This window comes from Oncorhynchus nerka, linkage group LG24 (genome assembly GCF_034236695.1).
Source record: "Oncorhynchus nerka isolate Pitt River linkage group LG24, Oner_Uvic_2.0, whole genome shotgun sequence".
NCBI lineage: Eukaryota > Metazoa > Chordata > Actinopteri > Salmoniformes > Salmonidae > Oncorhynchus > Oncorhynchus nerka.
In genome coordinates, this window is record NC_088419.1 from 77611307 (window position 1) to 77897730 (window position 286424).

Sequence of the window (286424 nt, forward strand, 5' to 3'; positions counted from 1 at the left end):
GCAGTAACAGGGTTTTAAATAGCTGTGGCAGTAACAGGGTTTTAAATAGCTGTGGCAGTAACAGGGTTTTCAGTAGCTGTGGCAGTAACAGGGTTTTAAATAGCTGTGGCAGTAACAGGGTTTTTTAAATAGCTGTGGCAGTAACAGGGTTTTCAGTAGCTGTGGCAGTAACAGGGTTTTCAGTAGCTGTGGCAGTAACAGGGTTTTAAATAGCTGTGGCAGTAACAGGGTTTTAAATAGCTGTGGCAGTAACAGGGTTTTAAATAGCTGTGGCAGTAACAGGGTTTTCAGTAGCTGTGGCAGTAACAGGGTTTTAAATAGCTGTGGCAGTAACAGGGTTTTAAATAGCTGTGGCAGTAACAGGGTTTTCAGTAGCTGTGGCAGTAACAGGGTTTTCAGTAGCTGTGGCAGTAACAGGGTTTTAAATGGCTGTGGCAGTAACAGGGTTTTAAATAGCTGTGGCAGTAACAGGGTTTTAAAGAGCTGTGGCAGTAACAGGGTTTTAAATGGCTGTGGCAGTAACAGGGTTTTCAGTAGCTGTGGCAGTAACAGGGTTTTAAATAGCTGTGGCAGAAACAGGGTTTTAAATAGCTGTGGCAGTAACAGGGTTTCAGTAGCTTCAGTAGCTGTGGCAGTAACAGGGTTTTAAATGGCTGTGGCAGTAACAGGGTTTTAAATAGCTGTGGCAGTAACAGGGTTTTAAATGGCTGTGGCAGTAACAGGGTTTTAAATGGCTGTGGCAGTAACAGGGTTTTAAATAACAGGGGCTGTGGCAGAAACAGGGTTTTAAATAGCTGTGGCAGTAACAGGGTTTTCAGTAGCTGTGGCAGTAAGTTTTAACAGGGTTTTAAATAGCTGTGGCAGTAACAGGGTTTTAAATAGCTGTGGCAGTAACAGGGTTTTCAGTAGCTGTGGCAGTAACAGGGTTTTAAATAGCTGTGGCAGTAACAGGGTTTTAAATAGCTGTGGCAGTAACAGGGTTTTAAATGGCTGTAACAGGGTTTTAAATGGCAGGGTTTTAAATGGCTGTGAAGGGTTTTAAATAGCTGTGGCAGTAACAGGGTTTTAAATAGCTGTGGCAGTAACAGGGTTTTCAGTAGCTGTGGCAGTAACAGGGTTTTAAATAGCTGTGGCAGTAACAGGGTTTTAAATAGCTGTGGCAGTAACAGGGTTTTAAATAGCTGTGGCAGTAACAGGGTTTTAAATGGCTGTGGCAGAAACAGGGTTTTAAATAGCTGTGGCAGTAACAGGGTTTTAAATAGCTGTGGCAGTAACAGGGTTTTAAATAGCTGTGGCAGTAACAGGGTTTTCAGTAGCTGTGGCAGTAACAGGGTTTTTTTAAATAGCTGTGGCAGTAACAGGGTTTTAAATAGCTGTGGCAGTAACAGGGTTTTCAGTAGCTGTGGCAGTAACAGGGTTTTCAGTAGCTGTGGCAGTAACAGGGTTTTAAATAGCTGTGGCAGTAACAGGGTTTTAAATAGCTGTGGCAGTAACAGGGTTTTAAATAGCTGTGGCAGTAACAGGGTTTTCAGTAGCTGTAGCAGGGTTTTGTGGCAGTAACAGGGTTTTAAATAGCTGTGGCAGTAACAGGGTTTTAAATAGCTGTGGCAGTAACAGGGTTTTCAGTAGCTGTGGCAGTAACAGGGTTTTAAATAGCTGTGGCAGTAACAGGGTTTTAAATAGTTGTGGCAGTAACAGGGTTTTAAATAGCTGTGGCAGTAACAGGGTTTTAAATAGCTGTGGCAGTAACAGGGTTTTAAATGGCTGTGGCAGTAACAGGGTTTTAAATAGTTGTGGCAGTAACAGGGTTTTAAATGGCTGTGGCAGTAACAGGGTTTTAAATAGCTGTGGCAGTAACAGGGTTTTAAATAGTTGTGGCAGTAACAGGGTTTTAAATAGCTGTGGCAGTAACAGGGTTTTAAATGGCTGTGGCAGTAACAGGGTTTTAAATGGCTGTGGCAGAAACAGGGTTTTAAATAGCTGTGGCAGTAACAGGGTTTTCAGTAGCTGTGGCAGTAACAGGGTTTTAAATAGCTGTGGCAGTAACAGGGTTTTAAATAGCTGTGGCCCTCTGCTGCACTCCCTGTGTCCTCCGCCCTCTGCTGCACTCCCTGTGTCCTCCACCTTCTGCTGCACTCCCTGTGTCCTCCGCCCTCTGCTGCACTCCCTGTGTCCTCCGCCCTCTGCTGCACTCCCTGTGTCCTCCGCCCTCTGCTGCACTCCCTGTGTCCTCCGCCCTCTGCTGCACTCCCTGTGTCCTCCGCCCTCTGCTGCACTCCCTGTGTCCTCCACCCTCTGCTGCACTCCCTGTGTCCTCCACCCTCTGCTGCACTCCCTGTGTCCTCCACCCTCTGCTGCACTCCCAGTGTCCTCAGCCCTCTGCTGCACTCCCTGTGTCCGCCACCCTCTGCTGCACTCCCTGTGTCCTCAGCCCTCTGCTGCACTCCCTGTGTCCTCAGCCCTCTGCTGCACTCACTGTTCACCCACAACTGCGTGGCTTTGCAAGACACCAACTCCATCATTAAGTTAGCTGACGACGCCATGGTAGTAGGCCTGATAACCAACAACGACGATTCAGCCTATAGGGAGGAGATAAGTGAACTGGCATTGTGGTGCCAGGACAACAACCTCTCCCTCTATGTCAGCAAAACAAAATGCTCCAATCCACATCAACGGGACTGCAGTAGAGAGAATCAGCAGTTTTAAAGTTCCTTGGCGTCCACATCACCGAGGACTTGACATGGACCAAAATCACCATCGGAAGAATCCTGACCGGTTGCAACACAGCCTGGTATGGGAATTGCTCCACGACCGCACGGCCCGCCAGCAAGTGGTAAAGACGTCCCAGTACATCACTGGGGCTGTGTTCCAACCCATCCAGGACATCTATTTGAAACGGTGCCTGAGGAAGTCCTGCAGCATCATCAAGGACCCCACACACCCCAGCCTATGAGCTGTTCACTCCCTTACAGTCTGGCAGATGGTATCAGAGCATGAGGTCTGATACCAACAGTCTCGAGAAAGATTCTATCTACATGTCATAGGACTGCTGAACACTTGAACTGGACTGATCACTCATGCACACACCCATACTGTCCTAGCCGAGTAGACTTGATATAAAGGATCCCAAGTTGGGTAAAAACACATCTGAAGTGGGGACTGTGTCATCCATCTCGCCATGTCATTAACACCTAAACTTACAGTACCAGTCAAAAGTGTGGACACACCTACTCATTCAAGGGTTTTTCTTTATTTGTACTGTTTTCTACATTGTAGAATAATAGTGAAGACATCAAAACTATGAAATAACACATATGGAATCATGTAGTAACCAAAAAAGTGTTCAACATATCAAAATATATTTTATATTTGAGATTCTTCAAAGAAGCCACCCTTTGCCTCGATGACAGCTTTGCACACTCTTGGCATTCTCTCATCCAGCTTCATAAAAGGCTCCTAAACACATTTTTCATCAGATAAGAAGGCTCAGAGAGAGATGTCTCTGAGGTGAATTCAGTTTATGAGTCATTCAAACCACCTGTCTGTATTGTGCTTATACATTATGGTTATTCTATTCTGAAAAACATGAACTCATGGTGATACCACAGATATCAGTGACAGAAAAGTACTTAGCATCTGTTTGTTGATTAATTGATCTGAACATTAGAGCACAGTACACTCAGTACTCTGATATGACCACATTTTCTCAAGGGTTTAAGTCAGTTGCAGCATGGTTAGACACTTTTGCCTATGCTTCAGTTGTATTTTCATAATTTTTCCAACAGTCTTGAAGTCCTCCTAGGTAATTTCCTGTAGCTTCCTAATGACACAGTGCTATGAGAGACATCAGAGGGATCCAAAATGGCTGGTGGTGTGAGTGTTTTGGAATAGTCCTGGGAGGGAAACTTTTGGGTGGTTTTGTGACACCCGACAACGCCATACAACTACTGTTGCTGTGTAAACAGTTCCCAACACTTCATCAGCGCTGTATATGGGCGGCAGTTTATGTGGGTGTAACCCGATAAGGGCCTGTGTATAGAAACGCACACATCTATAGATGTATGGAGTTACAATGCACAGTTGTTTGCAAACGCCGCTATGGTTCTCACAAAGGAGACTGAGCAGTATAGTATAACAGAGGGAATGTTACTGTAGAGATGAGTACATGTATAGGTTATGAGGACAGAGGAGGACAGGAGAACAGTAGAGACTTGGGCAAGAGCTGAACTGTAGGCTATACCACAGCAGGTCAATGGAGAATGGCTGTCATTCACACGTGTGATTCAACTAGACTTTTGAAACAGCCCTTTTTACACCACTCAGTGCCTGCTGTGGCAGTCACTGAACACGACTTGGCCTGTATCTACGCAGCAAATCAGTAGCCATCGTGGCATGAGGAAACTATTCCATTTAGAATAGACTGTACGTGGCGAAGGGTTTGGAGATCACGGTGGCTCTTTACATTAGACTCTATTAGTGTTGGGTGTGGCCAACCTGTCTGTTTCTCTGCTTTGTGAGGTTGACTAAGTGCTGCCATTAACCTAGATCTGATGACAGCTTTATGGGTGTTTAATGACAATTAAAACATTGGTGCATAAAGAGGGTGGAGCCCTCCCGTACCTCTGGGGGATGGCAATGCTTTAGATTAAGTGGTTACGTGATTAAATGTCCTATTGTATTTCAAATTGGTATACCTAATGTACGATAATGCAAAGGAATGCGAAATTAACAAATAATAGTGAGAGCTATTATAACTTCATTTTAAATCAGGTGGGGAGGAGTATTCAGTTTAGATTCTAACTGTTGTACACCCAGGCATGCACACTCACACATTTCCCACTGATTTCTTATACTTTATCAGATTAATAGTTGGCGACTCAATTAGGTACAGTGTAATGTGTGTATACACTGAGTGTACAAAACTTTAAGGACGCCTTCCTAATATTCAGTTTCACCCCCCTTTTGCCCTCACAACAGCCTCAATTGGTCAGGGCATGGACTCTACAAGGTGTCCACAGGGATGCCCATGCTGACTCCAATGCTTCCCACAGATGTATTGATTTTTTTATTTGAACCTTTATTTAACTAGGCAAGTCAGTTGAGAACAAATTTTTATTTACAATTACGGTGTACCCCGGCCAAACCCGGATGATGCTGGGCCAATTGTGCACCGCCCTATGGGACTCCCAATCACGACCGGATGTGATGCAGCCTGGATTCAAACCAGGCACTGCAGTGACACCTCTTGCACTGAGATGCAGTGTCTTAGAACACTGCGCCACTCGGGAGCCAAAGTTGAGCCAAGTTGTCTGGATGTGCTTTGGGTGTTGGACCATTCTTGATACACATGGGAAACTGTTAAGCGTGAAAAACCCAGCAGTGTTGCAGTTCTTGGCCCAAACCGGTGCACCTGGCACCTACTACCATAACCCATTCAAACCGGAGCACCTGGCACCTACTACCATAACCCATTCAAACCGGAGCACCTGGCACCTACTACCATAACCCATTCAAACCGGTGAACCTGGCACCTACTACCATAACCCATTCATACCGGAGCACCTGGCACCTACTACCATAACCCATTCAAAGGCACTTCAATCTTTTGTCTTACCCATTCACCCTCTGTATTGCACACACACACACACAATCCATGTCTCAATGGTCTCAAGGATTAAAAATACTTCTTTAACCTGTCTCCTCCCCTTCATCTACACTGACTGAAGTGGATTTAACAGGTGACATCAGTAACAGATCATACATAGCTTGTATCTGTATTCACCTGGTCAGTCTATGTCAGGGAAAGAACAGGTGTCCTAAACGTTTTTTTACAGTAACATAAGGTTAAAGCCTCACTGTTTATTTCTATTTTTGTTAGTGTTTATCTCGTCTGTTTCTAGGTGTGAACAGAACAGACAGGCCTCTCATTAAAACACCTGAGCTGTTTAAATTAGATAAAGACTGTCCATGACTCCGCAAGGCTACGTCCCAAATGGCACCCTATTCCCTATGCAGTGCACTACTTTCGACCAGAGTCCCAAAGTAGTGTGTTACATAGGTAATAGGGTGCCATTTGGAACACAACCCAACACTAAGGTGTGTTCCCATTTAAAACCAAATCTATTTTAAATCCAAACAAAAGTCAACATGATCTGTGTAACACCTGGAATGATAAGCACTTCAAAACTGTACCCCATAAAAACTCAAGACAAAGAGCAGGGAAAATGACAACAATCCAGTTGACTTCTCTCAGCCGGTGGATGATATCACCATTGACTCTGATCAGACCCTGCAGACATTATGTGTCTCTGCTCCCATACTTACTAACACCGTTTCTATTCTCCATGTTCAGTCTGTTCTGAAATGGATGTTTCACAGTTTACACAAACTGAAGAAATGTAGCGGTTACATTATAATAATGACTAAAACAAAGACACACACTTCGAGACAATGATTCAAAATGTTTAAAACAATATTATCAGTGTTGTCTTTGCGCTGTTTATTATGTTAGATATGTTGAACTTCAAGTTGTGTGTTTTCTGTTTGGTAGTTGATGTTTCAACAGGAATAGACAACGGATTGTAATATCAGTAACCTTTGTGTGTGTACGGGTGTGTATTTAAATATTAGTAACCGTCGCTTGGATTATCACTATAATTGTGTCCAGTCATCACTCTGATTGACAGGCAGTTAGATTGATTAACGTTGAGGATTCCCCTGTCCTGTCCTGAACCAGACCTGTTTGACAGTTGGTTGAGGTGAGTAAGGGATGAGTCACCTGTACACACAAACACATACACCGGACACACTGTACACACTGTTCACACACACACAGATTAGTGTCAGGAACGTGAGGAGGGGGTTCTTATCTTTGTGAGAAATCTCTCCTGTACATTCAAATACACATGTAACAGCTAGTTTTGAACACACTTGTCAATCTCAGTGAGAGGTCTGTTCTCTAACGATGACAGGGTGAGGCTGACCACAGAATGGACGTTGAGTCCGCCACCCCAATACAACCACACCAACCCCCTCTGTCTGTCATTCACAGATATACAGACAGTAGAATAGATTAATGAAATGATGGTATGGGGATAAGGAGGGGAAGTGAGAGAGTAACACACAACAGATAGTGGAGGGGAAGGGGGAGTTAAACACTGGTAGGGAGAAATGGGAAGAGAGAGAGAGTGTGTGTGTGTGTGTGTGTGTGTGTGCCTGTATGAGCATGTATGAGGCACTATATTGGAATGCTGGCCTCAGGCAGCCAGCAGCACTCAGCTTTAACTTCTATAAACAAACTAATAGCAGGAGACCGACGAGACCACACAGTCTCTCCTCCCAGAGAGAGAGAGAAAGAGAGAATGAAAGAGAAAGAGAAAGAGAGAGAATGGAAGAAGAAAGAGAGAGAAATCAAAGTACTCGAGAGAAACAGAAAGTTATACAGTATCTCCAATATCGAATGCCTAGTACCAAGAGGTCCTAGGGGTTGCGCCAAGGGGTAGGGTTAGGGAGTGAATTGGCTGCTACGTCCCACTCTGATGATGCATCTCAGGAGCCAGTATCATCCCTGTATTTAAGGATAACTTCAGAACAGTTAACGGTCTCCTGAGGTGTCAGCCTTTCTCAGCCATATGTCTTTAAGCTGATCCGAGATCAGTGAGTTATGTCATGTTTTATGGGGCTTTTCTCAATAACTGATTCCATGTCAGATCCCAGCTCTTTGACGTGTCAGAATGATGCCTTTGTTTCCTCACCTTGATAACAATCCAACTGTCAGCTCATTATCGCTCTAAACAGGTTGGATGACATGTTCTGCTACATCTGAGAAACCTCCCCTCAACACACCGGTCTCGCGCCTGGCCGTTCTCTGGGTGGAGACTGAGAGATAATAAAACGAGCCGCAGCAGAGCTCTTCTATCAGTCAGTGTGTGTGTGTGTGAGTGTGTGTGTGGGGGGTATCAAAACAGTTGCGTATGTGTATGCAGGGATTGCAAACGTGTATGATTGATTTAATACTATACTGTATCTTCAGAGTGTTTACGTCTGCGTTTGTGAAGTTGTTGACAGAGTTAAATATACATACCAGGTAGAAGGGATCAAATGCTTGTGTGTGTGCTTTTCTTTAGCATATAGGTGTGTTTTCATTACCCCATACTCAGAGCTTTGTCTCTGCATGTTCGGGCAATGTGTGGTGTGTGTGTGGGTGAGAGAGGGTGGGGGAGGATGTTGCAGCGGGTGCCGTGTGTGTGTGTGTGTATGTGTGTGTGTGTGTGTGTGTGTGCGCACGCGTGTGGTTGCATGCATTTGTGTGTGTGCATACCTGCCTGTGTGTGTGTGTGTGCCAGTGGCTGAACACTTGATGAATGTGGATTGAGGAAATTGTTACTCTGTAATGATGCTCTTATTGTTGTGCTTATGAAACATATTAACCAATGCAAATGCCTCAAATTACATTTCCTGCTCAACAGAACGAAGGGAGGGGGTAATGCAATTAAAAGTACAGAAGGGAAGGATTGACTTCTACTAAGCTATATGGAATTGATTTAAAAGGGTCATATTGATTTTGAATTTTAAGACCCCTTGAAAATTGTATTTGACCTTACTGCTATTAGCCTATACAAACACATTGAATAACAGATTCACTACATGGAACTACAGATACACTACTAGGCCAAAAGTATGTGGATTTGGCTATTTCAGCCACACCCGTTGCTGACAGGTGTATAAAATCGAGCACACAGCCATGCAATCTCCATAGACAAACACTGGCAGTAGAATAGTCCATATTGAAGAGCTCAGTGACTTTCAACAGATGCCACTTTTCCAACAAGTCAGTTCATTGAATTTCTGCCCTGCTAGAGCTGCCCTGGTCAACTGTAAGTGCTGTTATTGTGAAGTGGAAATGTCTAGGAGCAACAACGGCTCAGAAGCAAAGTGGTAGGCCACACAAGCTCACACAACGGGACCGCTGGGTGCTGAAGCACGTCAAAATTGTCTGTCCTCGGTTGCAACCATCACCACATAGTTACAAACTGCCTCTGGAGGAAATGTCAGCACAATAACTGTTTGTCGGGAGCTTCATGAAATGGGTTTCCATGGCAGAGCAGCCGCACACAAGCCTAAGATCACCACGCGCGTCACTGTCCCAATACTTTTGGAGCTCATTGTAAAGTTACAGTAACAAGCTCTCACAGTCTCACATCAGGATTAGACGTTCATCCATGTTTCTCAAATTTCAAAGTTGTTCCAAACCTCAAATTATGAAGTGTTTGGATACTTCGCTGTGTCATTCCAATATTAAGTTCAGGCATTAACTCTGAATTCTTAAGGTTAGGTGTCAACTCAGAATGGTTAAGATAACGGTTAATGTTTGGGATAGGCTTCAAAAAACATTATATCACTGGATTCGAACATGCAACCTTTGGCTCTTTGGAACCAGAGGCAGATGCTTACGCCCATCCACCATCCCCGTCTACAATGCCCTAGCAAAATAAAAGCCTACCTGAAGGTAACAGCGCTCACTGTTTTGGTTCTTGTGGCCAGTTTCCACATCATCTCCCGACGTCCTGAGACATGGATGGACATCGAATACTGACTTGTATCCCGGGTGACCTGCCTGGTTGCAGAATGTTATCAACCTTCATACACCAACACAAAAGTTACGATTTCATTAAGGGCACAGTATAACCCCCTAAGGTCATTTTAACCCCCTAATCGAATTAGCATAAATTAGCATCAGTTTAAGCTAGAGACACTATATATACACAAAAGTAGGTGGACACCCCTTCAAATGAATGGATTGGGCTATATCAGCCACACCCGTTGCTAACAGGTGTATCAAATGTAGCACACCGCCAGGCAATAGACAAACATTGACAGTAGAATGGCCATACTGAAGAACTCAGTGACTTTCAACATGGCACCATCAAAGTATGCCACCTTTCCATTGGCATATTCATAGCACGCAATGACTACATCAAGCTTGTGATGTATTGACTTGTTTTGGTTGTGTTTCAGATTATTTTGTGCACAATAGAAATGAATGGTAAATAATGTATTGTGGAGTCACTTTTATTGTAATTAAGAATAGAATGTTCCTAAACCCTTCTACATTAATGTGGATACTACCATGATTACAGATAATCCTGAATGAATCGTGAATAATGATGAGTGAGAAAGTTAGACCCATGAATACCCCAAGACATGCTAACCTCTCACCATTACAATAACAGGCAAAGTTAGCATGACTTGGGGGTATGATATTTGTGCATCTGTAACTTCCTCACTCATCATTATTCACAATTCATTCAGGACTATCCGTAATTATGGTAGCATCCACATGAATGCATTTACCATTCATTTCTATTGGGCACAAAATAATCTGAAACACAACTAAAACAAAACAGCAAATGTATCAAACAGTCTGTAGAGTCACAAGCTTGATGTAATCATTGTGTGCTAGGAATATGGGACCAAATACTACACTTCTGACTACTTTAATACACATAAGTGAATTTCCCTAAAATGGGGGACTATGAAACAAAAAGTGCTGTAATTTCTAAATGGTTCACCCGAAATGAATGAAAATACACTTCAACCTCATAGTTATGGTTGAATTTAAAATCCAAAGTGCTGGAGTACAGAGCCACAACAACAACAATACTTTTGGAGCTCACTGCATCTGTCATTCTTTCAGGATGAGTGTGTGTCTGTGCGTGTGATTGTGTGTGTTTATGTATGTATGAGTGCGTGTGTGTGTATGAGTGTATAAGAATAAGTGTGTGTGTATATAAGTGTGTGTATGAGTGTTATGAGAGTTGATAGTGTGTTAGATTGGCTCAGTTATTCCCAGGATAGGAGATCAGCTTCAGATTATCTGTCTGATTTGTCCGTTGGACCGTTTTATATTACAAAGACATCATTTGCATCCTCCCACTGTTTCTAATAGTGTGTTCTGATCAGACTTTCAGTCTAAGGACATGGTCACCTGCCACACACGCACACACACACCTGCAGCCAGAGGGTCAATGTCAAACACATGAAAATGCCCTACCCCTTCACCCCCCACACACACACAAACTTGCTTTGTTCTATTGCTCTATTGTATATGAGACTATTGTTTCATCCCGTCGTGTGTGTTCCGTATGTCTCTGTTCTTACCACTGAAAAAGCTCCATAGCTTTGAAGTGCTCCAGCCCAGCCTAGGGCTCGAACTGTGGATAGAGAGAGTGGCAGAGAAAGGGAGAGAGGGAGAGGGTGAGAGAGCAGGAGAGAAGGAGAGAAAAACTGCAAGAGAGGAAGGAGGAAGAGACTTATCAACCAGTGTTCCCATAAAAGCCAGTCACGCTGCCAGACTGGGAGCCAGAGGGCTGCTGCCCTGAGAGCATTGAACAGCCGGGGGGAACACACGCAAGGAACCCACACCTGGAACCCACTTTATATTGTTCCTGCCCTATTCCATCCAGAAAATTGATATTAGAGGATATGAGGCATTCATAAAGCCAGGGTTGGGTAGGTTACTTTATAAAAATGTAATCAGTTACTAGTTACCTGTCCAAAATTGTAATCAGTAACATATTTTTGGGATTATCCAAACTCAGTAACATAATCTGATTACATTCAGTTACTTTTAGATGACTTCCCCCTTAAGAGGCATTAGAATAAACATGTATGTTTGAATGGCATCTATTGCAGGATAAATCAATGTTAAAGTTTACATTGCTGACCATATATGGATGTTAAATTTTACTTTATGGGTTGGTTATGTAGGCTACTTCTAACCCATCGGTTTTTACTACATATAATAACACGATTCAACTTTAACTTTACATTAAAAACCAAAGTCTATCAGAATTCCAGTCATTCCAATACATGTTATACCCGTTGATCTTTAAGAATAGGACTTGGATATATTGAAGTATAAACTAGCCAAATTGTTTTACCTGAGCATAACCCCAAAATAAATTTGGCTTGCCACCCAAAACCCTGACAAACTTTTACGGATGCACAATTGAGAGCATCCTGTCAGGCTGTATCACAACCAGGTACAGCAACTGCACCACCCTCAACCGCAAGGCTCTCCAGAGGGTGGTGCGGTCTAGACAACGCATCACCGGGGGAAAACTACCTAACCTCCAGGACATCTACAGTCATGGCCAAAATTTTGAGAATGACACAAATATTTATTTTCACAAAGTCTGCTGCCTCAGTTTGTATGATGGCAATTTGCATATACTCCAGAATGTTATGAAGAGTGAGTGATCAGATGAATTGCAATTCATTGAAAAGTCCCTCTTTGCCATGCAAATGAACTGAATCCCCCAAAAAATGTCCACTGCATTTCAGCCCTGCCACAAAAGGACCAGCTGACATCGTGTCAGTGATTCTCTCGTTAAACACAGGTGTGAGTGTTGACGAGGACAAGGCTGGAGATTACTCTGTCATGCTGATTGAGTTCGAATAACAGACTGGAAGCTTCAAAAGGAGGGTGGTGCTTGGAATAATTTTTCTTCCTCTGCCAACCATGGTTACCTGCAAGGAAACACGTGCCATCATAATTGCTTTGCTCAAAAAGGGCATCACAGGCAAGGATATTAGTGCCAGTAAGATTGCACCTAAATCAACCATTTATCGGATCATCAAGAACTTCAAGGAGAGAGGTTCAATTGTTGTGAAGAAGGCTTCAGGGTGCCCAAGAAAGTCCAGCAAGTGCCAGGACCGTCTCATAAAGTTGATTCAGTTGTGGGATCGGGGCAGCACCAGTACAGAGCTTGCTCAGGAATGGCAGCAGGCTTGTGTAAGTGCATCTGCACACACAGTGAGGCAAAGACTTTTGGAGGATGGCTTGGTGTCAAGAAGGGCAGCAAAGAAGCCACTTCTCTCCAGGAAAAACATCAGGGACAGACGGATATTCTGCAAAAGGTACAGAGAATGGACTGCTGAGGACTGGGGTAAAGTCATTTTCTCTGATGAATCTCCTTTCCGATTGTTTGGGGAATCCGGAAAAAAGCTTGTCCGGAGAAGACAAGGTGAGCGCTACCATCAGTCCTGTGTCATGCCAACAGTAGAGCATCCTGAGACCATTCATGTGTGGGGTTGCTTCTCAGCCAAGGGAGTGGGCTCACTCACAATTTTGCCTAAGAACACAGCAATGAATAAATAATGGTACCAACACATCCTTCGACAGCAACTTCTCCTAACCATCCAGGAACAGTTTGGTGACGAACAATGCCTTTTCCAGCATGATGGAGCACCTTGCCATAAGGCAAAAGTGATAACTAAGTGGCTCGGGGAACAAAACATTGATATTTTGGGTCCATGGCCAGGAAACTCCCCAGACCTTAATCCCATTGAGAACTTGTGGTCAATCCTCAAGAGGCGGGTGGACAAACAAAAACCCACAAATTCGGACAAACTCCAAGCATTGATTATGCAAGAATGGGCTGCCAACAGTCAGGATGTCACCCAGAAGTTAATTGACAGCATGCCAGGGTGGATTGCGGAGGTCTTGAAAAAGAAGGGTCAACACTGCAAATATTGACTCTTTGCATCTTTCATGCCCTGGCCTTAGTATTCTGTGTTTTCTTTATTATTGTGGTTAGGCCAGGGTGTGACATGGGTGATTATGTGTTTGTCTTGTCTAGGGGTTTTGTAGATTGATGGGGTTGTGTTCAGTGTAGTATTCTAGGTTAGTCTATGGTTGCCTAGAGTGGTTCTCAATCAGAGGCAGATGTTTATCGTTGTCTCTGATTGGGAACCATATTTAGGCAGCCATATTCTTTGGGTATTTCGTGGGTGATTGTTTCCTGTCTCTATGTTTTGCACCAGTTATGACTGTTTCGGTTTTTCCACGGTTTCTTATTTTGTATATGTATATTGTTCACGTTATCATCTTTATTAAAGATATTCAACCATAACCACGCTGCATTTTGGTCCTACTCTCCTTCCCAGGAAGAAAACCGTAACAGCATCAACTTCATGTAATTGTCATTAAAAGCCTTTGACACGTATGAAATGCTTGTAATTATACGTATTCCATAGTACTATCTGACAAAAATATCTAAAGACACTGAAGCAGCAAACTTTGTGGAAATTAATATTTGTGTCATTCTCAAAACTTTTGGCCACGACTGTACAGCACCCGGTGTCACAGGAAGGCCCAAAAAATCATCAAGGACAACCACCCAAGCCACTGCTTGTTCACACCGCTATCATCCAGATGGCGAGGTCAATACAGGTGCGTCAAAGCTGGGATCGAGTGACTGAAAAACTAGCTCAGAGGCTACTGCCTACATTGAGACCCAATCACTGCCACTTTAATAAATGGATCACAAGTCACTTTAAACAATGACACTTTAGTGTTTAGATATCTTACATTACTAATCAAATGTATATAGTGTATTTTATACCATCTACTGCACCTTGCCTATGCCGATCGGCCATCGCTCATCCATATACTCATATGTACATATTCTCATCCACCCTTTTAAGATGTGTGTGTATTAGGTAGTTGTTGGGAAATTGTTAGATATTACTGCACTGTTGAAACTAGAAGCACAAGCATTTCGCTACACTCGCATTAACCTCTGCTAACCATGGGTACGTGACCAATAAAAATGTATTGATTTGAAACTAACGACTTATTAGCCATCCCTACTCTGTTGTTTATGATTTTGTTGTCATGGAGGACTGATTGGGCTCATTGAGTTGAAAAATAAATGCTGTGCTCATGGAATTGCATGCTTTGAGCACTACTGAAAAGTGCTATTTAAATGTGAAAAATGAATGTCATTTGCTGCATTTGCTATAGGCCTATTGTTTACCTTTGTGTTGGTGACACTTTGATATCTTGACAATATGCAGCTGTTTAAAGGGCAAATCTACAGATGAAACAATAACAAAACGGTCGCACCCGCCTCTGTTTTGATAAAAAGCTGAGGGATGGGCCTGGAGAAATGGAACTACTCTAAGATTAATGAACAGAGCAATGGATGCAAGGATTGACCATCTAGGATATCAAAATTAATTGTTTTAACCAGCTTATGAGGCTATGCCGTGTTTGTTTACATTTACAATGTTTACAAACAAGCTTATATTTTGGGTTGTCATGGACAGAGGACAGTTGAACTAAGCTCATGAGTCATTTATGTCATATTCTCCGAGAATCAATGAATGAATATATATATATATTTAATAGTTTTGATGTCTTCACTATCATTCTATAATGTAGAAAATAGTAAGAATAAAGAAACCCTTGAATGAGTAGGTGTCGAAACTTTTGACTGGTTCTGTATATTTACAAAACATATATATGGGGGATTGGAAATGATGCAAATAAGTACATTGATGGAAGCCACAATCTACCTGCAGTATAATGCTGATCTACCCCCTAAAAAAACACACATGCATGCATGCGTGCCCACACACACACACACACTGAGGAAGGCTTCAGGGTTTGGACCGTGCCTCTGACAGGTCGTGGGTGGATCAAGGTTCAGATTTAAATATTACACACACTGGACCACAGAGGAACACAAAAAGAGAGGGGGAGGGATGGACAGATAAAGAGAAAGGAGGTAGACAGAGTGTTGATAGAGCCCATCAGGATTTATATTAGCAGGAAAAAAGGGGTGATTTACACAAACGCGTGGGCGAAGAAGGGATCAGAGTTTGGCAGAGCAGAGGAGGGAGATGAAACTAACAGATTATCCATGGAGAGTGTGTGAGGAAACAAAAGAGCTACATTTTGATACTGAACAACATTGTGAGAAAGAAACGTTCTTCTCTCTCTCCTTCCATCACTCTTTCTTTTTCTTCTTTCTCAGTGTCAAACCGCTCTCCTCTTCTGTCTCTCTCCCTTTCCCTCTGTCCTCTCGCTCTCTCATTCATATAGGCGAGGGAAGCAGGATGTCTTTCATCCAGCCCAGTTTAAGGATCAAAGCTTGAGGCTACTTGCTGAATCTGACCTCAATTTGCACCTCTGTGTTCCACACACACACACACACACACAGTCCCTTCCTGTTTGACACACTACCTCATCTCCCTAATATGATGGTCTTCCTCTGGCCCCCTGCCCTGACACCCTCTACCCTATTAACCCCCCGTCTAGCCTCTCAGTGCAGGTGGATGATGAAGAGATCCCCTCCTTAACCCCTGAAAATCTAGAGATTTCATAGCACACACACACACACACGTACGTATGCACCCCCCCCCCCCCACCCAAAAATGCACTTCAAACAATTGAAGACCATTGTGTAAGTCCCTGCCCAAATTCCCTCTTCCCATAGAGAGAGCAGTATAGTTGTACCCCCCACCCACCGTCTCCACCCCCCAGATTCTAGCTAGTGTTTATTGAAAAACTCCCTGACAATAGCAGCATTACCCTGTTCTCCACTTCAAAGAATGCTCTGTGTTTGGCTTCCTCTCCCTGTCCTCCGTGACAGTGTTAACATACTCATACTCCTCATACTCCCGACCCACACATGTATACTGTATACAAATACATACGCATTCACAGCTCAACATACTCTACATATTTTTGTAGACCGTAACACAACTGAACACAAATACATTTTATACAATTCTCAAAATCACACAGCCACACACACACACACATGGGACATGTCCCATTCGTTCATTCAAAACCAATTTCACAACCAGATTCTGAGACACTGTCTTTTGTTAATTGTTTACATTGTTTGCCTGCAATACAATTTGATTTGATTATATATTAGGTCAGAGGACCAAGATCAAGATATATATGAAATAACATTATTGTAATGTAGGCCACTAAATACAGTGTGTATGACATGACCTCATGTCACATGTCTTGTCTTCCATGGTATTGCATGTCTGTGTCTGTGTCAACAGTTCTGCTGTACTGTAAACAATGGATAAAGACGGTAGAGTCTGCTGCAGTCACCAAGGAACTGGGAAAGTAAGGGTTTGGAGGGTATCAAGGTGACCACGTGTAATATAGCACCCTCATGATCTCTTACTTTTCTCTACTTCTCCATAACCCCTTTCTATTTCGGTCTTCCTTTCCTCTAACCCTGAGGTAACCACGTGTACTGCTGTATCCACTCTGGTCATTTCAAAATGATGTTCTGATGCGCCCCCTTCTGGCCAGTACCATAACACATCAGCCTGTGTATCAAATCAAATTGAATTTGATTGGTTGCATACTCATAATATTTAGCAGACGTTATTAAGGGTGTAGCAAAATGCTTTTCTTGCTAGCTCCAACAGTGCAGTAATATCAACACACACAATGTAAAATAATGGAATTAAGAAATATAGAAGTATTAGGACGAAAAATGTTGGAGTCCGGAGTATAAATATATACATATGTGTGATGGGATGTATAGACATTATGGACAGTATGTGGATAGAATATGTAGTATATCTGTAGAATACGTAGGATAGAATAGTTTATAAACAGCAATAGTTGAATAGGATGGCCTTGACTAGAATACAGTATTAATTATACTGAGTAAAACAGAATGTAAATATCATTAAAGTGATCAGTGTTCCGTTATTAAAGTGACCAGTATTCCATGTCTATGTGACAGTGACTAATTTCAGGGCAAGTTACTGGGTGGAGGCCGTCTTTTTAACAGTCTGATGGCCATGAGACAGATGTTTTTCGATGTCTCGGACCTAGCTTTAATGCACCTGTACTGACCTCGCCTTTCCCCCTTCTGATGACCAGGTGGCGAATCGCATCTCTGCATGTCTGGCAGACATATCAGTGTGGATGACGGATCACCACCTCAAGCTGAACCTCGGCAAGACGGAGCTGCTCTTCCTCCCGGGGAAGGACTGCCCGTTCCATGATCTCGCCATCACGGTTGACAACTCCATTGTGTCCTCCTCCCAGAGCGCTAAGAACCTTGGCGTGATCCTGGACAACACCCTGTCGTTCTCAAATAACATCAAGGCGGTGGCCCGTTCCTGTAGGTTCATGCTCTACAACATCCGCAGAGTACGACCCTGCCTCACACAGGAAGCGGCGCAGGTCCTAATCCAGGCACTTGTCATCTCCCGTCTGGATTACTGCAACTCGCTGTTGGCTGGGCTCCCTGCCTGTGCCATTAAACCCCTACAACTCATCCAGAACGCCGCAGCCCGTCTGGTGTTCAACCTTCCCAAGTTCTCTCACGTCACCCCGCTCCTCCGCTCTCTCCACTGGCTTCCAGTTGAAGCTCGCATCCGCTACAAGACCATGGTGCTTGCCTACGGAGCTGTGAGTGGAACGGCACCTCAGTACCTCCAGGCTCTGATCAGGCCCTACACCCAAACAAGGGCACTGCGTTCATCCACCTCTGGCCTGCTCGCCTCCCTACCACTGAGGAAGTACAGTTCGCGCTCAGCCCAGTCAAAACTGTTCGCTGCTCTGGCCCCCCAATGGTGGAACAAACTCCCTCACGACGCCAGGACAGCGGAGTCAATCACCACCTTCCGGAGACACCTGAAACCCCACCTCTTTAAGGAATACCTAGGATAGGATAAAGTAATCCTTCTCACCCCCCCTTAAAAGATTTAGATGCACTATTGTAAAGTGGCTGTTCCACTGGATGTCATAAGGTGAATGCACCAATTTGTAAGTCGCTCTGGATAAGAGCGTCTGCTAAATGACTTAAATGTAAATGTAAATTAAAGTGATCAGTGTTCCGTTATTAAAGTGACCAGTATTCCATGTCTATGTGACAGTGACTAATTTCAGGGCAAGTTACTGGGTGGAGGCCGTCTTTTTAACAGTCTGATGGCCATGAGATAGATGTTTTTCGATGTCTCGGACCTAGCTTTAATGCACCTGTACTGACCTCGCCTTCTGGATGATGGCATGGCGAACTGGCCGTGGCTCGGATGGTTGATGTCCTTGATAATCTTTTTGACCTTCCTGTGACATTGGGTGCTGTAGATGTCCTGCAGAGCAGACAGTGTGCCCCTGGTGATAAGTTGGGCAGACCACACCACCCTCTGGAAAGCCCTGCGGTTGCGGAAGGTGCAGTTGCCATACCAGGAGGGTCTTAGGGGTAGTACAGGGGTAGCTGAGCATGCATCATTTAAGGGGCCGCTGTGTTGAGGATCAGTATAGTGGAGGAGTTGTTTACTATATTCACCACCTGGGGGCGGCCCGTCAGGAAGTCCAGGACCTAGTTGCACAGAGCGGGGTTCAGATCCAGAGCCCCAAGCTTAATGATGAGCTTGGAGCGTACTATGGTGTTGAAGGCTAAGCTGTAGTCAATGAACAGTATTCTTACATAGGTATTCCTCTTGTCCAGATGGGATAGGCAGTGTAACGGCATCATCCATGGATCTACTGGGGCGGTATGCAATTGCAGTGCGTCTAGTTGTGTCGGGTAAGGTGGAGGTGATATGATCCTTAACTAGCCTCTCAAAGGACTTCATGATGACAGAAGTGGGTGCTATCGGGCGATAGCCATTTAAGGAAAAGGGGATACCTAGTCAGCTGTACAACTGAATGTCTTCAACTGAAATGTGTCTCCCACATTAAACCCAACCCCTCTGAATCAGAGAGGTATGGGGGGCTGGCTTAAATCAACATCCACAGCACCCGGGGAACAGCGAGTTAACTGCCTTGCTCAGTGGCAGAACAACAGATTTTTACCTTGTCAGCTCAGGAATCCGATCCAGCAACCTTTCGGTTACTGGCCTACCGCTCTTACCACTAGGCTACCATTTAGTTCAGTTACCTTTGCTTTCTTGGGTACAGGAACAATGGTGGACATCTTGAAGCAAGTGGGACCGCAGACTGGGATAAGGAGAGATTGAATATGTCCATAAACACTCCAGCCAGCTGGTCTGCACAAGCTCTGAGGATGCAGCGAGAGTTAACATGCTTAAATGTCTTACTCGCGTCTGCCACGAAGAAAACGAGAGCCCACAGTCCTAGGGAGCGGCCCGCGTCGGTGACACTATCAAACGCACTTAAGCAGTAGATGGTCCGGATTCTTCCCTCCTGGACCTAGGACAGCATCTAGACCACCCGTTCTGCTCCTTTTCATGCAGCTTTCAACTTCTCCTACATGTTCAACTGTGGTCCTGTGTGGCTCAGTTGGTAGAGCATGGCGTTTACAACGCCAGGGTTGTGGGTTTGATTCCCACGGGGGACCAGTCAAGTCACTCTGGATAAGAGCGCCTGCTAAATTACTAAAATGTTCATGTACACTAAAGGTTTCATCTGTTTGTCATAAGTTTGGACACACCTACTCATTCAAGGGTTTTTCTTTATTTGACTATTTTCTACATTGTAGAACGATAGTGAAGACATCAAAACTATGAAATAACACATATGGAATCATGTAATAACGAAAAAAAGAGTTAAACAAATGAAAATATTTTATTTTTGAGATTCTTCAAAGTGGAAGAGTCTTCAAATAAAAGGGGGACCACCTTTTATGTATTAATCAGAACAGGGTGTTTCACAGAGGAGAAAGAGAGGATGTTTCCTCTTTCTTTCGTTTGCTTTCTTCCGGAACGGTATTTTATATCAGAAGAAGACGGAGCATTCCATTGACAATACAAGGTTCACAAAAAAAAAGAAAGCAATGATGTTTATTTTTAACCCTTTGCCTTGATGACAGGTTTGACTGGTTCTGTATACATAAGTCCAGTTAATAGTCATTAAGATCATTACGGTTGATGATGTGTGTCTGGTTGAATCCTATAGGAAATTACCATTGAAGCTTCCCCAATCCCAAACTGTAGCTTTAAACCTTTTAGTGTAATCTAGGGGATGGAAACGATGGGGTGTGGTTACAGTATTAGTGGTCACCACATTTAAGACCATCTCTTCAGCGCAGTCAGTCCAGTTATCGTCTCCCTTCCTCTGCTCCTCTCCCTTCCTCTGCTCCGACTCATCCATAACACTATACTGTGCAACGTTTTCTGTTCAAGTTCATGAAAGTATGAAGCATTTGGGTTTCATGTCTTTATAGTGTTGTGTGCTCATATTAAATGGACAATCTTGGATTACTACATCGTTGTAACACCCAGGATATTATTAGCATTCACAGTGACGGACACAGATAGTAATGACAATAGTGCCAACCATGTCGGATGATCTTTGACCCCATAATGTGTCCTCTTACACCCACCATCAACCCCATAGTGTCTCAGCGGCACGTTACCTCAGTCAATCCAATGACCTCACTCAGGGCCCAGCTGCGTCCTGCTGTCTCCCTGATTGCAGTCCGGGTTTCATCCTGGCATCGGCCCATCCAATAAACAAACATTAACCATGTAACAAGCTCCGCCTGTTGACAAACAACAAACAGCAGTTCACACACTCTGAACTGTCACTATTCATTAGAGGGATACTGGCTGAAGGTCCTGACCTATATTGCAGCAGGCAGGCGGCCATGTTGGGAAACGCTGGTCCCTAGGGAAAGGTACATTTTCTATTGACTGGCTTTTATGAGAATCAAATCCAATTTATTTATATAGCCCTTCGTACATCAGCTGATATCTCAAAGTGCTGTACAGAAACCCAGCCTAAAACCCCAAACAGCAAGCAATGCAGGTGTAGAAGAACGGTGGCTAGGAAAAACTCCCTAGAAAGGCCAAAACCTAGGAAGAAACCTAGAGAGGAACCAGGCTATGAGGGGTGGCCAGTCCTCTTCTGGCTGTGCCGGGTGGAGATTATAACAGAATATGGCCAAGATGTTCAAATGTTCATAAATGATAAGCATGGTCAAATAATAATAATCACAGTAGTTGTCGAGGGTGCAGCAAGTCAGCACCTCAGGAGTAAATGTCAGTTGGCTTTTCATAGCCGATCATTAAGAGTATCTCTACCACTCCTGCTGTCTCTAGAGAGTTGAACGCAGCAGGTCTGGGATAGGTAGCACGTCCGGTGAACAGGTTAGGATTCCATAGCCGCAGGCAGAACAGTTGAAACTGGAGCAGCAGCACGGCCAGGTGGACTGGGGACAGCAAGGAGTCATCATGCCAGGTAGTCTTAAGGCATGGTCCTAGGGCTCAGGTCCTCCGAGAGAGAGAAAGAAAGAGAGAATTAGAGCGAGCATACTTAAATTCACACAGGACACTGGATAAAACAGGAGAAATACTCCAGATATAACAGACTGACCCTAGCCCCCCCGACACATAAACTACTGCAGCATAAAATACTGGAGGCTGAGACAGGAGGGGCCAGGAGACACAGGAAGGATATAACCCCACCCACTTTGCCAAAGCACAGCCCCCACACCACTAGAGGGATATCTTCAACTCAAGTGACGCAACCCTCCTAGGGACGGCATGAAAGTGCACCAGTAAGCCAGTGACTCATCCCCTGTAATAGGGTTAGAGGCAGAGAATCCCAGTGGAAAGAGGGGAACTGGCCAGGCAGAGACAGCAAGGGCGGTTCGTTGCTCCAGAGCCTTTCCGTTCACCTTCCCACTCCTGGGCCAGACTACACTCAATCGTATGACCCACTGAAAAGATGAGTCTTCAGTAAAGACTTAAAGGTTGAGACCGAGTCTGCGTCTCTCACATGGGTAGGCAGACCATTCCATAAAAATGGAGCTCTATAGGAGAAAGCCCTGCCTCCAGCTGTTTGCTTAGAAATTCTAAGGACAATTAGGAGGCCTGCGTCTTGTGACCGTAGCGTACGTATGTACGGCAGGACAAAATCAGAAAGATAGGTAGGAGCAAGCCCATGTAATGCTTTGTAAGTTAGCAGTAAAACCTGGAAATCAGCCCTTGCCTTAACAGGAAGCCAGTGTAGGGAGGCTAGCACTGGAGTAATATGATCACATTTATTGGTTCTAGCAGCCGTATTTAGCACTAACTGAAGTTTATTTAGTGCTTTATCAGGGTAGCCAGAAAGTAGAGCATTGCAGTAGTCTAACCTAGAAGTAACAAAAGCATGGATTAAGTTTTCTGCATCATTTTTAGACAGACAGTTTCTGATTTTTGCAATGTTACGTTGATGGAAAAAAGCTGTCCTTGACACAGTCTTGATATGTTCGTCAAAAGAGAGATCAGGGTCCAGAGTAACGCCGAGAACACATCAGTCTGCCTTCCTCTCTCTCCTATCATGTACGTATTGTATTGATCAAGCTATGGAGAGACTTAGGGGTTATCTTGACAGCTTTTCCCAGCAGATTCAGACCCTAGATGTACATTTGATCTCCAGAAAGCTGGCTGATGTGCAACTAATAAACGAACATCTAATACACAACCTGAACAACAGTTTTATTGAATTACTACCTTTCTAAGTGTTGACATTCCAGCCTCAAATGTCACTTCAGGTAAAGCATCTGAGAAGAATGCAACACTATGACAACAGCATGGCAGAGACGTGTTAGAAAGGTACATCGTCATACACACTATTCCTTTCCATCTTCTCTCCTTCCACTTCCTCACCTTGTGCTCTGTCCTCCACCCAGTAGCATCAGCAGGCTGACTGAAATGGTATCTGTTCCTCCCAGCTCTCACTCTCTTTCTCTGCCCCATTGCATGTATCCTAGTGCTTTTCCAACCTAAGCCTGGCATCGGCCTGGATTTCCAGAGCCCAAACTCTCACTCCGAGGCCAGGGAAAGTGACTAGCTCCTCCAGGAAAGCAGGTGAGAGCCATGCAGGAGAGGCTAGCGATTAGCCACACATGGGTCAGGAGTTCCTTAGCCTTTCTTAATTTCGACTGGAACCCAGGGCTGTGTATGTTTTACATGTTGACAGGTACTGGACAGAAGTTATAATTTATTAATATTAGGTGCAATACATGAGTATTGCATATAGCAGTTACTGTGGAGATTTGGACCTGTGATCAATGACCTTTACATTGACATGATGAATGTTCTGATATTTGACACTTTTGAACACTCTGGTGTTCTTTGGTCACAAGCTGAGAGAAAATGATTTTCTGTTGACTTAATGTGATATCTTGTTTACCTCGTGCAAAGGCAATACATTGATTACTATCACTGTCTGACCTTGCTTATTTACAATAATACATAATAGTCCTATGCTTTAGCAGAACTGTGCTTGGTCAGAAAGGCAATCGGTGAGCATTATAGAGTTAACAGTTGTTTTTAATCTGCTATCCTAAACAGAGTAAGTTAATTAAGAACAGATTACATAATTACAGGCACAGCAACATTACAAGCACAGCATCATATATGGGCTCTAAAACACCTGTGAGAGATTTACCTTGGTTCATAAAACAAGAACAATATGGACTTCGTAATACTCTGCTATAGGGCACAATCCCCGACTCCACAGCATTTCGCCAAACCATTCCCTGTCCTTTGTGCTAAACACTTCCGTGTTCCTTTATGAATTCATTAGCCTTGTCTTAGCATGTTTGATTACACTTTAACGCATTTAATTGATGTCTACATGTTGTTCCATCTATTTGGTGCCAACAATCCATCCACACAGCCCAGACCCATGGTAGGGTAATGGTAATGACAACACAACGGTAGTGTCTCATAGCAGTGCTCTCTCTGGCATTGATCGATTGTCCCTTATTTGATGTGGCCTGTTGGATCTGAACTACAGTGAAACCACCCCCAATCCCCTCCCAACCCCCTTTTACTAGGAAGGAAGTGCTCACCCACTGGTTGTCTGTTCCCTCTTGAGAGAGAGGCAGGAGGACGGGGCAAGCCAGGAGATGGTGGAGGTGTCAATGGGGAGGGAGGCTGAGGAGGAGGGGGGTGGGGTGGGGTGGGGTAATATTTACATTGAGCTCTTCCTCTTGCTGGCCAGGGGCCCATGGGAAAAGAATATGAAAGACAAACAATGAACAATAGATGGTTTTGGGGGTGAGCTACGGTGCCAACACAGCGTGTGCCATGGGACGGAGGGATGAATGTAGGGGTGGGGTGGTCTCTAGTCCCGGTGTAGCTGGGGGTTAGGATGACTTCACTGGCTCTCTGTAGAAAAACTATTTTACACTGAAATGTGCACTTTTGGGACTATTCCATTGGTTCAAAATGTACTGGGTAAACCAAATCAAGCACAGCGAAAGTATTTGAAAGTATGTGACATATGTATTTGACCTAGGTCTGTCTGCAACTAGCGACTCTCTGAAGTGTCTACGATACTCCAAACACCAAAGAGAATATTCTGGTCATGCTATAGATGCCAGCTGGGAGTCTGAGCTCCTTTCCTCCTTTCTCTTTTCACGGTGCATCACTGCGGCATTTCCACTTGTTCTGGGAAAGACACAGGCAGCATCATTAGAGCTACAACAGGGAGTCAGGGAGAGACCACCCAGGCCCACTGGAGCTCTGAGCGCTGATACCAACATATTTATCTCACCAAATTGTCCAAGGCACGGCAGAGCGTGTTTCTGTATGATAAGACCTGGCCCCCAGCCCCCCCCCCCCCCCCGCCCCTCTGGGGAACCTGTATTTTCCAATTAGCCAGGGTTAATGTGATAATGGAGGGATCAAACTGTGATTTGGGCAGTTGGTGGTTGGTTTGGCGACTACCCCATCTCTTCATTACTGTGGCCCAGGTCCAGCACATTGCAGTGAGTTTGAGTGGATGCTTAGGCTCTGACTGGCTCTGTAAGGGCTAATTTAAGGTAATGACTTTGTAGGATTTGGGCCTTCTCAGCCCCCAGGGGTAGGCTACTGCAGCCCTTTGCCAAGAAGTAAGAATAATGGTGTCACATTACGCATACCGGCATGGACTGGACTGGTGCTCCTTCCAGAACTTGATGAGGGGTTTTGGTGCTTTGACCAGAGGGAGTCGTAATGTTTTTTTGTTCTTGTTTTTCCCCCACAAGTTAGAGTTCTGAGGGATTCGCATGCGAGGCGTGGTGGCCCGGCGACCAAGGATTCTGGGAGAAATCTGACGCCAAGTTCCAGCTGTCCATTACACGTCATTGGGTTTCATGACCACTTAAAGTAGACGCGCCAGCCAGCTCCTGTTTTCAAAGACCCTAGACACGACCCTGAGAACTGTTCTACTATGGAAAAATTATGCATTCTACTACACAGAAATATTCTGCAAGGAACATTCTACTACAGAAACATTGAACATTCTACTACACAGAAATATTCTGCATAGAACATTCTACTACACAGAAATATTCTGCATAGAACATTCTACTACAGAAACATTGAACATTCTACTACACAGAAATATTCTGCATAGAACATTCAACTACAGAAACATTGAACATTCTACTACACAGACATATTCTGCATAGAACATTCTACTACACAGAAATATTCTGCATAGAACATTCTACGACACAGAAATATTCTGCATAGAACATTCTACGACACAGAAATATTCTGCATAGCACATTCTACTAGAGAAACATTGAACATTCTACTACACAGACATATTATGCATGGAACATTCTACAACAGAAACAGTGAACATTCTACTACACAGAAATATTATACATGGAACATTCTACCACAGAAACATTGACCATTCTACTACACAGAAATATTCTGCATAGAACATTCTACTACACAGAAATATTCTGCATGGAACATTCTACTACAGAAACATTGAACATTCTACTACACAGAAATATTCTGCATAGAACATTCTACTACAGAAACATTGAACATTCTACTACACAGAAATATTATGCATGGAACATTCTACAACAGAAACATTGAACATTCTACTACAAAGAAATATTCTGCATAGAACATTCTACTACAGAAACATTGAACATTCTACTACACAGAAATATTATGCATGGAACATTCTACTACAGAAATATTGCAAACACAGACACCGTATATAGAGACAACTATTGATTCTAAGTGGGTGAGTTATTTTTCTCCATCAGAAAACCAACCAACCCAGCCCAGACATGTGTCAATCTCAGCCAGACGGCTCCCTGGAAGTGTTGCATAATAGTAGGATGTTTGCTGTGCAGTAGGTTATTGGGCAGGTCTGTGTGAACCACCCAGCACAATGAGATGTTTGAGTTTTATATCACAAACCTCACTTCCGACAAGGAAAATAAATGGTTGCCATCCCAAGGTTTGGCTTGGGCTCCTTGTTTTGAGAGCCAGCGAGTCAAGAATGACCTAATAAGAAACAAGCACTTGAGAAGGAGGAAGACACAGGCACAATTTTACGGTGTGCTTGGCAGGCACAGAATATGAACAGGGCAATATCCGTAGCAGTAAAGCATTTTCTACTGTCAATATTTCACACCTCAAAGATGATAGGGCTATTATTCTCAAAGAAACAATCAACAATTGTGAAAAATGTACACTACAAAGTGCTCTGTAAACCCAAATTATGGCCGTGTTTGAGGGCATCAAAACCATGATGTATCATGGGTAAATTGTGACTGACTAATCTAAAAGTAATAATGAGTCGTTATTTATGATGCAAGGTGATTTGTAGATCAGTCAGTAGCAGTGGTGATTTTAGCATGTAAAATCTAAGTGGGGCAAAAAACAAAAACATGTTTGCTGCATGCCAGCAAAGCCACGACACAACACTAAACAATATATATTCATTGCACTATAACGGTGACAACAAACTATAAGGGAAAACCTAAAGCCGTCCCAACAACAGAGCTTTCTTTTCAGCACCATTAAATGAATCCTTACCACTGCTACACTTCGCTACCAGCAAAGCCTTGTCTGGACACGAAACAGTTAATTCATCCTCATTTACTGCCTTTTTTAAAAACATAGCTGATATGGCTGACTTGCTTAAACAAATGTGGTTTCTACTGACAATTCGGACAATTGAGATGTACAAACTATGGCATAAGGGAACAACGAGCAGATAAAAGGCAATCGTAATTTTGATTAAGATATTAATGAGCAAGCTAGGAAGGATGTAGTCAGTATAACTATTTGTTTAGAACTTCTGAAATGTACAGCTCAGTATTCTCCCTGTACACCAAATCAGAACCGTAGGCTAAATAAAGGGGGCATAGAAGCAGACAATGAAAGCTCTTACAATATTTGATGATTACATTTCTCTAAAACAGGCTATATGTGCACCATCAAGTCAGAACAGTAGGCTAAGTTATGAGGGAAGAAAGAGACCAAATTATTAGGGTGATGCACATGGGCTACTAACAGCTTACTACACAACATACACTTAGTATTACTTTCTTAGCGACAGTATATCCCTGGCATATTACATAATTTATGCAGCAGCATACGCTAGATTTTTGGACTCACCTTGTTGTGCTGTGCTCACTTGAACAGGAAGGTGGCGAAGCGGTCCTTCCTGTGGGCTCTAGAAAGAGTCCCACCTTGGAATTCTGAGTTGGATGAGCGCTCAAAATGATTTTACGTATTTTCCCAGTCGGAGCTAGTTTTATCCGAGTTCCCAGTTGTCTTGAACTCACCTCTTGTTTTACCACCTCTTGTTTTACCAGACTCCGCTGTTCTATCCTGCCGGTACATCGTATAACCAGCCAGCTGTATGTTGATATTGTTGTCGTTCAGCAACGAGTCCATGAAGCATAAGATGTTACCGTTTTTAATGTCCGGTTGGTAGTTTAATCTTCCGCGTAACTCAGCGATTATATTCTCCAAGGATTACACGTTTTCTAGCAGAATGGAGGGAAGTGGGGGTTTATTCGATCGCTTACGAATTCTCAGAAGGCAGCCCTCTCTTCGGCCCCTCTTTCTCCACTTCCTCTTCACGCAGGTCACGGGGATCGGGGCCTGTTCCCGAGGAAGCAGTATATCCTTCGCGTCGGGCTCGTCAGAGTTGCAAATAAATGACAAAAAAATACAATCACGTAAAACATCTGCCTTCTTCTCCAGCGCTATCTTAACACTGTCAAACTGACAACCGGGGTCAGCTTGCAGGCACCCAGCTCGCCACAATGAGTCGGTAGAGCCCGATGAGATAAGGACATCCCTGCCGGCCAAACCCTCTCCTAACCCCAATGACGCTGGGCTAGCATAGACCTAGGGCTTGTTTGACATTGCAGCCGAGAGTGCATGAGACTGCCGACTGACCAGTGGTGACACGTAATTCAGGGCAGGTGTAGCAGAGACCCACCTGTTGAGCTATTTAAAAATATATATTTTAGCTAAACATATAGATATGTTTAGATATATCTATATAGATATATCTAGATATATATATATAGATAGATATATATATATAGATATATATATCTATATATATAAAGCATTTTAGCTATATAAAGCGTACAACATTTTACTCACTCAACTCAGCTATTGTGAGCTATGCTCTGAAGGGATGCAAAGTAGAGTGCGTGATGTACCATCCCCGACTGGTCGTTGCAGGAAGTGGCAACCTGGAAGTTGATTTCGGAAAAGGTTAGCTGGGATTTTTCTTTCAACAGCACTTAATTGTAAGTTACCCTATGTTATCCATTTATTTAACTAAATGTTGTGACACAAATATGAACTATTTATCATGGTCTTAGTTCGTATCGCTTCAGAGAGTTCAGAAGATTGTTTCCATTTCCAGCTAGCTAACGTTAGACAACTCGATAGTTCGCTAACAGTGTCCAGCTTCATATTGAAATACGGTCTCACATTACTATGTATGTTTGTCTGATGGTTGTTAAGAGTATGTATTTTGGCTGACAGCGAACGAACTTGATAAATGTTTAGCTATCAACGTTAGTTGCCCTAGCTAGCTCTGTGTCAATTGACCTGTCAAAAAAATCAACCCTGCTCATCTTTAACTGTTGACATGCTCATATGAATGTAATAATTAGTCGATTTTGCAAGTAAAACGAGAATTTCTATTCTACAAATTGAGATAGGACCCTCCCTGTTTCGTATGCTCCCGAAACATTTTGAAACAGAGTCGGCGTAATATACGCCCCAGATTTCGCATTCAAGGGGTCATTGACTCATCTACCTGCCTACCGGGAGTGAAAACGTTTGGGAACCCCCAATTACAAGTCAGAATGTTGAATAAACGTAATTTTAACTAACTTTACCTGTTGTCAGCTGTTTTTGTCCTCGTGTCGTGTTATTAACCCGACTTTCAGTACGGCGGTTTGTATTTCCGGTTTTGTGTTTACTATTCTGAAGTGATTCGCATGCGACAAAACACTTGCCCGAGCTTAACCGTACTACAGACCAAACGTTGTCGCATGCAATCAGTTGGCAAATATCACAAGCACTTTCAGCTGATTGCGAGGGAAAGTGCTTTGGTCACAACTTTCGGTTATATTCGGCTATTGTTTACATATTGTGCAATGCGCCAAGAGATTGAATACAAAGATTGATACAAACCGGCGCCGCAAAAACTCAGGTAAAAAATACTTTACTGTGGATATTGTATCTCCACTTCCTACCGCCAAAAGGACCAACAGCACAGACAATAGGTAAAGTAAGTGTCAATATCATTTTATTCAACATTCTGGATTGTAGTCTTTTTTAGGGCGACTTCTTTCAGACAGAATTTCCATGGGGTAACCACGGTAACAGTCTGATGTTTATGCATAGGCCTATGTAATGTCAATCTCATGAAATATACACTGTTTGGGCTATACGTGTAAATTTGACTCTGCAGAGGCAGATGTGGAGGAGCTCTGCAGGATAGAATGGAAACAGTGGCTTGTCAAACCAATAGCCATTTCCCCTTGTTGTTTTGTTTTATTGATGTGGCCTCAATAAGCCATCGGGAGCCCGGCATTGCCACCAGCCATTGAGGGAATGCTTCCTTTGAAATTCATGACAGGTGCTATACTGCTTGCGTTACGCCGAGGTTTAATTATCGATGGCTGACGCCTGTTCTTGGGAATTGAAATAATGAGAAATAAAGTTGAATTTGGTGGGTTACTATGTAGCAGATAGAACGTCACATTGATGGCAACGCGTGTAGTGTAGCGGAAGTGTTACTGTTTGTGTGTGTGTTCTCCAAGCTTACTTGTATGATTTGCTATTCATGGAAATGACAACAATAGAAGTATGTTGAGAATGTGAAATTATCATTATAAAAATGTTTTGCTTGCATCAGAGTGTAGTTAGGCTGAGCCCACACTGTAGAGCTGTTTGTCTTTCATTATGGCCAGTTACTGCATGATTACACCCCATCAGATAGGGCAGGCGAATCATGTCAGGCTCTGAGGCACTGTCCTGGCCTCTGCACAGCCGCCAACCCTGATTGGCATGATTTTAGTGATTGACATTTGGTAGATGATCCTTTTGCACTGATACAGCAGCATATTGCTGTGTTCTCAATCATCCATAATTGGTAGCTAGAAGGTCAGTGTTTTGAAACTATAGCATACAGAGCCTAGCGCTAACATAACAATGATGTCTTTAGTCTCCTTGGATCAATTTTTAACTACTTTAACAGACTTCTGATCTAAATGAGACTTGGCAGAAGCCTACATTTATGTAAGTTACTGGTAAGTTTTTTTTGTTTTTGTTTTTTTGTAAGATTTTAAGCTTAGATATCATCTAAATGATGTAGGCCTAAGTGTGTCAGATAGGCAAACAGCTGCCTTAATATATCAGAGCGCCACATTTTTCATGTTGGATCAGTGTTGAGGGGTCTTCTTATTGGTAGAGGAACATTACCCCTGCTGTGTCACCCTCAGAAATGAAAGGTCAAAGCACAGACCCTTGTTGCTGTGTGTGTGTCCTCGCGTGTTGTACACTGTGTGCTGTTTCAGCTGGAGCATTGGGGAGAGAGAGGGAGAGAGACTGCACAGGCAGCTCTTTCCCTTGCTGGTCGACAGCTTAAGGTATCACAAACTTAATGAGACTCAAGCCATGTCCTGTTATCACACCTAGGAATACAGTATGTTTAACATCAACTGGAAAATGAAGACTAACAGTAATATAGGTATGGTATTCTTGTGGTTCTCCTTTCAGCTTTGTTAAAGGATCTGAATTATTGCGTTGTGTGGGTGGGTGTGCAGGCCTCTCAGTTAATGTATTATTTTTGTAATGATTTTTTAAAATTCCCCCAAAATGTAAAACCTTTCTTAGTAATTACTGAATATTGTCTAAACCTTTACGCTGTGTGTGTAACATTCTGTGGTTGACACTAGTGATGCACTGATATTACATTTTTGGCTGATACCGATATTCAATATTTTCATTGACCAAAATACCTATACCGATAACCGATATTTAAGATTTTAACGGCCTTTTAAGTATTCTAGTACAGTTAAATAATTAACACACACAGATGGATGCAGCGGTCTAAGGCACTGCATCTCGGTGCAAGAGGCATCACTACAGTCCATGGTTCGAATCCAGACTTTATCACATCCAGCTGTGATTAGGAGTCCCATAGGGCGGCGCACAATTGGCCCAGCGTCGTCCGCGCCTTCATTGTAAATAAGAATTTGTTCTTAACTGACGTGCCTAGTTAAATAAAGGTTACACCCACACACACCACAATGACCAAAAAGTTATTTTGTTGGCATTTACGTATGTCCCCATTACCAGTAAAACCTAATCAAAACCTATTTCTTTCACTTACTTGCTGTGCTGTTTCGTTGTTCATTTGTTCAGTCGTTTCATTCTCAACCAGGATTATTATGGAACGCCGTTTGGGTCTTTGCGTGTCAAATAACACTATGACGTGTCAAATAAGCTTGTTGATCAATCAGGATCTGACTATGACTGCAAGTCAATAATAATTTAACGCGTTCATACATTTTTAACGTAGTTGTTACACATTGATTACACTATCACTCGTATTTCATATGTCCCAACGATTCATCGACACGTATGCTATGATGCAGGTAAAGTTGTCTCGCGCACCTACAGTGCTGGTCATTAAAAAAGCTAGCTAGCTCATGGATGCAAACAATGTTCTACAAAAATATAGCAAAACGTCATAATCTATTTCAGTTGCTATAGTTAGCTAGCTCACTATCTCGCTAGGTGTCATCATGTAAAATAACCCTAATTTATAAGACAGTTCTTATTTGATTAATGGTGGTCTGACCCATCTATGTGAAGCTAGCCACAATGAGGATTAGCCACAATAGTGGACTTTGCGGTTAGCCTTCAAAATAAAACTATGGCACAATCCTACTATTTGTATTAATTTGCATCACTGTCAATGTCATACTTTTTTTATTTTGAAGGCAAACCGCAAATTCCACTATTGTGCCTAATCCTTATTGTGGCTAGCTTCACAACACATAACCCAGTCCGGTCGAGCCTCACGAACAGAAGGAAGCTAGCTGGTTGCTTATAACGTTAGCTTTGGGCAACAGGGTTAAGTAGGTGGCTAGCTATTTATTTTCATGAACTGAAGGTCAATTTCAATAGGCGAAAAACAAGTGGCAACCTAGCTAATACTTACTCACAAGGATTCCTAAATCATTGCTAAGAATAATGAAAATGACTGCAGTTTCTACTGGTCATGGTTTTCAGGCTGGTTGTATTGGTGCTAGCTAGGTACCAAGCTAAATCTAGTTACCCCTGAAGTTGCAGTCAAACAAATGTATGGTTTATTACCAACGTGATATTGTAAACGCATCGTTCATGGGCGGTGTTTGCTTGTTTGCAGACTTTTTTGTAGAAGCTTTGACAGTACAACTGTATCTTTTTTGACATGCAAAAACCCAAACGGCATTCTATAGTATGTATGTCGTGAAGCAAATAGTAGTGACGGTATTACTGTGTAACATCTGGAAAAATAGCGCACTTGGTAGTGTGTACTTGTGCTCGACCAGTCTGCGAAAGCCAACATCACCTATGACAGAGAACGGTTGATTCTCAAGGTCAATTAATTCCATTATCTTGGCTTTAATGGATTTTGCCTTTTGTGATGTTTCGCTGAAATTTTGTACTCTTTCAAATGACTGCTCAAATTTTTAACTGCTCGATTCACACAGCAGACATTGTGGGCTAGGTTAGGAATGCTGTGTTGCCCGCGTAGCGCCACATTTTACGTGGCGTCATTACTTCCTGTACCTTCGATTTAGGTATGCACTGTAGCTTTGACATTGGTTTTTAACATCTGCGTTAAATTTGACATCGGGCCGATACCGATGTTGGCATTTGTAGCTAATATTGGCCGATTCCAATATGTTCACCGATATATCGTGCATCCCTAGTTGACACATAGCATGTCACAGGAAATCAGTGCTAAGCTGTCTCTGTCTCTCTGTGGTTGGAGCCTTTAGGACCCCCGTACCTCACCCTTGACCCCCACCCTCCTCCCTGGGGAGAACACAGGGACGTTTCCTGCCCCCTCACAGGGCTCTAATTGGAAATGTTGGGTGGGCCGGACGGCCCCTGTTTGTTTGTTTTGGTGGAATGCTCGACAGTGGGTTATATTTTTGTGGCATTTTCTCAGCAGTGGTTGCTGCTTTAGGATTAAGCCAGGGTTGGTTGAAGCAGAGCGGTTACAGCAGGGGTGGGAGGGTTGATGGGGGCAATGTTTTTGGAGTGGCACTTCTCTCTCACCCCTGATGTCCCTCCTCTCTCTCCACTCCCCCCCACCTGCTGGCCGGCCCCTCTCATACAGTCTTTTTGAGTAGTTACGCTGAGTGTGAGTGAAGGGTTATGTTTTTGGAATCAGTGGCACTTCTGTCTCACCTCTGTCATTCCTTTTCTCCCCCTCTTCCCCACCTGGCTGGTAGCCACTCTTTCCCCTCTTTCAGTCCCCCCTGCTGACAGACTTGTTTGTTGGCCATTGGTTTTCACAGTCCTTGGGTCAGTTCCCAGACCCAGTCAGACTACAGGGTAGTCCAGGACAGACCACACTGGATTCTGGGAGACGAGGGATGGGTGATAACACAGTAATAACCCTTTAAAAACCTCTAATAAAACAGTAATAACACAGTCATAAGGGATAATAACGAGGGGCTATGCGTTCTATGGAAAATAATCGAATCAAATTGTATTAGTCACATGTGCCGAATACAATAGGTGTAGTAGACCTTACAGTGAAATGCTTACTTATGAGCCTCTAACCAACAATGCAGTTTAAAAAATATATATGAATAAGAAATAAAAGTAACAAGTAATTAAAGAGCAGCAGTAAAATAACAATAGCAAGACTATATACAGGGGGTTACCGGTACAGAGTCAATGTGCGGGGGCGCCGGTTATTTGAGGTAATATGTACATGTGGGTAGAGTTATTAACGTGACTATGCATAGATGATAACAACAGAGAGTAGCAGCGGTGTAAAAGATGCAATGCAAATAGTCTGGGTAGCCATTAGAGGTCGACCGATTATGATTTATAAACACTGATACCGATTATTGGAGGACCAAAAAAAGCTGATACCGATCGTCCGATTTATATATATATATATATTTGTAATAATGACAATTACAACAACACTGAATGAACACTTTTATTTGAACTTAATATAATACATCAATTAAATCAATTTAGTCACAAATAAATCATGAAACATGTTCAATTTGGTTTAAATAATGCAATACAAATTGTTGGAGAAGAAAGTGAAAGTGCAATATTTGCCATGTAAGAAAGCTAACGTTTAAGTTCCTTGCTCAGAACATGAGAACATATGAAAGCTGGTGGTTCCTTTTAACACGAGTCTTCAATATTCCCAGGTAAGAAGGTTTACGTTGTAGTTATAGGAATTATAGGACTATTTCTCTCTACCATTTGTATTTCATATACCTTTGACTATTGGATGTTCTTAAAGGCACTATAGTTTTGCCAGTCTAATCTCGGGAGTTGATAGGCTTGAAGTCATAAACAGCGCAATGCATGAAGCACAGCGAAGAGCTGCTGGCAAATGCAGGAAAGTGCTGTTTGAATGAATGCTTACGAGCCTGCTGCTGCCTACCACCGCTCAGTCAGACTGCTCTATCAAATATCAAATCATATACTTAATTATAATATAATAACACACAGAAATACGAGCCTTAGGTCATTAATATGGTAAAATCTGGAAACTATCATTTCGAAAACAAAATGTTTATTCTTTCAGTGAAATACGGAACTGTTCCGTATTTTATCTAACGGGTGGCATCCCTAAGTCTAAATATTGCAGTTACATTTAGAACCTTCAATGTTATGTCATAATTATGTACAATTCTGGCAAATTAATTACGGTCTTTGTTAGGAAGAAATGGTCTTCACACAGATCGCAACGAGCCAGGCGGCCCCAATTGCTGCAAATACCCTGACTCTGCTTGCACGCAAGAGAAGTGACACAATTTCCCTAGTTAAAAGTAATTCATGTTAGCAGGTAATATTAACTAAATATGCAGGTTTAAAAATATATATATTTGTGTATTGATTTTAAGAAAGGCATTGATGTTTATGGTTAGGTACACATTGGTGCAACGACTGTACTTTTTTTGCGAATGCACTTGTTAAATCATCACGTTTGGCGAAGTAGGCTGTGATTCGATGATAAATTAACAGGCACCGCATCAATTATATGCAACGCAGGACAAGGTAGATAAACTAGTAATATCATCAACCATGTGTAGTTAACTAGTGATTATGTTAAGATTGTTTTTTTAGAAGATATATTTAATGCTAGCTAGCAACTTCCCTTTGCTTCTTGCTGCACTCGCGTATCAGGTAGTTAGCCTGCCACGCAGTCTCCTCGTGGAGTGCAATGTAATCGGCCATAATCGATGTTCAAAAATGCAGATTACCGATTGTTATGAAAACCTGAAATCGGGCCTAATTAATCGGCCATTCCAATTAATCGGTTGACCTCTAGTAGCCATTTGATTCGGTGTTCAGGAGTCTTATGGCTTGGGGGTAGAAGCTGTTTAGAAGCCTCTTGGGCCTAGACTTGGCACTCCGGTACCGCTTGCCATGCGGTAGCACAGAGAACAGTCTATGACTAGGGTGGCTGGAGTCTTTAACTATTTTTAGGACCTTCCACTGACACTGCCTGGTGTAGATGTCCTGGATGGCAGAGAGCTTAGCCCCAGTGATGCACTGGGCCGTTCGCCCTACCCTCTGTAGTGCCTTGCGGTCGGAGGCCGAGCAGTTGCCATACCAGTCAGGATGCTCTCGATGGTGCAGCTGTAGAACCTTTTGAGGATCTGAGGACCCATGCCAAATCTTTTCAGTCTCCTGAGAGGGAATCGGTTTTGTTGTGCCCTCTTCACGACTGTCTTGGTGTGTTTGGACTATTGTAGTTTGTTGTTGATGTGGACACCAAGGAACTTAGTGCTCTCAACCTGCTCCACTGCAGCCCCGTCGATGAGAATGGGGGCGTGCTCGGTCCTCTTTTTTTCCTGTAGTCCACAATCATCTCCTTTGTTTTGATCACGTTGAGGGGGAGGTTGTTGTCCTGGCACCACACGGCCAGGTCTCTGACCTCCTCCCTATAGGCTGTCTCGACATTGTCGATGATCAGGCCTACCACTGTTGTGTCATCGGCAAACTTAATGATAATAATGAACGACTTGGAAGGTGTGTTCCAGGACACGTACTAGCGGAGTGGAAATGACCTTTCACGGAGTTAAAGAGTTATTATTTTCTAGAGAACTTATAGAGCCTCGAGTTGATTATCCCTTTTATACCATGGCTATAATTTAACACATTTGCCACTAGAATGTGTTCATTTGCCGGTAGAAATGTGTTCAACAAGTAGCTAGAAGTTTACTATAGCTACAGTAGTTGCCGTGGTAACCAAACAAACAGACTTGCTAGTTTAGCTAACCAAACCATCAGTCCTAGCTTGCTATTATAAAAATCTAATTCAACAATCTCAATAATGTTTTCAATTCGACTTTTGCTTTCAAAAGCAGCTCAAACAAAACATGTAAGAATGAACTATAGCCATTGAATTCTACCGTGCCGATTTACCGTGCATTATCGGGAAATAATGCACACTCTAGAATGCCCTTCAAGCCAATCAGAAACAGTGTTTATCAATGCCATGGTACAACTCTGTAACCACCCTGTAATAACCCTTTAATAACATGATACACTAGCAGAAGGAACCACTCAATTCCCTGTTTGTTTGCAATTTAGGCTAAAGGAGCTTTTGGTATTGTCCAGTTTAATAGGTCTAGTCTGTGGTTTACTGTGAGGAACATTTTCTCTCACGCTCATCGTGATGATCCATGTTTTTGTATGTAAACAAAGTTACTGTACTTATGAGACGGCATTACCAAGGTTTAAACCCTGTCTCCCCATAGCATCTCATTATGTAGCTTTCTGTCTCCACATCTTAAACCCTCTATAAACATCAGCCTGCATTCATACGCCCACATTTCACTGTTCTGTTTATTTATCCAGGATTCTGAGAGGAGAAATTGGTGCCTATGCTTAAGTTAGATCTTAAAAATATAATTTCAGACCAACAAACAGACAAACAGAGCCAGCCAAAGGATAACAAACGGGAGAGGAGACAGAGGGGATGGAGAGAGCCAAACCCAGACGCCTGATGGCTCTGGTCTAGTCCTCTCCGGGACCCTCTTTACTGTCCTGTGTTGAGATTGGCTGAGAAGTGCTGACTCATTGTGGAAGGCTTGACTGGCCAACAGATTCGATAACAAAAAATGTCTGTCTGCCCAAAAACATAAATGGCACTGCAATGACAACATATTACGAGTCAGAGTATTTGGTTGTTTGTTTTACACAATAGTGCTGATTTGAAGTTGTCTATTTGTAATCGATTCCTGCCTTATCAAAATGTAACATTTGATTCAAAATAAAACTAGCCTATGTATGAGCCTTGTTGTCAGTCTTCTGAAACTTATTTGATCCCATTACTTTTTCTTTAATGCACACATCAGAGAGAGTGTAGCCTAACTGATGCTGTCGGTGAAATACTTGGCAGTGTTCTATCTGTCCCCTGCCAGTCTGCCACTGAGGGCCAGTTCAAAGCAATCTGTATGAGTTCTGGTGTGAGTTTTGAGTGAGGAATGGTTTCTTAAATCGCTGGCCTGTCAGATCAGAGATCAGAGCCGGTCATACCAGGGCCAGGATGTTTGGCCAGCTCTGTGCATTCAGACTGAGGGGAATCTTTGATGGAATCTGGTGTTTGTGTAATGTTGGGGGGCTGAGGAGAGTGTTAGTATGGGGTACTGGGGAGGCTTAGTGGTAGCAGCGCTGATGGGGAGGCAGGCAGGGGTGACTGTATGGTGGTGTGGGGGGCAGACGGAGATTTCTGAAAGGGTTCCTTTGTGCCCCTAGTCCAGACCATCACACAGAACATACACCTAACCCCCTCTCACCTGTCAATCACTCCTACTTGGGGATATGAGAAACAGTACAATACATAGAGCTCAGATCAGAGCGAAGTGGACCACTACACTACATACTATCTGTCTAATTCAGAATAGGCAGGCCAGTTGTGTGTAACATGAGCTAACATCAGGATTTCCTTAACAAGCTCAGTTTGTAAACTCAGCCCATTGCTGTCTCCAGTAGGGATATCACCCCTGACAACCAAGGGGACATCTCTCTGACCACCCTCTCTACCCCCCCAGGTTCTTCTCACAGTGACTCAGTCCTTCTGTAGCAGTAGAGAGAGATGAGGAGGGATGAAAGGGACGCATGCTGGAAGTAGTAAGTCAAAGTTTAGGAATAAGATGACTTAAATAAACCACTTAAGGTCTACGTTTGGGAGCAGTAAGTGAAATCACCCCCCCTGTCAAGCTGCTGCTATCTCCCTCTCGGCCCTCTGCTCTCCCCAGAACCTTTCCTCCTGTCCAGTTCATTAACCTAAACAGCAGGGGAAAATCAGCCAAACCCCTAAAACCCAGACAAACTCTCAGAGGGGGGACCATATGACAGACAGATGATCAACACTCACACTGCCTGGGAAGTGTGTGTGTGGGCATGCTGTGTGCTTAAATGCTGGCTTGTGTGTGGGTTTGTTAGTGCACGCATCCTAGGTTGTGTTAAATATATATATATATATATATCACAATACACTTATTTGCTCTCCTTAGCATCTTTCTAAAACAGAACAGTGTCTTGGGATCGGGTGTGGGGTATATTATTTGAAGTGTGCAAATGTCCTAGGGCATAGTCCTATATGGTTTTCATCTGTTCTTAAATATAAATATACCGTATAAAATACTTCCTATGAAAAAAGCTATGTCTCATATTCAGACCATACAATGGTTGTGTCACAAATGGCACCCAACTCACTATAGGCTAGTGCACTACCATAGGGATCTGGTCAATAGTAGTCCACTATATTAGGAATATGGTGCCATTTGGGACATTACTTGGGCTACATGCAGTCTTCCCTAACCAGAGAGCTCCTTTCTCCCTGGGCTTGTTAGCTCTGTTTCTGTTGCTTATCAAGACCTAGTAGGATCTAGTGTGACAGAGCTACCAAATAGAGGGGCAGTCACTCTGTTTACAAGTCCCTTTCCAAGTAAAACAAACCTGCCATTTTAGCCCAATTTAGAACAACGGCACTGAGGGAGAGAGAGCGAGACGTAGACTGGGAGGTGTTGCCTAGGGCGGCAGGTAGCCTAGCGGTTAAGAGCATTGGGCCAGTAACTGAATGGTTGCTGGTTCTAATCCCTGAGCCGACTAGGTAAAAAATCTTTCTATGTGGATTAGAGCATCTGCTATATGACTTAAATGTAAACAATGTCAATGTATAGTGAGACAATGCTTCTGGATCCGTAATGTGGTCAATGAGTAGGAAGATGTTTGATAATTAATTGATGATACCCTAGCAGCCGGTGTTTGGAGGATATTGGGCACGGGTGTTGATTATCACTTAATTATCAAACATCTTCCTACTCATTGGCCACATTACGGATGTTTTACAAACATCTTCCTACTCATTGGCCACATTACGGATGTTTTACAAACATCTTCCTACTCATTGGCCACATTACGGATGTTTTACAAACATCTTCCTACTCATTGGCCACATTACGGATGTTTTACAAACATCTTCCTACTCATTGGCCACATTACGGATGTTTTACAAACATCTTCCTACTCATTGGCCACATTACGGATGTTTTACAAACATCTTCCTACTCATTGGCCACATTACGGATGTTTTACAAACATCTTCCTACTCATTGGCCACATTACGGATGTTTTACAAACATCTTCCTACTCATTGGCCACATTACGGATGTTTTACAAACATCTTCCTACTCATTGGCCACATTACGGATGTTTTACAAACATCTTCCTACTCATTGGCCACATTACGGATGTTTTACAAACATCTTCCTACTCATTGGCCACATTACGGATGTTTTACAAACATCTTCCTACTCATTGGCCACATTACGGATGTTTTACAAACATCTTCCTACTCATTGGCCACATTACGGATGTTTTACAAACATCTTCCTACTCATTGGCCACATTACGGATGTTTTACAAACATCTTCCTACTCATTAGCCACATTACGGATGTTTTACAAACATCTTCCTACTCATTGGCCACATTACGGATGTTTTACAAACATCTTCCTACTCATTGGCCACATTACGGATGTTTTACAAACATCTTCCTACTCATTGGCCACATTACGGATGTTTTACAAACATCTTCCTACTCATTGGCCACATTACGGATGTTTTACAAACATCTTCCTACTCATTGGCCACATTACGGATGTTTTATAAACATCTTCCTACTCATTGGCCACATTACGGATGTTTTACAAACATCTTCCTACTCATTGGCCACATTACGGATGTTTTACAAACATCTTCCTACTCATTGGCCACATTACGGATGTTTTACAAACATCTTCCTACTCATTGGCCACATTACGGATGTTTTACAAACATCTTCCTACTCATTGGCCACATTACGGATGTTTTACAAACATATTCCTACTCATTGGCCACATTACGGATGTTTTACAAACATATTCAAATATTGATTTACATATTTTCATTAACTTTATTTTGATTAATTTATTCATACTATTTCATCCTTCCACAAGATATATTCCCGACACAAATCTAAGGTTGCTACCCAAGTCTGCTCGTTCATTTTATCGGTTCTGTATCTATAAATGCGACCCAGTCGTTCATTCTAAATGTTCTATTGCCATACTACTGGCTGGCAACGTTCTTATGCCTTGCTTGCTAGCTAGCCAACTACAGCTAATTTACAGTCACGTCAAACAGTGCAGCCAGAATAACAACAAAGTATCTACATTTGCATTTGTTTAAGCTGTTTTCTAGTGACATTGTAGTTGGCTACATCCATAAATGAACTAATGATGCGTGATTTCACCTGGCATAGAAAATGTGCTCTTTCATCAGGACACTGTTGTTCAGAGGAGCTAGCCACCAACACAGCTAACACAACACCAACACAGTTAACACGGTCACTTCAAGCTGAAGTGGGAAAGACTGCAAACTAGCATTTAGTTTCCTTTGACAGGTTTTCTATTGACATTTATTTAATTTTAATTTATTTAATGTTGACTGTCTGAGAAACGCTGCCTGTCTCCTCCCGACTCCATACACGTTCATTACTATGGGACAGCTGGAGATTGTTTCAGTATTGAAATTCAATGTTGCAAATGTCAGAGAGACAGATGGCAAGGTTTATACAAATCTCTGTTATTGAAAACCAAATGCTAGTCTAAAAGAAATGGGAGATAATGTCTAGATGCTTTTTACATTAGAGATCACGTTTATAAATTGTCTGGCTGGGCTGCTGAGACAGTGGATTGCGCAGTGAGATGGAACCAAGTAAATAGGCATTTCAACGTAAACTTGTGGAATAGACATCGGTTGGAATGCGTTTTTAACGAATCAGCTTCCAGGATTAGACCCACCCGTTGTATAAACACAGGATAAACCACGAGAATGTTAAGAAGAAACCGGCAGAGAGAACAGGAGAGAGCAGTCCTTAACTGCCTTTTTATATGACTTTAATTGTTATTAATGTACTGTGTGCAGTGTCGAGCCTACTTGATTTTCAGGTGGTTTATTGTAGGCTTTCCAAAGAGGGTCCTTTAGTGCCCCCTAGGGGAATTTTGTAGAACTAATAAACAAACACTGCTGTAAAACAATCTGCAGTGCAGTCATGCAAATGCTGTTGCTTAGCTTACCTGTTTTTTTTTTTTCTTCACATTTTTTCAGTAACAGTATGACTCAGGGCAATGAACAATAACCTAGTGAAACCTGAATAGGCATTCCTATTCTGGAGTTCATTTTGATACAGCTTAATTTTGTTTCTGCTCCTGTCATATCTAAGAGCTTGGTCAATATAATGGACGTAGTTCTACATAAAATGTTTATTCAAAATGTAACATCTATGCCTCAATTGTCACTGACAGGGTTGTTCCACTAGCTTGTGACGTGTGGCTCGTGCAAGAGCCTCCGTGCTCTGTCTGTGTGTGTGTGTTACAGAGTGGAGGGGTCTGGGCACTGTTCCCGTGTCCATGCATGGCCCCCAGAGTAAAGTAAACACAGCGCTCTTTTCTCATCCCAGCCGTCAGCATGCTCTCCCCAAGCCCGAGCCAGAGACCACACAGCCAGACCACACACACACACACTGCCCAGACCCCTCCACTCCGCAGCACAGATCCCTCCACACACTCTCTCACATACACAGAGACCACACAGCGCCAGCTCGGGCCCCTCGCATGCAACCGAGCAGAGCTGTCATTCTTCCTAGCCTGTGTGTGTGTGTACACAAGATGGGGATAGAAACACTCCTGTTGAGGAAACACAACAGTTGTAGACATTTTGTGCAGAAGAAGACAGACTAACCCCTATATTCCCCACTGCCCACTGCCCCCTCCACTCAAACTCCCCTTCTAAAGATATGGGCTTGATGAACGACAGACGAGGCGCTTGTTTAAGGCCTGTTAGCCTCTTATCTTCTCCATGTCAGATCCCCTGCCCATAGATAACCTCTGACAAGCACACTGCAGCGGAGGTTAGATTAGGCTGCATGAGTTAGTCCTACATCCCCTTTGAGTTATCAGACCGCCATCTCTGTAGTGTGTGTGTGAACTCAGATTATAGCCTAGTAGAACTGCTGTTCTATCATTCTGTGTGTGTAGCTAGCTAGGTGCCACCCTGTAGTGTGTGTGTGAACTCCGATTATAGCCTAGTAGAACTGCTGTTCTAACATTCTGTGTGTGTAGCTAGCTAGGTGCCACTCTGGAGTGCGTGTGCGTGTGTGTGTGCGTGTGTGTATGTGTGTGTGTGTAGCTAGCTAGGTGCCACTCTGGAGTGTGTGTGTGTGTGTGTGTGTGTAGCTAGCTAGGTGCCACTCTGGAGTGGTTGGATGTGTGCTTTTGTGAATGTGCTGAATAATTTTGAAGGAGTGTTTTTAAAAAACATTTTTACATGTTGTATTTTTTGTAAACTTCGTCTTATTAAACTTGTTGAGTTTATCAAAAAATGTACACTGAGATGATGATGCTGCATCACCGTTGGTTCCCTTGTTGCTGCTGTGTTCCGTGTGAGTTCCTGCCTTGTTTGTAGAGAACGTGTTTTGGCTTTAGTGTTAGAAAGCAAAGTGGTTACAGAGAGGTAAGGTTGTTCAACCTCAACCAGACCTGGCACCTATTTATTAACACACATCTGTGATGAAAAATGTCTTGGACACCACTTGTTCTACAGGCTTTTTAGACCTCCTCAAGTATATTTTCCTCCATTTTAATTTATAAAATTCTAAACAGTTTCACATTTTATGAAGATTTTTTTTTTTTTTTTTGCCATCTTTTAGCTGTTTCTCTTCCACGCTGGCATGTATCTCTACGGTGATGATTGGTGTTTGTTCTGTGAGTGACAGTGGGGGGAAAAGGTTGCAGAGGGGGGTTAAAGGCGGGGGGGGATTGAGAAGCTCAGTTCTGGTGACTTTTTAAAAGGACATTCTACTCCAAATGACTGAAAATATACGTATGCTGACACCATCTAATATATAATTTCCAACTCCAGAAATGAGCCCAATAGTACATTGATAAAGTGCTTTGTTTAAATAATTGTAACATATTGGGCCATGTATATAGCCTATGCATGGTCCATATGAACAGGTAAGCTATTAGCAATAAACATTATAACCTGTTGCCCAACTGATGCAGCAAAGTGCAAATAAATAGGCTGGAGCATTGACCCAATTGGGCTAATCATTAGCCAGATCCCAAATGTGATATTTTAACTAGATATTATCCTATTGATACATTTTATGTCCCCAAAAACTTGCACAGTGATTATAATGTAGGCCTACCTGTTGGTGTAACTTAGGGTGACTTTCCACCCGGGGTAACACGCACCCAGCCTGTACTTCTCACAGAAACCACTTCATGTCACAAGTTTTCCCCCCAACACTTTCTCTGGTTGCCACTACTCTTGATCAACAAAAAAGATTATCTGTCTCATTTCTAAGTCACTTCCAAAAAAGGATTTTGGTAGAGTTGCGTTCTACCCCAAGTTACCCTACAATTGACCGGTGTTACATTCAGCCCCACTCTCCCGTATGTACTCATTGTGAATTGCAGAGCAGTAACATGCTTAACCATGTTTAGCAGTTACACTGGTGGGCACCGAAGGCAATCAGTTAATAAAACCTTGGAAGAGGTCAGTGTTGGATAGCCATAGCTAGCTAGCATCCCTCTCTGTTTGAGTAGGCTAAACTAACTAGCTGCGTTCGCTAGCTAAGTAAATGAAAGTGAAAAAAAGACACTGAAATATAGCTAGCTGTCTCTCTGCCTCTTTCCCGCGTCTTCAGTTTTGAATAAATTCATTTGTTAATTGTTCAACTACTCACCAGAAGTTATGCACTGCAGTGCTAGCTAGCTGTAGCTTATGCTTTCAGTACAAGATTAATTATTTGATCTTTTGATTGGGTGGAAAACATGTCAGTTCATCCTGCAAGAGCTTTGATATGTTGGAGGACGTCCTTCCGGAAGTTATCATAATTACTGTGTAAGAAGGTGAGAACCATGAGCCTCCTAGGTTTTGTATTGAAGAATGTACTCCGAGGAAGACGGAAACTATCCGTCCTCCGGCTACACCATGGTGCTACCCTACAGAGTGCTGTTGAGGCTACTGTAGACCATGGTGCTACCCTACAGAGTGCTGTTGAGGCTACTGTAGACCATGGTGCTACCCTACAGAGTGCTGTTGAGGCTACTGTAGACCATGGTGCTACCCTACAGAGTGCTGTTGAGGCTACTGTAGACCATGGTGTTACCCTACAGAGTGCTGTTGAGGCTACTGTAGACCATGGTGCTACCCTACAGAGTTCTGTTGAGGCTACTGTAGACCATGGTGCTACCCTACAGAGTGCTGTTGAGGCTACTGTAGACCATGGTGCTACCCTACAGAGTGCTGTTGAGGCTACTGTAGACCTTCATTGCAAAACATTGTGTTTTAATCAATTATTTACAGACGTGAATATACTGAACAAAAATGTAAATGCATCATGTAAAGTGTTGGTCCAATGTTTCATGAACTGAATTAAAAGATACATAGGCACTAAGAGCTTATTTCTCTCACATTTTGTGCACATCCTTGTTATGAATATTTCTTCTTTACCAAGATAATCCATCCACCTGACATGTATGGAATATCAAGAAGATGATTAAACAGCATGATCATTACACAGGTGCATTTTGTGCTGGGGACAAGAAAAGGCCTCTATAAAATGTGCAGCTTTGTCACGTAACACAATGCCACAGATGGCTCAAGATTTGAGGGAGTGTGCAATTGGCATGCTGACTGCAGGAATGTCCACCAGAGCTGTTGTCAGAGAATTGAATGTTCATTTCTCTACCATAAGCCACTTCCAATGTCGTTTTAGAGGATTTGGCAGTACGTCCAACTGGCCTCAACCGCAGACCATGTGTAACCACACCAGCCCAGAACCTCCACATCCAGCTTCTTCACCTACAGGATCATCTGAGACCAGCCATCCAGACAGCTGATTAAACTGAGAAATATATCTGTCTGTAATAAAGCCCTTTTGTGGGGAAAAACTCATTCTGATTGGCTGGGCCTGGCTCCCAAGTGGGTGGGCCTATGCCCTCCCAGGCTGCGTTCCTGCACAGTCATGTGAAATCCATAGATTTGGACCTATTGAATTTATTTCAGTTGACTGATGTCCTTATATGAACTGTAACTCGGTAAAATCATTGAAATTGTTGCGTTTTATATTTTTGTTCAGTAAAGTTTTATCTAAAAATGATTAACTAAATTATTCAAATTCACGGAGGAGGATGGTCCTCCCCTTCGTCCTCTGAGGAGCCTCCACTGCGGTTACATGGCCTACACACACATGCACCCTCTAGATATATTAGGGTAGGGCTAGCTATTCGGTCTCTTACACAAACACACACGTTGTGTAGGTTAGGCTATGTGGAATCGATGAGGGAGAGCAGCTTTATTTATCCTGCTCTCTGAGGTTTACATTCCTCCTTTCCTCCCCCCCTTTCTCTCTCTCTCTTAGTCCGGTCAGAGCTCCTACCAGCACCCTCATGTCCTCCTGTGTTTGTAGACATTGTAGCCTTCAATGTGAAACTCTTTTAAACATAAGCCTTTTAAGATATTCTAGTCTGCATAATAAAACATTATAAAGGTTCATACATGCTTATGAATAATAACACATGAGCCTATAGCTGTGCTGTACACATTACAGCTGTTTTTATGTCTCTTGGTTTCTGCATTAGACTAATATCCGTGTTACGTGTCCTTCTGTCTTTTCCTCTCCCCTGCCGTGTTCACAGGTTGCTGACTGACTTTCTTTGTGTTCCTGCACACACGTGACCACCACCATGTCTCGTGCCCACCAGCCCCCCCTGGTGACGGGCATCTCACCCAACGAGGGCAGTTCATGGACCAAGGTCACCATCCGAGGAGAGAACCTGGGTACTGGCCCCGCAGACCTTGTTGGTACGAGTATGATACACACATTCACATGCAAGCACAAACTTACACACACACAGGCACAAACCTACACACACACAGGCACAAACCTACACACACACAGGCACAAACCTACACACACACAGGCACGAATGCACACACACACAGGCACGAATGTACACACACATAGGCACAAACTTACACACACACAGGCACAAACCTACACACACACAGGCACAAACCTACACACACACAGGCACAAACCTACACACACACAGGCACAAACCTACACACACACAGGCACGAATGTACACACACACAGGCACGAATGTACACACACACACTTGTTTTGCATTCGACTTCTGACAGTCAATTCACTTCAATTTTTTTTAATAGATTGCCCACCTTTCTGCAATGTAATTCATTGCTGCGGTTGTTTTTGATAAGTACCAAACTGAATAATTTTATGCAAGTGTTTTCACTGGCATTGTCGATAATTGTTTGTGTGTGTTGTGTATGAGAGAGAGTGTGGTATTCTCTGGCTCTTCCCAGTCTGTGAGGTAGGGTTCATGCCGTTATGACCCTTCATCAGAGTCAGACTGAGTGACTTTTATTAATTTACCCAGAGCCTGGCTAGCCTACAGTCTACCACAGAACACACTGGACCTTAGTCAGCCGTGGTCAGGCTCTGCTTACATTACACAGTGTTTGTTGCTGTTTATCAAATGAAAGGTTTTCATTACTTTTTCAAGGGGAAAATACTTTTTTATGATTCTAGATTAAATTACTTTTCGTTTCTTTCAACTGAGTCAAACCTCTGCCTAATTCACAATCTTTTATACCCGGCCAAGATTATGAATTTTAACCCATATTAATTTAGTTTAAAAATAAGACTGTAGTAAAGGTTTTAGAACATAATTAAACAATCATTTTAGGCCTACATTTAAAAGATGTGATTTAAATGCTGAAACAAATGATGTCTGAATAATATGTTATTTTAGGTTTTTGGTATGTGTTAATTGAATTTAGACCTAAAATAATATTTTCTAACCTTTGTGGTAAAGGTAAATGTAAATGTATTTGTCAAAATGTTGAATTTAAAATGTAAAGATTATTATAGCATTGACGGGAATCTTTTATTAATATGGTAGTCAATATGTAGGAATATTAGTTATGATGATTTATTGTTAAAAAGGAGACATTTTGTTACCACAAAAAAATATACATTTGATACTCTAACTAAATACTGCATATACTTTTTTTATTCAATTTGATCAAAATGTAATTGACCAAAGTTATTCAATTATTTAGAATTATGGGTTAATTGTTTTTACAGAATTACAATAATTGTTTTGTCTTAAATATATACAGTATCAGTCAAAAGTTTGGACACACCTACTCATTCAAGGGTTTTTCTTTATTTTACTATTTTCCACATTCAAGAATAATAGTGAAGACGTCAAACACCCAAAAAAGTGTTAAACAAATCAAAATATATTTTATATTTGAGATTCTTCAAAGTAGCCACCCTTTGCCTTGATGACAGCTTTGTACACTCTTGGCATTCTCTCAACCAGCTTCATGAGGCAGTCACCTGGAATGCATTTCCATTAACAGGTGTGCCTTGCTAAAAGTTAATTTGTGGAATGTCTTTCCTTAATGTGTTTGAGCCAATCATTTGTGTTGTGACAAGGTAGGAGTGGTATACAGAAAATAGCCCTATTTGGTAAAATACCAAGTCCATATTATAGCAAGAACAGCTCCAATAAGCAAAGAGAAATGACAGTCCATTCTTACTTTGACTGACCTTCATGGTCTTAATGTGGAACATTTCAAGAACTTTGAACGTTTCTTCAAGTTCAGTCACAAAAACCATCAAGAGCTATGATGAAACTGGCTCTCATGAGGACCGCTAGAGGAAAGGAAGACCCAGAGTTACCTCTGCTGCAGAGGATAAGTTCAAAACAGTTACCAGCCTCAGAAATTGCAGCTCAAATAAATGCAACAGACACATTTTCACATCAACTGTTCAGAGGAGACTGCGTGAATCAGGCCTTCATGGTCAAATTGCTGCAAATTAACCACTACTAAAGACACCAATGAGAAGAAGAGACTTGCTTGGGCCAAGAAACACGAGCAATGGACATTAGACCGGTGTAAATCTGTCCTATGGTCTGATGAGTACCAATTTTTTATTTTTGGTTACAACCGCCATGAGACGCAGAGTAGGTGAACGGATGATCTCCGCATGTGTGGTTCCCACCGTGAAGCATGGAGGAGGTGTGATGGTGTGGGGGTGCTTTGCTGGTGACACTCAGTGATTTATTTAGAATTCAAGGCAGCATGACCAGCATTCTGTAGCGATACGCCATCTCATCTGGTATGCGTTTAGTGGGACTATAATTTGTTTTTCAACAGGAAAATTACCCAAAACACACCTCCAGGCTGTGTAAGGGCTATTTGATCAATAATAAGAGTGATGGAGTGCTGCATCAGTTGACCTGGCCTCCACAATCACCCAACCTCAACCCAATTGAGATGGTTTTGGATGGGTTGGACTGCAGAGTGAAGGAAAAGTAGTGCTCAGAATATGTGGGAACTCCTTCAAGACTGTTGGAAAAGCATTCCAGGTGAAGCTGGTTGAGAGAATGCCAAGTGTGTAAAACTGTCATCAAGGCAAAGAGTGCTACTTTGAAGAATCTCAAATATATTATAACTTTTTGGGTTGCTACATGATTCCATATGTGTTATTTCATAGTTTTGATGTCTTCACTATCATTCTACAATGTAGAAAATAGTAAAAATAAAGAAACACCCTTGAATGAGTAGGTGTGTCCAAACATTTTTGGTATGACTGGTACTGCATATTTATTTTTGGGTTTGACATGTTTCACATTTTTGGCAAATTTAAGTTGTGCTAATGTAAAGAAAATAACTTGTACTTCCACAATTCCTTTAGTTGCTATTTCAAAATGCCTTATTTTTTAAATATTTTTTTTTATTTGACCTTTATTTAACCAGGTAGGCTAGTTGAGAACAAGTTCTCATTTGCAACTGCGACCTGGCCAAGATAAAGCAAAGCAGTGTGACACAGACAACAACACAGTTACACATGGAGTAAACAATAAACAAGTCAATAACACAATAAACAAGTCAATGACACAGTAGAAAAAAGAAAGTCGACATACAGTGTGTGCAAAAGGCATAAGGAGGTAGGCAATAAATAGGCCATAGGAGCAAATAATTACAATTTAGCAGATTAACACTGGAGTGATAAATGAGCAGATGATGATGTGCAAGTAGAGATGCTGGTGTGCAAAAGAGCAGAAAAGTAAATAAAATAAAAACTGTAAGGGGATGAGGTAGGTAGATTGGGTGGGCTATTTACAGATGGACTATGTACAGCTGCAGCGATCGGTTAGCTGCTCAGGTAGTTGATGTTTAAAGTTGGTGAGGGAAATTAACGTCTCCAACTTCAGCGATTAAAATTTTTTTTTTTTGCAATTCGTTCCAGTTACTGGCAGCAGAGAACTGGAAGGAAAGGCGGCCAAATGAGGTGTTGGCTTTGGGGATGATCAGTGAGATATGCCTGCTGGAACGTGTGCTACGGGTGGGTGTTGTTATCGTGACCAGTGAACCGAGATAAGGCGGAGCTTTACCTAGCATAGACTTATAGACCTGGAGCCAGTGGGTTGTGGAACATCTGTTGCTTAAAATTAAACTCTGTGGATAGTCTACATTTATTTTGATGTAAATGCCCTGAATTGGTGGCATTGTCAAAATGCCACCACTCAATTCCCTAGAATTTTAGTATTATATACAAAAGTATGTGGACACCCCTTCAAATTAATGGATCGTAAGTGCTGTTATTGTGAAGTGAAAATGTCTAGGAGCAACAACGGCTCAGCCGCGAAGTGGTAGGCCACACAAGCTCACAGAAAGGGACCGCCACTGAAGCGCATACAAATCGTCTGTCCTCGGTTGCAACACTCACTGCTGAGTTCCAAACTGCCTCTGGAAGCAACGTCAGCAGAATAACTGTTTGTCGGGAGATTCATGAAATGGGTTTCCATGGATGAGCAGCTCCAGACAAGCCTAAGTTCACCATGCGCAATGCCAAGCATCGGCTGGTGTGCTGTAAAGTTTGGACTCTGGAGCAGTGGAAACACGCTCTCTGGAGTGATGAATCACGCTTCATCATCTGGCGGTCTGACGGACGAATCTGGGTTTGCTGGATGCCAAGAAAACGCTACCTGCCCCAATGCATAGTGCAAACTAAATTTTTGTGGAGGAGGAATAATGGTCTGGGGCTGTTCTTCGTAGTTCGGGCTAGGCTGTTTAGTTCCAGTGAAGGGAAATCTTACCACGATTCTGTGCTTCCAAAGTTGTGGCAACAGTTTGGGGAAGGCCTGTTTCAGCATGTTGCTCCTGTGCACAAAGTGAGGTCCATACAGAAATGGTTTGTCAAAATCGGTGAGGAAGAACTTGACTGGCCTGCACAGAGCCCTGACCTCAACCCCATCGAACACCTTTTGGATGAATTGGAACGCCGACTGCGAGCCAGGCCTAATCGCCCAACATCAGTGCCCGACCTCGCTAATACTATTGTGGCTGAATGAAATCAAGTCCCTGCAGCAATGTTCCAACATCTAGTGGAAAACCTCAGAAGAGTGGAGGCTGTTATAGCAGCAAAGGGGGGGGGGACCAACTCCATATTAATGATCATGATTTTGGGATGAGATGTTTGATGTGTATTGCATTTCTGACCACTAATATCCCTGTAGCCTGAAATTAGCCTATTAGATGTTGGATAGCAACAGGTGTGTATTAGTTAGTTAGTGCATCTACTGTATATTCAAACAAAACAACCAGTACAGAACAAAGGCAGGAAATGTCCTTTGTTACTGTTTTATTATTTACAGTTTGTTTCAGTGGTTATTTTTTGATCATCTCTCACAGGCTTTTATGATGTTTAAGTGCAGTCATTTGTAGCTCTCTGTACAGTTCCCTTTGGTCAGATAAATCAAATGGGGGGGTTTCACTTTCTCTTTTTAGTCTCTCTCTTTCTTCTCTCTCGATCACTTTCTTTCTCTCTAAACTTCTCTTTACTCCATGAGAAGGGTCAGATAGAAAGATAAATAAAAGAGAAAGTGTAGAAGTAGAGTAAATAGATCTGTAATGAGCCACTTAACAGTGAAGTGACAGCACTCTCAGTGTGGAGAGAATGATGAAGCTGTGGCAGACTTGCCAGGGCTACACAGGACTGACTGGACCCTGGGCTGAACTTTGACCCCCTAATGACAGGTTTATTAAACTGCTGTTTGTGTCATTGTGTCATGCCTCTTCTCTCAATGTGTCTCTGTGTTATTACTTGTCCTGTTGCTGTAAGCGTGCCTATATATTTCTCTCTCACCCAGGTCTCTCAATCTGTGGTCACAACTGCCTGCTGACGGCTGAGTGGATGTCAGCCAGTAAGATAGTGTGTCATGTGGGCCCAGCCAAAGACGATAAGGGAGAGATCATCGTCAGCACCAAGTCAGGAGGACACGGCACCTCCACCGTCTCCTTCAAGCTGCTCAAGGCTGAGAAGATCGGTAAGATGGCTGCTCCAGTTCTAATAGAAGTCTCTCTGTCAATCATCATCAGAGGAACTCAGTGGCACAAGTACAGACAATCTTCCTCGGTATTACCAAGCAGAGGCAGCGGGGAACTACAGTATGGATACTCATACTGTTTTGTCCTGTGTTGCTGTATATAGTAGCTCTGTCAGGTAATATTATTGTGTGTGTGTGATCTCGGCTGTCCCTCAGTGATGATGTGTGTCTGTGCTCTAGGTATCCTGGACCAGTCTGCTGTGTGGGTAGATGAGATGAACTATTACGACATGAGAACCGACCGCAACAAGGGCATCTCTCCCCTCTCCCTACGTCCCAGCAATCCATTGGGCATCGACGTAGACAAGTAGGGACATACACACGCACGCACACTACACACACACACACACATGCTACACACACACAAGACACGCATGCATGCACACTACACACACACACACACACGCATGCTACACACACACAAGACACGCATGCATGCACACACTACACACACACACCACACACACATACATAAACACACAGGTTCTAGTCTGAGTCATGGTTTAGGTCTGTAAACAGAAACAAAGGATCCCCATGTGGAGGTGTTTGAAATGTTATGCCAACACAGCAATGGCTCAACTGGATTTAACCGCTGAACAACGCACTGGAGACAAAATCATTGTGTTTGAAGGAGAGAGAAGAAAAGACGAAAGGAAATAGTTGAAAAGAAAGAGTGCAGCCCACCACACATGGTCATAGGAGGCGTGTGGTGTGGTCTCAGCCTCCCACGCGCCTGGCAGAGAAAGCACAGCCTGTAATGTATAGTTCTGGTATGTCTGTGCTCTAGGCCCTCTGGTGTTTGTTTGGTTTAGAGGGGGCAGGGGCCAAGTGACCACTCGTGGCCAGGGAGGTTAGCCCCTGACTGAGCCGCAAACCCTCCATGTCCAGGGTCACTTTGCTGGGCCTACTGGTAGGCTGCAACCCATAGAACGAGTCAGTTATCCCAAGCTGAGAAACCACGGTTTCACTCTTCATGTTATTAGCCACATTAAAGACATTCTCTGGTACTTTGGTGACTAGTAAGTTTGTTTTTTTAAACCTCCCAATTTGGGCTGGATGTGTTTATGTGTAGTTCACACATGTATAATCTATGAGCAAAGTTGCTCTCTTACCTTAATTAGCTATGAAATCCCTAGTTTTAAAGCAACTGCTTTCTGGAAGCTGTGCGACGCCATTTCCCCCCACTTGGGCCAGCCCCCTAGCAATTCGAGTTTCAGCCAATGAGCTTCAGCCCTTCGCCATTTTCGTGACTGTTAGCAAGACGTACACACAGTAGAGAGCGATCAATGACGTAACGTAGTAAGCAATTTTTGTGGATCGCTTTTGGCTCATGGATGATACTTTCAGAGCTGCTGGCTAAAAAGTATGCAAAAAGATGGGAGAATATCTAGTAAAGACACTTGTCCATGAAAATGGACACACACACACACACACACACACACACACACACACACACACTACACAGTACACACACACATTACATGAATGAATGTAGCCAATGCTGTTTATTGAAGAGACAGTGGCTAGCTGTCCAACCAGACACAGCTGACCAGGAGAAGTGGAGTGGACGCAGTCGGACAACCTTTTAGTGAATCGTTTAGTAATTCAATAAGTTTCAACCCATGATTATAATTACGAGGTCTTGAACCAGTTTGAACAAGTTTGTCTGGTGGTGATGTCACTGGCTGGTTATTATTGCCGAGAGGTCAGACAGGAAGTCATCTTGTCGGTCTGCAAAACACTTCCTGGGGATGTCATCATCAACCTGTTCCTTTTTATTTTGGTCCACACGCTACAGAGTAACAAACCTCGTCCGAGCCGCAATGCTCCAGTAATAATGTCCCAACTGTAACTGCTTGTTTTGAGTTCGCCTACTGAACTGCATGAATAGTAAGAGCAAAGTTTCTCTCAGCGTATACGTATGTGCTTCCTGTCTGTAGAGCAAAGCAGCAGATCCGTAACATGTGAGAGCAGGCTTTGATAACGTGCCAGGTATGGAGATGAGGGAATAACTTAACGGACTGAGAAAGTTGTTTCTCTCTCTTTTGCTTCCTGACTCTCTCTCTGTCTCTGTCTCTTTCGAGATACCTGTGTAAATGGAATATGCCACTTTGCAGAAGCTTTGTAAAGTGACCTACAGTGCATCCGTTTTTAGTATGTTCACTTGATCTTTGCGCAAATTCAATCTGTAAACTTTGTTGTTCATGCCACACTCTTACCAACTGAGCAACAAAGTTACAAGGTCGTTAGAAGAGCATGGGTACTTTGAATGGAAAGTGTGGTGAGAGTTCTATGGTGATCAAACCCCCTCTTTCTCCCACTTCTTTCCCATGACAACCCATCGTTACATCTTTTCTGAGATAATTCTGCTCTATGATGTTTGTGTGTGTGCATGCATGCGTGTGTGTGTAATCACTCCCTGAGGGCTCAGTGTGCTCCAGTACATTACAGTGGAGGCTGGATGGGGGGAGGGGGGTTAGGGTTTAGTTAGTGTAGCCCACGGGTCATTACCACAGATCAAACCTTCCTAATGAGCTCTGGGTCCTCAAGGGGCACCCAGGCGTCACACACTGCTCTTCCCACGCCCGGGCCTCCCTCCTTGGGCACAGCCTGGCCTCACACTGACCCCTGCTGGATGACTTTATACAAACACCCCAACTCACCTTTCACCTCATTACATTATTTACATTTACATTTAAGTCATTTAGCAGACGCTCTTATCCAGAGCGACTTACACATTATAAGAAGGACATTCTTGTTATTTTGTACAATGTCATGGATATGTTATTTCTTATTTGTGAAACTATGTACAGTTGTAAGCATTACCTATTATGTATTGTTTGTGTAGATTGTGTTCAATTTTCAACTTCATTGTCAACGAGAGAAATGGGCTAAGCAGCATAATCTATAATACTATGTTTGCTTTTAACCAAATGTGCCTGAATACATTATCCGTATGGGTGATCAAGAGAAATCTAACCCACAATCACTCTACCAACTGACCCAAACAGGACCACAGCATGACCGTACAGTACCACAGCATGACCGTACAGGACCACAGCATGACCGTACAGGACCACAGCATGACCGTACAGGACCACAGCATGACCGTACAGTACCACAGCATGACCGTACAGTACCACAGCATGACCGTACAGTACCACAGCATGACCGTAACAGGACCACAGCATGACCGTACAGGACCACAGCATGACCGTACAGGACCACAGCATGACCGTACAGGACCACAGCATGACCGTACATTTCACAGGGTTTCTTAGTAATCCGTTTTCTCCCCCAGGGGTAAGGTCCCTCTGAAAGATCTGGAGGCCATGTTCCCAGGGGTGAGTGGGGATTTCACCAGCGAGAACTTCTCAGCCACCTGGTACCTAATCGAGAACCACTCTGTCACCAGGTAGGTCAGGCCGACCTACCTATCTATTTTCTACGACCTCTGGGTCAGACACACAGCCAATCACAAGTATATTTCTCCTGTACCAGCCAGCGCACCATCCCAACTAATATGTTGATGAACGTCAGCCCTCTAGCCAAGCGATCAGTCAGAAACACTGTTGGAAGTAATGCAGTGACTTGGCACAAAACTTTTGAATGTTGTCTTTATCATCAATTCACAATTTATTTAAAATGCATTTAACAAAAGCCTCAATACAGTTTACAAAAAAACTTTTTTATTTTTTACGTGGTTCTCAGTCCATCCAATCAATCCACTGACCCAGAAACAGAGCTAGTCTGTAAATAAATACAATCTAGCTCCAATCCCTGTTGACCCCTGACTTGGCACAAGAAAACTTTGGACATGTGGAGGAATTGTCCTTTCTCTTGTTGACTTCTGACCCCTGGTCTCTGTCATACTAGGACAGTGTTTGTCAGCATGTCTGTCAGGTTATTATTAGTCTCTCCTGGTTTCCTCCCTGTCATCCATCATGGTTCCCCTCCATCTAACCCCCCAGTCTAGCGGATGGATCCTGTCTGCTCCTGGCCAGCAACTGCAGGGCTGCAGACTCCACTGGGTTGGGCTGTTTTGGGTTGACAGGGCCTGTGTTTCTTCCTCCAGAGGAAACTTACATTCACTCCCAAAGTACACACACGCATGCTTGTGCGGACTCTCACTTGTGTGCGTTACACATAGAAAACCGTACGCACACACACACTCCTCTGACTGATGGGATGGTGTCACACTTGGAAGTAAACAGAGTTTTTAACTTTCACATCCCACTTTTCTTTCTCATCTCTCTCTCTCTTTCCCTCCCTCCCCCTCTCAGTTTTGACCAGTTGCGTATGGCAGCCAGTAACCTGAAGAAGCAGGCCACTAGGAAGAACGAGGGCAGTCTGGCCTACGTGAAGGGAGGCCTCAGCACTTTCTTTGAGGCACAGGACGCCCTCGCAGGTAAAGATACAGTACACGTTACACACAGACTATACACAGAGTATGTGTTTTTTACACTGTACATCAATACTACACAGAGAGTGTGTGGTATATACATTGTATGTGTGTTATTACACGGGTAGATGATAACCGTATAAAGACAATGAATGTAAACATGTTTCAGGGTTGACGGTACTTGGCTCTCATGATGCAGTGTTTGTGAGGCTCTGGTCTATTGCAGTGTATGTTTGACTAATATCCTTTACAGACATAGACACTTCTACAGTAACGCGTCAATAGTGACAGTAGACAACCTTTCAGACAGTTTTTAAAAGTGCCGCATCAGGAGCATCTGTACCTTTTCTGACAGTAGAATTCTGCTCCGGCATATAATGACCGGTATTGTTTCCCTGACAACAATAAACCTTACTGATTGATGTGCTGCTGTGTTTTTTTAAATGGCGTTTTATTTTATGATATGATAGTTTTCTTTCTACTAAATTTCTTGGTAAGTCACAGTATTTAATGAACTTTTTTTAGGAGAGAGTGGGCTGCTGGCAGGCATGGCGCAGGCAGGCAAGGCGCAGGCAGGCAGGGCGCAGGCAGCTCGAGATTATTTGATTGGCAGTTCTTGTCCCATAGTGATGGACGTCAATCCTGCTTCAGAGGAGGTATTCCATTATAGACAAGTAAAATGCCTGTTCAGTGGTGCTTCAAAACGATCTCCAGAGATGGTTTTGTGTCGTCTTTTGAAATAGTGTACCCTTAGACGAGGGACTTTCAAGGCGGCACATTCCATCTGTCTGAAAAGAGTATAAGACCGGTATGGTTTGGGATATCATTAGTGTGGTGTTTTACAGTGGGAGTTAGAATAAGACCGGTATGGTTTGGGATATCATTAGTGTGGTGTTTTACAGTGGGAGTTAGAATAAGACTGGTATGGTTTGGGATATCATTAGTGTGGTGTTTTACAGTGGGAGTTAGAATAAGACAGGTATGGTTTGGGATATCATTAGTGTGGTGTTTTACAGTGGGAGTTAGAATAAGACAGGTCTGGTTTGAGATATCATTAGTGTGGTGTTTTACAGTGGGAGTTAGAATAAGACAGGTATGGTTTGGGATATCTTTAGTGTGGTGTATTACAGTGGGAGTTAGTATAAGACCGGTATGGTTTGGGATATCTTTAGTGTGGTGTATTACAGTGGGAGTTAGTATAAGACAGGTATGGTTTGGGATATCATTAGTGTGGTGTTTTACAGTGGGAGTTAGTATAAGACCGGTATGGTTTGGGATATCATTAGTGTGGTGTTTTACAGTGGGAGTTAGAATAAGACATGTATGGTTTGGGATATCATTAGTGTGATGTATTACAGTGGGAGTTAGTATAAGACAGGTATGGTTTGGGATATCATTAGTGTGATGTATTACAGTGGGAGTTAGAATAAGACATGTATGGTTTGGGATATCATTAGTGTGATGTATTACAGTGGGAGTTAGTATAAGACAGGTATGGTTTGGGATATCATTAGTGTGATGTATTACAGTGGGAGTTAGAATAAGACCGGTATGGTTTGGGATATCATTAGTGTGGTGTTTTACAGTGGGAGTTAGAATAAGACCGGTATGGTTTGGGATATCATTAGTGTGGTGTTTTACAGTGGGAGTTAGAATAAGACAGGTCTGGTTTGAGATATCATTAGTGTGGTGTTTTACAGTGGGAGTTAGAATAAGACAGGTATGGTTTGGGATATCTTTAGTGTGGTGTATTACAGTGGGAGTTAGTATAAGACAGGTATGGTTTGGGATATCATTAGTGTGGTGTTTTACAGTGGGAGTTAGTATAAGACCGGTATGGTTTGGGATATCATTAGTGTGGTGTTTTACAGTGGGAGTTAGAATAAGACCGGTATGGTTTGGGATATCATTAGTGTGGTGTTTTACAGTGGGAGTTAGAATAAGACCGGTATGGTTTGGGATATCATTAGTGTGGTGTTTTACAGTGGGAGTTAGAATAAGACCGGTATGGGTTGGGATATCATTAGTGTGGTGTATTACAGTGGGAGTTAGAATAAGACCGGTATGGTTTGGGATATCATTAGTGTGGTGTTTTACAGTGGGAGTTAGAATAAGACCGGTATGGTTTGGGATATCATTAGTGTGGTGTTTTACAGTGGGAGTTAGTATAAGACCGGTATGGTTTGGGATATCATTAGTGTGGTGTTTTACAGTGGGAGTTAGTATAAGACGGGTATGGTTTGGGATATCATTAGTGTGGTGTATTACAGTGGGAGTTAGTATAAGACCGGTATGGTTTGGGATATCATTCGTGTGGTGTATTACAGTGGGAGTTAGTATGAGACAGGTATGGTTTGGGATATCATTAGTGTGGTGTTTTACAGTGGGAGTTAGAATAAGACAGGTATGGTTTGGGATATCATTCGTGTGGTGTCTTACAGTGGGAGTTAGAATAAGACGGGTATGGTTTGGGATATCATTAGTGTGGTGTATTACAGTGGGAGTTAGAATAAGACAGGTATGGTTTGAGATATCATTAGTGTGGTGTTTTACAGTGGGAGTTAGAATAAGACAGGTATGGTTTGGGATATCATTAGTGTGGTGTTTTACAGTGGGAGTTAGAATAAGACCGGTATGGTTTGGGATATCATTAGTGTGGTGTATTACAGTGGGAGTTAGAATAAGACCGGTATGGTTTGGGATATCATTAGTGTGGTGTTTTACAGTGGGAGTTAGTATAAGACAGGTATGGTTTGGGATATCATTAGTGTGGTGTATTACAGTGGGAGTTAGAATAAGACAGGTATGGTTTGGGATATCATTAGTGTGGTGTTTTACAGTGGGAGTTAGTATAAGACAGGTATGGTTTGGGATATCATTAGTGTGGTGTCTTACAGTGGGAGTTAGAATAAGACAGGTATGGTTTGGGATATCATTAGTGTGGTGTATTACAGTGGGAGTTAGAATAAGACAGGTATGGTTTGGGATATCATTAGTGTGGTGTTTTACAGTGGGAGTTAGTATAAGACAGGTATGGTTTGGGATATCATTAGTGTGGTGTATTACAGTGGGAGTTAGAATAAGACCGGTATGGTTTGAGATATCATTAGTGTGGTGTATTACAGTGGGAGTTACAATAAGACAGGTATGGTTTGGGATATCATTAGTGTGGTGTATTACAGTGGGAGTTAGAATAAGACAGGTATGGTTTGAGATATCATTAGTGTGGTGTATTACAGTGGGAGTTAGAATAAGACAGTTATGGTTTGGGATATCATTAGTGTGGTGTTTTACAGTGGGAGTTAGTATAAGACAGGTATGGTTTGGGATATCATTAGTGTGGTGTTTTACAGTGGGAGTTAGTATAAGACAGGTATGGTTTGGGATATCATTAGTGTGGTGTCTTACAGTGGGAGTTAGAATAAGACAGGTATGGTTTGGGATATCATTAGTGTGGTGTATTACAGTGGGAGTTAGAATAAGACAGGTATGGTTTGGGATATCATTAGTGTGGTGTTTTACAGTGGGAGTTAGAATAAGACAGGTATGGTTTGAGATATCATTAGTGTTGTGTATTACAGTGGGAGTTAGAATAAGACAGGTATGGTTTGGGATATCATTAGTGTGGTGTTTTACAGTGGGAGTTAGTATAAGACAGGTATGGTTTGGGATATCATTAGTGTGGTGTCTTACAGTGGGAGTTAGAATAAGACAGGTATGGTTTGGGATATCATTAGTGTGGTGTATTACAGTGGGAGTTAGAATAAGACAGGTATGGTTTGGGATATCATTAGTGTGGTGTTTTACAGTGGGAGTTAGTATAAGACAGGTATGGTTTGGGATATCATTAGTGTGGTGTCTTACAGTGGGAGTTAGAATAAGACGGGTATGGTTTGGGATATCATTAGTGTGGTGTATTACAGTGGGAGTTAGAATAAGACAGGTATGGTTTGGGATATCATTAGTGTGGTGTTTACAGTGGGAGTTAGAATAAGACCGGTATGGTTTGGGATATCATTAGTGTGGTGTTTTACAGTGGGAGTTAGTATAAGACAGGTATGGTTTGGGATATCATTAGTGTGGTGTATTACAGTGGGAGTTAGTATAAGACCGGTATGGTTAGGGATATCATTAGTGTGGTGTATTACAGTGGGAGTTAGTATAAGACCGGTATGGTTAGGGATATCATTAGTGTGGTGTTTTACAGTGGGAGTTAGAATAAGACAGGTATGGTTTGGGATATCATTAGTGTGGTGTCTTACAGTGGGAGTTAGAATAAGACGGGTATGGTTTGGGATATCATTAGTGTGGTGTATTACAGTGGGAGTTAGAATAAGACAGGTATGGTTTGAGATATCATTAGTGTGGTGTTTTACAGTGGGAGTTAGAATAAGACAGGTATGGTTTGGGATATCATTAGTGTGGTGTTTTACAGTGGGAGTTAGAATAAGACCGGTATGGTTTGGGATATCATTAGTGTGGTGTATTACAGTGGGAGTTAGAATAAGACCGGTATGGTTTGGGATATCATTAGTGTGGTGTTTTACAGTGGGAGTTAGTATAAGACAGGTATGGTTTGGGATATCATTAGTGTGGTGTTTTACAGTGGGAGTTAGAATAAGACCGGTATGGTTTGGGATATCATTAGTGTGGTGTTTTACAGTGGGAGTTAGAATAAGACATGTATGGTTTGGGATATCATTAGTGTGATGTATTACAGTGGGAGTTAGTATAAGACAGGTATGGTTTGGGATATCATTAGTGTGATGTATTACAGTGGGAGTTAGAATAAGACATGTATGGTTTGGGATATCATTAGTGTGATGTATTACAGTGGGAGTTAGTATAAGACAGGTATGGTTTGGGATATCATTAGTGTGGTGTATTACAGTGGGAGTTAGAATAAGACAGGTATGGTTTGAGATATCATTAGTGTTGTGTATTACAGTGGGAGTTAGAATAAGACAGGTATGGTTTGGGATATCATTAGTGTGGTGTTTTACAGTGGGAGTTAGTATAAGACAGGTATGGTTTGGGATATCATTAGTGTGGTGTCTTACAGTGGGAGTTAGAATAAGACAGGTATGGTTTGGGATATCATTAGTGTGGTGTATTACAGTGGGAGTTAGAATAAGACAGGTATGGTTTGAGATATCATTAGTGTTGTGTATTACAGTGGGAGTTAGAATAAGACAGGTATGGTTTGGGATATCATTAGTGTGGTGTTTTACAGTGGGAGTTAGTATAAGACAGGTATGGTTTGGGATATCATTAGTGTGGTGTCTTACAGTGGGAGTTAGAATAAGACAGGTATGGTTTGGGATATCATTAGTGTGGTGTATTACAGTGGGAGTTAGAATAAGACAGGTATGGTTTGAGATATCATTAGTGTGGTGTATTACAGTGGGAGTTAGAATAAGACAGTTATGGTTTGGGATATCATTAGTGTGGTGTTTTACAGTGGGAGTTAGTATAAGACAGGTATGGTTTGGGATATCATTAGTGTGGTGTATTACAGTGGGAGTTAGTATAAGACCGGTATGGTTTGGGATATCATTCGTGTGGTGTATTACAGTGGGAGTTAGTATGAGACAGGTATGGTTTGGGATATCATTAGTGTGGTGTTTTACAGTGGGAGTTAGAATAAGACAGGTATGGTTTGGGATATCATTCGTGTGGTGTCTTACAGTGGGAGTTAGAATAAGACGGGTATGGTTTGGGATATCATTAGTGTGGTGTATTACAGTGGGAGTTAGAATAAGACAGGTATGGTTTGAGATATCATTAGTGTGGTGTTTTACAGTGGGAGTTAGAATAAGACAGGTATGGTTTGGGATATCATTAGTGTGGTGTTTTACAGTGGGAGTTAGAATAAGACAGGTATGGTTTGGGATATCATTAGTGTGGTGTATTACAGTGGGAGTTAGAATAAGACAGGTATGGTTTGGGATATCATTAGTGTGGTGTTTTACAGTGGGAGTTAGTATAAGACAGGTATGGTTTGGGATATCATTAGTGTGGTGTATTACAGTGGGAGTTAGAATAAGACCGGTATGGTTTGAGATATCATTAGTGTGGTGTATTACAGTGGGAGTTACAATAAGACAGGTATGGTTTGGGATATCATTAGTGTGGTGTATTACAGTGGGAGTTAGAATAAGACAGGTATGGTTTGAGATATCATTAGTGTGGTGTATTACAGTGGGAGTTAGAATAAGACAGTTATGGTTTGGGATATCATTAGTGTGGTGTTTACAGTGGGAGTTAGTATAAGACAGGTATGGTTTGGGATATCATTAGTGTGGTGTCTTACAGTGGGAGTTAGAATAAGACAGGTATGGTTTGGGATATCATTAGTGTGGTGTATTACAGTGGGAGTTAGAATAAGACAGGTATGGTTTGGGATATCATTAGTGTGGTGTTTTACAGTGGGAGTTAGAATAAGACAGGTATGGTTTGAGATATCATTAGTGTTGTGTATTACAGTGGGAGTTAGAATAAGACAGGTATGGTTTGGGATATCATTAGTGTGGTGTTTTACAGTGGGAGTTAGTATAAGACAGGTATGGTTTGGGATATCATTAGTGTGGTGTCTTACAGTGGGAGTTAGAATAAGACAGGTATGGTTTGGGATATCATTAGTGTGGTGTATTACAGTGGGAGTTAGAATAAGACAGGTATGGTTTGGGATATCATTAGTGTGGTGTTTTACAGTGGGAGTTAGTATAAGACAGGTATGGTTTGGGATATCATTAGTGTGGTGTCTTACAGTGGGAGTTAGAATAAGACGGGTATGGTTTGGGATATCATTAGTGTGGTGTATTACAGTGGGAGTTAGAATAAGACAGGTATGGTTTGGGATATCATTAGTGTGGTGTTTTACAGTGGGAGTTAGAATAAGACCGGTATGGTTTGGGATATCATTAGTGTGGTGTTTACAGTGGGAGTTAGTATAAGACAGGTATGGTTTGGGATATCATTAGTGTGGTGTATTACAGTGGGAGTTAGTATAAGACCGGTATGGTTAGGGATATCATTAGTGTGGTGTATTACAGTGGGAGTTAGTATAAGACCGGTATGGTTAGGGATATCATTAGTGTGGTGTTTTACAGTGGGAGTTAGAATAAGACAGGTATGGTTTGGGATATCATTAGTGTGGTGTCTTACAGTGGGAGTTAGAATAAGACGGGTATGGTTTGGGATATCATTAGTGTGGTGTATTACAGTGGGAGTTAGAATAAGACAGGTATGGTTTGAGATATCATTAGTGTGGTGTTTTACAGTGGGAGTTAGAATAAGACAGGTATGGTTTGGGATATCATTAGTGTGGTGTTTTACAGTGGGAGTTAGAATAAGACCGGTATGGTTTGGGATATCATTAGTGTGGTGTATTACAGTGGGAGTTAGAATAAGACCGGTATGGTTTGGGATATCATTAGTGTGGTGTTTTACAGTGGGAGTTAGAATAAGACAGGTATGGTTTGGGATTTCATTAGTGTGGTGTTTTACAGTGGGAGTTAGTATAAGACAGGTATGGTTTGGGATATCATTAGTGTGGTGTATTACAGTGGGAGTTAGAATAAGACCGGTATGGTTTGAGATATCATTAGTGTGGTGTATTACAGTGGGAGTTACAATAAGACAGGTATGGTTTGGGATATCATTAGTGTGGTGTATTACAGTGGGAGTTAGAATAAGACAGGTATGGTTTGAGATATCATTAGTGTGGTGTATTACAGTGGGAGTTAGAATAAGACAGTTATGGTTTGGGATATCATTAGTGTGGTGTTTTACAGTGGGAGTTAGTATAAGACAGGTATGGTTTGGGATATCATTAGTGTGGTGTCTTACAGTGGGAGTTAGAATAAGACAGGTATGGTTTGGGATATCATTAGTGTGGTGTATTACAGTGGGAGTTAGAATAAGACAGGTATGGTTTGGGATATCATTAGTGTGGTGTTTTACAGTGGGAGTTAGAATAAGACAGGTATGGTTTGAGATATCATTAGTGTTGTGTATTACAGTGGGAGTTAGAATAAGACAGGTATGGTTTGGGATATCATTAGTGTGGTGTTTTACAGTGGGAGTTAGTATAAGACAGGTATGGTTTGGGATATCATTAGTGTGGTGTCTTACAGTGGGAGTTAGAATAAGACAGGTATGGTTTGGGATATCATTAGTGTGGTGTATTACAGTGGGAGTTAGAATAAGACAGGTATGGTTTGGGATATCATTAGTGTGGTGTTTTACAGTGGGAGTTAGTATAAGACAGGTATGGTTTGGGATATCATTAGTGTGGTGTCTTACAGTGGGAGTTAGAATAAGACGGGTATGGTTTGGGATATCATTAGTGTGGTGTATTACAGTGGGAGTTAGAATAAGACAGGTATGGTTTGGGATATCATTAGTGTGGTGTTTTACAGTGGGAGTTAGAATAAGACCGGTATGGTTTGGGATATCATTAGTGTGGTGTTTTACAGTGGGAGTTAGTATAAGACAGGTATGGTTTGGGATATCATTAGTGTGGTGTATTACAGTGGGAGTTAGTATAAGACCGGTATGGTTAGGGATATCATTAGTGTGGTGTATTACAGTGGGAGTTAGTATAAGACCGGTATGGTTAGGGATATCATTAGTGTGGTGTTTTACAGTGGGAGTTAGAATAAGACAGGTATGGTTTGGGATATCATTAGTGTGGTGTCTTACAGTGGGAGTTAGAATAAGACGGGTATGGTTTGGGATATCATTAGTGTGGTGTATTACAGTGGGAGTTAGAATAAGACAGGTATGGTTTGAGATATCATTAGTGTGGTGTTTTACAGTGGGAGTTAGAATAAGACAGGTATGGTTTGGGATATCATTAGTGTGGTGTTTTACAGTGGGAGTTAGAATAAGACCGGTATGGTTTGGGATATCATTAGTGTGGTGTATTACAGTGGGAGTTAGAATAAGACCGGTATGGTTTGGGATATCATTAGTGTGGTGTTTTACAGTGGGAGTTAGTATAAGACAGGTATGGTTTGGGATATCATTAGTGTGGTGTTTTACAGTGGGAGTTAGAATAAGACCGGTATGGTTTGGGATATCATTAGTGTGGTGTTTTACAGTGGGAGTTAGAATAAGACATGTATGGTTTGGGATATCATTAGTGTGATGTATTACAGTGGGAGTTAGTATAAGACAGGTATGGTTTGGGATATCATTAGTGTGATGTATTACAGTGGGAGTTAGAATAAGACATGTATGGTTTGGGATATCATTAGTGTGATGTATTACAGTGGGAGTTAGTATAAGACAGGTATGGTTTGGGATATCATTAGTGTGGTGTATTACAGTGGGAGTTAGAATAAGACAGGTATGGTTTGAGATATCATTAGTGTTGTGTATTACAGTGGGAGTTAGAATAAGACAGGTATGGTTTGGGATATCATTAGTGTGGTGTTTTACAGTGGGAGTTAGTATAAGACAGGTATGGTTTGGGATATCATTAGTGTGGTGTCTTACAGTGGGAGTTAGAATAAGACAGGTATGGTTTGGGATATCATTAGTGTGGTGTATTACAGTGGGAGTTAGAATAAGACAGGTATGGTTTGGGATATCATTAGTGTGGTGTATTACAGTGGGAGTTAGAATAAGACCGGTATGGTTTGAGATATCATTAGTGTGGTGTATTACAGTGGGAGTTACAATAAGACAGGTATGGTTTGGGATATCATTAGTGTGGTGTATTACAGTGGGAGTTAGAATAAGACAGGTATGGTTTGAGATATCATTAGTGTGGTGTATTACAGTGGGAGTTAGAATAAGACAGTTATGGTTTGGGATATCATTAGTGTGGTGTTTTACAGTGGGAGTTAGTATAAGACAGGTATGGTTTGGGATATCATTAGTGTGGTGTTTTACAGTGGGAGTTAGTATAAGACAGGTATGGTTTGGGATATCATTAGTGTGGTGTTTTACAGTGGGAGTTAGAATAAGACAGGTATGGTTTGGGATATCATTAGTGTGGTGTATTACAGTGGGAGTTAGAATAAGACAGGTATGGTTTGAGATATCATTAGTGTGGTGTTTTACAGTGGGAGTTAGAATAAGACAGGTATGGTTTGGGATATCATTAGTGTGGTGTTTTACAGTGGGAGTTAGAATAAGACCGGTATGGTTTGGGATATCATTAGTGTGGTGTATTACAGTGGGAGTTAGAATAAGACCGGTATGGTTTGGGATATCATTAGTGTGGTGTTTTACAGTGGGAGTTAGTATAAGACAGGTATGGTTTGGGATATCATTAGTGTGGTGTCTTACAGTGGGAGTTAGAATAAGACAGGTATGGTTTGGGATATCATTAGTGTGGTGTCTTACAGTGGGAGTTAGAATAAGACGGGTATGGTTTGGGATATCATTAGTGTGGTGTATTACAGTGGGAGTTAGAATAAGACAGGTATGGTTTGAGATATCATTAGTGTGGTGTTTTACAGTGGGAGTTAGAATAAGACAGGTATGGTTTGGGATATCATTAGTGTGGTGTTTTACAGTGGGAGTTAGAATAAGACCGGTATGGTTTGGGATATCATTAGTGTGGTGTATTACAGTGGGAGTTAGAATAAGACCGGTATGGTTTGGGATATCATTAGTGTGGTGTTTTACAGTGGGAGTTAGTATAAGACAGGTATGGTTTGGGATATCATTAGTGTGGTGTTTTACAGTGGGAGTTAGAATAAGACCGGTATGGTTTGGGATATCATTAGTGTGGTGTTTTACAGTGGGAGTTAGAATAAGACATGTATGGTTTGGGATATCATTAGTGTGATGTATTACAGTGGGAGTTAGTATAAGACAGGTATGGTTTGGGATATCATTAGTGTGATGTATTACAGTGGGAGTTAGAATAAGACATGTATGGTTTGGGATATCATTAGTGTGATGTATTACAGTGGGAGTTAGTATAAGACAGGTATGGTTTGGGATATCATTAGTGTGGTGTATTACAGTGGGAGTTAGAATAAGACAGGTATGGTTTGAGATATCATTAGTGTTGTGTATTACAGTGGGAGTTAGAATAAGACAGGTATGGTTTGGGATATCATTAGTGTGGTGTTTTACAGTGGGAGTTAGTATAAGACAGGTATGGTTTGGGATATCATTAGTGTGGTGTCTTACAGTGGGAGTTAGAATAAGACAGGTATGGTTTGGGATATCATTAGTGTGGTGTATTACAGTGGGAGTTAGAATAAGACAGGTATGGTTTGAGATATCATTAGTGTTGTGTATTACAGTGGGAGTTAGAATAAGACAGGTATGGTTTGGGATATCATTAGTGTGGTGTTTTACAGTGGGAGTTAGTATAAGACAGGTATGGTTTGGGATATCATTAGTGTGGTGTCTTACAGTGGGAGTTAGAATAAGACAGGTATGGTTTGGGATATCATTAGTGTGGTGTATTACAGTGGGAGTTAGAATAAGACAGGTATGGTTTGAGATATCATTAGTGTTGTGTATTACAGTGGGAGTTAGAATAAGACAGGTATGGTTTGGGATATCATTAGTGTGGTGTTTTACAGTGGGAGTTAGTATAAGACAGGTATGGTTTGGGATATCATTAGTGTGGTGTCTTACAGTGGGAGTTAGAATAAGACAGGTATGGTTTGGGATATCATTAGTGTGGTGTATTACAGTGGGAGTTAGAATAAGACGGTATGGTTTGAGATATCATTAGTGTGGTGTATTACAGTGGGAGTTACAATAAGACAGGTATGGTTTGGGATATCATTAGTGTGGTGTATTACAGTGGGAGTTAGAATAAGACAGGTATGGTTTGAGATATCATTAGTGTGGTGTATTACAGTGGGAGTTAGAATAAGACAGTTATGGTTTGGGATATCATTAGTGTGGTGTTTTACAGTGGGAGTTAGTATAAGACAGGTATGGTTTGGGATATCATTAGTGTGGTGTTTTACAGTGGGAGTTAGTATAAGACAGGTATGGTTTGGGATATCATTAGTGTGGTGTTTTACATTGGGAGTTAGAATAAGACGGGTATGGTTTGGGATATCATTAGTGTGGTGTATTACAGTGGGAGTTAGAATAAGACAGGTATGGTTTGGGATATCATTAGTGTGGTGTTTTACAGTGGGAGTTAGAATAAGACCGGTATGGTTTGGGATATCATTAGTGTGGTGTATTACAGTGGGAGTTAGAATAAGACCGGTATGGTTTGGGATATCATTAGTGTGGTGTTTTACAGTGGGAGTTAGTATAAGACAGGTATGGTTTGGGATATCATTAGTGTGGTGTTTTACAGTGGGAGTTAGTATAAGACAGGTATGGTTTGGGATATCATTAGTGTGGTGTCTTACAGTGGGAGTTAGAATAAGACAGGTATGGTTTGGGATATCATTAGTGTGGTGTATTACAGTGGGAGTTAGAATAAGACAGGTATGGTTTGAGATATCATTAGTGTTGTGTATTACAGTGGGAGTTAGAATAAGACAGGTATGGTTTGGGATATCATTAGTGTGGTGTTTACAGTGGGAGTTAGTATAAGACAGGTATGGTTTGGGATATCATTAGTGTGGTGTCTTACAGTGGGAGTTAGAATAAGACAGGTATGGTTTGGGATATCATTAGTGTGGTGTATTACAGTGGGAGTTAGAATAAGACCGGTATGGTTTGAGATATCATTAGTGTGGTGTATTACAGTGGGAGTTACAATAAGACAGGTATGGTTTGGGATATCATTAGTGTGGTGTATTACAGTGGGAGTTAGAATAAGACAGGTATGGTTTGAGATATCATTAGTGTGGTGTATTACAGTGGGAGTTAGAATAAGACAGTTATGGTTTGGGATATCATTAGTGTGGTGTTTTACAGTGGGAGTTAGTATAAGACAGGTATGGTTTGGGATATCATTAGTGTGGTGTTTTACAGTGGGAGTTAGTATAAGACAGGTATGGTTTGGGATATCATTAGTGTGGTGTTTTACAGTGGGAGTTAGAATAAGACGGGTATGGTTTGGGATATCATTAGTGTGGTGTATTACAGTGGGAGTTAGAATAAGACAGGTATGGTTTGAGATATCATTAGTGTGGTGTTTTACAGTGGGAGTTAGAATAAGACAGGTATGGTTTGGGATATCATTAGTGTGGTGTTTTACAGTGGGAGTTAGAATAAGACCGGTATGGTTTGGGATATCATTAGTGTGGTGTATTACAGTGGGAGTTAGAATAAGACCGGTATGGTTTGGGATATCATTAGTGTGGTGTTTTACAGTGGGAGTTAGTATAAGACAGGTATGGTTTGGGATATCATTAGTGTGGTGTATTACAGTGGGAGTTAGAATAAGACAGGTATGGTTTGGGATATCATTAGTGTGGTGTTTTACAGTGGGAGTTAGTATAAGACAGGTATGGTTTGGGATATCATTAGTGTGGTGTCTTACAGTGGGAGTTAGAATAAGACAGGTATGGTTTGGGATATCATTAGTGTGGTGTATTACAGTGGGAGTTAGAATAAGACAGGTATGGTTTGGGATATCATTAGTGTGGTGTTTTACAGTGGGAGTTAGTATAAGACAGGTATGGTTTGGGATATCATTAGTGTGGTGTATTACAGTGGGAGTTAGAATAAGACCGGTATGGTTTGAGATATCATTAGTGTGGTGTATTACAGTGGGAGTTACAATAAGACAGGTATGGTTTGGGATATCATTAGTGTGGTGTATTACAGTGGGAGTTAGAATAAGACAGGTATGGTTTGAGATATCATTAGTGTGGTGTATTACAGTGGGAGTTAGAATAAGACAGTTATGGTTTGGGATATCATTAGTGTGGTGTTTTACAGTGGGAGTTAGTATAAGACAGGTATGGTTTGGGATATCATTAGTGTGGTGTTTTACAGTGGGAGTTAGTATAAGACAGGTATGGTTTGGGATATCATTAGTGTGGTGTATTACAGTGGGAGTTAGAATAAGACAGGTATGGTTTGAGATATCATTAGTGTTGTGTATTACAGTGGGAGTTAGAATAAGACAGGTATGGTTTGGGATATCATTAGTGTGGTGTATTACAGTGGGAGTTAGAATAAGACAGGTATGGTTTGGGATATCATTAGTGTGGTGTTTTACAGTGGGAGTTAGTATAAGACAGGTATGGTTTGGGATATCATTAGTGTGGTGTTTTACAGTGGGAGTTAGAATAAGACCGATATGGTTTGGGATATCATTAGTGTGGTGTATTACAGTGGGAGTTAGAATAAGACCGGTATGGTTTGGGATATCATTAGTGTGGTGTTTTACAGTGGGAGTTAGTATAAGACCGGTATGGTTTGAGATATCATTAGTGTGGTGTTTTACAGTGGGAGTTAGAATAAGACAGGTATGGTTTGGGATATCATTAGTGTGGTGTTTTACAGTGGGAGTTAGAATAAGACCGGTATGGTTTGGGATATCATTAGTGTGGTGTATTACAGTGGGAGTTAGAATAAGACCGGTATGGTTTGGGATATCATTAGTGTGGTGTCTTACAGTGGGAGTTAGAATAAGACGGGTATGGTTTGGGATATCATTAGTGTGGTGTATTACAGTGGGAGTTAGAATAAGACAGGTATGGTTTGAGATATCATTAGTGTGGTGTTTTACAGTGGGAGTTAGAATAAGACAGGTATGGTTTGGGATATCATTAGTGTGGTGTTTTACAGTGGGAGTTAGAATAAGACCGGTATGGTTTGGGATATCATTAGTGTGGTGTATTACAGTGGGAGTTAGAATAAGACCGGTATGGTTTGGGATATCATTAGTGTGGTGTTTTACAGTGGGAGTTAGTATAAGACAGGTATGGTTTGGGATATCATTAGTGTGGTGTTTTACAGTGGGAGTTAGAATAAGACCGGTATGGTTTGGGATATCATTAGTGTGGTGTTTTACAGTGGGAGTTAGAATAAGACATGTATGGTTTGGGATATCATTAGTGTGATGTATTACAGTGGGAGTTAGTATAAGACAGGTATGGTTTGGGATATCATTAGTGTGGTGTCTTACAGTGGGAGTTAGAATAAGACGGGTATGGTTTGGGATATCATTAGTGTGGTGTATTACAGTGGGAGTTAGAATAAGACAGGTATGGTTTGAGATATCATTAGTGTGGTGTTTTACAGTGGGAGTTAGAATAAGACAGGTATGGTTTGGGATATCATTAGTGTGGTGTTTTACAGTGGGAGTTAGAATAAGACCGGTATGGTTTGGGATATCATTAGTGTGGTGTATTACAGTGGGAGTTAGAATAAGACCGGTATGGTTTGGGATATCATTAGTGTGGTGTTTTACAGTGGGAGTTAGTATAAGACAGGTATGGTTTGGGATATCATTAGTGTGGTGTTTTACAGTGGGAGTTAGAATAAGACCGGTATGGTTTGGGATATCATTAGTGTGGTGTTTTACAGTGGGAGTTAGAATAAGACATGTATGGTTTGGGATATCATTAGTGTGATGTATTACAGTGGGAGTTAGTATAAGACAGGTATGGTTTGGGATATCATTAGTGTGATGTATTACAGTGGGAGTTAGAATAAGACATGTATGGTTTGGGATATCATTAGTGTGATGTATTACAGTGGGAGTTAGTATAAGACAGGTATGGTTTGGGATATCATTAGTGTGGTGTATTACAGTGGGAGTTAGAATAAGACAGGTATGGTTTGAGATATCATTAGTGTTGTGTATTACAGTGGGAGTTAGAATAAGACAGGTATGGTTTGGGATATCATTAGTGTGGTGTTTTACAGTGGGAGTTAGTATAAGACAGGTATGGTTTGGGATATCATTAGTGTGGTGTCTTACAGTGGGAGTTAGAATAAGACAGGTATGGTTTGGGATATCATTAGTGTGGTGTATTACAGTGGGAGTTAGAATAAGACAGGTATGGTTTGAGATATCATTAGTGTTGTGTATTACAGTGGGAGTTAGAATAAGACAGGTATGGTTTGGGATATCATTAGTGTGGTGTTTTACAGTGGGAGTTAGTATAAGACAGGTATGGTTTGGGATATCATTAGTGTGGTGTCTTACAGTGGGAGTTAGAATAAGACAGGTATGGTTTGGGATATCATTAGTGTGGTGTATTACAGTGGGAGTTAGAATAAGACAGGTATGGTTTGAGATATCATTAGTGTTGTGTATTACAGTGGGAGTTAGAATAAGACAGGTATGGTTTGGGATATCATTAGTGTGGTGTTTTACAGTGGGAGTTAGTATAAGACAGGTATGGTTTGGGATATCATTAGTGTGGTGTCTTACAGTGGGAGTTAGAATAAGACAGGTATGGTTTGGGATATCATTAGTGTGGTGTATTACAGTGGGAGTTAGAATAAGACCGGTATGGTTTGAGATATCATTAGTGTGGTGTATTACAGTGGGAGTTACAATAAGACAGGTATGGTTTGGGATATCATTAGTGTGGTGTATTACAGTGGGAGTTAGAATAAGACAGGTATGGTTTGAGATATCATTAGTGTGGTGTATTACAGTGGGAGTTAGAATAAGACAGTTATGGTTTGGGATATCATTAGTGTGGTGTTTTACAGTGGGAGTTAGTATAAGACAGGTATGGTTTGGGATATCATTAGTGTGGTGTTTTACAGTGGGAGTTAGTATAAGACAGGTATGGTTTGGGATATCATTAGTGTGGTGTTTTACAGTGGGAGTTAGAATAAGACAGGTATGGTTTGGGATATCATTAGTGTGGTGTATTACAGTGGGAGTTAGAATAAGACAGGTATGGTTTGGGATATCATTAGTGTGGTGTTTTACAGTGGGAGTTAGAATAAGACCGGTATGGTTTGGGATATCATTAGTGTGGTGTATTACAGTGGGAGTTAGAATAAGACCGGTATGGTTTGGGATATCATTAGTGTGGTGTTTTACAGTGGGAGTTAGTATAAGACAGGTATGGTTTGGGATATCATTAGTGTGGTGTTTTACAGTGGGAGTTAGTATAAGACAGGTATGGTTTGGGATATCATTAGTGTGGTGTCTTACAGTGGGAGTTAGAATAAGACAGGTATGGTTTGGGATATCATTAGTGTGGTGTATTACAGTGGGAGTTAGAATAAGACAGGTATGGTTTGAGATATCATTAGTGTTGTGTATTACAGTGGGAGTTAGAATAAGACAGGTATGGTTTGGGATATCATTAGTGTGGTGTTTTACAGTGGGAGTTAGTATAAGACAGGTATGGTTTGGGATATCATTAGTGTGGTGTCTTACAGTGGGAGTTAGAATAAGACAGGTATGGTTTGGGATATCATTAGTGTGGTGTATTACAGTGGGAGTTAGAATAAGACCGGTATGGTTTGAGATATCATTAGTGTGGTGTATTACAGTGGGAGTTACAATAAGACAGGTATGGTTTGGGATATCATTAGTGTGGTGTATTACAGTGGGAGTTAGAATAAGACAGGTATGGTTTGAGATATCATTAGTGTGGTGTATTACAGTGGGAGTTAGAATAAGACAGTTATGGTTTGGGATATCATTAGTGTGGTGTTTTACAGTGGGAGTTAGTATAAGACAGGTATGGTTTGGGATATCATTAGTGTGGTGTTTTACAGTGGGAGTTAGTATAAGACAGGTATGGTTTGGGATATCATTAGTGTGGTGTTTTACAGTGGGAGTTAGAATAAGACGGGTATGGTTTGGGATATCATTAGTGTGGTGTATTACAGTGGGAGTTAGAATAAGACAGGTATGGTTTGAGATATCATTAGTGTGGTGTTTTACAGTGGGAGTTAGAATAAGACAGGTATGGTTTGGGATATCATTAGTGTGGTGTTTTACAGTGGGAGTTAGAATAAGACCGGTATGGTTTGGGATATCATTAGTGTGGTGTATTACAGTGGGAGTTAGAATAAGACCGGTATGGTTTGGGATATCATTAGTGTGGTGTTTTACAGTGGGAGTTAGTATAAGACAGGTATGGTTTGGGATATCATTAGTGTGGTGTATTACAGTGGGAGTTAGAATAAGACAGGTATGGTTTGGGATATCATTAGTGTGGTGTTTTACAGTGGGAGTTAGTATAAGACAGGTATGGTTTGGGATATCATTAGTGTGGTGTCTTACAGTGGGAGTTAGAATAAGACAGGTATGGTTTGGGATATCATTAGTGTGGTGTATTACAGTGGGAGTTAGAATAAGACAGGTATGGTTTGGGATATCATTAGTGTGGTGTTTTACAGTGGGAGTTAGTATAAGACAGGTATGGTTTGGGATATCATTAGTGTGGTGTATTACAGTGGGAGTTAGAATAAGACCGGTATGGTTTGAGATATCATTAGTGTGGTGTATTACAGTGGGAGTTACAATAAGACAGGTATGGTTTGGGATATCATTAGTGTGGTGTATTACAGTGGGAGTTAGAATAAGACAGGTATGGTTTGAGATATCATTAGTGTGGTGTATTACAGTGGGAGTTAGAATAAGACAGTTATGGTTTGGGATATCATTAGTGTGGTGTTTTACAGTGGGAGTTAGTATAAGACAGGTATGGTTTGGGATATCATTAGTGTGGTGTTTTACAGTGGGAGTTAGTATAAGACAGGTATGGTTTGGGATATCATTAGTGTGGTGTATTACAGTGGGAGTTAGAATAAGACAGGTATGGTTTGAGATATCATTAGTGTTGTGTATTACAGTGGGAGTTAGAATAAGACAGGTATGGTTTGGGATATCATTAGTGTGGTGTTTTACAGTGGGAGTTAGTATAAGACAGGTATGGTTTGGGATATCATTAGTGTGGTGTCTTACAGTGGGAGTTAGAATAAGACAGGTATGGTTTGGGATATCATTAGTGTGGTGTATTACAGTGGGAGTTAGAATAAGACAGGTATGGTTTGGGATATCATTAGTGTGGTGTTTTACAGTGGGAGTTAGTATAAGACAGGTATGGTTTGGGATATCATTAGTGTGGTGTTTTACAGTGGGAGTTAGTATAAGACAGGTATGGTTTGGGATATCATTAGTGTGGTGTTTTACAGTGGGAGTTAGAATAAGACCGATATGGTTTGGGATATCATTAGTGTGGTGTATTACAGTGGGAGTTAGAATAAGACCGGTATGGTTTGGGATATCATTAGTGTGGTGTCTTACAGTGGGAGTTAGAATAAGACGGGTATGGTTTGGGATATCATTAGTGTGGTGTATTACAGTGGGAATTAGAATAAGACAGGTATGGTTTGAGATATCATTAGTGTGGTGTTTTACAGTGGGAGTTAGAATAAGACAGGTATGGTTTGGGATATCATTAGTGTGGTGTTTTACAGTGGGAGTTAGAATAAGACCGGTATGGTTTGGGATATCATTAGTGTGGTGTATTACAGTGGGAGTTAGAATAAGACCGGTATGGTTTGGGATATCATTAGTGTGGTGTTTTACAGTGGGAGTTAGTATAAGACAGGTATGGTTTGGGATATCATTAGTGTGGTGTTTTACAGTGGGAGTTAGAATAAGACCGGTATGGTTTGGGATATCATTAGTGTGGTGTTTTACAGTGGGAGTTAGAATAAGACATGTATGGTTTGGGATATCATTAGTGTGATGTATTACAGTGGGAGTTAGTATAAGACAGGTATGGTTTGGGATATCATTAGTGTGATGTATTACAGTGGGAGTTAGTATAAGACAGGTATGGTTTGGGATATCATTAGTGTGGTGTATTACAGTGGGAGTTAGAATAAGACAGGTATGGTTTGAGATATCATTAGTGTTGTGTATTACAGTGGGAGTTAGAATAAGACAGGTATGGTTTGGGATATCATTAGTGTGGTGTTTTACAGTGGGAGTTAGTATAAGACAGGTATGGTTTGGGATATCATTAGTGTGGTGTCTTACAGTGGGAGTTAGAATAAGACAGGTATGGTTTGGGATATCATTAGTGTGGTGTATTACAGTGGGAGTTAGAATAAGACAGGTATGGTTTGAGATATCATTAGTGTTGTGTATTACAGTGGGAGTTAGAATAAGACAGGTATGGTTTGGGATATCATTAGTGTGGTGTTTTACAGTGGGAGTTAGTATAAGACAGGTATGGTTTGGGATATCATTAGTGTGGTGTCTTACAGTGGGAGTTAGAATAAGACAGGTATGGTTTGGGATATCATTAGTGTGGTGTATTACAGTGGGAGTTAGAATAAGACAGGTATGGTTTGAGATATCATTAGTGTTGTGTATTACAGTGGGAGTTAGAATAAGACAGGTATGGTTTGGGATATCATTAGTGTGGTGTTTTACAGTGGGAGTTAGTATAAGACAGGTATGGTTTGGGATATCATTAGTGTGGTGTCTTACAGTGGGAGTTAGAATAAGACAGGTATGGTTTGGGATATCATTAGTGTGGTGTATTACAGTGGGAGTTAGAATAAGACCGGTATGGTTTGAGATATCATTAGTGTGGTGTATTACAGTGGGAGTTACAATAAGACAGGTATGGTTTGGGATATCATTAGTGTGGTGTATTACAGTGGGAGTTAGAATAAGACAGGTATGGTTTGAGATATCATTAGTGTGGTGTATTACAGTGGGAGTTAGAATAAGACAGTTATGGTTTGGGATATCATTAGTGTGGTGTTTTACAGTGGGAGTTAGTATAAGACAGGTATGGTTTGGGATATCATTAGTGTGGTGTTTTACAGTGGGAGTTAGAATAAGACAGGTATGGTTTGGGATATCATTAGTGTGGTGTATTACAGTGGGAGTTAGAATAAGACAGGTATGGTTTGAGATATCATTAGTGTGGTGTATTACAGTGGGAGTTAGAATAAGACAGTTATGGTTTGGGATATCATTAGTGTGGTGTTTTACAGTGGAGTTAGTATAAGACAGGTATGGTTTGGGATATCATTAGTGTGGTGTATTACAGTGGGAGTTAGTATAAGACCGGTATGGTTTGGGATATCATTCGTGTGGTGTATTACAGTGGGAGTTAGTATGAGACAGGTATGGTTTGGGATATCATTAGTGTGGTGTTTTACAGTGGGAGTTAGAATAAGACAGGTATGGTTTGGGATATCATTCGTGTGGTGTCTTACAGTGGGAGTTAGAATAAGACGGGTATGGTTTGGGATATCATTAGTGTGGTGTATTACAGTGGGAGTTAGAATAAGACAGGTATGGTTTGAGATATCATTAGTGTGGTGTTTTACAGTGGGAGTTAGAATAAGACAGGTATGGTTTGGGATATCATTAGTGTGGTGTTTTACAGTGGGAGTTAGAATAAGACAGGTATGGTTTGGGATATCATTAGTGTGGTGTATTACAGTGGGAGTTAGAATAAGACAGGTATGGTTTGGGATATCATTAGTGTGGTGTTTTACAGTGGGAGTTAGTATAAGACAGGTATGGTTTGGGATATCATTAGTGTGGTGTATTACAGTGGGAGTTAGAATAAGACCGGTATGGTTTGAGATATCATTAGTGTGGTGTATTACAGTGGGAGTTACAATAAGACAGGTATGGTTTGGGATATCATTAGTGTGGTGTATTACAGTGGGAGTTAGAATAAGACAGGTATGGTTTGAGATATCATTAGTGTGGTGTATTACAGTGGGAGTTAGAATAAGACAGTTATGGTTTGGGATATCATTAGTGTGGTGTTTTACAGTGGGAGTTAGTATAAGACAGGTATGGTTTGGGATATCATTAGTGTGGTGTCTTACAGTGGGAGTTAGAATAAGACAGGTATGGTTTGGGATATCATTAGTGTGGTGTATTACAGTGGGAGTTAGAATAAGACAGGTATGGTTTGGGATATCATTAGTGTGGTGTTTTACAGTGGGAGTTAGAATAAGACAGGTATGGTTTGAGATATCATTAGTGTTGTGTATTACAGTGGGAGTTAGAATAAGACAGGTATGGTTTGGGATATCATTAGTGTGGTGTTTTACAGTGGGAGTTAGTATAAGACAGGTATGGTTTGGGATATCATTAGTGTGGTGTCTTACAGTGGGAGTTAGAATAAGACAGGTATGGTTTGGGATATCATTAGTGTGGTGTATTACAGTGGGAGTTAGAATAAGACAGGTATGGTTTGGGATATCATTAGTGTGGTGTTTTACAGTGGGAGTTAGTATAAGACAGGTATGGTTTGGGATATCATTAGTGTGGTGTCTTACAGTGGGAGTTAGAATAAGACGGGTATGGTTTGGGATATCATTAGTGTGGTGTATTACAGTGGGAGTTAGAATAAGACAGGTATGGTTTGGGATATCATTAGTGTGGTGTTTTACAGTGGGAGTTAGAATAAGACCGGTATGGTTTGGGATATCATTAGTGTGGTGTTTTACAGTGGGAGTTAGTATAAGACAGGTATGGTTTGGGATATCATTAGTGTGGTGTATTACAGTGGGAGTTAGTATAAGACCGGTATGGTTAGGGATATCATTAGTGTGGTGTATTACAGTGGGAGTTAGTATAAGACGGTATGGTTAGGGATATCATTAGTGTGGTGTTTTACAGTGGGAGTTAGAATAAGACAGGTATGGTTTGGGATATCATTAGTGGTGTCTTACAGTGGAGTTAGAATAAGACAGGTATGGTTTGGGATATCATTAGTGTGGTGTATTACAGTGGGAGTTAGAATAAGACAGGTATGGTTTGAGATATCATTAGTGTGGTGTATTACAGTGGGAGTTAGAATAAGACAGGTATGGTTTGGGATATCATTAGTGTGGTGTTTACAGTGGGAGTTAGAATAAGACAGGTATGGTTTGAGATATCATTAGTGTGGTGTATTACAGTGGGAGTTAGAATAAGACAGTTATGGTTTGGGATATCATTAGTGTGGTGTTTTACAGTGGGAGTTAGAATAAGACCGGTATGGTTTGGGATATCATTAGTGTGGTGTCTTACAGTGGGAGTTAGAATAAGACAGGTATGGTTTGGGATATCATTAGTGTGGTGTATTACAGTGGGAGTTAGAATAAGACAGGTATGGTTTGGGATATCATTAGTGTGGTGTTTTACAGTGGGAGTTAGAATAAGACAGGTATGGTTTGAGATATCATTAGTGTTGTGTATTACAGTGGGAGTTAGAATAAGACAGGTATGGTTTGGGATATCATTAGTGTGGTGTTTTACAGTGGGAGTTAGTATAAGACAGGTATGGTTTGGGATATCATTAGTGTGGTGTCTTACAGTGGGAGTTAGAATAAGACAGGTATGGTTTGGGATATCATTAGTGTGGTGTATTACAGTGGGAGTTAGAATAAGACAGGTATGGTTTGGGATATCATTAGTGTGGTGTTTTACAGTGGGAGTTAGTATAAGACAGGTATGGTTTGGGATATCATTAGTGTGGTGTCTTACAGTGGGAGTTAGAATAAGACGGGTATGGTTTGGGATATCATTAGTGTGGTGTATTACAGTGGGAGTTAGAATAAGACAGGTATGGTTTGGGATATCATTAGTGTGGTGTTTTACAGTGGGAGTTAGAATAAGACAGGTATGGTTTGGGATATCATTAGTGTGGTGTTTTACAGTGGGAGTTAGTATAAGACAGGTATGGTTTGGGATATCATTAGTGTGGTGTATTACAGTGGGAGTTAGTATAAGACCGGTATGGTTAGGGATATCATTAGTGTGGTGTATTACAGTGGGAGTTAGTATAAGACAGGTATGGTTTGGGATATCATTAGTGTGGTGTTTTACAGTGGGAGTTAGAATAAGACAGGTATGGTTTGGGATATCATTAGTGTGGTGTCTTACAGTGGGAGTTAGAATAAGACAGGTATGGTTTGGGATATCATTAGTGTGGTGTATTACAGTGGGAGTTAGAATAAGACAGGTATGGTTTGAGATATCATTAGTGTGGTGTTTTACAGTGGGAGTTAGAATAAGACAGGTATGGTTTGGGATATCATTAGTGTGGTGTTTTACAGTGGGAGTTAGAATAAGACAGGTATGGTTTGGGATATCATTAGTGTGGTGTATTACAGTGGGAGTTAGAATAAGACGGTATGGTTTGGGATATCATTAGTGTGGTGTTTTACAGTGGGAGTTAGAATAAGACAGGTATGGTTTGGGATATCATTAGTGTGGTGTTTTACAGTGGGAGTTAGAATAAGACAGGTATGGTTTGGGATATCATTAGTGTGGTGTATTACAGTGGGAGTTAGAATAAGACCGGTATGGTTTGAGATATCATTAGTGTGGTGTATTACAGTGGGAGTTACAATAAGACAGGTATGGTTTGGGATATCATTAGTGTGGTGTATTACAGTGGGAGTTAGAATAAGACAGGTATGGTTTGAGATATCATTAGTGTGGTGTATTACAGTGGGAGTTAGAATAAGACAGTTATGGTTTGGGATATCATTAGTGTGGTGTTTTACAGTGGGAGTTAGTATAAGACAGGTATGGTTTGGGATATCATTAGTGTGGTGTTTTACAGTGGGAGTTATTAAGACAGGTATGGTTTGGGATATCATTAGTGTGGTGTTTTACAGTGGGAGTTAGAATAAGACAGGTATGGTTTGAGATATCATTAGTGTTGTGTATTACAGTGGGAGTTAGAATAAGACAGGTATGGTTTGGGATATCATTAGTGTGGTGTTTTACAGTGGGAGTTAGTATAAGACAGGTATGGTTTGGGATATCATTAGTGTGGTGTCTTACAGTGGGAGTTAGAATAAGACAGGTATGGTTTGGGATATCATTAGTGTGGTGTATTACAGTGGGAGTTAGAATAAGACAGGTATGGTTTGGGATATCATTAGTGTGGTGTTTTACAGTGGGAGTTAGTATAAGACAGGTATGGTTTGGGATATCATTAGTGTGGTGTCTTACAGTGGGAGTTAGAATAAGACAGGTATGGTTTGGGATATCATTAGTGTGGTGTATTACAGTGGGAGTTAGAATAAGACAGGTATGGTTTGGGATATCATTAGTGTGGTGTTTTACAGTGGGAGTTAGAATAAGACCGGTATGGTTTGGGATATCATTAGTGTGGTGTTTACAGTGGGAGTTAGTATAAGACAGGTATGGTTTGGGATATCATTAGTGTGGTGTATTACAGTGGGAGTTAGTATAAGACCGGTATGGTTAGGGATATCATTAGTGTGGTGTTTACAGTGGGAGTTAGTATAAGACAGGTATGGTTTGGGATATCATTAGTGTGGTGTTTTACAGTGGGAGTTAGAATAAGACAGGTATGGTTTGGGATATCATTAGTGTGGTGTCTTACAGTGGGAGTTAGAATAAGACAGGTATGGTTTGGGATATCATTAGTGTGGTGTATTACAGTGGGAGTTAGAATAAGACAGGTATGGTTTGAGATATCATTAGTGTGGTGTTTTACAGTGGGAGTTAGAATAAGACAGGTATGGTTTGGGATATCATTAGTGTGGTGTTTTACAGTGGGAGTTAGAATAAGACGGTATGGTTTGGGATATCATTAGTGTGGTGTATTACAGTGGGAGTTAGAATAAGACCGGTATGGTTTGGGATATCATTAGTGTGGTGTTTTACAGTGGGAGTTAGTATAAGACAGGTATGGTTTGGGATATCATTAGTGTGGTGTTTACAGTGGGAGTTAGAATAAGACAGGTATGGTTTGGGATATCATTAGTGTGGTGTTTTACAGTGGGAGTTAGAATAAGACAGGTATGGTTTGGGATATCATTAGTGTGATGTATTACAGTGGGAGTTAGTATAAGACAGGTATGGTTTGGGATATCATTAGTGTGATGTATTACAGTGGGAGTTAGAATAAGACAGGTATGGTTTGGGATATCATTAGTGTGATGTATTACAGTGGGAGTTAGTAAGACAGGTATGGTTTGGGATATCATTAGTGTGGTGTATTACAGTGGGAGTTAGAATAAGACAGGTATGGTTTGAGATATCATTAGTGTGTGTTATTACAGTGGGAGTTAGAATAAGACAGGTATGGTTTGGGATATCATTAGTGTGGTGTTTTACAGTGGGAGTTAGAATAAGACAGGTATGGTTTGGGATATCATTAGTGTGGTGTATTACAGTGGGAGTTAGAATAAGACAGGTATGGTTTGGGATATCATTAGTGTGGTGTTTTACAGTGGGAGTTAGTATAAGACAGGTATGGTTTGGGATATCATTAGTGTGGTGTATTACAGTGGGAGTTAGAATAAGACCGGTATGGTTTGGATATCATTAGTGTGGTGTATTACAGTGGGGTTTAAGACAGGTATGGTTTGGGATATCATTAGTGTGGTGTATTACAGTGGGAGTTAGAATAAGACAGGTATGGTTTGAGATATCATTAGTGTGGTGTATTACAGTGGGAGTTAGAATAAGACAGTTATGGTTTGGGATATCATTAGTGTGGTGTTTACAGTGGGAGTTAGTATAAGACAGGTATGGTTTGGGATATCATTAGTGTGGTGTTTTACAGTGGGAGTTAGTATAAGACAGGTATGGTTTGGGATATCATTAGTGTGGTGTTTTACAGTGGGAGTTAGAATAAGACAGGTATGGTTTGGGATATCATTAGTGTGGTGTATTACAGTGGGAGTTAGAATAAGACAGGTATGGTTTGGGATATCATTAGTGTGGTGTTTTACAGTGGGAGTTAGAATAAGACAGGTATGGTTTGGGATATCATTAGTGTGGTGTTTTACAGTGGGAGTTAGAATAAGACAGGTATGGTTTGGGATATCATTAGTGTGGTGTATTACAGTGGGAGTTAGAATAAGACAGGTATGGTTTGGGATATCATTAGTGTGGTGTTTTACAGTGGGAGTTAGTATAAGACAGGTATGGTTTGGGATATCATTAGTGTGGTGTCTTACAGTGGGAGTTAGAATAAGACAGGTATGGTTTGGGATATCATTAGTGTGGTGTCTTACAGTGGGAGTTAGAATAAGACAGGTATGGTTTGGGATATCATTAGTGTGGTGTATTACAGTGGGAGTTAGAATAAGACAGGTATGGTTTGAGATATCATTAGTGTGGTGTTTTACAGTGGGAGTTAGAATAAGACAGGTATGGTTTGGGATATCATTAGTGTGGTGTTTTACAGTGGGAGTTAGAATAAGACCGGTATGGTTTGGGATATCATTAGTGTGGTGTATTACAGTGGGAGTTAGAATAAGACCGGTATGGTTTGGGATATCATTAGTGTGGTGTTTTACAGTGGGAGTTAGTATAAGACAGGTATGGTTTGGGATATCATTAGTGTGGTGTTTTACAGTGGGAGTTAGAATAAGACCGGTATGGTTTGGGATATCATTAGTGTGGTGTCTTACAGTGGGAGTTAGAATAAGACAGGTATGGTTTGGGATATCATTAGTGTGGTGTATTACAGTGGGAGTTAGAATAAGACCGGTATGGTTTGAGATATCATTAGTGTGGTGTATTACAGTGGGAGTTACAATAAGACAGGTATGGTTTGGGATATCATTAGTGTGGTGTATTACAGTGGGAGTTAGAATAAGACAGGTATGGTTTGAGATATCATTAGTGTGGTGTATTACAGTGGGAGTTAGAATAAGACAGTTATGGTTTGGGATATCATTAGTGTGGTGTTTTACAGTGGGAGTTAGTATAAGACAGGTATGGTTTGGGATATCATTAGTGTGGTGTTTTACAGTGGGAGTTAGTATAAGACAGGTATGGTTTGGGATATCATTAGTGTGGTGTTTTACAGTGGGAGTTAGTATAAGACAGGTATGGTTTGGGATATCATTAGTGTGGTGTTTTACAGTGGGAGTTAGAATAAGACGGGTATGGTTTGGGATATCATTAGTGTGGTGTATTACAGTGGGAGTTAGAATAAGACAGGTATGGTTTGAGATATCATTAGTGTGGTGTTTTACAGTGGGAGTTAGAATAAGACAGGTATGGTTTGGGATATCATTAGTGTGGTGTTTTACAGTGGGAGTTAGAATAAGACCGGTATGGTTTGGGATATCATTAGTGTATTACAGTGGGAGTTAGAATAAGACCGGTATGGTTTGGGATATCATTAGTGTGGTGTTTTACAGTGGGAGTTAGTATAAGACAGGTATGGTTTGGGATATCATTAGTGTGGTGTTTTACAGTGGGAGTTAGTATAAGACAGGTATGGTTTGGGATATCATTAGTGTGGTGTCTTACAGTGGGAGTTAGAATAAGACAGGTATGGTTTGGGATATCATTAGTGTGGTGTATTACAGTGGGAGTTAGAATAAGACAGGTATGGTTTGAGATATCATTAGTGTTGTGTATTACAGTGGGAGTTAGAATAAGACAGGTATGGTTTGGGATATCATTAGTGTGGTGTTTTACAGTGGGAGTTAGTATAAGACAGGTATGGTTTGGGATATCATTAGTGTGGTGTCTTACAGTGGGAGTTAGAATAAGACAGGTATGGTTTGGGATATCATTAGTGTGGTGTATTACAGTGGGAGTTAGAATAAGACAGGTATGGTTTGAGATATCATTAGTGTGGTGTATTACAGTGGGAGTTACAATAAGACAGGTATGGTTTGGGATATCATTAGTGTGGTGTATTACAGTGGGAGTTAGAATAAGACAGGTATGGTTTGAGATATCATTAGTGTGGTGTATTACAGTGGGAGTTAGAATAAGACAGGTATGGTTTGGGATATCATTAGTGTGGTGTTTTACAGTGGGAGTTAGAATAAGACAGGTATGGTTTGGGATATCATTAGTGTGGTGTTTTACAGTGGGAGTTAGTATAAGACAGGTATGGTTTGGGATATCATTAGTGTGGTGTTTTACAGTGGGAGTTAGAATAAGACCGGTATGGTTTGGGATATCATTAGTGTGGTGTATTACAGTGGGAGTTAGAATAAGACAGGTATGGTTTGAGATATCATTAGTGTGGTGTTTTACAGTGGGAGTTAGAATAAGACAGGTATGGTTTGGGATATCATTAGTGTGGTGTTTTACAGTGGGAGTTAGAATAAGACCGGTATGGTTTGGGGTAGTGTGGTGTATTACAGTGGGAGTTAGAATAAGACGGTATGGTTTGGGATATCATTAGTGTGGTGTTTTACAGTGGGAGTTAGTATAAGACAGGTATGGTTTGGGATATCATTAGTGTGGTGTATTACAGTGGGAGTTAGAATAAGACAGGTATGGTTTGGGATATCATTAGTGTGGTGTTTTACAGTGGGAGTTAGTATAAGACAGGTATGGTTTGGGATATCATTAGTGTGGTGTCTTACAGTGGGAGTTAGAATAAGACAGGTATGGTTTGGGATATCATTAGTGTGGTGTATTACAGTGGGAGTTAGAATAAGACAGGTATGGTTTGGGATATCATTAGTGTGGTGTTTTACAGTGGGAGTTAGTATAAGACAGGTATGGTTTGGGATATCATTAGTGTGGTGTATTACAGTGGGAGTTAGAATAAGACCGGTATGGTTTGAGATATCATTAGTGTGGTGTATTACAGTGGGAGTTACAATAAGACAGGTATGGTTTGGGATATCATTAGTGTGGTGTATTACAGTGGGAGTTAGAATAAGACAGGTATGGTTTGAGATATCATTAGTGTGGTGTATTACAGTGGGAGTTAGAATAAGACAGTTATGGTTTGGGATATCATTAGTGTGGTGTTTACAGTGGGAGTTAGTATAAGACAGGTATGGTTTGGGATATCATTAGTGTGGTGTTTTACAGTGGGAGTTAGTATAAGACAGGTATGGTTTGGGATATCATTAGTGTGGTGTATTACAGTGGGAGTTAGAATAAGACAGGTATGGTTTGAGATATCATTAGTGTGTGTATTACAGTGGGAGTTAGAATAAGACAGGTATGGTTTGGGATATCATTAGTGTGGTGTTTTACAGTGGGAGTTAGTATAAGACAGGTATGGTTTGGGATATCATTAGTGTGGTGTCTTACAGTGGGAGTTAGAATAAGACAGGTATGGTTTGGGATATCATTAGTGTGGTGTATTACAGTGGGAGTTAGAATAAGACAGGTATGGTTTGGGATATCATTAGTGTGGTGTTTACAGTGGGAGTTAGTATAAGACAGGTATGGTTTGGGATATCATTAGTGTGGTGTTTTACAGTGGGAGTTAGTATAAGACAGGTATGGTTTGGGATATCATTAGTGTGGTGTATTACAGTGGGAGTTAGAATAAGACAGGTATGGTTTGGGATATCATTAGTGTGGTGTTTACAGTGGGAGTTAGAATAAGACAGGTATGGTTTGGGATATCATTAGTGTGGTGTTTTACAGTGGGAGTTAGAATAAGACGGTATGGTTTGGGATATCATTAGTGTGTGTATTACAGTGGGAGTTAGAATAATCGGTATGGTTTGGGATATCATTAGTGTGGTGTTTTACAGTGGGAGTTAGTATAAGACAGGTATGGTTTGGGATATCATTAGTGTGGTGTTTTACAGTGGGAGTTAGTATAAGACAGGTATGGTTTGGGATATCATTAGTGTGGTGTCTTACAGTGGGAGTTAGAATAAGACAGGTATGGTTTGGGATATCATTAGTGTGGTGTATTACAGTGGGAGTTAGAATAAGACAGGTATGGTTTGAGATATCATTAGTGTGTGTATTACAGTGGGAGTTAGAATAAGACAGGTATGGTTTGGGATATCATTAGTGTGGTGTTTTACAGTGGGAGTTAGTATAAGACAGGTATGGTTTGGGATATCATTAGTGTGGTGTCTTACAGTGGGAGTTAGAATAAGACAGGTATGGTTTGGGATATCATTAGTGTGGTGTATTACAGTGGGAGTTAGAATAAGACAGGTATGGTTTGAGATATCATTAGTGTGGTGTATTACAGTGGGAGTTACAATAAGACAGGTATGGTTTGGGATATCATTAGTGTGGTGTATTACAGTGGGAGTTAGAATAAGACAGGTATGGTTTGAGATATCATTAGTGTGGTGTATTACAGTGGGAGTTAGAATAAGACAGTTATGGTTTGGGATATCATTAGTGTGGTGTTTTACAGTGGGAGTTAGTATAAGACAGGTATGGTTTGGGATATCATTAGTGTGGTGTTTTACAGTGGGAGTTAGTATAAGACAGGTATGGTTTGGGATATCATTAGTGTGGTGTTTTACAGTGGGAGTTAGAATAAGACGGGTATGGTTTGGGATATCATTAGTGTGGTGTATTACAGTGGGAGTTAGAATAAGACAGGTATGGTTTGAGATATCATTAGTGTGGTGTTTTACAGTGGGAGTTAGAATAAGACAGGTATGGTTTGGGATATCATTAGTGTGGTGTTTTACAGTGGGAGTTAGAATAAGACCGGTATGGTTTGGGATATCATTAGTGTGGTGTATTACAGTGGGAGTTAGAATAAGACCGGTATGGTTTGGGATATCATTAGTGTGGTGTTTTACAGTGGGAGTTAGTATAAGACAGGTATGGTTTGGGATATCATTAGTGTGGTGTATTACAGTGGGAGTTAGAATAAGACAGGTATGGTTTGGGATATCATTAGTGTGGTGTTTACAGTGGGAGTTAGTATAAGACAGGTATGGTTTGGGATATCATTAGTGTGGTGTCTTACAGTGGGAGTTAGAATAAGACAGGTATGGTTTGGGATATCATTAGTGTGGTGTATTACAGTGGGAGTTAGAATAAGACAGGTATGGTTTGGGATATCATTAGTGTGGTGTTTTACAGTGGGAGTTAGTATAAGACAGGTATGGTTTGGGATATCATTAGTGTGGTGTATTACAGTGGGAGTTAGAATAAGACCGGTATGGTTTGAGATATCATTAGTGTGGTGTATTACAGTGGGAGTTACAATAAGACAGGTATGGTTTGGGATATCATTAGTGTGGTGTATTACAGTGGGAGTTAGAATAAGACAGGTATGGTTTGAGATATCATTAGTGTGGTGTATTACAGTGGGAGTTAGAATAAGACAGTTATGGTTTGGGATATCATTAGTGTGGTGTTTTACAGTGGGAGTTAGTATAAGACAGGTATGGTTTGGGATATCATTAGTGTGGTGTTTTACAGTGGGAGTTAGTATAAGACAGGTATGGTTTGGGATATCATTAGTGTGGTGTATTACAGTGGGAGTTAGAATAAGACAGGTATGGTTTGAGATATCATTAGTGTTGTGTATTACAGTGGGAGTTAGAATAAGACAGGTATGGTTTGGGATATCATTAGTGTGGTGTTTTACAGTGGGAGTTAGTATAAGACAGGTATGGTTTGGGATATCATTAGTGTGGTGTCTTACAGTGGGAGTTAGAATAAGACAGGTATGGTTTGGGATATCATTAGTGTGGTGTATTACAGTGGGAGTTAGAATAAGACAGGTATGGTTTGGGATATCATTAGTGTGGTGTTTTACAGTGGGAGTTAGTATAAGACAGGTATGGTTTGGGATATCATTAGTGTGGTGTTTTACAGTGGGAGTTAGTATAAGACAGGTATGGTTTGGGATATCATTAGTGTGGTGTCTTACAGTGGGAGTTAGAATAAGACAGGTATGGTTTGGGATATCATTAGTGTGGTGTATTACAGTGGGAGTTAGAATAAGACAGGTATGGTTTGGGATATCATTAGTGTGGTGTTTACAGTGGGAGTTAGTATAAGACAGGTATGGTTTGGGATATCATTAGTGTGGTGTTTACAGTGGGAGTTAGTATAAGACAGGTATGGTTTGGGATATCATTAGTGTGGTGTTTTACAGTGGGAGTTAGAATAAGACCGGTATGGTTTGGGATATCATTAGTGTGGTGTATTACAGTGGGAGTTAGAATAAGACAGGTATGGTTTGGGATATCATTAGTGTGGTGTTTTACAGTGGGAGTTAGTATAAGACCGGTATGGTTTGAGATATCATTAGTGTGGTGTTTTACAGTGGGAGTTAGAATAAGACAGGTATGGTTTGGGATATCATTAGTGTGGTGTTTTACAGTGGGAGTTAGAATAAGACGGTATGGTTTGGGATATCATTAGTGTGGTGTATTACAGTGGAGTTAGAATAAGACCGGTATGGTTTGGGATATCATTAGTGTGGTGTTTACAGTGGGAGTTAGAATAAGACAGGTATGGTTTGGGATATCATTAGTGTGGTGTATTACAGTGGGAGTTAGAATAAGACAGGTATGGTTTGAGATATCATTAGTGTGGTGTTTTACAGTGGGAGTTAGAATAAGACAGGTATGGTTTGGGATATCATTAGTGTGGTGTTTTACAGTGGGAGTTAGAATAAGACCGGTATGGTTTGGGATATCATTAGTGTGGTGTATTACAGTGGGAGTTAGAATAAGACCGGTATGGTTTGGGATATCATTAGTGTGGTGTTTTACAGTGGGAGTTAGTATAAGACAGGTATGGTTTGGGATATCATTAGTGTGGTGTTTTACAGTGGGAGTTAGAATAAGACCGGTATGGTTTGGGATATCATTAGTGTGGTGTTTTACAGTGGGAGTTAGAATAAGACATGTATGGTTTGGGATATCATTAGTGTGATGTATTACAGTAGTTAGTATAAGACAGGTATGGTTTGGGATATCATTAGTGTGATGTTTTACAGTGGGAGTTAGAATAAGACATGTATGGTTTGGGATATCATTAGTGTGATGTATTACAGTGGGAGTTAGAATAAGACAGGTATGGTTTGGGATATCATTAGTGTGGTGTTTTACAGTGGGAGTTAGAATAAGACAGGTATGGTTTGAGATATCATTAGTGTGGTGTATTACAGTGGGAGTTAGAATAAGACAGGTATGGTTTGGGATATCATTAGTGTGGTGTTTTACAGTGGGAGTTAGTATAAGACAGGTATGGTTTGGGATATCATTAGTGTGGTGTCTTACAGTGGGAGTTAGAATAAGACAGGTATGGTTTGGGATATCATTAGTGTGGTGTATTACAGTGGGAGTTAGAATAAGACAGGTATGGTTTGAGATATCATTAGTGTTGTGTATTACAGTGGGAGTTAGAATAAGACAGGTATGGTTTGGGATATCATTAGTGTGGTGTTTTACAGTGGGAGTTAGTATAAGACAGGTATGGTTTGGGATATCATTAGTGTGGTGTCTTACAGTGGGAGTTAGAATAAGACAGGTATGGTTTGGGATATCATTAGTGTGGTGTATTACAGTGGGAGTTAGAATAAGACAGGTATGGTTTGAGATATCATTAGTGTGGTGTATTACAGTGGGAGTTAGAATAAGACAGGTATGGTTTTGGGGATATCATTAGTGTGGTGTTTACAGTGGGAGTTAGTATAAGACAGGTATGGTTTGGGATATCATTAGTGTGGTGTCTTACAGTGGGAGTTAGAATAAGACAGGTATGGTTTGGGATATCATTAGTGTGGTGTATTACAGTGGGAGTTAGAATAAGACCGGTATGGTTTGAGATATCATTAGTGTGGTGTATTACAGTGGGAGTTACAATAAGACAGGTATGGTTTGGGATATCATTAGTGTGGTGTATTACAGTGGGAGTTAGAATAAGACAGGTATGGTTTGAGATATCATTAGTGTGGTGTATTACAGTGGGAGTTAGAATAAGACAGTTATGGTTTGGGATATCATTAGTGTGGTGTTTTACAGTGGGAGTTAGTATAAGACAGGTATGGTTTGGGATATCATTAGTGTGGTGTTTTACAGTGGGAGTTAGTATAAGACAGGTATGGTTTGGGATATCATTAGTGTGGTGTTTTACAGTGGGAGTTAGAATAAGACAGGTATGGTTTGAGATATCATTAGTGTGGTGTTTTACAGTGGGAGTTAGAATAAGACAGGTATGGTTTGGGATATCATTAGTGTGGTGTTTACAGTGGGAGTTAGAATAAGACAGGTATGGTTTGGGATATCATTAGTGTGGTGTTTACAGTGGGAGTTAGAATAAGACCGGTATGGTTTGGGATATCATTAGTGTGGTGTATTACAGTGGGAGTTAGAATAAGACAGGTATGGTTTGGGATATCATTAGTGTGGTGTTTTACAGTGGGAGTTAGAATAAGACAGGTATGGTTTGGGATATCATTAGTGTGGTGTTTACAGTGGGAGTTAGAATAAGACAGGTATGGTTTGGGATATCATTAGTGTGGTGTTTTACAGTGGGAGTTAGAATAAGACAGGTATGGTTTGGGATATCATTAGTGTGGTGTTTTACAGTGGGAGTTAGTATAAGACAGGTATGGTTTGGGATATCATTAGTGTGGTGTTTTACAGTGGGAGTTAGAATAAGACAGGTATGGTTTGGGATATCATTAGTGTGGTGTATTACAGTGGGAGTTAGAATAAGACAGGTATGGTTTGAGATATCATTAGTGTGGTGTTTTACAGTGGGAGTTAGAATAAGACAGGTATGGTTTGGGATATCATTAGTGTGGTGTTTACAGTGGGAGTTAGAATAAGACCGGTATGGTTTGGGATATCATTAGTGTGGTGTATTACAGTGGGAGTTAGAATAAGACGGTATGGTTTGGGATATCATTAGTGTGGTGTTTTACAGTGGGAGTTAGTATAAGACAGGTATGGTTTGGGATATCATTAGTGTGGTGTTTTACAGTGGGAGTTAGTATAAGACAGGTATGGTTTGGGATATCATTAGTGTGGTGTCTTACAGTGGGAGTTAGAATAAGACAGGTATGGTTTGGGATATCATTAGTGTGGTGTATTACAGTGGGAGTTAGAATAAGACAGGTATGGTTTGGGATATCATTAGTGTGGTGTTTTACAGTGGGAGTTAGTATAAGACAGGTATGGTTTGGGATATCATTAGTGTGGTGTCTTACAGTGGGAGTTAGAATAAGACAGGTATGGTTTGGGATATCATTAGTGTGGTGTATTACAGTGGGAGTTAGAATAAGACCGGTATGGTTTGAGATATCATTAGTGTGGTGTATTACAGTGGGAGTTACAATAAGACAGGTATGGTTTGGGATATCATTAGTGTGGTGTATTACAGTGGGAGTTAGAATAAGACAGGTATGGTTTGAGATATCATTAGTGTGGTGTATTACAGTGGGAGTTAGAATAAGACAGTTATGGTTTGGGATATCATTAGTGTGGTGTTTACAGTGGGAGTTAGTATAAGACAGGTATGGTTTGGGATATCATTAGTGTGGTGTTTTACAGTGGGAGTTAGTATAAGACAGGTATGGTTTGGGATATCATTAGTGTGGTGTTTTACAGTGGGAGTTAGAATAAGACGGGTATGGTTTGGGATATCATTAGTGTGGTGTATTACAGTGGGAGTTAGAATAAGACAGGTATGGTTTGAGATATCATTAGTGTGGTGTTTTACAGTGGGAGTTAGAATAAGACAGGTATGGTTTGGGATATCATTAGTGTGGTGTTTTACAGTGGGAGTTAGAATAAGACCGGTATGGTTTGGGATATCATTAGTGTGGTGTATTACAGTGGGAGTTAGAATAAGACCGGTATGGTTTGGGATATCATTAGTGTGGTGTTTTACAGTGGGAGTTAGTATAAGACAGGTATGGTTTGGGATATCATTAGTGTGGTGTATTACAGTGGGAGTTAGAATAAGACAGGTATGGTTTGGGATATCATTAGTGTGGTGTTTTACAGTGGGAGTTAGTATAAGACAGGTATGGTTTGGGATATCATTAGTGTGGTGTCTTACAGTGGGAGTTAGAATAAGACAGGTATGGTTTGGGATATCATTAGTGTGGTGTATTACAGTGGGAGTTAGAATAAGACAGGTATGGTTTGGGATATCATTAGTGTGGTGTTTTACAGTGGGAGTTAGTATAAGACAGGTATGGTTTGGGATATCATTAGTGTGGTGTATTACAGTGGGAGTTAGAATAAGACCGGTATGGTTTGAGATATCATTAGTGTGGTGTATTACAGTGGGAGTTACAATAAGACAGGTATGGTTTGGGATATCATTAGTGTGGTGTATTACAGTGGGAGTTAGAATAAGACAGGTATGGTTTGAGATATCATTAGTGTGGTGTATTACAGTGGGAGTTAGAATAAGACAGTTATGGTTTGGGATATCATTAGTGTGGTGTTTACAGTGGGAGTTAGTATAAGACAGGTATGGTTTGGGATATCATTAGTGTGGTGTTTTACAGTGGGAGTTAGTATAAGACAGGTATGGTTTGGGATATCATTAGTGTGGTGTATTACAGTGGGAGTTAGAATAAGACAGGTATGGTTTGAGATATCATTAGTGTTGTGTATTACAGTGGGAGTTAGAATAAGACAGGTATGGTTTGGGATATCATTAGTGTGGTGTTTTACAGTGGGAGTTAGTATAAGACAGGTATGGTTTGGGATATCATTAGTGTGGTGTCTTACAGTGGGAGTTAGAATAAGACAGGTATGGTTTGGGATATCATTAGTGTGGTGTATTACAGTGGGAGTTAGAATAAGACAGGTATGGTTTGGGATATCATTAGTGTGGTGTTTTACAGTGGGAGTTAGAATAAGACAGGTATGGTTTGAGATATCATTAGTGTTGTGTTTACAGTGGGAGTTAGAATAAGACAGGTATGGTTTGGGATATCATTAGTGTGGTGTTTACAGTGGGAGTTAGTATAAGACAGGTATGGTTTGGGATATCATTAGTGTGGTGTTTTACAGTGGGAGTTAGAATAAGACAGGTATGGTTTGGGATATCATTAGTGTGGTGTTTTACAGTGGGAGTTAGAATAAGACCGGTATGGTTTGGGATATCATTAGTGTGGTGTATTACAGTGGGAGTTAGAATAAGACCGGTATGGTTTGGGATATCATTAGTGTGGTGTTTTACAGTGGGAGTTAGTATAAGACCGGTATGGTTTGGGATATCATTAGTGTGGTGTTTTACAGTGGGAGTTAGAATAAGACAGGTATGGTTTGGGATATCATTAGTGTGGTGTTTTACAGTGGGAGTTAGAATAAGACAGGTATGGTTTGGGATATCATTAGTGTGGTGTTTACAGTGGGAGTTAGAATAAGACAGGTATGGTTTGGGATATCATTAGTGTGGTGTTTTACAGTGGGAGTTAGAATAAGACAGGTATGGTTTGGGATATCATTAGTGTGGTGTTTACAGTGGGAGTTAGTATAAGACAGGTATGGTTTGGGATATCATTAGTGTGGTGTTTACAGTGGGAGTTAGAATAAGACAGGTATGGTTTGAGATATCATTAGTGTGGTGTATTACAGTGGGAGTTAGTATAAGACAGGTATGGTTTGGGATATCATTAGTGTGGTGTATTACAGTGGGAGTTAGAATAAGACAGGTATGGTTTGAGATATCATTAGTGTTGTGTATTACAGTGGGAGTTAGAATAAGACAGGTATGGTTTGGGATATCATTAGTGTGGTGTTTTACAGTGGGAGTTAGTATAAGACAGGTATGGTTTGGGATATCATTAGTGTGGTGTCTTAAAGTGGGAGTTAGAATAAGACAGGTATGGTTTGGGATATCATTAGTGTGGTGTATTACAGTGGGAGTTAGAATAAGACAGGTATGGTTTGGGATATCATTAGTGTGGTGTTTTACAGTGGGAGTTAGTATAAGACAGGTATGGTTTGGGATATCATTAGTGTGGTGTCTTACAGTGGGAGTTAGAATAAGACAGGTATGGTTTGGGATATCATTAGTGTGGTGTTTTACAGTGGAAGTTAGAATAAGACCGGTATGGTTTGGGATATCATTAGTGTGGTGTATTACAGTGGGAGTTAGAATAAGACCGGTATGGTTTGGGATATCATTAGTGTGGTGTTTTACAGTGGGAGTTAGTATAAGACAGGTATGGTTTGGGATATCATTAGTGTGGTGTTTTACAGTGGGAGTTAGAATAAGACCGGTATGGTTTGGGATATCATTAGTGTGGTGTTTTACAGTGGGAGTTAGAATAAGACATGTATGGTTTGGGATATCATTAGTGTGATGTATTACAGTGGGAGTTAGTATAAGACAGGTATGGTTTGGGATATCATTAGTGTGATGTATTACAGTGGGAGTTAGAATAAGACATGTATGGTTTGGGATATCATTAGTGTGATGTATTACAGTGGAGTTAGTATAAGACAGGTATGGTTTGGGATATCATTAGTGTGGTGTATTACAGTGGGAGTTAGAATAAGACAGGTATGGTTTGAGATATCATTAGTGTTGTGTATTACAGTGGGAGTTAGAATAAGACAGGTATGGTTTGGGATATCATTAGTGTGGTGTTTTACAGTGGGAGTTAGTATAAGACAGGTATGGTTTGGGATATCATTAGTGTGGTGTCTTACAGTGGGAGTTAGAATAAGACAGGTATGGTTTGGGATATCATTAGTGTGGTGTATTACAGTGGGAGTTAGAATAAGACAGGTATGGTTTGAGATATCATTAGTGTTGTGTATTACAGTGGGAGTTAGAATAAGACAGGTATGGTTTGGGATATCATTAGTGTGGTGTTTTACAGTGGGAGTTAGTATAAGACAGGTATGGTTTGGGATATCATTAGTGTGGTGTCTTACAGTGGGAGTTAGAATAAGACAGGTATGGTTTGGGATATCATTAGTGTGGTGTATTACAGTGGGAGTTAGAATAAGACCGGTATGGTTTGAGATATCATTAGTGTGGTGTATTACAGTGGGAGTTACAATAAGACAGGTATGGTTTGGGATATCATTAGTGTGGTGTATTACAGTGGGAGTTAGAATAAGACAGGTATGGTTTGGGATATCATTAGTGTGGTGTTTTACAGTGGGAGTTAGTATAAGACAGGTATGGTTTGGGATATCATTAGTGTGGTGTTTTACAGTGGGAGTTAGTATAAGACAGGTATGGTTTGGGATATCATTAGTGTGGTGTTTTACAGTGGGAGTTAGAATAAGACAGGTATGGTTTGGGATATCATTAGTGTGGTGTATTACAGTGGGAGTTAGTATAAGACCGGTATGGTTTGGGATATCATTAGTGTGGTGTTTTACAGTGGGAGTTAGTATAAGACAGGTATGGTTTGGGATATCATTAGTGTGGTGTCTTACAGTGGGAGTTAGAATAAGACGGGTATGGTTTGGGATATCATTAGTGTGGTGTATTACAGTGGGAGTTAGAATAAGACAGGTATGGTTTGAGATATCATTAGTGTGGTGTTTTACAATGGGAGTTAGAATTAGACAGGTATGGTTTGGGATATCATTAGTGTGGTGTATTACAGTGGGAGTTAGAATAAGACCGGTATGGTTTGAGATAGATATCAGTGGGAGTTAGAATAAGACAGGTATGGTTTGGGATATCATTAGTGTGGTGTATTACAGTGGGAGTTAGAATAAGACAGGTATGGTTTGAGATATCATTAGTGTTGTGTATTACAGTGAGAGTTAGAATAAGACAGGTATGGTTTGAGATATCATTAGTGTGGTGTATTACAGTGGGAGTTAGTATAAGACAGGTATGGTTTGGGATATCATTAGTGTGGTGTATTACAGTGGGAGTTAGTATAAGACCGGTATGGTTAGGGATATCATTAGTGTGGTGTTTTACAGTGGGAGTTAGAATAAGACAGGTATGGTTTGGGATATCATTAGTGTGGTGTATTACAGTGGGAGTTAGAATAAGACAGGTATGGTTTGGGATATCATTAGTGTGGTGTTTTACAGTGGGAGTTAGTATAAGACAGGTATGGTTTGGGATATCATTAGTGTGGTGTTTTACAGTGGGAGTTAGAATAAGACCGATATGGTTTGGGATATCATTAGTGTGGTGTATTACAGTGGGAGTTAGAATAAGACCGGTATGGTTTGGGATATCATTAGTGTGGTGTTTTACAGTGGGAGTTAGTATAAGACCGGTATGGTTTGAGATATCATTAGTGTGGTGTTTTACAGTGGGAGTTAGAATAAGACAGGTATGGTTTGGGATATCATTAGTGTGGTGTTTTACAGTGGGAGTTAGAATAAGACAGGTATGGTTTGGGATATCATTAGTGTGGTGTTTTACAGTGGGAGTTAGAATAAGACAGGTATGGTTTGGGATATCATTAGTGTGGTGTTTTACAGTGGGAGTTAGAATAAGACATGTATGGTTTGGGATATCATTAGTGTGGTGTTTACAGTGGGAGTTAGTATAAGACCGGTATGGTTTGGGATATCATTAGTGTGGTGTTTTACAGTGGGAGTTAGAATAAGACAGGTATGGTTTGGGATATCATTAGTGTGGTGTCTTACAGTGGGAGTTAGAATTATGGTTTGAGATATCATTAGTGTGGTGTATTACAGTGGGAGTTAGAATAAGACAGTTATGGTTTGGGATATCATTAGTGTGGTGTTTTACAGTGGGAGTTAGTATAAGACAGGTATGGTTTGGGATATCATTAGTGTGGTGTCTTACAGTGGGAGTTAGAATAAGACGGGTATGGTTTGGGATATCATTAGTGTGGTGTATTACAGTGGGAGTTAGAATAAGACAGGTATGGTTTGAGATATCATTAGTGTGGTGTTTTACAGTGGGAGTTAGAATAGACAGGTATGGTTTGGGATATCATTAGTGTGGTGTATTACAGTGGGAGTTAGAATAAGACCGGTATGGTTTGAGATATCATTAGTGTGGTGTATTACAGTGGGAGTTAGAATAAGACAGGTATGGTTTGGGATATCATTAGTGTGGTGTTTTACAGTGGGAGTTAGTATAAGACAGGTATGGTTAGGGATATCATTAGTGTGGTGTTTTACAGTGGGAGTTAGTATAAGACAGGTATGGTTTGGGATATCATTAGTGTGGTGTATTACAGTGGGAGTTAGAATAAGACCGGTATGGTTTGAGATATCATTAGTGTGGTGTATTACAGTGGGAGTTACAATAAGACAGGTATGGTTTGGGATATCATTAGTGTGGTGTATTACAGTGGGAGTTAGTATAAGACAGGTATGGTTTGGGATATCATTAGTGTGGTGTTTTACAGTGGGAGTTAGAATAAGACCGATATGGTTTGGGATATCATTAGTGTGGTGTATTACAGTGGGAGTTAGAATAAGACCGGTATGGTTTGGGATATCATTAGTGTGGTGTATTACAGTGGGAGTTAGAATAAGACCGGTATGGTTTGAGATATCATTAGTGTGGTGTTTTACAGTGGGAGTTAGAATAAGACAGGTATGGTTTGGGATATCATTAGTGTGGTGTTTTACAGTGGGAGTTAGAATAAGACAGGTATGGTTTGGGATATCATTAGTGTGGTGTTTTACAGTGGGAGTTAGAATAAGACAGGTATGGTTTGGGATATCATTAGTGTGGTGTTTTACAGTGGGAGTTAGAATAAGACATGTATGGTTTGGGATATCATTAGTGTGGTGTTTTACAGTGGGAGTTAGTATAAGACAGGTATGGTTAGGGATATCATTAGTGTGGTGTTTTACAGTGGGAGTTAGTATAAGACAGGTATGGTTTGGGATATCATTAGTGTGGTGTCTTACAGTGGGAGTTAGAATAAGACGGGTATGGTTTGAGATATCATTAGTGTGGTGTATTACAGTGGGAGTTAGAATAAGACAGTTATGGTTTGGGATATCATTAGTGTGGTGTTTTACAGTGGGAGTTAGTATAAGACAGGTATGGTTTGGGATATCATTAGTGTGGTGTCTTACAGTGGGAGTTAGAATAAGACGGGTATGGTTTGGGATATCATTAGTGTGGTGTATTACAGTGGGAGTTAGAATAAGACAGGTATGGTTTGAGATATCATTAGTGTGGTGTTTTACAGTGGGAGTTAGAATTAGACAGGTATGGTTTGGGATATCATTAGTGTGGTGTATTACAGTGGGAGTTACAATAAGACAGGTATGGTTTGGGATATCATTAGTGTGGTGTATTACAGTGGGAGTTAGAATAAGACAGGTATGGTTTGAGATATCATTAGTGTGGTGTATTACAGTGGGAGTTAGAATAAGACAGTTATGGTTTGGGATATCATTAGTGTGGTGTTTTACAGTGGGAGTTAGTATAAGACAGGTATGGTTTGGGATATCATTAGTGTGGTGTCTTACAGTGGGAGTTAGAATAAGACAGGTATGGTTTGGGATATCATTAGTGTGGTGTATTACAGTGGGAGTTAGAATAAGACAGGTATGGTTTGAGATATCATTAGTGTGGTGTTTTACAGTGGGAGTTAGAATTAGACAGGTATGGTTTGGGATATCATTAGTGTGGTGTATTACAGTGGGAGTTAGAATAAGACCGGTATGGTTTGAGATATCATTAGTGTGGTGTATTACAGTGGGAGTTAGAATAAGACAGGTATGGTTTGGGATATCATTAGTGTGGTGTTTTACAGTGGGAGTTAGTATAAGACAGGTATGGTTTGGGATATCATTAGTGTGGTGTTTACAGTGGGAGTTAGAATAAGACCGGTATGGTTTGAGATATCATTAGTGTGGTGTATTACAGTGGGAGTTAGAATAAGACAGGTATGGTTTGGGATATCATTAGTGTGGTGTATTACAGTGGGAGTTAGAATAAGACAGGTATGGTTTGGGATATCATTAGTGTGGTGATTTACAGTGGGAGTTAGTATAAGACAGGTATGGTTTGGGATATCATTAGTGTGGTGTTTACAGTGGGAGTTAGTATAAGACCGGTATGGTTAGGGATATCATTAGTGTGGTGTTTTACAGTGGGAGTTAGAATAAGACAAGTATGGTTTGGGATATCATTAGTGTGGTGTATTACAGTGGGAGTTAGAATAAGACAGGTATGGTTTGGGATATCATTAGTGTGGTGTTTTACAGTGGGAGTTAGTATAAGACAGGTATGGTTTGGGATATCATTAGTGTGGTGTTTTACAGTGGGAGTTAGAATAAGACAGGTATGGTTTGGGATATCATTAGTGTGGTGTTTTACAGTGGGAGTTAGAATAAGACAGGTATGGTTTGGGATATCATTAGTGTGGTGTTTTACAGTGGGAGTTAGAATAAGACAGGTATGGTTTGGGATATCATTAGTGTGGTGTTTTACAGTGGAGTTAGTATAAGACAGGTATGGTTTGGGATATCATTAGTGTGGTGTTTTACAGTGGGAGTTAGAATAAGACAGGTATGGTTTGGGATATCATTAGTGTGGTGTATTACAGTGGGAGTTAGTATAAGACCGGTATGGTTGGGATATCATTAGTGTGGTGTTTACAGTGGGAGTTAGAATAAGACAGGTATGGTTTGGGATATCATTAGTGTGGTGTATTACAGTGGGAGTTAGAATAAGACAGGTATGGTTTGGGATATCATTAGTGTGGTGTTTTACAGTGGGAGTTAGTATAAGACAGGTATGGTTTGGGATATCATTAGTGTGGTGTATTACAGTGGGAGTTAGAATAAGACAGGTATGGTTTGGGATATCATTAGTGTGGTGTTTTACAGTGGGAGTTAGTATAAGACAGGTATGGTTTGGGATATCATTAGTGTGGTGTTTTACAGTGGGAGTTAGAATAAGACAAGTATGGTTTGGGATATCATTAGTGTGGTGTATTACAGTGGGAGTTAGAATAAGACAGGTATGGTTTGGGATATCATTAGTGTGGTGTATTACAGTGGGAGTTAGAATAAGACAGGTATGGTTTGAGATATCATTAGTGTGGTTTGGGAGTTAGAATAAGACAGTTATGGTTTGGGATATCATTAGTGTGGTGTTTTACAGTGGGAGTTAGTATAAGACAGGTATGGTTTGGGATATCATTAGTGTGGTGTCTTACAGTGGGAGTTAGAATAAGACGGGTATGGTTTGGGATATCATTAGTGTGGTGTATTACAGTGGGAGTTAGAATAAGACAGGTATGGTTTGAGATATCATTAGTGTGGTGTTTTACAGTGGGAGTTAGAATTAGACAGGTATGGTTTGGGATATCATTAGTGTGGTGTATTACAGTGGGAGTTAGAATAAGACCGGTATGGTTTGAGATATCATTAGTGTGGTGTATTACAGTGGGAGTTAGAATAAGACAGGTATGGTTTGGGATATCATTAGTGTGGTGTTTTACAGTGGGAGTTAGTATAAGACAGGTATGGTTTGGGATATCATTAGTGTGGTGTATTACAGTGGGAGTTAGAATAAGACCGGTATGGTTTGAGATATCATTAGTGTGGTGTATTACAGTGGGAGTTAGAATAAGACAGGTATGGTTTGGGATATCATTAGTGTGGTGTATTACAGTGGGAGTTAGAATAAGACAGGTATGGTTTGGGATATCATTAGTGTGGTGATTTACAGTGGGAGTTAGTATAAGACAGGTATGGTTTGGGATATCATTAGTGTGGTGTATTACAGTGGGAGTTAGTATAAGACCGGTATGGTTAGGGATATCATTAGTGTGGTGTTTTACAGTGGGAGTTAGAATAAGACAAGTATGGTTTGGGATATCATTAGTGTGGTGTATTACAGTGGGAGTTAGAATAAGACAGGTATGGTTTGGGATATCATTAGTGTGGTGTTTTACAGTGGGAGTTAGTATAAGACAGGTATGGTTTGGGATATCATTAGTGTGGTGTTTTACAGTGGGAGTTAGAATAAGACAGGTATGGTTTGGGATATCATTAGTGTGGTGTTTTACAGTGGGAGTTAGAATAAGACAGGTATGGTTTGGGATATCATTAGTGTGGTGTTTTACAGTGGGAGTTAGAATAAGACAGGTATGGTTTGGGATATCATTAGTGTGGTGTTTTACAGTGGGAGTTAGTATAAGACAGGTATGGTTTGGGATATCATTAGTGTGGTGTTTTACAGTGGGAGTTAGAATAAGACAGGTATGGTTTGGGATATCATTAGTGTGGTGTATTACAGTGGGAGTTAGTATAAGACCGGTATGGTTAGGGATATCATTAGTGTGGTGTTTTACAGTGGGAGTTAGAATAAGACAGGTATGGTTTGGGATATCATTAGTGTGGTGTATTACAGTGGGAGTTAGAATAAGACAGGTATGGTTTGGGATATCATTAGTGTGGTGTTTTACAGTGGGAGTTAGTATAAGACAGGTATGGTTTGGGATATCATTAGTGTGGTGTATTACAGTGGGAGTTAGAATAAGACCGGTATGGTTTGAGATATCATTAGTGTGGTGTATTACAGTGGGAGTTAGAATAAGACAGGTATGGTTTGAGATATCATTGGTGTTGTGTATTACAGTGGGAGTTAGAATAAGACAGGTATGGTTTGGGATATCATTAGTGTGGTGTATTACAGTGGGAGTTAGTATAAGACCGGTATGGTTAGGGATATCATTAGTGTGGTGTTTTACAGTGGGAGTTAGAATAAGACAAGTATGGTTTGGGATATCATTAGTGTGGTGTATTACAGTGGGAGTTAGAATAAGACAGGTATGGTTTGGGATATCATTAGTGTGGTGTTTTACAGTGGGAGTTAGTATAAGACAGGTATGGTTTGGGATATCATTAGTGTGGTGTTTTACAGTGGGAGTTAGAATAAGACCGGTATGGTTTGGGATATCATTAGTGTGGTGTATTACAGTGGGAGTTAGAATAAGACCGGTATGGTTTGGGATATCATTAGTGTGGTGTTTTACAGTGGGAGTTAGTATAAGACCGGTATGGTTTGAGATATCATTAGTGTGGTGTTTTACAGTGGGAGTTAGAATAAGACAGGTATGGTTTGGGATATCATTAGTGTGGTGTTTTACAGTGGGAGTTAGAATAAGACAGGTATGGTTTGGGATATCATTAGTGTGGTGTTTTACAGTGGGAGTTAGAATAAGACAGGTATGGTTTGGGATATCATTAGTGTGGTGTTTTACAGTGGGAGTTAGAATAAGACAGGTATGGTTTGGGATATCATTAGTGTGGTGTTTACAGTGGGAGTTAGAATAAGACAGGTATGGTTTGGGATATCATTAGTGTGGTGTTTTACAGTGGGAGTTAGTATAAGACAGGTATGGTTTGGGATATCATTAGTGTGGTGTTTTACAGTGGGAGTTAGAATAAGACAGGTATGGTTTGGGATATCATTAGTGTGGTGTATTACAGTGGGAGTTAGTATAAGACAGGTATGGTTAGGGATATCATTAGTGTGGTGTTTACAGTGGGAGTTAGAATAAGACAGGTATGGTTTGGGATATCATTAGTGTGGTGTATTACAGTGGGAGTTAGAATAAGACAGGTATGGTTTGGGATATCATTAGTGTGGTGTTTTACAGTGGGAGTTAGTATAAGACAGGTATGGTTTGGGATATCATTAGTGTGGTGTTTACAGTGGGAGTTAGAATAAGACAAGTATGGTTTGGGATATCATTAGTGTGGTGTATTACAGTGGGAGTTAGAATAAGACAGGTATGGTTTGGGATATCATTAGTGTGGTGTTTTACAGTGGGAGTTAGTATAAGACAGGTATGGTTTGGGATATCATTAGTGTGGTGTTTTACAGTGGGAGTTAGAATAAGACAGGTATGGTTTGGGATATCATTAGTGTGGTGTTTTACAGTGGGAGTTAGAATAAGACAGGTATGGTTTGGGATATCATTAGTGTGGTGTTTTACAGTGGGAGTTAGAATAAGACAGGTATGGTTTGGGATATCATTAGTGTGGTGTTTTACAGTGGGAGTTAGTATAAGACAGGTATGGTTTGGGATATCATTAGTGTGGTGTTTTACAGTGGGAGTTAGAATAAGACAGGTATGGTTTGGGATATCATTAGTGTGGTGTATTACAGTGGGAGTTAGTATAAGACCGGTATGGTTGGGATATCATTAGTGTGGTGTTTTACAGTGGGAGTTAGAATAAGACAGGTATGGTTTGGGATATCATTAGTGTGGTGTATTACAGTGGGAGTTAGAATAAGACAGGTATGGTTTGGGATATCATTAGTGTGGTGTTTTACAGTGGGAGTTAGTATAAGACAGGTATGGTTTGGGATATCATTAGTGTGGTGTATTACAGTGGGAGTTAGAATAAGACCGGTATGGTTTGAGATATCATTAGTGTGGTGTATTACAGTGGGAGTTAGAATAAGACAGGTATGGTTTGAGATATCATTGGTGTTGTGTATTACAGTGGGAGTTAGAATAAGACAGGTATGGTTTGGGATATCATTAGTGTGGTGTATTACAGTGGGAGTTAGTATAAGACCGGTATGGTTAGGGATATCATTAGTGTGGTGTTTACAGTGGGAGTTAGAATAAGACAGGTATGGTTTGGGGTTTGTATTACAGTGGGATATAAGACAGGTATGGTTTGGGATATCATTAGTGTGGTGTTTTACAGTGGGAGTTAGTATAAGACAGGTATGGTTTGGGATATCATTAGTGTGGTGTTTTACAGTGGGAGTTAGAATAAGACCGGTATGGTTTGGGATATCATTAGTGTGGTGTATTACAGTGGGAGTTAGAATAAGACAGGTATGGTTTGGGATATCATTAGTGTGGTGTTTTACAGTGGGAGTTAGTATAAGACCGGTATGGTTTGAGATATCATTAGTGTGGTGTTTTACAGTGGGAGTTAGAATAAGACAGGTATGGTTTGGGATATCATTAGTGTGGTGTTTTACAGTGGGAGTTAGAATAAGACAGGTATGGTTTGGGATATCATTAGTGTGGTGTTTTACAGTGGGAGTTAGAATAAGACAGGTATGGTTTGGGATATCATTAGTGTGGTGTTTTACAGTGGGAGTTAGAATAAGACAGGTATGGTTTGGGATATCATTAGTGTGGTGTTTTACAGTGGGAGTTAGTATAAGACAGGTATGGTTTGGGATATCATTAGTGTGGTGTTTTACAGTGGGAGTTAGAATAAGACAGGTATGGTTTGGGATATCATTAGTGTGGTGTATTACAGTGGGAGTTAGTATAAGACCGGTATGGTTAGGGATATCATTAGTGTGGTGTTTTACAGTGGGAGTTAGAATAAGACAGGTATGGTTTGGGATATCATTAGTGTGGTGTATTACAGTGGGAGTTAGAATAAGACAGGTATGGTTTGGGATATCATTAGTGTGGTGTTTTACAGTGGGAGTTAGTATAAGACAGGTATGGTTTGGGATATCATTAGTGTGGTGTATTACAGTGGGAGTTAGAATAAGACCGGTATGGTTTGAGATATCATTAGTGTGGTGTATTACAGTGGGAGTTAGAATAAGACAGGTATGGTTTGGGATATCATTAGTGTGGTGTATTACAGTGGGAGTTAGAATAAGACAGGTATGGTTTGAGATATCATTGGTGTTGTGTATTACAGTGGGAGTTAGAATAAGACAGGTATGGTTTGGGATTTCATTAGTGTGGTTTATTACAGTGGGAGTTAGAATAAGACGGGTATGGTTTGAGATATCATTAGTGTTGTGTATTACAGTGGGAGTTAGAATAAGACAGGTATGGTTTGGGATATCATGAGTGTGGTTTTTTACAGTGGGAGTTAGAATAAGACAGGTATGGTTTGGGATATGATTAGTGTGGTGTTTTACAGTGGGAGTTAGAATAAGACAGGTATGGTTTGGGATATGATTAGTGTGGTGTTTTACAGTGGGAGTTAGAATAAGACAGGTATGGTTTGGGATATCATTAGTGTGGTGTTTTACAGTGGGAGTTAGTATGAGACAGGTATGGTTTGGGATATCATTAGTGTGGTGTTTTACAGTGGGAGTTAGAATAAGACAGGTATGGTTTGGGATATCATTAGTGTGGTGTTTTACAGTGGGAGTTAGTATAAGACAGGTATGGTTTGGGATATCATTAGTGTGGTGTTTTACAGTGGGAGTTAGTATAAGACAGGTATGGTTTGGGATATCATTAGTGTGGTGTTTTACAGTGGGAGTTAGTATGAGACAGGTATGGTTTGGGATATCATTAGTGTGGTGTTTTACAGTGGGAGTTAGAATAAGACCGGTATGGTTTGGGATATCATTAGTGTGGTGTATTACAGTGGGAGTTAGAATAAGACCGGTATGGTTTGGGATATCATTAGTGTGGTGTTTTACAGTGGGAGTTAGTATAAGACCGGTATGGTTTGAGATATCATTAGTGTGGTGTTTTACAGTGGGAGTTAGAATAAGACAGGTATGGTTTGGGATATCATTAGTGTGGTGTTTTACAGTGGGAGTTAGAATAAGACAGGTATGGTTTGGGATATCATTAGTGTGGTGTTTTACAGTGGGAGTTAGAATAAGACAGGTATGGTTTGGGATATCATTAGTGTGGTGTTTTACAGTGGGAGTTAGAATAAGACAGGTATGGTTTGGGATATCATTAGTGTGGTGTTTTACAGTGGGAGTTAGTATAAGACAGGTATGGTTTGAGATATCATTAGTGTGGTGTATTACAGTGGGAGTTAGAATAAGACAGGTATGGTTTGGGATATCATTAGTGTGGTGTATTACAGTGGGAGTTAGAATAAGACAGGTATGGTTTGAGATATCATTGGTGTTGTGTATTACAGTGGGAGTTAGAATAAGACCGGTATGGTTAGGGATATCATTAGTGTGGTGTTTTACAGTGGGAGTTAGAATAAGACAGGTATGGTTTGGGATATCATTAGTGTGGTGTATTACAGTGGGAGTTAGAATAAGACAGGTATGGTTTGGGATATCATTAGTGTGGTGTTTTACAGTGGGAGTTAGTATAAGACAGGTATGGTTTGAGATATCATTAGTGTGGTGTATTACAGTGGGAGTTAGAATAAGACAGGTATGGTTTGGGATATCATTAGTGTGGTGTATTACAGTGGGAGTTAGAATAAGACAGGTATGGTTTGAGATATCATTGGTGTTGTGTATTACAGTGGGAGTTAGAATAAGACAGGTATGGTTTGGGATATCATTAGTGTGGTGTATTACAGTGGGAGTTAGAATAAGACGGGTATGGTTTGAGATATCATTAGTGTTGTGTATTACAGTGGGAGTTAGAATAAGACAGGTATGGTTTGGGATATCATGAGTGTGGTTTTTTACAGTGGGAGTTAGAATAAGACAGGTATGGTTTGGGATATGATTAGTGTGGTGTTTTACAGTGGGAGTTAGAATAAGACAGGTATGGTTTGGGATATGATTAGTGTGGTGTTTTACAGTGGGAGTTAGAATAAGACAGGTATGGTTTGGGATATCATTAGTGTGGTGTTTTTGGGAGATATCATGGTTTGGGATATCATTAGTGTGGTGTTTTACAGTGGGAGTTAGAATAAGACAGGTATGGTTTGGGATATCATTAGTGTGGTGTTTTACAGTGGGAGTTAGAATAAGACCGGTATGGTTTGAGATATCATTAGTGTGGTGTTTTACAGTGGGAGTTAGAATAAGACAGGTATGGTTTGGGATATCATTAGTGTGGTGTTTTACAGTGGGAGTTAGTATAAGACAGGTATGGTTTGGGATATCATTAGTGTGGTGTTTTACAGTGGGAGTTAGTATAAGACAGGTATGGTTTGGGATATCATTAGTGTGGTGTTTTACAGTGGGAGTTAGTATGAGACAGGTATGGTTTGGGATATCTTTAGTGTGGTGTTTTACAGTGAGCATGTAATCTAAGGACTTCCTGACCATTCCTCAGAACTCTGATGGACGTGTGGAAGCTGGCCTCTAGGTTTGTGTGTATGTGGGTGTGTATTGCCTGGTGTGTTTTCTGAAAAGTGCGTGTGATTCTGCGTGTGTTTGTGTGCCTGTGACCACGTCTCTGCAGCTCTTGGGTTTTCCTGTTGTGTGTGTAAATCCAATCACATTTTATTTGTCACATGTGCCGAACACAGCAGGGAAATGCTTACTTATACAAGCCCTTAACCAACAATGCAATTTTAAGAATTTGCTTAAATAAAATATTACAAATAGAAAATAGAAAAATATCAAATAATTTAAGTTAACAGTAACGAGGCTATATGCAGGGGATACTGGTACAGAGTCAATGTGTGGGGCACAGGATTCGGGCATGCACACGTTCACGCAGTGTGGTCTAGCAGTGGTTGATTAAAGAGGCGTGTGTGTGTGTGTGTGTGTGTGTGTGTGTGTGTGTGTGTGTGTGTGTGTGTGTGAGAGCAGAGCACCACTCCACCGCAGTGTACCACAGTTGCGCTAGCCAACCACAACATCTTCATTAAAACGGCATCAGCTCTCACATGTCAATCACAGTGCTGCCTGTAGCAGGGCCATCTATTTCTGTACTGCTTTCCTATTAGAACTGTAGAGTGGAGTGTGCGGATTCATTACACAAATACACACACACCAACTAACATACACACTTACTGACACTTGCCACCCATACACACTGAGACATATGCACACGCATGCACACACATGTATACCCAAACAGACGCGCACACACACTCCCATGGCCTTTCTGATTCACTCTCTGATAACTCTGAGGTAACATTTTGACTGCTGTCGCTCTGCCAGGTAGCTCAGTCAAATCAATTGTTCAACTTTATCAGTCATATTTTTGTCTGTTTACTCTAATTCCCCTCATAGCCACTCAGTTACTTCCCCTGACTATTTATATGTCTCAGTCATTATTATGATTGCTTTCCGTATGTAATGTTTGTGCCCGGGTGGAGCAGGGGGGTCTGAATCCGAGGCAATGTTTTCATTGTTAGCGTCTGAATCTAAATAAACGGAGCAGGGCAACACAATGCAGGCCAGAGCAATAGGGATGATAACGGCCCTAATATGACCGAGGGGAACAATACAGTCCCTTTCTCACGTTCACTCTGCTGAGCGTGCCCATTATGAGCCAAAATGGGAAGAGCAGGTGTCCTCAGTGACCCAGGAAATAATGCACCCTCAGATGGACTCATGGCCTGTGAACCAGGAAGCAATAGACCATAAGATGACAAGTCAATTGACCTGTGTCATTAGGCTGTACTTCACTGTAAAGGTTTGAGAGTATATTCTGCCTCCTTACAGCACGGCTGTCAAGCTCATTCCACGGAGGGCCGAGTGTCTGCAGGTTTTACATTTTTACTTTCAATTAAGATCTAGACAACCAGGTAAGGGGAGTTCCTTACTAATTAGTGACCTTAATTCATCAAACAAGTATGAGGGTGGAGCGAAATCCCGCAGAACCTCGGCCCTCCGTGGAATGAGTATGACATGTGCCTTACAGCACATAGTCCTGTGATTATGTCTGTTTTTAGGGAGATGAATCTGAGGCCCTTGTTTGTTTTGGTTATTGAGAATGTCTCAGTGCTAGTTCTGGTATGGATAGTAAGCTTGGTGTATGGTTCAAGTTACATACAATAGTCAGGTATGGTCAGGGTAAGCTTTAGTAATGTGTCAGCCATCTTGTTCTGAACCAGACGGCACTTGGCGGCTCCAGCAGTTGCTCACTGCCAGGTCCAGTTAGCACAGCTGTCCGCAAAACTGTGAATCCTTTCTTTGTCTGTCTCTCTCCATGTTTGGCAAGTTGTCTGAGTCATTCTAAATTAGCTCTACTTCCGGTGTTGCTGTACAAATTTAAAGGAAATGAATAATGAAGGGTCTGTGTGTCTGAGCGTGTGAGTGTGTGTGTCTGTGCTTCTGAGCGTGTGTGTGTGTGTCTGCGTCTGAGCGTGTGTGCTCTGTGTTCAGCATGTGTTACATTAAAAGTGGCACGGTACTAATAGCTGTTTAGCCTGTGGTGCTTCCAGCTCACTTAATCACCATTTAATGGCTTTTATTTTTAGTCTCCTCCTCAGTTTATTTTCTCTTCTGGCTGCATGTGAGAATTTTATTGATGGCTCTCGTAAAAGCCACTGGTGTTTTATTATTAAGAGAGAGCAGGGGAGTGGGGATCGCAGTGTGGAAATAAGGAAGGAATGTCTCTGCATGGACCAAATCTGGAAAATGAAATGAGTTCTGTTCAACCAAAAATGTTTTAAACAAGTGGCGTGTTTTGAGAATCCATGAGGTTCTTCTCTTTCTCCTCTTCTCTCTCCTGTTATCATCTCTCTCTAATTTCTCTCTTTTGTCTTGCCCTCTTCATTCCTTCCTCTCTTCTCATTTCATCTCCTCCAACAGAAATGTGTGTGTGTGCGCGTGCGCACTTGCCTCTGACGTCTCAGTAATAATGTCGGTGTGTGTTTCCCTGCTGGGTTTAAACACACAGTTTAGCACCAGGCACTAACTGGCTAACCCCACCCATCCTCATCCCACAGCACTATTTATGGCTAGTTTGGCTAATGCAGTGGCTAGGCCAAATGCTAACCTCAGTGTGTGTAGTGTTGTGGACAGTGATAAGCTCTCTCCATTTAGGAAATGGAAACTACAGCCAACTGTTGCTCCCTAAACATGCTTACTACACCCTTCCTACACGGCTCCCCTTCTCTATTAGACTGAGACTTGTAGATACATAGTGACAGAGAAGAGGAGGGTACATCGAGGGGTTACTTGAGGTCAAAGGTCAGACGACCTCGATGTCTAGGGTCACCCACCCAGTGGACCAGGGACTGGGTAAAACAGGAAGTGAATGAATAGTTCTCTAAACTCTCTGTTTGACCCTGAGCAGACAGGCTGTTGAAAGGCATGAGGGGGTTCATAGTTCATAGTCATAGTTGGGGGCTGTTTGGTTAGGCTGATCCGCTGACAAACTGAACCATGTTTCACAGGGGTCTTCTGAGACCTGGCTGACTGACTAACTGGCTCACTGATTGACAGAGAGGCCGGGTTCCTTCTTTTTGCAGGGGGGCCTCAGAAAAATTATGAAATTTGATGTCTTTCATTGTTGTGTGAAAAGGAAGTGGCCCTGCGATACAGGAAACGGACCACCGCTACCGTGTTCCAAAATCCCATATTTCCCAGGGCCGTATTCCCGACGCTATGAACCTCCGACTCCGGTGCATAGTCAGGAGTCAAAACATCTCCAACTTCAGAACCCAGGGAGGCTGTATTTTTATTTTGGATCCATTCTTTTCAATGGGTTCCAGGAAGCTGAGTGGGGGCTGCCTGTGTCTCTTCCTCCGTGTGTGTGTGTGTGTGTGTGTGTGTGTGTGTGTGTGTGTGTGTGTGTGTGTGTGATCTGGAGGCTGTTGGGGTGTTTAGGTTAGCTGTGACGTCATGACCGCGGCAGCGAGTATGTGTGACAGACAAAGAGGACACACAGCTGGCAGGGGTCACGGGGGTCTCCGCAGAGACAAAAACCAGGACCCTGGGGGGTGTGTGTTTGTACAATAAACTAGACTTCCCTCTACTCTATACTTTTCAGAGCAGATGGCATTATTCTTCCATAAAACCCTGTTTCTGTCTGTAGGCTAAGTAAGTCTATGGTTCCTGCCCTGGCTCTCTCTGGCCATTCTGCTTGCGTTGGTTCAGTGATGTCCGTGTCAATTTAGGCAGCCATGATATGATGGCATGTTTGATTAGTGAGGTTCAGGAATACCTCAGCCTCTCTGCCTCAAGGCTCCCGTCTTTCAGAACAGGACCCACATTTATTTACAGAACTCTCTCTCCCCTTTCTCTTTTTCCTTCCTTCGTTCCTTTTCTCTCGCTTTGTTCTGTTTTAGCTGACAGTCGTTGTTTTCAGTGGAGCGAATGAGGGTGAGAGTGGTGAAAAGCAGAGAATAAGGAAAGGGGGCTTGAAAGGGGGATGACATCCCTTTTCTCTTTCCCTCGTGTCAGTGTTTCTCATCTCGTACACTAGCCTCCCTTCTTTCTTCTCTCCCCCTCCATCCTCTCCTCTAATCCTACTCCACCCCCTCCATCCTTTTCTCTCACCCTACTCTCTCCCCAATTCCTCTCCTCTCTCCTCTATCTTCTCTCCCACCCTCCATCTTCTCCTCTTCTCTCTCCCCCTCTACATCTTCTCCCCCCCCTCGCCATCTTCTCTCTGCCCCTCTCCTCTCCCCCCTCAATAAATGCTCACTGCCCCTCTCAGCACCCAGCTGCCCCACTACAGTCATTTGAGCAGCTCTGATACTCACTCACTCTCTCACACACACACACACATGAATTACTCCAGACCAGATTCTCTCTTCTATCTCCTTTTCTTCTCCTCTTCTCACCTTTTACACTCTACCTTTCATCTACTTCTCCTTGCCTTACCACACCAGCACTATTTCCTACTCAGTGTTGATGTTGGACTGTGGACCCCCCCAGATCTTTATTCATTAGTGTTGTATAGTCAACCTGACACAAGCAGCATCCCTCTCAGCAGTAGAAATAGTGCCTTTCAGTCAGCTCTCCTCACCCAAATATTATTCCTCCAACTGATAAAACATTTGGATTTACATTTCCTCTGGGAGTCTCTTGGTCTTTGGGTGCACAGTATCTACAGTCTATGTTCAAAATGGATCAGTCTTCTTTCACCTAGATTATTTTCCAGTCATGTTACAAAGGCCCCCAATGGAACATCAAATGCTGATCTGGAGTGGATGTTGATTGGGGGTACCAATTCAGTCAGGTTAGGTCAAGTGGATCAGTTACAGTAGCTGTGGTCAGATCAGTGGTTGGCGTGGGAACGGTTGAGAGGGGCGTGGTCAGAGTCCGACAGAAGCCACTGGTGCAGAGAGGCTGTTTATTGTTATAACTTCAGTTCCTCAAACTGGAATCTCATAATTATGCATGTTAGATTGAGCAGTAGAGGCACTCTGTGATTACAGAACACACAGAGACCTTAAAATAACTTGAATAACTCTATCTCTCTTTATCTTTCTCAATTTGTCTCTATATCTGAATCTGTGCTGCTTTAATTCAGTGATTTGATACTGAATTCAGAGCTCAGATTTTTTTTCTTGTCTCCTTTGATTGAACAGAATAATTGTAGCATCCATGACAGCTAGTCACGGTGTTGACTAAAACGTTATTGTTATTTTACAGCGATCCACCAGAGGTTGGAGTCTGATGGGACAGAGAAGGTGGAGGGCTCCATGACACAGCGCCTGGAGAACGTCCTCAACAGTAAGCCTTCCATCTTTCTATCCATCCATACATCTACAATATGCATCCGTCCACCCATCTGTTCATTCATCCATCATCCATCCCTCTATTCACTCTCTGTTAATATCTCTACCTCTCAGTTGGAACATACACCAATTCATAGGTCAAGTCAAATCAGTAGTATGTATTGTAATCTGAAGGCAGACATCATCCCAGCTGACATTGTTTAGACTACCTTCTATCTCTATAGGAAGTCCAATTAGCAGGAAGTTTCTTCAGAAAACACCACCTACTTAACTATCAATCTGTTTGAGGATAGATAGAGTGCGATTTCGCCTCCTCGCCACCCACCAATTATCTCACACACACCACGTTGTGTGTGTTAGTTTTTTCCCTGTCTGTAGAGCGTCTCTTCCAGCTAGATCCTCTGTCCCTGTCTCCCATCTCATACATGATAATGTGACTCCTATAATGGAGCATCAATAAACATGTCCTCAGGGTTGAAGGTAAATAAACCTCCCTCCCGGACGCTGCTTTTATCCCAACAGCCCCAGACAGACATACACGTGGGCCCGCAGCCCCAGACAGACATACATGTGGGCCCGCAGCCCCAGACAGACATACATGTGGGCCCGCAGCCCCAGACAGACATACACGTGGGCCCGCAGCCCCAGACAGACATACACGTGGGCCCGCAGCCCCAGACAGACATACACGTGGGCCCGCAGCCCCTGACAGACATACACGTGGGCCCGCAGCCCCAGACAGACATACACGGGGCCCGCAGCCCCAGACAGACATACACGTGGGCCCGCAGCCCCAGACAGACATACACGTGGGCCCGCAGCCCCAGACAGACATACACGTGGGCCCGCAGCCCCAGACAGACATACACGTGGGCCCGCAGCCCCAGACAGACATACACGTGGGCCCGCAGCCCCAGACAGACATACACGTGGGCCCGCAGCCCCAGACAGACATACACGTGGGCCCGCAGCCCCAGACAGACATACACGTGGGCCCGCAGCCCCAGACAGACATACACGTGGGCCCGCAGCCCCAGACAGACATACACGTGGGCCCGCAGCCCCAGACAGACATACACGTGGGCCCGCAGCCCCAGACAGACATACACGTGGGCCCGCAGCCCCAGAAAGACATACACGTGGGCCCGCAGCCCCAGACAGACATACACGTGGGCCCGCAGCCCCAGAAAGACATACACGTGGGCCCGCAGCCCCAGACAGACATACACGTGGGCCGGCAGCCCCAGAAAGACATACACGTGGGCCCGCAGCCCCAGACAGACATACACGTGGGCCCGCAGCCCCAGAAAGACATACACGTGGGCCCGCAGCCCCAGACAGACATACACGTGGGCCCGCAGCCCCAGAAAGACATACACGTGGGCCCGCAGCCCCAGACAGACATACACGTGGGCCCGCAGCCCCAGAAAGACATACACGTGGGCCCGCAGCCGAGAGCTCAGCAACCGCACACATCCATAACTCCCTACATGTGGGCCTTCAGCCCGAGAGTAACCGAGTCACCCCTCCCCCACCCTCCAGTCACCACACACACCAGTGGGTCTACACAATCACAAACATCCCCCCGAAATATCAAAACAGCATGAAACTCGTCAGTCAGAGCCCAGAGTGGGGCGTGAAAAATGTGAAATTTTTCTCTGTTCGCTGTTTCAATGTTTTTCCTTTTGAGATTTGGTGTGGTGGGGGCGAGAGGGCTAACCCCTTTTTCTGATTAAAATCATTTTAGCGAGTCCTTGTTTTTTCTTTTTTTGCCGGCACATCCGAGGCCACCCACAAAGCCGGAGAGTAGTGTGTGAATGGCCCTGGGAGGGAGAGAGAAGGAAAGACTGAGAGATAGCTGTCATGCTCTCCTCACTGACTCTCTCTCTAACTCTGCCTAGTTCAGGTAGCTTCCAGGCACACAGCTTCCTGGCACACAGCTTTCTGGCACACAGGCCACAGAGGGAAATCAGATTCTCGCCTAAAAGATAATATGTAATAGTAGAAAAAAAAAATCTTTTTTTTTTTAATACTCACCCTTTCTCTCTCTTTCCTTCCTTCTCTCTACCCCCCCCCCCCCATCTCAGGAGCCAGTGATACAGCAGACACTCTGTTCCAGGAGGTTTTGGGGAGGAAGGATAAAGCTGACTCAACACGTAACGCCCTCAACGTTCTGCAGCGCTTCAAGTTCCTCTTTAACCTGCCGCTCAACATTGAACGAAACACACACAAGGTATACAGAACAGACACACACACACAGACACACACACACACACACACCTGCCCCTCAACAAAGAGCGCAACATACACAAGGTGCCCATCATACACACACAGATACACATACGGACGCACACACACACATATCTATACACTAACACACATACACACACCACACACACATATCTATACACTAACACACACCACACACACATATCTATACACTAACACACACACACACACACACATTTCTATGTACACACACAGCATACACACCACTCTATCTGTCGCTCATCATTAAGCACAGTATCCAGAAGGTGGTGCTACAGAGGCCTGAATGTGTGTAGGGTGTATTCAGTTTACATAAGAGTCTCATCTTGACATGTTCTTGTCCACTGTAGCTTTTTCTCTGTGTTACAAAATTCAACAAATGTGATATTGTTACAGTGAGAGTTTAATGTTGTTGTGTTCTCTCTACATGTTATAATCATAAAGTATTGTGTTGTCGTGTTCTCTACATGTTATAATCATAAAGTATTATGTTGTTGTGTTCTCTACATGTTATAATCATAAAGTATTATGTTGTTGTGTTCTCTCTACATGTTATTATGTTGTTGTGTTCTCTACATGTTATAATCATAAAGTATTATGTTGTGTTCTCTCTACATGTTATAATCATAAAGTATTATGTTCTCTCTACATGTTATAATAAAGTATTATGTTGTAAATGTTATTATAAAGTATTATGTTGTTGTGTTCTCTACATGTTATAATCATAAAGTATTATGTTGTTGTGTTCTCTACATGTTATAATCATAAAGTATTATGTTGTTGTGTTCTCTACATGTTATAATCATAAAGTATTATGTTGTTGTGTTCTCTACATGTTATAATCATAAAGTATTATGTTGTTGTGTTCTCTACATGTTATAATCATAAAGTATTATGTTGTGTTCTCTCTACATGTTATAATCATAAAGTATTATGTTGTTGTGTTCTCTCTACATGTTATAATCATAAAGTATTATGTTGTTGTGTTCTCTACATGTTATAATCATAAAGTATTATGTTGGTTGTGTTCTCTACATGTTATAATCATAAAGTATTATGTTGTGTTCTCTACATGTTATAATCATAATGTATTGTGTTGTTGTGTTCTCTCTACATGTTATAATCATAAAGTATTATGTTGTTGTGTTCTCTCTACATGTTATAATCATAAAGTATTATGTTGTTGTGTTCTCTACATGTTATAATCATAAAGTATTATGTTGGTTGTGTTCTCTACATGTTATAATCATAAAGTATTATGTTGTTGTGTTCTCTACATGTTATAATCATAAAGTATTATGTTGTTGTGTTCTCTCTACATGTTATAATCATAAAGTATTATGTTGTTGTGTTCTCTCTACATGTTATAATCATAATGTATTGTGTTGTTGTGTTCTCTCTACATGTTATAATCATAAAGTATTATGTTGTTGTGTTCTCTACATGTTATAATCATAAAGTATTATGTTGTTGTGTTCTCTACATGTTATAATCATAAAGTATTATGTTGTTGTGTTCTCTCTACATGTTATAATCATAAAGTATTATGTTGTTGTGTTCTCTCTACATGTTATAATCATAAAGTATTATGTTGTTGTGTTCACTCTACATGTTATAATCATAATGTATTGTGTTGTTGTGTTCTCTACATGTTATAATCATAAAGTATTATGTTGTTGTGTTCTCTCTCAGGGAGATTATGATGTGGTGATCAACGACTATGAGAAAGCCAAGTCTCTGTTTGGGAACACTGAGGTCCCCGTCTTTAAAAAAGGTAGGATAAAGTGAAGAGATCGGTGAAGATTTTAATTTGATTAAATTTTTTAAAAATTATTTCACCTTTATTTAACCAGGTAGGCTAGTTGAGAACATGTTCTCATTTGCAACTGCGACCTGGCCAAGATAAAGCGAAGCAGTTCGACACAAACAACAACACAGAGTTACACATGGAATAAAGAAACATACAGTCAATGATACAGTAGAAAAGGTCTATATACAGTGTGTGCAAATGAGGTAGGATAAGGGAGGTAAGGCAATAAATAGGCCATAGTGGCAAAGTAGTTACAACATAGCAATTAACCACTGGAATGGTAGATGTGCAGAAGATGAATGTGCAAGTAGAGATACTGGGGTGCAAAGGAGCAAGATAATTAAATAAATACAGTATGGAGATGAGGTAGTTGGATGGGCTATTTACAGGAGCAGTGATCTGTGATCTGTGCTTAAAGCTAGTGAGGGAGATATGGGTCTCCAGCTTCAGTGATTTTTGCAGTTTGTTCCAGTCATTGGCAGCAGAGAACTAGAAGGAAAGGCGACCAAAGGAGGAATTGGCTTTGGGGGTGACCAGTGAGATATACCTGCTGGAGCGCGTGCTATGGGTGGGTGCTGCTATGGTGAGCTGAGATAAGGCGGGGCTTTACCTAGCAGAGACTTGTAGATGACCTGGAGCCAGTGGGTCATATACTGTACTGCAACCGAGTAAGTGTGATCCTCTCCTCCTGTGTGTCTGTCTATAGTGTATGCCGAGGTGGAGACTAGGATCGGGGCTCTGAGGAGTCTGCTACTGGACAAACTACTGGAGACGCCGTCTACCTTGCATGACCAGAAGAGATACATCAGGTGTCAGTAAACTTCATGTATATGTACTGTAGCCAGGAAGACGGTGTGTTACATTCTCCCCATTCTCACTGCCCTCTCTCACTTTCTATATGCTTATCTCTTGTTGTATACCTGTCTACAAAGCCTTGCGTGCTCTTTCACTTTCTCTCTTCCTTCCCTGTCTCTCCTTAAATACCATCTGTCTGTCGCTCTTTCTCTCCTTATTACTCTATTTCCCTCGCTCTCCTTTTTCCTCTTTTCCGCTCTCCATCTTTCTCTCTTCCCCCTTCTCCTGCTCCCTCGTTCTCTTCTACTCCTCTCCCTCCATCCTCATAGTTGTGGTCTGTGATAGTTTATTATTACTCAGAACGACCCGTCAGAACCAGAGAGAGCAGCTCACGATCACAGCAGCCATCTTTCATCCTGCTACATTACATTAGAGCTAGCTGGCTTTAAACATCCACCATGCCAAACCTCCTGTTTACCTTACACCCATTAGGGGGAACCTAGGGGGTCTCTGGTGGGGGTTGTGGTGGAGTAAAGTCAGACATGGTTTCAAATAGTTTCATACAGTATTTGTTTCCCTTCAAATATTTTAGTTGCTCTTGATAGAAATTGCCTGATTTAAAAACGGAACCAACAGAATAGTCCCAAATGGGCAAACCGTTTCTATCTGGAAATCCAGGCTGACTTAATCGAATGCTAAAAACTATTTGAAAGGAAACGAATACTGTTTGAATCCAAATAGTTGGCTTGTTGTGTCTTGTAGGGGTTTGGGGGCTGGAGATTCCCTTGTAATGAGGAACAAATGATTCTGGTCTGGTTGGGTCTGCCTGTTATGTGATGGTGTCAGCCCACAATGAGAGAGTATCTCACTCATTTGAGATTATCCCACACAGTACTGAGTGATGTACAGGGAATGTAGTGGGGTAGGGGATGAGGGTTTTGGTAATGAGATGGGGATGAGGGTTTTGGGGATGAGTTGGGGAGGGGATGAGGGTTTTGGGGATGAGTTGGGGAGAGGTTGAGGGTTTTGGGGTTGAGAACTTTGGGGATGAGTTTGGGAGGGTTTGGGGGATGAGTTGGGGCGGGAATGAAGGTTTAGGGGATGAGAGTTTTGGGAATGAGTTGGGGAGGGGATGAAGGTTTTGGGGATGAGTAGGGGATGAGGATTTGGGGGATGAGTTGGGGAGGGGATGAAGGTTTTGGGGATGAGTAGGTTATGAAGGTTTTGGGGATGAGTAGAGGATGAGGATTTGGGGGATGAGTTGGGGAGGGGATGAAGGTTTTGGGGATGAGTAGGTTATGAAGGTTTTGGGGATGAGTAGGGGATGAGGATTTGGGGGATAAGTTGGGGAGGGGATGAGGGTTTGGGGATATTTTGGAGATGAGGTTAAGGCAAAGGCTACAGGAGATGGAGGTTGCTGGGTTTAGACTTAAATCTGAAGAGTGTCATGTTGAAGTGTTTGTTTTAAATCCATTTCTTACCTGAGTGTGTCAGCATTGACACCATCACATGTGAAGTGCTGTGCCCACATTCTAATTCTTACCTGTGTGTGTTCCTTCCAGGTATCTGTCTGACCTGCATGCACCAGGGGACCCTGCCTGGCAGTGTATCTACGCCCAGCACAAGTGGATCCTCGGACTGATGCAGAACTGCAAGGAGGAATTTATCAATGACCAGAGAGGTGAGTTACAGACACACACACACACACACACACACACACACACAGAGTCACACACACACGCAATATAGAAAGAAAAGCCCTTATTTCCCCATTTCAGTCAGACTGGTTAGGTTGACTAAGAGAATTCTTGCATTCTCTTTGCCATATCCCGACACACTCCCCCTTTCCTCTCTGCTCTTTTTCTCCACGTCCCTCTCTCCCCTTTTCCATCTCTCGTTCTGACGGAGTCAGTGTGTTTATTTTTTCATGAGCGTATGAAAAAGATGAAAGAGGGGGACTCTTGGCGTTGGACTTGGGTTTCAGGGCCCGACACACACCGCGTGCGGCCGCACAGATGGATTGGAACAATTAACCCCAATTAAGCTGTTTCTCTGTTAAATCAGCCAGCAGGAAAATGTGGATGTGAAACCATCCTCTCAGGAAGAATAGTACAGCAACGCATGAACACACACACACACACACACACACGCTAACCTCTCACCATTACAATAAAGAGAGGTTAGCATGTCTTGGGGGTATGATATTTTTGCATCTGTAACTTTCTCACTCATTATTCATGATTCATTCGGGACTACACTCTTAGAAAGGTGCAATCTAGGACCTAAATGGGTTCTTCGGCTGTCCCCATAGGATTACCCTTTGAAGAACCCTTTTGGGTTCCATGTAAAACCATATCCACAAAGGGTTCTACATGGAACCGAAAAGAGTTCTCCACAATACATTATTTACCATTAATTTCTATTGGGCATAAAATAATCGGAAACACAACCAAAACAAAAAGCAAATACATCCAACAAGCTTGATGTAATCATTGCATGCTATGAATACGGGACCAAATACTAAACTTTTGATTACTTTAATACACATATAAGTGAATTTGTCCTAGTCATTCTATCATTTCAAATGCAAAGTGCTGTAGTATAGAGCCAAAACAACAACAAAATGTCACTGTCCCAATACTTTTGGAGTTCACTGTTTACACACAGTATGCTCATAGACAGACGCTCACACGTACTATGCTCATATTCACAAGCCCAGACACACATACACAGAACACTACGTGGGTGGTGACTGCCGTACGCAGTGGAGTCCGAGTATAAACAGGGCTAATGATAAGGGGAACAGTGGTTTCCGGGGCTCAGGGTGATGAATATGGGGGCTCTACACGGATCTGCTTCTCTCATATCTGGGATGGAGTTAGTTACACATCACAACAGACATGGACACCTGTCAGTCAGCTGTTAGTCTACACAGAGTCAGGAAGTCAGATGTGTGAATTTAGTGAGGGCTCAGAGTATATAGGCCTACTGTATGTAAGTACATGGATGACACCAGTCACTCAGTTTCACTTAGGGAATTATTTAAAGAAAACATTGAATATCAAAGCACACACAGACACACACTCTGCAGCAGCAGCTGTCTCCTGGCCCCCTGTCTTGTCTTGTGAGCTCAGCTACTCTACATATACCTGGCAGCCATTTACACTTGTAGACCACATCCCCGCTTCCCTCACCCTCACCCCCGCCCTCCAACCCCAGCCCCGAAACCAGTGCTTCCCAAAAACATCCCTTAACCACAACCCCTCCCACCCGCGGCCAGTATCTCTCAAACCCTTCCTCCACCAGCTCCACTCTCACTTCTGACATCCATCATCATCACACACACACCCTATTGTCAGAGTCACACCTGGCAGGGCAGGCCTATTAACTCTGTGATTGATTGGTTGTGTCTACAGTAACTGATGTAATTTTCCTCTTTCATTCCTGGGGTAGCGGAATGCTCCGGAATGTTCCGGTCTAGAACGTGACGGTTCCGAAGCCCATTCTAGGATGTTATAATTACCTCAGAAAATGATCCTAAAACGTGAATTAGCTGTATTTTCCTTTGGTTGAAACTAATTAATCACATGTTGATGTGTGGTTAGTTGGTTTGTAGCATAGCAGCGATCAGTGCAGAGCTAGCAGTCAAATCAAATCAAATGTTATTGGTCATATACACGTGTTTAGTAGATGTTATTGCGGGTGTAGTGAAATGCTTGTGTTTCTATCTCCGACAGTGCAGTAATATCTAACAAGTAATATCTAAAAATTTCACAATATATACCCAATACACACAAATCTAAAGAAAGGAATTAAGAATATATAAATATATGGACGAGCAATGTCAGAGCGGCATAGACTAAGATGCAGTAGAATAGAATATATACAGTATATACATATGAGATGAGTAATGCAAGATATGTAAAGTTTATTAAAGTGACTAGTATTCCATTTATTAAAGTGGCCTCTAATGTGCTAGTGTTGTCTATAAAACAGTCTGATGACCTTGAGATAGAAGCTGTTTTTCAGTCTCTCAGTTCCAGCTTTGATGCACCTGTACTGACCTGACAATGAGACCTATACAATCGCAATGGCCAATGCGCAATTCTCTCACTCCGTACCTCAAATCCATATGAAATATCCTTGTAAAATAGTTGCTATGGAACTTATAATTGAGAGTTGAGAAATACCTACAGAAAGCTGAGAACATCCTCTCTCCATCTGTGACAACAAGATAACTGTGTTTTCCCAGCAATAGGATTTTAAAATGTTATACAATCAGAAAACGTTCTTTCTCCCAGAGCATTTTTTCATCCCGGGAAAGGGAGAGTGGCTCGCTCGACACAAAAACAGGCCCCAGGAAAACAGGTACAGGGGCCGGCAGACACTGTCATTACAGGAATCATGAGGATAATGTAGCCTACTTTACTGTTTGACCAACATAGGACGTTTTTAGTGAGGTGAATAATTGTGCAGCCAGCACCAATGCGACCAATACATATTTTTTAACTCGCACAGCCAAGTCAAAGGCTCACAAAAGGCAACTAAAAGGTTGCAGTCTGGAGCCCTGCCTTGTAGGCGTTTCGCTATAGGCATACTCTCTAACTTTTGTTTTACTTCAATGAAAAAGGCCTCCATCTTCGCAATCAACAGTAGCCTAGGTCAAGGCTCCTCTTTCACTTTCTCTCTCTCCTCAGCAGCAGGGCAGCCCCGAACAATTTGGCTGGCTACAAATTAATTTATCAGCTTTAAAAAATATATATATGTTTTTTTTTTTTATTAACCCATCCACCACCCCCCTTCTTCAGAGGACACATCTTGTTTGGTTTTTACAGCTTTTCTGCTACATTTTACAAATACATTTTACGTACACATATTGCATACTTTTATATAAAGCAAACACATAACAATAATAGATGACCAAACATGAGCTCTTTAATCCCGCCACTCAGCCACTCACAGCCCATCCCACCTATCACCATAGACCTCAGCTCTTTAATCTCAACCCTCAGCCACTCTCAGCCCATTTAATAGACCTCAACAGCCAATCACAGCCCATCCCACCTATCACCATAGACCTCAGCTCTTTAATCTCAACCCCTCAGCCATCCCACCTATCACCATAGACCTCAGCTCTTTAATCCCGCCCCTCAGCCAATCACAGCCCATCCCACCTATCACCATAGACCTCAGCTCTTTAATCTCAACCCTCAGCCACTCTCAGCCCATCCCACCTATCACCATAGACCTCAGCTCTTTAATCCCGCCCCTCAGCCAATCACAGCCCATCCCACCTATCACCATAGACCTCAGCTCTTCACCATAGACCTCAGCTCTTTAATCTCAACCCTCAGCCACTCTCAGCCCATCCCACCTATCACCATAGACCTCAGCTCTTTAATCAGCCAATCACAGACATAGACCTCAGCTCTTTAATCCCCCTCAGCCTCAGCCAATCACAGCCCATCCCACCTATCACCATAGACCTCAGCTCTTTAATCTCAGACCTCAGCCTTTAATCTCCCCTCTCAGCCCATCCCACCTATCACCATAGACCTCAGCTCTTTAATCTCAACCCTCAGCCACTCTCTGCCCATCCCACCTATCACCATAGACCTCAGCTCTTTAATCAGCCAATCCGCCCATCCCACCTATCACCCCTCAGCTCTTTAATCCAATCAGCCACAGCCCATCCCACCTATCACCATAGACCTCAGCTCTTTAATCTCAACCCTCAGCCACTCTCAGCCCATCCCACCTATCACCATAGACCTCAGCTCTTTAATCTCAACCCTCAGCCACTCTCTGCCCATCCCACCTATCACCATAGACCTCAGCTCTTTAATCCCGCCCCTCAGCCAATCACAGCCCATCCCACCTATCACCATAGACCTCAGCTCTTTAATCTCAACCCTCAGCCACTCTCAGCCCATCCCACCTATCACCATAGACCTCAGCTCTTTAATCTCAACCCTCAGCCACTCTCTGCCCATCCCACCTATCACCATAGACCTCAGCAGCTCTTTAATCTCAGCCCCTCAGCCACCTCTCTGCTCTTTAATCTCAACCCTCCCATCCCACCTATCACCATAGACCTCAGCTCTTTAATCCCGCCCCTCAGCCAATCACAGCCCATCCCACCTATCACCATAGACCTCAGCTCTTTAATCTCAACCCTCAGCCACTCTCAGCCCATCCCACCTATCACCATAGACCTCAGCTCTTTAATCTCAACCCTCAGCCCTCAGCCCATCCCACCTATCACCAGACCTCAGCTCTTTAATCAACCCTCAGCCACTCTCTGCCCATCCCACCTATCACCATAGACCTCAGCTCTTTAATCTCAACCATAGACCTCAGCTCTTTAATCTCAACCTCAGCCACTCTCAGCCCATCCCACCTATCACCATAGACCATCATCGTTTGGTTTCCATGTGCCATATAATTTTCAATTTTGTGATGTTTCACGTACATTTTGAACCTTTCTAATCATATAGAATCCACAGATTGTGAGCCTTTCCTATGAGTATTATTATAGTATTTATTGACTGACTATGTCTTTCCAAATCGCTCAACACTGCTATTTGTAGAGTTCATTTTAAGTGAATGTTGTAATTTTTTAACCATTCCCGAACCTGTGACCAGAAACAAGCTACATAGGGGCAATACCAGAATAAATAGCAGCAAAATCTACAGTGCAGAGATTGTTGTATGCCCCGTATATATAGCATTCTGTTGGTGACATGAATTTTGTATAATCATTTAAATTGAAAAACTCAGTGTTGAATCAAGTGTTGTTTTTTGTACCAGTTAATAAACCATGTGCCATGGAATTGGTACATCAAAATTCTCTTCCCATTTATTTTGCAACCTGTACGGCGCAGCTACTGTATCAACATTTTTGTCCTCAAATGAAACTGGTATATTTTTCTATTTATGCCAGTTCCTTTCAGCCAATTTGTATCTTTTAATACAGTGAAACAAAAAAGTTTTAGTCAGCCACCAATTGTGCAAGTTCTCCCACTTAAAAAGATGAGAGGCCTGTCATTTTTATCATAGGTACACTTCAACTATGACTATTTTTTTCTTCCAGAAAATCACATTGTAGGATTTTTTAATGAATTTATTTGCAAATTATGGTGGAAAATAAGTATTTGGTCAATAACAAAAGTTTATCTCAATACTTTGTTATATACCCTTTGTTGGCAATGACAGAGGTCAAAAGTCTTCACAAGGTTTTCACACACTGTTGCTGGTATTTTGGCCCATTCATCCATGCAGATCTCCTCTAGAGCAGTGATGTTTTGGGGCTGTTGCTGGGCAACACGGACTTTCAACTCCCTCCAAAGATTTTCTATGGGGTTGAGATCTGGAGACTGGCTAGGCCACTCCAGGACCTTGAAATGCTTGTTGCCTAGGCGGTGTGTTTGGGATCATCGTCATGCTGAAAGACCCAGCCATGTTTCTGCTTCAATCCTCTTGCTGATGGAAGGAGGTTTTCACTCAAAATCTCACGATACATGGCCCCATTCATTCTTTCCTTTACACAGATCAGTCGTCCTGGTCCCTTTGCAGAAAAACAGCCCCAAAGCATGATGTTTACACCCCCATGCTTCACCCCCATGCTTATTTGGATGCAACTCAGCATTCTTTGTCCTCCAAACACGATGAGTTGAGTTTTTACCAAAAAGTTATATTTTGGTTTCATCTGACCATATGACATTCTCCAATCTTCTTCTGGATCATCCAAATGCTCTCTAGCAAACTTCAGACGGGCCTGGACATGTACTGGCTTAAGCAGGGGGACACATCTGGCACTGCAGGATTTGAGTCCCTGGCGGCTTAGTGTGTTACTGATGGTAGGCTTTGTTACTTTGGTCCCAGTTCTCTGCAGGTCATTCACTAGGTCCCCCCGTGTGGTTCTGGGATTTTTGCTCACCGTTCTTGTGATTAATTTTGACCCCACGGGGTGAGATCTTGCGTGGAGCCCCAGATCGAGGGAGATTATCAGTGGTCTTGTATGTCTTCCATTTCCTAATAATTGCTCCCACAGTTGATTTCTTCAAACCAAGCTGCTTACCTATTGCAGATTCAGTCTTCCCAGCCTGGTGCAGGTCTACAATTTTGTTTCTGGTGTCCTTTGACAGCTCTTTGGTCTTGGCCATAGTGGAGTTTGGAGTGTGACTGTTTGAGGTTGTGGACAGGTGTCTTTTATACTGATAACAAGTTCAAACCGGTGCCATTAATACAGGTAACGAGTGGAGGACAGAGGAGCCCCTTAAAGAAGACGTTACAGGTCTGTGAGAGCCAGAAATCTTGCTTGTTTGTAGGTGACCAAATACTTATTTTCCACCATAATTTGCAAATAAATTCATTAAAAATCCTACAATGTGATTTTCTGGATTTTTTTTTCTCATTTTGTCTGTCATAGTTGAAGTGTACCTATGATGAAAATTACAGGCCTCATCTTTTTAAGTGGGAGAACTTGCACAATTGGTGGCTGACTAAATACTTTTTTGCCCCAGTGTATATGGCAGTTCCCTACCTTCTCCCTTTTCCACTTGCCTCCTCCATTTTTGTGGTAATGCTACAATCAGTTGGTTATAAGTTTCTTTTGAGCAGACATTCTCATATATTTTCGATAGCTGCATATGTGAAAAGTCCACTGTTTATATTCATAATATTGTTAATAAATATAATAAAAATGTTCCATACCGAATGTTTTTTTATTAATCAGTATATTTGAGTTTAACCATAACATTTGTTGTAATATTTGTTCTTTTCTGGAGGGTAAAATTGTAACCAGATTTGTATGGCTTGTTCAAGAAAGGGCAATCATTTAAAACAATTTAATTTTCAATTGGAGAGAAGTTGTAATCTGTATAAAGGCAAATATGTAGTTTTTGAACAACAGATGAGCCTTTCTTAATAATGTACTGGATAACCATTTGGGGGTTTAAGTACAATTTATGTATGAGTGAAGCTTTTAGTGAGAGGTTTAAAGCTTTAATGTTTCGTCATTTTAGCCCCCCCAAACTCATATTCATTATATAAGTAGGCACACCCACACACACATCCTGGACACCATGGGAAAGGGTTCACCCAACACCTGTATCAACAGCAACAGCTCTGATCCCTCTCTCTATAACATGGCCAGGAATGAGAGCGAGAGAGAACGCAGCTCCATATGTGCAGAATCTCTGTCTGTCTGTGTGCCCATTGCTTTGTGTCTTTGTGCTTGCGGGTTGTGTGTATGCTTAAATATGTACTTCCAAACATAAAGTATTCGCACCCCTAGACTTTTTCCAGATGTTGTTGTATTACAAATTGGGATTAAAATGGATTTGTCATCTTTTGTCAACGATCTACACAAAATACTCTGTAATGCCAAAGTTGTAGAAAATTCCCGAGCAGACTAGATGAAAAATCTGTTGATGTGCCCTTGAGCAAGGTACTTAACCTTAATTGCTCTGCATAAGAGCGTCTGCTAAATCAGTGTTGCGTTGGGTATTTGAATCAGCGGTGTAGTACTAGGACGAAAACCAAAACGTGCACCCAGGGGGGCCCCAGGACCGAGTTTGGCAAATGCTGTGCTAAATGACTGAAGAGTAAAAATGCAAGTTGGTTGTTCATCATTGCTAGACAGCCATTTTCAAGTCTTTCCATAGATTTTCAAGCCGATTTAAGTCAAAACTCCCTAGTCCTTGCCGATGACAAGCGTACCCATACCATAATACAGCCACCACCATGCTTGAAAATATGAAGAGTGTGTTATGTTACTATTGTGGAGTAACTACAATGTTGTTTAATCCATCCTCAGTTATCTCCTATCACAGCCATTAACTCTGTTACTGTTCTAAAGTTACCATTGGCCTCATGGTGAAATCCCTGAGCGGTTTCCTTCCTCTCCACCTGTATCTTTGTAGTGACTGGGTGTATTGATACACCATCCAAAGTGTAATTAATAACTTCACCATGCTCTAAGGGATACTCAATGCCATCTACCAGTAGGTGTCCTTCTTTGCGAAACATTGGAAAACCTCCCTGGTCTTTGAGGTTGAATTTGTACTTGAAATTCACTGCTCGACAGAGAGACCTTATAGCTAATTGTTTGTGTGGGGTACAGAGATGGGGTAGTAATTTAAAACAGGTTAAACACGACTATTGCAGAGTCCATGCAACATATTCTGTGACTTGTTAAGCACATTTCTACTCCTGAACTAATTTAGGCTTGCCATAACAAAAGTGTTGAATATTTATTGACTGAAGACATTTTAGCTTTTCAGTTTTTAATAAAAAATAATTTCTAAAAACATAATTCTACTTTGACGTTATGGGGTATTGTGTGTAGATCAGTGACATAAAATCTAAATGTAATCTATTTTAAATTCGGCTGTAACACAACAAAATGTGCAAAAGTACAGGGTGAATACTTTCTGAAGGCCCTGTATGTGTGTATAAATGTGTGTGTATGAAAGATTGTGTGCTTCTCTGGAGGGTGCTTATGGTCTCTTTCCTGGTTTATCTGACTCACCTTGTAGTTTACTAACATTTGTAGATGGAAGGGTTTGGTTAGTGCTTGTGCACAGTCAGCCTGCAGCCCTTCAATCTGGGGGATTCACCAAGCTCACTGACCACAACAGAGCGAGTGTGTCATATGTTTTGGAAATAAGTCAGCTCTTTTTCTTACTGCATTTACAGTAAGGATCTGTAGGCGTTCTAGTGGTGTTGTTTCTATCAGTACTTTACCCTGACTTTCATTTTGTCTACTCCCTTCACAGAACAGCGCAAACTGGCTCTAAGTTTAAAAAGAGGAGTGGGAGGCCCCGGTGCACAACTGAGCAAGTAGACAAGTATATTAGGTGACTCCGGGATGCTGGCCTTCTAGGCAAAGTTGCAAAGAAAAACCATATCTAAGACTGGCCAATAAAAAGAAAAGATTAAGATGGGTTAAAGAACACAGACACTGGACAGAGGAACTCTGCCTAAAAGGCCAGCTTCCCGGGGTGGCCTCTTCACTGTTGACGTTGAGGCTGGTGTTTTGTGGGTACTATATAATGAAGCTGCCAGTTGAGGACTTGTGAGGCATCTGCTTCTCAAACTAGACACTCTAATGTACTTGTCCTCTTGCTCAGTTGTGCACCGGGGCCTCCCACTCCTCTTTCTATTCTGTTTAGAGCCAGTTTTTTCTCTGATCTGTGAAGGGAGTAGTACACAGCGTTGTATGGGATCTTCAGTTTCTGGGCAATTTCTCGCATGGAATAGCTTTCATTTCTCAGAACAAGAATAGACTGACGAGTTTCAGAAGAAAGTACTTTTGTTTCTGGACATTTTGAGCCTGTCATCGAACCCACAAATGCTGAGAGACCTCGCTACTGTTATTTTTCACTGTCTTTTTACTGTTGTTTTTATTTCTTTACTTAGCTATTGTTCACCTAATACCTTTTTTTACACTGTTGGTTAGAGCCTGTAAGTAAGCATTCCACTGTAAGGTCTACCTACACCTGTTGTATTCGGCGCACGTAACAAATATACTTTGATGCTCCAGATACTCAACTAGTTTAAAGGTCAGTTTTATAGCTTCTTTAATCAGACAACAGTTTTCAGCTGTGCTAAAATAATTGCAAAAGTGTTTTCTAATGATCAATTAGCCTTTTAAAATGATAAACTTGAATTAGCTAACACAACGTGCCATTAGATCACAGGAGAGATGGTTGCTGATATTGGACCTCTGTACGCCTATGTAGATGTTCCATAGAAAATCAGCCGTTTCCAGGTACAATAGTAATTTACAACATTAACAATGTCTACGCTGTATTTCTGATCAATTTGATGTTATTTTAATGGACAAAAAAATGTGCTTTTCTTTCAAAAACGAGGACATTTCTAAGTGACACCAAACTTTTGAACGGTAGTGTGTGTGTATATATATATATATATATATACAGTACCAGTCATAAGTTTGGACACAAATACTCATTTTACTATTTCCTACATTGTAGAATAATAGTGAAGACATCAAAACTATGAAATAACACATATGGAATCATATAGTAACCCGAAAAGTGTTAATGGAAGCAAGTCCCTGCAGCAATGTTCCAACTTCTAGTGAAAAGCCTTCCCAGAAGAGTGGAGGCTGTTATAGCAGCAAAGGGGAGACCAACTCCATATTAGTGCACAGGATTTTGGAATGAGATATTCGATGAACAGGTGTCCACATACTAATGGTCATATAGTGTATTTTTCTATTTGGTCCTCAAACTTGAACTCGACTCTGAGGCGAAAATGAGGCGTTTTCCGCGAACTGGAATACATCTGATTGGTCAGGTAGGCGGGCTTTCTGAGCCAACATACACTGCCTCATCTGATTGATTGAGTTGGCAGGCTTTCTGACTTTGTGGCTGTGGTAACTAGTGATGTCCCATCTCGTGGAGAGCAGCACTGTAGCTCTCTTTCCCCATCTAGTGGAGACTGGAGTGCAGTAAATGGCCTGATCAAGCCAGCGTAATTACATTTACATTTAAGTCATTTAGCAGACGCTCTTATCCAGAGCGACTTACAAATCTAATCTGTAATCTTTTTTTTTTTACTTATAATGTAATCTGTCCCAGATCCAACAGACATCACTCTGCCCAGCTAAACTGAATTCACCTCTGCCTTGTACAAACCCACTGCCCTCTCCTCAGCTCCCCTTTGCTCCCTTCTCCTCCTCCCCTCTCGCTCATCACTCTGAAACAACGGGGCATTCTCTGCATCGCTGGCAAGGGGAGAGATGGATCAGAAGACAAATAAAGAAAGAAGGAGGGGACTGTTTGGTGTGAAAGCCTGCTGAGATTATTGAGGAATGTGGAGTTATTATGAAAACGGTTGATTTAATCTCTCAAGTATTTGATCCTGTGGGTTCATCTCTCTCTCTCTCTCTCTGTCTTGCTCTCTCTCTCCCTCTATTTCACCATCTCAGTGGGGTTGGGGGCCATAGCCCTGGATCTAGAGGGGGACCCTCGCCCGTCGGCCCTCAGCAGGATCAGAGACACAGCTTCTCTGAAGAGGGGGTGCAGTCTGCGTACTCCCCGCCCCAGCAGTGAGTAACACTAGCTACACTATATAAACTCAGCAAAAAAAGAAACGTCCTCTCACTGTCAACTGTGTTTATTTTCAGCAAACGTAACGTGTAAATATTTGTATGAAAAAAACATGATTCAACAACTGAGACATTAACTGAACAAGTTCTACAGACATGTGACTAACAGAAATGGAATAATGTGTCCCTGAACAAAGGGGGGGGGTCAAAATCAAAAGTAACAGTCAGTATCTGGTGTGGCCACCAGCTGCATTAAGTACTGCAGTGCATCTCCTCCTCATGGACTGTGCCAGATTTGCCCGTTCTTGCTGTGAGATGTTACCCCACTCTTCCACCAAGGCACCTGCAAGTTCCCAGACATTTCTGGGGGGATGGCCCTAGCCCTCACCCTCCGATCCAACAGGTCCCAGACGTGCTCAATGGGATTGAGATCCGGGCTCTTTGCTGGCCATGGCAGAACACTGACATTCCTGTCTTGCAGGAAATCACGCACAGAACGAGCAGTATGGCTGGTGGCATTGTCATGCTGGAGGGTCATGTCAGGATGAGCCTACAGGAAGGGTACCACATGAGGGAGGAGGATGTCTTCCCTGTAATGCACAGCGTTGAGATTACCTGCAATTACAACAAGCTCAGTGCGATGATGCTGTGACACACCGCCCCAGACCATGACGGACCCTCCACCTCCAAATCGATTTCGCTCCAGAGTACAGGCCTCGGTGTAATGCTCATTCCTTCGACGATAAACGCAAATCCGACCATAACCCCTGGTGAGACAAAACTGCGACTCGTCAGTGAAGAGCACTTTTTGCCAGTCCTGTCTGGTCCAGCGACGGCGGGTATGTGCCCATAGGCGACGTTGTTGCAGTTGATGTCTGGTGAGGACTTGCCTTACAACAGGCCTACAAGCCCTCAGTCCAGCCTCTCTCAGCCTATTGCGGACAGTCTGAGCATTGTGCGTTCCTGGTGTAATCAGGCAGTTGTTGTTGCCATCCTGTACCTGTCCCACAGGTGTGATTTTCAGATGTACCAATCCTGTGCAGGTGTTATTACACGTGGTCTGCCACTGCGAGAACGATCAGCTGTCCGTCCTGTCTCCCTGTTGCTCTGTCTTAGGCGTCTCACAGTACAGACATTGCAATTTATTGCCTTGGACACATCTGCAGTCCTCATGCCTCCTTGCAGCATGCCTAAGGCACATTCACGCAGATTAGCAGGGACCCTGGGCATCTTTCTTTTGGTATTTTTCCGTCAGTAGAAAGGCCTCTTTAGTGTCCTAACTTTCATAACTGTGACCTAAATTGCCTACCGTCTGTAAGCTGTTAGTGTCTTAATGACCGTTCCACAGGTGCATGTTCATTAAATGTTTATGTTTCATTGAACAAGCATGGGAAACAGTGTTTAAACCCTTTACAATGAAGGTCTGTGAAGTTATTTGGATTTTTACGAATTATCTTTGAAAGACAGGGTCCTGAAAAAGGGACGTTTATTTTTTTGCTGAGTTTATATATATCTATATATATATAGATATATATTTTATTTTGTGTTTTTATTTAACCTTTATTTGACTAGGCAAGTCAGTTGAGAACAAATTCTTATTTACAATGACGGCCTACACCGCCAAACCCTGGACGACGCTGGGGATTGGGAGTACTATGGGCCTCCCAATCACGGTCGGTTCTGATACAGACTTAGAATGCTGCGCCACTCGGGAGCTCAATTTGTCTAGGACCAAAAGGCTCCTTAACAGCTTCTACCCCCAAACCATAAGACTGCTGAACAATTAATCAAATGACCACCGGAATATTTACATTGACCACCCCCCCCCCATTTGTTTTGTACACTACTGCTACTCGCTGTTTATTATCTATGCATAGCCACTTCACCCCTACCTATATGTACAAATCGACTAACCTGTACCCCTGCAAATTGACTCTGTACCGGTACCCCGTGTATATAGCCTCATTATTGTTATTTTATTGTGTTACTTACATTTTTTTAAACTTCAGTTTATTTGGTCAATATTTTCTCAACTCTTCTTGAACTGCGCTGTTGGTTAAGGGCTTGTAAGTAAGCATTTCACGGTAAGGTCTACACATGTTGTATTCTGCACACGTGTCAAATAAAGTTTGATTTGATTACAGTACAGTATAACAATATATCAAGTTAAATCAAGTCAAATGTGTCACATACACATGTTTAGCAGATGTTATTGCGGTTGTAGCGAAATGCTTGTGTTTCTAGCTCCAACAGTGCAGTAATATCTAACAATTCACAACAATACATACAAAGTCAAATAATGGAATTAAGGAATATTTAAATATTAGGATGAGCAATGTCAGAGTGGCATAGACTAAAATACAGTAGAATAGAATACATTATATGAGATGAGTATAAAGGCAAAATATGCTAACATTATTAAAGTGACTAGTGTTCCATTGTAAAGTGGCCGGTGATTTCAAGTCTATGTAAGTGGGGAAGCAGCCCCTAAGGTGCAGGGTTACGTAACCGTGTGGAAGCCGCCTAGTGATGGCTATTTCACAGTCTGATGGCCTTGAGATAGAAGCTGTCTGTCGGTCCCAGCTTTGATGCACCTGTACTGATTGAGCCTTCTGGATGATGGCTCGGGTGGATGTTGTCCTCCTTGATCTTTTTGGCCTTCCTGTGACATTGGGTGCTGTAGGTGTCATGGAGGGCAGGTAGTTTACGCCCAGTGATACGTTGGGCAGAACGCACTACTGTGTGTAATACACTACGGCGGTAAGATGTGCTCTCAATTGTGCATCTGTAAAGGTTTGTGAGGGTTTTAGGTGCCAAGCCAAATTTCTTCAGCCTCTTGATGTTGAAGAGGCCCTGTTGCGCCTTCTTCACCACACTGTCTGTGTGGGTGGACCATTTCAGATCGTCAGTGATGTGTACGCCAAGGAACTTGAAGCTTTCCACCTGCTACACTGCGGTCCCGTCCCACTGCTGGCCCGTAGGACAGTGTGCAGTGCGATGGCGATTGCATCGTCTGTGGATCTATTGGGGTGGTAAGCAAATTGAAGTGGGTCTAGGGTGTCCGGTAAGGCAGATATGAACCTTAACTAGCCCCTCAAAGAACTTCATGATAACATAAGTGAATGCTACGGGGCGATAGTAATTTAATTCAGTTACCTTTGCTTTCTTAGGTACAGGAACAATGTTGGATATCTTGAAGCAAGTGGGGACAGCAGACTGGATAGGGATTGAATATGTCTGTAAACACTACAGCCAGCTGGTCTGTGTATACTCTGAGGATGTGGCGAGGGATGCCGTCTATACACACACTACCAGCGATTCTCAACCTGTGTTGTGGACAATGTAGATTTGTAACACTTCATCGTGAACTATACTTTATGTACAACACTATATTACTCCACTCCATTCTCTTGTCCCTCTGTAACCTGTCTGCTTGTGGTCTGTAACCTGTCTGCCTGTAACCTGTCTACCTGTGGTCTGTAACCTGTCTGTCTCCTGTGTGTGTTGTAGCCTGGCGTTATGAGACGCCCCAGCAGGTGCAGTTTGTGGAGAAGCTGTCGGACGTGGTGATTGGCCAGCTGCCCAACTTCTGGAAGCTCTGGATCTCTTACGTCAACGGCAGCCTCTTCAGCGAGGTACACACACACACATATACACATACTCTCTGTACACACCTATATCAGTCCTCAAGCACTGTGTCTGTTGTTTTTTAAACAGACTGGTGAGAAATCTGGCCAGGTGGAGAAATCGAAGAAGAATGCCAGACAGAGACAGAACGACTTTAAGGTACGTTTTGTTGAGTTAGATATACTTTTGGTAAACCTCAGACTCTCTTTCTGTGTGTAGTTTTACTTCCTGAAATGGTTTGTGTTATATATTTGATATGTCTGTAGAAAATGATTGAGGAGGTGACCCATCGCCTGGTGAAGCTGGTGAGAGGTGCTCTCCTCCCCTCTACTCTGACTGAGCTGGAGCTGAGGCTGTATGGTGGCTGGGAGAGTAAGACTGAACTCACTGGAACCTGGCTCACACAGGTCATACACACTGTCAGGTATGGACACCTCGCTCTAGTGTATTGATAATGGCGCCAGAGAGAATGGCTGCAGTTTTACGGTCTCCTAACCAATTGTGCTATTGTGTGTGTTTTTTCGCATTATTTGTTACTTATTTTGAACATATTGTTCCTACCACCGTCTATTATGACCAAAAAAAGCTTATAGAAATCAGGACAGCGATTACGCACCTCGTATTGAAAGACGATTTGTTCTTTAACTAGTCGGACGAGAAGTATTTAGTCCAGACACCCGACAACTCCCTCATCCCCGTAATTCGCTGTAGAAAGAGACGGAGATATCGAGGACGAAGGTCGGGGTGCCTTGTAAGGGTCCGGCGGCGAATGGGTAATTTGTATTTACCATTGGTCCTATCAGCCAACGTACATTAGATAATAAAATATACAAACTACAAGCACGTATATCCTACCAACGGGACATTAAAAACTGCAATATCCTATGTTTCATTGAGTCGTGCCTGAACGACAACATGAATAACATACAGCTGGCGGGACACACTGTAACGGCAGGATAGAACAGTAGCCTCTGGTAAGACAATGGGTGACGGTCTATGTATATTTGTAAACAACAGCTGGTTCACGATTTCTAAGGAAGTCTCAAGGTTTTGCTCGCCTGAGGTAGAGTATCTCATGATAAGCTGTAGACCACACTATTTACCAAGAGAGTTTTCATGTATATTCTTCGTAGCTGTCTATTTACCACCACAAACTGATGCTGGCATGAGGACCGCACTCAATGTGCTGTATACGCCCATAAGCAAACAGGAAAACACTCATCCAAAGGCGACGCTTCTAGTGGCCGGGGACTTTAATGCAGGGAGACACAAATCCATTTTACCTCATTTCTACCAGCATGTCACATGTGCAACCAGAGGGAAAAAAACTAGACCACCTTTACTCCACACACAGAGACTCATATATACAAAGCTCTCCCTCGCCCTCCATTTGGCAAATCTGACCATAATTCTATCCTGGTTCCTGCTAACAAGCAAAAACTAAAGCAGGAAGCACCAGTGACTCGGTCAATAAAAAAAGTGGTCAGATAAAGCAGATGCTAAGCTACAGGATTGTTTTGCTAGCACAGACTGGAATATGTTCCGGGATTCTTCCGATGGCATTGAGAAGTACACCACATCAGTCACTGGCTTCATCAATAAGTGAATCGATGATGTCGTCCCCACAGTGTCTGCGTACATTTCCCAACCAGAAGCCAAGGATTACAGGCAACATCTGCACTGAGGTTACGTGTAGAGCTGACACTTTCAAGGAGCGAGACTCTAACCCGGAAGCTTATAAGAAATCCCGCTATGCCCTTCGACGAACCATCACACAGGCAAAGTATCAATACAGGACTAAGATCGAATCGTACTTTACCGGCTCCGACGCTCATCGGATGTGGTAGGGCTTGCAAACTATTACAGACTACAAAGGGAAGCACAGACGCGAGCTGCCCAGTGACACAAGCCTACCAGACGAGCTAAATTACTTGTATGCTTGCTTTGAGGCAAGTTACACTGAAACGTGCATGAGAACAATTTGTAAGTCGCTCTGGATAAGAGCGTCTGCTAAATGACTTAAATGTAAATGTAAATGTAGAACATCAGCTGTTCCGGACGACTGGGGGATCACACTCTCCGTAGCCGATGTAATGCCTTTAAACAGGTCAACATTCACAAGGCCGCAGGGCCAGACGGATTACCGGGATATGTACTCTGAGCATGCGCTGACCAACTGGCAAGTGTCTTTCCTGACATTTTCAATCTCTCCATGTCTGAGTCTGTAATACAAACATGTTTCAAGTAGACTACCATAGTCCCTGTGCCCAGGTACACTAAGGTAACCTGCCTAAATGACTACCGACCCGTAGCACTCACATCTGTAGCCATGAAGTGCTTTGAAATGCTGGTCATGGCGCACATCAACACCATTATCCCAGAAACCCACTCCAATTTGCATACCGCCCCAACAGATCCACAGATGATGCAATCTCTATTGCACTCCACACTGCCCTTTCCCACCTAGACAAAAGGAACACCTATGTGAGAATGCTATTAATTGACTACAGCTCAGCGTTCAACACCATAGTGCCCTCAATCCGTATCACTAATCTAAGGACCCTGGGACTAAACACCTCCCTCTGCAACTGGATCCTGGAATTCCTGATGGGCCACCCCCAGGTGGTAATGGTCGCTAACAACACATCCGCCACGCTAATCCTCAACACGGTGCCCCCAGGGGTGCGTGCTGAGTCCCCTTCTGTACTCCCTGTTCACATCATGACTGCATGGCCAGACATGACTCCAACACAATCGTTAATTTTGCTGATGACACGAGTGGTAGGACTGATCGCTGACAACGATGAGACAGCCTATAGCGAGGAGGTCAGAGACCTGGCTGTGTGGTGCCAGGATGACAACCTTTCCCTCAACGTGATCAAGACAAAGGAGATGATTGTGGAATACAGGAAAAGGAGGACCGAGCACACCCCCATTCTCATCGACGGGGCTGTAGTGGAGCAGGTTGAGAGCTTCAAGTTCCTTGGTATCCACATCACCACCAACCTATCATTGTTCAAGCACACCAAGACAGTCGTAAAGAGGGCACAACAAAACCTATCCCCCCTTAGGAGACAAAGATTTGACATGGGTCCTCAGTTCCTCAAAAAGCTCTACAACTGCACCATCGAGAGCATGACTGGTTGCATTACTGCCTGGTATGGCAACTGCTCTGCTTCTGACCGCAAGACACTACAGATAGTAGTGCGTATGGCCCAGTACATTACTGGAAGCTTCCTGCCATCCAGGACCTCTATACCAGGCAGTGTCAGAGGATCGCCCTAAAAATTGCAAAGACTCCAGCCACCCTAGTCATAGACTGTTCTCTCTGCTACTGCACGGCAAGCGGAACTGAAGCGCCAAGTCTAGGTCCAAGAGGCTTCTCAACAGCTTCTACCTCCAAGCCATCAAATGGCTAACCAGACTAAACTCAGCAGAAAAAGAAACGTCCTCTCACTGTTAACTGTGTTTTTTTTCAGCAAACTTAACGTGTAAATATTTGTATGAACATAAGATTCAACAACTGAGACATAAACTAAACAAGTTCCACAGACATGTGACTAACAGAAATTGAATAATTTGTCCCTGAACAAAGGGGGGGGCGGGGGTTCAAAATCAAACGTAACAGTCAATATCTGGTGTGGCCACCAGCTGCATTAAGTACTGCAGTGCATCTCCTCCTCATGGACTGCGCCAGATTTGCCAGTTCTTGCTGTGAGATGTTACCCCACTCTTCCACCAAGGCACCTGCAAGTTCCCAGACATTTCTGGGGGGAATGGCCCTAGCCCTCACCCTCCGATCCAACAGGTCCCAGACGTGCTCAATGGGATTGAGATCCGGGCTCTTTGCTGGCCATGGCAGAACACTGACATTCCTGTCTTGCAGGAAATCACGCACAGAACGAGCAGTATGGCTGGTGGCATTGTCATGCTGGAGGGTCATGTCAGGATGAGCCTGCAGGTAGGGTACCACACGAGGGAGGAGGATGTCTTCCCTTTAACGCACAGCGTTGAGATTGCCTGCAATGACAACAAGCTCAGTCCGATGACACTGTGACACACCGCCCCAGACCATGACGGACCCTCCACCTCCAAATCGATTCCGCTCCAGAGACAAAACCGCGACTCATCAGTGAAGAGCATTTTTTTCCAGTCCTCTCTGGTCCAGCGATGGTGGGTTTGTGCCCATAGGCGACGTTGTTGCTGGTGATGTCTGGTGAGGACCTGCCTTTCAACAGGCCTACAAGCCCTCAGTCCAGCCTCTCTCAGACTATTGCGGACAGTCTGAACACTGATGGAGGGATTGTGCGTTCCTGGTGTAACTCGGGCAGTTATTGTTGCCATCCTGTACCATGTTCGGATGTACCGATCCTGTGCAGGTGTTGTTACACGTGGTCTGGCACTACGAGGACGATCAGCTGTTCATCCTGTCTCCCTGTAGTGCTGTCTTACGCATCTCACTGTACAGACATTGCAATTTATTGCACTGGCCACATCTGCAGTCCTCATGCCTCCTTGCAGCATGCCTAAGGCACGTTCACGCAGATTAGAAGGGACCCTGGGCATCTTTCTTTGGTATTTTTCAGTCAGTAGAAAGGCCTCTTTAGTGTCCTAAGTTTTCATAACGGTGACCTTAATTGCCTTCCTTCAGTAAGCTGTTACTGTCTAAACGACCATTCCACAGATGGATGTTCATTAATTGTTTATGGTTCATTGAACAAGCATGGGAAACAATGTTTAAACCCTTTGCAATTGAGATCTATGAAGTTGTTTGGATTTTTACGAACTATATATGGGAACCTATATGTACAATTGAAGTCGGAAGTTTACATACACTTCGTTGTAGTCATTAAAACTTGTTTTTCAACCACTCCACACATTTCTTGTTAACTAACTATAGTTTTGGCAAGTCGGTTAGGACATCTACTTTGTGCCTGACACAAGTAATTAAATTTTTGTTTTGTTTACAAACACATTATTTCACTTAGAATTCACTGTATCACAATTCCAGTAGGTCAGAAGTTTACATACAGTATACTAAGTTGACTGTGCCTTTAAACAGTTTGGAAAATTCCAGAAAAGGATGTCATGGCTTTAGAAGCTTCTGATAGGCTAATTGACATAACTTGAGTCAATGGGAGGTGTACCTGTGGATGTGTTTCAAGGCCTACCTTCAAACTCAGTGCCTCTTTGCTTGACATCATGAGAAATTCAAAATAAATCAGCCAAAACCTCAGGAAAAAAAATTGTAGACCTCCACAAGTCTGGTTCATCCTTGGGAGCAATTTTCAAACGCATGAAGGTACCACGTTCATCTGTACAAACAATAGTGCGCAAATATAAACACCATGGGACCACGCAGCCGTCATACCACTCAGGAAGGTGACATGTTCTGTCTCCTAGAGATGAACGTACTTTGGTGCGAAAAGCGCAAATCAATCCCAGAACAACAGCAAAGGACCTTGTGAAGATGCTGGAGAAAACATGTACAAAAGTATCTATAGCCACAGTAAAACGAGTCCTATATTGATATAACCTGAAAGGCCGCTCAGCAAAGAAGAAGCCACTGCTCCAAAACCACCATAAAAATGCCAGACTGCGGTTTGCAACTGCACATGGGGACAACGATCATATTTTTTTTTAGAAATGTCCTCTGGTCTGATGAAACAAAAATAGAAATGTTTGGCCATAATGACCATTCTTATGTTTGGAGGAAAAAGGGGGAGGCTTGCAAGCTGAAGAACACCATCCCAACTGTTGAAGCACAGGGGTGGCAGCATCATGTTGTGTGGGTGCTTTGCTGCAGGAGGAACTGGTGCACTTCACAAAATAGATGGCATCATGAGGAGGAAAATTATGTGGATATATTGAAGAAACATCTCAAGACATCAGTCAAGAAATTAAGCTTGGTCGCAAATGGGTCTTCCAAATGGACAATGACCCCAAGCATACTTCCAAAGCTGTGGCAAAATGGCTTAAGGACAACAAAGTCAAGGTATTTGTGTGGCCATCACAAAGCCCTGACCTCAATCCCATAGAAAATTTGTGGGCAGAACTGAAAAAGCATGTGCGAGCAAGGAGGCCTGACTCAGTTATACCAGCTCTGACAGGGGGAATGTGCCAAAATTCACCCAACTTGTTGTGGGAAGCTTGTGGAAGGCTACCCGAAACGTTTCACCCAAGTTAAACAATTTAAAGGCAATGCTACGAAATACTAATTAAGTGTATGTAAACTTCTGACCCACTGGGAATGTGATGAAAGAAATCTCTCTACTATTATTCTGACATTTCCCATTCTGAAAATGATGTGGTGATCCTAACTGACCTAAGACAGGGAATATTTACTAGGGTTAAATATCAGGAATTGTGAAACTAAGTTTAAATGTACATTTACATTTGGCTAAGGTGTATGTATACTTCCGACTTCAACTTGTTACCTCGACTAATATTGACTCTGTAACGGTAGCCCCTGTATATAGCCTTATATAGCCTTGCTATTGTTATTTTACTGCTGCTCTACAATTATTTGTTGTTTTTATTTCTTATTTTTTTAATCTTCTATTTTTTTTTATTTTTTTACTTAACACATATTTTTCTTAAAACTGCACTGTTGGTCAAGGGCTTGTAAGAAAGCATTTCACTGTAAGGTCTACACCTTGTATTGTATTCGACACATTTGACAAATACATTTTTATTTGATTTGATACACGCTGTCAGGTATGCACACCTCACTCTAGTGTCATACACACTGTCAGGTATGCACACCTCACTCTAGTGTTATACACACTGTCAGATATGGACACCTCACTCTAGTGTCGTACACACTGTCAGGTATGGACATCTCACTCTAGTGTCGTACACACTGTCAGGTATGGACACCTCACTCTAGTGTTATACACACTGTCAGATATGGACACCTCACTCTAGTGTCGTACACACTGTCAGGTATGGACATCTCACTCTAGTGTCGTACACACTGTCAGGTATGGACACCTCACTCTAGTGTCGTACACACTGTCAGATATGGACACCTCACTCTAGTGTCATACACACTGTCAGATATGGACACCTCACTCTAGTGTCATACACACTGTCAGATATGGACACCTCACTCTAGTGTTATACACACTGTCAGGTATGGACACCTCACTCTAGTGTCATACACACTGTCAGGTATGGACACCTCACTCTAGTGTCATACACACGGTCAGGTATGGACACCTCACTCTAGTGTCGTACACACTGTCACGAATGGACACCTCACTCTAGTGTCATACACACTGTCAGATATGGACACCTCACTCTAGTGTTATACACACTGTCACGAATGGACACCTCACTCTAGTGTCGTACACACTGTCAGATATGGACACCTCACTCTAGTGTCATACACACTGTCAGGAATGGACACCTCACTCTAGTGTCATACACACTGTCAGATATGGACACCTCACTCTTGTGTCGTACACACTGTCAGGTATGGACACCTCACTCTAACGTGTGTTTGTGCGAGCATGTGTGTGTCAATGACTTTATCCCCCATATTCTAGACCCCCAATCCCTCCTCCACTAAAACTTTCTCGCTCTCATGTCTCTCGTCTCTCGTCTCTCTCGTCTCTCAGAATCATTTTTGAAGCTCTGGTTGCTCTGGAGATCCCTAATGATCTGCTGCAGGTGATCCAGGATCTACTGTTGGAGCTGAGACACCACTGTCTACTGGTCACCCTGCACCACACCGCAGGGGGTGAGGGAGGAGGGGAGGGAGGGGAGGTATGGGATGGGAACTGAGACATCACTGTCTACAGGTCTCCCTGCACCACACCGCAAAGAGTAAGAGAGAAGGAGATATGGGAGGGAGGGAGGAGAGGGGAGGAAGGAAGGAAGAGGAAAGGGGACCTGAGACATCACTGTCTGGAAGAAAGGGGCAGAAGGAGGAGAGATGGAGAAAGGGGCAGAGGTGGGTTAGGTAAGGTGAGGTTAGTGAAAGAGAAAGTGTTTGTGAAAGGGGGTTTTGTGGTTAAACTCTGTTGGTCATTCTGACTGTGGCCCTAGATCTTTAGAAACTCAGGTTGATAGTAACAGCTCATGTGGTTTTGAAGGTAGTCATTCACTAGTTTAGAGGGTCATTTCACTTTCTTTTGCGGTCTTCTACCAAACAGTTCTATTTAAAATGTCATGTGAACTGATCATGGCTCTTCACTTGTTCACGAGTATGTAGTATCATTATTTAATTTGATAGTGATCAAAAATAATGGGAAATGTCAAAAGCACACATTTGTTGCCCCTACAGTGATTTATGTTGGTGTATGCATTTTGTCAGATGTCAAAAGGCTTGCAGAGAAAGAGGACTGGGTCGTAGACAATGAAGGAATCACCAGCTTGGTAAAGTTATATTTACTATACTTTGTGATATATCATTATTTATTTTATAGTAAGATATGATGAAAAATATGACATGGTATAATCTATATATCTGATTTGTGTGTTGTGTCGTGTGCAGCCAGCCCAGTTTGAGCAGTGCATGGTGCAGATGCTGCAGTCACTCAAAGAACCCATGGAGACCAAACCTGGGGAGGTCAATGTAAGGAACACACACTATAACAGAACCTCTTTCATCTATGTGAACTAGTCTTTTTATGTATGTGAATTGCACTGAACAATCATATAAATGCAACATGCAACAATTTCAAAGATTTTACTGAGTTACAGTTCATATAAGGACATGAATACATTCATTAGGCTCTAGTATATGGATTTCACATGACTGGGATTACAGATATGCATCTGGTGGTCACGGATACCTTAATAAATATGGTAGGGGCGTGGATCAGAGAACCAGTCCATATCTGGTGACCACCTTTTGCCTCATGCAGCACGACATGTCTCCTTTGCGTGGAGTTGATCAGGCTGTTGATTGTGGCCTGTGGATTGTGGGAACTGGAACACGCTGTCGTGCACATCGATCCAGAGCATCCAAAACATGCTCAATGTCTGGTGAGAATGCAGGCCATGGAAGAACTGGGAGATGTTCAACTTCCAGGAATTGTGTAGAGATCCTTGCGACATGGGGCCGTGCATTATCATGTTGAAACAGTTGATGGCGGTGGATGAATGGCACGACAATGGGCCTCAGGATCTCGTCACGGTATCTCTGTGCATTCAAATTGCCATCGATAAAATGCAATTGTGTTCATTGTCCATAGCTTATGCCTGCACATACCATAACCACACCGCCACCATGGGGTACTCTGTTCACCATGTTGACATCAGCAAACCACTCGCCCACACAACACCATACACGCTGTCTGCCATCTGCCCGGTACAGTTGAAACCGGATTCATCCGCGAAGAGCACACTTCTCCAGCATGCCAGTGGCCATCGAAGGTGAGCATTTGCCCACTGAAGTCGGTTATGACGCCAAACTGCAGTCAGGTCAAGACCCTGGTGAGGACGACGAACATGCAGATTAACTTTCGGTTGTACAAACCAACAATTTCATCAGCTGTCCTGGTGGCTGGTCTCAGACGAACCCGCAGATGAAGAAGCCATATGTGGAGGTACTGAGCTGGCGTGGTTACAAGTGGTCTGCGGTTGTGAGGCCTGTTGGATGTACTGACAAATTCTTTAAAACGATGTTGGAGGCGGTTTATGGGAGAGAAATGAACATGAAATTCTCTGGCAACAGCTCTGGTGGACATTCCTGCAGTCAGCATGCCAATTGCGTGCTCCCTCAACTTGAGACAGCTGTGGCTTGTGTTGTGTGACAAAACTGCATATTTTAGAGTGGCCTTTTATTGTCCACATCACAAGGTACACCTGTGTAATGATCATGCTGTTTATTCAGCTACTTGATATGCCACACCTGTCAGGTGGATAGATTATATTGGCAAAGGAGAAATGCTCACTAACAGGGATGTAAGCAAATTTGTGCACAAAATTGGAGAGAAATAAACTTTTTGTGCGCAAGGGACATTTTTGGGGATTTTGTTTTTTCAGCTCATGAAACATGGGACCAACACCTTTTGTTCAGTATGAATGGTGGTGTATTGGACCACATTACTGCATGATAGTTGGTTGTATGCAGTGTGCTGTCTCACCTTCCCCTCCTGTCTTCAGATCCTCCAGTTGGATCAGGCCCAAGATCAAGCCTCAGAGCTCTGTGTGGACATCATGAGGGTACTGTACAGTCACTACAGACTAGGTTTACACAATATTTCACCACAATAATACAGAGTAGAGATTAATATTACGGTATAGTTCAACATAGGAATCCCTTCAGTTTACTGGTACTGTAGTTAGCATGAAATTATGGTACTACTGTCACAAGAGAATAGGTTTACAGTCTATTTCACTCTAGTGAAGGGTCACAGGTAGTTTTTTGCTACAATGCTCAAATTCAGTAGGCATTTAGGAACGGTTTCCAGGACACAGATTAAGACTAGTCCTGGACTGAAAAGGCACCTTCAATGGAGAATCTCCATTAAGAATGCTTTTTAGTACTGGATGAGTCTTCATCTATGTCCGGGACACCGGCCCTTAGATTATTGTAGCCTTTTACCTTTGTATCAGTAATGGACCAGGAAGCTCTGTGAGAGGATCATGAAGGTATAGTACTATAGAGTAAAGATAAGGATTACATCCTATTTCGCCATAGGAATATCTACAGTTTACTAGTAGTTTACTGTAGGTCTACAGTGCAGAAATTCAGTTGAAATGTATTAATTATTGTAGACTTGTACTTTCTGAGCAGGTTCAAGAGCAGGTGAAAAAGCTCTAAGGATAAGGTACTGTATGGTACAGAGTAGATACGCGACTAGGATTACACCATAGGAATCCCTACAGATTATAGGTCAGGGGTAGGCAACTACATTCAGCCGTGTGCTGATTTTTGACTGAGTGGATGGTCAGCGGGATAGAATATAATTCTAATAATTTGAACACTGAAAATTGACCACAACTAAGCCCAAAAAGAGATTGTATTTCAAATAAAAGATATCATTTTATACCTTGATTACATTGAGGCACGATCACGTTACTATTTTTTTTACAACAAACAATTTCCTTGCAGGTGGTTTTGCCTGTTGCCGACCCGTTATATGTAGTTTACTGTAGGTTTACAGTGCAGTCCATTCACCCCACTCCTTTTTAATATGGTCGACTGTTACTGTTGTCTGAGTGACTGACCTGTCTCTGTGACAGTGACCTGTCTCTGTGACGCTGACCTGTCTCTGTGACGCTGACCTGTAACATCTCTTCCAGGTGTTTGTCAACTGCCTGGAGCAGCTGAGCAATAAAACAGATGGAGACATCGACACTTCACAGTGAGTACAGGCAGGGACTTTACATCCAGTGTCATTTTGTGTGTGTCTGCCTTAGTGTGTTTTTGAACTCTGTATGTGTGTGTGTATTCTTAGTATATCAGTGGACCTTGCCTCTCCAGACCCATTCAGTGGCCTTCAGGAAGACTTCTGTGCAACACCGGTAAGAAGATCTGAATTTTCTCAGACTGAGACTACAGGCCTCAATTGAACTCAATCTACCTCAATCTCACGCTACAGGATTGCCAATGTCAATGAGCATTCTCAATTAATCTAACCCCCCTACACACCCACACACACACACACGTGTATCTCCTTCACTGGTAAACCAAACCAATATGTTATGATACTGTTTCCTGGTTGTGGACAGGAAGCAGACAACCTAATTTCTTGTATATGTGTCCAGATGAGAGTGAATGGGCCTGGGTGTGTAGTGAAGGGGAGAGGAGGAAGAGGAAGGGGAGTTTTTGGTAAAGGGAAATAGAGCAGGGTGCAGATGGGGTTTCCCCTGATATCTGATCTCTAGCAGGGCTGAGTCGATGAGACAGCCAGACAATATTCAGGGCACATGCCAGAGTTCAGGCCTACAGAACCACCTTAAGACATTATCATATGGAGTACCAGACATCTCACTGAAATACAGTAAGGTCTCAGAGAAACGGTGGGCTGGTAGGCCATAGATTGACATGGTCTACAGAGACTGGAAGTGTTGAAAAATAATAGAAGAAGACTAGAATTCTTATAATAAAAGGAGTTGCCAAAGTAACCAAATTATTTGAGATTTTCTATTAAGACCAGAACCTCTCCTCTTTTAGGAGTGAACACTACCTGTTACACTAATCCTGTCAGTGAGGTTGTCAGTGAGGTAACTGTTATAATTGACCTTGTATCATTGAAGTAAACCCGGTGTGTAGTATGGCGTCAAACAGCATCTTAGTCAATTCCAGTAAAACAGGGATGGAGTCAATGATGAGATTAACTGACAGATGCTCAGACACAATCGCTCAACATAACAAATCCAACATCCTGAACTTTCTACGGGTGTGTGTGGGTGTGTGTGCATCTCTTTCTCTCTATAGGAGCAGCGTCTGCTGATAATCCTGAGTAACTGTCAGTACCTGGAGAAACACACCTTCCTTAACATGGCTGAACACTTTGAGAAACACGGTTTCACCGGGACTGACAAGATCACACAGGTTAGTAGAGAGGACACACACAAACACAGACACAAACAGACACACACACAGTTAACTGTCAGAAACATCAAACGGTTAACTGGCTCCTTAGATGTTTTGGTGTTTTAGTTTTTGGTGTTCTTTGAAGAAGAAGATTTGTCACCAAAGAAGTGATGAGAAATGAATGTTTTGGGGCAGAACTATTACTCGCTCTTTCTCTTTAAACAGCTAAAGGTCAGATCTCTGAGTCAAGTCTCCTTCTCTCTCACACACACACTCATACAGACAGATGTTGGTTGGCTTTTCCTGTAAAAACAGGTAAACGGCTTGTGTTTTTTAGAAACATGGCCTGTAAGCAGTTGGTTCAAAACCAGGATCTATATTGTGACTATAAGAATATAAATCAAGTTCCTGTAAAAGCAGTTTGTGACAGCTGCTGATGTAAGAATAGATTTCTAAGTACATTTCATTGAAATTTGATTGATGTCTCTCTCCTCTGCTCCCAGGTGTTGATTAGGTTTGTCTCTACCTCTGTTTCCAGGTGAGTGTCCATGCAGTGAAGGAGCTGGATGAGAGTCTGTTTGATGCCTACATCGAGAGGAAGTCAGATCCCATCGTAGGATCCCTAGAGCCAGGCATCTACGCTGGATACTTCGACTGGAGGGACTGTAGTACACCTACAGGTACACACACACACACACACACACACACACACACACACACACAGATATACGCTGCTACTTTGATTTATTTTATATAACATTTATTTAACTAGGCAAGTCAGTTAAGAACAAATTCTTATTTACAGTACACCAGCAGGTGCACAGAAATGTATTTCTAGAATTTTTATAATTTTCTCTCTGCATTGTTGGGAAGGGCCCGTAAGTAAGCATTTCACTGTTAGTCTACACCTGTTGTTTACCAAGCATGTGACAAATGTGATTTGATCTGCTCTGTCTACGTCCATTGGCGTGACTGCACACCTTTTTACACACCTTAATCACAGGACATTATGGACTGAGGCCAGTATTCAAACCAACACAGATTAACCACCTGTACATGGCGATAGACTTTTAAATGCAATTTCCCAGACGTTTGTGGAGATTGCATTCGCAATGTCGAGTTCTTCCACCAAGCCACAGATGTAACAGAGAGAGGGGGGTTTACCCATAATAACCCTTGACCTATCTAGCCTCTTGGGCTTATCTCCAAAAGCAATAAAACTTATGGCTGTCTGGGGAACATTATGGCAGGGGTTTTCAAACTGGGGTCTGCAGCCCCCTAAGGTTCCATAGAGGCACTGCAGGGGTTCTGCTAAATTATTTTATGAATATCGCTAGCTTCAACAGCATACCATATGTCTCTGCGTCCAGTATGAAGGAAGTTAGTGGTAGTTTCACGAGCCAATGCTAAAGCTTCAAGTTTGATTAGTCGTATGTACGTATACACATGGTATACACAGTCCAATGAAATGCTTACTTGCAGGTTCCTTCTCCACAAGCCAACAACAATAAGAAATGATAAAAGATAAGAATATGAACATAAATTAAATGGCTCAGTAGAATATAATAGCATTTTAGCATTCGTATAATACATGAAGGCACAATTTATAGTCCAATATTTACACATGTTTTGGAAAAGCTGGGATTGTTTAAATTGTGCAGTATTTAGCAATCATAATAAGAGTCTGGCAGCAGCAGTTGTGATGTGTGTGTTGCGTGAATGTACAGCACCAGTCAAAAGTTTGGACACACCTACTCATTCAAAGGTTTTTCTTTATTTTTACTATTTTCTACATTGTAGAATAATAGTGAAGACATCAAAACTATGAAATAACACATATGGAATCATATACAAACCAAAAAAGTGTTAAACAATTCTTCAAAGTAGCCACCTTTTGCATTGATGACAGCTTTGTACACTCTTGGCATTCTCTGAACCAGCTTCATGAGGTAGTCACCTGAAATGTAGTTCCATTAACATGCGTGCCTTGTTAAAAGTTCATTTGTGGAATTTCTTTCCTTAATGTGTTTGAGCCAATCAGTTGTGTTGTGACAAGGTGGTGGGGGGGGCAAGTCCATATTATGGCAAGAACCGCTCAAATAAGCAAAGAGAAGCGACGACAGTCCATCATTACTTTAAGACCTGAAGGTCTGTCAATCCGGAAAATTTCATGAACTTTGAAAGTTTCTTCAAGTTCAGTCGCAAAAACCATCAAGCACTATGATGAAACTGGCTCTCATGAGGACCACCACAGGACAGGAAGACCCAGAGTTACCTCTGCTGCAGAAGATAAGTTCATTAGAGGTAACTGCACCTCAGATTGCAGCCCAAATAAATGCTTCACAGAGTTCAAGTAACAGACACATCTCAACATCAACTTTTCAGAAGAGACTGCGTGAATCAGGCCTTCATGATCCAATTGCTGCAAAGAAACCACCACTAAAGGACATGAAATAAGAATAAGAGACTTACTTGAGCCAAGAAACACGAGCAATGGACATTAGACCGGTGAAAATCTGTCCTTTCGTCTGATGAGTCCAAATTTGAGATTTTTGGTTCCAACCGCTGTGTCTTTGTGAGACGCAGAGTAGGTGAACAGATGATATCCATATGTGTGGTTCCTACGGTGAAGCATGGAGGAGGAGGTGTGATGGTGTGGGGCTGCTTTGCTGGTGACACTGTCTGTGATTTATTTAGAATTCAAGGCACAGTTATTCTGCAGCGATACGCCATCCCATCTGGTTTGCGCTTAGTGGGACTATAATTTGTTTTTCAACAGGACAATGACCCAAAACACTCCTCCAGACTGTGTAAGGGCTATTTGATCAAGAAGGAGAGTGATGGTGCTGCATCAGATGACCTGGCCTCCACAAACCTGACCTCAACCTAATTGAGATGGTTTGGGAAGAGTTGGATCGCAGATTGAAGGAAAAGCAGCAAACAGTGCTCAGCATATGTGGGAACTCATTCAAGACTGTTGGAAAAGCATTCCTCATGAAGCTGGTTGAGAGAATGCCAAGTATGCAAAACTGTCAAGGCAAAGGGTGGCTACCTTGAATAATCTAAAATATGTTTAGATTTGTTTATCATTTTTGGTTATTTATGTGTTATTGATTCCATATGTATTATTTCATAATTTGGATGTTTTCCCTATTATTCTACAATATAGAAAATAGTTAAAAAATCTGAAAAACCCTTGAATGAACAGGTGTGTCCAAACTTTTGACTGGTAGTGTATATGTATGTGTGTGAGTGAGTAGATGAGTTAGCGCATGTGTGCTAAGGTGCGGAGAATCCGAGCAGGTGGTCAGTCCAGTTCAAGTGTTCAGCAGTCTGATGGCTTGTAGATACCATCAGACTCAGAGACTGTTTCTATCAGACCTCATGCTCCGATGCCTGCCCGACGGTAAGGGAGTGAACTGCTCATGGCTGGGGTGTATGGGGTCCTTGATGATGCTGAGGGACTTCCTCATGCACCGTTTCAAGTAGATGTCCCGGATGGGTGGGAGCACGGTCCCAGTGATGCATTGGGCCTTCTTCACCACACACTGGACGGACTTGTGGTCGTGGACAGAGTAATTCCTGTACCAGGCTGTGATGCAACCGGTCAGGACGCTCTCGATGGTGCAGAGGTAGTATTTGGAGAAGACCCAGGGTGACTTGCCCGATTTTCTTCAGCTGCATTAGGAAGTAAAGACGCTGTTGCACCCTCTTGACAAGAGTGGTGGTGTTGTTGGTCCATGACAAATCCTCTGTGATGTGGGCGCAATGAAACTTAAAACTGCTGACTCTCTCTACTGCAGTCCCCTTGATGTGGATCAGGGCATGTTCCCTCCTCTGCTTCCTGAAGTCAACAACTCCTTTGCTGATGTTGACGGAGAGTTTGTTGTCCTGGCACCACAATACCAGTTCACTTACCTCCTCCCTGTGGTCTGCCCGTCAGTATAATAGTAAAATAGTGATTTAGTCAGACATCATAGGCAGAAGCTCTATAGAGATGGCGACTTGGAATTGAATAGTAAAGTCATCAAATAAAACAAATATTTTATTAAAGTAAATTAATGTGAATAAATTATGGTTAATAAGCGATTAGCAGAAATGGCCAGTCACTACCATCATGACATTCAATCCGCATAGTACATTTAATGAAAAAAATAATAATTAAGGAAATCGAAAACCGTAATTTTATTTTTTCATAATCGAACCGAAACTGAACCAACCTCAAAAAGCACTAATCTCTCAGCACTAACTAAATGTCTCTGTGTGTCCTGAAGTTTTACGATGAACAGTGCTTGGATGTGCTTAGCCTGATGTTCACAACTTCACATACAGTCTACTCTTAGTCTACTCTGTATTAGGGCTGTGACGATACCAGTATCACAATATTTTTACCTTGGCAAATTAAATCACGAAGCAGATCAAACTTTTTTGTCCTTTTAAAACCTGCTGTATGTAAAATATAGTATGCTATAGCTGGGAAAATAAATACATGTCACTCTGGATGACAACATAATGTTTGTTTCCAACATTAGGGCTGTTTTCCTAAAGAAGTTAAATCCGCTTCCTGTTTTCTTTCATACTGACGAGTATCGAAGTCCTGGTATCGCCCCAGCCCTGTTGTTGTGGGAGGGGGAGCTCCTTGTAGGAAATGTCAAACCCTGAATCTTCAGGGAATTCTTCATACAATCACACACACACACACTCTAAATTGAAGTGACATGGACATATATCATTCTGGTCTGTGGTTTTGTGTGTATGCGCACACACACACACACACACACACACATACACACAGATGTGCTATGAGGCTGTGCACAGGTGACACTTGTGTGTGTTTTACGTACCTTAAAACAGGAAGTGTGTGTGTGCGCTCAGAGGAGCATAGCCCCACTCCCCTATGCTCCTCAATGTTCCAGTGAGAAAAGGTGGTGCCTTTTATGATTTTGTGTGTTCCGCTAATAGTGAAACAGGAACATTTGGGCTTTTTAACCCCAGCTATAAGGAATAGGATATGATACTTTCACTGGCTAAACATGTGGGTAATTGGTGTGTGTATGCTGAGGCCTGCATTGCCAGCGGAAACAGAGAAAGACAACCTTCACTGGTTCTGGTCTTTTGTTTTCTCGTGGTAACACTCTTGCCCCCTGGAAGTATTCATTTTTAAAGCACCAGACACCAAACAATCATCTCATTTATATGTATTATATTGTCTTCTCAACATGACATTGGGGATGTGACAAGTGGAAAAGTTTTCTTAACATTTAAACGGCCATTTGTTAAAATGCTAAGAATTTTAAATAAAATTCCATGTGAATTCACAATGCAGCTGTGCTGCTGCCAGCAACCCCACAGGGGTATTATAGTGCATCCCTTTCAGATGGTTAAGCATTGCACCTGTACTACCATTAAGGTACCTCAATTCCACCTTGCAAAGTTTGCATTTACTTCTCATTTAACTTCTCAAAGTATTGCCATACAGGACTTCACTGGTGTTGCTTGCCTTTCTCTGAAATGTTTCCAACTGTTAACCATGATGCCGTAGTGGTAGAGAGTCGACTCCAAAATGATTTCTCCACTCGTTGCATGTCGACTCCAGTGTTAACTCTCATTTTTAAGTGTCAAGATTCAGTATTTTTGGAACGGAGGAGACTGACTTGTTCCTGTACTTCCGAGAACACAAACAGTCGCATCTTTCATAGCGAGGGACAGAGACAGAATTTAATTGAATTGACAGAGGAGATGGACACAGTATAGGCAGTATAGACTATAACATGGAAACTGGGATTCAAATGTTGTTGTTAGGGATTTTTCTTAACGTCAATGATCCCAACTTCGTTTATACATTTAAATGTTCACACTCCTACTTAGGGGTGCCATTACACGTTATACACCCACCATTCTCCAGGTTGATTGGAGAATACATACATTACATGGCTCATCTCAACCAATAGAAATATCTACTTTCAGTCTTTCCACTCGCCCACTGCATTTCAGTCTAGTCTTATAGTAAAAGAGAACCGATAAATGTGTTAGGTCTGGGATCAGTTTCATATGATCGGTTTCGTGTTTTGACGTTATTATGGAACTACCTTCTTTCCAAGGTGTGAGGAACTACCTGAAAGAAGCCTTGGTCAACATCATCACTGTTCATGCTGAGGTAAAGGCATTGGCTTTTCTGTATAATGAAGAGATGCATGACAAAAATTATTGGGGGCCTTCTGTAATGAGTAGAGCAGTCAGTCAGTAGTCACAGAGAGAGTTTGATCTCTCTCGTTATCCCCCTGCCCCTCTCTCTCTCTCCACCTCTTTCTCTCTCAGGTCTTCACAGTGTCAAAGGAGCTAGTTCCCAGGGTTCTGACTAGAATCGTTGATGGTGTGGCGGAGGAGATGAGCCGTCTCATGCAGTGTGTGTCATCCTTCAGCATGAACGGAGCCATACAGGTACACACACACACACACACACACACACACACACACTTTCAGATGCCACTCTCTCTCGAGTGAGTCAAATAAAGAGCCACCAACTGGGGGGATTTACCCTCTTTTACTGATGATTCTAAACCCCAGCACCTCTACCAGACCAGCTACTGGTATACTACACTCTACAGCCCAAACTGAGGATACTTTAAATTACCCTAAATTACTCTATTAAATGCCCAGTGCAGTCACTGTTTTATACAGTATATGTTTCCACACTATGAAGTTGGAATTACACTGAAATTATGAAAATTATGATAACTGCTCTTTTAGTGTAAGAGCTGTTTGAAAATACTACCAGAAATGTCAGCTTGTTTTGGTGGGATGGAGTTTTGGCTTGCCTGGTGACATCATCAGGCAGTAAATTAGTTAATAGACCAATAAGAAAGAGAGTTCTAAACCTCTCTGCCAATAACAGGTAGTGTTGTTCAGTTTTCCCTTCCCCACTCAGACCACTCCCAGACAGTCCGAGCAAAATTCTTGCTTGAGAAAGTGCTCTTTGCGAAGAAGCTATTTTTGTTTCTTTTTTTACCATTTTAATTACAGTAAGGTACTTAATTGTTACCTTGAAAAATATTTGATATTGAAATAAAAACTGCTGCACTGGACCTTTTAACCTCATTTACCCATTATTTATTTGTCTTTATCCATCTCTCTTGTTCTCACTCACTCACTCACTCACTCACTCACTCACTCACTCACTCACTCACTCACTCACTCACTCACTCACTCACTCACTCACTCACTCACTCACTCACTCACCCAATTTCAATTTAAGGGCTTTTTTAAAATGTATTTTTATTTAACCTTTATTTTACCAGGTAGGCCAGTTGAGAACAAGTTCTCATTTACAACTTCAACCTGGCCAAGATAAAGCAAAGCAGTGCGACACAAACAACAACAGAGTTACATGGAATAAACAAGTGTACAGTCAATAACACAATAGGGAAAAAATGAAGTATATATACAGTGTGTGCAAATGACATGAAGAGGTATGGCAATAAATAGCAAAGTAATTACAATTTAGCAGATTAACACTGGAGTGATAGATGAGCAGATGATGATGAGCAGATGATGGTGTGTAAGTAGTGATATTGGTGTGCAAAAGAGCAGCAAAGTAAATAAAAACAATATGGGGATGAGATAGGTAGATTGGGTGGGCTATTTACAGATGTACTATGTACGGCTGCAGCGATCAGGTAGATTGGGTGGGCTATTTACAGATGTACTATGTACGGCTGCAGCGATCGGTTAGCTGCTCAGATAGCTGATGTTTAAAGTTAGTGAGGGAAATGTAAGTCTCCAGCTTCAGCGATTTTTGCAATTCGTTCCAGTCACTGGCAGCAGAGAACTGGAAGGAAAGGCGGCCAAAGGAGGTGTTGGTTTTAGGGATGACCAGTGAGATATACCTGCTGGAGTGCGTGCTGGATGTTATTATCGTGACCAGTGAGCTGAGATAAGGCGGAGCTTTACCTAGCATAGACTTGTAGATGACCAAGTGGGTCTGGCGACGAATATGTAGCGAGGGCCAGCTGACTAGAGCATACAGGTCGCAGTGGTGGGTGGTATAAGGCGCTTTGGTAACAAAACGGATGGCACTGTGATAGACTGCATCCAATTTGCTGAGTAGATTATTGGAAGCTATTTTGTAAATGACATCGCCGATGTCGAGGATCTGTAGGATAGTCCGTTTTACTAGGGTAATTTTGGCGGCGTGAGTGAAGGAGGCTTTGTTGTGAAATAGAAAGCCGATTCTAGATTTGATTTTGGATTGAAGATGTTTGATGTGAGTCTGGAAGGAGAGTTTACAGTCTAGCCAGACACCTAGGTATTTGTAGTTGTCCACGTATTCTAGGTCAGAACCGTCCAGAGTAGTGATGCTAGTCGGGAGGGAGGGTGCGGGGAGCGAACGGTTGAAAAGCATTCATTTGGTTTTGCTAGCGTTTTAAGAGCAGTTGGAGGCCACGGAATGAGTGTTGTATGGCATTGAAGCTCGTTTGGAAGTTTGGAACAGTGTCCAAGAAAGAGCCAGATGTATACAGAATGGTGTCGTCTGCGTAGGTGGATCAGGGAATCACCCGCAGAAAGAGCGACATCGTTGATTTATACAGAGAAAAGAGTCGGCAGGAGAATTGAACCCTGTGGCACCCCCATAGAGACTGCCATAGGTCCGGACAACAGGCTCTCCAATTTTACACACTGAACTCTATCTGCGAAGTAGCTGGGGAACCAGGCGAGGCAGTCATTTGAGAAGCCAAGGCTATTGCGTCTGCCAATAAGAATACGTTGATTGACCGAGTCGAAAGCCTTGGTCAGGTCGATGAAGACGGCTGCACAGTACTGTCTTTTATCGATGGTGGTTATGATATCATTTAGTACCTTGAGCTTGGCTGAGGTGCACCCGTGACCAGCTCGGAAACCGGATTGCACAGCGGAGATGGTACGGTGAGATTCGAAATGGTCAGTGATATGTTTATTAACTTGGCTTTCGAAGACTTTAGAAAGGCAGGGTGTATATAGGTCTGTAACAGTTTGGGTCTAGAGTCTCACCCCCTTTGAAGAGGGGGATGACCAGGGCAGCTTTCCAATCTTTAGGCATATTGGAAGAAATGAAAGAGATGTTGAACAGACTGGTAATAGGGGTTGCAACAATGGCGGCGGATAATTTTAGAAAGAGAGGGTCCAGATTGTCTAGCCCAGCTGATTTGTACAAGTCCAGGTTTTGCAGCTCTTTCAGAACATCTGCGATCTGGATTTGGGTGAAGGGGAAGCTGGGGAGTCTTGGGCAAGTAGCTGCGAGTGGTGCGGAGCTGTTGGTCGGGGTTGGGGTAGCCAGGAAAAAGTATGGCAAGCTGTAGAGAAATGCCTTTTGAAATGTTCAATTATCATAGATTTATCGGTGGTGGCCTTGTCGCCTCAGTGCAGTGGGCAGCTGGGAGGAGGTGCTCTTGTTCTCCATGGACTTTTCAGTGTCCCAAAACTTTTTGGAGTCAGAGCTACAGGATGCAAATTTCTGTTTGAAAAAGCTAGCCTTTGCTTTCCTGACTGACTGTGTGTATTGGTTCCTGACTTCCCTGAACAGTTGCATATCGCGGGGACTATTCGATGCTATTGCAGTCCGCCACAGGATGTTTTTGTGCTGGTCAAGGGCAGCCAGGTCTGGAGTGAACCAAGGGTTATATCTGTTCTTAGTTCTACATTTTTTGAAAGGGGCATGCTTATTTAAGATGGTTAGGAAATTACTTTTAAAGAACGACCAGGCATCCTCGACTGACGGGATGAGGTCAATATCCTTCCAGGATACCTGGGCCAGGTTGATTAGAAAGGCCTGCTCGCAGCAGTGTTTTAGGGAGCGTTTGACAGTGATGAGGGTTGGTCGTTGGACCGGGGACCCATAGCGGATACAGGCAATGAGGCAGTGATTGCTGAGATCCTGATTGAAAACAGCAGAGGTGTATTTGGAGGGCATGTTGGTCAGGATAATATCTATGAGGGTGCCCATGTTTACGGATTTAGGGTTGTACCTGGTGGTTTCCTTGATTATTTGTGTGAGATTGAGGGCATCTATCTTAGATTGTAGGACTGCTGGGGTGTTAAGCATATCCCAGTTTAGGTCACCTACCAGAATCAACTCTGAAGATAGATGGGGGGCAATCAATTCACATATGGTGTCCAGGGCACAGCTATATATGTGTCCAGGGCAACACTGTATATGTCTATATACAGTGTTGTAATGATGTGCAAATAGTTAAAGTACAAAAGGTCAAATAAATAAAACATAAATATGGGTTGTATTTACAATGGGGTTTGTTATTCACTGGTTGCCCTTTTCTTGTGGCAACAGGTCACAAATATTACTGCTGTGATTGTACACTGGTATTTCACCCAATAGATTTGGGAGTTTATCAAAATTGGATTTGTTTTCGAATTCTTTGTGGGTCTGTGTAATCTGAGGGAAATATGTGTCTCCTATATGGTCATACATTTGGCAGGGGGTTAGGAAGTGCAGCTGTTTCCACCTCATTTCACTCTCTCACTCTCTCCAGGCCCGTTTGGAGATCAATGCTCTGAGAGATGTTGTAGCCTCCTACCTGTCATCTGAGAGCCAGTAAGACTCCAAAAACACTCCCTGAGACTGTACTGTACTACATCACTACACCCCTATGTATCACACGCACACCTACACTTCACACACTGCATACTACTGTATACATGTACATATGTTACAGAAACTACACAGTACTCTCACTGTCATTCCTGTAAGTCACATTAATCTTACCCACGCTTCTACCAGCCACTCTCTAGTCTACATTACCTGGGGGTACTGTATATTGAAAAGGAAGCGAAAGCAACACTCCAGCTAGTTTAATCTGTTTTTGTGTGATGGTATGTCTCCTCCTTTGTGTATTAGAATGTTGGTGTGTGTCGTGTGGTGTGGTGTCAACTGTGTGTATCTTGTTTCAGCGCCAACTTCAAGCAGGCTCTGGAGGCCCTCCCTCAGTTACACAGTGGAGCAGACCAAAAGTAAGTCATTCATCAAGGGTAATACCGGTTCCATTTAAAATATGGAGACATTTCACTTCCATTTAAATTATGGAGCGAATTCAGTGCCAACAGAAACTGTATTTGATTTCATTATTTTGGGATTTGTATTTAGATATTGAGTATTTATATTTTTGAGTTTGTAATGGACAAATTGAGTCATTGAATTCATAAATTGAACTTGTATTTCATGATTTTAAACTGATTTAATTAATATTGCATTCAGTTTTAAAATTCAATTTAATTGAATATTAAAATTCTATATTTATATAGTCAGTTTCAATATGGTAAATATTGCATTCATTGCCCTGGTATCAAGTTTATAAACTAATTTCAAGTTTACCAAAGTTTCAAACATTCAACTTCTTAAATGCGTTCGGATTCAGTCTTCAAATTCAGTTCTCTACATTCAGATTCAAAACCAGAGATAACATCCTGGTCAGCAAGGAATGGTAGAAGAGAACAGATAGAATCTTTGTGTTAAACAGATTTCTGAAGCCAATGTGGCATTTTGAATACATTTTCTTCCTATGATTTTGGCTCTAGCGTTGAGATATTATGACCCAATTCCTGAAAGCTCTCTGGAACACGGTTGTGTATTCCGTTCCCCTCTATGATGCTCAAAGGACTCGTTAGAAGGGAGTGTGGCAAAAAATGCAATTTGGCCACAATAACAATATAGTTGAATAGCCATGTCATAGCCCTTCGAAGTATAGCTTTTCCACTTTCTAATTAATCTTGCTCTTGTGACTGACTGGATTCGAACCGGGTCTCCTGCATGTCAAAAGACTGTGTTAGCCCACTTACACCAACATCTAATAGGCTAATTTCAGGCTCCAGGGATATTAGTGGTCAGAAATGCACTACATGACCAAAGGTATGTGGACACTTGCTCTTCAAACATCTCATTCCAAAATCATGGGCATTAATATGGAGTTGGTCCCCCCTTTGCTGCTATAACAGCTTCCACTCTTCTGGCTCGCAGTCGGCGTTCCAATTCATCCCAAAGGTGTTCGTTGTGGTTGAGGGCAGGGCTCTGTGTAGGCCAGTCAAGTTTTTACACATCGATCTCGACAAGACATTTCTGTATGGACCTCGCTTTGTGCACAGGGGCATTATCATGCTGAAGCAGGAAAGGGCCTTCCCCAAACTGTTGCCACAAAGTTGGAAGCACATAATCATCTAGAATGTCATTGTATGCTGTAGCGTTAAGATTTCCCTTCACTGGAACTAAGGGGCCTAGCCCGAACTATGAAAAACAGCCACATACTATTATTCTTCCTCTACCAAACTTCACAGTTCGCACTATGCATTGGGGCAGGTAGCATTCTCCTGGAATCCGCCAAACCCAGATTTGTCCACTGGACTGCCAGATGGTGAAGCGTGATTCATCACAAAAGAGAACACATTTCCACTGCTCCAGAGTCCAATGGCGGCAAACTTTACACCACTCCAGCCGATGCCTGGCTGCTCGGCCTTGGAAACCCATTTCATGAAGCTCCAGATGAACAGTTCCTGTGCTGACGTTGCTTCCAGAGGCAGTTTGGAATTCGGTAGTGAGTGTTGCAACTGAGGACAGACTATTTTTGTGCGCTACCCGCTTCAGCACTCAGTACAACGTAACTTTCAGGTCTCTTAAGAAGGTACTCATCATGCAAGCATGCTCCCCAAACCACCTGTTACACTTCACCCTCCCTTTGACCTCCTCCTCCTCCTCGAAGAGACCCATTTAAGTCACATAACCAATACCTAGGTTTGCCAGAGACTTGAAACTAATAAGCTGTCATTGTAAATAAGATTGTGTTCTTAACTGACTTGCCTAGTTAAATAAAGGTAATGTATAATATATATATATATTACCTTTATTTAACTATATATATATATATATATATAATATATATATTTAAATGAACACAAACTAACACATGTCAAACTAACACGTCTTCAGGTCTCAGGCAAGTTTCTTATCCCATAAGCATGGATCACCAAACCACACTATTTTGATGAGTAACCTAGCTGGATCTTGAAGAGTTGTATTAGTGTAGCAGATGGGATCTGTGAAACTCACTCCTCAGCCAAAAGTGTCACCCCGTGCGATATTGAATACTTTTTTCATTTTTTTTTCACCTTTATTTAATCAGGTAGGCCAGTTGAGAACAAGTTCTCATTTACAACTGCTTACAACTACTACCTAGTGCGACAAAAACAACAACACAGAGTTACTCATGGGATAAACAAACACACAGTCAATAACATAATAGAAAAATCTATGTACAGTGTGTGCAAATGTAGTAAGGTTAGGTAGGTAAGGTAATAAATAGACCATAGTGGTGAAATAATTACAATTTAGCATTAACACTGGAGTGATAGATGTGCAGATGATGATGTGCAAGTAGAGATAATGGGGTGCAAAAGAGCAAATAAAAAAATAACAGTATGGGGATGAGGTAGTTGGGTGTGCTATTTACAGATGGGGTGTGTACAGATGCAATGATCGGTAAGCTGCTTTAACAGCTGATGCTTAAAGTTAGTGAGGAAGATATAAGTCTCCAGCTTCAGTGATTTTTGCAATTCGTTCCAGTCATTAGCAGCAGAGAACTGGAAGGGAAGGCAGATAGGTGTTGGCTTTGGGGATGACCAGTGAAATATAGCTGCTGGAGCGCGTGCTACGGGTGGTTGCTGCAATGGTGACCAGTGAGCTGAGATAAGGCGGGGCTTTACCTAGCAAAGACTTATAGATGACCTGGAGCCAGTGGGTTTGGCGATGAAAATGTAGCGAGGGCCAGCCAACGAGAGCATACAGGTCACAGTGATGGGTAGTATATGGTGCTTTGGTGACAAAACAGATGGCACTGTGATCAACTACATCCAATTTGCTGAGTAGAGTGTTGGAGGCTATTTTGTAAATGACATCAGGATAGTCAGTTTTATGAGGGTATGTTTGGCAGCATGAGTGAAGGAGGCTTTGTTGCGAAATAGGAAGCCGATTCTAGATTTAATTTTTGATTGGAGATGCTTAATGTGAGTCTGGAAGGATAGTTTACAGTCTAACCAGACACCTAGGTATTTGTAGTGGTCCCCATATTCTAAACCAGATCCGTCCAGAGTAGGGATGCTAGGCAGGCGGGCAGGTACAGGCCGCAATCGGTTGAAGAGCATGCATTTAGTTTTACTAGCATTTAAGAGCAGTTGGAGGCCACGGAAGGAGTGTTGTATGACATTGAAGCTCGTTTGGAAGTTTGTTAACACAGTGTCCAAGGAAAGGCCAGATGTATACAGAATGGTGTCGTCTGCGTAGAGGTCAATCAGTGATCGCTGAGATCCTGGTTGAAGACAGCAGAGCTGTATTTGGAGGGCAGGTTGGTTAGGATGATATCTATGAGGGTGCCAATGTTTACGGGTTTAGGGTTGTACCTGGTAGGTTCCTTGATAATTTGTTTGAGATTGAGGGCATCTAGCTTAGATAGTAGGACGGCCGGGGTGCTAAACATTTCCCAGTTTAGGTCACTTGGGGGGCAATCCATTCACATATGGTGTCCCGAGCACAGCTGGGGGCTGAGGGGGGTCTATAACACGCGGCAACAGTAAGAGACTTGTTTCTGGAAAGGTGGATTTTTAAAAGTAGAAGCTTGAATTGTTTGGGCACAGACCTGGATAGCATGACAGAACGCTGCAGGCTATCTATGCAGTATATTGCAATTCTGCCCCCTTTGGCAGATTCTTGATGGAAAATGTTGTAGTTGGGGATGGAAATTTCAGACTTTTTGGTGGCCTTCCTAAGCCAGGATTCAGACACGGCTACGACATCAGTGTTGGCGGAGTGTGCTAAAGCAGTGAATAAGACACATTTAGGGAGGGGGCTTCTGATAATAACATGCATGAGACAAAGGCTTTTACGGTTACAGAAGTCAACAAATGAGAGCGCCTGGGGAATAGGTGTGATGCTGGGGGCTACAGGGCCTGGGTTAACCTCTACACCACCAGAGGAACAGAGGAGGAGTAGGATAAGGGTACGGCTAAAGGATATGATAACTGGTCGTCTAGTGCATTGGGAACAGAGAATTAAAGGGGCAGATTTCTGGGCGTGGTAGAATAGATTCAGGGCATAATGTACAAACAAGGATATGGTAGGATGTGAGTACAGTGGGGGTAAACCTAGGCATTGAGTGACTATGAGAGAGTTTGCATCTCTAGAGACATCAGCTCAGCCAGGTGAGGTCTCCCCATTTGTGGGGGTATGTGACAAAAGAGCTATCTAAGGCAGCTGGACTAGGGGCTCTACATTGAAATAAAACAATAACTATCCAAAACAGCAGTAGACAAGGCATATTGACATTAGAGAGAGGCATGTGTAGCGAAGTGACCATAGGGTCCAATGAGCAGCAATAGGTGAGTCCGGGAGCCGTTTGGTAGTCGCTACTATGCTAGGCGAGCGGGAGGCACGGCGTTCAGAAAGCTAGCGTGCCGTTGCTAGCAGATGGGTGTTTCGGCGACATCGCAACGGAAAAGCCTGTTGAAACCACATCGGACGATTACGTCGGCAGACCAGTCGCGATGGAACGGTGGGGCTCCGTGTCGGCAATAAAGGGTCCAGGCCAATTGGCAGAAGAGGTATTGTAGCCCACGAATTAGCGAGTATACCTATTCAGCTAGCCAGGAGATGGGCCTAGCTCGTGGCTAGTTCGAGGATAGCTCAAGGCCAACTTGCTTGCTTCAGGACAGAGGCATTAGCCAGCAGTAGCCACTTGGTTGTAGCTAGCTAGCTGCGATGATTCAGTGTAATGGCCCTTGCGGCAGGAATCTGGTGATGTGGTGGAGAAAAGCAGTCTGATATGCTCTGGGTTGATATCGCGCTGTGCAGACTGGCAGGTATTGACCGAGCTAAAGCTGGCTGGTGTCCGGGCTAAAGGTGAAGAGGGCTAGCCGTGGCCAACAGTGACTAGTAGCTAGTTAGCAGGCTAGCTTCTGATTGAGGTACCAGTTATAACATCTAAAAATAGCAGATCTGTAACACACTGGGTGAGGCGGGTTGCAGGAAAGTATATTTAGATCGTAGGCGGAAAGTGAGATTAAAATATATACAAAAAATAACTGATAAAATGACTATTTACATGGGACAAGACAAACACACGTCCGACTGCTACCCCATCTTGGATACATAGCGCGATGGGTTGGTATGCTACAGGAAGGTAGCGTGTGTTTTCGAGGTCGAGGTCCTGAGTTTGAGTTTCCTTATGAGCTGAATCAGGGGGCCGTGGTACTCGCTAATCAAGCTAGACTGTGATCTACAGTTGCGCTTAGCCCAACCGCTCAGCCCAACTGCAGTTGAAGAAGGCCTTTTTCAGTAGTGCGGCGGGTTGGAATGCTTCAGGAGGGCAGTCACGTGTGTTTGCGAGGCAGAGGTCCTGAGTTCAAGTCTCGGTATAAGCTGAATCAGGGGGAATCAGTACTTGCTAAGCAAGCGGCCTTTACATTAACTTCCTGATCGCTTCCCTAAGGGCTTAAGCACATTTTTGTATTGTTTTATTTAACCTTGATTTAAGCAGGGAAATCTCATTGAGACCAATGCCTCTTTTCCAAGGAAGCCCTGCATGTACACAATCTGACTAATTTGCAACATTTACAAATACAAAATACTCTATCATCAACTTACAAATCGCAATTATAAAAAACAAGGCTGTGGCTATTGATCTGACTTTTTCAGGTTCTGACTTCAAGGATCACGTTCTGCGCATGTGTAAAATGCAGGGCACCCTTTTACCTGCAGAGAATAGGCTACTCAGACGAATGGTGCTTGTTTGGTACAGTTAGATCACAATGTTCACAGTATTCTACATAACAGAACCAAATATAACAGAACCAAATATAATAGCATAGTTTAATGTTACTGTAAGACGAAAACAACAATTGTGAATGATAATTCTTCAAGTTTTACCCATAGTAACCATTTGATCTCAATCAGTTTCATGGGGATATGCTTTTAGATCTTGAGTTATACAGTGTTGGTTCAAAGTAACCTACACTGTTGTTTTGAATGATGTACAGTGAGCGAATTTAAGAGCAGATGTGTTAGTAACAAAGTAGCCTACCTTTGTACTCTAGAAGTCGGAGGTTTACATAGACATTAGGTTGGAGTCATTAAAACTTGTTTTTCAACCACTCCACGAATGTCTTGTTAACAAACTTTAGTTTTGGCAAGTCTGTTAGGACATCTACTTTGTGCATGACACAAGTAATTTTTCCAACAATTGTTTACACACAAATTATTTCACTTATAATTCACTGTATCACAATTCCAGTGGGTCAGAAGTTTACATACACTAAGTGCCTTTAAACAGCTTGGATAAAAAGATTGAGGGGGCTGTTTTGTTAGACTTCAGTGCGGCTTTTGACAATATCGATCATCATCTGCTGCTGGAAAAACGTATGTGTATGGCTTTACACCCCCTACTATATTGTGGGTAAAGAGTTACCTGTCTAACAGAACACAGAGGGTGTTCTTGAATGGAAGTCTCTCCAACATAATCCAGGTTAAATCAGAAATTCCCCAGGGCAGCTGTTTAGGCCCCTTACTTTTTTCAATCTTGGCTAATAAAATGCCACTGCTTTGAGTAAAGCCAGTGTGTCTATGTATGCGGATGACTCAACGCTATACACATCAGCTACCACAGTGACTGAAATTACTGCAACACTTAACAAAGAGCTGCAGTTAGTTTCAGAATGGGTGGCAAGGAATACGTTTCAACCTAAATCTTTAAAAAACTAAAAGCATTGTATTTGGAACAAATCATTCACTAAACCCTAAACAACTAAATTGTGTAATTAATAATGTGGAAATTGAGCAAGTTGAGATAGCTAAACTGCTTGGAGTAACCCTGGATTGTAAACTGTCATGGTCAAAACATGTTGATACAACAGTAGCTAAGATGAGAAGTCTGTCCATAATAAAGCGCTACTCTGCCAACACTGTCAACAAGGCAGGACCTACAGGCCCTAGTTTTGTCACATCTGGACTACTGTTCAGTTGTGTGGTCAGGTGTCACAAAGAGAGACTTAGGAAATTTGCCAGCGCTGCTGGCCCTCAAATGTACACGGAGAGCTAACATTAATGATATGCATGGCAATCTCTCATGGTTTGAAGTGGAGGAGAGATTGACTTCATCACTACTTGTTTTTGTAAGGAGTGTTGACATTCTGAATGCACCGAGCTGTCTGTTTAAACTACTAGCACACAGCTCTGACACCCATGCATACTCTAGAGGTCTCTTCATAATCCCCAAGTCCAGAACAGACTATGGGAGGTGCACAGTACTACATAGAGTCATGACTAAATGGAATTCTAATCCACATCAGCTAACTGATGCAAGCAGTAGAATCAGGGGGGTTGGTAGAAGTACACCTTATGGAACGGCAGGGACTGTGAAGTGACACACACACAGGTACAGACACACAAGAACATTGTAATATTATTGTGACACACGACGCGCACGCACTCTACACACACACACGTACATTGTAATATTATTGTGACACACGACGCGCACGCACTCTACACACACACACGTACATTGTAATATTATTGTGACACACGACGCGCACGCACTCTACACACACACGTACATTGTAATATTATTGTGACACACGACGCGCACGCACTCTACACACACACGTACATTGTAATATTATTGTGACACACGACGCGCACGCACTCTACACACACACGTACATTGTAATATTATTGTGACACACGACGCGCACGCACTCTACACACACACACGTACATTGTAATATTGTTGTGTAGTGGTATCATACATTTTGTGTTGTGGATATGTGGTGGTGTGACAGTGTTATATGATGTACTGTTTTAGCTTTTATTTTATGTGTAATACAAGTCTTAATGTGTTTGGAGTAGCTGTTGCCTTGGAAGCAGCTAATGGGGATCCCTAATAAAAAAATACAAATAGTTTATTAACTTGATACACAGACAATGACTGCAATATTTACCAACAATACAACAATATTGTATTTTCAACTGTTTGAAGCTGGTGCACAAAACCATAAGTAAAATACGCAAAAATGAAACGTAAGAACAGGAAGCATAGAAAAAACGCACATGGAACCGATCTACCGCTTCTTAGACTTGCTTTGAATGAGAATGATCTATAACTCACATTTCTATGTAAATTTGGTCGGGTCGCCTAAAAAGATCGCCCAAATACAAAAGTTTGGACACACATACTCATTCCAGGGTTTTTCTTTATTTTTTATATTTTCTACATTGTAGAATAATAGTGAAGACATCCAAACTATGAAATAACACATATGGAATCATGTAGTAAACAAAAAAGTGTTAAACAAATCAAAATATATTTTATATTTGAAATTCTTCAAAGTAGCCACCCTTTGCCTTGATGACCGCTTTGCTCACTCCTGGCATTCTTTCAACCAGCTCCATGAGGTAGTTACCTGGAATGCATTTAAATTAACAGGTGTTCCTTGTTAAAAGTTTATTTCCTTCGTAATGCGTTTGAGCCAATCAGTTGTGTTGTGATGAGGTAGGGGTGGTATACAGAAGATAACCATATTTCGTAAAAGACCAAGACCATATTATGGCAAGAACAGAGCAAATAAGCAAAGAGAAATGACAGTCCATCATTACTTTAAGACATGAAGGACAGTCAATCCAGAACATTTCAAGAACTTTAAAAGAACCCATCAAGCGCATGAGGACTGCCACAGGAAAGGAAGACCTAGTGTTACCTTTGTTGCAGAGGATAAGTTCAGCCTCAGAAATTGCAGCCCAAATAAATGCTTTCCAGAGGTCAAGTAACAGACATCTCAACATCAACTGTTCAGGGGGAGACTGCGTGAATCAGGCCTTCATGGTAGAATTGCTGCCAAGAAACCATTACTAAAGGACACCAATAATAAGAAGAGACTGGCTTGGGCCAAAAACACGAGCAATGGACATTAGACTGGTGGAAATCTGTCCTTTGGTCTGATGAGTCCAAATTTGAGATTTTGTTTCCAACCGCTGTGTCTTTGTGAGACGCAGAGAAGGTGAACGGACGATCTCCACATGTGTGGTTCCCACCGTGAAGCATGGAGGAGGAGGTGTGATGGTGTGGGGCTGCTTTGCTGGTGACACTGTTTGGGATTTATTTAGAATTCAAGGCACACTTAACCAGCATGGCTACCACAGCATTCTGCAATGATACCCATTCCATCTGGTTTGGCTTAGTGGGTCTATCATTTGTTTTTCAACAGGAAAATTACCCAACACACCTCCAGGCTGTGTAAGGATGTTTTGACCAACAAGGAGTGTGATGGAGTGATGCATCAGATGACCTGGCCTCTAAAATCACCCGACCTCAACCTAATTGAGATGGTTTGGGATGAGTTGGACCGCAGAGAGAAGGAAAAGCAGCCAACAAGTGCTCAGCATATGTGGGAACTCCTGCTGGAAAAGCATTCCAAGTGAAGCTGGTTGAGAGAATGCCAAGCGTGTGCAAATCTGTCATCAAGGCAAAGGGTGGCTACTTTGAAGAATCTAAAATGTAAAATATTTTTAGATTTGTTGAACACTTTGGTGACTACATGATTCCATATGTGTTATTTAATCATTTTTATGTCTTCATTATTATTCTACAATGTAGAAAATAGTTTTAAAAACAAAAAAACTTGAATGAATAGGTGTGTCCAAACTTTTGACTGGTACTGTACATATTGTAGCTTTGAATTTGAATATTCAATCAAATTTAAATATCATTTTAAAACTGAATGCAATTTTCAGTCAATTCAGTTTCAGATCCTGAAATATAAGTTTAATTTATGAATTAAATTATTCAATTTGTGCATTACAAATTAAAAAATATTGAATTCAAAAACAGTTTTCGTTGGTACTGAAATATCTCCAGTTGCACCCTCATTTAATATCATGATTCTACCTCTTTCTTTCCCTGCTTCCATCCCTTTTTTTTCGTTCTTTCTCTCTGTCTCTGTCTCTCTGTCTCTGTAGGTTTCTCGAGGAGTTGCTAAATAGGTTTAAGAGCAGTATGCAGCTCCAACTCACCTGTTTCCAGCCCTCTAATGTCCAGCCTGTCAAGAGATGAGCCAAACGTCTGTACGTCTCTTCAACATTAATATAATGGCATTATAGTATCTCTATCTATCAAATAATTTGCAATGCCTATTTACTTGTCTCGATAAGCTTTCACAGCCTTTTGTTCAATTGTTATAAGATTTATAGTAGACTGGAAATTTGCCTTTTCTCACACTAATCACATGTTTTATCTTAGATATGTACACTAATTTGCTGAGGGGCAATTCCACGGCAACGGAATTACGCTTTAACTCAGTTTTTTCACCTTAAAATCTATGCCAAAAAAAACATTGATTTCAAAACTTAAACAAACTCTACTACTCTTTGCACAGGGACGACTTTCAACAATCCACTGAAAAAATATACAAATTTAGTGGAAGAACTTTCCAGATGCAAACTTTGGTAACAGAATTGTGGTAAAATCTCCCTCAGGCTTTTATGCGGCAATGTTTTCCAAAAACCCAGTTAAATATCTGCTCCTAATTAAGATTGAAAGATGTCTGCAGAAATCCCCTATGAAATGACACCTTGAGTTTGATCAAATCTATTTTGGTTATTGAAATACAGTAAGTGAAGTGGATTTACACCTGGTTACAGAATTAAAGTAATGAACAAACTAACGTTGTGGGTCCCTGATCTGTACTATACAGAAATGCATAATTATGGATTTGAATGTCATTCACCTAATGTTTCACAAGTTTGGACATCACAGTAGAGTACAGTACAGCACAATAAAGCACAGCAGAGTAGAGTATAGTTAAGTACATACGTCGATGATAGATTCAGATTTGGTCCGTTCCATCTGTCGTTAACATCAAGGCCAGGGTGGACTGACCAACTTTCAACTACTTTTCAACGTCCATGGACATCCAGTGTCGGTCAGTGCTTAGTGAGTGAGGCTGCTGGTTACAGTCAATTAAAAATTGAGGGGACTCATGGGTAGGTGTCAGTAAGAGCTGGGAGAGGTGACATAACTTGAGATGAGAGCGAGAGAGGCAAAGAGAGGAAGGGGTTGCTGAACATAACAGTATGCCAGTGGAAGGAATGACAGTAGCAGGGCTCCCAACTGTGGTTTGTGACTATTGACATTTCCCATTGTAGCCAATTCAGTTGCTGTAATTCTGTTAGATGTTTTTGTAATTGTTTTTGAGTTTTAATCACTTAATAATTCATAAACCAAATTGATATCAGTAAAATCACTATAATTAATGATACAGTATGTGGGTATTTGGTAACAGAATTACAAGGCAATATTTCTTCAAATGAAAGACGGGAAAACAATTCCTCAAACTAAATATAAGTGTTGATATTAGTTGGCAAGGTAATTTACATCAACATTATTGTGTTTTGATGTATTTATAATACATTTTAAGACTTCTTCTGATAGATGTTGTTTTTAAGACCCCTTTTCCATCGGTTTATCCAGAAATCAAAGCATTTACTTATGCCTCATTTTTAAGATGGAAAATGGCTGAAAAGGGTATCTATGACTTAATTTGCCAATAATATTGACTCTTAACTTTCATTTGACACTCAATCTTATATGCTCCTATAAACTTAATGTTTTGGTGCTCATGGGTTCTTTTTGATGGAAAGACCCAGAGTAATTACATGGTTAATCTGGGCAGTCCCTCTACTGTAGAATCATGCTAATTATAATATTGTTAGATGGCCGCTCGTCTAGCAATCAGCATCCAGTCCCTTTTGGCTAGGCTGGTTTTAGAGGCAGGACTGTCTCTACTCTCTCCTGCTAAGAAATATGGCAGAGCCAGCCAACAGCTCTCTGAATGTTCATAAAGAAACTGCAGGTGTGTCATTATGTGTTATATGTGGAATTTGTGTGAAAATGTTTCAGTGCTGTTTTGTCCTCAAATTAAAAGACCTGCCAATTAAAATACACATTTAAATTGATTCTGTTCTTGTGACCTGTCACTTTTCACCTTATCACTGTAACATACTACCTTATTGAATGGTTTATTACACATTGCTGCCATTGTCATATCTACTCACACCCTACCCAACCCCTCACTTAGACCATACAGTGTCCTTGACCTTGATTAGGCTTGTCATTCACTAGGTCCCCCCGTTCTTGTGATCATTTTGACCCCACGGGGTGAGATCTTGCATGGAGCCCCAGATCGAAGGAGATTATCAGTGGTCTTGTATGTCTTCCATTTCCTAATAATTGCTCCCACAGTTGATTTCTTCAAACCAAGCTGCTTACCTATTGCAGATTCAGTCTTCCCAGCCTGGTGCAGGTCTACAATTTTGTTTCTGGTGTCCTTTGACAGCTCTTTGGTCTTGGCCATAGTGGAGTTTAAAGTGTGACTGTTTGAGGTTGTGGACAGGTGTCTTTTATACTGATAACAAGTTCAAACAGGTGCCATTAATACAGGTAACGAGTGGAGGACAGAGGAGCCTCTTAAAGAAGACGTTACAGGTCTGTGAGAGCCAGAAATCTTGCTTGTTTGTAGGTGACCAAATACTTATTTTCCACCATAATTTGAAAATAAATTCATAAAAAATCATACAATGTGATTTTCTGGATTTTTTTCCTCATATTGTCTGTCATAGTTGAAGTGTACCTATGATGAAAATGACAGGCCTCTCATCTTTTTAAGTGGGAGAACTTGCACAATTGGTGGCTGACTAAATACTTTTTTGCCCCACTGTACATGCTGCCACACCCTTGACTCTCATGAGTTGTGCCATGGGGTTAGCTCAGGGGTTTTTACCACAACAGATAGGAACATTTTACACACATTCACGAGTGATTATGAAAACATCACTCATTACCAGACAACTCAGCACAAAACTCAATCGGGACTTGAATAGCCTACCAGCAATAACCTACACTAGGTTTGTCGAACATCTCATTCCAAAATCATGGGCATTAATATGGAGTTGGTCCCCCTTTGCTGTTGTAAAAGCCTCCGCTCTTCTGGGAGGCTTTCCACTAGATGTTGGAACATTGCTGTGGGAACTTGCTTCCAATCAGCCACGAGCATTAGTGAGGTCAGGCACTGATGTTGGGTGATTAGGCCTGGCTCGCAAAAACATTTCTGTATGGACCTTGCTTTGTGCCCTGGAGCATTGTCATACGGAAACAGGAAAGGACCTTCCCTCAAACTGTTGATACAAAGTTTGAACTAAGGGGCCTAGCCTGAACCATGAAAAACATCCCCAGACCATTATTCCTCCTCCATCAAACTTTACAGTTGACACTTCACTGGGGCAGGTAGCGTTCTCCTGGCATCCACCAAACACAGATTAGTCCGTCGGACTGCCAGATGGTGAAGCATGATTCATCACTCCAGAGAACACGTTTCCACTGCTCCAGAGTCCAATAGCGGCAAGCTTGGCATTGCGCATGGTGATCTTAGGCTTGTGTCTGGCTTCTCAGCCATGATAACCCATTTCATGAAGTTCCCGACGAACAGTTCTTCTGCTGAATTTGCTTCCAGAGACAGTTTGGAACTCGATAGTGAGTGTTGCAACTAAGGACAGATGATTTTGACAAGCTTCAGCACTTGCCGGTACCGTTCTGTGAGCTTGTGTGGCCTACCACTTTGCAGCTGAGCTGTTATTGCTCCTAGACTTTTTCACTTTTTCACAATAACAGCACTTACAGTTGACCAGGGCAGCTCTAGCAGGGCAGACATGTTACGAACTGACTTGTTGGAAAAGTAGCATCCTATGACGGTGCCACATTGAAAGTCAATGAGCTCTTCAGTACAGGCCAATCTCCTGTCAGTGTTTGTCTATGGAGATTGCATGGCTCTGCGCTCATTTTTATACACCTGTCAGCATGGGTGTGGCTGAAATAGCCGAATCCAAGAATTTAGCCGCTAATCTAACCAAAAAGTATAATAAAATATGAGATTGAAATGTTCTTATCGACAAAACAAACCCAAAAATGTGCTAATCTTCTCATTGCCACTATCAACTGATCGAGAAAAAGCAAAGACAAATTGCATCATGTGAGCTACATTATCAACAGCAGCACCATAACCCCATGCCAGGCAGGGGAAATTTAATCAGCAGCACCATAACCCCAGGCCAGGCAGGGGACATTTCATCAGCAGCACCATAACCCCAGGCAGGGGACATTATCATCAGCAGAACCATAACCCCAGGCAGGGGACATTATCATCAGCAGCACCATAACCCCAGGCCAGGCAGGGGACATTATCGTCAGCAGCACCATAACCCCAGGCCAGGCAGGGGACATTCCATCAGCAGCACCATAACCCCAGGCAGGGGACATTATCATCAGCAGAACCATAACCCCAGGCGAGGCAGGTGACATTCCATCAACAGCACCATAACCCCAGGCAGGGGACATTATCATCAGCAGAACCATAACCCCAGGCGAGGCAGGTGACATTCCATCAGCAGCACCATAACCCCAGGCAGGGGACATTATCATCAGCAGAACCATAACCCCAGGCGAGGCAGGGGAAAAGCCATTTAGACTGCGGTTGTTTTGATTCTCTCTTCTTTCTGGTCTGTTCTAAACTTAGTGTCCACCCACGGATTCATTCACATCAGCAGTATGTTCAAAGCCCTCAGCTCTCATCCTTCCACAACCGGTACTGTTTACAGCCGGAGACGTGAGGTGGGGAGGGGAGTTTATACACCACACTTCTGTTCCATTTGGGACGCAGGTGAAAACATGTTTACATCAATCAAGGTGGATTCTTTGAAATAGGTGATTTTGGTAATAAGGCTGTAATGGGAAGAACCACAGGTTACATAGGGATTGCGTAGGTAGGTGGTGGAACAAATGGTCAGACAAGTTCATTTATTTTCTTTGATCATTCTTATCAGACATCTTATAAACCTGTTGTATGGTGTCTCATCCTTAAGGGTGGTTCAACTCTGTCCTTCCTTACAATGGTACACCTGTTCACTAATGGTTGTTATACATATCAGTGTAATTTAGAAGACTTTTTCATCTATAACCGTTTCCCCAAAAATATAGTACATTGTTACTATTACATATATTACAGCATATTACAATTGAAAGTACTACCCAGTCTTATTTACTTTATCAGTACTACCCAGTCTTATTTACTTTATCAGTACTACCCAGTCTTATTTACTTTATCAGTACTACCCAGTCTTGTTTACTCTATCAGTACTACCCAGTCTTATTTACTTTATCAGTACTACCCAGTCTTATTTACTTTATCAGTACTACCCAGTCTTATTTACTTTATCAGTACTACCCAGTCTTATTTACTCTATCAGTACTACCCAGTCTTATTTACTTTATCAGTACTACCCAGTCTTATTTACTTTATCAGTACTACCCAGTCTTATTTACTTTATCAGTACTACCCAGTCTTATTTACTCTATCAGTACTACCCAGTCTTATTTACTTTATCAGTACTACCCAGTCTTGTTTCTTTATTTACCCAGTCTTTACTTTATCAGTACTACCCAGTCTTATTTACTTTATCAGTACTACCCAGTCTTATTTACTTTATCAGTACTACCCAGTCTTATTTACTTTATCAGTACTACCCAGTCTTATTTACTTTATCAGTACTACCCAGTCTTATTTACTTTATCAGTACTACCCAGTCTTGTTTACTTTATCAGTACTACCCAGTCTTGTTTACTTTATCAGTACTACCCAGTCTTATTTACTTTATCAGTACTACCCAGTCTTATTTCTTTATTTAGTCTTATTTTTATCAGTACTACCCAGTCTTATTTACTTTATCAGTACTACCCAGTCTTATTTACTTTATCAGTACTACCCAGTCTTATTTACTTTATCAGTACTACCCAGTCTTGTTTACTTTATCAGTACTACCCAGTCTTATTTACTTTATCAGTACTACCAAGTCTTGTTTACTTTATCTATCAGTCTTGTACTACCCAGTCTTATTTACTTTATCAGTACTACCCAGTCTTATTTACTTTATTATCAGTCTTGTTTACTTTATCAGTACCCAGTCTTATTTACTTTATCAGTACTACCCAGTCTTGTTTACTCTATTTACCCAGTCTTTATCAGTACTACCCAGTCTTATTTACTTTATCAGTACTACCCAGTCTTATTTACTTTATCAGTACTACCCAGTCTTGTTTACTCTATCAGTACTACCCAGTCTTATTTACTTTATCAGTACTACCCAGTCTTGTTTACTCTATCAGTACTACCCAGTCTTATTTACTTTATCAGTACTACCCAGTCTTGTTTACTCTATCAGTCAGCCAGTGATTGAGAATTCTACTCAGGGTTTTTCACTGTTCTTCCATGGAAATTGAAATGTAGTCAGCGCATGTAGAGGCACCCCAGGAAACACTTGTATCAGTTTTAAACGCTAAGGCTCTTAGGGCCCCGTTGGGATGGAAAGAGTGGCCAACCTCTTCCTCTTCCCCTGGTGATGTCATCACACATTGTTTATGACAGCGTTCTCCTGTGAGTGTGTTTGATTAACCAGCGTCATCCTGCATCTGAACCAGGCTTCCTGTAAACAGATGCACAAAAGCACACACACACACACACGTAAACACATGCACACATCCGAAGGATGTCACTTCACCACAAATCCCTTGTCTAACATGAGCCCTCTAGCTATTTGATTGAGTGTCTATGTATGTCTCAAAAAATGCACAATTTTTGCATTGATACCATTTTTTATTTTTCTATTACAGAACATTTCCGTATGTATGACAGACTGAGCTTATTGAAGGGTTCAGCATGCTAGTCAGTGTTTCAGTGTGGTTCAATCTCACTGAGTTTATTGAAGATTCAGCATGCTAGTCAGTGTTTCAGTGTGGTTCAATCTCACTGAGTTTATCGAAGATTCAGCATGCTAGTCAGTGTTTCAGTGTGGTTCAATCTCACTGAGTTTATTGAAGATTCAGCATGCTAGTCAGTGTTTCAGTGTGGTTCAATCTCACTGAGTTTATTGAAGATTCAGCATGCTAGTCAGTGTTTCAGTGTGGTTCAATCTCACTGAGTTTATCGAAGATTCAGCATGCTAGTCAGTGTTTCAGTGTGGTTCAATCTCAGAGGCCGTCTTTGGTCATCTCTATTACAGTATTCCCTATTATTCAGTATTGATGCTGGGAAATCTACATACAGTAGTAGCAACAGTAGTCAGGTAAAATGTCTAACATAGTTACAGAAGAAATTGAGCAAACACAATTAAGCACATAAAAAAACATGTCAATACAATCACTACAGCTGTCAGTTCTTTTGCTGTCAGAAAGTGGACGTTGAAACACAAAATGTCAATCAAGCTTGAGTCTCTACGGCCAAAGGACGGCTCCCTGAGTTGTTGAAATCAAGTTTGTTCCAAAGAAAATTTGGAACATTGATTCCCTTGAGTCCTTACAACACACAAACACATCTACAATATACAACTATCTGTTACAATCTCTTCAGTGGTCCCGGGGTATGTTCCTCCATAGCCTGGCTTGGTTCAATTCAGTCTGGCCTGGCTTGATTCAGTCTGGCCTGGCTAGGTTCAGTTCAGTCTGGCTTGGTTCAGTTCAACCTGGCTTGGTTCAGTTCAACCTGGCTTGGTTCAGTTTGTCTTGGATTGGAGTGGCATAGTTCTGCTTCGGCTTTGAGTGAAATCTGGGATCCAGAGTACAGGGAAACGACTCTCCTCCTCTCCCCAGGCTTTCTCCCATATCCTGCACCGCAGTCTGACTGTGATCAGAGCTGGCCAAATATGTCAGTCCTGCAGGGTGTTGCTATGGTGATGCGTGATGACCCTCTGGTAGTCCTCGGTTAAAGCAGGTGTCATGCTGTGTTCCGTGACCCCTGGGAGGGAGAGGTCGTAGCTGCGGTAGTAGTGTCCGCTGGTCTGCTGGTGCTGGGTGTAGTATATGAGTTGCCTGGCAAACATGGGCTCCACCTGCAGGGGCGGAGGGGAACAGCAGGGATCAGTACTGGTGTCACTGGGAGCCGGTGGTAATGGGGCATAGCCGCGGGACGTAGGGGCGCTGAGGGAGCTGCAGCAACCCCTGATAAATACCCCCCCGAAAAATGTTTTTTACTAAATTTATACATTACCGTTCAAAAGTTGAACAACAGTTTTCAGCTCTGCTAACATCATTTCAAAAGGGTTTTCTCATGATCAATTAGCCTTTTAAAATGACAAACTTGGATTAGCTAACACAGCGTTCCATTGGAACACAGGAGTGATGTTTGCTGATAAAGGGCCTTTGTACGCCTATGTAGATATCCCATTAAAAATCAGCCGTTTCCAGCTACAATAGTCATTTACAACATTAACAATGTTTACACTGTATTTCTGATCAATTTCATGTTATTTTAATGGACAAAAAATGTCCTTTATTTTCAAAAACAAGGACATTTCGAATTGACCCCAAACTTTTGAACGGTAGTGTATATACAGTACCAGTCAAAAGTTTGGACATACCTACTCATTCAAGGGTTTTTATTTGGAATATTTACTACATTGTAGAATAATAGTGAAGACATAAAAACTATGAAATAACACATATAACACTGTACATGATTCCATATGTGTTATTTCATAGTTTTGATGTCTTCACTATTATTCTACAATGTAGAAAACAGTACAAATAAAGAAAAACCCTTGAATGAGTAGGTTGTCCAAACTTTTGACTGGTACTGTATATTTAACCAAAAAATGGTGCACTAGGCCTTTATTACTCCTGTATTAGGGTAGACAATTACCTGTCATCAGAGCAGTGAAAATGCCACCTTTCTTCTCTTTGCATTGTTGGGCCCGTAAGTAAGTGTTTCCCTGTTAGTCTACACCAGTGGTGGAAAAAGTACCCAACTGTCATACTTGAGTGAAAGTATAGATCTCTTAATAGAAAGTTCCTCAAGTAAAAGTGAAAGTCACCCAGTAAAATACAACTTTAGTAACAGTCTAAAAGTATTACGTTCTAAATATACTTAAGTATCAAAAGTAAATGTCAGCTCTAAAATATACTTAAGTATCAAAAGTAAATGTCAGCTCTAAAATATACTTAAGTATCAAAAGTAAATGTCAGCTCTAAAATATACTTAAGTATCAAAAGTAAATGTCAGCTCTAAAATATACTTAAGTATCAAAAGTAAATGTCAGCTCTAAAATATACTTAAGTATCAAAAGTAAATGTCAGCTCTAAAATATACTTAAGTATCAAAAGTAAATGTCAGCTCTAAAATATACTTAAGTATCAAAAGTAAATGTCAGCTCTAAAATATACTTAAGTATCAAAAGTAAATGTCAGCTCTAAAATATACTTAAGTATCAAAAGTAAATGTCAGCTCTAAAATATACTTAAGTATCAAAAGTAAATGTCAGCTCTAAAATATACTTAAGTATCAAAAGTAAATGTCAGCTCTAAAATATACTTAAGTATCAAAAGTAAATGTCAGCTCTAAAATATACTTAAGTATCAAAAGTAAATGTCAGCTCTAAAATATACTTAAGTATCAAAAGTAAATGTCAGCTCTAAAATATACTTAAGTATCAAAAGTAAATGTCAGCTCTAAAATATACTTAAGTATCAAAAGTAAATGTCAGCTCTAAAATATACTTAAGTATCAAAAGTAAATGTCAGCTCCAAAATATACTTAAGTATCAAAAGTAAATGTCAGCTCTAAAATATACTTAAGTATCAAAAGTAAATGTCAGCTCTAAAATATACTTGTTTTTAAGTATCAAAAGTAAATGTCAGCTCTAAAATATACTTAAGTATCAAAAGTAAATGTCAGCTCTAAAATATACATCATTAAGTATCAAAAGTAAATGTCAGCTCTAAAATATACTTAAGTATCAAAAGTATCAAGATAGCCAGGGGCACACTAAACACTCAGATATCATTTACAGATAAATCCAACAAATATCATTTAAGATAGTCAGCTCTAAAATATACTTAAGTATCAAAAGTAAATGTCAGCTCTAAAATATACTTAAGTATCAAAAGTAAATGTCAGCTCTAAAATATACTTAAGTATCAAAAGTAAATGTCAGCACACCCCAACTCTAAAATATACTTAAGTATCAAAAGTAAATGTCAGGGCTCTAAAATATACTTAAGTATCAAAAGTAAATGTCAGGGCACACCCCAAAACTCAGCTACCCTAAAATATAATTTAAGTATCAAAAGTAAATGTCAGCTCTAAAATTTACAGATAGCCAGGGGTATCACCCCAACACTAGACATCATTTACAGATAGCCAGGGGCACACCCCAACACTCAGACCATTTACAGATAGCCAGGGCAAACCCCAAACTCAGACATCATTTACAGATAGCCACCATACACTCAGTATTTAAGATAAACACCCCAACACTCAGACATCATTTATACAGCCAGGGGCACAAGTATCAATGTACCCAGCTCTAAAGATATCATTTACAGATAGCCAGGGCACATGTCAACACTAAGATATCATTTACAGATAGCCAGGGCACATGTCAACACTCAACAGGGCACACCCCAACATTTACAGTATCAAAAGCCAGGGGCACACCCCAACACTCAGACATCATTTACAGATAGCCAGGGGCACCAACATCAGAAAACACTCAGATAAATTTACAGATAGCCAGGGCACACCCCAACACTCAGATATCATTTACAGATAGCCAGGGGCACACCCCAACACTCAGACATCATTTACAGATAGCCAGGGCACACCCCAACATCAGATATCATTTACAGATAGCCAGGGCACACCCCAACACTCAGACATCATTTACAGATAGCCAGGGGCACACCCCAACACTCAGACATAATTTCAGATAAGGCACACCCCAACACTCAGACATAATTTCAGACATAATTTAAGATAGCCAGGGGCACACCCCAACACTCAGATATCATTTACAGATAGCCAGGGGCACACCCCAACACTCAGACATCATTTACAGATAGCCAGGGGCACACCCCAACACTCAGACATTATTTACAGATAGCCAGGGCACACCCCAACACTCAGACATCATTTACAGATAGCCAGGGCACACCCCAACACTCAGACATCATTTACAGATAGCCAGGGGCACACCCCAACACTCAGACATCATTTACAGATAGCCAGGGCACACCCCAACACTCAGACATCATTTACAGATAGCCAGGGCACACCCCAACACTCAGACATCATTTACAGATAGCCAGGGCACACCCCAACACTCAGACATCATTTACAGATAGCCAGGGGCACACCCCAACACTCAGACATCATTTACAGATAGCCAGGGGCACACCCCAACACTCAGACATTATTTACAGATAGCCAGGGCACACCCCAACACTCAGACATCATTTACAGATAGCCAGGGGCACACCCCAACACTCAGACATCATTTACAGATAGCCAGGGGCACACCCCAACACTCAGACATCATTTACAGATAGCCAGGGGCACACCCCAACACTCAGACATCATTTACAGATAGCCAGGGGCACACCCCAACACTCAGACATCATTTACAGATAGCCAGGGCACACCCCAACACTCAGACATCATTTACAGATAGCCAGGGGCACACCCCAACACTCAGACATCATTTACAGATAGCCAGGGGCACACCCCAACACTCAGACATCATTTACAGATAGCCAGGGGCACACCCCAACACTCAGATATCATTTACAGATACCCAGGGGCACACCCCAACACTCAGATATCATTTACAGATACCCAGGGGCACACCCCAACACTCAGATATCATTTACAGATAGCCAGGGGCACACCCCAACACTCAGATATAATTTACAGATAGCCAGGGGCACACCCCAACACTCAGATATAATTTACAGATACCCAGGGGCACACCCCAACACTCAGACATCATTTACAGATAGCCAGGGGCACACCCCAACACTCAGACATCATTTACAGATAGCCAGGGGCACACCCCAACACTCAGACATAATTTACAGATAGCCAGGGGCACACCCCAACACTCAGATATCATTTACAGATAGCCAGGGGCACACCCCAACACTCAGATATAATTTACAGATAGCCAGGGGCACACCCCAACACTCAGACATCATTTACAGATAGCCAGGGGCACACCCCAACACTCAGATATAATTTACAGATAGCCAGGGGCACACCCCAACACTCAGATATCATTTACAGATACCCAGGGGCACACCCCAACACTCAGACATCATTTACAGATAGCCAGGGGCACACCCCAACACTCATACATCATTTACAGATAGCCAAGGGCACACCCCAACACTCAGACATCATTTACAGATAGCCAGGGGCACACCCCAACACTCAGATATAATTTACAGATAGCCAGGGGCACACCCAAACACTCAGATATCATTTACAGATAGCCAGGGGCACACCCCAACACTCAGATATAATTTACAGATAGCCAGGGGCACACCCCAACACTCAGATATCATTTACAGATAGCCTGGGGCACACCCCAACACTCAGATATCATTTACAGATAGCCAGGGGCACACCCCAACACTCAGACATCATTTACAGATAGCCAGGGGCACACCCCAACACTCAGATATAATTTACAGATAGCCAAGGGCACACCCCAACACTCAGATATAATTTACAGATACCCAGGGGCACACCCCAACACTCAGACATCATTTACAGATAGCCAGGGGCACACCCCAACACTCAGACATCATTTACAGATAGCCAGGGGCACACCACAACACTCAGATATAATTTACAAATAGCCAGGGGCACACCACAACACTCAGATATAGTTTACAGATAGCCAGGGGCACACCCCAACACTCAGATATAATTTACAGATAGCCAGGGGCACACCCCAACACTCAGATATAATTTACAGATAGCCAGGGGCACACCCCAACACTCAGATATCATTTACAGATAGCCAGGGGCACACCCCAACACTCAGATATCATTTACAGATAGCCAGGGGCACACCCCAACACTCAGATATCATTTACAGATAGCCAGGGGCACACCCCAACACTCAGATATCATTTACAGATAGCCAGGGCACACCCAACACTCAGATATCATTTACAGATAGCCAGGGGCACACCCCAACACTCAGATATCATTTACAAATAGCCAGGGGCACACCCCAACACTCAGACATCATTTACAGATAGCCAGGGGCACACCCCAACACTCAGATATAATTTACAGATAGCCAGGGGCACACCCCAACACTCAGATATCATTTACAGATACCCAGGGGCACACCCCAACACTCAGACATCATTTACAGATAGCCAGGGGCACACCCCAACACTCATACATCATTTACAGATAGCCAAGGGCACACCCCAACACTCAGACATCATTTACAGATAGCCAGGGGCACACCCCAACACTCAGATATAATTTACAGATAGCCAGGGGCACACCCAAACACTCAGATATCATTTACAGATAGCCAGGGGCACACCCCAACACTCAGATATAATTTACAGATAGCCAGGGGCACACCCCAACACTCAGATATCATTTACAGATAGCCTGGGGCACACCCCAACACTCAGATATCATTTACAGATAGCCAGGGGCACACCCCAACACTCAGACATCATTTACAGATAGCCAGGGGCACACCCCAACACTCAGATATAATTTACAGATAGCCAGGGGCACACCCCAACACTCAGATATAATTTACAGATACCCAGGGGCACACCCCAACACTCAGACATCATTTACAGATACCCAGGGGCACACCCCAACACTCAGATATAATTTACAGATACCCAGGGGCACACCCCAACACTCAGACATCATTTACAGATAGCCAGGGGCACACCCCAACACTCAGACATCATTTACAGATAGCCAGGGGCACACCCCAACACTCAGACATAATTTACAGATAGCCAGGGGCACACCCCAACACTCAGACATCATTTACAGATAGCCGGGGGCACACCCCAACACTCAGATATAATTTACAAATAGCCAGGGGCACACCCCAACACTCAGATATAATTTACAGATAGCCAGGGGCACACCCCAACACTCAGATATAATTTACAGATAGCCAGGGGCACACCCCAACACTCAGACATCATTTACAGATAGCCAGGGGCACACCCCAACACTCAGACATCATTTACAGATAGCCAGGGGCACACCCCAACACTCAGATATAATTTACAGATAGCCAGGGGCACACCCCAACACTCAGATATAATTTACAGATACCCAGGGGCACACCCCAACACTCAGACATCATTTACAGATAGCCAGGGGCACACCCCAACACTCAGATATAATTTACAGATACCCAGGGGCACACCCCAACACTCAGACATAATTTACAGATAGCCAGGGGCACACCCCAACACTCAGACATAATTTACAGATAGCCAGGGGCACACCCCAACACTCAGATATAATTTACAAATAGCCAGGGGCACACCCCAACACTCAGATATAATTTACAGATAGCCAGGGGCACACCCCAACACTCAGACATAATTTACAGATAGCCAGGGGCACACCCCAACACTCAGATATCATTTACAAATAGCCAGGGGCACACCCAACACTCAGATATAATTTACAGATAGCCAGGGGCACACCCCAACACTCAGATATAATTTACAGATAGCCAGGGGCACACCCCAACACTCAGATATAATTTACAGATAGCCAGGGCACACCCCAACACTCAGATATCATTTACAGATAGCCAGGGGCACACCCCAACACTCAGATATCATTTACAGATAGCCAGGGGCACACCCCAACACTCAGATATCATTTACAGATAGCCAGGGGCACACCCCAACACTCAGATATCATTTACAGATAGCCAGCACACCCCAACACTCAGATATCATTTACAGCCCCCAACACTCAGATATCATTTACAGATAGCCAGGGCACACCCCAACACTCAGATATCATTTACAGATAGCCAGGGCACACCCCAACACTCAGATATAATTTACAGATAGCCAGGGGCACACCCCAACACTCAGATATCATTTACAGATACCCAGGGGCACACCCCAACACTCAGACATCATTTACAGATAGCCAGGGGCACACCCCAACACTCATACATAATTTACAGATAGCCAGGGGCACACCCCAACACTCAGACATCATTTACAGATAGCCAGGGGCACACCCCAACACTCAGATATAATTTACAGATAGCCTGGGGCACACCCCAACACTCAGATATCATTTACAGATAGCCAGGGGCACACCCCAACACTCAGATATAATTTACAGATAGCCAGGGGCACACCCCAACACTCAGATATCATTTACAGATAGCCAGGGGCACACTCCAACACTCAGATATAATTTACAGATAGCCAGGGGCACACCCCAACACTCAGATATCATTTACAGATAGCCTGGGGCACACCCAACACTCAGATATCATTTACAGATAGCCAGGGGCACACCCCAACACTCAGACATCATTTACAGATAGCCAGGGGCACACCCCAACACTCAGACATAATTTACAGATAGCCAGGGGCACACCCCAACACTCAGATATAATTTACAGATAGCCAGGGGCACACCCCAACACTCAGATATAATTTACAGATAGCCAGGGGCACACCCCAACACTCAGATATCATTTACAGATAGCCTGGGGCACACCCCAACACTCAGATATCATTTACAGATAGCCAGGGGCACACCCCAACACTCAGACATCATTTACAGATAGCCAGGGGCACACCCCAACACTCAGATATAATTTACAGATAGCCAGGGGCACACCCCAACACTCAGATATAATTTACAGATACCCAGGGGCACACCCCAACACTCAGACATCATTTACAGATACCCAGGGGCACACCCCAACACTCAGATATAATTTACAGATACCCAGGGGCACACCCCAACACTCAGACATCATTTACAGATAGCCAGGGCACACCCCAACACTCAGACATCATTTACAGATAGCCAGGGGCACACCCCAACACTCAGACATAATTTACAGATAGCCAGGGGCACACCCCAACACTCAGACATCATTTACAGATAGCCGGGGGCACACCCCAACACTCAGATATAATTTACAAATAGCCAGGGGCACACCCCAACACTCAGATATAATTTACAGATAGCCAGGGGCACACCCCAACACTCAGATATAATTTACAGATAGCCAGGGGCACACCCCAACACTCAGACATCATTTACAGATAGCCAGGGGCACACCCCAACACTCAGACATCATTTACAGATAGCCAGGGGCACACCCCAACACTCAGATATAATTTACAGATAGCCAGGGGCACACCCCAACACTCAGATATAATTTACAGATACCCAGGGGCACACCCCAACACTCAGACATCATTTACAGATAGCCAGGGGCACACCCCAACACTCAGATATAATTTACAGATACCCAGGGGCACACCCCAACACTCAGACATAATTTACAGATAGCCAGGGGCACACCCCAACACTCAGACATAATTTACAGATAGCCAGGGGCACACCCCAACACTCAGATATAATTTACAAATAGCCAGGGGCACACCCCAACACTCAGATATAATTTACAGATAGCCAGGGGCACACCCCAACACTCAGACATAATTTACAGATAGCCAGGGGCACACCCCAACACTCAGATATCATTTACAAATAGCCAGGGGCACACCCAACACTCAGATATAATTTACAGATAGCCAGGGGCACACCCCAACACTCAGATATAATTTACAGATAGCCAGGGGCACACCCCAACACTCAGATATAATTTACAGATAGCCAGGGGCACACCCCAACACTCAGATATCATTTACAGATAGCCAGGGGCACACCCCAACACTCAGATATCATTTACAGATAGCCAGGGGCACACCCCAACACTCAGATATCATTTACAGATAGCCAGGGGCACACCCCAACACTCAGATATCATTTACAGATAGCCAGGGGCACACCCCAACACTCAGATATCATTTACAGATAGCCAGGGGCACACCCCAACACTCAGATATAATTTACAGATAGCCAGGGGCACACCCCAACACTCAGACATCATTTACAGATAGCCAGGGGCACACCCCAACACTCAGATATAATTTACAGATAGCCAGGGGCACACCCCAACACTCAGATATCATTTACAGATACCCAGGGGCACACCCCAACACTCAGACATCATTTACAGATAGCCAGGGGCACACCCCAACACTCATACATAATTTACAGATAGCCAGGGGCACACCCCAACACTCAGACATCATTTACAGATAGCCAGGGGCACACCCCAACACTCAGATATAATTTACAGATAGCCTGGGGCACACCCCAACACTCAGATATCATTTACAGATAGCCAGGGGCACACCCCAACACTCAGATATAATTTACAGATAGCCAGGGGCACACCCAACACTCAGATATCATTTACAGATAGCCAGGGGCACACCCCAACACTCAGATATAATTTACAGATAGCCAGGGCACACCCCAACACTCAGATATCATTTACAGATAGCCTGGGGCACACCCAACACTCAGATATCATTTACAGATAGCCAGGGGCACACCCCAACACTCAGACATCATTTACAGATAGCCAGGGGCACACCCCAACACTCAGACATAATTTACAGATAGCCAGGGGCACACCCCAACACTCAGATATAATTTACAGATAGCCAGGGGCACACCCCAACACTCAGATATAATTTACAGATAGCCAGGGGCACACCCCAACACTCAGATATAATTTACAGATACCCAGGGGCACACCCCAACACTCAGACATCATTTACAGATAGCCAGGGGCACACCCCAACACTCAGATATAATTTACAGATAGCCAGGGGCACACCCCAACACTCAGATATAATTTACAGATACCCAGGAGCACACCCCAACACTCAGACATCATTTACAGATAGCCAGGGGCACACCCCAACACTCAGACATCATTTACAGATAGCCAGGGGCACACCCCAACACTCAGACATCATTTACAGATAGCCAGGGGCACACCCCAACACTCAGACATCATTTACAGATAGCCAGGGGCACACCCCAACACTCAGACATCATTTACAGATACCCAGGGGCACACCCCAACACTCAGACATCATTTACAGATAGCCAGGGGCACACCCCAACACTCAGACATCATTTACAGATACCCAGGGGCACACCCCAACACTCAGACATCATTTACAGATAGCCAGGGGCACACCCCAACACTCAGACATCATTTACAGATAGCCAGGGGCACACCCCAACACTCAGATATAATTTACAGATAGCCAGGGGCACACACCAACACTCAGACATCATTTATAAATGATGCATTTGCATTTAGTGAGTCAGAGTCAGTAGGGATGCCACGTGTTATCTTGATAAGTGCGTCAATTGGACCATTTTCCTGTCCTGCTAAGCATTCATCATGTAACTAGTACTTTTGAGTGTCAGGGAAATGTATGGTGTAAAAAGTACATTATTTTCTTTAGGAATGTAGTGGAGTAAAAGTGAAAGTTGTCAAAAATATAAAAAGTAAAGTACAGATACCCCCCAAAAAACGACTTAAGATGTATTTTTACTTATGTACATTACACCACTGGTCTACACCTATTGTTTACGAAGCATGTGACGAATACAGTTTGATTTTAGTAGAATGGAGGGAGGTTAGGGGGTGGAGAGAGGGCCAGGATTAGGGGATGGGGTTTGGATAAAGTAGAGAGAGTGGCTGAATACAGGTAGTAGAGGTCATATTAATATTAGGTGATAGTTATATACTGTACCTGTACAGTGAGGGTCCTCCTCTGTCTCTGTGGGTCCAGACACTCATCTCCAAAACTCAGCAGCACCTGGAGACGTGGAGGGGGCCGGCCGTGGAGGGCATAGCCCTGCAGCTCTGGTAGACAGAGAGAAATAAGTGGTTAATAGGGTCTAGGTGGTTAAATTAGGTAAAGAGGAAAGGCATGGATTGCAGCTCTGAGACAAACAGGGAGGGAGGGAGGTGAGGTGGAAATGGTTAGATTAGATACAGAGGAGAGACATGGAGGGAATAGCCCTGCAGCTCTGAGACAAACAGGGAGGGAGGGAGGTGAGGTGGAAATGGTTAGATTAGATACAGAGGAGAGACATGGAGGGAATAGCCCTGCAGCTCTGAGACAAACAGGGAGGGAGGGAGGTGAGGTGGAAATGGTTAGATTAGATACAGAGGAGAGACATGGAGGGAATAGCCCTGCAGCTCTGAGACAAACAGGGAGGGAGGGAGGTGAGGTGGAAATGGTTAGATTAGATACAGAGGAGAGACATGGAGGGAATAGCCCTGCAGCTCTGAGACAAACAGGGAGGGAGGGAGGTGAGGTGGAGATGGTTATATTAGGTACAGAGGAGAGACATGGAGGGAATAGCCCTGCAACTCTGAGACAAACAGGGAGGGAGGGAGGTGAGGTGGAGATGGTTAGATTAGGTACAGAGGAGAGACATGGAGGGAATAGCCCCGCAGCTCTGAGACAAACAGGGAGGGAGGGAGGTGAGGTGGAAATGGTTAGATTAGATACAGAGGAGAGACATGGAGGGAATAGCCCTGCAGCTCTGAGACAAACAGGGAGGGGGGAGGTGAGGTGGAAATGGTTAGATTAGATACAGAGGAGAGACATGGAGGGAATAGCCCTGCAGCTCTGAGACAAACAGGGAGGGAGGTGAGGTGAGGTAGAGATGGTTAGGTACAGAGGAGAGGTGTGGAGGGGGCCTACTGTGGAGGTCATAGCCCTGCAGCTCCGAGACAAACAGGGAGGGAGAGAGGTGAGGTAGAGATGGATAGGTAGAGAGGACAGATTGCAGGGAGGGAGAAAGAGGATTCGATCTAGATGGTAGGGCTGTGTATATAGATCGGTTCGCAGGGAGGGGACATTGGGTCGATAAAGGGTTAATACATTTTGGTCAAAGGGAATTCTTATGAGCTGGTGTGGTGGTGACTTTAGAGGTTGTGTGACTGGATGGAAACCCCTGGTTCTATATGCAAATTAGACCAATCAGGCTGAACACATCTGTGGTAGGTGGGTGGGGATGAGGTCACTACTGTGTGTCATGTGTCATTCTTAAAAGTGTGTGTTGGGGATTATGGAGGCAATCTCATCATATTTCAAGGAAATGAGGACGTATCTGCTTCCTGTTCATGACCAGGAAACAGCATGACAACAGAGAGTGGTTTGGTTTGCCAGTGAATGTGACACGTGCGTGGGTGCATGCCCGCCTGCCTGCTTGCAGTGTACGTTAACTCACCTGCCAAGTAGTCCTGTGTATGCAGAAGTTTACAGGTGTGTTCTCTCTCCAGCTTGTTGGGTTTATCTCCGTAGGGCGATAACCCTCCCTCCCAGAACACTCTCTCCTGGCACAGCCGCCGAGCGTAGAGGCCATCTGGGCTCATCCATAGCAGCACGCCCCTCTCCAGGGTACCACCAGGGGGGCTGGGGGGGCACTCCTCCCCCCTCCCCAGGGCTGGGAGGCTGTCCAGGGGTAGGGGCACCAGGTCTGGACCACCAGTGGGGGAATAGAGCTTGTCGTCTGGGGAGCAGGGAGTGATGCGACAGCCTTCAGGACTAGAGGTGGTCACCTCCCTCCACAATGAGTCCCGGTAGAACACTGACACATGTAACCGCATATCTGGGGTGGAGGAGGGAGGAATGGTCAGAGCTAACACAATATAATAAAATATATTATTGGCAAGTCATACGTGAAGTAAATAAGTGTGTGTGTACACTGTATATTGTACCTGAGAGTGCCTCGGCTGATCTCATGCTGGTGTCCAGTGTGAAGGGGGAGGGATGGCCATCAGTAGGGTAGGTGTAGAAGGACCCTGTGATCTGGTAGCCTGCAAACACAGAGAGACAGTACCTAAATAAAGGCACTTATTCCAACACACAACAGAACAGCATACACACAAATATCATGGGTTGAATCGACAATCAAGTGAAAAGCAAGTTATTTGAGCAATGTCAAGTTAGTATGTAGGCCCATGTGAACATAGCTCCCACCGCCTGAATAGCTGGTTGACCCTCACCAACTGGGCCACCTGGTCCACGATACATTTTCTAATTCATAGTGCATAGTCTATCGTCCTAGAACGGAAAATGGCTCTTTACACTCTCTGCACACACTCATATCCTGACTCTTTCATTTACATATTTCCCCCACATCATCCTGTAAAAAAAGAGTTGATTTATTTATACATCTCTACATACATCATTTATAATGTAACTTAGTGTTTATAGCGTAGCTTGTAGTTCTTAGCTTACAGTCTACATAGTGTACATACCACATGGATTTGTGTAAACTCTGCTTCTACATACAGTACGTTGTCTGTATATCCTGTTTATTGTGGCTGCACCAATTCACCAAGTCAAATTCCTGTACATGCAAATGTATTTGGTGAATAAAGGTGATTCTGACTACACATCTACACACCCTAAATTACATTCTCTCATACAAACAAACATGGATGCTGTGGTATTGGTGGTATTGGGCCTACCGTTGTCCATGCTGGGGCCCTGGGCCCAGGGTAGGCTGCGTGAGGGGTAGGAACACTGGGCATAGGGCAGCTCAGGGAGCGAGGTCTGCTCTGGAAGATAGTCCCTCATCCAGCCTCGCTCTGCACTGGACATGTACCCAGACATCTACACACATAGAGACAGGGAGATACCTCTCAGTCAACCATCACATCTACACACATAGAGACAGGGAGATACCTCTCAGTCAACCATCACATCTACACACATAGAGACAGGGAGATACATCTCAGTCAACCATCACATCTGCACACATAGAGACAGGGAGATACCTCTCAGTCAACCATCACATCTACACACATAGAGACAGGGAGATACCTCTCAGTCAACCATCACATCTACACACATAGAGACAGGGAGATACCTCTCAGTCAACCATCACATCTACACGCATAGAGACAGGGAGATACCTCTCAGTCAACCATCACATCTACACACATAGAGACAGGGAGATACCTCTCAGTCAACCATCACATCTACACACATAGAGACAGGGAGATACCTCTCAGTCAACCATCACATCTGCACACATAGAGACAGGGAGATACATCTCAGTCAACCATCACATCTGCACACATAGAGACAGGGAGATACCTCTCAGTCAACCATCACATCTACACGCATAGAGACAGGGAGATACCTCTCAGTCAACCATCACATCTGCACACATAGAGACAGAGATTTGTGCAGCTGTCACGCTCTCTCTCTCACACACACACACACTACACCCACACACACACACACACACACACGCAGTGTTGGGAGTAGTGAACTACATGTAGTTCAACTAGTAATTTATCTAGTAGTAGCTTAGTGGGAGTTGAACTATGTTTAAATCTAGATCGTGTTTTTAGTAGTTAATTACTTTTTTGCCATGTAGCTAACTACTGGAACTACACACAACTTTTTTTGCAAAAAGTTTAAACACAGTTTGTGTTAAATAGGCTAAATGACACATTCTGTTAATATCTGTCTCCAGAGGGATCTGTCTTGCAATCTGTATTCTATGCCATTTGACATGTAGTTTTGATGTAGTGAACTACTTTTTCACAGTAACTTTAGTTCAACTATATGTTTCTTAAGGGGAGCTTTAGTGTAGCTTAACTTCTTCCAGTGTGAAGTCATTGGTTAACTATATTTCTGAATATCTTCCCCAAGACTGCACACACACACACACACACACACACCCTTGTAATAGTTACCTGAGTCTGTAGGGCGGGGTAGGAGGGGTGCATGGGATAGCTCGGGGAGTCTGCGGGCTGCCACCATCCTCCTGTTTGGATCCTGATAGCAAGAAATCTGTTACACAGGAGGAATAATTGAAACAAAACACAGACACACACACATTCATTGTGCTCTCAATGTTCATGAGAGAATAATACCTTCATTATTACACATGCACAAGTATAATCAGGACTTTATCCTACAGTTGGCTGTAACTAATTCACAGTGTCTTGTGGTTTGGCAGCCTGATTATCCAGCATACTGATGTGTATTTGTACAGAACTCACTGGCCCCTATCAAAACCCCACCCCCCTATCAAAACCCAATCACCCCCACCCCCTTACAAAAAACCCATCGGGCATTCAGTGAGTGGGTGGCATCTCTGTTTCCTACTGAATGGTGGTGTACAGTATATGATAAAAACAAGAAGTTGATTTTATAACTTTCGATAACTTGTTTTCATCCTTTTCATTCATACAACTACCGTTTGTTGCATGTATTGGAATGCCATTTAAATGTATAGAATACTGGTTAGAATTTTCTAGAATTTCTAGAATATAATTATACTGACGTCTCTTGGCGCCCTCGGGTATGATCCGGTAGACTTTGTAGGGGTCTGAGATGTCCAGTTGACTCTTTTCCACGAGCTCTTCGAAGTCGTTACTTTTGTTGAGTGCGCACCGCAGGCGCGTCTTCCACGTAGGCGGGTCAGGTTTGTCGATGCCCTCGCGAAACTTGCCCTTAAACAGCGCCCAAGCCTGCAGGAATGTCACACAAAGATGAGCCGTGATATATGGGTAACGAATCACCGGTGCAGTTGTGAATGAGTTGAAGACAAGTCATGTACTTCTGGGATTTGGCACAACCTACCCAAAGCGCACGAACTGAACTCATCATTAGTCTTATAGTTCTGTTTGCAACCAACACAACTAAATGTCCAATATTTTGGTCAAGTGTATAATACACATCTCTAACAAATGCAGTGTGTAAATGCAACAGTTGAGAGACATTCCGTTGAGGCCCCGTATCATACAGTACCTTGAAGAGAGCGGCATCCTCGTCCCGGTTGTAGTCCTGCTTGCCTGCGTGCTTCCACGGTATCCTGAAGATGCTCTTGTCATCGTTCTCCCACACGAGGCCTGCGTACTTCCCGGTGTCAACCTGCTCGATCAGCCACGAGCGGAGCTTCCCGTTTCCACAGCTCACTGTAGACATGCCGTAGTCCGAATCCGGATTCATCTCTAGCCAAGAGACACTGTAGACAAGCACTCAGATATTTAGTCTCCAAATGATCCAGCACACATACATTTTCCTAAAAATGTCTGCAAAAATATTATGGCTAGATTTTTTTTAATGTCAAATTGCTTGCGTAAACTTGCAGCTCAATTATGTACATTTTTTTAAAATAATTAAAGAATAGGCTACAGTCACTTTTGAAAAAGTTTAATTGGATGTGAACTTATCTTTTGCTGCAGGTAGCCTATATGTTTTAGAGGGAGCAGAGCAAGTGTCCATGACTTACCTCTGAAACTCGAAACCCCTTTGAGTTTTGAAATCAATCAGTCTCGAAAGATCATAATGCAGCGTGACAACTTAACTTAAATCATAGTTGTGGAGTGGGCGGGGCGAGTAGAGAGATGTGCACCTGCTACGTTCTGTGAACCTTATCTGCGCAAACCTCCCGTAAACAGCAGGGGGAAGTCCTCACCGGACACCCGCAATCCTGGAAAGTGGGAAAATCTATTCACCGTAGTAGAGAGCAAAACAATTCTGTGAAGTTCTATAAACCCATGTAATGGGTAAATATAGGCATACATCCTGCCAGTGATATTTTATGTTCATGATACAAATCAAGCATACATCCTGCCAGTGATATTTTATGCTCATGATACAAATCGGTTGGCCTAATTCCCTGTCCAAGAAGTGCAAATGATATACCCTCAAGGATTGGGAAAACTTGATCTCAAATAAGCCTGAAGATGTAAGAAGCATACTGGGTGCCTAATTCTTCAACTAAGGCATATTGCAAAAAAAGTAAGTATCCTAGGTATAATCATTGTAAATACTAAAGTCATGGGCTAATTATGATTGTAATAAAGAATATTGCCTTCCTGTGGAGAACAAATTGAAATGTAGCTGAGCTTGCAAAGTCATATACCACTTGAAAACAGTAGACACGTTTTGTTTCTTTTTAAATAATATGTCAGAATGTTCAATAGAAAACTATCTTGAATATACATACAATCAAAATGATGTTGGTCTATAAAGATAATAATTACACACAAACCCACACAACACTCACAGAAAGAGGAGCGTGTGTATGGAGAGGGGTGAAGGAGATGATCAAATGAGAGGAGTACCTGTGTCTTGGTATGGATTACATTTAGCCTGTAGTAAAGTATGTTTGCTGTGTTGTCAGATTGATTGCTCTTCCATGTTGCTGTGACAGTTAGGGGGAAAGGAGCCCATGTCGAAGAAGACCCCAATCACACACAGGGACCACTGAGAAATCCCCTTGTGACAGCATTCACATTTGCATACATATGACCCATATCATATTTTTGACAACTTGGAATTTTGCACATTTGCCTCCAGCAAAGTTGGTCGATTTAAAGTTGGTTGACTGTGAATATGGAACTCAAGTCCAGCTCATATCTATGCAGTGAGACAAAGGGATTGGCTGGGCGTTGCGTGAGTGACAGGTGTCTGGCTGGAGACATGGGGTCATGTGTTGCTTGTGCCGTGGCCGTTGCTATGGAGTCACTGATGGTCTGAGACTTTGGCAACAGAAGGGCTCCAATCTCCTCTTCATCGTTGAAAGGGTTCTTCTCGTACCTGTCCTTAAACCATAACCTACACCGCATTCGGAAAGTATTCCACATTTTGTTCAATCACAGCCTTATGGATTAAATACATTTTTGTTCTTCATCAACCTACACACAATACCCCAGAATAACAAAGCGAAAACCGATTTTTTTAAATGTTTGCACATTTATTAAAAATAAAAACAGAAATAACTTATTTACATAAGTATTCAGACCCTTGCTATGAGTCTCAAAATTGAGCTCAGGTGCATACTGTTTTCATTGATCATCCTTGAGATGTTTCTACAAATTGATTGGTGTCCACCTGTGGTAAATTCAATTGATTGGACATGATTTGGAAAGGCACACACCTGTCTATATAAGAGCCCAAAGTTGACAGTGCATGTCAAAGCAAAAACTAAGCAATGAGGTCGAAGGAATTGTCCTTAGATTGTTTCGAGGCACAGATCTGGGAATGGGTAGCAAAAACATTCTGCAGCGTTGAAGATCCCCAAGAACACAGTGGCCTCCATCATTCTTAAATGGAGGAAGTTTGGAACCACCAAGACTCTTCATAGAGCTGGCCGCCCGGCCAAACTGAGCAATCAGGGGAGAAGGGCCTTGGTCAGGGAGGTGACCAAGAACCTGATGGTCACTCTGACAGAGCTCCAGAGTTCATCTGTAGAGATTTGAGAACCTTCCAGAAGGACAACCATCTCTGTAGCACTCTATCAATCAGTCCTTTATGGTAGAGTTGCAAGACAGAAGCCACTCCTCAGTAAAATGCACACGACAGCCCGATTGACGTGTGCCAAAAGGCACCTAAAGGAGACTCAGACCATGAGAAACAATATTATCTGATCTGATGAAACCAAGATTGACTAGTCAGGATCCAGGGAAAGATGAACGGAGCAAAGTACAGAGAGATCATTGATGAAAACCTGCTCCAGAGCACTCAGTACATCAGACTGGGGTGAATGTTCACCTTCCAACAGGACAACGACCCTAAGCACACAGCCAAGGCAAAGCAGAAGTGGCTTCAGGACAAGTCTCTGAATGTCCTTGAGTGGCCCAGCCAGAGCCCAGACTTAAACCCGATCTAACATCTCTGGAGAGAACTGAAAATAGCTGTGCAGCAACACTCCTCATCGAACCTGACAGAGCTTGAGAGGATCTGCAGAGAAGAATGGGAGAAAGTCCCCAAATACATGTGTGCCAAGCTTGTAGCGTCATACCCAAGAAGACTCAAGACTGTAATCGCTGCCAAAGGTGCTTCAACAAAGTACTGAGTAAAGGGAATGAATACCTTTTGCTTTGTTATTATGGGGTATTGTTTGTAGATTAATTGTCACGGTCGTCAGCGCAGCGTGGTAACTGTACATACTTCTTTAATGAAAGAAAGAACACTGAACATACAAAACAACAAAACAAACCGTGAAGCTAATATGGCTAGTGCAGACAGGCAACTAAACATAGAATAAGAACCCACAAAATACCCAAGGAATATGGCTACCTAAATATGGTCCCCAATCAGAGACATCGATAAACAGCTGCCTCTGATTGAGAACCAATCTAGGCAACCATAGACATATAAACACCTAAACCCCATGACATACAAAAACCCCTAAAGAATACAAAAACTAAACAAACCACCCTCGTCACACCCTGACCTAACCAAATAATAAAGAAAACAAAGATAACTAAGGTCAGGGCGTGACATTAATGAGGGGGGGGGAAACAATTTAATCCATTTTAAAATAACTTCATAACGTAACAAAATGTGGAAAAAGTCCAGGGGTCTGAATACTTTCTTAAGGCACTGTATACTGAGAACAGAGAGAGAGATAGAAGGAAAGAGTGTCACAAGAAAGGACGAGTCTCAAGAGATGGATAGTTGAAAGGAAGCAGAGAGAGACCACGAGGTGGAGATTGATAGAGAGAAGAACCAGAGAGAGTGGAGGACAGTCAACACTCGGGAAGGTGAGAGAGAGATAAAGATGAGAGGAGGAGAGCGAAGGCTCAATCGGTGAGGGAAAGAGAGAAGAAAGAGAGAAAATACCTGTTGACTTTGACCAGCTAGTCCTCTAGCTGGTGTAGGAACACAATGTCAAATGAAATGTTACTTGTCACATACACGTGTTTCGTAGATGTTATTGCGGGTATAGTGAAATGCTTGTGTTTCTAGTGCCAACAGTGCAGTAATAACTAACAAGTAATATCTAACAATACACACAAAGCACACGGTTGCACCACGCTCACCGCAGATAGCGATGCCACCCAGCCCTGCCCAGTAACAGTCATGATGTACACCACCACCAATGCAACACTACAGGAAACACCTGCCACTCTGGGAACACATCAGTCAATCAATGAATGATCAAGTCATCAATACAGTACATCAATCATCATTCATATATTCAAATACCAGCGAACCAGGCATCCCTTCCCTTTGAGGCTGGACTCGTGGATGAATATGATGCGGTCCTTAAAGAACTGGTTTCTGGGGACTGAAAGGAGATAGAAACCCAAACTTTGACTTTGGTTTAATGTAAACCGTTTAGGGGTTATACTGTAATAAACGTAATGTATATGTAAACCACCCACGCACATTATGCACACACGAGCGTGAGCACACACACACAGAACACACACACAGAACACACACTTACAGGCTTTGTTTGGAGGCATCAGCAGCAGGAAGACAGAGGAGAATGACGAGCTGAAACACAAGTCAACAATAGACCCAATTATACATTTAGCTATAAGCAATGTGTCAGAATGTTAGCCAACCTGCCCAGTGATAAGGCTCTTCATCATAGTTAGAACTCTGTGTGTGTGTGTGTGTGTGTGTGTGTGTGTGTGTGTGTGTGTGTGTGTGTGTGTGTGTGTGTGTGTGTGTGTGTGGTGAATGTGCACCTGACAGCTGATGGTGAGCCCATGGCCCCAGCGGGCAGAAACTACTCTGTCCCGATATGACTGCACCTCCGCAAAAACCCCTCGGCCCTCTGGGACAGACTGAGCCGCAGGAGTCCTCCAACAGGACAGTTCAGTCAGTCACATGTGCACACACCACCGACGGACAGAAGGACGCATGCATTTAGCTATTGTATCTATGGAACTGGGAACTGTCTAATGTTAGACAAGATGTCCTACCATGTATACTGTATATACATACAACTGATGACTGATGGGACTGCTTTCTGCTAACATTCATTCAGAAATATCCTTATGACATTTTCTAATTAACCTTCTCAACTGGTCATCACAATAATGAGTCATCATAATCAGCATAGTTAACTACAATACAACACAGTCAACACCAATCATCATCATAGCAACTGCTGATATCCTGGTCATAACCACAAGTTACCACACAATCCTAACCAATTAAAGGGTGGCGAAAAACACACTGCAATGAAAAAAGATCAGATTCATATTTATATTGATAAGCGTAATCAATTTCTTCTAAAATTGCCGATGTAAACTTGACCAGGTTGCGAGCTAACCTCTACCCTATCCAAAACCACAGAGCCATCTTCCCAGAAATCAATCAGTCAGTCTACCCGTTGACTGTTGAGTATGCAAATAAACCCTCCAGCTGACTGGCTATTAGCCTGCAGGACGACAAACAGACATCTGAGTCATTACGCTATTGCTTCTCGACTGTTCATCAGTTGATTGATAGGTACAATGATAAAGTATTTTATAATAGTGTGACGACTTGCCAACGATTTATAGTTGATGGTTGTAATTATCGTTATATTTATTGGCCCAAGTGGGATTGGGACGTTAGCTGTGTTATAGCTGTCATAAACCATTCATAGTTCTGTTGTAACTTTATCATAAACCATTCATAGTTCTGTTGTAACTTTATCATAAACCATTCATAGTTCTGTTGTAACTTTATCATAAACCATTCATAGTTCTGTTGTAACTTTATCATAAACCATTCATAGTTCTGTTGTAACTTTATCATAAACCATTCATAGTTCTGTTGTAACTTTATCATAAGCCAGTCTTAGTTCTGCTGTAACTATATCATAAGCCATTCTTAGTTATGTTGTAACTATATCATAAACCATTCATAGTTCTGTTGTAACTTTATCATAAGCCAGTCATAGTTCTGTTGTAACTATATCATAAACCATTCTTAGTTCTGTTGTAACTTTATCATAAGCCAGTCATAGTTCTGTTGTAACTATATCATAAGCCATTCTTAGTTCTGTTGTAACTATATCATAAGCCATTCTTAGTTCTGTTGTAACCATATCATAAGCCATTCTTAGTTCTGTTGTAACTATATCATAAGCCATTCTTAGTTCTGTTGTAACTATATCATAAGCCATTCTTAGTTCTGTTGTAACCATATCATAAGCCATTCTTAGTTCTGTTGTAACTATATCATAAGCCATTCTTAGTTCTGTTGTAACCATATCATAAGCCATTCTTAGTTCTGTTGTAACTATATCATAAGCCATTCTTAGTTCTGTTGTAACTATATCATAGGCCATTCTTAGTTCTGTTGTAACTATATCATAAGGCATTCTTAGTTCTGTTGTAACTATATCATAAGCCATTCTTAGCGCATCAACTATGGATGAGAAAGGGTTAGTGAAAGGCGACAGCGGCATTGTTTTGAGTCTTTGTGTTTAACATGTGCTTTTAATATAAGTTGTTGGCTGATCAGACTGGGTCGTGATACTGTATTAGAAGTTCTCTCTTCAGCGTAATAGTAGTGAAAACACACTAGTGTACACACAACAACTAACTGACATGCTGTCACAGACTGAGAAAGTGTACAGAGATCGGGACGTGGTTTTCATGCTGGCTTTCAATGAGAAAAGATGAAAGTTCTGAGGCAATAGGGAAAGGGGGATACCTTGTCAATTGTACAACTGAATGTCGTGTGTGTGTTTGTACACAAATATGTTATAGTCTGTGCAACTTAAACAGCTGCAGTCAACAGCACTGAATGAAAACTAGTTGCTAACCACACAGCTCATTTTGGCATTCTCAGTTTGAGATTGGTCCTCTCTCTATCTTTTTTTTCTCACACACACGCACACACACACATTTCCCGCTCTTTCATATACATATTTGAACATCTGAATTTAGCCCTATCTGAAAAACCAGAGTAACATTTAATAGAGTTACACTTTCATGTCATGAATAAATATAGAAAATAAGAAAATGCAGATAACAACATACCTAACTGACCACATTCAGCTGCAAATGAAATGACATATATTTTGTTGAAAAGCTGTTAAATAATTCAAACACAGTAACATGCAGTATCAAATCAAACAGAAATTCACAGTGTTTTGGCAGCTGCACCTTCAATTACATAACTTTTTGTAGAACCCCGCTGTCTTGTGAGTGATACCAGAAGTCGGTACTACTTTCCATATAACAATTGAAAATGGGGATAAGAAAGTTTGACTTTCACAACAATTTCAGTTTTCTATTTTAGGAGTCGTAACAGAGAAGTGTGTGTTGTTGACATGATCTGTTCATAAATACTATACCATGCAAGTTGCGTTTGACTCAAAGTTTATTTACCTATTATTATTTACGTATTGTTTTCTTCCACAGATGTCGTAAAATCTCTATTGTATAGTATACACACAAAAGTTTACATAATCCTACTGTTTAATTATGCAATAAGACATGAGGGGGTGTGGTATAAGGCCAACGCGGAGTGCCTTGATAGAGCCGTGGTATATTGGCCATATACCACAAAATTATTACCAAAGTAATTAAAACAGTAAAAAGTATTGTTTTTTGTCATACTCATAGTATACGGCCTGATATACCACAGCTTTCCGCCAATCAGCATTCAGGGCTTAAACCACCCAGTTTATAATGTAGAATAACCTTTTCCTTGTTAAAGTAACCATTTTACTCATGGTTATATCAAGTTGAGAGAGATAGATCATGGCTGGCCTACGACTAGGATCAAGTGACTATTTGTTGTTCAAGATCAAGGACAGTCTGAGAAGGTCACGATATACGCAGAGTAGGATCTAGATTGATCTCTACTACTTCTCATTGCATTAGCCTGCTGAAACCACACATTCTTCCATGCCAACATAACACACAGTGAGGCGGTAGCATCTAGATTGACCAAGTAACACTGCTGATCTAGCCTATCACACAGCACGAGGCCGTGAACCTAGAAGCTTTAACTGCAGGGCCACGTTCAGTTAACATACGTTCTTGAATGTTCTAGATAGAAATGCCATGAGTAGAGCTGATGTGATTCCTAATTCTACATGTTAGAGATACGGGTTTGTTCTACATAGTCTATTTCTATCGGAACGTTCCAAAACTTTGCGTCCTGCTGAACATGCCCTAGGTCAAGGGTCTGGTCACCATGGTAACAGGGTGAGGCCTGACAGATGTGGTCTCCCCTTTAGGATGGGTGCAGCTGTTTCATGGATGGACAGGATGTGGGTGGTATTGTGTTTCGCCAACAGCTCCCTGTCCCACACATCTGCAGAGGATAGAAACTACAGAAAATTACATAAGAAAAATATACTTTTATCCAAAGTGACTTACAGTACAGGAAGTGATAACATTTTGAGTATATGTACATGATCCCTGAAGGAATCTAACCCATGGCCACGACCCTAGAGTTGCTAACGCCATGCACTTACCAACTGAGAAAAATCACATAGGCCCTGTCCTCCAATCACAAAGACCCCATGTACTCCAGTCCTAAATAAAGAGTTTTCTGCTCAACAACAACAACCAACTCCCCAAGGATCTCCAAGCAAACAAGCTCTCACAAACAGGCTTTTCTTAATTTGAACTGAAAGAAAAACCGGAAAACCAATGTTTCTAAAACAGGCCAACACCTTGGCCCAAAAGCAAGAAACAGTAAATGTTCTAATCAAATTCAGTCTTTAAAAGGAAGCTTAAGGTTCTCTACCTAGGACAGATGTGCCCAGAGCATGTTTTCTCACACTGGGGAGGTCTGATGGGCCATGAGGTGATATATAGAAGGACTACATAGGACTAAACTCACTCTGAGAGAATTAGGCCCAAGCCTGATTATGAAATGGGGCCCAAACCATGCACAGTGTAGGAGTCAGTCAATTGATATTGGCTGGTGTAATCAATTATATAATATTGATCATCAAACAAATTATTTAGAAGCTAAATATGTTCACAGGGACATTCCTTAAGATAAAAATAACAGACATATTACATGAAGACACCCTTATACAGTAACTGTGCTTTAGCTGGTCTATGGAAAGAGCTGGTGAACTGAAGTGTGTGTGTGTAAGGGACACCCCCATAAAGGGACACCCCCTGCTACACACATGCCTACGCCACACACACACACAGTGAGGGGAATGACTTTCATCTGAAGTTTTCCAGCTAGGCATCAGGAAGTACCTAGAATGCACCAAGAGTGTGGTTACATTTTTATTCTCAAATTATTCTATAGCCTATAATAAAGAGATTCCGTTAATTGTAGTTTATTTATTACAGTAGGCTATCTCTTTGATCATTGCAATAGCAGGCTATTTAACTGAATTCCATGTAGCCAATTTTCTGCCAATCAAAGGCAGATGACACACGTGCTCCAATCACATTACCGCTACCTTGTTGATTCCATTTCTCACTTCCTGGGAAGGAAATCTCCCGCTGCCAGGTGCGTCATTCAAAGGCATCAGGTTGGGCAAAACTAAACATGGCGGTGTTCGCCTTAGCAATCTCACTGGAATAAAGAACTCCTCCATTCCGGCCATAATTGAAAGAGATTGTGATACCTCAAAATAGGGCTACTTAATGTTAGATCCCTCACTTCCTAGGATCTTCATGTTTTTCCTCATAATCCTGGACTATCGGACCACCATTTTATTACGTTTGCAATCCCAACAAATAATCGGTTCTTATTTTCAATGATGGCCTAGGAACAGTGGGTTAACTGCCTTGTTCGGGGCAAAACGACAGATTTTTACCTTGTCAGCTCGGGGATTCGATCTTGTAACCTTTCGTTACTAGTCCAACACTCTAACCACTAGGCTACCTGTCGCCCGGGACACAGAAAATCCCCGAGCTCTGAAACAAGCTTCCAGAAAATTGGAGCGGCAATGGCGCTACACCAAACTGGAAGTCTTCCGACTAGCTTGGAAAGACAGTACCGTGCAGGATCGAAAGCCTTCACTGATCATCCTATTTTTCCAATTTAATTGAGGAAAATAAGAGATCAGCATTACCCAAGAGTGGATGGCTTTCACTTCGGCAGTGATAAATTCATGAACTAATTTGAGGAAAAGATCATGATCATTAGAACGTAAATTACGGACTCCTCTTTAAATCTGCGTATTTCAGTTGTCCTGAGTCTGCACAACTCTGTCAGGACCTAGGATCAAGGGAGACACTCAAGTTTTTTAGTACTATATCTCTTGACACATTGATGAAAATAATCATGGCCTCTAAACCTTCAAGCTGCATACTGGACCCTAATTCCAACTAGATTATGCTACCTGTTTGGCCCTGTCCGAGGGTATCGTTGGAGGGAACCACAGTGTCTTCTGACCCTTCCTGTCTCAGTCTCCAGTATTTATGCTGCAGTAGTTTATGTTTAATATTAGTTTAATATGTGTTGGGGGGCTAGGTTCAGTCTGTTATATCCAGAGTATTTATCCTGTCTTATCCGGTGTCCTGTGTGAATTTAAGTATTGGTTGCTCTCTAGGTTTCTTCCTAGGTTCTGTCCCTTCTAGGGAGTTTTTCCTAGCCACCGTGCTTCTACACCTTGGGGTTTTAGGCTGGGTTTCTGTGCAGCACTTTGTGACATCAGCTGATGTAAGAAGAGCTTTATAAATACATTTGATTGATTGATCAATGTATTATATACTGATAAAAAGCAACAATTTTACTGAGTTGCAGTTCATATATAGAAATAAGTCAATAGAAATAAATAAATTAGGCCCTAATCATGTGTGGGCCTGGGGGAGGGGGGGATAGGCCCACCCACTTGGGGGCCAGGTCCACCCACTGGGGAGCTGGACCAGCCAATCAGAATAAGTTTTTCCCCACAAAAGGCATTTAATTGCAGACAGAAATACTCCTCAGTTCCATCAGCTGTCCAGGTGGTTGGTCTCAGATGATACAAGTGAAGAAGCCAGATGTGGAGGTTAGTTTTTTTTTTTTTTACACAGACAGGGGCACGGTCCAACACAGACATCATTTACAAATGCAGTATTTGTGTATAGTGAATACAGGTAGTAGGGTTGGCAATGAGTTACAGTGTAATGATTGGTGGGTGAATTGGACTGTAATCCTGTCCTGCATGAGCATTCAACATGCAATGAATAGGAGTAAAAAGTACATATTTTCTTTAGGAATGTGGATTTTTAACCATCTGCTGCATATATTTACATAAGTGAAGGCTACAAGTGTAACAAAGAATGAATCCTGACCAGATGGAGGATTTACTACAAGTAGCCTACAAAACAAATGGATCATCTTTTGGGATGTCCAGTATGGTTTGGGCATTCATTGGGGTTGAGATAACTAGAGATTATTTTCTGCTGTTGCTGTTGTTATTGTTGTAGACTATTCTAGGGAAGTCATAGTCGTGTCATTTACAGTAACCTAACCTTTGCCTTCAATGTTGTTACACCTCCACTGTTCTGTGATGTATTTTTAGCAGGGCTTTGTGTCTAGCCTCAATGTGTTCCTGTGTGTGGTTACTGTGTACGGCATGCGTTGGAGGGCTACCGAGAGCGGAGGCGTTTACAATAAGAGAGAGAGTTTCTTAAAGAGGAATGGCCTTTATAGAGATGTGTGCGAGAGAGAGAAAGAAAGCGAGAGATAGATAAAAATTATGTGTGTGTTGGATTCAGTGGTACTTGGGGAGAAGAAACGCACTGTGTGCAGGAGTATGTAGGCCTGGCCTACACTGCTGAAAGTAAGAGGGAGGGGGTTTGAGGGAGGTCACAGAGGTGAGTAGGCAGAAACGGGTAGTGGGTTCATATTATTTGAGGAAATGGCTCTGAAACAAGGAAGAGGGGGGATTTTCTCTAAAAGGTGGAGGGGAATGGAGAAAGGAGGTAAATAACCTAGGAGTGCCTTTCAGAGAGCTCAAAATACATATACAGAAAAGCAAGTGAGAGAGGAGTGTATGACAGATCTATAGGCTACTAGTCTTATATGATGATTCCAAGATGGCGTAGCAGTCGGACGTGTGTTTTGTCTTGTCCCGTCCTGTATAGTGTAAATATAGTTTTTCCTCGTTTTTTTTCTGTATATATTTCGTACATATTTTAATCTCACTTTCCAACTACAGGCTGAATATACTCTCCTGCAACCCGCATCACCCAATGTGGTACGGATCTGCTTTTTCTATACTTTAGAATCGGAACCCTCATCAGAAGCTAGCCAGCTAACTAGCTACTAGCTAGTAGCTAGCCACTGCTAGCGGTCTTCAACGCTAACTAGGACACCAGCGCGACATCTACCCAAAGCATATCAGACGGCTTTTTCTCTACCACATCTCCGGATTCCTACCGCAAGCTCTGAACCTTTACACCGGATCATCGCAACTAGCTAGCTGCAATCCGAGTGGCTACTCCTGGCTAACGTCTCTGTCCCAGAGCAAGCACCAGTTAGCCTGGAGCTAGCCTCGAGCTAAGCCCATCTCCCGACTAACCGAAGAGGTCCAACAATACCTATTTTGCCAATTGGCCTGGACCCTCTACTGCCGACACGGAGCCCCGCCGATCCATCATGACTAGTCCGCCGACATAATCGTCCGAGGGGGTTTCAACAGGCTTTTCCGCTGCGACATCGCCAAAGATCCATCTGCTGGCCAAGGCCCGCAAGCTTTCTGAATCGCTGTATCTCCAGCTCACCGCATGAAGAGGAATAAACAGACTCACCCCATCGCGACATCCCCCAAAGGTTAACTCTCTAGCCCTCGCTATCTCCCTGCTTGCTAATTCGGCCTGCTAACGGATAGCTTGTCAAGCTCCGGTCCGCTAACTTCTACCTTGTCTAGCTCGGGCCTACGAACTGTTAGCCTGTTAGCACAGGCCTGCTAACCGTCTGAACCACCGCGTCCCAATCACTCTCTGACCCCATTTACTTATTACCCATTTACTTATCTCTTTTTGATTTTTAATTTGTTTATACCTTCCGGAAACCTGCCTCACCCAATGTGATACGGAATCGCTATTACTTTTACTCTTATTTTTATTTTTATGACACACTCAAGAACCTCCAGACGCTAACCAGCTAACTAGCTACAAGCTATTTAGTCATTGTTCGTTTTTTAAAAACCTGGATAACACTCGCCAGCCCAGCCTCCCTGCCCATCCACCGCTGCCCCCTGGACACTGATCTCTTGGCTACATAGCTGACGCACGCTGGACTGTCCATTAATCACGGTACTCCTTTCTGCTTGTTTGTCTTACCTGTCGGCCCCGTTGCCTAGTCAACGCCATTTTACCTGCTGTTTGTTGTGCTAGCGGATTAGCCTCGCCTACTGTTTTTAGCTAGCTTTCCAAATTCAACACCTGTGATTACTGTATGCCTCGCTGTATGTCTCTCTCAGATGTCAATATGCCTTGTATACTGTTGTTCAGGTTAGTTATCATTGTTTTAGTTCACAATGGAGCCCCTAGACCCACTCTGCATACCCCTGTTACCTCCTTTGTCCCACCTCCCACACATGCGGTGACCTCACCCATTACAACCAGCATGTCCAGAGATACAACCTCTCTCATCATCACCCAGTGCCTGGGCCTACCTCCGCTGTACCCGCACCCCACCATACCCCTGTCTGCGCATTATGCCCTGAATATATTCTACCATGCCCAGAAACCTGCTCCTCTTATCCTCTGCCCCCAACGCTCTAGGCGACCAGTTTTGATAGCCTTTAGCCGCACCCTCATACTACTCCTTCTCTGTTCCTCGGGTGATGTGGAGGTAAACCCAGGCCCTGCATGTCCCCAGGTACCCTCATTTGTTGACTTCTGTGATCGAAAAAGCCTTGGTTTTATGCATGTCAACATCAGAAGCCTCCTCCCCAAGTTTGTTTTACTCACTGCTTTAGCACACTCTGCTAACCCTGATGTCCTTGCCGTGTCTGAATCCTGGCTCAGGAAGGCCACCAAAAATTCAGAGATTTCCATACCCAACTATAACATCTTCCGTCAAGATAGAACTGCCAAAGGGGCGGAGTTGCAGTCTACTGCAGAGATAGCCTGCAAAGTAATGTCATACTTTCCAGGTCCATACCCAAACAGTTCGAACTACTAATTTTGAAAATTACCCTCTCCAGAAATAAGTCTCTCACTGTTGCCGCCTGCTACCGACCACCCTCAGCTCCCAGCTGTGCCCTGACACCATTTGTGAATTGATCGCCCCCATCTAGCTTCAGAGTTTGTTCTGTTAGGTGACCTAAACTGGGATATGCTTAACACCCCGGCAGTCCTACAATGTAAGCTAGATGCCCTCAATCTCACTCAAATCATCAAGGAACCCACCAGGTACAACCCTAACTCTGTAAACAAGGGCACCCTCATAGACGTCATCCTGGCCAACTGGCCCTCCAAATACACCTCTGCTGTCTTCAACCAGGATCTCAGCGATCACTGCCTCATTGCCTGTATCCGCCACGGAGCCGCAGTCAAACGACCACCCCTCATCACTGTCAAACGCTCCCTAAAACACTTCTGTGAGCAGGCCTTTCTAATCGACCTGGCCCGGGTATCCTGGAAGGACATTGACCTCATCCCGTCAGTTGAGGATGCCTGGTCATTCTTTAAAAGTAACTTCCTCACCATTTTAGATAAGCATGCTCCGTTCAAAAAATGCAGAACCAAGAACAGATACAGCCCTTGGTTCACTCCAGACCTGACTGCCCTCGACCAGCACAGAAACATCCTGTGGCGGACTGCAATAGCATCGAATAGCCCCCGTGATATGCAACTGTTCAGGGAAGTCAGGAACCAATACACGCAGTCAGTCAGGAAAGCTAAGGCCAGCTTCTTCAGGCAGAAGTTTGCATCCTGTAGCTCCAACTCCAAAAAGTTCTGGGACACTGTGAAGTCCATGGAGAACAAGAGCACCTCCTCCCAGCTGCCCACTGCACTGAGGCTAGGTAACACGGTCTCCACCGATAAATCCACGATTATCGAAAGCTTCAATAAGCACTTCTCAACGGCTGGCCATGCTTTCCGCCTGGCTACTCCAACCTCGGCCAACAGCTCCGCCCCCCCGCAGCTCCTCGCCCAAGCCTCTCCAGGTTCTCCTTTACCCAAATCCAGATAGCAGATGTTCTGAAAGAGCTGCAAAACCTAGACCCGTACAAATCAGCTGGGCTTGACAATCTGGACCCTCTATTTCTGAAACTATCTGCCGCCATTGTCGCAACCCCTATTACCAGCCTGTTCAACCTCTCTTTCATATCGTCTGAGATCCCCAAGGATTGAAAGCTGCCGCAGTCATCCCCCTCTTCAAAGGGGGAGACACCCTGGACCCAAACTGCTATAGACCTATATCCATCCTGCCCTGCCTATCTAAGGTCTTCGAAAGCCAAGTCAACAAACAGGTCACTGACCATCTCGAATCCCACCGTACCTTCTCCGCTGTGCAATCTGGTTTCCGAGCCGGTCACGGGTGCACCTCAGCCACGCTCAAGGTACTAAACGATATCATAACCGCCATCGATAAAAGACAGTACTGTGCAGCCGTCTTCATCGACCTCGCCAAGGCTTTCGACTCTGTCAATCACCGTATTCTTATCGGCAGACTCAATAGCCTCGGTTTCTCGGATGACTGCCTTGCCTGGTTCACCAATTACTTTGCAGACAGAGTTCAGTGTGTCAAATCGGAGGGCATGCTGTCCGGTCCTCTGGCAGTCTCTATGGGGGTGCCACAGGGTTCAATTCTCGGGCCGACTCTTTTCTCTGTATATATCAATGATGTTGCTCTTGCCCTCAGAGCATGCGCAGACCAGCTGGCCGGTGTGTTTACGGACATATTCAATCAATCCCTATACCAGTCTGCTGTTCCCACATGCTTCAAGAGGGCCACCATTGTTCCTGTTCCCAAGAAAGCTAAGGTAACTGAGCTAAACGACTACCGCCCCGTAGCACTCACTTCCGTCATCATGAAGTGCTTTGAGAGACTAGTCAAGGACCATATCACCTCCACCCTACCTGACACCCTAGACCCACTCCAATTTGCTTACCGCCCAAATAGGTCCACAGACGATGCAATCTCAACCACACTGCACACTGCCCTAACCCACCTGGACAAGAGGAATACCTATGTGAGAATGCTGTTCATCGACTACAGCTCGGCATTCAATACCATAGTACCCTCCAAGCTCGTCATCAAGCTCGAGACCCTGGGTCTCGACCCCGCCCTGTGCAACTGGGTACTGGACTTCCTGACGGGCCGCCCCCAGGTGGTGAGGGTAGGCAACAACATCTCCTCCCCGCTGATCCTCAACACGGGGGGCCCCACAAGGGTGCGTTCTGAGCCCTCTCCTGTACTCCCTGTTCACCCACGACTGCGTGGCCATGCACGCCTCCAACTCAATCATCAAGTTTGCGGACGACACAACAGTGGTAGGCTTGATTACCAACAACGACGAGACGGCCTACAGGGAGGAGGTGAGGGCCTCGGAGTGTGGTGTCAGGAAAATAACCTCACACTCAACGTCAACAAAACTAAGGAGATGATTGTGGACTTCAGGAAACAGCAGAGGGAACACCCCTATCCACATCGATGGATCAGTAGTGGAGAGGGTAGCAAGTTTTAAGTTCCTCGGCATACACATCACAGACAAACTGAATTGGTCCACTCACACTGACAGCGTCGTGAAGAAGGCGCAGCAGCGCCTCTTCAACCTCAGGAGGCTGAAGAAATTCGGCTTGTCACCAAAAGCACTCACAAACTTCTACAGATGCACAATCGAGAGCATCCTGGCGGGCTGTATCACCGCCTGGTACGGCAACTGCTCCGCCCTCAACCGTAAGGCTCTCCAGAGGGTAGTGAGGTCTGCACAACGCATCACCGGGGCAAACTACCTGCCCTCCAGGACACCTACACCACCCGATGTTACAGGAAGGCCATAAAGATCATAAAGGACATCAACCACCGAACCACTGCCTGTTCACCCCGCTATCATCCAGAAGGCGAGGTCAGTACAGGTGCATCAAAGCTGGGACCGAGAGACTGAAAAACAGCTTCTATCTCAAGGCCATCAGACTGTTAAACAGCAATCACTAACATTGAGTGGCTGCTGCCAACACACTGTCATTGACACTGACCCAACTCCAGCCACTTTAATAATGGGAATTGATGGGAAATGATGTAAATATATCACTAGCCACTTTAAACAATGCTACCTTATATAATGTTACTTACCCTACACTATTCATCTCATATGCATATGTATATACTGTACTCTAGATCATCGACTGCATTCTTATGTCACTAGCCACTTTAACTATGCCACTTTGTTTACTTTGTCTACATACTCATCTCATATGTATATACTGTACTCGATACCATCTACTGTATGCTGCTCTGTACCATCACTCATTCATATATCCTTATGTACATATTCCTTATCCCCTTACACTGTGTATAAGACAGTAGTTTTGGAATTGTTAGTTAGATTACTTGTTGGTTATCACTGCATTGTCGGAACTAGAAGCACAAGCATTTCGCTACACTCGCATTAACATCTGCTAACCATGTGTATGTGACACATAAAATTTGATTTGATTTGATTTGATTTGCTGCGGGCGATTCCCTGATCCACCTCTACGCAGACGACACCATTCTATATACTTTCGGCCCGTCATTGGACACTGTGCTATCTAACCTCCAAACGAGCTTCAATGCCATACAGCACTCCTTCCGTGGCCTCCAACTGCTCTTAAACGCGAGTAAAACCAAATGCATGCTTTTCAACCGATCGCTGCCTGCACCCGCATGCCCGACTAGCATCACCACCCTGGATGGTTCCGACCTTGAATATGTGGACATCTATAAGTACCTAGGTGTCTGGCTAGACTGCAAACTCTCCTTCCAGACTCACATCAAACATCTCCAATCGAAAATCAAATCAAGAGTCGGCTTTCTATTCCGCAACAAAGCCTCCTTCACCCACGCCGCCAAGCTTACCCTAGTAAAACTGACTATCCTACCGATCCTCGACTTCGGCGATGTCATCTACAAAATAGCTTCCAACACTCTACTCAGCAAACTGGATGCAGTCTATCACAGTGCCATCCGTTTTGTCACCAAAGCACCTTATACCACCCACCACTGCGACTTGTATGCTCTAGTCGGCTGGCCCTCGCTACATATTCGTCGCCAGACCCACTGGCTCCAGGTCATCTACAAGTCCATGCTAGGTAAAGCTCCGCCTTATCTCAGTTCACTGGTCACGATGGCAACACCCATCCGTAGCGCGCGCTCCAGCAGGTGTATCTCACTGATCATCCCTAAAGCCAACACCTCATTTGGCCGCCTTTCGTTCCAGTACTCTGCTGCCTGTGACTGGAACGAACTGCAAAAATCGCTGAAGTTGGAGACTTTTATCTCCCTCACCAACTTCAAACATCAGCTATCCGAGCAGCTAACCGATCGCTGCAGCTGTACATAGTCTATTGGTAAATAGCCCACCCATTTTCACCTACCTCATTCCCATACTGTTTTTATACTGTTTTTTATTTTATTTATTTTTTATTTACTTTTCTGCTCTTTTGCACACCAATATCTCTACCTGTACATGACCATCTGATCATTTATCACTCCAGTGTTAATCTGCAAAATTGTATTATTTGCCTACCTCCTCATGCCTTTTGCACACATTGTATATAGACTGCCTATTTTTCTATTTTTCTACTGTGTTATTGACTTGTTAATTGTTTACTCCATGTGTAACTCTGTGTTGTCTGTTCACACTGCTATGCTTTATCTTGGCCAGGTCGCAGTTGCAAATGAGAACTTGTTCTCAACTAGCCTACCTGGTTAAATAAAGGTGAAATAAATAAAAAAAATATGAAGGTCCTGTAGTGAAGGCTCATTGACACTAATGGTGTGGCTTGACTAACATTTAATGTTAAAAATACATTATATTTTTTCAAGCAATATAAACATACACAGACAATAGACAGCAGACAGATGCACACAAACAACGACAACACCCCTGCCTTGCTCCCACCTCCTCCATGGCCTACAAGACTCTACTACATGTAAACTCAAACTGCCTTCATGGCCTGCAAGACTCTACTACACGTGAACTTAAACTGCCTTCATGGCCTGCAAGACTCTATTACACATGAACTAAAACTGCCTTCCTGGCCTGCAAGACTCTATTACACATGAACTAAAACGGCCTTCATGGCCTGCAAGACTCTATTACACATGAACTAAAACTGCCTTCCTGGCCTGCAAGACTCTACTACACGTGAACTCAAACTGCCTTCATGGCCTGCACGACTCTATTACAAGTGAACTCAAACTGCCTTCATGGCCTGCAAGACTCTACTACACATGAACTCAAACTGCCTTCATGGCCTGCAAGACTCTATTACACGTGAACTCAAACTGCCTTCATGGCCTGCAAGACTCTATTAGACATGAACTCAAACTGCCTTCATGGCCTGCAAGACTCTATTACACATGAACTCAAACTGCCTTCCTGGCCTGCAAGACTCTACTACACGTGAACTCAAACTGCCTTCATGGCCTGCAAGACTCTCTACACATGAACTCAAACTGCCTTCATGGCCTGCAAGACTCTACTACAAGTGAACTCAAAATGCCTTCATGGCCTGCAAGACTCTATTACACATTAACTCAAACTGCCTTCATGGCCTGCGAGACTCTATTACACATGAACTAAAACTGCCTTCCTGGCCTGCAAGACTCTACTACACGTGAACTCAAACTGCCTTCATGGCCTGCAAGACTCTACTACATGTAAACTCAAACTGCCTTCATGGCCTGCAAGACTCTATTACAAGTGAACTCAAACTGCCTTCATGGCCTGCAAGACTCTACTACACATGAACTCAAACTGCCTTCATGGCCTGCAAGACTCTATTACGTGAACTCAAACGCCTGAACTCAAACTGCAAACTGCCTTCATGGCCTGCAAGACTCTCTACACATGAACTCAAACTGCCTTCATGGCCTGCAAGACTCTACTACTGAACTCAAAAGTGAACTACACATGAACTCAAACTGCCTTCATGGCCTGCAAGACTCTACTACAAGTGAACTCAAAATGCCTTCATGGCCTGCAAGACTCTACTACACATGAACTCAAACTGCCTTCATGGCCTGCGAGACTCTATTACACATGAACTCAAACTGCCTTCATGGCCTGCAAGACTCTACTAAAGTGAACTCAAAATACCTTCATGGCCTGCAAGACTCTATTACACATGAACTCAAACTGCCTTCATGGCCTGCAAGACTCTATTACACGTGAACTCAAACTGCCTTCATGGCCTGCAAGACTCTATTACACGTGAACTCAAACTGCCTTCATGGCCTGCAAGACTCTACTACATGTGAACTCAAACTGCCTTCATGGCCTGCAAGACTCTACTACACGTGAACTCAAACTGCCTTCATGGCCTGCAAGACTCTACTACATGTGAACTCAAACTGTCTTCATGGCCTGCAAGACTCTACTACATGTGATCTCAAACTGCCTTCATGGCCTGCGAGACTCTACTACATGTGAACTCAAACTGCCTTCATGGCCTGCAAGACTCTACTACATGTAAACTCAAACTGCCTTCATGGCCTGCAAGACTCTATTACAAGTGAACACAAACTGCCTTCATGACCTGCAAGACTCTTCTACACATGAACTCAAACTACCTTCATGGCCTGCAAGACTCTATTACACATGAACTCAAACTGCCTTCCTGGCCTGCAAGACTCTACTACACGTGAACTCAAACTGCCTTCATGGCCTGCCTTCATGGCCTGCAAGACTCTACTACATGTAAACTCAAACTGCCTTCATGGCCTGCAAGACTCTACTACATTTACATTTACATTTAAGTCATTTAGCAGACGCTCTCTCAAACTGCCTTCATGGCCTGCAAGACTCTATTACACGTGAACTCAAACTGCCTTCCTGGCCTGCAAGAATCTACTACACATGAACTTAAACTGCCTTCATGGCCTGCAAGACTCTACTACACATGAACTTAAACTGCCTTCATGGCCTGCAAGACTCTACTACACATGAATTCAAACTGCCTTCATGGCCTGCAAGACTACTACACGTGAACTTAAACTGCCTTCATGGCCTGCAAGACTCTACTACATGTGAACTCAAACTGCCTTCCTGGCCTGAAAGACTCTACTACACGTGAACTTAAACTGCCTTCCTGGCCTGCAAGACTCTACTGCATGTGAACTCAAACTGCCTTCATGGCCTGCAAGACTCTCTACACATGAACTCAAACTGCCTTCATGGCCTGCAAGACTCTACTACATGTAAACTTAAACTGCCTTCATGGCCTGCAAGTCTCTATTACAAGTGAACTCAAACTGCCTTCATGGCCTGCAATACTCTACTACACATGAACTCAAACTGCCTTCATGGCCTGCAAGACTCTATTACACATGAACTCAAACTGCCTTCATGGCCTGCAAGACTCTATTACACATGAACTCAAACTGCCTTCATGGCCTGCAAGACTCTACTACACGTGACCTCAAACTGCCTTCATGGCCTGCAAGACTCTCTACACATGAACTCAAACTGCCTTCATGGCCTGCGAGACTCTATTACACATGAACTCAAACTGCCTTCATGGCCGGCAAGTCTCTACTACAAGTGAACTCAAACTGCCTTCATGGCCTGCAAGACTCGACTACATGTGATCTCAAACTGCCTTCATGACCTGCAAGACTCTACTACACGTGAACTCAAACTGCCTTCATGGCCTGCAAGACTCTACTACATGTGAACTCAAACTGTCTTCATGGCCTGCAAGACTCTACTACACGTGAACTTAAACTGTCTTCATGGCCTGCAAGACTCTACTACATGTGAACTCAAACTGCCTTCATGGCCTGCAAGACTCTGTTACACGTGAACTTAAACTGCCTTCCTGGCCTGCAAGACTCTACTACACGTGAACTCAAACTGCCTTCATGGCCTGCAAGACTCTACTACATGTGAACTCAAACTGTCTTCATGGCCTGCAAGACTCTACTACATGTGAACTCAAACTGCCTTCATGGCCTGCAAGACTCTATTACAAGTGAACACAAACTGCCTTCATGACCTGCAAGACTCTTCTACACATGAACTCAAACTACCTTCATGGCCTGCAAGACTCTATTACACATGAACTCAAACTGCCTTCCTGGCATGCAAGACTCTACTACACGTGAACTCAAACTGCCTTCATGGCCTGCCTTCATGGCCTGCAAGACTCTACTACATGTAAACTCAAACTGCCTTCATGGCCTGCAAGACTCTACTACATGTGAACTCAAACTGCCTTCATGGCCTGCAAGACTCTACTACACATGAACTCAAACTACCTTCATGGCCTGCAAGACTCTACTACATGTGAACTCAAACTGTCTTCATGGCCTGCAAGACTCTATTACACATGAACTCAAACTGCCTTCATGGCCTGCAAGACTCTATTACACATGAACTCAAACTGCCTTCATGGCCTGCAAGACTCTACTACACGTGACCTCAAACTGCCTTCATGGCCTGCAAGACTCTCTACACATGAACTCAAACTGCCTTCATGGCCTGCGAGACTCTATTACACATGAACTCAAACTGCCTTCATGGCCGGCAAGTCTCTACTACAAGTGAACTCAAACTGCCTTCATGGCCTGCAAGACTCGACTACATGTGATCTCAAACTGCCTTCATGACCTGCAAGACTCTACTACACGTGAACTCAAACTGCCTTCATGGCCTGCAAGACTCTACTACATGTGAACTCAAACTGTCTTCATGGCCTGCAAGACTCTACTACACGTGAACTTAAACTGTCTTCATGGCCTGCAAGACTCTACTACATGTGAACTCAAACTGCCTTCATGGCCTGCATGGCCTGCAAGACTCTGTTACACGTGAACTCAAACTGCCTTCATGGCCTGCAAGACTCTACTACATGTGAACTCAAACTGTCTTCATGGCCTGCAAGACTCTACTACATGTGAACTCAAACTGCCTTCATGGCCTGCAAGACTCTACTACATGTGAACTCAAACTGCCTTCATGGCCTGCAAGACTCTATTACAAGTGAACACAAACTGCCTTCATGACCTGCAAGACTCTTCTACACATGAACTCAAACTACCTTCATGGCCTGCAAGACTCTATTACACATGAACTCAAACTGCCTTCCTGGCATGCAAGACTCTACTACACGTGAACTCAAACTGCCTTCATGGCCTGCCTTCATGGCCTGCAAGACTCTACTACATGTAAACTCAAACTGCCTTCATGGCCTGCAAGACTCTACTACATGTGAACTCAAACTGCCTTCATGGCCTGCAAGACTCTACTACACATGAACTCAAACTGCCTTCATGGCCTGCAAGACTCTACTACATGTGAACTCAAACTGTCTTCATGGCCTGCAAGACTCTACTACATGTGAACTCAAACTGCCTTCATGGCCTGCAAGACTCTGTTACACGTGAACTTAAACTGCCTTCATGGCCTGCAAGACTCTACTACACGTGAACTCAAACTGCCTTCATGGCCTGCAAGACTCTACTACATGTGAACTCAAACTGTCTTCATGGCCTGCAAGACTCTACTACATGTGAACTCAAACTGCCTTCATGGCCTGCAAGACTCTACTACATGTGAACTCAAACTGCCTTCATGGCCTGCAAGACTCTACGACATGTAAACTCAAACTGCCTTCATGGCCTGCAAGACTCTATTACAAGTGAACACAAACTGCCTTCATGACCTGCAAGACTCTTCTACACATGAACTCAAACTACCTTCATGGCCTGCAAGACTCTATTACACATGAACTCAAACTGCCTTCCTGGCATGCAAGACTCTACTACACGTGAACTCAAACTGCCTTCATGGCCTGCCTTCATGGCCTGCAAGACTCTACTACATGTAAACTCAAACTGCCTTCATGGCCTGCAAGACTCTACTACACATGAACTTAAACTGCCTTCATGGCCTGCAAGACTCTACTACACATGAACTTAAACTGCCTTCATGGCCTGCAAGACTCTACTACATGTGAACTCAAACTGCCTTCATGGCCTGCAAGACTCTGTTACACGTGAACTTAAACTGCCTTCCTGGCCTGCAAGACTCTACTACACGTGAACTCAAACTGCCTTCATGGCCTGCAAGACTCTACTACATGTGAACTCAAACTGTCTTCATGGCCTGCAAGACTCTACTACATGTGAACTCAAACTGCCTTCATGGCCTGCAAGACTCTACTACATGTGAACTCAAACTGCCTTCATGGCCTGCAAGACTCTACTACACATGAACTCAAACTGCCTTCATGGCCTGCAAGACTCCTACACATGAACTCAAACTGCCTTCATGGCCTGCAAGACTCTACTACATGTGAACTCAAACTGCCTTCAAACTGCCTTCTTCCTGGCCTGCAAGACTCTACTACACGTGAACTCAAACTGCCTTCATGGCCTGCCTTCATGGCCTGCAAGAACATGTAAACTCAAACTGCCTTCATGGCCTGCAAGACTCTACTACACGTGAACTTAAACTGCCTTCATGGCCTGCAAGACTCTACTACACATGAACTTAAACTGCCTTCATGGCCTGCAAGACTCTACTACATGTGAACTCAAACTGCCTTCATGGCCTGCAAGACTCTACTACACGTGAACTTAAACTGCCTTCATGGCCTGCAAGACTCTACTACATGTGAACTCAAACTGCCTTCCTGGCCTGCAAGACTCTACTACACGTGGAACTTAAACTGCCTTCATGGCCTGCAAGACTCTACTACATGTGAACTCAAACTGCCTTCATGGCCTGCAAGACTCTCTACACATGAACTTAAACTGCCTTCATGGCCTGCAAGACTCTACTACACATGAACTTAAACTGCCTTCATGGCCTGAACTCAAACTGCCTTCATGGCCTGCAAGACTCTACTACATGTGAACTTAAACTGCCTTCATGGCCTGCAAGACTCTCTACACATGAACTCAAACTGCCTTCATGGCCTGCAAGACTCTACTACAAACTTAAACTGCCTTCATGGCCTGCAAGACTCTACTACATGTGAACTCAAACTGCCTTCATGGCCTGCAAGACTCTATTACACATGAACTCAAACTGCCTTCATGGCCTGCAAGACTCTACTACATGAACTCAAACTGCCTTCATGGCCTGCAAGACTCTATTACATGAACTCAAACTGCCTTCATGGCCTGCAAGACTCTACTACACATGAACTCAAACTGCCTTCATGGCCTGCAAGACTCTACTACACGTGAACTCAAACTGCCTTCATGGCCTGGCCTGCAAGACTCTACTACAAGTGAACTCAAAATACCTTCATGGCCTGCAAGACTCTCTACACATGAACTCAAACTGCCTTCATGGCCTGCAAGACTCTATTACACATGAACTCAAACTGCCTTCATGGCCTGCAAGACTCTATTACACGTGAACTCAAACTGCCTTCATGGCCTGCAAGACTCTACTACATGTGAACTCAAACTGCCTTCATGGCCTGCAAGACTCTACTACATGTGAACTCAAACTGCCTTCATGGCCTGCAAGACTCTACTACATGTGAACTCAAACTGCCTTCATGGCCTGCAAGACTCTACTACATGTGAACTCAAACTGCCTTCATGGCCTGCAAGACTCTACTACATGTGAACTCAAACTGCCTTCATGTCCTGCAAGACTCTACTACACATGAACTCAAACTGCCTTCATGGCCTGCAAGACTCTACTACATGTGAACTCAAACTGCCTTCATGGCCTGCAAGACTCTACTACATGTGAACTCAAACTGCCTTCATGGCCTGCAAGACTCTACTACATGTGAACTCAAACTGCCTTCATGGCCTGCAAGACTCTACTACATGTGAACTCAAACTGCCTTCATGGCCTGCAAGACTCTTCTACACAGTGAACTCAAACTGCCTTCATGGCCTGCAAGACTCTACTACACATGAACTCAAACTGCCTTCATGGCCTGCAAGACTCTATTACACGTGAACTCAAACTGCCTTCATGGCCTGCAAGACTCTACTACACGTGAACTCAAACTACCTTCATGGCCTGCCTGAACTCATGGCCTGCAAGACTCTACTACATGTGAACTCAAACTGCCTTCATGGCCTGCCTTCATGGCCTGCAAGACTCTACTACACATGAACTCAAACTGCCTTCATGGCCTGCAAGACTCTATTACACGTGAACTCAAACTGCCTTCCTGGCCTGCAAGACTCTACTACACATGAACTTAAACTGCCTTCATGGCCTGCAAGACTCTACTACACATGAACTTAAACTGCCTTCATGGCCTGCAAGACTCTACTACATGTGAACTCAAACTGCCTTCCTGGCCTGAAAGACTCTACTACACGTGAACTTAAACTGCCTTCCTGGCCTGCAAGACTCTACTGCATGTGAACTCAAACTGCCTTCATGGCCTGCAAGACTCTCTACACATGAACTCAAACTGCCTTCATGGCCTGCAAGACTCTACTACATGTAAACTTAAACTGCCTTCATGGCCTGCAAGACTCGATTACAAGTGAACTCAAACTGCCTTCATGGCCTGCAAGACTCTACTACACATGAACTCAAACTGCCTTCATGGCCTGCAAGACTCTATTACACGTGAACTCAAACTGCCTTCATGGCCTGCAAGATTCTATTACACATGAACTCAAACTGCCTTCATGGCCTGCAAGACTCTATTACACATGAACTCAAACTGCCTTCATGGCCTGCAAGACTCTACTACACGTGACCTCAAACTGCCTTCATGGCCTGCAAGACTCTCTACACATGAACTCAAACTGCCTTCATGGCCTGCGAGACTCTATTACACATGAACTCAAACTGCCTTCATGGCCGGCAAGACTCTACTACAAGTGAACTCAAATTGTCTTCATGGCCTGCAAGACTCTACTACACATGAACTCAAACTGCCTTCATGGCCTGCAAGACTCTACTACATGTGAACTCAAACTGCCTTCAGGGCCTGCAAGACTCTACTACATGTGATCTCAAACTGCCTTCATGACCTGCAAGACTCTACTACACGTGAACTCAAACTGCCTTCATGGCCTGCAAGACTCTACTACATGTGAACTCAAACTGTCTTCATGGCCTGCAAGACTCTACTACACGTGAACTTAAACTGTCTTCATGGCCTGCAAGACTCTACTACATGTGAACTCAAACTGCCTTCATGGCCTGCAAGACTCTGTTACACGTGAACTTAAACTGCCTTCCTGGCCTGCAAGACTCTACTACATGTGAACTCAAACTGCCTCCATGGCCTGCAAGACTCTACTACACGTGAACTTAAACTGCCTTCATGGCCTGCCTTCATGGCCTGCAAGACTCTACTACATGTAAACTCAAACTGCCTTCATGGCCTGCAAGACTCTATTACACATGAACTCAAACTGCCTTCATGGCCTGCAAGACTCTACTACACGTGAACTTAAACTGCCTTCATGGCCTGCAAGACTCTATTACACGTGAACTCAAACTGCCTTCCTGGCCTGCAAGACTCTACTACACGTGATCTCAAACTGCCTTCATGGCCTGCCTTCATGGCCTGCAAGACTCTACTACATGTAAACTCAAACTGCCTTCATGGCCTGCAAGACTCTATTACAAGTGAACTCAAACTGCCTTCATGGCCTGCAAGACTCTACTACACATGAACTCAAACTGCCTTCATGGCCTGCAAGACTCTATTACACGTGAACTCAAACTACCTTCATGGCCTGCAAGACTCTATTACACGTGAACTCAAACTGCCTTCATGGCCTGCAAGACTCTACTACAAGTGAACTCAAACTGTCTTCATGGCCTGCAAGACTCTATTACACATGAACTCAAACTGCCTTCATGGCCTGCAAGACTCTATTACACGTGAACTCAAACTGCCTTCATGGCCTGCAAGACTCTACTACATGTGAACTCAAACTTCCTTCATGGCCTGCAAGACTCTACTACACATGAACTCAAACTGCCTTCATGGCCTGCAAGACTCTACTACATGTGAACTCAAACTGCCTTCATGGCCTGCAAGACTCTACTACATGTGAACTCAAACTGCCTTCCTGGCCTGAAAGACTCTACTACACGTGAACTTAAACAACCTTCCTGGCCTGAAAGACTCTACTGCATGTGAACTCAAACTGCCTTCATGGCCTGCAAGACTCTACTACATGTGAACTCAAACTGCCTTCATGGCCTGCAAGACTCTATTACACGTGAACTCAAACTGCCTTCATGGCCTGCAAGACTCTACTACACGTGAACTTAAACTGTCTTCATGGCCTGCAAGACTCTACTACATGTGAACTCAAACTGCCTTCATGGCCTGCAAGACTCTGTTACACGTGAACTCAAACTGCCTTCATGGCCTGCAAGACTCTACTACATGTGAACTCAAACTGCCTCCATGGCCTGCAAGACTCTACTACACGTGAACTTAAACTGCCTTCATGGCCTGCCTTCATGGCCTGCAAGACTCTACTACATGTAAACTCAAACTGCCTTCATGGCCTGCAAGACTCTATTACACATGAACTCAAACTGCCTTCCTGGCCTGCAAGACTCTACTACACGTGAACTCAAACTGCCTTCATGGCCTGCCAGACTCTACTACATGTAAACTCAAACTGCCTTCATGGCCTGCAAGACTCTATTACAAGTGAACTCAAACTGCCTTCATGGCCTGCAAGACTCTACTACACAAGAACTCAAACTGCCTTCATGGCCTGCAAGACTCTATTACACGTGAACTCAAACTGCCTTCATGGCCTGCAAGACTCTATTACACATGAACTCAAACTGCCTTCATGGCCTGCAAGACTCTACTACAAGTGAACTCAAACTGCCTTCATGGCCTGCAAGACTCTACTACATGTGAACTCAAACTGCCTTCATGGCCTGCAAGACTCTATTACACGTGAACTCAAACTGCCTTCATGGCCTGCAAGACTCTACTACACGTGAACTCAAACTGCCTTCATGGCCTGCAAGACTCTATTACACGTGACCTCAAACTGCCTTCATGGCCTGCAAGATTCTACTACACGTGAACTCAAACTGCCTTCGTGGCCTGCAAGACTCTACTACATGTGAACTCAAACTGCCTTCATGGCCTGCAAAACTCTACTACATGTGAACTCAAACTGCCTTCATGGCCTGCAAGACTCTACTACATGTAAACTCAAACTGCCTTCATGGCCTGCAAGACTCTATTACACATGAACTCAAACTGCCTTCATGGCCTGCAAGACTCTACTACACATGAACTTAAACTGCCTTCATGGCCTGCAAGACTCTACTACACATGAACTCAAACTGCCTTCATGGCCTGCAAGACTCTACTACACGTGAACTTAAACTGCCTTCCTGGCCTGCAAAACTCTACTACATGTGAACTCAAACTGCCTTCATGGCCTGCAAGACTCTACTACACGTGAACTCAAACTGCCTTCATGGCCTGCAAGACTCTATTACACGTGACCTCAAACTGCCTTCATGGCCTGCAAGATTCTACTAAACGTGAACTCAAACTGCCTTCATGGCCTGCAAGACTCTACTACACGTGACCTCAAACTGCCTTCATGGCCTGCAAGACTCTACTACACATGAACTCAAACTGCCTTCATGGCCTGCAAGACTCTACTACACATGAACTTAAACTGCCTTCATGGCCTGCAAGACTCTACTACACATGAACTCAAACTGCCTTCATGGCCTGCAAGACTCTACTACACGTGAACTTAAACTGCCTTCATGGCCTGCAAGACTCTACTACACGTGAACTCAAACTGCCTTCCTGGCCTGCAAGACTCTACTGCATGTGAACTCAAACTGCCTTCATGGCCTGCAAGACTCTACTACATGTAAACTCAAACTGCCTTCATGGCCTGCAAGACTCTACTACACATGAACTCAAACTGCCTTCATGGCCTGCAAGACTCTATTACACGTGAACTTAAACTGCCTTCCTGGCCTGCAAAACTCTACTACATGTGAACTCAAACTGCCTTCCTGGCCTGAAAGACTCTACTACACGTGAACTTAAACTGCCTTCCTGGCCTGCAAGACTCTACTGCATGTGAACTCAAACTGCCTTCATGGCCTGCAAGACTCTCTACACATGAACTCAAACTGCCTTCATGGCCTGCAAGACTCTACTACATGTAAACTTAAACTGCCTTCATGGCCTGCAAGACTCGATTACAAGTGAACTCAAACTGCCTTCATGGCCTGCAAGACTCTACTACACATGAACTCAAACTGACTTCATGGCCTGCAAGACTCTATTACCGTGAACTCAAACTGCCTTCATGGCCTGCAAGATTCTATTACATGAACTCAAACTGCCTTCATGGCCTGCAAGACTCTATTACACATGAACTCAAACTGCCTTCATGGCCTGCAAGACTCTCTACACGTGACCTCAAACTGCCTTCATGGCCTGCAAGACTCTACACATGAACTCAAACTGCCTTCATGGCCTGCGAGAACTACACATGAACTCAAACTGCCTTCATGGCCTGCAAGACATGTGATCTCAAACTGCCTTCATGACCTGCAAGACTCTAACGTGAACTCAAACTGCCTTCATGGCCTGCAAGACTCTACTACATGTGAACTCAAACTGTCTTCATGGCCTGCAAGACTCTACTACACGTGAACTTAAACTGTCTTCATGGCCTGCAAGACTCTACTACATGTGAACTCAAACTGCCTTCATGGCCTGCAAGACTCTGTTACACGTGAACTTAAACTGCCTTCCTGGCCTGCAAGACTCTACTACATGTGAACTCAAACTGCCTCCATGGCCTGCAAGACTCTACTACACGTGAACAAACTGCCTTCATGGCCTGCCTTCATGGCCTGCAAGACTCTACTACATGTAAACTCAAACTGCCTTCATGGCCTGCAAGACTCTATTACACATGAACTCAAACTGCCTTCATGGCCTGCAAGACTCTACTACACGTGAACTTAAACTGCCTTCATGGCCTGCAAGACTCTATTACACGTGAACTCAAACTGCCTTCCTGGCCTGCAAGACTCTACTACACGTGATCTCAAACTGCCTTCATGGCCTGCCTTCATGGCCTGCAAGACTCTACTACATGTAAACTCAAACTGCCTTCATGGCCTGCAAGACTCTATTACAAGTGAACTCAAACTGCCTTCATGGCCTGCAAGACTCTACTACACATGAACTCAAACTGCCTTCATGGCCTGCAAGACTCTATTACACGTGAACTCAAACTACCTTCATGGCCTGCAAGACTCTATTACACGTGAACTCAAACTGCCTTCATGGCCTGCAAGACTCTACTCAAGTGAACTCAAACTGTCTTCATGGCCTGCAAGACTCTACACATGAACTCAAACTGCCTTCATGGCCTGCAAGACTCTATTACACGTGAACTCAAACTGCCTTCATGGCCTGCAAGACTCTACTACATGTGAACTCAAACTGCCTTCATGGCCTGCAAGACTCTACTACACATGAACTCAAACTGCCTTCATGGCCTGCAAGACTCTACTACATGTGAACTCAAACTGCCTTCATGGCCTGCAAGACTCTACTACATGTGAACTCAAACTGCCTTCCTGGCCTGAAAGACTCTACTACACGTGAACTTAAACAACCTTCCTGGCCTGAAAGACTCTACTGCATGTGAACTCAAACTGCCTTCATGGCCTGCAAGACTCTACTACATGTGAACTCAAACTGCCTTCATGGCCTGCAAGACTCTATTACACGTGAACTCAAACTGCCTTCATGGCCTGCAAGACTCTACTACACGTGAACTTAAACTGTCTTCATGGCCTGCAAGACTACATGTGAACTCAAACTGCCTTCATGGCCTGCAAGACTCTGTTACACGTGAACTCAAACTGCCTTCATGGCCTGCAAGACTCTACTACATGTGAACTCAAACTGCCTCCATGGCCTGCAAGACTCTACTACACGTGAACTTAAACTGCCTTCATGGCCTGCAAGACTCTACTACATGTGAACTCAAACTGCCTTCATGGCCTGCAAGACTCTATTACACATGAACTCAAACTGCCTTCCTGGCCTGCAAGACTCTACTACACGTGAACTCAAACTGCCTTCATGGCCTGCCAGACTACTACATGTAAACTGCCTTCATGGCCTGCAAGACTCTATTAGTGAACTCAAACTGCCTTCATGGCCTGCAAGACTCTACTACACAAGAACTCAAACTGCCTTCATGGCCTGCAAGACTCTATTACACGTGAACTCAAACTGCCTTCATGGCCTGCAAGACTCTATTACACATGAACTCAAACTGCCTTCATGGCCTGCAAGACTCTACTACAAGTGAACTCAAACTGCCTTCATGGCCTGCAAGACTCTACTACATGTGAACTCAAACTGCCTTCATGGCCTGCAAGACTCTATTACACGTGAACTCAAACTGCCTTCATGGCCTGCAAGACTCTACTACACGTGAACTCAAACTGCCTTCATGGCCTGCAAGACTCTATTACACGTGACCTCAAACTGCCTTCATGGCCTGCAAGATTCTACTACACGTGAACTCAAACTGCCTTCGTGGCCTGCAAGACTCTACTACATGTGAACTCAAACTGCCTTCATGGCCTGCAAAACTCTATGTGAACTCAAACTGCCTTCATGGCCTGCAAGAACATGTAAACTCAAACTGCCTTCATGGCCTGCAAGACTCTATTACACATGAACTCAAACTGCCTTCATGGCCTGCAAGACTCTACTACACATGAACTTAAACTGCCTTCATGGCCTGCAAGACTCTACTACACATGAACTCAAACTGCCTTCATGGCCTGCAAGACTCTACTACACGTGAACTTAAACTGCCTTCCTGGCCTGCAAAACTCTACTACATGTGAACTCAAACTGCCTTCATGGCCTGCAAGACTCTACTACACGTGAACTCAAACTGCCTTCATGGCCTGCAAGACTCTATTACACGTGACCTCAAACTGCCTTCATGGCCTGCAAGATTCTACTAAACGTGAACTCAAACTGCCTTCATGGCCTGCAAGACTCTACTACATGTGAACTCAAACTGCCTTCATGGCCTGCAAGACTCTACTACACATGAACTCAAACTGCCTTCATGGCCTGCAAGACTCTACTACACATGAACTTAAACTGCCTTCATGGCCTGCAAGACTCTACTACACATGAACTCAAAACTGCCTTCATGGCCTGCAAGACTCTACTACACGTGAACTCAAACTGCCTTCCTGGCCTGCAAGACTCTACTGCATGTGAACTCAAACTGCCTTCATGGCCTGCAAGACTCTCTACACATGAACTCAAACTGCCTTCATGGCCTGCAAGAATCTACTACATGTAAACTTAAAATGCCTTCATGGCCTGCAAGACTCTATTACAAGTGACCTCAAACTGCCTTCATGGCCTGCAAGACTCTCTACACATGAACTCAAACTGCCTTCATGGCCTGCAAGACTCTACTACACATGAACTTAAACTGCCTTCATGGCCTGCAAGACTCTACTACACATGAACTCAAACTGCCTTCATGGCCTGCAAGACTCTACTACACGTGAACTTAAACTGCCTTCCTGGCCTGCAAAACTCTACTACATGTGAACTCAAACTGCCTTCATGGCCTGCAAGACTCTACTACACGTGAACTCAAACTGCCTTCATGGCCTGCAAGACTCTACTACACGTGAACTCAAACTGCCTTCATGGCCTGCAAGACTCTACTACACGTGAACTCAAACTGCCTTCATGGCCTGCAAGACTCTACTACACGTGACCTCAAACTGCCTTCATGGCCTGCAAGACTCTCTACACATGAACTCAAACTGCCTTCATGGCCTGCAAGACTCTACTACACATGAACTTAAACTGCCTTCATGGCCTGCAAGACTCTACTACACATGAACTCAAACTGCCTTCATGGCCTGCAAGACTCTACTACACGTGAACTTAAACTGCCTTCATGGCCTGCAAACGTGAACTCAAACTGCCTTCCTGGCCTGCAAGACTCTACTGCATGTGAACTCAAACTGCCTTCATGGCCTGCAAGACTCTCTACACATGAACTCAAACTGCCTTCATGGCCTGCAAGACTCTACTACATGTAAACTTAAACTGCCTTCATGGCCTGCAAGACTCTATTACAAGTGAACTCAAACTGCCTTCATGGCCTGCAAGACTCTACTACACATGAACTCAAACTGCCTTCATGGCCTGCAAGACTCTATTACACATGAACTCAAACTGCCTTCATGGCCTGCAAGACTCTACTACACATGAACTCAAACTGCCTTCATGGCCTGCAAGACTCTACTACACGTGAACTCAAACTGCCTTCATGGCCTGCAAGACTCTATTACACGTGAACTCAAACTGCCTTCATGGCCTGCAAGACTCTACTAAACATGTGAACTCAAACTGCCTTCATGGCCTGCAAGACTCTACTACACGTGAACTCAAACTGCCTTCATGGCCTGCAAGACTCTATTACACATGAACTCAAACTGCCTTCATGGCCTGCAAGACTCTACTACACAAACTTAAACTGCCTTCATGGCCTGCAAGACTCTACTACACATGAACTCAAACTGCCTTCATGGCCTGCAAGACTCTACTACACATGAACTCAAACTGCCTTCATGGCCTGCAAGACTCTACTACACATGAACTCAAACTGCCTTCTGGCCTGCAAGACTCTACTGCATGTGAACTCAAACTGCCTTCATGGCCTGCAAGACTCTACTACACATGAACTCAAACTGCCTTCATGGCCTGCAAGACTCTACTACATGTAAACTTAAACTGCCTTCATGGCCTGCAAGACTCTATTACAAGTGAACTCAAACTGCCTTCATGGCCTGCAAGACTCTCTACACATGAACTCAAACTGCCTTCATGGCCTGCAAGACTCTACTACACATGAACTCAAACTGCCTTCATGGCCTGCAAGACTCTACTACACATGAACTCAAACTGCCTTCATGGCCTGCAAGACTCTACTACACGTGAACTTAAACTGCCTTCATGGCCTGCAAGACTCTACTACACGTGAACTCAAACTGCCTTCATGGCCTGCAAGACTCTACTACACGTGAACTCAAACTGCCTTCATGGCCTGCAAGACTCTACTACACATGAACTCAAACTGCCTTCATGGCCTGCAAGACTCTACTACACATGAACTTAAACTGCCTTCATGGCCTGCAAGACTCTACTACACGTGAACTCAAACTGCCTTCATGGCCTGCAAGACTCTACTACATGTGAACTCAAACTGCCTTCATGGCCTGCAAGACTCTACTACACGTGAACTCAAACTGCCTTCATGGCCTGCAAGACTCTACTACATGTGAACTCAAACTGCCTTCATGGCCTGCAAGACTACACTGAACTCAAACTGCCTTCATGGCCTGCAAGACTCTACTACATGTAAACTTAAAATGCCTTCATGGCCTGCAAGACTCTATTACAAGTGACCTCAAACTGCCTTCATGGCCTGCAAGACTCTCTACACATGAACTCAAACTGCCTTCATGGCCTGCAAGACTCTACTACACATGAACTTAAACTGCCTTCATGGCCTGCAAGACTCTACTACACATGAACTCAAACTGCCTTCATGGCCTGCAAGACTCTACTACACGTGAACTTAAACTGCCTTCATGGCCTGCAAGACTCTACTACATGTGAACTTAAACTGCCTTCCTGGCCTGCAAGACTCTACTACACATGAACTTAAACTGCCTTCATGGCCTGCAAGACTCTACTACACATGAACTTAAACTGCCTTCATGGCCTGCAAGACTCTACTACACATGAACTCAAACTGCCTTCCTGGCCTGAAAGACTCTACTACACGTGAACTTAAACTGCCTTCCTGGCCTGCAAGACTCTACTGCATGTGAACTCAAACTGCCTTCATGGCCTGCAAGACTCTCTACACATGAACTCAAACTGCCTTCATGGCCTGCAAGACTCTACTACATGTAAACTTAAACTGCCTGCATGGCCTGCAAGACTCTATTACAAGTGAACTCAAACTGCCTTCATGGCCTGCAAGACTCTACTACACATGATCTCAAACTGCCTTCATGGCCTGCAAGACTCTATTACACGTGAACTCAAACTGCCTTCATGGCCTGCAAGACTCTATTACACATGAACTCAAACTGCCTTCATGGCCTGCGAGACTCTATTACACATGAACTCAAACTGACTTCATGGCCTGCAAGACTCTATTACACGTGAACTCAAACTGCCTTCGTGGCCTGCAAGACTCTACTACATGTGAACTCAAACTGCCTTCATGGCCTGCAAAACTCTACTACATGTGAACTCAAACTGCCTTCATGGCCTGCAAGACTCTACTACATGTAAACTCAAACTGCCTTCATGGCCTGCAAGACTCTATTACACGTGAACTCAAACTGCCTTCATGGCCTGCAAGACTCTACTACACGTGAACTCAAACTGCCTTCATGGCCTGCAAGACTCTATTACACGTGAACTCAAGCTGCCTTCATGGCCTGCAAGACTCTATTACACGTGAACTCATACTGCCTTCGTGGCCTGCAAGACTCTACTACATGTGAACTCAAACTGCCTTCATGGCCTGCAAAACTCTACTACATGTGAACTCAAACTGCCTTCATGGCCTGCAAGACTCTACTACATGTAAACTCAAACTGCCTTCATGGCCTGCAAGACTCTATTACACATGAACTCAAACTGCCTTCATGGTGCAAGACTCTACTACACATGAACTTAAACTGCCTTCATGGCCTGCAAGACTCTACTACACATGAACTCAAACTGCCTTCATGGCCTGCAAGACTCTACTACACGTGAACTCAAACTGCCTTCTGGCCTGCAAAACTCTACTACATGTGAACTCAAACTGCCTTCATGGCCTGCAAGACTCTACTACACGTGAACTCAAACTGCCTTCATGGCCTGCAAGACTCTATTACACGTGACCTCAAACTGCCTTCATGGCCTGCAAGATTCTACTACACGTGAACTCAAACTGCCTTCATGGCCTGCAAGACTCTACTACACGTGAACTCAAACTGCCTTCATGGCCTGCAAGACTCTACTACACATGAACTCAAACTGCCTTCATGGCCTGCAAGACTCTACTACACATGAACTTAAACTGCCTTCATGGCCTGCAAGACTCTACTACACATGAACTCAAACTGCCTTCATGGCCTGCAAGACTCTCTACACGTGAACTTAAACTGCCTTCATGGCCTGCAAGACTCTACTACACGTGAACTCAAACTGCCTTCATGGCCTGCAAGACTCTACTGCATGTGAACTCAAACTGCCTTCATGGCCTGCAAGACTCTCTACACATGAACTCAAACTGCCTTCATGGCCTGCAAGACTCTACTACATGTAAACTTAAAATGCCTTCATGGCCTGCAAGACTCTATTACAAGTGACCTCAAACTGCCTTCATGGCCTGCAAGACTCTCTACACATGAACTCAAACTGCCTTCATGGCCTGCAAGACTCTACTACATGTGAACTTAAACTGCCTTCATGGCCTGCAAGACTCTACTACACATGAACTCAAACTGCCTTCATGGCCTGCAAGACTCTACTACACGTGAACTTAAACTGCCTTCATGGCCTGCAAGACTCTACTACACGTGAACTTAAACTGCCTTCATGGCCTGCAAGACTCTACTACACGTGAACTCAAACTGCCTTCCTGGCCTGCAAGACTCTACTGCATGTGAACTCAAACTGCCTTCATGGCCTGCAAGACTCTCTACACATGAACTCAAACTGCCTTCATGGCCTGCAAGACTCTACTACATGTAAACTTAAAATGCCTTCATGGCCTGCAAGACTCTATTACAAGTGACCTCAAACTGCCTTCATGGCCTGCAAGACTCTCTACACATGAACTCAAACTGCCTTCATGGCCTGCAAGACTCTACTACACATGAACTTAAACTGCCTTCATGGCCTGCAAGACTCTACTACACATGAACTCAAACTGCCTTCATGGCCTGCAAGACTCTACTACACGTGAACTTAAACTGCCTTCATGGCCTGCAAGACTCTACTACATGTGAACTTAAACTGCCTTCCTGGCCTGCAAGACTCTACTACACATGAACTTAAACTGCCTTCATGGCCTGCAAGACTCTACTACACGTGAACTCAAACTGCCTTCATGGCCTGCAAGACTCTATTACACGTGACCTCAAACTGCCTTCATGGCCTGCAAGATTCTACTAAACGTGAACTCAAACTGCCTTCATGGCCTGCAAGACTCTACTACACGTGACCTCAAACTGCCTTCATGGCCTGCAAGATTCTACTAAACGTGAACTCAAACTGCCTTCATGGCCTGCAAGACTCTACTACACGTGACCTCAAACTGCCTTCATGGCCTGCAAGACTCTCTACACATGAACTCAAACTGCCTTCATGGCCTGCAAGACTCTACTACACATGAACTTAAACTGCCTTCATGGCCTGCAAGACTCTACTACACATGAACTCAAACTGCCTTCATGGCCTGCAAGACTCTACTACACGTGAACTTAAACTGCCTTCATGGCCTGCAAGACTCTACTACACGTGAACTCAAACTGCCTTCCTGGCCTGCAAGACTCTACTGCATGTGAACTCAAACTGCCTTCATGGCCTGCAAGACTCTCTACACATGAACTCAAACTGCCTTCATGGCCTGCAAGACTCTACTACATGTAAACTTAAAATGCCTTCATGGCCTGCAAGACTCTATTACAAGTGACCTCAAACTGCCTTCATGGCCTGCAAGACTCTCTACACATGAACTCAAACTGCCTTCATGGCCTGCAAGACTCTACTACACATGAACTTAAACTGCCTTCATGGCCTGCAAGACTCTACTACACATGAACTCAAACTGCCTTCATGGCCTGCAAGACTCTACTACACGTGAACTTAAACTGCCTTCATGGCCTGCAAGACTCTACTACACGTGAACTTAAACTGCCTTCATGGCCTGCAAGACTCTACTACACGTGAACTCAAACTGCCTTCCTGGCCTGCAAGACTCTACTGCATGTGAACTCAAACTGCCTTCATGGCCTGCAAGACTCTCTACACATGAACTCAAACTGCCTTCATGGCCTGCAAGACTCTACTACATGTAAACTTAAAATGCCTTCATGGCCTGCAAGACTCTATTACAAGTGACCTCAAACTGCCTTCATGGCCTGCAAGACTCTCTACACATGAACTCAAACTGCCTTCATGGCCTGCAAGACTCTACTACACATGAACTTAAACTGCCTTCATGGCCTGCAAGACTCTACTACACATGAACTCAAACTGCCTTCATGGCCTGCAAGACACGTGAACTTAAACTGCCTTCATGGCCTGCAAGACTCTACTACATGTGAACTTAAACTGCCTTCCTGGCCTGCAAGACTCTACTACACATGAACTTAAACTGCCTTCATGGCCTGCAAGACTCTACTACACATGAACTTAAACTGCCTTCATGGCCTGCAAGACTCTACTACACATGAACTCAAACTGCCTTCCTGGCCTGAAAGACTCTACTACACGTGAACTTAAACTGCCTTCCTGGCCTGCAAGACTCTACTGCATGTGAACTCAAACTGCCTTCATGGCCTGCAAGACTCTCTACACATGAACTCAAACTGCCTTCATGGCCTGCAAGACTCTACTACATGTAAACTTAAACTGCCTGCATGGCCTGCAAGACTCTATTACAAGTGAACTCAAACTGCCTTCATGGCCTGCAAGACTCTACTACACATGATCTCAAACTGCCTTCATGGCCTGCAAGACTCTATTACACGTGAACTCAAACTGCCTTCATGGCCTGCAAGACTCTATTACACATGAACTCAAACTGCCTTCATGGCCTGCGAGACTCTATTACACATGAACTCAAACTGACTTCATGGCCTGCAAGACTCTATTACACGTGAACTCAAACTGCCTTCGTGGCCTGCAAGACTCTACTACATGTGAACTCAAACTGCCTTCATGGCCTGCAAAACTCTACTACATGTGAACTCAAACTGCCTTCATGGCCTGCAAGACTCTACTACATGTAAACTCAAACTGCCTTCATGGCCTGCAAGACTCTATTACACGTGAACTCAAACTGCCTTCATGGCCTGCAAGACTCTACTACACGTGAACTCAAACTGCCTTCATGGCCTGCAAGACTCTATTACACGTGACCTCAAACTGCCTTCATGGCCTGCAAGATTCTACTACACGTGAACTCAAACTGCCTTCGTGGCCTGCAAGACTCTACTACATGTGAACTCAAACTGCCTTCATGGCCTGCAAAACTCTACTACATGTGAACTCAAACTGCCTTCATGGCCTGCAAGACTCTACTGCATGTGAACTCAAACTGCCTTCATGGCCTGCAAGACTCTCTACACATGAACTCAAACTGCCTTCATGGCCTGCAAGACTCTACTACATGTAAACTTAAAATGCCTTCATGGCCTGCAAGACTCTATTACAAGTGACCTCAAACTGCCTTCATGGCCTGCAAGACTCTCTACACATGAACTCAAACTGCCTTCATGGCCTGCAAGACTCTACTACACATGAACTTAAACTGCCTTCATGGCCTGCAAGACTCTACTACACATGAACTCAAACTGCCTTCATGGCCTGCAAGACTCTACTACACGTGAACTTAAACTGCCTTCATGGCCTGCAAGACTCTACTACATGTGAACATAAACTGCCTTCCTGGCCTGCAAGACTCTACTACACATGAACTTAAACTGCCTTCATGGCCTGCAAGACTCTACTACACATGAACTTAAACTGCCTTCATGGCCTGCAAGACTCTACTACACATGAACTCAAACTGCCTTCCTGGCCTGAAAGACTCTACTACACGTGAACTTAAACTGCCTTCCTGGCCTGCAAGACTCTACTGCATGTGAACTCAAACTGCCTTCATGGCCTGCAAGACTCTCTACACATGAACTCAAACTGCCTTCATGGCCTGCAAGACTCTACTACATGTAAACTTAAACTGCCTGCATGGCCTGCAAGACTCTATTACAAGTGAACTCAAACTGCCTTCATGGCCTGCAAGACTCTACTACACATGATCTCAAACTGCCTTCATGGCCTGCAAGACTCTATTACACGTGAACTCAAACTGCCTTCATGGCCTGCAAGACTCTATTACACATGAACTCAAACTGCCTTCATGGCCTGCGAGACTCTATTACACATGAACTCAAACTGACTTCATGGCCTGCAAGACTCTATTACACGTGAACTCAAACTGCCTTCGTGGCCTGCAAGACTCTACTACATGTGAACTCAAACTGCCTTCATGGCCTGCAAAACTCTACTACATGTGAACTCAAACTGCCTTCATGGCCTGCAAGACTCTACTACATGTAAACTCAAACTGCCTTCATGGCCTGCAAGACTCTATTACACATGAACTCAAACTGCCTTCATGGCCTGCAAGACTCTACTACACATGAACTTAAACTGCCTTCATGGCCTGCAAGACTCTACTACACATGAACTCAAACTGCCTTCATGGCCTGCAAGACTCTACTACACGTGAACTTAAACTGCCTTCCTGGCCTGCAAAACTCTACTACATGTGAACTCAAACTGCCTTCATGGCCTGCAAGACTCTACTACACGTAAACTCAAACTGCCTTCATGGCCTGCAAGACTCTATTACCGTGACCTCAAACTGCCTTCATGGCCTGCAAGACTCTACTACACATGAACTTAAACTGCCTTCATGGCCTGCAAGACTCTACTACACATGAACTCAAACTGCCTTCATGGCCTGCAAGACTCTACTACATGTAAACTTAAACTGCCTTCATGGCCTGCAAGACTCTATTACAAGTGAACTCAAACTGCCTTCATGGCCTGCAAGACTCTACTACACATGATCTCAAACTGCCTTCATGGCCTGCAAGACTCTATTACACATGAACTCAAACTGCCTTCATGGCCTGCAAGACTCTATTACACATGAACTCAAACTGCCTTCATGGCCTGCGAGACTCTATTACACATGAACTCAAACTGCCTTCATGGCCTGCAAGACTCTATTACACGTGAACTCAAACTGCCTTCATGGCCTGCAAGACTCTACTACATGTGAACTCAAACTGCCTTCATGGCCTGCAAGACTCTACTACACGTGAACTCAAACTGCCTTCATGGCCTGCAAGACTCTACTACACGTGAACTCTAACTGCCTTCATGGCCTGCAAGACTCTACTACATGTGAACTCAAACTGCCTTCATGGCCTGCAAGACTCTACTACACGTGAACTCAAACTGCCTTCATGGCCTGCAAGACTCTACTACATGTGAACTCAAACTGCCTTCATGGCCTGCAAAACTCTACTACATGTGAACTCAAACTGCCTTCATGGCCTGCAAGACTCTACTACATGTGATCTCAAACTGCCTTCATGACCTGCAAGACTCTACTACACGTGAACTCAAACTGCCTTCATGGCCTGCAAGACTCTACTACATGTGAACTCAAACTGCCTTCATGGCCTGCAAGACTCTATTACACGTGACCTCAAACTGCCTTCATGGCCTGCAAGATTCTACTAAACGTGAACTCAAACTGCCTTCATGGCCTGCAAGACTCTACTACACGTGACCTCAAACTGCCTTCATGGCCTGCGAGACTCTATTACACATGAACTCAAACTGACTTCATGGCCTGCAAGACTCTATTACACGTGAACTCAAACTGCCTTCGTGGCCTGCAAGACTCTACTACATGTGAACTCAAACTGCCTTCATGGCCTGCAAAACTCTACTACATGTGAACTCAAACTGCCTTCATGGCCTGCAAGACTCTACTACATGTAAACTCAAACTGCCTTCATGGCCTGCAAGACTCTATTACACATGAACTCAAACTGCCTTCATGGCCTGCAAGACTCTACTACACATGAACTTAAACTGCCTTCATGGCCTGCAAGACTCTACTACACATGAACTCAAACTGCCTTCATGGCCTGCAAGACTCTACTACACGTGAACTTAAACTGCCTTCCTGGCCTGCAAACTCTACTACATGTGAACTCAAACTGCCTTCATGGCCTGCAAGACTCTACTACACGTAAACTCAAACTGCCTTCATGGCCTGCAAGACTCTATTACACGTGACCTCAAACTGCCTTCATGGCCTGCAAGACTCTACTACACATGAACTTAAACTGCCTTCATGGCCTGCAAGACTCTACTACACATGAACTCAAACTGCCTTCATGGCCTGCAAGACTCTACTACGTGAACAAACTGCCTTCATGGCCTGCAAGACTCTACTACATGTGAACTCAAACTGCCTTCATGGCCTGCAAGACTCTACTACACGTAAACTCAAACTGCCTTCATGGCCTGCAAGACTCTATTACACGTGACCTCAAACTGCCTTCATGGCCTGCAAGACTCTACTACACATGAACTAAACTGCCTTCATGGCCTGCAAGACTCTATTACACATGAACTCAAACTGCCTTCATGGCCTGCAAGACTCTATTACACGTGAACTCAAACTGCCTTCATGGCCTGCAAGACTCTACTACATGTGAACTCAAACTGCCTTCATGGCCTGCAAGACTCTACTACACGTGAACTCAAACTGCCTTCATGGCCTGCAAGACTCTACTACACGTGAACTCTAACTGCCTTCATGGCCTGCAAGACTCTACTACATGTGAACTCAAACTGCCTTCATGGCCTGCAAGACTCTACTACACGTGAACTCAAACTGCCTTCATGGCCTGCAAGACTCTACTACATGTGAACTCAAACTGCCTTCATGGCCTGCAAAACTCTACTACATGTGAACTCAAACTGCCTTCATGGCCTGCAAGACTCTACTACATGTGATCTCAAACTGCCTTCATGACCTGCAAGACTCTACTACACGTGAACTCAAACTGCCTTCATGGCCTGCAAGACTCTACTACATGTGAACTCAAACTGCCTTCATGGCCTGCAAGACTCTATTACACGTGACCTCAAACTGCCTTCATGGCCTGCAAGATTCTACTAAACGTGAACTCAAACTGCCTTCATGGCCTGCAAGACTCTACTACACGTGACCTCAAACTGCCTTCATGGCCTGCAAGACTCTCTACACATGAACTCAAACTGCCTTCATGGCCTGCAAGACTCTACTACACATGAACTTAAACTGCCTTCATGGCCTGCAAGACTCTACTACACATGAACTCAAACTGCCTTCATGGCCTGCAAGACTCTACTACACGTGAACTTAAACTGCCTTCATGGCCTGCAAGACTCTACTACATGTGAACTCAAACTGCCTTCATGGCCTGAAAGACTCTACTACACGTGAACTTAAACTGCCTTCCTGGCCTGCAAGACTCTACTGCATGTGAACTCAAACTGCCTTCATGGCCTGCAAGACTCTCTACACATGAACTCAAACTGCCTTCATGGCCTGCAAGACTCTACTACATGTAAACTTAAAATGCCTTCATGGCCTGCAAGACTCTATTACAAGTGACCTCAAACTGCCTTCATGGCCTGCAAGACTCTCTACACATGAACTCAAACTGCCTTCATGGCCTGCAAGACTCTACTACACATGAACTTAAACTGCCTTCATGGCCTGCAAGACTCTACTACACATGAACTCAAACTGCCTTCATGGCCTGCAAGACTCTACTACACGTGAACTTAAACTGCCTTCATGGCCTGCAAGACTCTACTACACGTGAACTTAAACTGCCTTCCTGGCCTGCAAGACTCTACTGCATGTGAACTCAAACTGCCTTCATGGCCTGCAAGACTCTCTACACATGAACTCAAACTGCCTTCATGGCCTGCAAGACTCTACTACATGTAAACTTAAACTGCCTGCATGGCCTGCAAGACTCTATTACAAGTGAACTCAAACTGCCTTCATGGCCTGCAAGACTCTACTACATGATCTCAAACTGCCTTCATGGCCTGCAAGACTCTATTACACGTGAACTCAAACTGCCTTCATGGCCTGCAAGACTCTATTACACATGAACTCAAACTGCCTTCATGGCCTGCGAGACTCTATTACACATGAACTCAAACTGACTTCATGGCCTGCAAGACTCTATTACACGTGAACTCAAACTGCCTTCATGGCCTGCAAGACTCTACTACATGTGAACTCAAACTGCCTTCATGGCCTGCAAGACTCTACTACATGTGAACTCAAACTGCCTTCATGGCCTGCAAGACTCTACTACATGTAAACTCAAACTGCCTTCATGGCCTGCAAGACTCTATTACACATGAACTCAAACTGCCTTCATGGCCTGCAAGACTCTACTACACATGAACTCAAACTGCCTTCATGGCCTGCAAGACTCTACTACACATGAACTCAAACTGCCTTCGTGGCCTGCAAGACTCTACTACACGTGAACTTAAACTGCCTTCCTGGCCTGCAAAACTCTACTACATGTGAACTCAAACTGCCTTCATGGCCTGCAAGACTCTACTACACGTAAACTCAAACTGCCTTCATGGCCTGCAAGACTCTATTACACGTGACCTCAAACTGCCTTCATGGCCTGCAAGACTCTACTACACATGAACTTAAACTGCCTTCATGGCCTGCAAGACTCTACTACACATGAACTTAAACTGCCTTCATGGCCTGCAAGACTCTACTACACATGAACTCAAACTGCCTTCATGGCCTGCAAGACTCTACTACATGTAAACTTAAACTGCCTTCATGGCCTGCAAGACTCTATTACATGTGAACTCAAACTGCCTTCATGGCCTGCAAAACTCTACTACATGTGAACTCAAACTGCCTTCATGGCCTGCAAGACTCTACTACATGTGATCTCAAACTGCCTTCATGACCTGCAAGACTCTACTACACGTGAACTCAAACTGCCTTCATGGCCTGCAAGACTCTACTACATGTGAACTCAAACTGCCTTCATGGCCTGCAAGACTCTATTACACGTGACCTCAAACTGCCTTCATGGCCTGCAAGATTCTACTAAACGTGAACTCAAACTGCCTTCATGGCCTGCAAGACTCTACTACACGTGACCTCAAACTGCCTTCATGGCCTGCAAGACTCTCTACACATGAACTCAAACTGCCTTCATGGCCTGCAAGACTCTACTACACATGAACTTAAACTGCCTTCATGGCCTGCAAGACTCTACTACACATGAACTCAAACTGCCTTCATGGCCTGCAAGACTCTACTACACGTGAACTTAAACTGCCTTCATGGCCTGCAAGACTCTACTACATGTGAACTCAAACTGCCTTCATGGCCTGAAAGACTCTACTACACGTGAACTTAAACTGCCTTCCTGGCCTGCAAGACTCTAACATGTGAACTCAAACTGCCTTCATGGCCTGCAAGACTCTCTACACATGAACTCAAACTGCCTTCATGGCCTGCAAGACTCTACTACATGTAAACTTAAAATGCCTTCATGGCCTGCAAGACTCTATTACAAGTGACCTCAAACTGCCTTCATGGCCTGCAAGACTCTACTACACATGAACTCAAACTGCCTTCATGGCCTGCAAGACTCTCTACACATGAACTTAAACTGCCTTCATGGCCTGCAAGACTCTACTACACATGAACTCAAACTGCCTTCATGGCCTGCAAGACTCTACTACACGTGAACTTAAACTGCCTTCATGGCCTGCAAGACTCTACTACACGTGAACTTAAACTGCCTTCCTGGCCTGCAAGACTCTACTGCATGTGAACTCAAACTGCCTTCATGGCCTGCAAGACTCTCTACACATGAACTCAAACTGCCTTCATGGCCTGCAAGACTCTACTACATGTAAACTTAAACTGCCTGCATGGCCTGCAAGACTCTATTACAAGTGAACTCAAACTGCCTTCATGGCCTGCAAGACTCTACTACACATGATCTCAAACTGCCTTCATGGCCTGCAAGACTCTATTACACGTGAACTCAAACTGCCTTCATGGCCTGCAAGACTCTATTACACATGAACTCAAACTGCCTTCATGGCCTGCAAGACTCTATTACACATGAACTCAAACTGCCTTCATGGCCTGCAAGACTCTATTACACGTGAACTCAAACTGCCTTCATGGCCTGCAAGACTCTACTACATGTGAACTCAAACTGCCTTCATGGCCTGCAAAACTCTACTACATGTGAACTCAAACTGCCTTCATGGCCTGCAAGACTCTACTACATGTAAACTCAAACTGCCTTCATGGCCTGCAAGACTCTATTACACATGAACTCAAACTGCCTTCATGGCCTGCAAGACTCTACTACACATGAACTTAAACTGCCTTCATGGCCTGCAAGACTCTACTACACATGAACTCAAACTGCCTTCATGGCCTGCAAGACTCTACTACACGTGAACTTAAACTGCCTTCCTGGCCTGCAAAACTCTACTACATGTGAACTCAAACTGCCTTCATGGCCTGCAAGACTCTACTACACGTAAACTCAAACTGCCTTCATGGCCTGCAAGACTCTATTACACGTGACCTCAAACTGCCTTCATGGCCTGCAAGACTCTACTACACATGAACTTAAACTGCCTTCATGGCCTGCAAGACTCTACTACACATGAACTCAAACTGCCTTCATGGCCTGCAAGACTCTACTACATGTAAACTTAAACTGCCTTCATGGCCTGCAAGACTCTATTACAAGTGAACTCAAACTGCCTTCATGGCCTGCAAGACTCTACTACACATGATCTCAAACTGCCTTCATGGCCTGCAAGACTCTATTACACATGAACTCAAACTGCCTTCATGGCCTGCAAGACTCTATTACACATGAACTCAAACTGCCTTCATGGCCTGCAAGACTCTATTACACATGAACTCAAACTGCCTTCATGGCCTGCAAGACTCTATTACACGTGAACTCAAACTGCCTTCATGGCCTGCAAGACTCTACTACATGTGAACTCAAACTGCCTTCATGGCCTGCAAGACTCTACTACACGTGAACTCAAACTGCCTTCATGGCCTGCAAGACTACTACATGTGAACTCAAACTGCCTTCATGGCCTGCAAAACTCTACTACATGTGAACTCAAACTGCCTTCATGGCCTGCAAGACTCTACTACATGTAAACTCAAACTGCCTTCATGGCCTGCAAGACTCTATTACACATGAACTCAAACTGCCTTCATGGCCTGCAAAACTGAACTTAAACTGCCTTCATGGCCTGCAAGACTCTACTACACATGAACTCAAACTGCCTTCATGGCCTGCAAGACTCTACTACACGTGAACTTAAACTGCCTTCATGGCCTGCAAACTCTACTACATGTGAACTCAAACTGCCTTCATGGCCTGCAAGACTCTACTACACGTGAACTCAAACTGCCTTCATGGCCTGCAAGACTCTATTACACGTGACCTCAAACTGCCTTCATGGCCTGCAAGACTCTACTACACATGAACTAAACTGCCTTCATGGCCTGCAAGACTCTACTACACATGAACTCAAACTGCCTTCATGGCCTGCAAGACTCTACTACATGTGAACTCAAACTGCCTTCATGGCCTGCAAGACTCTATTACAAGTGAACTCAAACTGCCTTCATGGCCTGCAAGACTCTACTACATGATCTCAAACTGCCTTCATGGCCTGCAAGACTCTATTACACATGAACTCAAACTGCCTTCATGGCCTGCAAGACTCTATTACACATGAACTCAAACTGCCTTCATGGCCTGCGAGACTCTATTACACATGAACTCAAACTGCCTTCATGGCCTGCAAGACTCTATTACACGTGAACTCAAACTGCCTTCATGGCCTGCAAGACTCTACTACATGTGAACTCAAACTGCCTTCATGGCCTGCAAGACTCTACTACACGTGAACTCAAACTGCCTTCATGGCCTGCAAGACTCTACTACATGTGAACTCAAACTGCCTTCATGGCCTGCAAAACTCTACTACATGTGAACTCAAACTGCCTTCATGGCCTGCAAGACTCTACTACATGTAAACTCAAACTGCCTTCATGGCCTGCAAGACTCTATTACACATGAACTCAAACTGCCTTCATGGCCTGCAAGACTCTACTACACATGAACTTAAACTGCCTTCATGGCCTGCAAGACTCTACTACACATGAACTCAAACTGCCTTCATGGCCTGCAAGACTCTACTACACGTGAACTTAAACTGCCTTCCTGGCCTGCAAAACTCTACTACATGTGAACTCAAACTGCCTTCATGGCCTGCAAGACTCTACTACACGTAAACTCAAACTGCCTTCATGGCCTGCAAGACTCTATTACACGTGACCTCAAACTGCCTTCATGGCCTGCAAGACTCTACTACACATGAACTTAAACTGCCTTCATGGCCTGCAAGACTCTACTACACATGAACTCAAACTGCCTTCATGGCCTGCAAGACTCTACTACATGTAAACTTAAACTGCCTTCATGGCCTGCAAGACTCTATTACAAGTGAACTCAAACTGCCTTCATGGCCTGCAAGACTCTACTACACATGATCTCAAACTGCCTTCATGGCCTGCAAGACTCTATTACACATGAACTCAAACTGCCTTCATGGCCTGCAAGACTCTATTACACATGAACTCAAACTGCCTTCATGGCCTGCGAGACTCTATTACACATGAACTCAAACTGCCTTCATGGCCTGCAAGACTCTATTACACGTGAACTCAAACTGCCTTCATGGCCTGCAAGACTCTACTACATGTGATCTCAAACTGCCTTCATGGCCTGCAAGACTCTACTACACGTGAACTCAAACTGCCTTCATGGCCTGCAAGACTCTACTACATGTGAACTCAAACTGCCTTCATGGCCTGCAAAACTCTACTACATGTGAACTCAAACTGCCTTCATGGCCTGCAAGACTCTACTACATGTGATCTCAAACTGCCTTCATGACCTGCAAGACTCTACTACACGTGAACTCAAACTGCCTTCATGGCCTGCAAGACTCTACTACATGTGAACTCAAACTGTCTTCATGGCCTGCAAGACTCTACTACATGTGAACTCAAACTGCCTTCATGGCCTGCAAGACTCTACTACACGTGAACTTAAACTGTCTTCATGGCCTGCAAGACTCTACTACATGTGAACTCAAACTGTCTTCATGGCCTGCAAGACTCTACTACATGTGAACTCAAACTGCCTTCATGGCCTGCAAGACTCTACTACACGTGAACTTAAACTGTCTTCATGGCCTGCAAGACTCTACTACATGTGAACTCAAACTGCCTTCATGGCCTGCAAGACTCTGTTACACGTGAACTTAAACTGCCTTCCTGGCCTGCAAGACTCTACTACATGTGAATTCAAACTGCCTCCATGGCCTGCAAGACTCTACTACACATGAACTTAAACTGCCATCATGGCCTGCAAGACTCTACTACACATGAACTTAAACTGCCTTCATGGCCTGCAAGACTCTACTACACGTGAACTCAATCTGCCTTCCTGGCCTGAAAGACTCTACTACACGTGAACTTAAACTGCCTTCCTGGCCTGCAAGACTCTACTGCATGTGAACTCAAACTGCCTTCGTGGCCTGCAAGACTCTACTACATGTGAACTCAAACTGCCTTCATGGCCTGCAAGACTCTATTACACGTGAACTCAAACTGCCTTCATGGCCTGCAAGACTCTATTACACGTGACCTCAAACTGCCTTCATGGCCTGCAAGATTATACTACACGTGATCTCAAACTGCCTTCATGGCCTGCAAGACTCTACTACACGTGAACTCAAACTGCCTTCATGGCCTGCAAGACTCTACTACATGTGAACTCAAACTGCCTTCATGGCCTGCAAGACTCTACTACATGTAAACTCAAACTGCCTTCATGGCCTGCAAACTCTATTACACATGAACTCAAACTGCCTTCATGGCCTGCAAGACTCTACTACACGTGAACTTAAACTGCCTTCATGGCCTGCAAGACTCTATTACACGTGAACTCAAACTGCCTTCATGGCCTGCAAGACTCTACTACATGTAAACTCAAACTGCCTTCATGGCCTGCAAGACTCTATTACACATGAACTCAAACTGCCTTCATGGCCTGCAAGACTCTACTACACATGAACTTAAACTGCCTTCATGGCCTGCAAGACTCTACTACACATGAACTCAAACTGCCTTCATGGCCTGCAAGACTCTACTACACGTGAACTTAAACTGCCTTCCTGGCCTGCAAAACTCTACTACATGTGAACTCAAACTGCCTTCATGGCCTGCAAGACTCTACTACACGTGAACTCAAACTGCCTTCATGGCCTGCAAGACTCTATTACACGTGAACTTAAACTGCCTTCCTGGCCTGCAAAACTCTACTACATGTGAACTCAAACTGCCTTCATGGCCTGCAAGACTCTACTACACGTGAACTCAAACTGCCTTCATGGCCTGCAAGACTCTATTACACGTGACCTCAAACTGCCTTCATGGCCTGCAAGATTCTACTAAACGTGAACTCAAACTGCCTTCATGGCCTGCAAGACTCTACTACACGTGACCTCAAACTGCCTTCATGGCCTGCAAGACTCTCTACACATGAACTCAAACTGCCTTCATGGCCTGCAAGACTCTACTACACATGAACTTAAACTGCCTTCATGGCCTGCAAGACTCTACTACACATGAACTCAAACTGCCTTCAAGGCCTGCAAGACTCTACTGCATGTGAACTCAAACTGCCTTCGTGGCCTGCAAGACTCTACTACATGTGAACTCAAACTGCCTTCATGGCCTGCAAGACTCTATTACACGTGAACTCAAACTGCCTTCATGGCCTGCAAGACTCTATTACACGTGACCTCAAACTGCCTTCATGGCCTGCAAGATTATACTACACGTGATCTCAAACTGCCTTCATGGCCTGCAAGACTCTACTACACGTGAACTCAAACTGCCTTCATGGCCTGCAAGACTCTACTACATGTGAACTCAAACTGCCTTCATGGCCTGCAAGACTCTACTACATGTAAACTCAAACTGCCTTCATGGCCTGCAAGACTCTATTACACATGAACTCAAACTGCCTTCATGGCCTGCAAGACTCTACTACACGTGAACTTAAACTGCCTTCATGGCCTGCAAGACTCTATTACACGTGAACTCAAACTGCCTTCATGGCCTGCAAGACTCTACTACATGTAAACTCAAACTGCCTTCATGGCCTGCAAGACTCTATTACACATGAACTCAAACTGCCTTCATGGCCTGCAAGACTCTACTACACATGAACTTAAACTGCCTTCATGGCCTGCAAGACTCTACTACACATGAACTCAAACTGCCTTCATGGCCTGCAAGACTCTACTACACGTGAACTTAAACTGCCTTCCTGGCCTGCAAAACTCTACTACATGTGAACTCAAACTGCCTTCATGGCCTGCAAGACTCTACTACACGTGAACTCAAACTGCCTTCATGGCCTGCAAGACTCTATTACACGTGAACTTAAACTGCCTTCCTGGCCTGCAAAACTCTACTACATGTGAACTCAAACTGCCTTCATGGCCTGCAAGACTCTACTACACGTGAACTCAAACTGCCTTCATGGCCTGCAAGACTCTATTACACGTGACCTCAAACTGCCTTCATGGCCTGCAAGATTCTACTAAACGTGAACTCAAACTGCCTTCATGGCCTGCAAGACTCTACTACACGTGACCTCAAACTGCCTTCATGGCCTGCAAGACTCTCTACACATGAACTCAAACTGCCTTCATGGCCTGCAAGACTCTACTACACATGAACTTAAACTGCCTTCATGGCCTGCAAGACTCTACTACACATGAACTCAAACTGCCTTCATGGCCTGCAAGACTCTACTACACGTGAACTTAAACTGCCTTCATGGCCTGCAAGACTCTACTACATGTGAACTCAAACTGCCTTCATGGCCTGAAAGACTCTACACGTGAACTCAAACTGCCTTCCTGGCCTGCAAGACTCTACTGCATGTGAACTCAAACTGCCTTCATGGCCTGCAAGACTCTCTACACATGAACTCAAACTGCCTTCATGGCCTGCAAGACTCTACTACATGTAAACTTAAAATGCCTTCATGGCCTGCAAGACTCTATTACAAGTGACCTCAAACTGCCTTCATGGCCTGCAAGACTCTCTACACATGAACTCAAACTGCCTTCATGGCCTGCAAGACTCTACTACACATGAACTTAAACTGCCTTCATGGCCTGCAAGACTCTACTACACATGAACTCAAACTGCCTTCATGGCCTGCAAGACTCTACTACACGTGAACTTAAACTGCCTTCATGGCCTGCAAGACTCTACTACATGTGAACTTAAACTGCCTTCCTGGCCTGCAAGACTCTACTACACATGAACTTAAACTGCCTTCATGGCCTGCAAGACTCTACTACACATGAACTTAAACTGCCTTCATGGCCTGCAAGACTCTACTACACATGAACTCAAACTGCCTTCCTGGCCTGAAAGACTCTACTACACGTGAACTTAAACTGACTGGCCTGCAAGACTCTACTGCATGTGAACTCAAACTGCCTTCATGGCCTGCAAGACTCTCTACACATGAACTCAAACTGCCTTCATGGCCTGCAAGACTCTACTACATGTAAACTTAAACTGCCTGCATGGCCTGCAAGACTCTATTACAAGTGAACTCAAACTGCCTTCATGGCCTGCAAGACTCTACTACACATGATCTCAAACTGCCTTCATGGCCTGCAAGACTCTATTACACGTGAACTCAAACTGCCTTCATGGCCTGCAAGACTCTATTACACATGAACTCAAACTGCCTTCATGGCCTGCGAGACTCTATTACACATGAACTCAAACTGACTTCATGGCCTGCAAGACTCTATTACACGTGAACTTAAACTGCCTTCCTGGCCTGCAAAACTCTACTACATGTGAACTCAAACTGCCTTCATGGCCTGCAAGACTCTACTACACGTGAACTCAAACTGCCTTCATGGCCTGCAAGACTCTATTACACGTGACCTCAAACTGCCTTCATGGCCTGCAAGATTCTACTAAACGTGAACTCAAACTGCCTTCATGGCCTGCAAGACTCTACTACACGTGACCTCAAACTGCCTTCATGGCCTGCAAGACTCTCTACACATGAACTCAAACTGCCTTCATGGCCTGCAAGACTCTACTACACATGAACTTAAACTGCCTTCATGGCCTGCAAGACTCTACTACACATGAACTCAAACTGCCTTCATGGCCTGCAAGACTCTACTACACGTGAACTTAAACTGCCTTCATGGCCTGCAAGACTCTACTACATGTGAACTCAAACTGCCTTCATGGCCTGAAAGACTCTACTACACGTGAACTTAAACTGCCTTCCTGGCCTGCAAGACTCTACTGCATGTGAACTCAAACTGCCTTCATGGCCTGCAAGACTCTCTACACATGAACTCAAACTGCCTTCATGGCCTGCAAGACTCTACTACATGTAAACTTAAAATGCCTTCATGGCCTGCAAGACTCTATTACAAGTGACCTCAAACTGCCTTCATGGCCTGCAAGACTCTCTACACATGAACTCAAACTGCCTTCATGGCCTGCAAGACTCTACTACACATGAACTTAAACTGCCTTCATGGCCTGCAAGACTCTACTACACATGAACTCAAACTGCCTTCATGGCCTGCAAGACTCTACTACACGTGAACTTAAACTGCCTTCCTGGCCTGCAAGACTCTACTACACATGAACTTAAACTGCCTTCATGGCCTGCAAGACTCTACTACACATGAACTTAAACTGCCTTCATGGCCTGCAAGACTCTACTACACATGAACTCAAACTGCCTTCCTGGCCTGAAAGACTCTACTACACGTGAACTTAAACTGCCTTCCTGGCCTGCAAGACTCTACTGCATGTGAACTCAAACTGCCTTCATGGCCTGCAAGACTCTCTACACATGAACTCAAACTGCCTTCATGGCCTGCAAGACTCTACTACATGTAAACTTAAACTGCCTGCATGGCCTGCAAGACTCTATTACAAGTGAACTCAAACTGCCTTCATGGCCTGCAAGACTCTACTACACATGATCTCAAACTGCCTTCATGGCCTGCAAGACTCTACTACACGTGACCTCAAACTGCCTTCATGGCCTGCAAGACTCTCTACACATGAACTCAAACTGCCTTCATGGCCTGCAAGACTCTACTACACATGAACTTAAACTGCCTTCATGGCCTGCAAGACTCTACTACACATGAACTCAAACTGCCTTCATGGCCTGCAAGACTCTACTACACGTGAACTTAAACTGCCTTCATGGCCTGCAAGACTCTACTACATGTGAACTCAAACTGCCTTCATGGCCTGAAAGACTCTACTACACGTGAACTTAAACTGCCTTCCTGGCCTGCAAGACTCTACTGCATGTGAACTCAAACTGCCTTCATGGCCTGCAAGACTCTCTACACATGAACTCAAACTGCCTTCATGGCCTGCAAGACTCTACTACATGTAAACTTAAAATGCCTTCATGGCCTGCAAGACTCTATTACAAGTGACCTCAAACTGCCTTCATGGCCTGCAAGACTCTCTACACATGAACTCAAACTGCCTTCATGGCCTGCAAGACTCTACTACACATGAACTTAAACTGCCTTCATGGCCTGCAAGACTCTACTACACATGAACTCAAACTGCCTTCATGGCCTGCAAGACTCTACTACACGTGAACTTAAACTGCCTTCATGGCCTGCAAGACTCTACTACATGTGAACTTAAACTGCCTTCCTGGCCTGCAAGACTCTACTACACATGAACTTAAACTGCCTTCATGGCCTGCAAGACTCTACTACACATGAACTTAAACTGCCTTCATGGCCTGCAAGACTCTACTACACATGAACTCAAACTGCCTTCCTGGCCTGAAAGACTCTACTACACGTGAACTTAAACTGCCTTCCTGGCCTGCAAGACTCTACTGCATGTGAACTCAAACTGCCTTCATGGCCTGCAAGACTCTCTACACATGAACTCAAACTGCCTTCATGGCCTGCAAGACTCTACTACATGTAAACTTAAACTGCCTGCATGGCCTGCAAGACTCTATTACAAGTGAACTCAAACTGCCTTCATGGCCTGCAAGACTCTACTACACATGATCTCAAACTGCCTTCATGGCCTGCAAGACTCTATTACACGTGAACTCAAACTGCCTTCATGGCCTGCAAGACTCTATTACACATGAACTCAAACTGCCTTCATGGCCTGCGAGACTCTATTACACATGAACTCAAACTGACTTCATGGCCTGCAAGACTCTATTACACGTGAACTCAAACTGCCTTCGTGGCCTGCAAGACTCTACTACATGTGAACTCAAACTGCCTTCATGGCCTGCAAAACTCTACTACATGTGAACTCAAACTGCCTTCATGGCCTGCAAGACTCTACTACATGTAAACTCAAACTGCCTTCATGGCCTGCAAGACTCTATTACACATGAACTCAAACTGCCTTCATGGCCTGCAAGACTCTACTACACATGAACTTAAACTGCCTTCATGGCCTGCAAGACTCTACTACACATGAACTCAAACTGCCTTCATGGCCTGCAAGACTCTACTACACGTGAACTTAAACTGCCTTCCTGGCCTGCAAAACTCTACTACATGTGAACTCAAACTGCCTTCATGGCCTGCAAGACTCTACTACACGTAAACTCAAACTGCCTTCATGGCCTGCAAGACTCTATTACACGTGACCTCAAACTGCCTTCATGGCCTGCAAGACTCTACTACACATGAACTTAAACTGCCTTCATGGCCTGCAAGACTCTACTACACATGAACTCAAACTGCCTTCATGGCCTGCAAGACTCTACTACATGTAAACTTAAACTGCCTTCATGGCCTGCAAGACTCTATTACAAGTGAACTCAAACTGCCTTCATGGCCTGCAAGACTCTACTACACATGATCTCAAACTGCCTTCATGGCCTGCAAGACTCTATTACACATGAACTCAAACTGCCTTCATGGCCTGCAAGACTCTATTACACATGAACTCAAACTGCCTTCATGGCCTGCGAGACTCTATTACACATGAACTCAAACTGCCTTCATGGCCTGCAAGACTCTATTACACGTGAACTCAAACTGCCTTCATGGCCTGCAAGACTCTACTACATGTGAACTCAAACTGCCTTCATGGCCTGCAAGACTCTACTACACGTGAACTCAAACTGCCTTCATGGCCTGCAAGACTCTACTACATGTGAACTCAAACTGCCTTCATGGCCTGCAAAACTCTACTACATGTGAACTCAAACTGCCTTCATGGCCTGCAAGACTCTACTACATGTGATCTCAAACTGCCTTCATGACCTGCAAGACTCTACTACACGTGAACTCAAACTGCCTTCATGGCCTGCAAGACTCTACTACATGTGAACTCAAACTGCCTTCATGGCCTGCAAGACTCTACTACACGTGAACTTAAACTGTCTTCATGGCCTGCAAGACTCTACTACATGTGAACTCAAACTGTCTTCATGGCCTGCAAGACTCTACTACATGTGAACTCAAACTGCCTTCATGGCCTGCAAGACTCTACTACATGTAAACTCAAACTGCCTTCATGGCCTGCAAGACTCTATTACACATGAACTCAAACTGCCTTCATGGCCTGCAAGACTCTACTACACATGAACTTAAACTGCCTTCATGGCCTGCAAGACTCTACTACACATGAACTCAAACTGCCTTCATGGCCTGCAAGACTCTACTACACGTGAACTTAAACTGCCTTCATGGCCTGCAAGACTCTACTACATGTGAACTTAAACTGCCTTCCTGGCCTGCAAGACTCTACTACACATGAACTTAAACTGCCTTCATGGCCTGCAAGACTCTACTACACATGAACTTAAACTGCCTTCATGGCCTGCAAGACTCTACTACACATGAACTCAAACTGCCTTCCTGGCCTGAAAGACTCTACTACACGTGAACTTAAACTGCCTTCCTGGCCTGCAAGACTCTACTGCATGTGAACTCAAACTGCCTTCATGGCCTGCAAGACTCTCTACACATGAACTCAAACTGCCTTCATGGCCTGCAAGACTCTACTACATGTAAACTTAAACTGCCTGCATGGCCTGCAAGACTCTATTACAAGTGAACTCAAACTGCCTTCATGGCCTGCAAGACTCTACTACACATGATCTCAAACTGCCTTCATGGCCTGCAAGACTCTATTACACGTGAACTCAAACTGCCTTCATGGCCTGCAAGACTCTATTACACATGAACTCAAACTGCCTTCATGGCCTGCGAGACTCTATTACACATGAACTCAAACTGACTTCATGGCCTGCAAGACTCTATTACACGTGAACTCAAACTGCCTTCGTGGCCTGCAAGACTCTACTACATGTGAACTCAAACTGCCTTCATGGCCTGCAAAACTCTACTACATGTGAACTCAAACTGCCTTCATGGCCTGCAAGACTCTACTACATGTAAACTCAAACTGCCTTCATGGCCTGCAAGACTCTATTACACATGAACTCAAACTGCCTTCATGGCCTGCAAGACTCTACTACACATGAACTTAAACTGCCTTCATGGCCTGCAAGACTCTACTACACATGAACTCAAACTGCCTTCATGGCCTGCAAGACTCTACTACACGTGAACTTAAACTGCCTTCCTGGCCTGCAAGACTCTACTACATGTGAACTCAAACTGCCTTCATGGCCTGCAAGACTCTACTACACGTAAACTCAAACTGCCTTCATGGCCTGCAAGACTCTATTACACGTGACCTCAAACTGCCTTCATGGCCTGCAAGACTCTACTACACATGAACTCAAACTGCCTTCATGGCCTGCAAGACTCTACTACACATGAACTCAAACTGCCTTCATGGCCTGCAAGACTCTACTACATGTAAACTTAAACTGCCTTCATGGCCTGCAAGACTCTATTACAAGTGAACTCAAACTGCCTTCATGGCCTGCAAGACTCTACTACACATGATCTCAAACTGCCTTCATGGCCTGCAAGACTCTATTACACATGAACTCAAACTGCCTTCATGGCCTGCAAGACTCTATTACACATGAACTCAAACTGCCTTCATGGCCTGCAAGACTCTATTACACATGAACTCAAACTGCCTTCATGGCCTGCAAGACTCTATTACACGTGAACTCAAACTGCCTTCATGGCCTGCAAGACTCTACTACATGTGAACTCAAACTGCCTTCATGGCCTGCAAGACTCTACTACACGTGAACTCAAACTGCCTTCATGGCCTGCAAGACTCTACTACATGTGAACTCAAACTGCCTTCATGGCCTGCAAAACTCTACTACATGTGAACTCAAACTGCCTTCATGGCCTGCAAGACTCTACTACATGTGATCTCAAACTGCCTTCATGACCTGCAAGACTCTACTACACGTGAACTCAAACTGCCTTCATGGCCTGCAAGACTCTACTACATGTGAACTCAAACTGCCTTCATGGCCTGCAAGACTCTACTACACGTGAACTTAAACTGTCTTCATGGCCTGCAAGACTCTACTACATGTGAACTCAAACTGTCTTCATGGCCTGCAAGACTCTACTACATGTGAACTCAAACTGCCTTCATGGCCTGCAAGACTCTACTACATGTAAACTCAAACTGCCTTCATGGCCTGCAAGACTCTATTACACATGAACTCAAACTGCCTTCATGGCCTGCAAGACTCTACTACACATGAACTTAAACTGCCTTCATGGCCTGCAAGACTCTACTACACATGAACTCAAACTGCCTTCATGGCCTGCAAGACTCTACTACACGTGAACTTAAACTGCCTTCCTGGCCTGCAAAACTCTACTACATGTGAACTCAAACTGCCTTCATGGCCTGCAAGACTCTACTACACGTAAACTCAAACTGCCTTCATGGCCTGCAAGACTCTATTACACGTGACCTCAAACTGCCTTCATGGCCTGCAAGACTCTACTACACATGAACTTAAACTGCCTTCATGGCCTGCAAGACTCTACTACACATGAACTCAAACTGCCTTCATGGCCTGCAAGACTCTACTACATGTGAACTCAAACTGCCTTCATGGCCTGCAAGACTCTATTACAAGTGAACTCAAACTGCCTTCATGGCCTGCAAGACTCTACTACACATGATCTCAAACTGCCTTCATGGCCTGCAAGACTCTATTACATGAACTCAAACTGCCTTCATGGCCTGCAAGACTCTATTACACATGAACTCAAACTGCCTTCATGGCCTGCGAGACTTATTACACATGAACTCAAACTGCCTTCATGGCCTGCAAGACTCTATTACACGTGAACTCAAACTGCCTTCATGGCCTGCAAGACTCTACTACATGTGAACTCAAACTGCCTTCATGGCCTGCAAGACTCTACTACACGTGAACTCAAACTGCCTTCATGGCCTGCAAGACTCTACTACATGTGAACTCAAACTGCCTTCATGGCCTGCAAAACTCTACTACATGTGAACTCAAACTGCCTTCATGGCCTGCAAGACTCTACTACATGTGATCTCAAACTGCCTTCATGACCTGCAAGACTCTACTACACGTGAACTCAAACTGCCTTCATGGCCTGCAAGACTCTACTACATGTGAACTCAAACTGCCTTCATGGCCTGCAAGACTCTACTACACGTGAACTTAAACTGTCTTCATGGCCTGCAAGACTCTACTACATGTGAACTCAAACTGTCTTCATGGCCTGCAAGACTCTACTACATGTGATCTCAAACTGCCTTCATGGCCTGCAAGACTCTGTTACACGTGAACTTAAACTGCCTTCATGGCCTGCAAGACTCTACTACATGTGATCTCAAACTGCCTTCATGACCTGCAAGACTCTACTACACGTGAACTCAAACTGCCTTCATGGCCTGCAAGACTCTACTACATGTGAACTTAAACTGCGTTCCTGGCCTGCAAGACTCTACTGCATGTGAACTCAAACTGCCTTCATGGCCTGCAAGACTCTATTACACATGAACTCAAACTGCCTTCATGGCCTGCAAGACTCTACTACAAGTGAACTCAAACTGCCTTCATGGCCTGCAAGACTCTATTACACATGAACTCAAACTGCATTCATGGCCTGCAAGACTCTATTACACGTGAACTCAAACTGCCTTCATAGCCTGCAAGACTCTACTACACGTGAACTCAAACTACCTTCATGGCCTGCAAGACTCTACTACATGTGAACTCAAACTGCCTTCATGGCCTGCAAGACTCTACTACATGTGAACTCAAACTGCCTTCATGGCCTGCAAGACTCTACTACACGTGAACTTAAACTGCCTTCCTGGCCTGCAACGTGAACTCTGCCTTCATGGCCTGCAAGACTCTATTGTGAACTCAAACTGCCTTCATGGCCTGCAAGACTGTGAACTCAAACTGCCTTCATGGCCTGCAAGACTCTACTACACATGAACTCAAACTGCCTTCATGGCCTGCAAGACTCTACTACATGTAAACTCAAACTGCCTTCATGGCCCGCAAGACTCTATTACACGTGAACTCAAACTGCCTTCATGGCCTGCAAGACTCTCTACACATGAACTCAAACTGCCTTCATGGCCTGCAAGACTCTATTACACATGAACTCAAACTGCCTTCATGGCCTGCAAGACTCTATTACACGTGAACTCATACTGCCTTCCTGGCCTGCAAGACTCTACTACACGTGAACTCAAACTGCCTTCATGGCCTGCAAGACTCTCTACACATGAACTCAAACTGCCTTCATGGCCTGCAAGACTCTATTACACATGAACTCAAACTGCCTTCATGGCCTGCAAGACTCTATTACACATGAACTCAAACTGCCTTCATGGCCTGCAAGACTCTACTACAAGTGAACTCAAACTGCCTTCATGGCCTGCAAGACTCTCTACACATGAACTCAAACTGCCTTCATGGCCTGCAAGACTCTCTACACATGAACTCAAACTGCCTTCATGGCCTGCAAGACTCTATTACACGTGAACTCAAACTGCCTTCATGGCCTGCAAGACTCTACTACATGTGAACTCAAACTGCCTTCATGGCCTGCAAGACTCTACTACACGTGAACTCAAACTGCCTTCATGGCCTGCAAGACTCTACTACATGTGAACTCAAACTGCCTTCATGGCCTGCAAAACTCTACTACATGTAAACTTAAACTGCCTTCATGGCCTGCAAGACTCTATTACAAGTGAACTCAAACTGCCTTCATGGCCTGCAAGACTCTACTACACATGATCTCAAACTGCCTTCATGGCCTGCAAGACTCTATTACACGTGAACTCAAACTGCCTTCATGGCCTGCAAGACTCTACTACACATGATCTCAAACTGCCTTCATGGCCTGCAAGACTCTATTACACGTGAACTCAAGCTGCCTTCATGGCCTGCAAGACTCTATTACACATGAACTCAAACTGCCTTCATGGCCTGCAAGACTCTATTTCACATGAACTCAAACTGCCTTCCTGGCCTGCAAGACTCTACTACACGTGAACTCAAACTGCCTTCATGGCCTGCAAGACTGAACTCAAACTGCCTTCACAAGACTCTATTACACATGAACTCAAACTGCCTTCATGGCCTGCAAGACTCTATTACACGTGAACTCAAACTGCCTTCATGGCCTGCAAGACTCTACTACATGTGAACTCAAACTGCCTTCATGGCCTGCAAAACTCTACTACATGTAAACTTAAACTGCCTTCATGGCCTGCAAGACTCTATTACAAGTGAACTCAAACTGCCTTCATGGCCTGCAAGACTCTACTACACATGATCTCAAACTGCCTTCATGGCCTGCAAGACTCTATTACACGTGAACTCAAACTGCCTTCATGGCCTGCAAGACTCTACTACACATGATCTCAAACTGCCTTCATGGCCTGCAAGACTCTATTACACGTGAACTCAAGCTGCCTTCATGGCCTGCAAGACTCTATTACAAGTGAACTCAAACTGCCTTCATGGCCTGCAAGACTCTACTACACATGAACTCAAACTGCCTTCATGGCCTGCAAGACTCTATTACACGTGAACTCAAACTGCCTTCATGGCCTGCAAGACTCTACTACACATGAACTCAAACTGCCTTCATGGCCTGCAAGACTCTTACACGTGAACTCAAACTGCCTTCATGGCCTGCAAGACTCTATTACACATGAACTCAAACTGCCTTCATGGCCTGCAAGACTCTATTACACATGAACTCAAACTGCCTTCCTGGCCTGCAAGACTCTACTACACGTGAACTCAAACTGCCTTCATGGCCTGCAAGACTCTCTACACATGAACTCAAACTGCCTTCATGGCCTGCAAGACCTATTACACATGAACTCAAACTGCCTTCATGGCCTGCAAGACTCTATTACACGTGAACTCAAACTGCCTTCATGGCCTGCAAGACTCTACTACATGTGAACTCAAACTGCCTTCATGGCCTGCAAGACTCTACTACATGTGAACTCAAACTGCCTTCATGGCCTGCAAGACTCTACTACACGTGAACTCAAACTGCCTTCATGGCCTGCAAGACTCTATTACACATGAACTCAAACTGCCTTCATGGCCTGCAAGACTCTATTACACATGAACTCAAACTGCCTTCATGGCCTGCAAGACTCTACTACAAGTGAACTCAAACTGCCTTCATGGCCTGCAAGACTCTCTACACATGAACTCAAACTGCCTTCATGGCCTGCGAGACTCTATTACACATGAACTCAAACTGCCTTCATGGCCTGCAAGACTCTATTACACGTGAACTCAAACTGCCTTCATGGCCTGCAAGACTCTACTACATGTGAACTCAAACTGCCTTCATGGCCTGCAAGACTCTACTACACGTGAACTCAAACTGCCTTCATGGCCTGCAAGACTCTACTACATGTGAACTCAAACTGCCTTCATGGCCTGCAAAACTCTACTACATGTAAACTTAAACTGCCTTCATGGCCTGCAAGACTCTATTACAAGTGAACTCAAACTGCCTTCATGGCCTGCAAGACTCTACTACACATGATCTCAAACTGCCTTCATGGCCTGCAAGACTCTATTACACGTGAACTCAAACTGCCTTCATGGCCTGCAAGACTCTACTACACATGATCTCAAACTGCCTTCATGGCCTGCAAGACTCTATTACACGTGAACTCAAGCTGCCTTCATGGCCTGCAAGACTCTATTACACATGAACTCAAACTGCCTTCATGGCCTGCAAGACTCTATTTCACATGAACTCAAACTGCCTTCCTGGCCTGCAAGACTCTACTACACGTGACCTCAAACTGCCTTCATGGCCTGCAAGACTCTCTACACATGAACTCAAACTGCCTTCATGGCCTGCGAGACTCTATTACACATGAACTCAAACTGCCTTCATGGCCTGCAAGACTCTATTACACGTGAACTCAAACTGCCTTCATGGCCTGCAAGACTCTACTACATGTGAACTCAAACTGCCTTCATGGCCTGCAAGACTCTACTACACGTGAACTCAAACTGCCTTCATGGCCTGCAAGACTCTACTACATGTGAACTCAAACTGCCTTCATGGCCTGCAAAACTCTACTACATGTGAACTCAAACTGCCTTCATGGCCTGCAAGACTCTACTACATGTGATCTCAAACTGCCTTCATGACCTGCAAGACTCTACTACACGTGAACTCAAACTGCCTTCATGGCCTGCAAGACTCTACTACATGTGAACTTAAACTGCCTTCCTGGCCTGCAAGACTCTACTGCATGTGAACTCAAACTGCCTTCATGGCCTGCAAGACTCTCTACACATGAACTCAAACTGCCTTCATGGCCTGCAAGACTCTACTACATGTAAACTTAAACTGCCTTCATGGCCTGCAAGACTCTATTACAAGTGAACTCAAACTGCCTTCATGGCCTGCAAGACTCTACTACACATGAACTCAAACTGCCTTCATGGCCTGCAAGACTCTACACGTGAACTCAAACTGCCTTCATGGCCTGCAAGACTCTATTACACATGAACTCAAACTGCCTTCATGGCCTGCAAGACTATTTCAAACTGCCTTCCTGGCCTGCAAGACTCTACTACACGTGACCTCAAACTGCCTTCATGGCCTGCAAGACTCTCTACACATGAACTCAAACTGCCTTCATGGCCTGCGAGACTCTCTACACATGAACTCAAACTGCCTTCATGGCCTGCAAGACTCTATTACACGTGAACTCAAACTGCCTTCATGGCCTGCAAGACTCTACTACATGTGAACTCAAACTGCCTTCATGGCCTGCAAGACTCTACTACACGTGAACTCAAACTGCCTTCATGGCCTGCAAGAATATATTACACGTGAACTCATACTGCCTTCCTGGCCTGCAAGACTCTACTACACGTGAACTCAAACTGCCTTCATGGCCTGCAAGACTCTATTACACATGAACTCAAACTGCCTTCATGGCCTGCAAGACTCTACTACAAGTGAACTCAAACTGCCTTCATGGCCTGCAAGACTCTACTACACATGAACTCAAACTGCCTTCATGGCCTGCAAGACTCTATTACACGTGAACTCAAACTGCCTTCATGGCCTGCAAGACTCTATTACACGTGAACTCAAACTGCCTTCATGGCCTGCAAGACTCTACTACATGTGAACTCAAACTGCCTTCATGGCCTGCAAGACTCTACTACATGTGAACTCAAACTGCCTTCATGGCCTGCAAAACTCTACTACATGTAAACTTAAACTGCCTTCATGGCCTGCAAGACTCTATTACAAGTGAACTCAAACTGCCTTCATGGCCTGCAAGACTCTACTACACATGATCTCAAACTGCCTTCATGGCCTGCAAGACTCTATTACACGTGAACTCAAACTGCCTTCATGGCCTGCAAGACTCTACTACACATGATCTCAAACTGCCTTCATGGCCTGCAAGACTCTATTACACGTGAACTCAAGCTGCCTTCATGGCCTGCAAGACTCTATTACACATGAACTCAAACTGCCTTCATGGCCTGCAAGACTCTATTTCACATGAACTCAAACTGCCTTCCTGGCCTGCAAGACTCTACTACACGTGAACTCAAACTGCCTTCATGGCCTGCAAGACTCTCTACACATGAACTCAAACTGCCTTCATGGCCTGCGAGACTCTATTACACATGAACTCAAACTGCCTTCATGGCCTGCAAGACTCTATTACACGTGAACTCAAACTGCCTTCATGGCCTGCAAGACTCTACTACATGTGAACTCAAACTGCCTTCATGGCCTGCAAGACTCTACTACACGTGAACTCAAACTGCCTTCATGGCCTGCAAGACTCTACTACATGTGAACTCAAACTGCCTTCATGGCCTGCAAAACTCTACTACATGTGAACTCAGACTGCCTTCATGGCCTGCAAGACTCTACTACATGTAAACTTAAACTGCCTTCATGGCCTGCAAGACTCTATTACAAGTGAACTCAAACTGCCTTCATGGCCTGCAAGACTCTACTACACATGATCTCAAACTGCCTTCATGGCCTGCAAGACTCTATTACACGTGAACTCAAACTGCCTTCATGGCCTGCAAGACTCTATTACACATGAACTCAAACTGCCTTCATGGCCTGCAAGACTCTATTTCACATGAACTCAAACTGCCTTCCTGGCCTGCAAGACTCTACTACATGTGACCTCAAACTGCCTTCATGGCCTGCAAGACTCTCTCACATGAACTCAAACTGCCTTCATGGCCTGCGAGACTCTATTACACATGAACTCAAACTGCCTTCATGGCCTGCAAGACTCTATTACACGTGAACTCAAACTGCCTTCATGGCCTGCAAGACTCTACTACATGTGAACTCAAACTGCCTTCATGGCCTGCAAGACTCTACTACACGTGAACTCAAACTGCCTTCATGGCCTGCAAGACTCTACTACATGTGAACTCAAACTGCCTTCATGGCCTGCAAAACTCTACTACATGTGAACTCAACTGCCTTCATGGCCTGGAAGCCTTCATGGCCTGCAAGACTCTACTACACGTGAACTCAAACTGCCTTCATGGCCTGCAAGACTCTACTACATGTGAACTCAAACTGTCTTCATGGCCTGCAAGACTCTACTACATGTGAACTCAAACTGCCTTCATGGCCTGCAAGACTCTACTACACGTGAACTTAAACTGTCTTCATGGCCTGCAAGACTCTACTACATGTGAACTCAAACTGTCTTCATGGCCTGCAAGACTCTACTACATGTGAACTCAAACTGCCTTCATGGCCTGCAAGACTCTACTACATGTGAATTCAAACTGCCTCCATGGCCTGCAAACTCTAAACTGAACTTAAACTGCCTTCATGGCCTGCAAGACTCTACTACACGTGAACTCAAACTGCCTTCATGGCCTGCAAGACTCTACTACATGTGAACTCAAACTGCCTTCATGGCCTGCAAGACTCTACTACATGTAAACTCAAACTGCCTTCATGGCCTGCAAGACTCTATTACACGTGAACTTAAACTGCCTTCATGGCCTGCAAGACTCTATTACACGTGAACTCAAACTGCCTTCATGGCCTGCAAGACTCTATTACACGTGAACTCAAACTGCCTTCCTTGCCTGCAAGACTCTACTACACGTGAACTCAAACTGCCTTCATGGCCTGCAAGACTCTCTACACATGAACTCAAACTGCCTTCATGGCCTGCAAGACTCTATTACACATGAACTCAAACTGCCTTCATGGCCTGCAAGACTCTATTACACATGAACTCAAACTGCCTTCATGGCCTGCAAGACTCTACTACAAGTGAACTCAAACTGCCTTCATGGCCTGCAAGACTCTATTACACATGAACTCAAACTGCCTTCATGGCCTGCAAGACTCTATTACATGTGAACTCAAACTGCCTTCATGGCCTGCAAGACTCTACTACATGTGAACTCAAACTGCCTTCATGGCCTGCAAGACTCTACTACACGTGAACTCAAACTGCCTTCATGGCTTGCAAGACTCTACTACATGTGAACTCAAACTGCCTTCATGGCCTGCAAGACTCTATTACACATGAACTCAAACTGCCTTCATGGCCTGCAAGACTCTATTACACATGAACTCAAACTGCCTTCATGGCCTGCAAGACTCTACTACAAGTGAACTCAAACTGCCTTCATGGCCTGCAAGACTCTATTACACATGAACTCAAACTGCATTCATGGCCTGCAAGACTCTATTACACGTGAACTCAAACTGCCTTCATAGCCTGCAAGACTCTACTACACGTGAACTCAAACTGCCTTCATGGCCTGCAAGACTCTACTACATGTGAACTCAAACTGCCTTCATGGCCTGCAAGACTCTACTACATGTGAACTCAAACTGCCTTCATGGCCTGCAAGACTCTACTACACGTGAACTTAAACTGCCTTCATGGCCTGCAAGACTCTATTACACGTGAACTCAAATTGCCTTCATGGCCTGCAAGACTCTATTACACATGAACTCAAACTGCCTTACTTGCCTGCAAGACTCTACTACACGTGAACTCAAACTGCCTTCATGGCCTGCAAGACTCTCTACACATGAACTCAAACTGCCTTCATGGCCTGCAAAACTCAACTACATGTAAACTCAAACTGCCTTCATGGCCTGCAAGACTCTACTACACGTGAACTTAAACTGTCTTCATGACCTGCAAGACTCTACTACACGTGAACTCAAACTGCCTTCATGGCCTGCAAGACTCTACTACACATGAACTCAAACTGCCTTCATGGCCCGCAAGACTCTATTACACGTGAACTCAAACTGCCTTCATGGCCTGCAAGACTCTATTACACATGAACTCAAACTGCCTTCATGGCCTGCAAGACTATATTACACGTGAACTCATACTGCCTTCCTGGCCTGCAAGACTCTACTACACGTGAACTCAAACTGCCTTCATGGCCTGCAAGACTCTCTACACATGAACTCAAACTGCCTTCATGGCCTGCAAGACTCTATTACACATGAACTCAAACTGCCTTCATGGCCTGCAAGACTCTATTACACATGAACTCAAACTGCCTTCATGGCCTGCAAGACTCTACTACAAGTGAACTCAAACTGCCTTCATGGCCTGCAAGACTCTACTACACATGATCTCAAACTGCCTTCATGGCCTGCAAGACTCTATTACACGTGAACTCAAGCTGCCTTCATGGCCTGCAAGACTCTATTACACATGAACTCAAACTGCCTTCATGGCCTGCAAGACTCTATTTCACATGAACTCAAACTGCCTTCCTGGCCTGCAAGACTCTACTAACGTGACCTCAAACTGCCTTCATGCAAGCCTGCAATGAACTCAAACTGCCTTCATGGCCTGCGAGACTCTATTACACATGAACTCAAACTGCCTTCATGGCCTGCAAGACTCTACTACATGTGAACTCAAACTGCCTTCATGGCCTGCAAGACTCTACTACATGTGATCTCAAACTGCCTTCATGACCTGCAAGACTCTACTACACGTGAACTCAAACTGCCTTCATGGCCTGCAAGACTCTACTACATGTGAACTTAAACTGCCTTCCTGGCCTGCAAGACTCTACTGCATGTGAACTCAAACTGCCTTCATGGCCTGCAAGACTCTCTACACATGAACTCAAACTGCCTTCATGGCCTGCAAGACTCTACTACATGTAAACTTAAACTGCCTTCATGGCCTGCAAGACTCTATTACAAGTGAACTCAAACTGCCTTCATGGCCTGCAAGACTCTATTACACGTGAACTCAAACTGCCTTCATGGCCTGCAAGACTCTACTACATGTGAACTCAAACTGCCTTCATGGCCTGCAAGACTCTACTACACGTGAACTCAAACTGCCTTCATGGCCTGCAAGACTCTACTACATGTGAACTCAAACTGCCTTCATGGCCTGCAAACTCTACTACATGTGAACTCAAACTGCCTTCATGGCCTGAAGCTACACATGATCTCAAACTGCCTTCATGGCCTGCAAGACTCTATTACACGTGAACTCAAGCTGCCTTCATGGCCTGCAAGACTCTATTACACATGAACTCAAACTGCCTTCATGGCCTGCAAGACTCTATTTCACATGAACTCAAACTGCCTTCCTGGCCTGCAAGACTCTACTACACGTGACCTCAAACTGCCTTCATGGCCTGCAAGACTCTCTACACATGAACTCAAACTGCCTTCATGGCCTGCGAGACTCTATTACACATGAACTCAAACTGCCTTCATGGCCTGCAAGACTCTATTACACGTGAACTCAAACTGCCTTCATGGCCTGCAAGACTCTACTACATGTGAACTCAAACTGCCTTCATGGCCTGCAAGACTCTACTACACGTGAACTCAAACTGCCTTCATGGCCTGCAAGACTCTACTACATGTGAACTCAAACTGCCTTCATGGCCTGCAAAACTCTACTACATGTGAACTCAAACTGCCTTCATGGCCTGCAAGACTCTACTACATGTGATCTCAAACTGCCTTCATGACCTGCAAGACTCTACTACACGTGAACTCAAACTGCCTTCATGGCCTGCAAGACTCTACTACATGTGAACTTAAACTGCCTTCCTGGCCTGCAAGACTCTACTGCATGTGAACTCAAACTGCCTTCATGGCCTGCAAGACTCTCTACACATGAACTCAAACTGCCTTCATGGCCTGCAAGACTCTACTACATGTAAACTTAAACTGCCTTCATGGCCTGCAAGACTCTATTACAAGTGAACTCAAACTGCCTTCATGACCTGCAAGACTCTACTACACGTGAACTCAAACTGCCTTCATGGCCTGCAAGACTCTACTACATGTGAACTTAAACTGCCTTCCTGGCCTGCAAGACTCTACTGCATGTGAACTCAAACTGCCTTCATGGCCTGCAAGACTCTCTACACATGAACTCAAACTGCCTTCATGGCCTGCAAGACTCTACTACATGTAAACTTAAACTGCCTTCATGGCCTGCAAGACTCTATTACAAGTGAACTCAAACTGCCTTCATGGCCTGCAAGACTCTACTACACATGATCTCAAACTGCCTTCATGGCCTGCAAGACTCTATTACACGTGAACTCAAACTGCCTTCATGGCCTGCAAGACTACACATGAACTCAAACTGCCTTCATGGCCTGCAAGACTCTATTTCACATGAACTCAAACGGCCTTCCTGGCCTGCAAGACTCTACTACACGTGACCTCAAACTGCCTTCATGGCCTGCAAGAGTCTCTACACATGAACTCAAACTGCCTTCATGGCCTGCGAGACTCTATTACACATGAACTCAAACTGCCTTCATGGCCTGCAAGACTCTATTACACGTGAACTCAAACTGCCTTCATGGCCTGCAAGACTCTACTACATGTGAACTCAAACTGCCTTCATGGCCTGCAAGACTCTACTACACGTGAACTCAAACTGCCTTCATGGCCTGCAAGACTCTACTACATGTGAACTCAAACTGCCTTCATGGCCTGCAAAACTCTACTACATGTGAACTCAAACTGCCTTCATGGCCTGGAAGACTCTACTACACATGATCTCAAACTGCCTTCATGGCCTGCAAGACTCTATTACACGTGAACTCAAGCTGCCTTCATGGCCTGCAAGACTCTATTACACATGAACTCAAACTGCCTTCATGGCCTGCAAGACTCTATTTCACATGAACTCAAACTGCCTTCCTGGCCTGCAAGACTCTACTACACGTGACCTCAAACTGCCTTCATGGCCTGCAAGACTCTCTACACGTGACAAATGAACTCAAACTGCTCTTCATGAACTCAAACTGCCTTCATGGCGAGACTCTATTACACATGAACTCAAACTGCCTTCATGGCCTGCAAGACTCTATTACATGTGAACTCAAACTGCCTTCATGGCCTGCAAGACTCTACTACATGTGAACTCAAACTGCCTTCATGGCCTGCAAGACTCTACTACACGTGAACTCAAACTGCCTTCATGGCCTGCAAGACTCTACTACATGTGAACTCAAACTGCCTTCATGGCCTGCAAAACTCTACTACATGTGAACTCAAACTGCCTTCATGGCCTGCAAGACTCTACTACATGTGATCTCAAACTGCCTTCATGACCTGCAAGACTCTACTACACGTGAACTCAAACTGCCTTCATGGCCTGCAAGACTCTACTACATGTGAACTTAAACTGCCTTCCTGGCCTGCAAGACTCTACTGCATGTGAACTCAAACTGCCTTCATGGCCTGCAAGACTCTCTACACATGAACTCAAACTGCCTTCATGGCCTGCAAGACTCTACTACATGTAAACTTAAACTGCCTTCATGGCCTGCAAGACTCTATTACAAGTGAACTCAAACTGCCTTCATGGCCTGCAAGACTCTACTACACATGATCTCAAACTGCCTTCATGGCCTGCAAGACTCTATTACACGTGAACTCAAACTGCCTTCATGGCCTGCAAGACTCTATTACACATGAACTCAAACTGCCTTCATGGCCTGCAAGACTCTATTTCACATGAACTCAAACGGCCTTCCTGGCCTGCAAGACTCTACTACACGTGACCTCAAACTGCCTTCATGGCCTGCAAGACTCTCTACACATGAACTCAAACTGCCTTCATGGCCTGCGAGACTCTATTACACATGAACTCAAACTGCCTTCATGGCCTGCAAGACTCTATTACACGTGAACTCAAACTGCCTTCATGGCCTGCAAGACTCTACTACATGTGAACTCAAACTGCCTTCATGGCCTGCAAGACTCTACTACACGTGAACTCAAACTGCCTTCATGGCCTGCAAGACTCTACTACATGTGAACTCAAACTGCCTTCATGGCCTGCAAAACTCTACTACATGTGAACTCAAACTGCCTTCATGGCCTGGAAGACTCTACTACATGTGATCTCAAACTGCCTTCATGACCTGCAAGACTCTACTACACGTGAACTCAAACTGCCTTCATGGCCTGCAAGACTCTACTACATGTGAACTCAAACTGTCTTCATGGCCTGCAAGACTCTACTACATGTGAACTCAAACTGCCTTCATGGCCTGCAAGACTCTAACACTGAACTTAAACTGTCTTCATGGCCTGCAAGACTCTACTACATGTGAACTCAAACTGTCTTCATGGCCTGCAAGACTCTACTACATGTGAACTCAAACTGCCTTCATGGCCTGCAAGACTCTACTACATGTGAATTCAAACTGCCTCCATGGCCTGCAAGACTCTACTACACATGAACTTAAACTGCCTTCATGGCCTGCAAGACTCTACTACACATGAACTCAAACTGCCTTCATGGCCTTCAAAACTCTACTACACGTGAACTTAAACTGCCTTCATGGCCTGCAAGACTCTACTACATGTGAACTCAAACTGCCTTCATGGCCTGCAAGACTCTACTACATGTAAACTCAAACTGCCTTCATGGCCTGCAAGACTCTATTACACGTGAACTTAAACTGCCTTCATGGCCTGCAAGACTCTATTACACGTGAAATCAAACTGCCTTCATGGCCTGCAAGACTCTATTACACGTGAACTCAAACTGCCTTCCTTGCCTGCAAGACTCTACTACACGTGAACTCAAACTGCCTTCATGGCCTGCAAGACTCTACACATGAACTCAAACTGCCTTCATGGCCTGCAAGACTCTATTACACATGAACTCAAACTGCCTTCATGGCCTGCAAGACTCTACTACACATGAACTCAAACTGCCTTCATGGCCTGCAAGACTCTATTACACATGAACTCAAACTGCCTTCATGGCCTGCAAGACTCTACTACAAGTGAACTCAAACTGCCTTCATGGCCTGCAAGACTCTATTACACGTGAACTCAAACTGCCTTCCTTGCCTGCAAGACTCTACTACACGTGAACTCAAACTGCCTTCATGGCCTGCAAGACTCACACATGAACTCAAACTGCCTTCATGGCCTGCAAGACTCTATTACACATGAACTCAAACTGCCTTCATGGCCTGCAAGACTCTACTACACATGAACTCAAACTGCCTTCATGGCCTGCAAGACTCTATTACACATGAACTCAAACTGCCTTCATGGCCTGCAAGACTCTACTACATGTGAACTCAAACTGCCTTCATGGCCTGCAAGACTCTATTACACATGAACTCAAACTGCCTTCATGGCCTGCAAGACTCTACTACAAGTGAACTCAAACTGCCTTCATGGCCTGCAAGACTCTATTACACATGAACTCAAACTGCATTCATGGCCTGCAAGACTCTATTACACGTGAACTCAAACTGCCTTCATGGCCTGCAAGACTCTACTACATGTGAACTCAAACTGCCTTCATGGCCTGCAAGACTCTACTACACGTGAACTCAAACTGCCTTCATGGCTTGCAAGACTCTACTACATGTGAACTCAAACTGCCTTCATGGCCTGCAAGACTCTATTACACATGAACTCAAACTGCCTTCATGGCCTGCAAGACTCTATTACACATGAACTCAAACTGCCTTCATGGCCTGCAAGACTCTACTACAAGTGAACTCAAACTGCCTTCATGGCCTGCAAGACTCTATTACACATGATCTCAAACTGCATTCATGGCCTGCAAGACTCTATTACACGTGAACTCAAACTGCCTTCATAGCCTGCAAGACTCTACTACACGTGAACTCAAACTGCCTTCATGGCCTGCAAGACTCTACTACATGTGAACTCAAACTGCCTTCATGGCCTGCAAGACTCTACTACATGTGAACTCAAACTGCCTTCATGGCCTGCAAGACTCTACTACACGTGAACTTAAACTGCCTTCATGGCCTGCAAGACTCTATTACACGTGAACTCAAATTGCCTTCATGGCCTGCAAGACTCTATTACACATGAACTCAAACTGCCTTACTTGCCTGCAAGACTCTACTACACGTGAACTCAAACTGCCTTCATGGCCTGCAAGACTCTCTACACATGAACTCAAACTGCCTTCATGGCCTGCAAAACTCTACTACACGTGAACTTAAACTGTCTTCATGGCCTGCAAGACTCTACTACATGTGAACTCAAACTGTCTTCATGGCCTGCAAGACTCTACTACATGTGAACTCAAACTGCCTTCATGGCCTGCAAGACTCTACTACATGTGAATTCAAACTGCCTCCATGGCCTGCAAGACTCTACTACACATGAACTTAAACTGCCTTCATGGCCTGCAAGACTCTACTACACGTGAACTCAAACTGCCTTCATGGCCTGCAAGACTCTACTACACGTGAACTCAAACTGCCTTCATGGCCTGCAAGACTCTACTACATGTGAACTCAAACTGCCTTCATGGCCTGCAAGACTCTACTACATGTGAACTCAAAACTGCAAGACTCTATTCATGAACTTAAACTGCCTGCAAGACTCTATTACACGTGAACTCAAACTGCCTTCATGGCCTGCAAGACTCTATTACACGTGAACTCAAACTGCCTTCCTTGCCTGCAAGACTCTACTACACGTGAACTCAAACTGCCTTCATGGCCTGCAAGACTCTCTACACATGAACTCAAACTGCCTTCATGGCCTGCAAGACTCTATTACACATGAACTCAAACTGCCTTCATGGCCTGCAAGACTCTACTACACATGAACTCAAACTGCCTTCATGGCCTGCAAGACTCTATTACACATGAACTCAAACTGCCTTCATGGCCTGCAAGACTCTACTACAAGTGAACTCAAACTGCCTTCATGGCCTGCAAGACTCTATTACACGTGAACTCAAACTGCCTTCCTTGCCTGCAAGACTCTACTACACGTGAACTCAAACTGCCTTCATGGCCTGCAAGACTCTCTACACATGAACTCAAACTGCCTTCATGGCCTGCAAGACTCTATTACACATGAACTCAAACTGCCTTCATGGCCTGCAAGACTCTACTACACATGAACTCAAACTGCCTTCATGGCCTGCAAGACTCTATTACAATGAACTCAAACTGCCTTCATGGCCTGCAAGACTCTACTACATGTGAACTCAAACTGCCTTCATGGCCTGCAAGACTCTATTACACATGAACTCAAACTGCCTTCATGGCCTGCAAGACTCTACTACAAGTGAACTCAAACTGCCTTCATGGCCTGCAAGACTCTATTACACATGAACTCAAACTGCATTCATGGCCTGCAAGACTCTATTACACGTGAACTCAAACTGCCTTCATGGCCTGCAAGACTCTACTACATGTGAACTCAAACTGCCTTCATGGCCTGCAAGACTCTACTACACGTGAACTCAAACTGCCTTCATGGCTTGCAAGACTCTACTACATGTGAACTCAAACTGCCTTCATGGCCTGCAAGACTCTATTACACATGAACTCAAACTGCCTTCATGGCCTGCAAGACTCTATTACACATGAACTCAAACTGCCTTCATGGCCTGCAAGACTCTACTACAAGTGAACTCAAACTGCCTTCATGGCCTGCAAGACTCTATTACACATGATCTCAAACTGCATTCATGGCCTGCAAGACTCTATTACACGTGAACTCAAACTGCCTTCATAGCCTGCAAGACTCTACTACACGTGAACTCAAACTGCCTTCATGGCCTGCAAGACTCTACTACATGTGAACTCAAACTGCCTTCATGGCCTGCAAGACTCTACTACATGTGAACTCAAACTGCCTTCATGGCCTGCAAGACTCTACTACACGTGAACTCAAACTGCCTTCATGGCCTGCAAGACTCTATTACACGTGAACTCAAACTGCCTTCATGGCCTGCAAGACTCTATTACACATGAACTCAAACTGCCTTACTTGCCTGCAAGACTCTACTACACGTGAACTCAAACTGCCTTCATGGCCTGCAAGACTCTCTACACATGAACTCAAACTGCCTTCATGGCCTGCAAAACTCTACTACATGTAAACTTAAACTGCCTTCATGGCCTGCAAGACTCTATTACAAGTGAACTCAAACTGCCTTCATGGCCTGCAAGACTCTACTACACATGAACTCAAACTGCCTTCATGGCCTGCAAGACTCTATTACACGTGAACTCAAACTGCCTTCATGGCCTGCAAGACTCTATTACACATGAACTCAAACTGCCTTCATGGCCTGCAAGACTATTACACGTGAACTCATACTGCCTTCCTGGCCTGCAAGACTCTACTACACGTGAACTCAAACTGCCTTCATGGCCTGCAAGACTCTCTACACATGAACTCAAACTGCCTTCATGGCCTGCAAGACTCTATTACACATGAACTCAAACTGCCTTCATGGCCTGCAAGACTCTATTACACATGAACTCAAACTGCCTTCATGGCCTGCAAGACTCTACTACAAGTGAACTCAAACTGCCTTCATGGCCTGCAAGACTCTATTACACATGAACTCAAACTGCATTCATGGCCTGCAAGACTCTATTACACGTGAACTCAAACTGCCTTCATGGCCTGCAAGACTCTATTACACATGAACTCAAACTGCCTTCATGGCCTGCAAGACTCTACTACAAGTGAACTCAAACTGCCTTCATGGCCTGCAAGACTCTATTACACATGAACTCAAACTGCCTTCATGGCCTGCAAGACTCTATTACACGTGAACTCAAACTGCCTTCATGGCCTGCAAGACTCTACTACATGTGAACTCAAACTGCCTTCATGGCCTGCAAGACTCTACTACATGTGAACTCAAACTGCCTTCATGGCCTGCAAAACTCTACTACATGTGAACTCAAACTGCCTTCATGGCCTGCAAGACTCTACTACATGTGATCTCAAACTGCCTTCATGACCTGCAAGACTCTACTACACGTGAACTCAAACTGCCTTCATGGCCTGCAAGACTCTACTACATGTGAACTTAAACTGCCTTCCTGGCCTGCAAGACTCTACTGCATGTGAACTCAAACTGCCTTCATGGCCTGCAAGACTCTCTACACATGAACTCAAACTGCCTTCATGGCCTGCAAGACTCTACTACATGTAAACTTAAACTGCCTTCATGGCCTGCAAGACTACACGTGAAAACTGCCTTCCTGGCCTGCAAGACTCTACTACACGTGAACTCAAACTGCCTTCATGGCCTGCAAGACTCTCTACACATGAACTCAAACTGCCTTCATGGCCTGCAAGACTCTATTACACATGAACTCAAACTGCCTTCATGGCCTGCAAGACTCTATTACACATGAACTCAAACTGCCTTCATGGCCTGCAAGACTCTCTACACATGAACTCAAACTGCCTTCATGGCCTGCGAGACTCTATTACACATGAACTCAAACTGCCTTCATGGCCTGCAAGACTCTATTACACGTGAACTCAAACTGCCTTCATGGCCTGCAAGACTCTACTACATGTGAACTCAAACTGCCTTCATGGCCTGCAAGACTCTACTACACGTGAACTCAAACTGCCTTCATGGCCTGCAAGACTCTACTACATGTGAACTCAAACTGCCTTCATGGCCTGCAAAACTCTACTACATGTGAACTCAAACTGCCTTCATGGCCTGGAAGACTCTACTACATGTGATCTCAAACTGCCTTCATGACCTGCAAGACTCTACTACACGTGAACTCAAACTGCCTTCATGGCCTGCAAGACTCTACTACATGTGAACTCAAACTGTCTTCATGGCCTGCAAGACTCTACTACATGTGAACTCAAACTGCCTTCATGGCCTGCAAGACTCTACTACACGTGAACTTAAACTGTCTTCATGGCCTGCAAGACTCTACTACATGTGAACTCAAACTGTCTTCATGGCCTGCAAGACTCTACTACATGTGAATTCAAACTGCCTCCATGGCCTGCAAGACTCTACTACACATGAACTTAAACTGCCTTCATGGCCTGCAAGACTCTACTACACGTGAACTTAAACTGCCTTCATGGCCTGCAAGACTCTACTACACGTGAACTCAAACTGCCTTCATGGCCTGCAAGACTCTACTACATGTGAACTCAAACTGCCTTCATGGCCTGCAAGACTCTACTACATGTAAACTCAAACTGCCTTCATGGCCTGCAAGACTCTATTACACGTGAACTTAAACTGCCTTCATGGCCTGCAAGACTCTATTACACGTGAAATCAAACTGCCTTCATGGCCTGCAAGACTCTATTACACGTGAACTCAAACTGCCTTCCTTGCCTGCAAGACTCTACTACACGTGAACTCAAACTGCCTTCATGGCCTGCAAGACTCTCTACACATGAACTCAAACTGCCTTCATGGCCTGCAAGACTCTATTACACATGAACTCAAACTGCCTTCATGGCCTGCAAGACTCTACTACACATGAACTCAAACTGCCTTCATGGCCTGCAAGACTCTATTACACATGAACTCAAACTGCCTTCATGGCCTGCAAGACTCTACTACAAGTGAACTCAAACTGCCTTCATGGCCTGCAAGACTCTCTACACATGAACTCAAACTGCCTTCATGGCCTGCAAGACTCTATTACACATGAACTCAAACTGCCTTCATGGCCTGCAAGACTCTATTACACATGAACTCAAACTGCCTTCATGGCCTGCAAGACTCTACTACACATGAACTCAAACTGCCTTCATGGCCTGCAAGACTCTATTACACATGAACTCAAACTGCCTTCATGGCCTGCAAGACTCTACTACATGTGAACTCAAACTGCCTTCATGGCCTGCAAGACTCTATTACACATGAACTCAAACTGCCTTCATGGCCTGCAAGACTCTACTACAAGTGAACTCAAACTGCCTTCATGGCCTGCAAGACTCTATTACACATGAACTCAAACTGCATTCATGGCCTGCAAGACTCTATTACACGTGAACTCAAACTGCCTTCATGGCCTGCAAGACTCTACTACATGTGAACTCAAACTGCCTTCATGGCCTGCAAGACTCTACTACACGTGAACTCAAACTGCCTTCATGGCTTGCAAGACTCTACTACATGTGAACTCAAACTGCCTTCATGGCCTGCAAGACTCTATTACACATGAACTCAAACTGCCTTCATGGCCTGCAAGACTCTATTACACATGAACTCAAACTGCCTTCATGGCCTGCAAGACTCTACTACAAGTGAACTCAAACTGCCTTCATGGCCTGCAAGACTCTATTACACATGATCTCAAACTGCATTCATGGCCTGCAAGACTCTATTACACGTGAACTCAAACTGCCTTCATAGCCTGCAAGACTCTACTACACGTGAACTCAAACTGCCTTCATGGCCTGCAAGACTCTACTACATGTGAACTCAAACTGCCTTCATGGCCTGCAAGACTCTACTACATGTGAACTCAAACTGCCTTCATGGCCTGCAAGACTCTACTACACGTGAACTTAAACTGCCTTCATGGCCTGCAAGACTCTATTACACGTGAACTCAAATTGCCTTCATGGCCTGCAAGACTCTATTACACATGAACTCAAACTGCCTTACTTGCCTGCAAGACTCTACTACACGTGAACTCAAACTGCCTTCATGGCCTGCAAGACTCTCTACACATGAACTCAAACTGCCTTCATGGCCTGCAAAACTCTACTACATGTAAACTCAAACTGCCTTCATGGCCTGCAAGACTCTATTACAAGTGAACTCAAACTGCCTTCATGGCCTGCAAGACTCTACTACACATGAACTCAAACTGCCTTCATGGCCCGCAAGACTCTATTACACGTGAACTCAAACTGCCTTCATGGCCTGCAAGACTCTATTACACATGAACTCAAACTGCCTTCATGGCCTGCAAGACTATATTACACGTGAACTCATACTGCCTTCCTGGCCTGCAAGACTCTACTACACGTGAACTCAAACTGCCTTCATGGCCTGCAAGACTCTCTACACATGAACTCAAACTGCCTTCATGGCCTGCAAGACTCTATTACACATGAACTCAAACTGCCTTCATGGCCTGCAAGACTCTATTACACATGAACTCAAACTGCCTTCATGGCCTGCAAGACTCTACTACAAGTGAACTCAAACTGCCTTCATGGCCTGCAAGACTCTATTACACATGAACTCAAACTGCATTCATGGCCTGCAAGACTCTATTACACGTGAACTCAAACTGCCTTCATGGCCTGCAAGACTCTATTACACATGAACTCAAACTGCCTTCATGGCCTGCAAGACTCTACTACAAGTGAACTCAAACTGCCTTCATGGCCTGCAAGACTCTATTACACATGAACTCAAACTGCATTCATGGCCTGCAAGACTCTATTACACGTGAACTCAAACTGTCTTCATGGCCTGCAAGACTCTACTACACGTGAACTCAAACAGCCTTCATGGCCTGCAAGACTCTACTACATGTGAACTCAAACTGCCTTCATGGCCTGCAAGACTCTACCTCATGTGAACTCAAACTGCCTTCATGGCCTGCAAGACTCTATTACACATGAACTCAAACTGCCTTCATGGCCTGCAAGACTCTACTACAAGTGAACTCAAACTGCCTTCATGGCCTGCAAGACTCTATTACACATGATCTCAAACTGCATTCATGGCCTGCAAGACTCTATTACACGTGAACTCAAACTGCCTTCATAGCCTGCAAGACTCTACTACACGTGAACTCAAACTGCCTTCATGGCCTGCAAGACTCTACTACATGTGAACTCAAACTGCCTTCATGGCCTGCAAGACTCTACTACATGTGAACTCAAACTGCCTTCATGGCCTGCAAGACTCTACTACACGTGAACTTAAACTGCCTTCATGGCCTGCAAGACTCTATTACACGTGAACTCAAATTGCCTTCATGGCCTGCAAGACTCTATTACACATGAACTCAAACTGCCTTACTTGCCTGCAAGACTCTACTACACGTGAACTCAAACTGCCTTCATGGCCTGCAAGACTCTCTACACATGAACTCAAACTGCCTTCATGGCCTGCAAAACTCTACTACATGTAAACTCAAACTGCCTTCATGGCCTGCAAGACTCTATTACAAGTGAACTCAAACTGCCTTCATGGCCTGCAAGACTCTACTACACATGAACTCAAACTGCCTTCATGGCCCGCAAGACTCTATTACACGTGAACTCAAACTGCCTTCATGGCCTGCAAGACTCTATTACACATGAACTCAAACTGCCTTCATGGCCTGCAAGACTATATTACACGTGAACTCATACTGCCTTCCTGGCCTGCAAGACTCTACTACACGTGAACTCAAACTGCCTTCATGGCCTGCAAGACTCTCTACACATGAACTCAAACTGCCTTCATGGCCTGCAAGACTCTATTACACATGAACTCAAACTGCCTTCATGGCCTGCAAGACTCTATTACACATGAACTCAAACTGCCTTCATGGCCTGCAAGACTCTACTACAAGTGAACTCAAACTGCCTTCATGGCCTGCAAGACTCTATTACACATGAACTCAAACTGCATTCATGGCCTGCAAGACTCTATTACACGTGAACTCAAACTGCCTTCATGGCCTGCAAGACTCTATTACACATGAACTCAAACTGCCTTCATGGCCTGCAAGACTCTACTACAAGTGAACTCAAACTGCCTTCATGGCCTGCAAGACTCTATTACACATGAACTCAAACTGCATTCATGGCCTGCAAGACTCTATTACACGTGAACTCAAACTGTCTTCATGGCCTGCAAGACTCTACTACACGTGAACTCAAACAGCCTTCATGGCCTGCAAGACTCTACTACATGTGAACTCAAACTGCCTTCATGGCCTGCAAGACTCTACCTCATGTGAACTCAAACTGCCTTCATGGCCTGCACGACTCTATTACACATGAACTCAAATTGCACCACTCTGCGCTTTTTTGTCACTCACACTGTTTCAATATTCAAATAATAATACATTTCATTCTTCCACTGTCCCAACGATGGAGGATCACTTGATTTCCAGTTTTTAAGCAAAACATTTTTCAGAATGATTAACGAGAAAAGTACGATGCACACACTCATATGCCGTGGCTTGAAATATGCAGATAGATGGATGAAAAGTCTCTTTATATTGTAACACTTTTGACAGACAACTTTCTGACTTCGCCCATAACTTTCAGACTTTTTAGCACTCCCAGAAGGCATGAATCATTGAGTCACAGTTAGTTTTGTACTTTAGACATGACTCATTCTGTACATTAGTAATACTGGATTAAGTGTATATTTTAGTTAACAGTAATTTAGTTGGTTATGTTCCAACATTCCCTCCATCTTGTGCCAACATCAGTTCTTTTCAGGTCTTGGTTCCAATAGTTAATATTTGTTTTCTAAGAGATTGTCAGTTGAATAGGCTCTCTGCAAGGTTTTGTATATCTTACCCATCATATGACCTATAATTTTCTGACCCAAATAGAATTCCCTCAATTTTGCTCTGATGTCCAAAAGATTTCAGATTGAAATGTCGTGCTTTAAATTTTTTAATTGCATGTATTTGAAAATGTCTACGTTGGCCAGTCCAAAATGTATTTTTAATTATGTAATGGAAATAATTGTATTTCCTATTACCAAGTAATTTAGTCACTGTAGTGTCTTAACACTTAGTACTTATTTATGTAATAAGAAAGACTCGGAATACAAGCAATTGAACTGGAGCTTCACATTTTCTCAAACTAGTTAGTACCAGAATAACATAGAACAATACTGCGCATGACCAAGGGTGCTCCATCCTTAAAGGGGACATCAGTAATTAACAGAACATAACATTCCTTCTCTTATACAATCAGAGTTACTTTTACCAAACCACAACTGAAACATTTCCCAGAACTTCTTGTAGTTATTTTGCATCTTTTAATTTGAACTTGAACAGTTCGTTTTTGTTTGTTTGTTTATAAGTCTAGTCTGTCTGGTGGACGGTGCCTTCGTTCTGGGTAGCGCCTCGGATTGTCTGGAGGCTCCTGAACATCCTCAGTGTGTGCTTGTTCCATTATAGCGTCTGCTATAGCAGCACCTTCATCAACACGTTCCCTTCTTTCAGCCTGGGGTCTCTCTACTGCCCCACCGTCCTCTACAGTTCCCTGTGTGTCACTCTCAGGAGCTCTCTGTGCCTGTTCTCTCTCTCTTGTTGTGCTGTTTTCCGTGGAATGCATTTGGTTAATGTGACGCCGCCACATTATGTCTGGGCTCACTTGAACCTGGTAAGTTCTGGGTCCCGTTTGTGTGTGTACGGTCCCTCTTGTCCATTTCCCTCCTCTTCTGTAGTCTCGCACCATCACTTCCTGTCCTGTTTGGAGATGGCGCTCCCGGCCACCGGAGAGCATCTTGGCTTGTTTGTTCAGCACTTCATTACGCCTGTTTGGCTTCATGATGTCCAGCTGTGTGCGGAGAGGCCTCCCGAACATCAGTGCGGCTGGGCTTTCATTTGTCGTGGCATGTGGGGTGTTTCGGTAGGAGGCCAGGAACTTGGCCAGTTTTGTTTGCAAAGTCCCTTCGTCTCGTTTTGCTGCACGGAGTCCTTGCTTTAGGGTTTGCACAAAGCGTTCTGCCAGCCCATTGGTGGCAGGGTGGTACGGAGCTGAGGTTGAGTGTTTGATTCCATTTACTGACATGAATCTTGTAAACTCGTCACTTACAAAAGCTTGCGCGTTGTCACTTACCAGCTGCAGTGGCAAACCAAAGCGTGCAAACGTTGTTCTGAGACACTCTATCCTCTGAGCTGAGGTGGAGGAGTCAGTGCAAAACACCTCTGGCCATTTGGAATGGGCATCAACTATAACCAGAAACATGTGCTTTTCAAAGGGACCAGCGTAGTCCACATGAATTCTCTGCCATGGCTCTGCGGGCCATTCCCATGGGTGGACTGGGACAGGAGCAGGCATGTGAAGGGTTTCCAAACATCCACTACAGTTCTTTGCCATATTTTCTATCTGTTGGTCCAGACCTGGCCACCAGAAGTGGCTCCTCGCGAGCAGCTTCATTTTGACAATTCCAACATGACCTTCATGTAGTTGCTGCAAGACTAGATGTTGGCATTTCTGGGGTATCATGACTCTCATTCCCCACATCAAACATCCTTGGTACGTTGTAATTTCGTTTCTCCGCTGGAAATACGGAGTCAGCTCCTTTCTGCCAGTAGCTGGCCATCCTGACATGGTGTAGGTGTACACTTTTGACAAGGTCACATCTTTCCTTGTCTCCTGTTTGATAACTGTGCTTGTGACTGGTAGTGCCTCAAGCTGAGCGGTATGGAACATGTCCACTGCATCCACCCTCCTTTGTCTTTCTCTTGTACACGGCAGTCTGGATAATCCATCTGCATTTGTGTGGAGGGATGACGGCTTAAACTCAATGTCATACATATGACTGGCAAGGAACAGGGCATATCGCTGTAACCTGGCTGCTGTCATTGCCGGAATGCCTTTCTTTGGACTGAAAATGGAAAGCAACGGCTGGTGATCTGTAACCAGTGTGAAACGCTTGCCATATAGGTATGCGTGGAATTTCTTGACGCCCCACACTAGTGCCAGTGCTTCTTTGTCGATTTGTGAGTAGTTTTCTCTGCATCATTCAATGTTCGTGACGCGAATGCAACTGGCCTCTCTGACCCATCTTTCAGTGTGTGTGAAAGGACTGCCCCTAATCCATAAGGGGACGCATCACAAGCCAACTTCACTGGCATTTCAGGGTCGTAATGCATCAGGACCTGTTCAGATGTTGTGAGCCGTTTTGCCTCCAGAAATGCATTTTCACACTGCTCTGTCCACCGCCATGTCCTATTCTTTTCCAGGAGCTGATTTAGAGGCTGGAGTACTGCTGAAAGGTTTGGGAGGAATCTTCTGTAGTAATTGATCAGTCCCGTGAAAGATCTCACTTCTGTGATATTTTGTGGTCGTGGTGCCTGTACCACTGCCTCGATTTTGTCCTGTGTTTTGTGCAATCCATTGCAGTCAATCTCATATCCACAGAAGACAATCTTGTCTTTGAAGAACTCACACTTCTTTAAGTTTGCCTGTAGACCATACTCTTTCAGTCTTTTCAGGACCTCTTCCAGGTTAGCCAGGTGCTCTTTGTCGGTGCGTCCTGTTATGATCATGTCATCCAGGATACACTGGGTTCCTGGGATTCCTTGCAAAATCTGGTCAATAGTTCGTTGCCAAATGGCTGGGGCTGATGCAATGCCAAAAACCAGGTGGTTATACCTGTATAGACCTTTGTGTGTGTTTATTGTCAGGTACTGTTTGGAACTCTCTTCAACCGGTAGCTGCAGGTAAGCCTGTTTCAGATCGATTTTACTGAAGTGTTTCCCACCAGCTAGTGCAGCAAAGATGTCATCCAGACGTGGTAGGGGGTATTGGTCCACATGCAACATTGGATTCACAGTTACCTTGAAGTCCCCACACATTCTAACGGACCCGTCTTTCTTCACAATAGGAACTATGGGTGTGGCCCATTCGCTTCTGTCCACTTTCGTCAGGATCCCTGTATCCTGCAAGCGATCGATTTCCGCTTCCACCTTTGGTCTCAGGGAGTATGGAACAGATCTGGCTTTGCAGAATTTTGGGGTTGCATCATCTCTTAGTACAAGTTTTGCTGTGAAGCCTTTTACTGTTCCCATCTGATCACTGAAAACTGTGTTGTATTTCTTCCGCAAGTGTTCCAGTGTTTGGTCTGTGCCTTTCTCTTTGGACTGGAACGTGTGGAGCATTTTCAAGTCACACCAATTCAGCTTTATTTTTGAAAGCCATTCCCTGCCAAATAATGGGGGCAGTTCCAGGCACCACATACAGCTGTAACTGCTGTGTTTGCCCCCATAATGCACTCTGACTTGCAACACCCCATTGGGCTCAATCTCTCTCCTGAGTATGTCTTCAGCAACACATTTGTGTTCTTCAGCTTGATAGCCTTAAAATGCTCATTGTAGACAGTAGTGGAAATTATAGACACTGCAGATCCTGTGTCCAGCTCAATTTTGAGGGGTTTGCCTTCGATATCTGGTGTCACCCATATTATGCTACTGCTGGGAGAAGTCACTGTGTTTAACTCCATTGTACCAATTAATCGTTCATCTGAATCACTGCCACTGTTCTCTGCTAGTGCATTCACAGACCCTTTAATTTTCTCAGTTTTCCTGTTGTGACTGAATTTTGCTTTGCATGCTCTTTGAATGTGCCCCCTTCTACTGCATTTGTGACAAATTTCGTCTTTGAAACGGCAATCCTCTGCTCTGTGACCATCTCTGTCACACCTGTTGCATTTTTCGGCCACACGGGGCGCTGTCGACTGCGTGAAAACTTGTGCAGGGAAATTTGTGACAGGTCAGTACTTCTTTTACTTTGCAACTCAAATGCATCTTTAGTCGCGATCTCCATAGCCACAGCAATTTCAACAGCCTTTGCAAACGTGAGCTCTGATTCCGTGAGCAAACGTTTTTGAATGTGTTCATGTTTCAGTCCACAAACAAATCTATCCCTTAATGTGTCATTTAGGTTCTCTCCCAACTGGCAATGTTCCGACAGTTTCTTCAACACTGCTACATATGTACTAACCCCTCCCCTCATTCTGATCTCTCTTGTGGAAACGAAAACGTTCCGCGATGAGGAGTGGTTTAGGTGATAGGTGATTTTGCAATATCTCCACAATCTCTGTGAATGTTTTATTTGAGGGCTTCAGAGGGGCAGTCAGATCTCTTAGCAAACTGTATGTTTTTGGGCCAATTAAACTCAACAACGCTGGTACTCTTTTGTTATCAGCAATGTCGTTTGCAATGAAGTACTGTTCCAGTCGTTCCATGTAAGTTGCCCAGTTTTCTTGCGTGTCATCAAACACATCTATTTTCCCGATGCTAGCCATTCTCTTTACCTCCGGCTCCACGGGTCTTTGATCTGCCGCCTCGTTCTCGTCAGCTCTCCCCTCGTTTTCACTGCTTGCTAGCTGTTGTGCTACAGGGTCAAAATCTTCCTCTCTTCCTACGAACTCCATCTGTATTCGTGATGCACACTGCAGGTAATCATCCTCGTCGCCATTGTAGTGTCTTAACACTTAGTACTTATTTATGTAATAAGAAAGACTCGGAATACAAGCAATTGAACTGGAGCTTCACATTTTCTCAAACTAGTTAGTACCAGAATAACATAGAACAATATGCGCATGACCAAGGGTGCTCCATCCTTAAAGGGGACATCAGTAATTAGCAGAACATAACAGTCACTATGCCTTTAATTTGAAATCTGGGCCAATTTACCAGGTGAATTCTAAAAAGCTACGGATTGTTCCATAGGGGTGTGATATTGGTTCTTGTAGAATCCATTTAATGTTCTTCCATATTGTTATGGTGTTCTTAACTATGAAGTTGTTAATGTTCTTCCATATTGTTATGGTGTTCTTAACTATGAAGTTGTTAATGTTCTTCCATATTGTTATGAGGTTCTTAACTATGAAGTTGTTAATGTTCTTCCATATTGTAATGGTGTTCTTAACTATGAAGTTGTTAATGTTCTTCCATATTGTTATGAGGTTCTTAACTATGAAGTTGTTAATGTTCTTCCAGATTGTTATGAGGTTCTTAACTATGAAGTTGTTCATGTTCTTCCATATTGTTATGAGGTTCTTAACTATGAAGTTGTTAATGTTCTTCCATATTGTTATGAGGTTCTTAGCTATGAAGTTGTTAATGTTCTTCCATATTGTTATGGTGTTCTTAACTATGAAGTTGTTAATGTTCTTCCATATTGTTATGAGGTTCTTAACTATGAAGTTGTTAATGTTCTTCCATGTTGTTATGAGGTTCTTAACTATGAAGTTGTTAATAATGTTCTTCCATGTTGTTATGAGGTTCTTAAATATGAAGTTGTTAATGTTCTTCCATATTGTTATGAGGTTCTTAACTATGAAGTTGTTAATGTTCTTCCATATTGTTATGGTGTTCTTAACTATGAAGTTGTTAATGTTCTTCCATATTGTTATGAGGTTCTTAACTATGAAGTTGTTAATGTTCTTCCATATTGTTATGAGGTTCTTAACTATGAAGTTGTTAATGTTCTTCCATATTGTTATGAGGTTCTTAACTATGAAGTTGTTAATGTTCTTCCATATTGTAATGGTGTTCTTAACTATGAAGTTGTTAATGTTCTTCCATATTGTTAATGGTGTTCTTAACTATGAAGTTGTTAATGTTCTTCCATATTGTTATGAGGTTCTTAACTATGAAGTTGTTCATGTTCTTCCATATTGTTATGAGGTTCTTAACTATGAAGTTGTTAATGTTCTTCCATATTGTTATGGTGTTCTTAACTATGAAGTTGTTAATGTTCTTCCATATTGTAATGGTGTTCTTAACTATGAAGTTGTTAATGTTCTTCCATATTGTTATGGTGTTCTTAACTATGAAGTTGTTAATGTTCTTCCATATTGTTATGAGGTTCTTAACTATGAAGTTGTTAATGTTCTTCCATATTGTTATGAGGTTCTTAACTATGAAGTTGTTAATGTTCTTCCATATTGTTATGAGGTTCTTAACTATGAAGTTGTTAATGTTCTTCCATATTGTTATGGTGTTCTTAACTATGAAGTTGTTAATGTTCTTCCATATTGTTATGAGGTTCTTAACTATGAAGTTGTTAATGTTCTTCCATGTTGTTATGAGGTTCTTAACTATGAAGTTGTTAATAATGTTCTTCCATGTTGTTATGAGGTTCTTAAATATGAAGTTGTTAATGTTCTTCCATATTGTTATGAGGTTCTTAACTATGAAGTTGTTAATGTTCTTCCATATTGTTATGGTGTTCTTAACTATGAAGTTGTTAATGTTCTTCCATATTGTTAAGGTTCTTAATGAAGTTGTTAATGTTCTTCCATATTGTTATGGTGTTCTTAACTATGAAGTTGTTAATGTTCTTCCATATTGTTATGGTGTTCTTAACTATGAAGTTGTTAATGTTCTTCCATATTGTTATGAGGTTCTTAACTATGAAGTTGTTAATGTTCTTCCATATTGTTATGAGGTTCTTAACTATGAAGTTGTTAATGTTCTTCCAGATTGTTATGAGGTTCTTAACTATGAAGTTGTTAATGTTCTTCCAGATTGTTATGAGGTTCTTAACTATGAAGTTGTTCATGTTCTTCCATATTGTTATGAGGTTCTTAACTATGATGTTGTTAATGTTCTTCCATATTGTTATGAGGTTCTTAGCTATGAAGTTGTTAATGTTCTTCCATATTGTTATGAGGTTCTTAACTATGAAGTTGTTCATGTTCTTCCATATTGTTATGGTGTTCTTAACTATGAAGTTGTTAATGTTCTTCCATATTGTTATGGTGTTCTTCCATATTGTTAACTATGAAGTTGTTAATGTTCTTCCATATTGTTATGAGGTTCTTAACTATGAAGTTGTTAATGTTCTTCCATATTGTTATGAGGTTCTTAACTATGAAGTTGTTAATGTTCTTCCATATTGTTATGAGGTTCTTAACTATGAAGTTGTTAATGTTCTTCCATATTGTTATGGTGTTCTTAACTATGAAGTTGTTAATGTTCTTCCATATTGTTATGAGGTTCTTAACTATGAAGTTGTTAATGTTCTTCCATATTGTTATGAGGTTCTTAACTATGAAGTTGTTAATGTTCTTCCATATTGTTATGAGGTTCTTAACTATTAAGTTGTTAATGTTCTTCCATATTGTTATGAGGTTCTTAACTATGAAGTTGTTAATGTTCTTCCATATTGTTATGAGGTTCTTAACTATGAAGTTGTTAATGTTCTTCCATATTGTTATGGTGTTCTTAACTATGAAGTTGTTAATGTTCTTCCATATTGTTATGAGGTTCTTAACTATGAAGTTGTTCATGTTCTTCCATATTGTTATGAGGTTCTTAACTATTAAGTTGTTCATGTTCTTCCATATTGTTACGAGGTTCTTAACTATGAAGTTGTTAATGTTCTTCCATATTGTTATGAGGTTCTTAACTATGAAGTTGTTCATGTTCTTCCATATTGTTATGAAGTTCTTAACTATGAAGTTGTTAATGTTCTTCCATATTGTTATGAGGTTCTTAACTATGAAGTTGTTAATGTTCTTCCATATTGTTATGAGGTTCTTAACTATGAAGTTGTTAATGTTCTTCCATATTGTTATGAGGTTCTTAACTATGAAGTTGTTAATGTTCTTCCATATTGTTATGAGGTTCTTAACTATGAAGTTGTTAATGTTCTTCCATATTGTAATGGTGTTCTTAACTATGAAGTTGTTAATGTTCTTCCATATTGTTATGAGGTTCTTAACTATGAAGTTGTTAATGTTCTTCCATATTGTTATGAGGTTCTTAACTATGAAGTTGTTAATGTTCTTCCATATTGTTATGAGGTTCTTAACTATGAAGTTGTTAATGTTCTTCCATATTGTTATGAGGTTCTTAACTATGAAGTTGTTAATGTTCTTATCTTAATCTTTTGAAAACAAACACGTAAAAAGATTCTGAGGATGAGCATCTTCAATATGTACCCATTGTTCCTCTTTAGTGCATTTAACTATATGTCTGTAGTAAAAGCCTTGGGTGGCAAGTTGATACAATTCCAAGTCTGGATGTTTTAAATCAACCTCAGACTTAGGAAGATGTAAAACTTTCCTGTTTATTCCATGAGTCTTATTTGTCCATATAAAGTCTGTTATGGCCACGTCTACTTTTTTAAAGAATGTCTTCAGTGGGGTAATTGGTATTACCGAGAATATATATATAAACTTTGGGAGGAGTCATGCCATTCTGAAGAGGTTTATTCTACCTGTTAGAATAAATATAAACTTTGGGAGGAGTCATGCCATTCTGAAGAGGTTTATTCTACCTGTTAGAATAAATATAAACTTTGGGAGGAGTCATGCCATTCTGAAGAGGTTTATTCTACCTGTTAGAATAAATATAAACTTTGGGAGGAGTCATGCCATTCTGAAGAGGTTTATTCTACCTGTTAGAATAAATATAAACTTTGGGAGGAGTCATGTAATTCTGAAGAGGTTTATTCTACCTGTTAGAATAAATATAAACTTTGGGAGGAGTCATGTAATTCTGAAGAGGTTTATTCTACCTGTTAGAATAAATATAAACTTTGGGAGGAGTCATGTAATTCTGAAGAGGTTTATTCTACCTGTTAGAATAAATATAAACTTTGGGAGGAGTCATGCCATTCTGAAGAGGTTTATTCTACCTGTTAGAATAAATATAAACTTTGGGAGGAGTCATGTCATTCTGAAGAGGTTTATTCTACCTGTTAGAATAAATATAAACTTTGGGAGGAGTCATGTCATTCTGAAGAGGTTTATTCTACCTGTTAGATTTATGGGAATAAGTATTTAATATTTTTTGTGGTCCACTTAAAGGATTGCTGTAGATCATGAGTTATTTTTTATTTCAGTTTTTTCCACATCCTGAGATTTTAGAGTATTCTGAAAATATTTTTTAACAAAAGGGGCATTGAGTTGTCAATATTAGTCATGTATGTCAGGCTAAATTATTTTAGCTGTAAAATTGAAGGCTTCCAAAGTTTTGAAAAGAAAAGGCCATGCCTTTTCGGCATTAACAGCAGTTATTCATAAATCTAAATCATGTATTTTAGCAGTATTAAATTATACTGAAACATGTTCTTGTATTTGTTTGTAAGTGTGTATTTTGAATAAAACCTGTTTGATTAATATGTCTCAAGTCTGGTAAGACTTTTACCATTGTGTTACATATGAGTTTTATTATTATTTTATTCTCACAATATATGGGTCTGTAATCTGCAGGGGACTCTCCAGATTTTTCTGATTTTAATATAATTTAAATAACTTTTTGGAAGCACTGAATTGAGTGACGTGTGTTGTCATTTGAGTAAATAGAGGCACTACTTTGTCCCAGAATGTCAAACAAAAATCTATGTGAAA

At 42.9% G+C, this 286424-nt stretch overlaps 1 protein-coding gene, 1 long non-coding RNA gene, 1 other non-coding gene and 2 pseudogenes across 7 annotated transcripts; 2 read left to right on the plus strand and 3 right to left on the minus strand.

Annotated features, from left to right (window-relative positions):
- The first annotated feature begins 20063 nt into the window (after positions 1 to 20063).
- On the plus strand, positions 20064 to 20139 carry trnav-uac (transfer RNA valine (anticodon UAC)). The gene has a single exon. It is a non-coding gene; the product is annotated as a tRNA-Val (tRNA).
- A 5227-nt stretch (positions 20140 to 25366) lies between these two features.
- LOC135564346 (uncharacterized) lies at positions 25367 to 30059 on the minus strand. The gene is made up of 3 exons (XR_010460947.1): positions 29910 to 30059; positions 29161 to 29252; positions 25367 to 28998 (listed from the first exon to the last, which is right to left on the minus strand). It is a non-coding gene; the product is annotated as an uncharacterized LOC135564346 (long non-coding RNA).
- exoc2 (exocyst complex component 2) lies at positions 29208 to 171571 on the plus strand. 5 transcript variants are annotated; one of them, XM_065009169.1, is made up of 29 exons: positions 29209 to 29309; positions 39339 to 39417; positions 47541 to 47706; positions 53097 to 53273; positions 53514 to 53640; positions 56635 to 56748; positions 57617 to 57741; positions 114377 to 114457; positions 116550 to 116695; positions 118423 to 118504; positions 119247 to 119349; positions 120898 to 121016; positions 132297 to 132416; positions 135927 to 136051; positions 136134 to 136202; positions 136310 to 136467; positions 143666 to 143787; positions 144364 to 144425; positions 144544 to 144624; positions 146160 to 146219; positions 147303 to 147364; positions 147458 to 147524; positions 148441 to 148557; positions 149078 to 149219; positions 154641 to 154696; positions 154858 to 154980; positions 159063 to 159124; positions 159481 to 159540; positions 169577 to 171571. In XM_065009169.1, exons 3-29 carry the CDS (start codon positions 47589 to 47591, stop codon positions 169668 to 169670), a joined length of 2772 nt encoding a protein of 923 aa, XP_064865241.1. In that variant the 5' UTR covers positions 29209 to 29309; positions 39339 to 39417; positions 47541 to 47588; the 3' UTR covers positions 169671 to 171571. The 5 variants fall into 5 exon arrangements, with proteins under 5 accessions (XP_064865242.1, XP_064865241.1, XP_064865243.1 ...); XM_065009170.1 differs by lacking the exon at positions 39339 to 39417 and having other exon boundaries at positions 29208 to 29309; XM_065009171.1 differs by lacking the exons at positions 29209 to 29309; positions 39339 to 39417 and adding an exon at positions 30177 to 30304.
- A 4724-nt stretch (positions 171572 to 176295) lies between these two features.
- On the minus strand, positions 176296 to 193898 carry LOC115121531 (interferon regulatory factor 4-like; annotated as a pseudogene).
- A 17-nt stretch (positions 193899 to 193915) lies between these two features.
- LOC135564256 (dual specificity protein phosphatase 22-B-like) lies at positions 193916 to 201815 on the minus strand (annotated as a pseudogene).
- Positions 201816 to 286424: the final 84609 nt, after the last annotated feature.

Coding starts and splice junctions, on each gene's coding strand:
- exoc2 (XM_065009170.1), top strand. CDS start 47,589: ATGTCTCGTGCCCACCAGCCCCCCCTGGTGACGGGCATCTCACCCAAC. Junction 53,641..56,634: donor TTGGGCATCGACGTAGACAA/GTAGGGACATAC, acceptor TTTCTCCCCCAG/GGGTAAGGTCCCTCTGAAAG. Junction 154,981..159,062: donor GCATGAACGGAGCCATACAG/GTACACACACAC, acceptor CACTCTCTCCAG/GCCCGTTTGGAGATCAATGC.